Here is a 288,358-nt window from a genome sequence, read left to right on the forward strand (position 1 = left end):
AGCTGACGGGAGAGTGGAGAAGTACAAGGCAAGATTTGTTGCCCGAGGCTTTTCACAGATAGAGGGGATCGATTATGAGGAGACCTTTGCACCTGTCGCAAGGTATTCTTCCATACGGACAATTCTTGCTCTCTCAGCGCAGATGGGATGGCACATTCATCAGATGGATGTGAAGACTGCGTTCCTCAATGGAGTCATTGAGGAGGAGGTGTACATTGAGCAGCCCGAAGGCTTTGAGGTCTTCAGCAGCGAGTCGCATGTGTGCAGGCTCAAGAGAGCGCTGTATGGGTTGAAGAAAGCACCACGTGCTTGGTACACACGGATAGACAGCTATTTCACATGACTTGGATTCTCCAAGAGTGAGGTGGATCCTAACCTATACCAGATTGTGGTGGAGGGTAAGTTGCTTATCATTGTACTGTATGTTGATGATTTGATTCTAACGGGTGATGAGCTATTGATACTGTCATGCAAGAAGGATCTTGCTACAGAGTTTGAGATGAAGGACTTGGGCCTCCTTCACTATTTCCTAGGATTGGAAATATGGCAGCACAGTGGTGGACTGTTTGTTTCTCAGGGAAAGTATGCTCGGGAGATACTGGAGAAGTTCAACATGCATGGCTGCAAGCCTGTTGATACTCCTCTTCCTGGAGGTTGGAGGAAGGAGGATGCCACTTCGGGAGAAGAAGTAGATGCCACTATTTATCGACAGTTGGTGGGGTCGCTGATGTATTTGGTCAATACACGACCTAATATATGCTATGCAGTTAACCAGCTTTCACAAGCTATGGTTAAGCCTACCAAGCTCTTCTAGAAGGCGGGCAAGCATGTATTGCGCTACTTGAGAGGCACATCGGGATATGGTTTGTGGTATAGAAGGGAGGATGAGGTGAAGCTATGTGGCTTCACGGATGCAGATTGGGCAGGGAGCCCAACGGACAGAAAGAGCACATCAGGAGGGGTCTTCAGTATTGGATCGACAACAGTTTCTTGGTATAGCAGGAAGCAGAGATCCGTGGCACTCAGTTCAACGGAGGCCGAGTATATGGCAACAAGTTTGGCTGCATGCGAGGCTATATGGATGAGGAAGATCCTGGTTGGTTTGTTCGGTTCTCGTTTGGATCCTACTGTGATTTACTGTGATAACCAGAGTTGCATTAAACTCTCGGCTAATCCTGTATTTCATGATAGATCTAAGCATATTGACATCAGGTACCATCATATCAAAGATTGTGTGCAGCGGAGGATCATGTTGCTTTCATACATTCCAATGGAGGATCAGGATGTTGATATTCTGACGAAGGCTCTCACCAGGAGAAAATTCGAGTACCACCGAGGAAGGATAGGGGTTGCTGATAATCCATATCTTGTCGAGAGGGAGTGTTGAGATTGCAACAAGATGATGGAGCTTAGTGAAAAGAGTCGCCTTCACTAAGTGGGCCCGCAGGCAAATTATGGCACAAGTTCTATTTTTGATCACAGTGTGAGTGATCACAATGTGGGTGACCAAAGTGTGGGTGACCACAGTGTGGGTGATCAAACTCTATTTTTAGACTGGCTGTAAAAAATAGAAAAGTCAAATATTATTGTCTCATAATAATATTTGGACTATAAACTTGATCTTATTCTCTTGGAGCACTTCAGTTTGAGCTACAGATGTTTCCCATGCAGCTGTCAGAGGGAAGTACGCTTTTTCAGTTGAGTTGTTGCATGCATGACTTCAGTTAGAACTCAATCAGTTGAGTTTGGTGGAGTTGATGGAGTTGTGTTCAGTTTGACTTGGCTAAACTAGTTGTAGTTAGTCTAACTGCAAATAGACTAATGATGGGTTATTAAACTAATTATTAACTCATAATACAACTATAGAATACATCAGTTAACTCAGTTTCATGTCAGTGCATGTTCAGTTCAGCAGCGACAGGTGTTAGAGAATCAGATTGCTATCAGTTGTGACTATAGTTGTGCATCAGATCTCGCACAATCAAGGGATTGAGTATGCCAATGAGTTTGCTCATGTATTTGCCTAGTTTGTAGCTTCTGCTCACGTCTTACACATTGTGAGTGATTCTTTGGAGGTGAAATACGAGTTTGGTAGACCATTCTCATCATTCTTGAGCAGGTATTGAGCAGTGGAGGCAGGCAAGCAGTGGAATAGATTTGGAGATCAGATCTGAGTTGTATTGCGTGTAACAGGTGGAGCTGGTACTGGATTGCTTGTGATAAGCATTGTACTTTGTAATGTTACATGGTCTCAATCATTAATATACAGATAGTGTGGGGTTTTTAGCGAGATGCTTTCCCCGGGTTACATACTGTGTTAATGTGTGAATGCTCTTGATGTTTTATTGTTATTGATGCTGCTATATTGATGATCAACATAGAGGAGCTTATGTATTGTGTATGTATTCCGCAATAGTACATGATCAGGATAATCTATGTTGAATATGTGTTAAATTATTCAAAATTTCTACAGGGGATGGGAATATGTACATAGGGGATCTTTTTAGTGCTTTTAGTAAGGGGAGGGGGAAATAGATAGGGATTTATATAATAATTTTTAGAAGTTAATATGAGTTTGTGAGGTGAAGTGTAGGGGGCTAAGTTTGTGAACTGAAACTTAGGCATAGGAAGTGAATGGACTGTGGAGAAATGATTTTAACACAAGAAATGTGGCTTCTTTTCAGTGAAGAAAGTCAAAGCTTGACTTAGTATTTTTACAAAAAATGAAGTGGTAACAGGACTGGTTGGGCAGATCCCAAGGTCCTCAAGGGGATGTTAGTGAGTGATTTGGGGAATGAGAAGAAAGGGGAGTTAGACATGCATCGCTTGAGCTCCTCCAAATGAAAAAGTGCCTCATAATTGTGATCTGAATAGATATAACACTAAAAAACATGAAATGGATCACATAGCTTGATTCTGCAACCACAAAACTACTTACCCAGCCTACTTACCTAGCATTTTTTCTTCTTTTTGCATGGGTGCACTTGGAATTGCAGACCCTGATTATCTTTTTTTCTTTGACTGCCCTCCTATCTAAACTTACCCTTATATCTTCCAAGGGCCCAGATTAAGCAGTTGGGCTCCTTTATTTCTCTACTTAGCTACTGATCTGCCAAGATTTAAGCAGTTTGGACAGATATTCATTCTCTATATTCTAAAACAAGCAATTGAAACCTAGGGAAGCCAAGATTAAGCTGTTTGGCTTTCCTTTAACTGGAAAATTCTTCAAAATTGGAATAACTTCATCAAAATTGGAATACAACAGTGGCATTTAGACTGGCACACTTTCATGGCCTCTTCTTTGGCCTCTTTTTGGAAATATGGAACCTTGCAGCATGAAAAGATGACATATTTGGCACTTTCAACTGTCAATCATGAAATATGAACACCTATTGCAATAGGAGGATAACAGTGGCTCCACTTGGGGATGGCTTTTCCTTGTGAAAATCCAAGAACAGCAGGTCAGACTGCCTTGATCTTCTATTGTTGCTGTAGACTGAAACTTCCCTTGTGCTGGCTGTCAAATGATTGAAACTTTGAAACTTGAACACAGCATTCTCATGAACTGAATTTTTATACCATAGCAGCACCGCCTGCTTTCTTCTGCGTTCTCTATCATTACATGCACTTCTTCCTGAGAACCTGCCTTTAAAGAACTTTTCTATGATGTTCTAATATTCTGCCTGGTGTACAAAAAATAAAAGTGTTGATAATACACAAATATCAATATACAAAGGGATATATACAGAGCTACGTTATATTCAAGAAAAGGGATCATGATAATGCTTTAACATTCGGCCATTAACAGGGCCTTCTTCAATTGTGCTGCCATCTGTAGATTTGAGGAAATATGTGTTATTGCCCTGAACAGTAGAGATAACAAATGGCCCTTTCCAAAGGAAATCGAATTTTGCATGCTTTCCCTTGTCTTCCCTTCGTGAGTCCCACCTTAGAACTTTGTTGCCAACATAGAAATCTTCAGCCTTTGTTCTTTTATCAAACATCCTTTTGAGATTCTCTTGCAAAATTTGAGCTCTGTCATAGACCTGCTCTCGTGTTTGTTGCAAATGAATTGTTTGATTTATCCTCCTTTGTATATCATTTGGCTCAGCTTGAATCTCCTGTAACAGCTTGATAACAGGGATGCCCAGGGATGCGGGAAATCTGGCCTCCATACCATATACTAGCTCATAAGGGCTCATCCCAATGGATCTCTTGGTTGAGAGTCTGTCTGCCCATAGGGCTTTTACCAGCTTTTTGTGCCAGATCTTCTTGTTTTCCTCCAGCACTTTCTTAATGATGTTTATCAGGCTTTTGTTGGATGATTCAGCCAAGCCATTGCCTTGAGGGTAATAGGCTGTGGAGTGAACTAAGGTGATATGAAATTTATGGAAAAAATCGATCATCTTTTTGGATTTGAAGGCAGCAGCGTTGTCAGTGATGATCTTCTCAGGGCAGCCAAATCTAGAAAGGATATTGCACTCAAGGAATTGGATAATGATGGAGTCATTGGCTTGCCTACATGGGATGGCCTCAATCCACTTGGTGAAATAGTCTGTGGCTGTTAGAATCCATTTGTGTTGGCCTGAGGAAGAGGGATAGATTTCTCCAATGAAGTCTAAGCCCCATTGCTGGAATGGTCTGTCAGTTGAAATAGGCTTGAGTGGTAAAGGTAACAACTTTCATTTGCCTTCAAAAATTTGGCATTTGTGATAAGATATTACAAATTTTTTCACATCAGTAAAAAAGGAGGGCCAATAAAATCCAGCCCTTAGGATTTTATCAGCTGTTGATTTCCAATATAGATGTCCTCCACAGTCCCCTGCATGGAATTCTTTCATGACGTTGTTAGTTTCATTCATGGTTAAACAATTAAGCAATACGCCTTCATGATTTTTCCAAAATAATGCACCATCTACAACACAAAACTTTGAAGCCTTCATTTTTAAAAACCTTTTTTTGGTCCTGGACAATCCTGGGGGAGAAAACAGGTTTAACGATACAAAGCATACATCAGCATACCATGGGGATTGCAAAAAGGTTTCACTGATCTGTGGAGTCGCTAGCTCCTGTTCATTGTCCAGCTGGTTAATGTCTAAGGCTTGAAAGTTTGTTTCGGACATCAGTTTGGCTAAACCTTGTCCCTTTATCAGCTTGGTTGGTTTTATTTCAATGTCATATTCAAGGATGCTAGCAATCCACTTGCCTCTTTTGCCTTCTAATCCTTCTTGAGTTAATATGTCTTTTACAATAGCATTTGGCACATAAGTAATCACATGTGAATATAAAATGTAAACTCTGAAGTCTTTGATTGCTTTAACAAGGGCATAGGCCTGCTTCTCCATGATCTGGTACTTTAAAGGGGCATCTCTTAAGGCTTGGCTAAAAAATGCAATTGGCTTTTCATTTCCTTGGTCATCCTTTTGCAAAAGAACAGCAGCTATGGTATGTTCAGATGCAAATGAAAATATGATAAAATCCTTATCAAATTGAGGGCTTGTGAGGACAGGGGCTTGGGTTAAGGCAGCTTTGATACTCTCAAAGGCTTGCTTGGTTTCAAGAGACCATTTTACCTTGGCATCCTTTTTTAACATGTTGCTTAACAGTCTTATCAGCTCGGCTAGATTTGGGATAAATCTCCTTAGGAAATTGATCTTTCCAAGGAATGCTTGCAACTCTTTTATGTTTCTTGGATATGGGATTTGAAGGATGGCTTGAATTCTTTCCGGATCAATCCTAATGCCATCTTTTGAAATGATATGGCCTAGTAATTTGCCTTCTTCAAGGCCAAATAAAGACTTCTTGGGGTTCAAGGAAATGCCATATTTCCTACATGTTAGGAACACTTGTCTCAAATGTTTTAGGTGCTCTTGATCAGATTTGGAGAAAGGAGTAAGGTCATCAAGATAGACAACCAGGAAATCATGGATTTCTTTGGCGAAGGCAATGTCCATTGCCCTTTGAAAGGTAGCACCAGCGTTTTTAAGTCCGAAAGGCATCTTCACATATTTAAATGTTCCCCACGGTGTTGTAAAGGCTGTCTTGTCTTGGTCATCCGGGTGAACAAGTATTTGATTGAAACCTGAAAAGCCATCTAGCAAAGAGATTCTAGATGACCCCACTACTCTTTGTAGGATGTGGTCCATTTTTGGTAAGGGGTAATGGTCTTTAAGGGAGACTTGGTTTAAGTTTCTCAAATCTACACAAAGTCTAATCTCACCTGTTTTCTTTCTTGTGGGAACAAGATTTGATACCCATTCTGAAAGTCTAATGGGTGCTATGATACATGCTTCAAACATTCTTTTCACTTCCTTTTCAATCAAAGGGAGAAGCACAGGATTGATTGTCCTTAGTTTTTGCTTGAAGGGCTTTTGATTTGGTTTTATAGGGATGGTATGTTGAATAACTGAGGTGTCATAGGACTTCAAGTCCTCATAACTCCATGCAAATACATCTTGGAACTCTTTGAACAGGTCCACATACTTTGGTTTTTGATCAGGTGGTAGATTTTTGGAAAATTTAATCATTTTGGGCTTCTCTGTTGTCCCAATGTTGTATTCTTCTATGGCAGCGTTTAAGGGCTGCATCTTACGCTTTTTGGGGACATCATTAGCATCAAACATGTCTTCTAATGGAGTGAGGCCAGCGGGCAAAAAGTTGTCCTTTAAATCAATGATCTCGGCCTCTGCTTTGGCTATTTCCTCCAAATTCATCTGTTTCAGCTCTTCCATGTTTGCTTTGTCAAAAACAGTTGGGTTTAGCATTTGTTTGGCTATTACAGTTGTTACAGCCTGCTGATTTTCGTTTGTTCGCTGTAAGGAATCATCCATGGCATCCATGTCAATGTTTAGGCCTGAAAACTCATGTTGTAAGGTAAGAAAATTGTTGATTTGAGCATCGTCCTCAAACACTTTCCAATCTTTGATATTGTTAGGGAGAGCAGGCCTGTGCTTTATCTCAGCAGTAAAATGGTGATTAGGCTCAAAGGGCAGCTTGCAAGTGCTAGCAAAAGTAGCAAGACTATGGGCATGTATGTTATGGCTTCTAGAAATTTTGGCAAGCTTGGTTTCAGTGAAGGAATTGAGTATTTCTGTAGCAGCAGACCTATAGGCTCTCAGCCTATTGTCATTTGTGACAAATTTGCCTTTTATTTGTTGGATGATGAGGTCGGAGTCACCTAGAATGGAAACTTTTGAAGCTCCTAGAGTTTTGAGCAGTTTAAGGCCTAAAAGGAGAGCCTCATATTCTGCCATGTTGTTGGTGCATTTGAAGTTTAGTCTGTAAGCATGACCCTCTGCATAGTTGTTATGTGCATTGTGAATCCATACCCATGCCCCTGCTCCTAACTTGTTAACAGAGCCATCAAACTCTAAATACCACGTGATTTCTTGCTTGTGGTTAGTATTAAGAGTTTCAGCCTTTTTAGGTTTGGGTAGATTTGAAATTTCTGTTTGGGGAGGATCTTCTAGTATGCTGGTTGCATTGATCGTTTTGACAGTTTCATAAGTATGGGCAACCGATTCTTCATTGATGCATGTTTCTTGTTCCAAAAGCAAAGGCTTCTCATCAGTGGGTGGGCAGCTATCATCATTGATCAATATGAAGGAATCCATATCAGAATGGATTGCATAGATTGGGAAGTTTTGTGGCTTATCCTCACTACTTACCATATATTTCATGAGTGTTTCTCTATATAGTCTCTTTGGTTGTCCAAAGACAGATATAGTGGCATAAGAGAGGTCTAATTGGAGAGATCCTTGGAGTTTCGCTCCCCAAGATCTTGATAATAGCATGCCATACTTTGGTGGAATGTCAGCAACCACCACATCCATGAGGATTGTCTTGTTTGGGTATTGGACTAAGGAGACACATAAGTCCTTGATTAAGCCTAAACAATTGACCTGACTTGAGTCAAAAGAGAATATATCTTTGTAGGGTCTTGTGACATCAAGGTTTAGCTTCTCCATAACTGCTTTGGGCATAGGATTGTGCGATGCTCCTGAATCGAACATAGCATTGTGAAAGACTTTATCATGTATGTGCAGGCTTACGTAAAAGGGCAGAACAGATCCGTATGTTACCGAACAACGGCTCAGGTGTATCATCTAAAACATTCACATCATCCTTGGTCTCTGGCATTTGAAGTGATCTTTGGATTTGTTGCCTATATACATCATGCTTAGCAAGTTCAGATAGAGGGATGGATATCTTAAGTTTACCTATTTCTGCCTCTAAATCAAATGTTCTCTCTGATTGGGATTTAGTGTTGTGATAGGCAGGCTTCCCTTTTTCCATGGGAGTATCAGCAATTAGCTCTTGTTCTTCATTGATTTTTCGAACTATTTCTAATTTGGAAAGGCTTTCAGGAGTGTTGTTTATGTTTTCCCTTGAGGGAAAAGATACAAAAGGTTGATTCTCATAGGGCTGAATATCTGTGATATCCTCTATGGCCACTTATTTTGGATTTGGGACTGTTTTATCAGCAGTTTCTATGAGGGCAGCCTTTTCTTTGATCTTCTTAGGCTGCTTTGATTCCTTTTGTTTGATGGCCTCGGGCACATCAATTGTTCTAGTTCTCAGTTTATACTGTTTGTGGACCTCATACACAGCTGAATCATAACCTTGTTTAAAGTCAAAAGACTCACCAGATTGAGTCTGAAATTGATTAAAGTCATGCTCATCTTGGTCCTGTTGGTTTAGAAAAATTTGTTGCTCACCCTTCAAATCCATCAAGTTCATATGAGTGTCTTCTGTCTGCTCACTAGACATGGATGCTTCTGTATAGTTTTCTTGGAAAGGAGGCCTTATATCCTGGTCTGGGCTAGACCTACCAGCGTTTGTGTTCTGAGTTTTCCTGAAATTTGGGTTCCTTATGGTATTGGGCTGTTGTCCTTCCCATGTAGACTTCCTTTCAACGCTTTCCACTCTATCTCCCAGCCTGTGCATGCCACTGATAATAGCATCCAGCTTTTGGTCTAAGGCTGAGGGTTCTTCCTTAAAGGTGATTCTTCTCTCAGTTCTAGCTCTATTTCTTTTGGCAATTAGGTTTGCCTCCACACTAACAGCAACATTTTGCATGTCTGCGAGGCTTTGAGGAGCTCTTTCCCTCAATTGATAAGCCATATCAGTATCAAAACCATCGGGGAATTTATACAAAGCAAGATCAGGTGGAGGCCTGAGGTTCTGCGGTATTGCATTATAAACACTGTTAAATCTTGCACAATAGTCTAAGGCAGCCTCTTGAGGGCCTCTTTTGATGGTGTCATATTCAGATAATATGTGCAAGGGATCTTTCTTTTTCTCCCATATGTTAAGAAATGTTTGGTAAAGGGCCTCTGGGTTAGCTATGGAATTTGCAGCAAGGCTTCTAAACCAGGGCCTTACATCTCCTATTAAACTTTGGACAAAAATCTTCATTCTTACACTGTCTTCATTCTTACACTGTCATCATCTATCTCGTAGTTCTCAAAATAGTCTTTCATCTTCTTGGTATGTTGCAGTGCTGTGCAAGAACCAGTACCATCAAAATATGTGATTTTAGCTTGATAATCCTGAGGCATAGCCCCAGGATTTCCAGGTAGCTGCAACGGTGCATATCTATTAGCCACATTAACAGGTATAAGTTGAACAGCAGGGATAAATGGAACGACTGGAACAGCGGTAATAACAGTGGTAACGGGAGTATGCGCAATGAATGGAGGTGTGGAAAAGGTGCTGGGAGAGGTGGATGATGGACAAGGGGAAGTAGTGGTTGAAGGAAATAAAACTTTGACATGGGTTGGAACACAGCTTGGCTGGACTGTTTCAGGACTAGAATCAGCAAAATCTTCTCTTCGCTCTAGCTTCCTGAGGTTCCTTGGGATTATATTGGGATTTTCAGAAGCAGCTCGGGGATTTGGATCTAGATTTGACCTTGTATAATGTGAATTCCTTTTGGGATTCAGCTTCTAACTTGTTTTTGGGGGATTTTTCTAAGAAAAATGGGTTAGAAAGAAACTTTAGAAGGACAGATTCTTCCTCAGTGGAGCTTTCCAACTTGATTTATGAAATTATCTGAAGATTCTCCCCAGTGGAGTCACCATTATGTTAACACTCAGGTTGTCCCTAAGCTCCTTAAGGGATATGACCGAGGTAACCACAAACCAATCTTTGGGCTGCAGGTCCTAGCCTACCTGCAGTCAGAGAGGGCTCTCTCTTTATGATTTAACTTTATTTTGGGTTGATTTTAGGCTAGTTATGGTGTACAAGGGTTTTGTTTTGTTTTTGGTGGGAAGGAGATGTTTTCAAGTAGAGTTGGGATGCATACTGTGAGAAGTTCAAACCATTGGGCATGGAGTCATGGATTAGGGCTTGCTGTTGCGTTTTCTTGGTCACAAGAGGAATATAGAGCAGGATAGCTACACATGGAACAATATCAGGCTAGAATAAAGATGGAATGAAGGTCAGAAATGAAAGGCAACTAAGAATATTTCATTAGCTAACATAGAGGGAAGGTGGATGAAAGTTTGTCCAGGAGCAGTAAATAATTCCTAAAAAACAGTCATATATGAAAGAAACAGGGTAAATATGATCATTTAAGTATGTATATTCATAACCATTTCTGAGGAAAACATATAGAAATAACAAGAACTAAGCATAAGGTGCAGTCAAGCAAAACCTAAGCTATTCTTTTTTCTTGCTATTTAGATGGTAACACAATTGTGCATGAACATAATAAAACTGTAAACAGAGGTAGAAAAACTTATTGAGCCATGTAGTAGCACAGGAATTCCACAGTCACTCTTTAACCATTAATAACACAACAGTCATTTCTTCATCCAAAGCATTCCAGCAGTCTTTGATTACAGAGCTTCTCAAAAATACAGCGCAAGTCCAACATGAGGAATATCAGCCAACCCACCCTTTAAACAATGAATTAGGGTGGTTTATATAGGGAAAATATCTAAAATATCTATTACAACAGACCTAAAACGGGTATGAGGGACATAACTTCTTTAACCTAATTTTGTCCTGGAATTAATGCAAGAAAATATCTTTGAGCTACGCCGGAGGCAGCAGAATCAAAATGAGTTAATATGCTGTCCTTTTGGCTCTGTGCTGTTCATTTAGCCATAACTGTGCATTAGGCTTTGATCCCCTGCTCTCAAGTGGTTTTGATGTGCATTAATTGTGATCTGAAAGCCTTAGATGGCTTTACTGTTTTCTTTGACTTTGCTATGGGGGTCTTTAATGTTCACCTGCTTTGGTATTGTCGATCTGATAGTCTTTTTCGCTTCACTGATACTCTTTTAATTTAATCTGGGCTTCGTCTTTCCTCTGATACTCTTGAATTTGTCAAATCGCCCCTTTTCTAAACCTTCATGAAGAAATTCTGTCAAACTGCGCATTTTCGGGCCTGCTGGTAGCCTGGCCACAGGCAGCTTTCCATTTTGACCATTTTTTCTTAGCGATGCGTGATTAGCACTAAGCGCTAATCGCGCATCAAAAATTGCCTCAGTTTTTTATTTTGGGCATCCTTCGCTGCGATTTTGCCCTTCGCGCCTTTTTCGATGATGACGTCAGCATGACATAAGCATTACGTCAGCAGTGGGTCCCGGTACGACAGTGACGTGGCAGGGTGACCTGTTGCTATCGTCAGAGGAGGAGAGACAGAAGGTGGTTTGTGGTTTCGCCGGACCACCCTTTGTGCGAGGGTGGTAAATGTCAGAGGGGCTCAGATGCAATCAGGGGTGGACACGCGTCCCTCTGTACGATGGCAAAACCGCCAGGCTATCGGACGCTAACTGTCGAGTGACGGGGCGGCTCCAAAATCGCCGAGAGCTGTCGGATCTGGGAGGGCGGATCGGAGGGCTGACGGAGCGCGGAGCTGGCGGCAAGTTTGTGCGGGGGCCCGCTGGAATATTCGAATATTTATACAATGCTGCGGGGGTTTAGACTTTAGGTTTGTGGGTTTTATACATGGTTTGCATGCCGGGGGTAAAGTTTAATCAAAATATTTAAACCAAACCCGAAAATGTGATCGCGCAGGGTAAAATATTTAAGGTTTATGGGTAGAGGGGTGAGGAAAGAGGTTATTAACTTTAACCAAATGTTAAGTTAATCCCAGGGTTAGGACGCGGAAGGCTAATGTTAAGCCCCAAATGAACTTAGCATTTCCCCATACAGATATTATAGGGCTATAGTGCCAGGGGATGGGAATATGTACATAGGGGATCTATTTAGTGCTTTTAGTAAGGGGAAGGGGAAATAGATAGGGATTTATATAATAATTTTTAGAAGTTAATATGAGTTTGTGAGGTGAAGTGTAGGGGGCTAAGTTTGTGAACTGAAACTTAGGCATAGGAAGTGAATGGACTGTGGAGAAATGATTTTTACACAAGAAATGTGGCTTCTTTTCAGTGAAGAAAGTCAAAGCTTGACTTAGTATTTTTACAAAAAATGAAGTGGTAACAGGACTGGTTGGGCAGATCCCAAGGTCCTCAAGGGGATGTTAGTGAGTGATTTGGGGAATGAGAAGAAAGGGGAGTTAGACATGCATCTCTTGAGCTTCTCCAAATGAAAAAGTGCCTCATAATTGTGATCTGAATAGATATAACACTAAAAAACATGAAATGGATCACATAGCTTGATTCTGCAACCACAAAACTACTTACCCAGCCTACTTACCTAGCATTTTTTCTTCTTTTTGCATGGGTGCACTTGGAATTGCAGACCCTGATTATCTTTTTTTTCTTTGACTGCCCTCCTATCTAAACTTACCCTTATATCTTCCAAGGGCCCAGATTAAGCAGTTGGGCTCCTTTATTTCTCTACTTAGCTACTGATCTGCCAAGATTTAAGCAGTTTGGACAGATATTCATTCTCTATATTCTAAAACAAGCAATTGAAACCTAGGGAAGCCAAGATTAAGCTGTTTGGCTTTCCTTTAACTGAAAAATTCTTCAAAATTGGAATAACTTCATCAAAATTGGAATACAGCAGTGGCATTTAGACTGGCACACTTTCATGGCCTCTTCTTTGGCCTCTTTCTGGAAATATGGAACCTTGCAGCATGAAAAAATGACATATTTGGAACTTTCAACTGTCAATCATGAAATATGAACACCTATTGCATTAGGAGGATAACACTTGACACTCAGTTGTTTCTCGTGTCAAGTTTGGGATATCCTCACTCAATCACTTGTCCTTTCGGCTTTGGGTGATCCATTTTGCCTCCCATTATTCCACTTCGTCTTCATGACCCTTCGTCCTATGTTGAGTCAAACGTTTCCATACTCCAGATTTGTGTCACCGATATGTTCAAGAGAAATCCTGTCTGTAGTTTACTGCCTATACATTGTCTGACCTTTTGCCTCAGTCCTGGATCGTACTCGTTTATTCCGCTTTATTCCTTGTTTCGTGTCGATGATGAGGGAATCATTATGGCCCTCCTTTAATGGGTCATTTCCTATCGACTTCAGCTCATTATCCAGGAAGATGACTTAGAAACTCCCTTTAAGTACCTTAGAGCTTACATGCCTAAATGCCAAGTTCTTCGCATTCGACAATAGGTGTTCATCATTGGCCTTTGATTGGATGATTCCACGAGTGTTTGACTTCAGCTTCATTTTCACATTCATGGATTGTACTATTGTACCTGGAGAGCCATTGTCATTATTGGTGGTTTCTCTCGTGCCTATTAAGGGTTCACATCATTGGTCGGTAATCAGGTGGTTTTCTAACATGTTCGACTTTGACACATTCATTCACATGTTAGAATTCCTACTTCGATCGGGTTGGGATGGAGCGCAAGACCCTGAGTTTTATCTGATATAACTTAGGCTATGTGGAGTTATGTATTATTCATGAATGTATACATTTTTCTTCTATACGGATGGTTGTGACCATACCATGGGACCTTATATCTATGATGATGATGATCCTTCCATATCGGGTGGTTGCGTCTATATTGTGGATCTTATATTTCCAGACGATCCTTTTAATTCGGATGGTTGTGCCCATACCGTGGATATTTTCACATGCTCCTTTCTATTCGGATGGTTGCCTCCATACCGTGGATTTATGTTTTGACATATATGACAGAGGTATCATATATGTATATGTATATGTGTCCTTGATTTGTAGGTCTCCTAACGGTGTTTGATATAGTCCTTGCACTAGCTTGTCAATCATCTCAGTTATCACTCCCTGTTCTGCCTTCATGCTTTAGGGGGCATCTATTACACAGTATTTTGTCACACCTCATGCACTTCCCTTAGTTATACCCCAGAGTGCCAAAACCTTGACAGCTATGCAGTGTACCGATCCTGATATCCAATCCAGATCCTCCCTAAAGAAATAATGAAATGTTGCCTTGAGCCCTTCATAAGAAAAATGAGCTCAAAACCATAATTTCTGGGTCAGGGCGACTGTGACACTGCCCTCTTGAGTTGATGGCAGGTTGCACCATATGAGCCTCGCGCTGCCAGCATGGATTTTTTCTGGATACTCGCGTTGAACCCCAAAATCCAAAGTGGAGGAGAAGCTTCGTGATCGAGAGGCTTCCAGAACGACGAGTTGGATGATTCTCATTGTGGATGTGGTCAAATTCTCCCAATATTACCCTTTGATATTATCCCTATGAGCTTCATCCTTGAGATGAATACCTTCCCCTATCTTTGGTGAGATCCTAACTCCCTCTCCCTGCCTATAAATTTGTCCCCCTCCATTCCCAAATGGATGGTCTCTGATTATTTGCACCCTTATGCTGAGATAGTGCCTACATGCTATTCATTTTGGCTTGGAGAAGGACTGCTTGGAGAGCTTGATCTTGGACTTGGACATGCACTCAAGGAGGGCTACTAAAATCAAGGTCTAGTTTGTATGCTTCATATTTTGTTTATTAATATACACAACTGTTGGTTCACTTTCCATAAATGTGTGTGTCAATAATTAATTTATCTTAATGCTCCTTGATCTATTAAGTGGATTACATTTTATTATGCTTGTTGCACTTTTATGCTTTGTCATGTCTTTAGCCTCTTGTGTAAGTATTCAAACGCTATGAATAGCAAGGACTGACCCTAAGGAGCAAGTGATCAAGATCTTCAAGAAAGGAGTGCATTATAGCATCAGAGCGAGGTAGGTCTCCTTTCTCTTCTCTTGTTTCGATTGAAATCTAGGAAAGTGTCTTGTAGTTTGTCTTGTTTGTTGCTAGACCCACTCATTGGGCTAGAGGGATCATCTATGTCCGGAGAGAGGATTTACCTACTCAACACTAGGGGACGTATTAGATCTTATGCAAGATTACAGGTTGTTTCCATCTGGGTTTGGTCCCCCCTATATGGGAAGCTAACCCCCATAGGTCTACATTGGCACATGTAGGGTGTGTATAGAGATCCATGGGCCTCCACGGTAGCAGACAACACTCCATGGATCTTCATTAATTCTCAAAGACTACTAGCGATCCACTTTTGGGATGATGGTGATATGCTTGGTACATTATGCCCAGTAGGTTCCCATATGAACCCCACACTCTTGGAAGGTGTCCGAGTACCTGTACAATGTCATAGAAACATTCATTCCACCACTTCGCCCTTTTCAGAGGATCTACAGGCATCTCTGATTCATATGGAGACCCATGGGGTCATTTATGTGCCCTCAGACCCACAGGTCTACTACTTGGAGAACAAGGGGCCACCCCCTTGTCCATCATATTCTGGGTAATTTGTTCCTCAATATGGCACTTTAGGATATTGTTGAGCCTTTGTAGGGCCCTACAATATGTACATATTATTATTTGGCCCCTTGTGAGGCTTATTTTTACACTTGTGAGCTAGTTTGGTGGGCTTCTCACTAATAGCAATTTTATTTGCACATTATTTTGTCATTATGGGCTAATGTAGACCCATAGGTTAATTCAAACTCCTTAGTAGGCTACATATTTATGTTAGATACATTCATTTGTATCATCACTTGACTTGGGATCTCTCTAATCATAGAGAATTTCACACTTTTCCTTAGTGGATATTTTTTGGAGATGGATGAATTTTGATGTATGGATTAGGACTATTTATCTTGTCTTGGAGTTTTATTGTGAAAAAAAAATTCTAGTTGGATATACTCTAAAACGTTGTAAGTAAATTTTAATGCTATTATTCTTCTTGTTGCATACTACTAAAAATAGGGCTAGTTGTTGCATTATTGAAATGTGGAATTGAGCATGTTTTAGCTATTTTAATGTACGTGCCAATGTTATATGAATGAAATGTACTAGAGATTATATATCTCGAGAAGATTGAATCATTTTCTTTGAAGTATAAATGCTTGAAGGTCACCTTTCTTTTCTCTCTCGACATTGGATGAAGTTGACTTTCCAGGCCTCCTTGATCAAGAAACCAAATTCTTTCTCATCATTATGCTTGACTCCATATCCCAAAGTGAGCTAGGCACCGATCCCTCAAAAGGGTGATCATTTTAACCCTATTTTACCTTTTTCCTCTTTTTACCTAGGTTTAGCCCCATTAGGTCACCTAGGGCATCAATTTCCTAGGAATTGACCCAAGGAAAAATTATGATTTCTTGTAGGCTACTGCGTTGGTGGGTCCCCTCCCTCTCCTCCAAATTTGAGGTAATTCTTATGGTGGAATCTTTGGGAATCCCAAGCCTTAGCTCTATGATCGAATTTTTCCTAAGAACCCCCAAGACTAGACCTCAACAAGATCAATTCAACCTTTTGAAGTAAATATTCTTGTTTGGTCCTTTCCCTTCACCTTGTCTAGGATAGGAACATCATTGGTTGTTGCACTCCATCCCCGAACCTAGGCTGGGTCCACTTGGCCCCGTGTGATCCCACTTCTCAATAAAGATTATTGTCAAGGACCATTTTGGAATCTAAGTTTCCCAAGGATTATAGGGATTGAGAACCTCGTCTATAAGCCTATTCCTTCTCCCTCAACCCTCGAAACCTCACCACTTACCCCTAATGGAGCAAGTCCCTTGCTTAAAGAGCAAGCAAGTTCCATTTGTCACTCCATCCTTGGGAAAGGGTTTCTAGGGTCAATTCTCACCTATCCACTAACATATACTTTACAAGTGATCCCTACACTACTCGGACTCCTCCAATCGATGAAAGTTTATAAAGAGAAGGGAGACTTAGTTTTGGTGATAGTGGGCTACGACTCCACCGTTGCCCTTAACCTAGCAGTTTCCCTCATAGGAACCCCTTCTAGGTCCCCTGTTGGTTTGAGTGGAAACATTCCCACTCCTATCATGTCATCCCAGAGTTATCCTTCTCAAATGTTTACCTTGGCCCATCGAGTCATCTCTAAATAAACTCATAGCAAGGAAACTCCTCTCTGAGAAAACTCTATCGCAAAGGAAACTAATCTCACTGAAAACCCTTTCTTGGAGAAAACTATCTCAGACATTTCTCCGAGAGACCATGCTCCAATTCACTAGGAGCAAGGTTTTGTCATAATTAATAGAGGAGTGATCTTTAAAAAATGGAGATCACTCGCCATCTCGAAGGTTTGATAAGTTAAGGCACAAAGACGGAAACAAAGGTGTTGCAGAAGATAGGGACTTTTTTATGTCTTGAAATAGACTCTCAGAGGGAGCTTTCCATCTCGAGATAGATTCTTGGAGGGAACTTTTTGTCTCAGGACGAAATCTCAAAGGAAACCTTTTGGAGATTTCTCTTAGAGCTTATGTGTAAATGTCAAGACTCAACGTTCTGAGACCCTTTGGCCATTGTATGTATGTGTGTGTGTGTCTTCGACATCCAACAAACCACACACCATTTAATCAACGATGGGTGTTATCCACGCCACCCCCATGATTGTGGTTCCAGCTTAGTGTTTCCCACCACCAATCTGATGGTCCAAATTGTTTACAATTAATCCATGGCTAATATTCAATAGTGCCACCCTCAAAGCCACATCTTCCTAGAGATATATGTCTTGGAAGATTCTTCTTATAAAAAGAAACTTTCACCTCAGAGGAAACTTTCTTAGGGATTTGAGAGGAGCAACGCTGTGAAAACTTTCGAATTCTAAGATTTTGAGGTCTTTGTCACAAAGGAAGGTCGCGCGAGCAGGAGCTAAAATGTCAAGATTTGTTCTCCGGTTGAAAAAATGCCATCAAAAGAAAACTTAGCTAAGGGAAAAGGGAGAAGGTGTAATGCTTAAGACCACACAATAATTAACAGACATAAAGATATATTTTACCCATGCTCTCATGTGAGTGTCTTCCCCGTTCCATAATCATGATTAACGCAGATATAGGCAAGATTCAATCCCACAATTGGGTGAAGGAAGTGCCTAGGTAAAATCATATACATACATACACAAAATCATTGTATATGCTTTTATGTATGTATGTATATGCTTTTACCCAAGCACTTCCTTCACTCAATTGTGGGATTGAATCCTGCCTATACCTTCGTCAATCATGACTATATATATATATATATATATATATATATATATATATATATATATATATATATATATATATATATATATATATATATATATATATATGTATATATGTATGTATATGTATATCTGTGTGCGCGTAACCCATAAACCTATGAACACTACCCTTCTTGAGCTTAAATTAAGGGAACAATGCTTAATATCCAAATCTGTAAGCAATACAATAAATAGAACATGAATTTTCCCCTTCATATTTACTAAGGCCCATAGAACAAATTGTAACTCATAAGAACTCAGAAGTCTATAGGCCTCTGAGACTGCTAATAGTAGACAACAATCAATCTTATCTCATTTCTGAGATCCACTGGTCCTGTGGCTAATAGTAAACACACACAAAACACTCACGAAAGCGAGCAGGAATCATACAAAACCCAAAATCCTATAGGAAATCACATTCCACAGGTAGATTAGAAATCCTAGTCCTAGTTCAATTCATAGGCATGAATCACACATTCGAGCATTAAACTTAACATTACTGTAGGCCCGTAGGCACATGACACCTATATAATTTATGTGTGCAAGAACTAGAACTCCTTAATATTAGCATGACATACTCCTGATACAAATAATAGAGATAATATAGTAATCACAAGCATAAACATAAGGTTATATGTATCTTATAAAAGTTTTGGCAACTGAGAGTGTGACTCTAACTCTGCACCCAACCATAGACAATTGCAACCAAGTCTCACTTGCAAGTGTCACCCCGAGCCAAATTCCAAAGCTTGGGGTAGAGTGCCTTTGAGGGCTTTTAACTAGTAAAATAGGTGAAACAGGATGTCACCAGGCCACACTACCTTCATCCACTAGAGGCAAGCCCATGTTGTCTCTGTGTTGCTTATGCCCAACAAGATTTTAAGAGGGCTCTTAGTTGGTATTAAGTTTTCATTAAGTAACATCACTCGAGTTGCTACCTTCTCTTCCTCTTCCATAGCTTTTGTGTTCCCAAAAATCTCCTCTTCTCTACGTATGTCTTGTGTGTGTGTCTGAGTGAGAGAGAGAGAAAAAAAAAAAAGCATGTATCAATGGGTTCCCTCCTTGTATGGAGCTCCTCCTTCCTCTCCCCAACAAACTAACTGCCCATTATTTTCCATGATTACACGATAGTCAACCTTGTGGACAACACAACCCATGTTGCCTTTAATGCTTTGTCTTGTTCTTGCTTGTGGCTAGAGTTAAAGGACACCTGGACATTTCCTTATTTCATCAGTTAATTTATGGCATAGTCAACCCACTCAACCTACCAGAATTGATATTTAAAACAACAATTCCCTCAATCAATTTCCTACCTCAAACAATGGAATTTGTGTCTATCTCTAAGCTATTTAAAATAACTTCAATTATGTACAAGGGAGAAATATTAACCAAGATATGTCACACATATATTGTGCAAATATGGTTCACATCTATACAAACCCATATTGATAATTTATTGTTAAGTAATTTAACTCATAATTAAATTAACCAACAATCCAATATTAACGTTTGAGCCAACAATGTGCTCATACTTGTCCACCTCGTAGTGCCCTTGGTTGATCACCTCTTCCAAGGAATGAGAAGCATAATGTTAGCCAACCCCAACAAACAACCATATAAATTAAAAAGTATCCAAACTAGTATCTAAGTAGGAGCTATGCCACACCTAATTAAGCTAAGTTAGAAGACATGAGGGTGGGAGCTCTTCCCCTTGTATTATGTGTTAGTTGTGAGAACTAGGTTGCAAAAATAACTTGAAATTATTCTCATATGGTCCTTCTTTGGTTATATGATATCGCTATTGTTTGTTGACCATAGCCTCTAAGAAAGGCCACCACATTGGAGATAATCTATGCTTGCTATATTTACCTTGAGAACTGGGCAATAGATTCCAATGGTTTTTATGTACACCATATAAATCTAGTTTTGGAAGTATGAAAATGTTATGCAACCATATCAAAAAACAGAAGAAAATATAGATCAACAACTTGAAAAGTTGCCTCTTCGATGGGGAAACCTCCTTTACATCTCATAAATGAACAATTCTTGGATGATACAAATGACAAGACCTCCTTGGTATATATAGGAGTCTAAGGGGTCAAAATATAATCAAATCCTACATAACAATAATAATGTAAGCGCACAACAATAACAATAGTGGGCTTCTATGTGGGACAACAATAACAATATGGGGGCTACATGAGCACAACAATAACAATAGGTGGCTACCTTAACAATAACAATAAGGGTACTACACTAACAATAACAATAAGGGGGACACACTAGTATTATAGGGATCCAACGTGCCCCTCTCCTTCAAAAAAAATGTTGTCCTCAATGTTTGAGTAGTTTTGGATGCTTCTATATAAATTTCTTATCCTCCCATGTGGAATCTTCAGTGGATAAGTTCTTCTAGTTAATGGGATACTCTAAAATTGTTCAATTTTGTAGTTGTTGGGTTCTTGTTTCTATGACTGCTTCAGGCTCCAATATGATTTTTCCTTCTTCGTCATGTTTTGGCAATACTGTTTGAACTAGGAGCTTGTCACTAATAACCTTCTTTAAGCATGAAACATGGAAAATTGGGTGTACTCGGGAATATGTCGGCAACTCCAATTTGCATGCCATAGTAATAATTTTTTGCAACACCTGGTAAGGACCATAGTACTAGGTGATAATTTATTATCCTTCTTAGTTTGCTTGAGGGACATTTGTTTGTATTGTTGTAGCCATAAAAATACCCATCGCCTACATCAAAACTTCTTTCACTGCGATGTTGATTTGCATGTTGCTTCATTTGATTTTGCTCCAAAGTGAGGTTATCCTTAAAGAGTTAGAGAACTTGTTATTGACGCTTGACGTGATTTTCCACTGCTTGAACCTTAGAATTTTTTATTAAAGATGATGCAACGGACGTTGGATGATATTCATAACGTGCCATATATGGGTTCATTTTTGTTGCAGTATGAAAGGAAGTGTTATATCACCATTCAACTAGAGGTGACCACTTGACCCATTGTGTTTGTTTATTAGATACAAAGCAATGAAGAGATCCTTCTAAACATTTGTTTACTATCTCAATTTTCCCATCAGATTGAGGATGATAAGATGAGCTATGAGCTAATTGAGAACCAAGGCAAGAAAATAATTTTGTCCTAAAATTACCAGTGAAAATGGGATCTTTGTCACTTACAATAATATTTGGGTTTCCATGTAGTTTTTGAATTGTTTCCATAGATGCACTGGAAATCGTACTAGATTTAAAAGGATTAGATAATGCACAAAATTGTGCATACTTGGTAAGCCTATCAACTACCACCATGATGACACTCTTTCCTTCAAACTTGGATAAACCTATGATAAAATCCATTGAGACCCCCTCCCAATGTTGACTTGGAATGGCTAAAAGTTGTAACAGACCTGGGGTCTTAATTGTCTCAACTTTATTTTGTTGGCAAATGAAACATTCTGCCACAAACTTCTGAATATTAAATTTAAGGCCACCCCAAAAGAAAAACATTCTTGACCCTCTAGTAAGTTTTTAAAAATCCCGAGTGCCCTCCTAAGGGGGAGGTGTACAATTCCAAAAGAATATTTTGTTTGAGTTGGGAATTCTTATAAAGATATAAGCAATTTGTGTACCATAATGAATCATTTTTCCAAATAAATATATATGATGTACTAGGATCTTGTTGCAATTTTTTAATGAGTGTCCACGCCTCTTTGTCATTCTTCCATTCATCCCTTGCTTCGGTTATCCAATCAATCTGGATAATAGAAATGGCACTAATCAAAGCTTCCACATCCTCATCCTTTCTTAAGAGTGCATCTGCAACAACATTTTTCTTCCCTTTTTTGTAGATGATTTCAAAGTCATCACCCAAGATCTTTATGACCCATTTTTGGTACTCTTATGAAGATAATCTTTTTTCCAAAAAGTATTTAAGACTATCGTGATCTATTTTTACCTTGAAGTGTCTGTGAAAATTTATGAATCTACACATCATAAACCCCTGTTGCAATTATTGGTTTAACATCTCCTACTTGTTCTTTACATTAACAAGTTATTTAATTACATAAATATCGATGTAAAACAATATTGCAGCCTACACATACATACAAATCATGAAATGAAATACACTAAGACAATTAGACAAGGGACACTATTATTTTTGGACAATCGTCCTCAAAAAAAACCCAATTCAAGAAAATCAGTTAAGCATATAGAGGGTTTGTATTATTAAGCAAATTCTTGAATACAACTAGGGTGCTAGATATGGCTCATCCAACAGAGAAAAATCCTGGCAGAAATACCTCTATCTGGAGAAAGATATTCCAACAAATTCAGTGCCTAGATGATCAAACCCTATGGATGACCCGATTGTTCCCAGTACTGGGGTAGTGATGGCTGCTCCAAGCTCTGCGCTTGAATCGCGTCACCTCCTCTAGGAGCTGCATCACCCCCACATTGAGCCTTCCTTTCTCAAAAATTCATTTTTTTTAATTTCTCCCTCTCTGCCCCATAGAATCTCCCCAGCGCTGCCTCTAAGGGCCTGCATCAGCCCCTACAGCTTTTGCGTCACCTGCGTCAACCCCTACAGCCTCTGCATCACCCTCTCTGGGACTGCGTTGTCTCTCCCGGTGCTGCTATGCCTCTCTGCTATGTATCCTTCGGCCTCGAACTAAAGTTCCCTTTCTGAACTGCATCTCATTGTAACTAAGATCACTAGCTCGATTTTCTCAGCAAACCTTGCACCAGAAAAATCAAACTCTTTGATCTATTCAGTGTATCTCCAACTAACCCTTAAGCCTCCTCTTATACTTTTCATGTTGATGAATCAACGGTCGTGATTTAATCTCTAATCAACAGCTAAGATTGAAATAGACTTGATCCTCCTCTCTTAGAAGCTTCTCACCCATATCTTTATTAATACCCATTAATATTTTTATTTTCCTAAGTTTAGACTTAAGAACCCATTAAAAATATTAATTATTTTAATAACTTCTCATCCTGGTGGAATTTCTCCAAACAATTTCTGGGTTCTGGAGATGCTACGTGTTCTAGCCACTCCACCAAATTTCGAAGCTAGAGCACATACGATGCTACCCAAAATCAACACTCCCTCTTAGTGAGGAATATGCTCTAGCAATACTTCCATATATAAGCATTACATTGATCCACTGCATCGGTCCTCTGTGTTGCTAATGCTTGGACTACTGCCATTCATCCACAGCACCACTACATCCTGTACTCCCACATCTCTCTTGTTGTGTCCTTCTTAGCAATGTGTGGTGCTACATGATCTTTAACCTCGTCTAGGATCATGCACTTGTCTTTCGGTTAGGCCTCCTCATACTTCTATGCCGCATCAACATCAACTGGAACAACAACCACTTTCAAGGCATATTCCTTGATGCAATGTTTATCTAGGATTTCCAGGATCCTGGCTTTCCAAGTGAAAAAATTGGAAGCTCTGTCCAATATGTCTTGATCCCTCAACCCATTCATTGTCATCTCTGCTCAAAAATAGAATTGGTTCTCTTCTCCCTCTCCTACTAACAATCTAGAAAGACTTGCATTTGGATTCCTTGGGCACGAGAAACCCTCTAAGGAACAACTCCTCTCTAGACTCCCTCTGAGTCTTGATTTACCTCTCGGAAATCCCCTGGCCAACTGTCAAATTTCTCCTTTCCAATCCTCCTTTACTGTTGAAACCTGGATCTAGATTTCTTGCCTAGAAATTTGTCAAGGCAGTGATTCCCTCTACCTTGGTTCAGACTCCTTAGGCATTGTTCTGCACCAAAAGAAGCAATGTCCCACCAGCTCCTCAAACCGAAAATCTTCTTAGCTTCCTTAGCTCTGACAACTTGAAGAATCTAAGCCCTTCGGGCTCTGCATAATCACTGCACGGGCCAAATCAACTCCTCTTGGCCAACTGTGTCAATCCTTCCTGGCTCCAAAAGATGATGTGGCTCTACGTGAGCCTGATGTGCCCCCCTCTGCCTCTGTGTTGGCATTGACGACTAACGCAGCTACTATGTGAACTCCTGCCAGCTACTGCGTCACCTCCACCTGGCTCAAAGTGCTAACACAGGCACTGTGTGAGCATCTGCGTCACTAGCTCTGGAACAACTTTTGTCACTCGAGAGAGCTACTTTTCTGCTACAAATTTTTCAGATTTCTTGGCTGGTGTCTTCAGTTTCCTATGATCTGCAATCGCTCTGATACCATATGAAAATTTCTAAATCTACACATCAGAAACCCCTACTGCAATTACTAGTTTAACATCTGCTACTTGTTCTTCGCAATAAAAAGTTATTTAATTACATAATTATCGATGTAAAACACTATTGCAGCCGACGCATACATACAAATCATGAACTAAAATACACAGAGACAATCACACAAGGGACACCATTATTTTTGGAAAATTGTCCGCGGAAAAACCCAATTCGGGAAAACCGGTGAAACATATAGAGGGTTTGTATTATTAAGCAGATTCTTGAATACAACTAGGGTGCCAGATATGGCTCATCCAACAGAGAAAAATCCTAGCAGAAGTACCTCTATCCGGAGGAAAATATTCCGAAAAATTCAACAACTGGATGATCAAACCCCACGGATGACCCAGTTGTTCCCAGTGTTGGGCAGTGATGGCTGCTACAAGCTCTGCGTTGGAACTGCGTCACCTCCTCTAGGAGTTGTGTCACCCCCACAATGGGTCTCCCTTGCTCAGAAAGTCGTTTGTTGAATTGCTCCTTCTCTACCCCATATAATCGCCCCAGCACTGCCTCTAAGGGCCTGCGTCAGCCCCTATGGCTTATGCGTCACCTGCATCAGCCCCTACGGCCTTTACGTCATCCTCTCTAGGACTGTGTTGTCTCTCCTAGTGTTGCTCTGCCTCTCTACTATGTATTCTTCGGCCTCAGACTGAATTTCCCTTTCCAAATTTCCCCTCACTGCAACTCAAATCATTAGCTTGATTTTCTCAGCAAACCTCGCCCTAAAAAAATTTAACTCGTTGATCTATTCAGTGTATCTCCAACTAACCCTCAAACCTCCTCTTATACTTTTCTTAGTTGATGAATCAACGACCGTGATCTAATCTCTAATCAACGGTTAAGATTAAAACAAACTTGATCCTCATCTTTTAGAAACTTCTCACCCATATCTTTATTAATACCCATTCATATTTTTATTTTCCTAAGTTTAGACTTAAGAACCCATTAAAAAAATTAATTATTTTAATAACTCCTCATCTGGATGGAATTTCTCTAAATGATTTCTGGGTTCTGGAGATCTAACGTGTTCTATCCCCTCCACCAAAGCTAGAGCACATCCTATGCTACCCAAAATCAACAGTGTCTTCCCATTAGGTAAGGTCGTCATTGCTTTAGTGCATGTAGTATTGCCAACATTTCCTTCTAATAGGTTTTTGTAAATACTTTCCCTTGATTAGACGACTTTCAAAAGAAATGGGTTTTCCTTTTTGCATTAAAACAACACCAATTCCATTTCCTGAGGCATCATATTCCAAAATAAAGTTTTTTGTGAAGTCTGGTGTAACTAAGACCGATGCTAGGAACATTTCCTCTTTAAGATGTTCAAAGGCCTTAATTGCTTTTGGAGTCCAAGAAAATGCATCTTTCTTCAATAATGTTGTTAGAGGCGTTGTTATTTTCCCATAATTCTTAACAATCTTGCGATAAAACCCTATCAACCCGAGAAATCCTCGAAGATTATTTAGGGATGTTGGGATTTTTTATTCCTTAGTGGCTTTAATTTTGTTAGGGTCTACCTTAACACTCCCATGAGATACAATATGACCCAATTATTCCACATTTTGTACTCCAAATAAGCATTTGGAGGTTTTTGCGTATAATCTTTTCTCCTCCAATAGTTTGAGCACCCTATTAACATGTTGAACATCATCCTTCCAAGACTTGTTGTAGATTAATATATCATCAAAAAATACTAACACAAAATTTCCAAGGAAGGGTTTGAAAATGGAATTCATCAAATCTTGAAATGTGGAAGGTGCATTAGTAACGCGAAAAGGCATGACCAAAAATTCATAATGACCTTCATGAGTTTGAAATGTTGTTTTCAGAATGTCTTCAGTCTTCATTCTAATTTGATGATATCCTGAACGAAGATCCAACTTGGTGAAGAAAATTGATGCATGTAATTCATCCAACAATTCATCAAGGACAGGAATGGAAAATTTATCTTTAATAGTGAGCTTGTTGAGCACCCCATAATTTGAACACATACACCATGATCCATCCTTCTTGTCCACCAATACTACTGGAGTAGAGAAAGAACTTTGACTAGGTTGAATTATACCGACCTCTAACATTTTTGCAACCATACGTTCAATTTCACTCTTTTGGGCATAGGGATATTTTTAAGGCCTAATGTTTGGTGGAACACTTCCTGGAATCAAGTGAATAGCATGATCATAATCACGAATAGGTGGAAGGCCTTTGGGAGTCTCAAATATCTTGGAATGATTGTCTAAGACTTTTTGGAGATCTAGAGAAATAAATGATTTCGATGTTTGAACCTCTAGTGAGCATGATTCTACAATTACACCTCATTGTTCTTTATTCAAAATATTTGTCATGCCATTAGATCTTATTATGTTCCGTGGTTTCCCTGTGATACCCCTTAATTCAATTTCCTTTCCTTCCCAAAAAAATTCAAGAAAATTCATTTAAAATTAAAAGTTATCGTCCCCAAAAATTGTAACCATTGGACTCAAGTACAACATCAACACCACCCATTGGAATGGAAAGCATTATATTATTCAATACATATCCCCCCATGGTCCTTGATATTGTGGCACTTTCCATAGCAATTTATAGTTCCTCCACTTGCAACCATCACTTGTTAATTTTTATTAGGGTTATATTGTTCTTTGCTTTGATAATTGCATTTCTTCATTTACACATTAAGTTCACCCCATAACATTATTCAGATTTGAATAATTATTTAACAGCATATGAAACTATGTAGACAGAACAATGACATCATCATCAAAGCAGCAAAACATAAGGGAACAAAAGCATAAAAGCATTCACACATAGAGACACCAGGATTGGTCAGAGACCATGGCAAAACCCACTATGGGGAAAACCCTTTCAAATTATTCTTCTTATTAGATTTTCATTGAACGATTCAGAGAAAGAGAGTACATTGATCCATATTTTCATCCATACAACTATCCAACAAAAAATTGACTAAAAAACAACTATGAAATGAACTCAACAATGCTTATACTGAAAACCCTAATTTTGAAGCCTATAATGAATTGTCATTGTCTATGGTCAACTACCTAACACTGCGATCAATGAGAGAAAACTTCAGATAAATTAAAAACCAATACTTGGTTCTCAGTAACATGGAGGAGGAGTCATGTGTGCGACTAGAAAGGTCAAGTCTCTCTCTTGAGCATGTAAGCTAGCAACTACGGTCAAATTCAACCTTTGGAGAGATTGTGATTGTGATTGTGAAACCCTATATGTCAGTCGCATGGATGGCGAGTTGTGCATAAAACTAAGATGATTTGGTCACACAGATGAGCCAATTAGCGAGCGAATATGGTCGAAGTCTTCCTGTGTCATTCTCGTGAGTGAGGCCCAAAACCCTAAAACAGAGATGCGAGCTTCAGATCTTGCAATTTCATCTTTGAGCGAACCCCTTCCTCCGCAGATGTGCCTTAGACTTGTGCGAGCCAAAACCAAGAAAGGAGAGTGTCTCATGATGATATCCAAATGAGGTAGAGGTCACTTGTATGTATATCCTTCCAAGGTGTCCACTTTTATTTAGGTCCGACCTAATCAAATATGCACATGTGGGCTCATAATTCAAAAATACACTTTCCCTTGTCCAAATTAGATGATATTTGGGTAGATTTTGGTCCTCTCTAAAAGAGGAATTCAATGCAATCATTATCTCCATGAAATGAGGTGTCCAATGTGGAATTTGACCATAGTTTCATAATTGAACACTCCCTCTCAACTAGCGAGAATTCCACCTGTCAATATCTGACCGTCGATCAACATGTCATGTTCAATCTCAAGTATCTCAACATTATGTATCGTCATTGTTCATATTGATTTACCTATTGTTTATTCATGCTTATCTCTTGATTGTCCTTGCGCATATGTTGAACATTATTGAATCTAAAAGAAGAGAATTCGACATCGGAGGGGAGCCTGAGCTACCACCCTCTATTCATCAAGGAGCCACTGCTACCACCCAGAATCACTACCAGTAAGGAGCCCAATGCTACCACCTGGGAAACATCAATGGGGAGCCAATTCTATGACCTGTATCATCATCATGGAGCATATCATCAGAGAGCACGTCTCAACCTAGAACCACATTGGGGAGCACATCTCAACCCAGAATCTAATGGGGAGCCAAACATCTATGACCTGATATCGAGCAATAGGTGATATAGGGGAGCACATCTTAACCCATCTTATTGCATGTTGATCTTCCCATCAATGACCCTCAAGAGTCATGTGGTAGAACACATGCATCATAATCTGAGCTTGGGTGAGATACCCAATTTACCAAAAGGTAAGGATCACATGCCCCCAAGCCTCCTCAACCCGTTGGTCAGACACGGAGGGACAATCCCAACAAGCCCAACTTGTGGGTATATGCCAATTGGGTATACCCTGCAAAGACCAAGATATGGGAGCAACATCTCCAACCCTACGGGTAACAAATATAGGTGATACCCTATTGTACAAAGATACCTCAACCCTAGGAACCCTCCATCTTAATTCCGCACCCTGGGAGCTCAAATAGGAGGAAGAGTTGGCTTAGTGTCCTTGATCAACAATGCTCTTTGTAGATAAGCAACATATAATCATGCTCATATTTGGTAATCATCGTGTCTCAATAGAAGTTGTATTCTATTCATATAAGACATCAAATTAAATATCATATTAGAGCAAAATATACATATCACAAAAAGGATACCATAGTCATCCTCCCTCACAAGGAGGTGCCAACTACAAGCCTAAGCTTGTTTCGTACAAGAACGTTGTCTCAATGAAGATATATCATTCCCATCTATATACAGGATTCTCTGCCAATTGGTTCCCATTATTTGTCATCATAATGTATCCATGTCATATCCAGAACCTGCTCAAACATCTCTCCAAAAAGCTTCTTCATCCTGCCTCATGGCTAGTCATGTTAGCAACCATTTTACTCAACCTTGGTCGTGCTTAAAGCTACAGACTTCTCATTCAAAACATCAGGGCAAATCTCATACTAAGACAACACCCAAAAGTACTCATCAATAACGATCTAAACATCATTAGTACATCCATGCAATCACATATCATAGGAACAATGTCAAATATAGATCATCCCATGCAAATATCTCGAAGGGTGCTTGGCAACAACTCAATGTGTATGAAGCAACTCAATCATGAATTCACTAAGGTTATGCACAACACACACACACACACACATATATATAAATGAACAAGTGTTGGAACATCAATGCTTCAATCAACTATCAGTTGCCAAGTCAGGTTCAACAATATCTCTTCACAACTTCTTGAAATTCAATCGAGTGTCCAAGGATTTGCATTTCTATTTTCCAAAAACTCTTCAATATATTTGGAATGCAAATTCCTTTTCCAAACTCTAAGACGAGATACATCATGCCATGATTCTTCATTTCGAACTTCAAATGCCATCTCCCTCTTAATTTGATCATCAGATGCTCATTACCTATCAAGAATAGACCACCAGTATATAAAACCAAAATCAAAGCCATATCTTGGACCACTTTTTGAAGTATAAGTTTGGATCGGCACATCATCCTGGCCTCTTCAGATCAATGTGGACATATCAGGCTCGAATAGCTTTCTTTATATAATGTTTTCTGCAAACATATCACTTTACCAAACCAATATGCTTAGCCTTAAACAAATCAACATTGTGCAATCAAATCAACTAAGTCAGCTTATCAAGCCTTAGATGTTAGATCAAAATCATTAGTATTACCGTAACAAATTCTCAGGTGACGTATAGAGCTCACATCAAATATCAAGTTAGAACAACCTTTATGTATCAAGCATTATCAAGCCATCCTCATGATCATAACATGAACCATTTATGCTACTAAACATGAATGGATACATTAGGGACAAATCATATAAATTTCATGCATATACCAAGAATGAGTCATACAAGTTTCATCCATTCATAGTGAGATTGTTGCATACTGAATCACAATGGTTATACTTCAACCAATGTGCCAAAGATAATGAGACCAATGCAAAATCAACATCAATCACAAAAAGTTTAGTATGCCCACATAGCACTTTTCATCAAGGCAAATCGTCAGTTGTTAGATCAAATCATTAGTCATCATATCAAAACCCAAATTTGTTAAAACAGTGAGATCTATAGCCCAAAGCATATCTCAACATCAAGTCAAAGTTGTAAATCATTATCAAGCATCATGTCAAAAATCAAAATATTTATTATCTATATCAGTCAACCAAATCTAGTCAAACCCTTGCAACTGCTATCAAATACCATCATACACAAGATTCAATGGTTAAATCACAATGACATATTTATATGCATAGCACGGTCATTATCAAGCCATCCTCATGATCTTAACATGAACCCTTTCTGCTACTAAACATGAATGGATACATTAGGGACAAATCATATAAGTTTCATGCATATACCAAGAATGGGTCATACAAGTTTCATCCATTCATAGTGAGATTATTGCATACTGAATCACAATTGTTATACTTCAACCAATGTGCCAAAGATAATGAGACCAATGCAAAATCAACATCAATCACAAAATTTTAGTATGCCCACATAGCACTTTTCATCAAGGCAAATTATCAGTTGTTAGATCAAATCATTAGTCATCATATCAAAACCCAAATTTGTTAAAACGGTGAGATCTATAGCCCAAAGCATATCTCAACATCAAGTCAAAGTTGTAAATCATTATCAAGCATCATGTCAAAAATCCAAACATTTATTATCTATATCAATCAACCAAATCTAGTCAAACCCTTGCAACTGTTATCAAATACTATCATACACAAGATTCAATGGTTAAATCACAATGACATATTTATATGCATATCACGATCATTATTAAGCCATCCTCATGATCATAACATGAACCATTTCTGCTACTAAACATGAATGGATACATTAGGTACAAATCATATAAATTTCATGCATGTACCAAGAATGAGTCATACAAGTTTCATCCATTCATAGTGAGATTGTTGCATACTAAATCACAATTGTTATACTTCAACCAATGTGCCAAAGATAATGAGACCAATACAAAATCAACATCAATCACAAAAGTTTAGTATGCCCACATAGCACTTTTCATCAAGGAAAATCATCAGTTGTTAGATCAAACCATTAGTCATCATATCAAAACCCAAATTTGTTAAAACAGTGAGATATATAGCCCAAAGAATATCTCAACGTCAAGTCAAAGTAGTAAATCATTATCAAGCATCATGTCAAAAGTACAAACATTTATTATCTATATCAATCAACCAAATCTAGTCAAACCCTTGCAACTATTATCAAATATTATCATACACAAGATTCAATGGTTAAATCAAAATGACATATTTATATGCATATCACGGTCACCTACAAACACAAGTTTAGTCAACATATTCACATTATAGTAAATCAAACATTCAAACTTCCCTGCTCATAGGATATTCTATTGTCTACTCCATGTCTGTAGGACAGTCATCCTTAAGGTGTACTTCTGATTTTATGCACAAAGCTTCATTTTTGTGTCTTATAGGCATAGTCGCCCCCATAGGCCTTCCTCTGTGCATTTGGGAGGCTATAGTCGCATCCTTAGGCTTGCTTCCGTGCGACTGAGGCTTAGAGTAAGGGAAAACTCTCTCTTCTCAAATCAAAACTTTGTTGCAAACCAACAATATCAGATATTTGTCTATTCATGCCCATAGATCAGTAAGGAATATACATATAATGCAAATGATAATAGGAGTAAGGATCTTATGGAGAGATTCTCCCTTTGAATGGGAAGCCACTTTAGTCATTTTCATTCAAGTCATCAACCTATCTATAATACTGTCATGCATCAGCAGATATGTTAGATCATAAAGTCAGACTATATCACATATTTATCATGGTCATATGTTAGCATCAATTACTTTATCATTACATCATGACATCAATCATTCATCAAGGGTTAGTGTCTAATATCTAATAGGAGTATAGATCACAACATTACACAACTCAATCCATCAAGTCAAGGCATTCAATTTCACCATATGCCATAATTACTAAGCTCATTAAAACTTAACCATGGTCAACAAGAAAATCATAAATATCAATCTCATTGTTACACTTCTATCATCATCACACTCATTAATAATCGAATCAAGTTACCTTATATAAGAATCAAGGAACTAGACTTCTATATGAAATCCATCATGTCTGTAATGACGGATGCATGCCAAATATCAAGTATAGAAATATATCAAAAATCAATGTAGCCTACCATGACTAGAATGTAAGATACTTGTTTACTACCAAGTGCATCATTTCATCATATGTATCATGAATCCAAATCATTTTCATATGTATGTATGAGCCATTTGAGAAGGGGAAATTCTCATCAAACCTTAGGGCTTGCATTGCCATCAATATTGCACCTGAAACATAACATTGAAACAATATACCTTGCATATCTTGTATTATTCAAATACCTGTGCACCTTCTTATTTGACATAGGCAGTGGGAGCACTTTGAGCTACTATGGCTCTTCTCTTCCTACACTAGCCATGATCCTCAAGAAGAATCTAATTATCACAACTCATCAGGAGGTTAGAGGCATCCAAATACTCAAATATACATCCAGGAAGTATAAGTAATAATCAAAACAATAATCAGATCTATAAGTTTAACCAAAAGTAAACACAAAAAGGGACATCATCAATCGGAAAGTACTCATCTTAAATGAGAGTTGATCATCTCCATCTGGAGTCATCCTTTAAGAGCCATCACTGTCCATTTTCCACTTGTTTCCATCAATATATATTCATCAACAATCAGGCCTAATAGAAACTATCCCATCTAGTGCTTCATCAAATCTGACACAAGTGTTTGAGTATATTTACATTGACCATGCTAGGGTTTCTAGATTTCGTATCTCAAATATTTTGCCATAAACCAACGTTTCTCTCAAACCATAACCTGATAATATCCATCAAACCTTAATACATAAATTGTTGAAAATGGAAACAAGAAAATTTTGATTTAATTTTCCCTTGAATTAAATTAGAAGAAAATTGTAATTCCTCATCACAAGGCAACAAGAATGAGTTAATTAAGTTATTTTCACTTAGTTGGATAAGTTAATTCGAGTTGAGGGCCTAACTTGAGTCATGTAGAGTGGTTCCTAAATTTTAGGAGCCTAGGTTGATTTTAATTTGAGTTGTAATAATTTAATTCAGCTAAATTGAGTTAATGTCAATTAAACTAGTTTCAATTGTTGGAGGAACTAGTAGGAGGTCTAGCAGTGGGGTCAAGCTTCGGTGTTTAACCAATTAACTGATAAATCGGCCATAATTAACTCATGCATGCATGAAATTTGAGTTACCCAATTGAGATTGGAGTTCAAGGGAAGTTTACTATCATTTATATAATTTTCCGAGTTGTACAAGTGGTGCATGCAGTTAGAGAAGGACCTATTGGGATTGTGCAATTCAGGATGGGGATTTCCCCAATTAATAGGGGGATAATTCCTTGAGAAAGAATGCAAGGTAGTAGGAGCTTAGCGGGCACCAAAATTGGCTACGAATTGGCCAGAGTAATCTTGTGAGGCAGTGAGATATATTATACTTGTGCAAAGATTGTTCAGGCTTGAACAAGCATTGTATTTCTTCTCTATTTTTTGATCTAATGCAATACATATAGGAAGGGGCTTTGAGTAGCAAGATTTCCCCTTAGATAAATCTCTCAGCATTTGTGATTGAATCTTGTCTCATGTTTATGTTGTGATTTCTCAATCGATTAATTGTTTCCGCTGATGAGTAGATTAGATTTAAGTCTTTTGTTTTAACATATTACATAAGCAGTTTGAATCTACGAGGAATTTCTACATGGTATGAGAGCGGAATCAAAATAGAAGATAAGAGAATTTGAAGTTTGTGTAGGGGGTTTGAATTACAAGATTTATGTTGCAGGTTTTCTCAAGGACAGAGAAGATGACTTCCATCAGACTCAAGCTTGAGTATGCTCTGGAAGGAACCAAAAATTTTATGGCATGGAAGGTCCGTAAGGAGGCAGTATTACATGTTAACATGATATTAGATTACACCAAGACAGATGTAGTTAAACCCCCAGCAGTCAATGCCAAGGATCTTTCTCAATGGAAGAATGATGTGGCTAAAGAGAGGAGGATCATATTGGAGGGAGTTCGAGATCATATTGTCTTGAATCTCCATGGGAAAGAAACTCTATTTGTGATGTGGAAAAAACTAACCAACTTGTTTGAGAACAACAATGACCACAGGAAGTTGGCACTGAAGGACAAGACTCATAGCATCAAGATGCATAAAATTGAATCAATTTCGCAGTATCTAAGCAAATTCACATAGTGTTGTGATGAACTTGGCGGGGTTAATATTACTGTTCCAGAAGAAGATATGGTATCTCTAGCTCTGTTGGGTCTTCCCAAGAGCTAGAAAATTATCAAGATTTCGTGAATGGTAGAGAAAAACTACCAAGTTGGTAGCAATTATGGTTTGATCTCGTGCAGGAAGAGATCAAGCAAAGCAACATAGATGGAACTTCATCCAAGGTTGAGGATGAGGAGAATTGTGCCTTGGCTAGAAAGGCAAAGAAAGGGAAAGGGAAGAAATCCCAATCCAAAGGAGATTCTAGTCAGGTAGGCAAGAAGAAAGACTTGTCGAAGATTAAATGTTTTCATTGTCATGAGCTGGGACATTATTCCATGAAGTGTCTACAAAAGAAGGCCAGTAAGAAGCTCTCAAGAGGAGCAGCAGGCGAAGCTCTAGCTTCACAATTCGAGTTGGATTCACACTCATTGCATGCATGGTGACATCGGTGATGGGAAATGTGTGGTATCTGGATAGTTGAGCCTCATTCCATATAACGGGAAACAAAGAATTTTTCAGTGACTTGGAGGAGAAGGACCTCTAGATGCACATTGAGATGGGAGATGATGGAAGGTATAGCGCGACCAGTATCAGTATACTTACTTTTCAGAGCGAGTTTGGTTCTCCTCTCACATTAAAATATGTCATGTATGTTATGGGTCTGAAGAAGAAATTAGTTTCAGTTGCTACGTTAGAAGATCATGGCTATGATGTGATATTTAGAAAAGGAAAGGCTTTCCTTAGACATATCGCCACAGGACAATTGAAGTGGATCGGGGTTGGGTGAATAACCTCTACAAATTGGATGTAGAAGATTTTGCTGCTTTGAGCACGAAAGTAGAGAAGGTGCAAAGCTGAGACATCGATGAATTATCGCATAAGAGACTTAGCCATTTGCACCATGGAGCTTTGAAGATCATGCAACATATTTCTACAAGACTTCCTAAGGGTGCACTAGACCAGTGAGTTACATGCAAAGGGTGTACACTAGGGAAGTACACCAAAGCCACCTTTCATGATAAGGACAGTAGAGCGCAAGCAGTCCTTGAAGGAGTTTACTTAGATGTGTGTGGACCTTTCTCAACAACCTCCACGACCAAGCACATGTATTATGTTATATTTGTAGATGACTTCTCAAGCAAGTGTTGGGTTTTCTTCATGCAGAAGAAAGACCAGACATTCTCCAAATTTTGTGAATTTAAATCACTTGTTGATAAAGAAATTGGTAAGAAGTGAAGGCTCTCAGGAGTGATAACGGTGGTGAATATGTGTCGAATGAGTTCAAGAACTTCTGTGTAGAAGAAGGCATTCGACGAGAGTTAATAAAACCTCATAACTCACAACATAATGGGGTGGCTGAGAGGAACAACATACGTATTGTGGGAGTTTCACGGGCGATGTTGCATGATCAAGGCCTACCGTTGCACTTGTGGGCTGAAGCATGTAACACATCAGTGTATGTGCAGAACGAGTCCTCATCGGATTCTCAGGATGAGTACACTAGAAGAAGATTTTTCAGGCAAGAAAGCAGATGTGTCACACTTAAGGATCTTTGGTTCATCAACTTATTTTCATGTTTCCAAGGATGCAAGGAAAAATATAGAGTCGATAATTGAGTTGGGCATATTTGTGGGGTACATTGATACATGTCACAACTATCAAGTGTACCTGCCATCTCACAGGATGATAGTTGTTCGTAGAGATGTGAAGAGAAGGCCATGATATGTTCCCTTTAGAGGAAGCTTCAGTTGCATGCAAAGGAGGATATTTTGGCTTCAATGGAAGAACCTCAAGATGTTGTGGAGCAACCACAAGAAGAGGAGAAGAGAGTGGAAGCACCCACTAATGCAAAGACATCCAGAGATGGAAGGAAGCGCACTAGGGAAGCTGATAGATTATTGCATGTTGCTGCAGATAACGTGGCAGGACCCACATCATAGCGCAGGCAGAGGAGGTCACCAAATCGGTACACTGGGTACATGGCTCTAATGAGTGAGCTAGTTGAGACAAAACCATCCTCATTTGAGGAAGCAGTGCAGAAGCCAGTATGGGTTGATGCCATGGTAGAGGAATATGATTCCATAGTCAGAAACAGTGTTTGGGAAGTTGTCCCAAGACCAGAGAACAAGTCAATGGTAGGTTTGAGGTGGATCTACAAGGTGAAGCAAGAAGCAGATGGAAGCATCGAGAAACACAAGGCTAGATTTGTGGCCAAGGGGTTCTCTTAGGTGGAGGGAATTGATTACAAGGAGACCTTTGCTCCAGTAGCAAGGTTCTTTTCTATCAGATCGGTTCTAGCACTTGTAGAGAAGATGAGATGGAAGCTCCACCATATGGATGTGATGACAAATTTCCTCAATGGAGTGATTGAGGAGGAGGTGTATATTGAGCAGCCGGAAGGATTTGATACCTTCGACAAAGAGTTGCGTGTGTGCAAACTCAAGTGAGCGTTGTATGGATTGAAACAAACACCCTATGCTTGGTACACCAGGATTGACAGTTATTTCACCAGGTTGGGCTTCATCAAAAGTGAAGCAGATGCAAACCTTTACCATATTGTGGCTGAAGGTAAATTATTGATTATAGTATTATATGTCGATGATTTAATTTTAACCAGTGATCAGAAGTTGATCAAGTCTAGAAAAGAGGATATTGGAAGATAATTTGAGTTGAAAGACATGGGACCTATGCATTATTTCCATAGTTTGGAAGTCTGGTAAGGAGATGGGGAACTGTTTGTCTTTCAGGCAAGTATGCCAACGAGATATTAAAGAAGTTTCACATGGAGAGAAGCAAACCCAAGGACACTACTCTAGCATGCAGTTGGAGGAAAGAGGATGTTACTTAAGGTGAGGAGGTGGAGACCACTATTTACAGGCAGCTTGTCGGTTCACTTATGTATTTGGTGAACACACGACCAAACATGTGTTATGAATTTAACCAGCTTAGTCAAGCAATGGTTAATCCAACCAAACTGTATTAGAAGGAAGCCATACATGTGTTGGGATACCTCAGAGGCACCACTCAGTTTGGTCTTCAATACAGGCGGATAGAGGGAGTGAAGCTGCAAGGCTTCATGGATGCAGATTGGGCGGGTAGTCATCAGACAGGAAGAGCACATCAGGAGACATCTTCAACATTGGGTCAGCAATAGTTTCTTGGTAGAGTAGGAAGCAGAGATCAATTACACTCAATTCAGCAGAACTAGAGTACATGGCTGCTAGTCAAGCAGCTTGTGAAGCTATCTGGATGAGGAAGATTCTTGTTGGGTTATTTAGTTAGATGATGGATTCCACTGTGATTTATTGTAACAACCAGAGTTGTATCAAACTCTCTGAAAATTCATTTTTCAGGATCGATCGAAGCATATCAACATTCGGTATCACCATCTACGAGATTGTGTGCAGAGGTGGATCATGTTGTTGGAATACATTCCTACAGAGGAACATGATGTAGATATTTTGACAAAGGCATTGTCAAGAGGAAAATTTGAGTTCCATAGAGATAGGATTGGGGTATCTGATAATCCCTTTCTTGTTGAGAGGGAGTGTTGAAAATGGCAACAAGAAAATCTTGATTTAATTTTCCCTTGAATTAAATTAGGAGAAAATTGTAATTCCACATCACAAGACAACAAGAATGAGTTAACTAAGTTAATTTCACTTAGTTGGCTTAGTTAATTCAAGTTGAGGGCCTAATTGTAACAACCCCGAAATAAAAACATGTAATTAATTAGATTAATCATGTGATTTATAATAAACACGCAATTTATCAACTAATTAACATCAAATTTCAAAAATATGAGTAGAGACAACTTACCTGTGGCGATGATGTTTCTCACTTGTGATTTCAAGGTTGAACGCTAGTTGAATTCTACTAACTGAAATAAAGTCTTGGGGACGACTCTCCACCCAACCGTAGGCTAAATTGCACAAAATCTTGCTACAACTGGCCACCCCCAAGCCCTCAATCATCGCACTACTGCCAGGGACTCCTTTGTCTCACAACACTATTCTCCCAAGAGAATGGATGATGGAATGCCTCTCATCTTCCTCACCATCTATTAAATAGAGCAAACATTGGAAGGGGAACCACATGCACACACTCCATGTGTCAACATGCAACTTTACTACATTCTTGTTTTATTTCTTTTTTGTTTTTACTTTTTGATAGCTTTACTGATTTTTACTGCTTTCTTGTTTTATATATTTTGTTTTTACTTTTTGATAGCTTTACTGATTTTTACTATTTTTCTGTTTATTTTTATTTATATTTATTTAAAGCTTTAGTATTATTATTTATTATTTATTTACTATTACTATTTTTTATTTGTTGTTTATTATTTATTTTCTTGTATTTTAATATTATATTATATTATATTATTTATTTATTATTATTATTATTATTATTATTTATTAAGGGACATTACACTAACTTGAGTCATGTAGAGTGGTTCCTAAATTTTAGGAGCCTAGGTTGAGTTTAATTTGAGTTGTAATAATTTAATTCAGTTAAACTGAGTTAATGTTAGATAAATTAGTTCCAATTGTTGGAGGAACTAGTAGGAGGTCTAGCAGTGGGGTGAAGCTTTGTTTTTCAACTAGTTAACTAATAAATCAACCACAATTAACTCATGCATGCATGACGTTCGAGTTTCCCAGTTGAGATTGGAGTTCAAGGGCAATGTACAGTCAATTGTATAATTTTCCGAGTTGTATAGGTGGTTCATGCAGTCAAAGAAGGACCTATAGGGATTGCACAATTCAGGATGGGGATTTCCCTAATTATTAAAGGGTTATTTCCTTGAGAAATAGTGGAAGAAAATAGGAGCTTGGCAGGCAACAAAATTGGTTAAGTATTGGCCAAAGTCAACTTGTGAGGCAGTGAGATAGATTATACTTGTGCAAAGATTGTTCAAGCTTGAACAAGCATTGTATTTCTTATCTGTTTGTTGATCTAATGAAATACAAATAGGAAGGGGTATTGAGCATCAATCTTTCCCCTTAGATAAATCTATGAGCATATGTGATTGAATCTTGTCTCATGTTTATGTTGTGATTTCTCGATCGATTAATTGTTTCTGTTAATGAGTAGAGTAGATTCAAGTCTTTTGTTTTAGCATATTACATAAGCGGTTTGAATCTAAAAGGAATTTCTACATAAATTACCTAAGGTTACCTTCAAACCCTAGTATTCTTTTAGGTCTCCACCATCCTATCTTGCATCCTTTAAATGGTGTCATCATAGGGATGAACTCCATGACTTTTCTTCAACCTAGCTGCGATATCATGTTAATTTTTCTTAGGGCTATATTATTATTTTATTTGATAATTGCATTTTTTTCATTTACAGATTAAATTCACCCCATAACATCATAACATTATTCAAATTTGCATCATTATTCAACAAAATATGCAACTATGTAGAAAGAACAATAAAATCATCATTAATGCAGTTGAACATAAAGGAACAATAGAAGAAAATCATTCACACATAGAGACACCAGGATTGGTCAGAGACCAAGGCAAAACCCACTATGGGGAAAACCCTTTCAAATTCTTCTTCTTATTATATTGTCATTGAATGATTCAACAAAAGAGAGTACAATGATCCATATCTTCATCCATACAACTATCCAACAAAAAACAACTAAACAAGAACTATGAAATGAACCCAACAATGCTTATACTGAAAACCCTAATTTTGAAGCCTGTAATGAACAGTCATTGTTTGCGATCAACTATCGAACACTGCAGTCAATGAGAAAAAACTTCGAATAAATGAAAAACCAACATTTAATTCCCGACCGCATGAAGGAGGATTCATGCGTGTGACTGGAAAGGTCAAGTCACTCTCTTGGGCCTATAAGCCAGTGACTATGGTCGAATTCAACCTTTGGAGAGCCTACGACTGTGATTCTAAAACCCTAGATGCCAGTCGCGTGGAGGCTGTGCGTGTGATTAAGATGATATTGTCACATGGATGAGCTAGTTAGCGAGCGATTGTGGTCGAGTTCTTCCTATGTCATGCCTGTGATTGTGGTCGAGTTCTTCCTGTGTCATGCCTGCAATTGTGGTCGAGTTCTTTTTGTGTCATGCCTATGATTGTGGTCGAGTTCTTCATGTTTCATGGATGTGATTGAGGCCCAAAACTCTAAAATAGAGATGAGAGCTTAAGACCCTGCAATTTTATCTTCGATCTAACCCATTCCTCCGCGGATGTGACTCAGACCTGTGTGAGCCAAAACCAAGAAAGAAGAGTGTCTCATGATGGTGTCCAAATGAGGTAGATGTCACTTGTATTTATTGCCTTCCAAGGGTGTCTACTTTGCTTTAGGGCCGACCTGATCAAATATGCACATGTGGGCCCATAATTCAATGTAATCATTATCTCCATCAAATGAGTTATCCAATGTGGAATTTGACCATAGTTTAATAATTTAACATCACTTGACACTTTGATGTTGGATATAAAAAGCAATTCAATTCCTTGGTTATCTTATAATGAATAAAATTATGGGTACTACCTAAATCAATCAACACTATTACTTTTTTTGTTCTTGATATTTCTTTCTATCTTGAGAGTTTAAGGAGTGGTAATTCTTGTCAATGCATTACAAGATATGGTTGGATTCATTTCTTATTTCTCTAGGGTTGGTACCTCGTGTATATCCTCTTAATTTGACGTTTATTATCATTTTTTTCCTCCTCTTAACAATCTATGTAAAATAATTTATTCTCAACACACTTATGACCTTTAGTGTATTTTCTATCACAACTGTAACAAATCCCTTTTGCTCTTTTTTCCTCCATTTATTATGGTGTCAATCTTGTAGGTTGTGGAAGGCTAGGAGCAACAACACTTCCATCTTTATAGTTGTGAGTAGTACTATTCCTTGTTGCTATAATTTTGCTTTCAACTTTTCTTGCCACCCTGAATGCCTTCTCCAATGAATCAGGTTCCTAAAGGTGAACCTCATGCACGATGTTATCCTTTAAAGTCCCTATGAAGACATGAATCCTATGCTCCTCTAGAATATCATTTAGCTTGATATTCAATTTTTGAAAGTCCTCAATGTGCTCTGCCACTGAACCATTTTGTTTGAGATTTATCAATTGGCTAAAGAAGGTAATCCTCTTTGTATCCTCATAATGTGTTATCAATTCTTCCATAAAAATTGACCATGTTATAAGTGATTTACGACAGCAAAGCCATCGATACCATAAAAATTGATTAGGTTATAAATATAAAGATGCAATGTGTACCTTTTGTGTGTGTTCTACATCGTGTAGATCAAAGTATTGCTCTATCTGTAGTATCCATGTTACGAGATCCTTTCCATCAAACTTCCTCATATCAATCTTTGGAATGTGGTGGGTCTTAAACCCAATGTTGGAGTCTCTAAAATCATATTTCATATTCCTTTTTTCCTCGTCCTGATTTTTATGGAGTACCTTTTCACCACTAGGAAACATTTCTTGTAACAATTTTGTCAAACCTTTAAACCATTATTCAAACCATCCATTTTAGCTTCCATGACATCCTTCAAACCATCCATTTTAGCTTCCATGACATCCTTCAAACCTTCCATGTCTTATTTTAAACCATTCTTAAAACCATCCATCTTGGCTTCCATTTCATTTTTTGGTACTCTTTGCGAGAGCGAAATTTTTTACACTTGGTCTCATAATTTTGATATATCATGTTGCATTTCTTCATCTTCTTCATGTGTCATAGTAGAGCTTTCTTGTTGCTTACTAGGTGTTTCCATTTTTTTGTTTTGAGACATTTTGGAATCAAACAATGGTATTTATGCTTCACTATGCCCTTTGAATCACTTCAAACTGATTTTTCAAACAAAACTTATGCAAATTTCAAAAGAATACACACATTTTTTTCTTGCTTTTTGGAGACTGATATCAAAACTGTTGTGTCTATGTAATTTCAACCTCCCAAGGTCTGAAATTTGGTCTTGTGGTAGCACTCTAATTATTTTTTCTAATGACAAAATTCATACCAATATTGGATTCATCAATATCAAGTTACGCCAAATCTCCCATGATGGCCTGATTGTGGACTATTTCAATAGAGTGAACTTGTATGGGATGCCACGTGTCACCATTTCAACCTTCGGTCCTGAAATTGATATAAAAGAAACTATATTTTATGGGCTTTCATCCACTTTTTACATAATTCAAATCCAATGCCTGAAAAGAAAGTTATGACAATTATCCCTAGGTCACCTTTTTGCGACTGAATTTTGGAGCATGAAGAAACCCTAACTTCTTTGGACCATATCTCATAAAATATAGTGAACCAATATCTAAAATTTCTATAATAAGTTCACCAATATTTCAGCTCTGCGTGATCTAAATTTCAACTTCTAAAGCTTCGTAGAAAAAAATTTATAACGAAAATTCCAAGATGACTTGTTTAAAGCAACGATACCCTAGAATCCAAAGCTTTGATACCAAATGTTAAGCAACCAGATCACAAAACAGAGGAAAAGATAGATCAATGACTCGAAAATTAGCCTCTTCGAGGGGGAACCTCCTTTACATCAAATAAATGAATGATTCTTGGATGATACAAATGAAAACACCTCCTTAGTATAAATAGGAGTATAAGGGGTCAAAATATGTTAGAAATTGTAGCAAGAAAGGCTAAATTTGACTTGTGCCTTAGTCAAATTTAGTAATTCAATTTTGCACATCAACAAGATGACTTGGATGGAAATTAACTTGTGTGACATGGACCTTGTCTACTAGTTTACTCAATAAATTTGAGTTATAGGCTAGAAGTAGAGTTGTACATGTGACGATTGCTAAAATTTAGTAATCTAGTCTAGTTATTTTCAGTTGAAATCAGTAACTGAGCTCAAGTACCTAGTTGAGTTAGTTGAAGGTCAATTGAGTAGTAGAACTTTTGTTAACTTAATTATCTCTTAGTTAAACTAGTCAATCAACTAGAAATAGCCCAGACATGCATGGAATTCGAATAGCCTAGTTGAAGTGGAGGAAAAGTCACATTATAATTATAAATTGTATAATATTTGAGTGTACAGGCTTGGGAGTTAAGCAGGTGAATCATTCCTTGGGAATTGCACAATAAAATAGGAGAAATTCCTCATTTTTAGGACCTAATGTCCTCCAATATTGCACAAATAAATAGGAGCTAGCTAGGGCATTGAATTGGCTAAGTGTTGGCCAGAGCAGGACAGTCAGTAGGACAACAGGTTTACAGTGCAATGTGTGCTTCAAATGCAAAGCAAGACATTTTAATAGTTTTTCATTCTCATCTTATTAGTGAAAATAAACAAAGGGGTTCTTCCCAATTGGGTTCCCCTTTACATGATTGTGTTCTTGTAGCGTTTTAATGGTTGCATGTCATTGCACATGTTTCTAAATTGTGATTTCTATTCCGCATAATAGTAGAGGAAATTTGTAATGTCTTGATTTCAGTTCAATTTCATCAGTAGTATCAAATTTCCACATCGTATTAGAGCATAAACACTAGAAACCAGTGAATAAAGCTTATTCTTTAGAGATTTTGATTTGCATATTCAGTAAAGCAGTTTTCTTCCGTGGAAGAAAATGTCTTTCAACGGATTGAGATTGGAGTATGCCCTTGAGGGAACCTCATATTTCATAAGTTGGAAGGATAGGATGGACGCAGTGCTAGAGGATAATGGTGTGTTGGAGTACACCAAAACTAACATTCCAAAGCCAACAATATCGGATGCACAACAGTTAACCCAGTGGAAGAAGGACACCGCAAAAGCCGGGAAGATCATCCTGGAGGGTGTGAGAGACCACATTGTCTCAAATTTACATGGAAAAGAGACTCCCTTTGCTATGTGGAATACCCTCACTGTGATGCCAATAATTTGGCATTAAGGGACAAGCTCAAATACATCTTCATGCAGAAAGGATAAACCATTCCACATTACCTCTCCAGATTCACTTAGTGTCAAGATGAGCTTGGAGGAATTGGAAAAAATATTCCCTCTTTAGAACTAATGAGACTAACTCTCCCAGGCCTTCCAAAATCCTAGCACATCTACCAGGACTCTGTAAATGGAAGGGACAAATTGCCAAATTAGGAGAGATTGGGGTTCGATCTGGTGCAGGAAGAAATTCACGAAACATTAAAGATGGAGGAACATCCAAATCTGAGGAGGAATACAATTTTTCCTTGGTTGGGAAGGGCAAGAAAGATAAGGGAAATAAGGCCCAAAGTAAACCAGAGACTAGCTAGAACAATGGTAAGAAGGAATTAAGCAAGATAAAATGTTTTCACTACCATTAATTTGGGCATTATGCAATAAAGTGTCTGCACGATAACAAGAAGCCTTCAAGAGAAGTGAGAGCTAAAGCACTTGCCTCACAATTCGAAATAGACTTTACTCTCATTGTATGCATGGAGAGCACTGTAACAGGGAGTGTGTGGTATCTAGATTTAGGTGCCTCATTCCATATGATGAGATGTAAGCATTTATTCAGTAGCATAGAGGAGAAGGATCTCTAGATGCACATAGAACTTGGGCGTGATAGGTGGTACAATACCAAAGGAGTTGGTATCGTAACCTTTAAGATGAAGTCAGGCTCCCATATTCATCTGAAAGATGTCATGTATGTACTTGGGATGAAGAAGAACCCGATCTTTGTATTTGTATTGGAGGATCGTGGCTATGATGTTGTTTTCAATAAAGGGAAATACTTTCAAAGACATGTAACTACCAGGGAGCTTGCGCTGCACTAAGTAGAAAGGCAAGAGAAGTGCAAAGTCAAGATGTTGAGAACTCTAGCACAAGCACATGGAACACTCACACCATGGGGCCTTAAAAATCCTGTAGCAGATTACCACCGATCTCCCGAAATGCACCCTTGACCAACATGATGTATGCAAGGGATGCACATTGGGGAAATATGTCAAATTTACCTTCCATGACTAAGATAGCAGAGCTAGAGAAAACTTGGAGCGAGTACACTCTGATTTATGTGGACCATTTTCTATGGCCTCTATAGAAAAACACATGTATTATGTGATTTTGTTGATGACTTTTCAAGAAAATGTTGGATCTTCTTCATGCGAAAGAACGATGGAGTTTTCTCAAAATTTGTTGAGTTCAAAGAATTAGTTGAAAAGGAGTCTGGTCAGAAATTGAAATCCTTGAGGACTGATAATGTAGGTGAATATATTTCTAGCACGTTCAAGGACCTTTGTGCCAAAGATGGTATTAGAAAAGAATTGATAGCACCCCATAACCCACAACAAAATTGGGTGGCTCAAAGGAAAAACAGAGGCATAGTGGGAGTAGCAAAAGCCATGTTGCATGATTAGGGGATGCCATTGCATCTATGGGAAGAAGCATGCAACACCACAGTTTATTTGTAGAACCAAAGTCCTCATAGAATACTTGGCATGATCACACCTGAAGAAGCTTTCTCTGGGAGGAAGCTAGATGTATCTCATTTCAAAATTTTTGGAGCTATTGTGTATTTTCATGTCTCCAAGGATAGCAGGAAGAAACTTGAGCCTACAGTTGAGATGGGAGTCTTTGTAGGATACACAAAGACACCACATAACTATAGGGTGTATTTTCCCTCACTCGAGGTGACAATAGTGAGGTGAGATGTCAAATTTGATGAGGATAAGGCTACAAGATGCTCTTTAGAGTGAGAGTTGAGTATCCCACTGGAGGAGGAGTTGTTAGTTCCGAAGGAGGATCCTCATGCAAAGCTTGAGGATGTTATGGAGAAGCCACTTGTGGAGGAGCAAATAGAAAGTCGAGTTGAGGCACCCACTCAACGAAAATATTCTAAGGAGGGGAGGAAGAGAACCAGAGAAGCTGACAGATTGTTACATGATGCATGGGAGCATGTGGGAGCTCCTGCATCTCAACAGATAGAGGAGATCACCAAACATGTACACTAGGTATATGGCTCTCATGAAAGAACTCATTGAGACATAGCCTTCTCCATTTGAGGAAGAAGTTTCTCAATCAGTTTGGGTTGATGCCATGGTGGAGGAGTGTGACTCCATCATGAAGAACAATCTATGGGAGGTGGTGTCGAGACTAGATAACAATCCAATGGTTGGCTCCATATGGATCTACAAGGTGAAGCATGCAACTGGTGGGAGCATCGAGAAGTACAAGGCCAAATTTGTGGCTATAGGCTTCTCTTAGGTAGGGGGAGTGGAATATGAGGAGACATTTTCCCCAATGGAAAGATATTCCTCAATCAGGACCATTGTAGCATTGACTGCGCAAATGGAGTGGAAGATCCACCCGATGGATGTGAAGACCACCTTTCTCAATGGTGTAATTGAGGAACAAATTTACATAGAGAAGCCAGAGGGATTTGAGACATATGACAGAGAGACACATGTGTGTAGACTCAAGAGATCCTTGTATGGTCTCAAATAGGCACCCTGAGCATGGTACACTCAGATCAACACATATCTTAGTGGATCGGGCTTCACCAAAAGTGAAGCAAATGCCAACCTCTATCACATTGTGGTGTTGAGTCCCAAAAATTGCATCTTCCCTTTACACCTTTTTAGCCTTTTTTTCCAGTTACCTGAACCACCAAGCTGTCAAATCATTGCATATTAGTTTAAAAAGAGCATATAAAATGGTTTCCTAACTATGTCTTGTGACTGTTGTTTGATCTAGATTTTTGCTCAGTCAGTTGTGCAATCTTGTCAGTTTCCGCAGCCTTTTTGTTGAAGTCTATGTTACAGGTGTCTACTGGAGAATCCGGCCACATGGGCAAGCTGCAAATGATGTGGACATGGAACGTGTCCCCTTGGTTCAGCCGAATCACTCACAAAAGGCCATGGTCAAGGACAGTTAAAGTGGTGGTCAACCTAAGAGTTTTGCGGTGGCAGGACTCTATTTTTCACCACGTGAAGACTTGCGTGGAAAATTCCTCAATCTCAGGAGGTGTGCTAACACCTGTGGACTGTTCCGTGAACCAAATCTAACAGCCACCACTCCTTGGATTTAATTGTCACGGCTACCATATTACTAGATTTCCGGACGTGGTTATTCACATGTCTGTTTAGCAGCGCAGAATTTAGGAAGTAGTTGTATCATCCTCAGTTATAAATAATGCGTTATCACACGCATATTAGCTAGCTTTGTATATGTAATTTTGACTGTTTTACGAGCCCACTGTGCCGTGACTCTATCCTTATATCATGATTGCATTTTAATATATGAGAAGACAGTGTTTTTAAGCTCAATTTGTGACTGATTGCTAATTGGCCGAGGTTGCAGAGGGCCCCTGTACACCAAGGTTCTGTAATTACTATATAATTTCATGCTTTCTTCCTTTATGTTACTGATGCCATAATCGTTTGCTTGTATATATTACATTGTTTATGGTATTCATGTTAGCTGTTGTCCATAGTTTCTTTTATGCTTTCTAATGACTGTTAATTGATCAGTGTTTTTCTTTCAGGTTCTAGTAGACAGCCCGGGAAATTGCACATAGCTTTTTAATGACTAATGACATGAAATTATCTTGTCCTTCTGCTGATTTATTTTTTTAGTTCTAATTCTAGCACTGTTATTTCTTTCAGTTTTGTTTTGCTCATTTACTTTTATGCAATTTAGATATCAGATTACTCAATTTGTGTATGATTACCTCCTATAGCCAGAGCGAGTCAAATGGTGAGGGATTGAAGTATGAATGCGTAGTTTGATCTTAGTTTCATTTTATGCAATTTAGATATCAGATTACTCAATTTGTTTATGATTACCTCCTATAGCCAGAGCGAGTCGAATGGTGAGGGGTCAGAATATGAGTTGATGTAATATGATTTAGTTTACTTTGCTTACAGTTTTTGAATTGCTTTGAGTTCAGTTTTCTTCTTTTTATACAACAGCAAGGATACTGGCTTTCATAGTCACTAGCTCACTGTTTGGTACATTTTTATTTTCTCTTAGGAATTGGTTTCATCATTGCAAGTTTTAAAATCTTTTTGAGAACTTTGAAGTTTGGAAATCATTGTAGAGGTCACCATTGCCTTGAACACTTATATCTATACTTGACTTTTAATTTGCCATCTCACATTAGGGAATCAACAAAAGATAAACCCAAAAACAAACCAAAAATCAAAAACGACAAAGAAGTAAGAAATCAGGTTATCTTACATATATAGTGCACTTCACTTCAGTAGTTTATGACTCCCGGATTGACAATTTATATAGCAATTTAGGACACACTAAATTGACCAAACATTTTGGCGCCGTTGCCGGAGAAGTGAAACTAGGTAGCCAATTTCTTAAAAAAAAAAAAAAAAAAAACAAACAAACAAGAAAATTTCAAGGAAGGTAAAAATTGATAACTTATCAAAGTATGCTCTCCTCTTGCACCTAGTGTGATCTGGAGGATCAGAAAAGAGAGCTATTGGTTCAATAATTTCTTGAGTATGCTCTCTTCTTGCACCTAGAGTGATCTGGAAGATCATAAAAAGAATTATTAGCCCGACTTGAAGAAAAATAAAAAAATGACATGCATAGAGCAAGAGATTCTAGGGGAAGGTTTATAGCTAGGGCCAAGAGTTCGATTTTTACAACTCCATCTACTTCAAGGTATAGACAAGATACACCTCCATCATCTCCAACTCACACTCCTAGCCTTAGGATTCCTGGAATTCAAGAGGCAGTAGCTGAAGTTGTAGAAACATGTGTGATTTGTTCAGAAAGCCATGAGACCAAGGATTGTCCTTCAATTCCTGGGCTCAAAGTTGTCTTTCAAGAAGACCCAAATTCAATTGAGTCTCTCTATTTTGTTTCAAAGAGACCTTGGCAGGGGGAACAAAATCAAGGGTTTAACAACCCCACGAACTTTCAACCCCCACCAAATTGGAATCCTTGGCAACAACCTTGGTCCCAACCTCAAAATCCATTTCAATCATGGGTACAAGGTATGCAAAATCCTTATGGGAGATTTGCTCAATTTTATCAATATCCTCCATCTTTTCAAAACCAACAAGCTCCACAACTTCCAAATCAAAATCCACAACTTTCATTGCCATTTCCACAAAGACAACAACCTTCTCAACAGAATCCAAATTCCCAACTCTTGCTTCCATTCCAACAAAATACAAATCAACTACCTTCCCAGCCATTGCCAAACCCCAATAATAAAAACCCTCAAAATGTTTACATGGTAGAAGGACAACAATTTCCTACCTATATGATTGTCCCTCTCAATGATGTACAACTCAAATCTGGTAGAGTTTTAGGCAAGCCTTCTATAGATGCTCAAAAGCAAAGAATTTCTAAGGAAGATTCTCTTGAAGCCAATAAAGGTTCTGAAGCATCTCTTCAAAACCCAAGCACACAAAAAGGAAAAGGAAAAGAGTCAACCCCCACAACTCCTATAGTTGAGCAACCTGCATCTTCATCCACACCTCATTTTCCTGAAAGATTACAAATTGACAAAGGGGTGGAAAAACAAATCTTGTTGCCTGACTATGATTTCCTAGATGAATTAAAGAATGTTTGTATCAAGATTCCCTTGTTACAAGCCATTAGAGAAATTCCTATTCTAGCAAAAACAATAAAGGAGTTGAGTCTCAAAAGACCAGGAAGGAAACCAAGAGATACAAGAAGAATCCACCTGGTAGGAAAAATTGCAGATATCATGATGGGAAAAATTACCATGCAGAAGTATGTAGATCCCGGTAGTCCAGTTGTCAAAACACATATCAATGGGGTAGAAATTCCAAATACTTTGATTGATTTAGAGGTTGCTATCAACATTATGAGTAGACAGACTATGGAACAGCTAAAACTTCCTAATCTTCTTTTTACACCTACACTACTGCAACTTGCAGATCGATCAATTATCAAACCAGATGGTGTATTAGAAGACATTTCGGTCTCCTTAGATTCTTGGGAATATCCAGTAGATTTCATGATTTTAACTCCCAAGAGTAATCTAGGAGGGCACCCACTCATCTTAGAAAGACCTTTGTTAGCCACAGCTGATGCTTTTATCAGTTGTAGATCTGGGGATATGTATATTTTTTATGGTAATTCGACAAATAAATTCAATTTGTATCCTCCAGCAAAAGCAATTACAGAAGTAGGAGATAGTGAATGGGTCGATGATGAGGACACTATACAACCTGTCTTTACCATTTCTGAAATCAGTGAAGATAGTCAAATTCTGAACACATTAGAAAACTTTGAAACATCTTCAGAATATGAACACACACAATTTCAGTTAGATTCTGACATTGACTGTCTATCATCTAGACAAATGTCTCTTTACTTTATGGAAGAGTTTGGTAGTTCCGCCATTGAGATCTTTCTAGGTAAAACATTGAATATCAACAAAAACTTGGAAAAATCACAACAGGGAGAGCTAACCAAAATCTTGCAAAAACATTCTACTGCATTTGCATGGGAGTATACGGATATGAAAGGTATTGACCCTAAGACTTGCATTCATCACATCTACATCGAGGAAAATAGTAGACCAATCAGACAACCTCAGAGAAGGATGAATCCAAACCTTAGGGAGATAGTGAAAGAAGAGCTCCAAAAACTACTCAATGTAAACTTCATTTATCCAATTTCAGATAGCCGATGGGTTTCTCCTTTGGTTATAGTACCTAAAAAGAATGGTAAATGGAGGGTATGCATTGATTACAGGGAATTGAATAAAGCAACTTTGAAGGATCACTTTCCTTTACCCTTTATCGATCAGGTATTAGATACTCTAGCAGGCAAAAAGTACTTTTCATTTTTGGATGGTTTTAGTGGCTATAACCAAATTCAGGTAGCACCTGAAGATCAAGATAAGACCACATTTACCTGTCCATGGGGAACTTTTGCTTACCGAGTGCTTCCTTTTGGATTATGTAATGCACCCACAACATTTCAAAGGGCAGTACTAGGAATCTTTTCTGATCTAATCCATGATTGTGTAGAGGTTTATATGGATGATTTTACAGTTTATGGTGATTCATTTGAAGAGGCATTAGAGAACTTGGAAAAAGTCCTTATAAGATGTAAAGAAACAAACCTTTCATTGAGTCATGAAAAATGCTTTATGATGTTTACTGAAGGTATTGTTTTGGGACATCATATTTTAGGGGATGGGATTGAAGTTGATAGATCAAAAGTTGAAGTCATCTCCAAGTTGCCTATTCCAAATTGTCAAAAAGATGTTAGAAGTTTTTTGGGATTCACTGGTACTATAGAAGATTTATAGAAAACTTCACCAAAATTACATCTCCACTCTTCAAATTACTTACAAAAGACTGTGAATTCAAATGGGATCCTGATTGTCAATCAGCATTTGAAACTTTGAAAACAATAATATCTGAAGCACCCATTTTGAGAGGACCAAATTGGAAACTTCCTTTCCATATTTCTACAGATGCTTCAGATACAGCTCTAGGAGCTATGCTGAGTCAAAAGGATTTAGTTCCTTATGCCATTTACTATACCAGTAAAAATTTAACTCCCACTGAGTTGAACTATACTGTGACTGAAAAAGAGTTCTTAGCTGTTGTTCATGCAATCAATAAGTTTAGACATTATATAACAGGCTATGAAACTTTTGTCCATACTGATCATTCTGCGATTAGATATTTAATGAACAAACCTGTTACTAATGGTAGAGTTACAAGATGGCTCTTACTTTTACAGGAATTCAATATTACTGTGTTGGATAGACCAGGGAAACAAAATACAGTAGTTGATTTCTTGTCTAGGATCCAAAATACTAACGAAGATTCTTCTGTAGAGGATAAGTTTCCAGATGAATATTTATTTGCAGTAACTACTAAGACTCTCTGGTATGCAGATATTGCTAACTATTTGGTTACAGGGAAGCTACCTCCACATCTATTTCCTAGTGAAAAAAGAAGAATTATTCAGGAGAGTTCAAAATATTCATGGATTTCTAACGAATTGTTTAAAACAGGGCCAGATTGTGTGATCAAAAGATGTGTTCGGGAAAATGAAATGCCTGACATCCTTAAGGCATGTCATGATGAACCATGCGGTGGACACTTTGCTGACAAAAGGACAGCCTATAAAATCCTTTCTTTAGGATATTATTGGCCTTCCCTCTTCAAAGATACAAAAGAATATGTCAGAAGGTGTGACAGCTGCCAAAGAGTAGGGAAACCGACTCTTTCAAATGAAATGCCATTACAACCACAGATACTCATTGAACCCTTTGAAAAATGGGCTTTAAATTTCATTGGACCCATTAATCCACCATCTAAATAGAAGAAGTATATATTGGTATGCATTGATTATGTCACTAAATGGGTAGAAGCCAAAGCATTACTTTCTGCTACTGAAAATTCAGTTGTTAATTTTCTTTATGAGGATATTTTTACTCGCTTTGGTGTCCCAAGAGAAATTGTGACAGATCAGGGAAGTCAATTTACATCCAACATGATGGAGAAGCTAATGGAAGAATAAAAAAATTAAGCACAGAAAATCTACTCCTTACCATCCGCAAGCAAATGGCCAAGTGGAGTCTACGAACAAAGTTATTGAAAGCATCATCACCAAAACTGTTCATCTACACAAAAGAGATTGGGCAGAAAGGCTTCCTGAAGCCTTATGGGCCTACAGAACTACATGGAGGAATACAACATGACATTCTCCCTATGAACTTGTTTATGGGAAAGAAGTCTTGCTCCCCATTGAGTTTCAAGTCAAAACTTTCAAGATGGCAGTTCAGTTGGGGATGGATCTATCAGAAGCCCAAAAGCACAGAATGGAGCAGTTGAATGAGCTAGATGAGATCAGACAAGAAGCAATCCTAAGAACTGATCTAGTTCAACATCAAAGAGCTAAGTGGCATGACAGATACATCAAAGAGAAAAAGTTTCAAGAGGGAGATTGGGCAATACTATTTGATTCCAAGTTTAAAGACTTCAAAGGTAAATTTCATACCCATTGGCTTGGGCCATATGAGATTGACAAGGTCTTTAGCAATGGAGCGGTAAGAATCAAGACCATTGATGAATTTCAAACTCCTCTTATTGTGAATGGCCACAGATTGAAAATTTATCATAAGCCACTCTCAAAAGAGGAATTTGTCAAAATGTTTCAAGAGAATTCTGCAATAAGACTGGTGAAGAAGAATCCTTCTTCCCCACCAGCCTAGCCTTTGTTTCTTTCAGTTAAAAAAAATATATATATATATATATATATATATATATATATTGTATGAGTCTGAAAACCAATCACTGATTGGCAGTCTTATACAGAAAATGTAGAGTGAAAATCAAGGACACCTGACACTCTATATTTTCCAAAAAAAAAATCTCTCCTTCTTTCCCATTTTCACTTCACTTCATTTCCATCCCACTCCATCTCCATTTCATTTTCATTTCACTTCACTCCACTTCATTCCATCCATTTCATTCCATTTCATCAATAAATGTCTCTTTTATGACCATTTCCATTCAGTTAGTTATTATCTAACTATATTTATTCAGCCAAGTGGGTGCTTTATCAATTTCCGCAGCTGGAATCAGTTTCTGTAGCCAGAAGCAGTTTCCGCAGCCACCACTTTGTTTTTTCAAATTTACAGTCAAAATGTTAGTGCAATAATCATGAAAATACAGGTATGACTAAGCATATGATATGAAGACATGGAGCATCTACAGACATCAATAAGGAGCAGTTGATTAAAGGCTAATGGACAAAAAAAGACAAGGATTCCAAGGTATGAGCAAAAATTTCTTTCAAATAGCAATCAAAGGCACAATTTTGCATAGTTATTAAACCTTAAATCTCCACTATGTGCAATGATTATCACGATAGCTCCATTACCCATTACCATTCCATGACATTATTCCATAAACCATGCATTTATTCCCTAAACGGTCTCATGATTAATTTTCGGGTTTAACTCGTAGATGACTGCACTTTCATACTCCACTTGTAATCATGAGATGTGACCTATTTCATTACGGCTCCTCTCCACCGCATTTTTCGCAGCCATTCCATAAACGTGTAACATCTCATACGCAGTCGTTCAATTCAAAATTCTGACTTCACTTCACTACCCTGCCATTTTGTTAAAGCCACGGCTACATTACCACCTCATTCATATACGTCTCCACTCCATTTTGTGAACTCACCTCGGCTGCTCATCCTCTGTTTCCGCTTGCAGTTCCTGAACACTCCCGTTACCTGTTATCCATCTTCCAATTGCAGCCACTGTTTTTTTTGCCATAAACCCTGCAACCTAGCCATCTTACCTCTGCTAAACCCTCACATGCAGTTGAATTTCAGTTGAATTTCAAACAGAGGAAAGGATGGGATGATTATTAAGGGCAGAACCGGAAGGACCTAAGTACTTAGAAGGTTACCCTCAAGTAAAAGATTTGCTGAAGAAAGCAAAATGGCTACGCTTCATTCAAAAATTTAAAGGCCATAATAAGGAGGTAACAAAAGCCTTTGCACGGTCTTTCAACGGCCAGATGGTGGAAATTGGAGACCTGAAGTTCACGGTCACTGAAGCATCAATAGCAGCTGCCACAGACCTGCCCCAGGAAGGTGAGCGTTGGTTTAAAAACAAAAGTGTGGACGAGCAGGCATGGAGAATCATATTACGTAACCCAGGTATGGACGTTACTGTATTTACAAAAGGAATTCTTGTTCATGCATTAAAAGAAGAATGGGCCAGCTTACTGTTAATCATTCAAAAGTTCATCACTTGCGAAGGACGCTTTGGAGCAATGTACATGTATCATGCTAGGTTATTGATGAACTTCTTAGAGAATCAAACCCTTAATCTGCCTTATTTCTTACTGCTGAGCTTGAAAAAGATGAGCACCACAGTCCAAAAGAACATAGGAGACATAGAACCTCATTTATATCATCATGGACTTGTAAGGATTCTCATTGAAGACCAACTAAAGAAAAACAAAGATACCTGGGAACGATTCTTAGTAAGAAATTACTTTCAAGAGCCATCTGAGGCACCTGAAAGCAGTACACCAAAGACACCAAGAAGGAGTAGGAGAAAAGAAAAGAGTGCCATAATCCAAGACTCTCCTATTAGCAAAACTAAAGAAGTTGGTCAAAAAGAAAAGGAGGAAAGAAATAAGAATAGAAAACAGAGGAAATTGAAATGAAAAAGGAACATAGAAGATGTCAACCAATCTCCAGAGCCATCTATAGAGGAAGACTATCAAACATTGTCTGAGAGACTAGTGCATCTTCAAAAACAAGCTACTACAGCCAAGAAGAAAGAAAAAGGAAAACAGAGCATGGAAGAAGGGAGTACTAGCCCACAGTGTTTAAGAAGAAGCAGCAGGCTTAGAGGAAAGTGGAGAAAAACACAAGTAAAAGGACCCCACTTCATCGACTTGGGTGGGGAAACACCCGAGAAACCTCCAGCTGGCCATAGTCCACCTCATCCTCAGCCAAATATTGAAACCAGTCCTCTAGATGTTGATGTAAGTCCTTCTCGGCCAGAATTAGAAAGCAGTCCTCCTCCTCAACAAGACTTTGAAGTCAGTCCAAGGAAAACACCCGAAATAGATCCAAGTCAGCAGGAGGTGTATGATTACCTCGAATCCTTAGAAAAGACAGCTGCAGGCCCGAGCACATCATCCACTCTACCCCACATAACACAAGATGCACAAGTCCAATCCTTAAAACAAGAAGTGTTTGAATTAGAGGTTCTAAACAGGCACATTAAACAAGAGAATGAAGCATTAAAGGAGCAGAGCAAAGTGGACAAAATCATTCATGATAATACTATGCTACATTTGGGACTATGGCAGAAGAAGAACAAGAAACTAAAGAAAAAGTGCAGAAAGTTGAGCAGGGAATTAATCAATCTCAAATTCAGATGTTTGATAAGGAAACCCAGGATGGTGGTAGCACCAAGAAAGAAGAGAAGAGGACTGGATGTACTAGCAGAGGCTTCAGAACATATGGACTAAAGGGGAATGACTAAAATTTTGGTTGCATGAGGACATGCAACACCTTCACAGTGGGGGTATGTTGAGTCCCAAACCTGCATCTTCCCTATACACCTTTTTAGCCTTTTTTTCCAGTTACCTGAACCACCAAGCTGTCAAATCATTGCATATTAGTTTAAAAAGAGCATATAAAATGGTTTCCTAACTATGTCTTGTGACTGCTGTTTGATCTAGATTTTTGCTCAGTCAGCTGCAGAATCTTGTCAGTTTCCGCAGCCAGCTCAACTTTTCGCAGCCTTTTTGTTGAAGTCTATGTTACAGGTGTCTACTGGAGAATCCGGCCACATGGGCAAGCTGCAAATGATGTGGACATGGAACGTGTCCCCTTGGTTCAGCTGAATCACTCACAAAAGGCCATGGTCAAGGACAATCAAAGCGGTGGTCAACCTAAGAGTTTTGCGGTGGCAGGACTCTGTTTTTCACCACGTGAAGACTTGCGTGGCAAATTCCTCAATCTCAGGAGGTGTGCTAACACCTGTGGACTGTTCCGTGAACCAAATCTAACAGCCACCACTCCTTGGATTTAATTGTCACGGCTACCATATTGCTAGATTTCTGGACGTGGTTATTCACGTGTCTGTTTAGCAGCACAGAATTTAGGAAGTAGTTGTATCATCCTCAGTTATAAATAACGCGTTATCACACGCATATTAGCTAGCTTTGTATATGTAATTTTGACTGTTTTACGAGCCCATTGTGCCGTGACTCTATCTTTATATCATGACTGCATTTTAATATATGAGAAGACAGTGTTTTTAAGCTCAATTTGTGACTGATTGCTGATTGGCCGAGGTTGCAGAGGGCCCCTGTACACCAAGGTTCTGTAATTACTGTATAATTTCATGCTTTCTTCCTTTATGTTACTGATGCCATAATCGTTTGCTTGTATATATTACACTGTTTATGGTATTCATGTTAGCTGTTGTCCATAGTTTTTTTTATGCTTTCTAATGATTGTTAACCGATAGTGTTTTTCTTTCAGGTTCTAGTAGACAACCCGGGCAATTGCACATAGCTTTTTAATGACTAATGACATCAAATTATCTTGTCCTTCTGTTGATTTATTTTCTTAGTTCTAATTCCAGCACTGTTATTTCTTTCAGTTTTGTTTTGCTCATTTACTTTTATGCAATTTAGATATCAGATTACTCAATTTGTTTATGATTACCTCCTATAGCCAGAGCGAGTCGAATGGTGAGGGGTCAGAATATGAGTTGATGTAATATGATTTAGTTTACTTTTTTGCAAGTTAGTGATTAGATTACTCATGTCATTTTTAGTTACCTCCTATAGCCAAAGTGAGTCGAATGGTGAGGGATTGAAGTATGAATGCGTATTTTGATCTTAGTTTCATTTTATGCAATTTAGATATTAGATTACTCAATTTGTTTATGATTACCTCCTATAGCCAGAGTGAGTCGAATGGTGAGGGGTCAGAATATGAGTTGATGTAATATGATTTAGTTTACTTTGCTTACAGTTTTTGAATTGCTTTGAGTTCAGTTTTTTTCTTTTTATACAACAACAAGGATACTGGGTTTCATAGTCACTAGCTCACTGTTTGGTACATTTTTATTTTCTCTTAAGAATTGGTTTCATCATTGCAAGTTTTAAAACCTTTTTGAGAACTTTGAAGTTTGGAAATCATTGTAGAGGTCACCATTGCCTTGAACACTTATATCCATACTTGACTTTAATTTTGCCATCTCACATTAGGGAATCAACAAAAGATAAACCCAAAAACAAACCAAAAATCAAAAACGACAAAGAAGTAAGAAATCAGGTTATCTTGCATATATAGTGCACTTCACTTCTGCAGTTTACGACTCCTAGATTGACAATTTATATAGCAATTTAGGACACACTAAATTGACCAAATATGTGGTAGATGGCAAGTTGCTCATATTGGTATTGTATGTTGATGACTTGATACTTATGATGGATGAGCAATTGATCCGCTCTTGCAAAGAGGACCTTGTAAGAGAATTTAAGATGAAATACATGGGCTTGATGCATTACTTCCTTGGGATAGATGTATGGGAGGGTGATGGTGAACTATTTGTGAGTCAGGGGAAGTATGCCTCTAAAATGCTTCAGAGGCTTCACATGGAAAACTGAAAGCCTATGGACACACCTCTAACTACAAACTGGGGGAAGGATAATGCTTCTTCAAGCAGTAGATGCCACCATCTACAGGAAGCTTGTGGGATCCTTGATGTATTTGGTGAATATAAGGCTCGACATAATCATTTGAGTCGAGCCATGGTGAAGCCTAACAAGTTGCATTGGAAGGTAGAAAAGCATGTGTTGAGGTACCTCATAGGCACAACCGAGTATGAGTTATGGTATAGGAGGACAGAGGGAGTGAAGCTCCAAGGCTTCACCGATGAGATTGGGAAGGGAGTCCATCAGATAGGAACAATACTTCAGGAGCTATCTTCAGAGGTCTGCAACCATTTCCTAGTATAGCAGGAAATAGAGGTTTGTGGCACTCAGCTTAGCAAAGGCTAAATACATGGTTGCAAGTCAAACAACATGTGTGGCCATATGGATGAGGAAAATACTTGTGGGTCTTTTTAGTCAGGAGATGAATCTGACAGTGATTTATTGTGATAATCATAGCTATATTAAATTCTCTAAGAATCCAATATTTCATGATAGGTCACAACACATTAATATCAGGTACCATCACTTGCGGAATTGTGTGCATAGGAGAATTATGACGCTACAATACATTCAAACTGAGGAGCAAGATGCAGATATCTTGACAAAGGCATTGTTAAGAGGCAAATTCGAATTCCATAGGTGCAGGATAGGGGTGGTGCAAAATCATCGCAAAATCCCTTTCTTGGTAAGAGGGAGTGTTAGAAATTGTAGCAAGAAAGGCTAAATTTGACTTGTGCCTTAGTCAAATTTAATAATTCGATTTTCCACGTCAGTAGGATGACTTGGATGGCAGTTAACTTGTGTGACATTGCTTTGTCTACTAGTTTACTCAGTAAATTCAAGTTATAGGCTAGAAGTAGAGTTGTGCACGTGATGAATGCTAAAATTTAGTAATCTAGTCCAATTATTTTCAATTGAACTCAATTAACTAAGCTCAAATACCTAGTTGAGTAGTAGAATTGTTGTTAACTTAGTCATCTCTCAATTAAACTAGTCAATCAACTAAAAATAGCCTAAACATGCATAGAATTTAAATTGCCTAGTTGGAGTGGAGGAAAAGGCACCTTGTAATTATCAATTGTATACTAGTCGAGTGCATAGGATTGGCAGTTAAGCAGGTGAATCATTCCTTGGGAATTGCACAAGCAGATAAGATAAAATTCCTACATTTTAGGAGATAATTTCCTCCAAGATTATGCAAGGAAATAGGAGCTAGTTGGGGCCTTTAATTGGTTAAATGTTGGCCAGAGCATGATAATCAGTAGGAGAACGAGTTTACAATGCAGGGTGTGCTTCAGATTCAAAGCAAGACATTGTAATAGTTTCTTATCCTCATATGATTAATGAAAAGCAACGGAGGGGTTTTTCCCAGTTGGGTTCCCCTATAAATCATTGTGTTCTTATGGTGTTTTAATTGTTGCATGTAAATGCATGTGTTTCTAAATTATTATTTCCATTTTGTAGAATAGTAGAGGAAATTTGTAATCTCTTCATTTCAGTTTGATTTCATCAATAGTAGCAAATTTCTATTAATTTATACACAATATAATCAAAGCATATGTAACAATAATAATGCAAGGACACAATAATAACAATAAGGAGGCTACATGGGCACAATAATAACAATAGGGGGCTACACTAACAATAACAATAAGGGGGCTACACTAGTATTATAGGGACATAACAGAAAAATTCACAATGTCATAGGTTCTATCCATGCACATCATGTCAACACCCCATGATAAAGTGCTCTAAATAGTGTTTGAAGATTTCTGTGGTGAGAATCTCGAGAGTTTTGAGAATTATGAAAATGCACAGTAGCCATTTTATGAGTCTTATTATATACTCGAAACATCAACACAAAAATGCTCTAAATAGGTTAGTGCTCTAGGTTGGTCATCCCCTACATAGATCAACCTCCCATGCAAGAAGTCAAAGTCAAAGTAGTTATGTTTAGAAAGCATAATTTTATCAAGTCTTCGAGGAATCATTTGCAACCATTCCAAAAATTGCTCTAGGTAAACCAAAACTCCACATACTTATGGTGTTAGAATCTCCTAGGATCGCAAATCCCTAGTTGGGTCTTTATAATTACCTAGCCTTCTTTCTCTCTCGGAAGATTTCACGTCATCGAGGTACATTCCTTGTTCTCTATATTTATACCATCTTAAAAATTCCATGAACTAGTAATGAAGCTTTTGATGCTTTCTCCAAGACCTTGTGTGCGTCTTCTTCTTCTTCTTCTTCAAGAGCACATGTATCAATGGGTGCCCACCCCCCCCCCCCCCCCCCCCCCAATCTGAAACTCCTCCTTCCTCTCCCCAACAAATTAACTGCCCATTCTTTTCCATGGTTGCACAACAATGAACCTCATGGACAACACAACTCATGTTGCCTCCAATGCTTTGTCTTGTTCTTGCTTGTGGTTAGAGCTAAAGGAAACCTAGACCTTTCCTTTTTCCATCAGCTAATTTATGGCACAGTCAATCCACTCAACCTACTGGGATTGATGTTTAAAACAAAAATTACCTCAAGCAATCTCCTACATCAAACAATGGAATCCATGTCCCTCTCTCGACCATTTAAAATAATTTTAGTTGTCTACAAGAGAGGAATATTAACCAGGGGATGTCACACATATATTGTGCAAGTGTGATTCACAAGTATACAAAACTAGATTGATAATTTAATGCTAAGTAATTTAACTCAAAATTAAATTAACCAACAATCCATTATTAACATTTGTGCTAACAATGTGCTAATCCTTGTCCACCTGATAGTGCCCTCAGTTGATCACCTCATCCAAGGAATGAGAAGCATAATGTTAGCGAACCCCAACAAACAACCATATAAATTAAAAAGTATCCAAACTAGTATCTAAATAGGGGCTATGCCCCACCCAATCACAACAAAAGCTAAGTTAGGATACCTGAAAGTGGGAACTCTTCCACTCGTATTTTGTGTTGGTTGTGAGAACTAGGTTGCAAAATAACCTAAAATTCTTCTCATATGATCCTTCTTTGGTTATATGAAACCATTATTGTTTGTCAACCATAGCCTCTAAGGAAGGCCACAACATTTGAGATAAATTATTCTTACCAGATAATCCAACTGTATTTACCTTGAGAACAGAGCAATAGATTCCAAATGGTTTTAATGTACACCATATAGATCTAATTTTGGAAGTATTAAAAATTCACAATGACGTAGGTTCTATCCATGCACATAATGTCAACACCCCATGATAAGTAGGTTAATGCTCTAGGTTGGTCATTCCCTACATAGATTAACCTTCCATGCAAGAAGTCAAAGTCAAAGTAGTTATGTTTAGAAAGCATAATTTGTCAAGTCTTCGAGGAATCATTTGCAACTATTCCAAAAATTGTTGTAGGTAAACCAAAACTCCACATACTCATGGTGTTAGAATCTCTTGGGATCACAAATCCCTAGTTGTGTCTTTAGAATTACCTAGGCTTCTTTCTCTCTGGGAATATTTCACATCATCGACACACATTCCTTGTCCTCTTGATTTTATACCATCTTAAAATTTCCATGAACTAGTAATAAAGCTTTTGGTGATTTCTCCGAGAGACCTTATGTGTAAACGACGAGACTCAAGATTCTAAGACCCTTTAGCCATTGTAACTTTATATATATATATATATATATATATAACAACCCACACGCCATTTAATCAACAGTGGGTGCTATCCATGCAACCCCCGTGATCCTGGTTCCACCTCAGTGTTTCCCGCCACCAATCCAATGGTCCAAGTTGTTTCCATTCAATCCATGGTTAATATTCAGTAACACTACTCCCAAAGCCACATCTTCCCAGAGATATATGTCTTAGAAGTGTCTTCTTCTCGAAAGAAACCCAGACCTTAGAGGAAACTTTCTCATAGATTTGAGAGAAGCAGTGTTGTGAAAACATTAAAGTTTTGAGATTCCGAGGTCTCTGTCACAAAGGAAGGCCACACGAGTTGGAGCTTAAACATCGAGATTTTTTCTTCAGTTGAAAAACACATCAAAAGAAAACTTATCTAAGAGAAAAGGGAGAAGGCGTAATGCTTAAGCCCACACAATAATTAACAGACATAAAGGGATTCTTTTCCCGCACTCTCATGTGAGTGTCTTCGCCATTTCATAGTCATGATTAACACAGTTATAGGCGGGATTCAATCCCACAATCGGGTGAAGGAAGTGCCTACATAAAATCATATACATACATATGTATGTATGTATGTATATGATTTTATGCAGGCGTTTCCTTCACCTGATCATGGGAATACCTGTGTTAATCATGACAGTATATATAAACCATACACCCGTGAACGCTGCCCTTCCTAAGATTAAATTAAGGGAACAAGGCTTAATAGCCAAATATGTAAGCAATACAATAAACAGAACAAGACTTTTCCCCTTCATAATTACTAAGGCCCATCATACAAATTGCAACTCATAACAACTCTGAAGTCCACAAACTTCTTATGCTCCTAATAATAGACAACAATGAAGTTCATCTCATCGCTAAGATCCACTGGTCCCATGGCTATTAGTAAACACGCAACAGACTCATGAAAGCGAGCAAGTATCATACAAAGCCCAAAATCCTATAGGAAATCACTTTCCACGAATAGACTGGAAATCCTAGTCCTAGTTTGATTCACAGGAATGAATCACACATTAGAGCATTAAACTTAACATCACTATAGGCCTATAGGTCACACAACATTTATATAATTGATGTGCGCAAGAACTAACACTCCTTAACATTAGCATGACATTCTCCTCGTACAAACAATAGAGGGAATATAGTAATCACAAGTATAAACATAAGGTTATATTTTTTTATAAAAGTGTTGGAAAGTGAGAGTGTGACTCTAACTCTCCACCAAACCATAGATAGTTGCAGCCAAGTCTTACTTGCAACTGTCACCCCCGAGCCAGATTTCAAAGCTTGAGGTAGAGTGCTTCTTTGGGATTTTAACCAACAAATCAGCTGAAACGGGATGCCACAAAGCCACATTGCCTTCGTCCACCAAAGGCAAGCCCTTGCTCTCATTGTGTTTCTTATGCCCAACAATCTTTTAAGATGGTTCTTAGCTGGTGTTAACTTTCTCCATCACTCAGGAACACCGCTCGAGATGCTACCTTCTCTGCCTATTCCACAACTTCTGTGTGCCCATAAATCTCCTCCTCTCTACGTATGTCATGTGTGTGTGTCTAAGAGAGAGAGAGAGAGCATGTATCAATGGGTGCCCCCCCGTTTGAAGCTCTTCCTTTGTAACACCCCCATCCACATCTACCCAAGTAACTGGCCAACCGAGGTAAATATGCGATGAGAGGCCACTATAATGGGATTCAACGTCCTAAGTGACCCTAAGGAAGTGGAATCGATGGAACACATCAAACAAACCTTCCACATCAGCAACATAACTCCCAGGAGCCATCCCAACCACTCACATAACCAGCCCCTGATACCAACTGAAGTTATAGTGCATCAAACCCCTAGATGCTCCCTTGATATGGAAAAAGGTGCGTATGGGAGGCTCAAGACACTCCCATAAGAAGGGCAAGGGAGCACCTAAGAACTTTTTTACCCAATGTTGTGCTCACGACTCCAGGATTTGTGCCACTTCTTCAAGCACAGGGTCCAAGTCACTGCCCATAACTCAATGACACCTTCAGAGATGAATTTACACAAAAGAACATTGGTACATTTGCAAAAACATTAACAAGGAATAGAGTGGACCCTTACTAGCCATGACAGGTATTTCATCAAACATGTCAAAAACATGAAAGCTACATGTCTTAACAAAAAAACTGAGCATAGGGGTCTCATACTTATATGAGAATCGCTAAGAAGCATTGATGCCTCAACACATTAGCTACAATTTCATCTATTAGGACATAGATGCATTGTTCATTCATTTACAAGTAAAAACATGATGAGAGCCATACATAGCCACTGTCATAATAAATGTTCATAACCAGCATAATAACAACAGAAATACCAACAATATAATCCACATATAAACCAATATAATACTCATGAATTAACAAGGAGAAATAACCGCATATTAATAATACAGAGGCCAACCAATTTTGGGACTTCCATAAACCACCCAACCATAGACATGGTTGAGCCAAATATCCCTTCATTCAGTCACCAATGTGCCATATTCCAAGCATGAATGTGGGATATCATGAAACAAATCCATCAAAACTGAACAAGTGCTTCCAGAGGCCAAACCACCTCAACCCTCAACCCTCAACTAGTGATTCCACCTCACAGTCGGACATCACTAACCATCACCAGATCGGTCCCTACCCAAGCTGTCCAGGGATCTAGAGCATTTGTTCCAACCCGGCTTCCAGGACTATTAACTCAACCCATAGTTGTCGTCGGGCTTTCATATCATTTGTCCAACCAAGGCTTCCAAGACTAGTAACTCAACCCACCAAGGGCTTCCAAAGCATTTGTCCAACTAAGGCTTCCAGGACTAGTAACTCAACCCAAGTTGTTACAGGGCTTCTAGAGCGTTTTTCCAACCAAGGCTTCTAGGACTAGTAACTCAACACAAGTTGTTACGAGGCTTCCAAAGCGTTTGTCCAACTAAGGCTTCCATGAACTAATAACTCAACGCATAGCCAAAGGCATAAGAAAACCAACCAGAAAACAAAAGTAAAACCCACAACACCATGACTATCCAGGAAATGGAAAGGCTAGGAAAATCCACTATCAATCAAGGAAATCCTCTATGCCAATGACAGATCATGACCAATAAACCACATGTGTGGCAAAACTAGTGAGGAAAACATACATGCAACTCGGTACTTGCAAGAAAAACCTATTGTAGTTGTTGATCCCGATGTCCTCTTGTGCTTTCCTTCTATTCCTTTGCCTTCTTGGTCCAAGCATCCAAGTATGCCACACTCTCCAAGAGTTCTCCAATAAAACTCAAAGTATCCAAGAGTATGAGAGAGAGAGAATAGAATGAGAGCTTCAAAACTAAACTGACAAAAGGTTACACTAACCAAGCCTGCCCACTGATCCTCATAAGCCTTTTTATTAATGAGACCTCTATTTTCTTCATTTTCCATTATTTTCCTTCATTTTCCTCCTCACATGCAACCTGTGACCTTTCACCTTCCTTTTCTCTTAATTTCCATTATTTTCATAAATAAAATTCCAATTAATGCCTCTTTCCTTTCCAAAGCCTTTGCCATTGCCTTTGCCAATTTCCTTTACCCATAATAACCAAAATGAACACCTGTTAGGATGTTTTTCCCACCATTCAGCTTGGAATATGTGTGCCATAACCATGGTCATATATATATATATATATATATATATATATATATATATATATATATACATGGATTTTTAACCAGGGTTGTTATAGAACCCTCCCCCTTGGGGGAACACCGTCCTCGGTGTTCAATGACACCTATAATCAACATGACCATTAAAAACAAAACATACTACCCATGGAGCTTTATAACTTAGCTTGTTGCAATATTAACAATGACCACTGTTGAAACATGACAATCATATCGTTTACTAGAGCTTTATAACACAACTCATTACAGTATTTACAATAACAACCACATATACTTAAGCACATTTTCTTCAACCAACAAATAACCGTAATGTTTGTGGAGAGTTATAAACCATCTTGATATAGTATTTACAATAATATACACATTTACACATTTTCTCAACCAATAAATAAAAGGATACGATTCTCATATCAATCAACAAGGGAATCCAGAGGCTCATACCTCCATGCTCAAAAGTAGTACCAGGATTCACCTCCTTTCCATGAAGTCCAGAATCCATTGCCAAAGTCAAAGCAACATCCAATGTGTAGTGCTAATCATGCGCCATTATACCCTCAGTGAACAATTACCGACTCATTGTTCTAGGGAACACTCCTAATGTGCATTTGATTCCATCTAGCAATACTAATGATCAAAACAAATCCATCCTTGGCCTTCCCTTCTCTGCTACACAATCCCTTGGGTAATCTGGTCACCCCCTTCCATGCAGTCACACACCTTCCAAGTTCTGTTGGCACCCCCATCTCGGGCAGTCCATCCCTCGACAAAGTTTCCTCGCATTTGCTCATGGAAATCAATGGACACTATTGGGTACCAGTGTGTGACAATATCCTTGCGCCTGAAGTGCTTCACCAACATACTGTTGCCTATTCCAATTCCTTTTGTTGTTGTTACTAATGCTTGTCATTGGTTTCCACCACCCAACTGGGCATTTCATGTTTTCCTATACCAAGTACATAATTTCCAGTAGATTCAAAATAAATTGAATAACTTCAAATCATAACTCATTGGTGGTCCGTTAATAAGGTACACTTGCAATTCTGTTCGCTTCCTGTCAAAACAAGTCAAACTAACAACTTTGATCAAATCATTATGTATAAACATATCACATCAAGTTAGCTCAAAACACAACAATCATAGATCAAAATCATAAATCACATGTAACCATCATAAACCAGAGTCATAGATCACATGTAATCATCATAGACCATAATCATAAATCACATGCATAATAAAACTGAAATAAAATATTGATACTTATCCTTTAATCAACCCTTAGCTTCTACCTTTGTCCTTATTTTGTACGCACACCGGATCGGTTGCCACACCCGACAAGCACCTAGTGCCTTTGCTTCTCTTCAATCACGTACACATACACAATGTACATCACAACACATACATCCACACACAACATACGACATCACACAATGCATACACCTACACCTGATATACATCACGACACATACACCTACACCTGGTGTACAACACAACACAATACATACTCCTACATTCGATGTACAACACAATATACATACGTACACATAGTACAAAACAACGAATACACATGTCACGATACCACGACTACATAATGCAAATACATAGTACCGCATGCCTGCAACATAGCATGTATGACATGCACACAATACCACATGTACACCAGTATATATGTACAACATTTACACAGTACCACCTATACACAATGCCACCTACAGAACGTGTACATAGCATCACATGTACATGACATCATCTGCACAACATGTACACAACACCATATGTACAGCGCACCACCTATACAATGTGTACATAATACCACATGTACACAACACCACATGCACGACACCATATATACACAATGCCACATGCACGACATGCACACATCACCACCTACACACAACACCGCATGTACAACATGTACACAACGCCATGTGCACAATCATGCACACAACACCATATGTACAACATGCATACAACACCATATGTACATAACACTGCATATACAACATGTACATAGCATCATATGTACACATCACCGCATATCCAACATGCGGACAACACCAATGCACACAACACTGCGTATCCAACATGCGCACAATACAATATGTACATAGCACCGCATATCCAACATGTACATAGCACCATCTATACCCAACATTGCATATGTAATATACACACAACACCATATATACAATAGGCATACAACATCATATGTACACAATACTACATATACAACATTACACATCACCATAGGTACAATCATTGAATATACAACATGCACAACATATACATAATAGTAGCATTGCACATCCAAAACCACACTGCCTCTACTAAGAAACCTTGTTTCCAATGTCTCTGCGCCATCCATGCTTATCCTAACATGCCGCAAAGCACATTGTTTTCATTCTGCTGATGTATCTTTCAATGTTACCTATCATAACATAAACATAGACATAATACATGCATACAATATCAATTCATATCCACATGATACTGACGTCATATATTTGTCATGTTTACGCTTCTCACTTGATTTCTCATAAACCAGGAACCTCTTCATGCCATTCACCTACATAAGAAATCATTCCTCCATAAGAATGATCCTTGGTGACCTTGTCAGACAACAACATATATACATACATGTATACATATAAACATCAACATAAAACAATCATGATCTCTAAGGACCCAATCAGATAACAACGTACATACATGCATATACACATATAAACATTAGCATAAAGCAATCACGATCACAACATAATTACTAGATCTCAAGGTCAAGGTTAAGATAAATTTCTTTATTCATGCACAACAGTTCCCAAGATAGCCAAGGATTTTGTTACCTTAAGCCCATTTACTTTACCTTTCTCATGACTATCCTGCCACCATTTATTATCCCAATGGACCAAACCAATCCAATGGGTTGTCATATTCCTTCCTTCAACTGCCCTTTACTCATGCACTGAGTTTCATCCGAGTCTCATATTACATGATGGGTTTCATTTTGTTGGACACCTAATCCTCAATGGGTTAGTGTGGAAGCCGAATAGACAAAAGGAGTCCAAGAGACCTTGGGATGTGGAACCCAACGGTCACAACATGTACTATAAATGTATATCACTTGTTAATAAAAAAATGTATTCTCTTGTTTTATCTTTCAGATTATGTTGTTGCCCATGTGTGTTTAACATGGTATCATAGTAGGCGTGTTCTTGCCCTGCATAATTACTTTGAGCCATTTGTTTTATGGCCTTTATGTGCAGATCATTTCTGCCATCAATTCTGCATTTCATGAATATTTTCTCATGAATATTTTCTCAGCGAAATTTTAGCTACAACCTGTCATTTCTCCAACGCCATTTTTGGCCTATATCTGCCATATTCTTCTCATTCTTCTCTGTGTGATAATCTGGGTCTGCTCTTTGCATGATAATATGGGTAACGCTTGGTATTCCCATTGAATACCTGCTCCTACAGTGTTATTAGCATTCCATTGCCAGCGTCCCTACAATGCTGCCAACGTTTCGGTGTAGTGTGAGGTTTGACAACGGAAGTCTGTTTGCCATTATTACATAAATAAGCATTACTCTCCCTATGCTCAGGCTACGCTGCTCACCTCTGCCATATGTTGTCATACCTATCATATGTGTTTAATAAGTTTTTATGCCAGTTTCAGAGCATCTATCAGAACAGAGCATTGTATGCATAACGCATCAACATTCCCTTCATCATAAGTTACTCCTCTCTGCCTCAGAAATGCCCGTCGGGTACTTGATTGTGTTGTAAGGGTTGTTCATATTCTTCTCTAACTGTAATGTATTCCTGACTACAACCTCTGCACATTCCTGAATTTGAACGTTCTCTATGTTCCTGGAATTCTTCCTAGAACTAGCAAACCCGCGTGAACCAACGATTCATCCGTCCTCGCTACCAATGAGATATGGTGCCGAATGATGAAGGACCCAATGGGCTACGACAACTAGTGCTCTTAACCATCAAGGGAAGTTTCATAGTCATCCCTTGCTATCTCTCATTCTGCCAACCATCTGGATATGTGTCATGCCTCTGTTTATCTCAGCTTAAATGCTATTGTGTATAACTCAAGGCTTTTTGTTGGGTCATAGTTTCTTTCCTCTCCTCGCCCTGTGCAGCTCCGTGCCTCCGAAACCTTGAGTACTTGGCACTTGTATCAGCCCTATCATTTGGGTTATTACCAGTTCCTTCTCTGGCTGGGTACTTGTATCAGCTCTATCATTTGGGTTTACCAGTTTCTTTCTCTGAACCTGAATCGGTTTTGTGCACATGTTGTTTACTAGTAGTTGTAGTAAGCATTTTTTCCCTGTCTATCTGGTTTCTCAACCTCTGTTTAAGTGGGTCTGCCCATTTTCCTACCGGAGCTATCTTGAGAACAAGTATCGTTCTGCAGATGATTCTCGGCCTAAGAAGTGTATGTTGACGACGTCGCTTGGGTTCGTTTCGGCTTTAACTGCGGGTTCTCGAGTTTTTCAGAGAGAAGCATTTGAACAATGGTGTTGTTTAGAGGGGGATCGATTCTGTCAAAGATTTATTCTCATGTCGTATGCCAATGATCCACTAGTTATCATTCTGTTTGATGGCTTCAAGTTCAAAGTGCACCGCAGGAGGTGTTATTATAGTAGACATATTCATAAGGACTTGATTTATTTAATGTGATTTGTGAACTCTCTTATGACTGTCGTCGATCCTTGAAATGCTGACAATATGCTCTCTTAGAATTTGGTAGAAGGTAACTTGACACCAGAGCTTGGAATCATTGTTGTTGTATTGAATGGATATAACTCTTAGAGCGTGGACTTCGCGTTTGAATTAGAACTCATTTTATTAATCGCTGAGTGTTAAAAGAAAAGAAAGAACTGATTCATAGAATTACTCCCTGGTGTGCTGGTGCACTGCCCCTTGTGTATAATTTGTAGTAAAAAAAAAGGTGGTATATTTGTGTAGTTTGATCGAGTGTTGTTCGGTAAAATTTTATGACAATGTTGGTTTTCCTTTCTTGGAGACTGTGGATGTCGTTGGAATGTTGATCACTAGTGGAAGACCGAACGACTCTGCATTGAATATGCCTGTGTGAATCGACTCTGCTACAGTGAACTGCGTTGAACGTTCTATGGGTATTCTATCGTGCACTCATCTCTAGTATGTATGTTTCATTTATTAAAAAAAAAAGAGAATGAATTGTGCGTTTAAGGGTATATAATTTTCTATGAAGGTCGTGACCTGTGCGTTGAGTTATTATCTTGTACTCCATACTCCAACGTGCAGACCTTCAACATTGACTCTCCATTTTCAGCGAGGGATGGTTGCAAGTTTGCACCATTCATTAATGTAATCTATGACGACAACTTCCAAACGCCTTCGAATTTCACCGGCTGATACACATATTTTGTAACTTCTCACCATATGAGATAGAGTTTGTTTAAAAACACAATTGTTCTATTTAGTTGAAATCTTAACGCTATCCATCGCTTGCTGCAGTTTCCAATAATGAAGACAGATTCTTTATATTGAAATATGTTCTAGTGAAGGAGTATTTGAAGGATCCAAGCAAGTTTGTAGTTATTGCTGCCCCAGTGTGGCATTGTATTTAAAACTCATTTTTGTCTACATATATATGCATTGATTCCTTGATTCGACTGCTACATAAGAGTTTGGTGGGATGTATAAAGGCAATGATTGTTTTGACAAATTAAAATAATCTTTTGTGGAGAAAATTTTAGTCAGTTGTATTGTCGGAACATAATGATGGTCATGAGTAAACTCTTATTTTTTATATGGATTGTAATTGGTGCTTGTTGGTTGCACACTGATCATTTGCTGCCATTTATAAAGGATATTTTTGTGTACTGTGAGTGGGTATTAATTTTCTGCATTGAGTAGTAGTTGTGATCAATTTTTAAGGTGTAATTCTGACATTGAAGAAAAAAATGACCAGAATCAATGAAGTATTAGAGTTCCTCAAAACTCTGATATTGTCTACTAATCATGATGCATTAAAAGTCAGCAAAGTTTCTCTCATAGACATTCAGGTCTGTCTACAAAATGCACAAGAAAATTTTTATTTTTTGCAGCTCGAATCTCAGCTACAACAAGAAGAATTAAAACAGAGGAGTCATTTTGAACATGTTTCTGTTCAGAACATTGAGACTGCAACCCATCAGAAGCAAGTCAATAATGTTACAGTTGGTTCAGATTAAGTACCCAATAAAGCAGCAGTTGTACATGCAAATGCAAAAACTTAGTTTGCACTTCCCAAGCCCATCATCGGACCTTGGGAACATCATGTCCATAACAAGCACATAACTGGTCTTGGATATGACAAGGACTTGTCCTTTCATATTCCAGACTACTCAAAGCCAATTCAATTTCAAACTGTTGGATTTCTTGAGGATGATTCATCTTCACCTGTTCTTCATGACAGTTCACCTTCAGCTATTTTAGATTCTGGTTCTCTTCCACAGCAACAGCAACAACAACAGATTGTGAAATGCCAACATTGTGACCGAGTTGGCCATTTGAAAGATCATTGTTTTAATCTTCATCCATGTAAGCATTGTCATAAAACCAGTCATTCTTCACACAGATGCTTTAGAAACAAACGTCTTGCAAGAACAAAGATTCATCTTGGATGGATCGCTTCTTGGCAATGGGCATCAATAACCAAGAAGATATTCCAATCACATGTCAGAACTTGTTCTAGAGTATTGAACAATCTTGCAGTTGAGTTTTCTCCATCATCTCACCTTGTATCTAACGGGGGGGGGGATGATGGTCATCTACAAGCTTCAAAGTCACATCAAGCGAGCCTGAGCCACAACCTACCACACCAGTTTCAGAGTTGTAGCCAGAAACAAAGATGCCCCTGAGCAAGCCTTCAGTTGGTAATCTGGGACACTTCCTCTAGCAGAAGACTTCAGCTTCTTGCCAGTTTCAGAACTATTCCAGGAACAAAATTGAGAACACTTCCTCTAGCAGAAGACTTCATCTTCTCGCCAGATTTGGAAGAGTTCTAGGAATTACATTAAGCATTCCAGAGTTGTTGGTCATCCTTAAATCATCATAGGTTGAGACTTCCCTTTTCAGGTTAAAGTTCTCCCTTTTATGCGGGGTGAGACCTCCCTTTCATGGTTGAAGGTTTCCCTCTTCAAAATAGTAGGAGCACTTCCTCTAGCAGAAGACTTCAACTTCTTGCCAGTTTTGGAAGAGTTCTGGGAACTGCACTAAGCATTCCAGTGTTGGTGGTCATCCTTAAACCACCGCCCTTTATACCAACATTTCTGAGAGCACATTCAGCCTAGTGCTGCCATGCATTTTTGCACATTTTATATTACAACTCTCTTCTTGGACTCATACATAACCCTTCAGATTAAGAGGGGGAATGTTGGACACCTAAGCCTCAATGGGTTAGTGTGGAAGCCGAATAGACAAAAGGAGTCCAAGAGACCTTGGGATGTGGAACCCAACGGTCACAACATGTACTATAAATGTATATCACTTGTTAATAAAAAAATGTATTCTCATGTTTTATCTTTCAGATTATGTTGCTGCCCATGTGTGTTTAACACATTCAGCTTCTCCCAAGCTCCATTAACTTTCCTCTTTCCCAATCAATTCCCAAGACTCAAAACTTAAAAGGCAAGCACAAGAAACAAACAAGAAGAAGACCATGAAAATCAATAACAACATGACACCACAACAAAGTGGAAAGGCCTTACACCAGACATAAATGAAACCACAAATCAAACTCAACAAATGACAAAAGACCAAAAGCACAAGACTAGCAACAAACACCATGACTCCATCCCCGTGGTTCCCAGTGCCTCCAAGTGAAAGCTCAACCCAAACCTTCTTTAAGATTTCATGGCAATCTCTTTTGCCATGTAATCCCCTGTATCATACTACCATAAACACATAACTGTCAGTGCATAAGTAAACATAACGACATACTAGTTACCTTACCTTGTCATAATAATGCCAAGCATGTTACCCTGCAACTGCTCACACATGTCAACCGCATGTTCCAAATATCAAGACATTCATATCCATCAATTTGAAATCAACCTTTACCAAGACTAACAATCATGTCATAATCCATAACCAACTCATAGTCATTAGACATAATGCTATCACTGCCACCTATTACACTCAAGTACATGTCAACTATCTCAACACACGTGTGAGTAAAACCATCTTAAAATAAGATCATTTCTTGATGCAATCTTATAGACATACTCATATCATGCGATTAATCAAACATTCAACAACAGATAGACGACCTAATAGACACCAACACTCAAACACCAAATAGACGACATATTCAAACATTCAAGCACAAAGCAGACGACATAAGTAAGCTCATACCTTAATGTATCTTAGGGAAGGCTATCTCATCTGCACAATCAATTTAGCTAGCATGATATAACTCCACAACACATCAACTCAAACACAAATAAGATTATGATATCCATAACAATAACTAAATAACATGTTCACATCATAAGCACATAAACATTTGTCGTTCATGCATAGCAATCACATATGAACGATCAGTTTAGATTAGTGCAACACAATGTCACAAATAAGTCGACTCATACCTGAATGTCATAACCCTAACCATCTGCATAGGCCAATCCAATTTAGCATGATACATATAACATCAAGATATTAATGTTATGTCCCTAATCATCAAGTTAACTAACATATAACATGCTCATCAGCAACATATAATATAATCATCAAGCTAACTACAAGTTAACATATAACATATTCATTAATGACATATAACATAATCTTAAAGTTAACTAACATAAAACAACAAAAACAATGCATACAACCACAGGTTATTATCATTCATGACTATCCAGCACATGCACATATGACTACACTAATCAACCAACATTTATCATACATGTAACCATAATAATAATATAATGACAAGCATATCAGTAACCCTAATGCTTATAACAAACATTAACCAACATACCTACATGCCCACCATACAAACATGTATGATAATCTGCATCTCCTGCTCCATCTCAACAACCACATTAGCATCATAACATACCAATATCATCATGATGACCTGATTGCATATAATGACCTCACAATGCATGTCTAACCTACTATACATGCATAACCATAACCATGACAATGCATGCATTACAACATATAGATGTTGATATGCATATACAATCAACATGCATTCATGACAAACATATCCCAACAACAACATCATCGACTCCTACATGGTGACACAACGAAAACAATGACCACTATCATGCTATACATAGCAAGCACATATACAACCTACATGCATGCATGATAAACACATTCTATCCATATATTCCAAGGATTGAACCATGCTCTGATACCACTCTTTGGTATTAGATATGACCCAAAGCGAGCGCAAATCAATCTGATACCACTATGTGGTATCAGATATCAATCAGTCGTATCAGATTTCACTCCGTGGTATCATATATCACACAAAGAGACCAAAAACTAGATACCACCCAAAGATAACGAAACCACTCTCTGATGTCACCCAAAGAGAATGAAACCTACTCTGATACCACTCTGTGGTATCAGATATGACCCAAAGAGAGCGCAACCCGCTCTGATACCACTATGTAACACCCTCACCCCACATTTACCCAAATACCCGAATGACGGGGTAAATATGCGACGAGAGGCCATTATAATGGGATTCAACCTCCTAAGTCACAATAAGGAAGTGGAACACATGGAACACATCACACAGACCTTCCACATAGCAACAAAGCTCCCATAAGCCATCCCAACCACTCAGGTAACCAACCCCTGAGACCAACTGAAGTTTTAGTGCCTCAAACCCCTTGATGCTCCCTTGATATGGACAAGGGATCATCTAGGAGGCTCCAGGTGCTCCCACAACAAGGGCAAGGGAGCGTTTGGGGACTTTTTTCCCTAGTTTTGTGCCTACGACTTCAGGATTTGTGCCACTTTTTCAGGCCCAGAGCCCAAGTCACTGCCCAGAACTTAATGACACCTTCAGAGATGAATTTACACAACAGAACAATGATACATTTGCAAAAACATTAATAAGGGCTAGACTGGACCCCTACTAGCCATGACAAGCATTTCATCAAACATGTCACAAACATGAAAGCTACAGGTCTTAACAACATAACTGAGCATAGGGGTCTCATACTTATCTGAGAATCACTAAGAAGCATTGATGCCTCAACAAATTAGCTAAAATTTCATATATTAGGCCATAGATACATTGTTCATTCATTTACAACTAAAAACACGATGAGAGCCATACATAGCCACTGCCATAATACGCGTTCATAACCAACATAATAACAACAAAAATACCAAGGAGATAACATCCATGTAATCCACATATAAACCAATATAATACTCATGAATTAACAAGGAGAAATAACCTCATATTAATGATGCAAAGGCCAACCAGGTTTCGGATTTCCATGAACCACCCGACCATAGACATGGTTGAGCCAAATGTCTCTTCAGCCAGTCACCCCCGTGCCATATTCCAAGCATGAATGTGGGATATCATGAAACAAATCCATCAAAACCGCACCAGGGCTTCTAGAGGCCAAACCACCTCAACCCTCAACCAATGATTCCACCTTAGGGCCGGACATCATTAACCATCACCAGATCGGTCTCTACTGAAGTTGTCCAAGGCTCCAAAGCGTTTGTTCCAACCCGGATTCCAGGACTAGTAACTCAATCCACAACTGTTGCTGACTTCCAAAGCCTTTGTCCAACCAAGGCTTCCAAGATTAGTAACTCAGCCCACAGCTGCCGCCAGGCTTCCAGAGCGTTTGTCCAACCAAGGCTTCTAGGACTAGTAACTCAACCCACCAAGGGCTTCTAGAGCGTTTGTCCAACCAAGGCTTCTGGGACTAGTAACTCAACCCAAGTTGTTACAGGGCTTTCTGAGCGTTTTTCCAACCAAGAGTTCTAGGACTAGTAACTAAACCCAAGTTGTTATAGGGCTTCCAAAGCATTTGTCCAACCAAGGCTTCCAGGAACTAATAACTCAACCCACAACCAAAGGCACAAGAAAACCAACCAGAAAACACAAGTAAAACCCACAACACCATGGCTATCTAGGAAATGGCAAGGCTAGGCAAATCCACTATCAATCTAGGCAATCCTCCATGTTAATGACAGATCATGACCAATAAACCACACACATATGCCATGCATGCCAAAACTAGCGAGGAAAACATACATGCAACTTGGTACTTGCAAGAAAAACCCGTTGTAGCTGCTGATCCCGATGTCCTCTTGCGCTTTCTACTCTTCCTTTGCATTCTTGCTCCAAGAATCCAAGTATGTCACACTCTCTAAGAGTGCTCCAAGAAAGCTCTAAGTTTCCAAGAGTATGAGAGAGAGAGAATATAATGAGAGCTCCAAAACTAAACTGACAAAATGTTACACTGACCAAACCTTCCCACTGATCCTCAAAAGCCTTTTTATCAATAAGGCCTCTATTTTCTTCCTTTCCCATTATTTTCCTTCATTTTCCTCTTCATATGCAACCTGTGACCTTTCACCTTCCTTTTCCACATAATTTCCATTATTTTCATAAATAAAATGCCAATTAATGCCTCTTGCCTTTCCAAAGCCTTTGCCATTGCCTTTGCCAATTTCCTTTAGCCATAATAACCTAAATGAACACCCACTAGGATGTTTTTCCCACCATTCAGCTTGGAATACGTGTCCCATGACTGTGGTATTATATATTTTTACATGGATTTTTAACCAAGTCTGTGACATCCTTCCTCTCCCCAACAAACTAACTACCCGTTCTTTTCCATGATTGCACAATAGTCGACCTCATGGACAACTCAATCCATGTTGCCTTCAATGCTTTGTCATGTTCTTACTTGTGGTTAGAGTAAAGGACACTTGAACCTTTCCTTATTTCACTAGTTAATTTATGGCATAATCAACCCGCTCAACCTACCAAGATTGATATTTAAAACAACAGTTCCCTCAAACAATCTCCTACCTCAAACAATGGAATTTGTGTCCCTCACTCAACCATTTAAAATAATTTCAATTATCTACAACAAAGAAATATTAACTAGGCGATGTCACACATATATTGTGCAAGTGTGCTTCACAAGTGTACAGACCTGGATTGATAAGTTAATGCTAAGTAATTTAACTCATAATTAAATTAACCAACAATCCATTGTTAACATTTGTGCCAACAATGTGCTCATCCTTGTCCACCTCGTAGTGCCCTCAGTTGATCACCTCATCCAAGGAATGAGAAGCATAATGTTAGCCAACTCTAACAAACAACCATATAAATTAAAAAGTATCCAAACTGGTATCTAAGTAGGGGCTATGCCCCACCCAACCACAAGAAAAGCTAAGTTAGGAGACATGAGGGTGGGAACTCTTCCCCTCATATTTTGTGTTGGTTGTCAGAACCAGGTTGCAAAAATAACCTGAAATTCATGTCATATGATCCTTCTTTGATTATATGAGACCATTATTGTTTGTCGACCATAGCCTCTAAGAAAGGCCACCACATTAGACATAATTTATTCTTGCTAGATAATCCATTTGTATTTACCTTAAGAATTGGGCAATAGATTCCAAACAGTTTCCATGTACACCATATAAATATAGTTTTGATGGTATGAAAAATTCACAATGACATAGGTTTTATCCATGCACATCATGTCAACATCCCATGATAAAGTGCTCTAAATAGTTTAGTGCTCTGAGTTGGTCATCCCCTACATAGATTAACCTTCCATGCAAGAAGTCAATGTCAAAGTAGTTACATTTATAAAGCATAATTTTGTCAGGTCTTTGAGGAATCATTTGCAACTATTCCAAAAAACTTTATAGGTAAACCAAAACTCCACATACTCATGGTGTTAGAATCTCTTGGGATCACAAAGCCCTAGTTGAATCTTTAGAATTACCTAGGCTTCTTTCTCTCTGGGAAGATTTCACACCATCGAGGCATATTCCTTGTTCTCTTGATTTTATACCATCCTAAAATTTCCATGAACTAGTAAAGAAGCTTTTGGTGATTTATCGAGCATCCATCTCCAAAATATTTTTCTCTTAATTGTATTATTAGAAAACTATATGTTGGCTTACCCTAACAAACAACCATGTAAACTCTTAAATATAAAACTAGACTTTGAGTACTGAGTAGGGGCCATGCCCCACCAATTACAACACACGCTATCCTAGAATACACGAAGGTTGTAACGCCACTCTTCCCATCATCATGATGAAGTGAACAATAAGTAACACCTTACCAAATAATAGATAATGACATATTTAGTATATACCCAATATTTTAAACCACTTGCATTGTAAAATGTCCACTCCACAAATCAAAGTCCTTATTTATTAGAGTATATGGTTTTGAGGAAGATTAATTAGATCCCCAACATTCAACAAGATAATTTTCATTGGGATCTTGCAATGTCATGCATCTCTTCTACTTGATTCCCCTTAAGGCCTTTAAGAGCACAAGAGTTTGAAATGTCTATAACATACCATCGGACAGGTGAGTTGTCCAAAGTAATGGGCCTTAGCCTCTTTTACCGAGCATCAACCAAATCATCCACTTAATGATTGAGCAATGAAAGTAGTTAACGTGCCCTACAACCTCTATTTCACATGGCATACATTAAACATTGGTGCATCACTCACTTGTCAACTAAAAGACCTTAAGACCTACTAGGTCCAACTACTTCTACAATATTTGTGCCAAGACCTTTCGAGGGTTATTGTCCTTGTTGTGACACATTATGTGCATCCCTCCACCTTCCTAACATTATTGGGTTGAGACCCCGTTTATACTTGAGGTAATGTAGTGGTTGGGGCCACTAGGGAGTTAGACTATGCCATTAATATAGAATTATGGACATGGTAATCTAGGCTTAGGCACGAGAAATATTTTTGTCAAATTGATACCTAAAAAGTACTCTTACTTTATAAGTCTACTGTGAACCCTATAGTTAAAGCGATGCTCAATCTTATAATAAAGAAAGCAATTAATACAACTTAAGATTTGCTTGAGAACATATTAGAATTGATTAGGAAACCATGAAACTCAATCTAGATTAGGCATATCTAAATTAAATGTGTTTTAATTTTATTTTATTGAAAGATTTAAGATTGAATAGATTATTATACTTGTTTTCCTAAAACATATAACAATCAATTTACTTTTGACTTTACCTTAATTTGCATGTTGGATTGAATTTTTGACACAACACTCCAACTTTGTATAGTAATAAATTAAATAATTTTTTTAATCTCTCTCAACTACACTATACTATACTGCGTTGTAATAGCTAAAATTGTCCCCACCATGACTAGTAAACTTATTTGATTATGAGAGTCCCCACTAGTATATGATTAGTAAATTTACACAACTTGAGTGGGGCTAATGGTTAAGAGCATGTTGAGTGGGGCTAATGGTTAAGAGCATGTGTTTCCTGCTAATAGGTCACAGGTTCAAAACCAGAGAAATAAAATATATACACCTAAGTCGTAGACTTAGCAAATGAGATGATTGTCCCACAAAAAATTAGAAGATCTTATACACCAATTTTACTGACTTAACCATCACATTAAAATTAGATAATAATAATAATTAACTATTTTTATCATATTATAATCTCATACGAATGGTAAACACGTTTGTGGCGGACGTGGGGATCGAAACCGGTCTCGCGGGATTTTTAAGGTAAATTTGAAGGTTCTGCATCGACACAGGCTATTTGCCTTTGCCGAATTTTCGGATGTGGAGGAGGATACGGTCGCTGATTGTCCAGAGATATCTCTGCAAGGTATTTCTTTACTTCAATTACATCATAGATGGAACTGAACAATCCAAACCAGAAACGTCTAATTATGTAACTGTTTGTAGACTTATTTCCATTTGCGATTTCAGTGTTCAGCAAGTCTAGCGAATTCACGTTGAACACGACGAAGTAATGCAATTATTTAAATCGATTCTATACTTTTTGCTTTGTATTTTTCGGGAATTTAAAATTGTTCGTTAGAGAATTCATAGTTTCTACTATATATTTCATGTGCAGGACTAGGGTTGAGCAGCCTCTCGAAGGCACCGCAGTCTCGAATTTTATCATTGCCTTTCACTTTAAAACTAAGGATAGTTACAGAAAATATCGCAAGGAGTTCGAGTTGGCCTTAACACTGCGTTTTTACTATAGCTCGTTATAGCCAAACTACAGTTGATCAATTGCGTAGAAGCCAGCCGAGGGTTTATCACGAGTTAAGCAAAAAAGAAAATCGGAGTGACAGAGGTATTATAATGTCGGACAATCCTCCCAAAGGTAGAACAGCTCGCACAAGGACAGCTGTTAAAGCACCACAACCAGCAGTAGCAGCAGCAGCCACGTCAAGCGAGCCCACTGTATTGGATGCCGAAGCATTTACTCATGGCGGCGTTCCCAAGGTTCGATATCGTGACCTCTCTCACCTCTTTCCACAGTGAATGAAGAAACCTTACTTGTACCGCAGACAGTTTTCTAGGTGTTGATTTTAAATCAGGAAGCTAGGGTTTGATTTCGTTTGTTGCTGCTGCGTATTCTTCATGTAGGAAAAATATTACAATGCCCAGTGGTTTACACCGCGGAATATGGCATCCACTCATGGTTGTAGTTATTGAATAAGCAATGGTGTTTATACGGGAGAAGGTCTAGCTGTGCTGTCTAATTTGGAGAAACTTAAAACTATGATAAACACCGTGATTTCGCAAAAATATTAAAAGATAAGGCAACGATTTGAAATACAGAAAACGAACCTGGAAAACCGAGAACCTCAAAACTATGATAAACACCATGATTCCACAAAATTTTTGCAAAATATGACAACGATTTCAAATACCAAAAATGAACCTGCAAAACCCTAGATACCTAAGAGCATAAATGAAAAAGAACCTTTTATCAGAGAAGATTTAGTGATGCAGCACTCGCTTTATCTCGAACTCTGTGCAGTTCATAAATTCGTGGAAATCTGTGTATTTTTTTAAGCTGGTCTGTAAATGCTTCGTTTTCAACCTATATTGCACCAAATTCTGGAATGCAGGAACGTCCAAAGCGTGGGTATTCAGCTAAAAGCTTTGCCCAAATTTGCAGGAAGCAGCAACATTATATTTTAAAGAAAATTCAAACCAAAAAAAGAAAAGAAAAGGAAATGAGGGAAATAAAAAAAAAATTGAAATAGAAGATAATATAATAACTTATATATAATGCTAATACCAACTAACTAATTATGTTGCCATCCATTATTCAATAAACATTAACAACTGTTAGAACATCCATGATTCAGTGAGAAACTACGAACAGACAGTTTGATGCGGTTAAAATAAATACCTGCTGCATTTAAAACAACTTCCAACAAGTAAAGGGCAAAGAAGTGATAGAATGAGAAAATGTGGCATAATAAAATATAAGCAGAAATAGAGTATTTCAAAGACTTTGAAGGCATCATCTTCATCCTCTTTCTCCTTTGGGATATTGCAGTTGCTCTTCATCAGGCAAGGAGCTTTTGTGAGCTCTTGTAGTGCCACCAAAATAGTATTGGGAGCAACTACCCCTCAATGGGAATGCCCTTGTGAAGCTCCTGGTACTCGAGTGTTTGTATATGCTCCAAAATTTTCCAAGGTAAGGGAAATGATGGTTATGGATTTCCAACCCTTGGGACTGGTACTTGTGAAACAAAGCTTGAAACTATAGCTACCGTATATCAATATAGATATGATTACAAAATGATACAACAAAAATATCCACATTAAAAAAGCCAAAGGAAGTGTTAGTGGACGACACAAATCACTATGAATAAGTTGCAAAGGGGTTGGTGGTTGCCAAGAGGCACATTCATCAAAATTGACTCCATGAAGTTTGTCAAGAACAGAGTTAGAACGAACACAATCTTTGGAAGAAACGACAGGAAGACCAATCACCGTATTCTTTTCACATAGTTGTTGCAATGAGCAGTAGTTTAAATGACCAAACTGCATGTCTCTAAGTTTTCTCATGTCATTGATATGAACAATAAAAATTGAAGAGATGATGACCCAAAGTTGTTAAATCTATATGACTTGGTAATATAATCAACAATTCTAGTGGCTAATATATGCTTAGGATTCTTTAAGTCTTTGATTAAACTTGGTGAAGTTATTTTGGTTTCATGTGAATGGATGAAGGTTGTAGGAAACACTAGGGCGACATAATACATTATTAAAGTGGTTATTATCTAGGTAAATTGTTCTGGAGCCTTGTACCTGTTGTTGTAGAATCTCATAGGCCTAGGGAGGGGACTCACCGAGAAAGGACTAGACACTATGGCAACAATGAGGAAGGATTGCCTCTGTCACCTAGGTCGTAAGCAACCTTCCTCTTGTTGTTTAGTGGAATTTCACAAGGGAGACTTCCTTGTATTCACCTATAAGAATGGCCTAGGGAAAGATACTTTAAAGCTAAAATAGACTCAAATCTTCTTTATAAAGGAACACATGTTCTAAACTTGGACTAGCTAAGGACTACTACAAGTTAGGGCTTATTGATAGGCAATGATAAGGAATATCCAAACTTGCAAAAGTCAAAGAAGGGTTACCTCAATAATTTCAGTCAGCAAAGGGATATGGGAATCCTTAGATAGGCGTCAAGTTGAAGCTTGGCTAAGGACTAGGGTTTCAACGGTAGAAATGAGCTAAGAAAAGACATCAACCCCAAGTAGGGAAGTTTAATTGTTATAAATGCTATATTTTGTGATTTAAGAGTTTAAGAGGCTAAACCTTGGACTTTCATCGACAACGATCCATTGAAGCTCAACTTTGTGACAATTTGGCCCTAGGAAACCCTAGCAGCTTGCCTTAAAAAGCCTAGGAGACGTAAAGAAAAGGAAAAATTTAAGTTTTGATGGATTTTGATCAACACAACCTTGGCCAGTGCCTAATCCTACAAGGGCTAATGGAATTTAGAACAAATTTAAAAGGAAGATGAAATTTGATTGGAGTAAGGGGGAAAATTATTTTCCTTTTTGTGAAACTCCCAGGGGATGTCCCCTAGGAGTTCTTCTATAAGTTTCAAGGAAGAATAATTTTTAGCATGCAAAATTTCACCAAGATTTCCAATAAACAATATGTATTTAGACATGGAACACTTAAGAACCCCTAGTATAAATTCATCGACATGCAAAATATAGCAAAATCAAGAATAAACTTACAAATTTCACCAAGATACTCTTCTTTCAATTCCAAAAGGCTTTTCCAATGCAAAAATCAATCTCTAATATAAAAATGCTTCATAAAAATGACATTGTGCCAAGTAGCTAGTTAAACAAAGGCAAATCCCAGTTCCTCTAAGGAAGCCAAATTCACCTATGATGATAATAAAATGGAATGGAGGGATCTACTTATATGAGGTCTATCCCCTTACTTTTACAAAATAAATAAGTCTACAAGCCCTAAAACAAGTTTACTTTTGAGTGTTTGACAAGACAAGAGGTTACAAGTCAACCTCATAGCTCAAAACCATAAAATAATGCCTTAAATGCCCACATCTGTGGGTTGATTTCCTCCACAAGCATGACATCATCTCCTTTTTGAGTAATAAATGCCACAATAAACTGTGTAATGGGCTAAGGAGATGCTCCATTACCATAATCGACTCCAAATCTTGAGAAAAAGCCTCAAGAAGTGCCCCAAAGTGCCTCCATGTCCAAACACCATGCTCTAGGTGCCTTATGTCACGCTCTCAAGGGCTAGATGGGTGATGTGGTATGTACTCTCTCTAGCTTGGGGCTCTAAGGCTGAGTACAAGTCTTCCCTTGTCATCATAGGGATGGCCATCATCATTTGGACTCCGAAATAAATAAGTAACACCCATCAAACAATGTCAAGGCCAACCTGGAGGCGTCCTGTGCCTGCTGGGTTCAACATCAAGCAAATCCACACACCAAGCAAGGGGAGCTCATCATTTCAACATCTGAGGGTGCTCTAGGGTGTTAATCATCCTGTGGAGTTTACAAAGTGCCCAACGCTCTGGTCTGGAGGGGCAATCTTGCATATGTGAGGTCATCATTGTTCTTTGGAAGGTGGAAAATGGCTTGGGGGATAATAACATTTCAAACTAAGATCACCTTCAAATATCTAACTAGACCAAGTCTCGTAAAAGTGTTCACTTCTTGTGCTAGGGATAGCTAGATGGTCAACCCTATTAGGTGCTTCTAGCCCCTAAAGGGAAGTGATAGGTACTAGGTCAACTCTTCAATCCATAGGTGCTTGTGACAATAGTGGCAATAGAGGGGAAGGACTTCGAGACAAGGTGTGCCACAACCATGAAAGCAACTAATGGAGGTCAATCATCTTGAGTGTATAGATATAATGTGTGAAAAATCCATGATTGCAATAAACTGGAAACTATTGTTCTAATTGGTGCAGTTTATTTGTCTTCTGTTATTAATTAATGGCAAATAACAAATAGAGCACTACTGTAATCTTCACAATTAAAATAAACGTTGCGGAAAATAAATCAGGAACTGAGAAATAATGCACACGTAAAATGACACCAATGATTTGGACTAACATCTCCGGAAAAACCTCGAAGGGAAAACCGCTGCAGCAGAAGAGGGTTTATATTTTATTATCTTCAACAAGTTAGAGTGTACATAGTAGGCAAAGCTCTGTAAAATTTTCCTCCACTCTAACTAGCAGATTGACTTGGAAACTGTCTGTTTCCCCTGCAAAATCAAACTCGGCCTCCTCCAGTAAATGTGTACAAAAAATGTTGTCGCGGGAAATACACACTAGCTGGAAATTAAGATTTTGTTGATCTTGCATTCCTTTGGGGATTTTGTACTTGTTAAAATTGGCAACTAGGGCCAAACTCCATGCGGGTCATCTTATTTATGGAAGCTGTTAGTTTTCTTGGATCTCTCCCATCAAGAGGTGTAGGATTGATCTAAAGATCATCCGATTTCGATAAGTGTTCACGGAGTTATGAATTTATTTGTGTTAATAGACAATTCGTCAAGGTTGGCTAGCAACCAGATAAACCCCACATGTGCTCAACGTTTTAGTATAAAAGGAGATGACTTGAGAGTCATTTCACACACACTTCTCTCTTGATTTCTCTCCACTTGTCTTGGGTTTTAGTGTGAGAGAAATCTAGGAGGAAGTAGCCCTAAAACGTAGGAGGGAAGGAGACCTACACGCTGCCCTCAACAAGCCCTAACGCAATTCTAGGATGGAGAAATAACGCTATAGAGGAGGCCCTAAACGAGCTGTACCTAGCCGCAGTCAAGGAGGGATATAACATGCCCTAGCCGCAACATTAGGAGGCTGGAACAATGTGGAATAGGAGGACTGTTTTGGGGTCCGAGTTGCCCTAATGGAGGCCGAGTATGCGGTGTGCTAGGCCAAGCCCTTAAGGGCTAAACGCTGTTAGTTTAAGGCCTGTTTCTGGGTGAAGGAGGGCTGAGTTCCCTTGCTGGAAGAGCCGCAATCATAGGACTGTTTTGAGGGCACTTTGGAGGGGTGCAGATCCATGGAAAGGCAGTCGCAACCCTACACAGTCTTGCTGTAGGGTGCCGCTATAAATTACAGGCAGGCCGAAGGATAGACATGGGCTAGGGCAGCCCAGAATTGAAGTAGCCACCCTCGGCCCCTCAAAGAAGGGCAACTGCATCTCTTGGGAGTATTTTTGGGCACAAAAAAAACGCTGGTTAAGGACTGTTGTGTGCCCTAACCAGACCTAGTTTGCTGCAACCAAACTGACCTCAAAACAGTGAGCTAGTACATACATGTATGGTATGTTGGCAACTAGATAAATGGGACAGCTAGGCATGGTGTTTGGTGCAGCAAACAGTGGGACAACAAGCAATCATAGGAGAAACAATGGATGGCTAGCATGGTGCATCAAAGGCACAATTGGGACAACAACTATGACATGGTAGCAAAGACACAATTGGGATAGCAGCTATGACACGGCAACAAAGGCACCATTGGGATAGTAGTTATGACATGGCAACAAAGGCACCTGTTATATACCTAGGGGGAATAATATGGGGTACAAAGGGAGGTACCCAAGGGAATAATGTAATAATGGGATGGGCCATAGTAATAAATAAGGTGGTTAACCCGTATCATGTAAGGGACCACAAGTAGTTAGTAATAATGTAATGGGCCCATGGTATTAGTTCGATGGTATGAGGGAACCATGGTAATGACCCATGGTATTATATATGAGGCCTATATAGAGGCTAGAGACTCCGCATGGAGGGATGTCAAGGAATTATTGTATGAACGGGCATATGGCTTGTCGAGTGTTCTCCTTCCTTAATGAGTGAATGTATGGTGTTGCCCTACCTTAAGGGTTTTGATCAATAAAGTGAATAATTTCTATATTCAGATCTTGTTATTCTTGGGTTTATTTCTATTTCACGTATATTTTGGGTTAGATCTATAACAAGTGGCATTAGAGCACTTTCTTGGGAAAAAGTGGAGATTTTTTTTTTTGCTTGCAGGAACTTTCTGGGGCAGTGAGTTTGCAGATTAGATCTGTATGTTTTGGGGCAAAATTTGCAAAATCTAATTGCATGTCTGGATTCTTTGTGAAAAATACCCGATTTCAAAAAAAATTGGCCGAATCGGAGTTCGGATGAAGGAGATATCGCTGATTTAAAAATCAGTGGTGTTGCAGACAATTTTTCGGGCCAGCGAGTTTGCGGCACAAATCTGGACGTCCAAGTGCAAGATCTGCAAAATCTAATTGTAGATCTGGATTCTTTGTGAAAAAATACCCAATTTAAAAAAAATCAGTAGAATCGGAGTCCGGATGAGGGAGATATCGCTAATTTAAAATCAGCTCTTTTTTTTCATAATTTTTGGTGACGGCGGTAGAGTTGTAGTGGAGATCTGAAATTCCAGTGCCTGGATCGAGATTTCTATCACATGGGCAGATGTAGAAGGGTTGTTCCATTTTCGAAAACAGGGCATAATAGGGATTCTGAGCAATATTGACTAAACTGTGACAATTTCAAATTTTCGCCAAGTAAGTGAATTTTTTTCGAAACTTTGATGGCTTCTAGCAAGGAATTTTTTTACAGGGAATGATAAAGGTCCTAATATTGAAGAATTTATAGAATATCACAAATCTCGACGCAAACAATTTTGGGTAAGTCGCCTGCTATTTAATCTAAAAGATGAAGCTGCTACATGATGGGACTCAGTTGCTGATTCAGTGGCGAAACTTCCTCACGAAAAACTAGAAGAACTTCTTTTAGAAAAATGGTCCTAGGTTAGAAAACAAGATAAGGGGAAACATGTGGGGTTATTTCCTACTGGTATATCCTTATTGCAGGTTCATGGATTGATTTAGAAGGAGAAAATCATTGTGTCTATAAATCCGAGTTGCAAGCAAAATCTCATAAATGTCAACTTGGCAAAAAAATTACAAGTGCCAGCAAAACACATTGAAAACACACAAGATGTGCAAGTTTATAAAGATTTGAAGCTTTCAATGGATAAGTATGTGTTGCATGGTGATTTTTATACTTCAGATATGGATAACATGGATGTTGTTTTGGGATACCCTTGGATGGAATTAGTGGGTACTATCAATATTAATGTGCAGAAGCAATTCCTAAAGCTTTGGTATAAAAAGAAGAAAATTACATTACAGGATATTTCCATTAATAAACAGGTAGAGTCCAAGGAGGCTGAAGCAGAAGATGTTCCAGGGACTGACATATCAGATGATGAGCCAGTGATGATCGACAATCAAACACAAACAGAGGCTGAAGCATAAAAGGTTATCGGTGCTGATACATCAGATGAGGGCTCAGTGGTTGAAGTAATATTGGAAGATAAGATACCACAACAGGCACCACAACATGCACCAGATAACAGTTAGGCTCCAGTAAGGGGTGAATTAAAGAAAAAGACACCGTGGGTTAAAACTTCAACATATCATCACCCACATCACCCTGCAAGAAAACAACAACCAACAAGATGGCAACCAGTTAGCCACAAGGACAACAACCCCTGCAGGACAGATAGAGAAGAGCGAAGATCCACCTACTACATATCAACACAGAAGAGCTGCCACGGTCAACTTCCATCTCAAGCGAGCGAGGCACTAGCAAGATCGAGGGTTCACCTTTCTCTTGGATGGCTAGATGCACGTGCATGGTACCAGTGGACTACTTTTTTGAGTAGATCTTATTATTTGTGTTCTTCCCATGTTTCGGGGACGAAACATGCTAAGGGGGGTGGAATGTTATATACCTAGGGGGGATAATATGGGGTACAAAGGGAGGTACCCAAGGGAATAATGTAATAATGGGATGAGCCATAGTAATAAATAAAGTGGTTAACCCATATCATGTAAGGGACCACAAGTAGTTAGTAATAATGTAATGGGCCCATGGTATTAGTTCGATGGTATGAGAGAATCATGGTAATGACCCATGGTATTGTATGTATGAGGCCTATATAGAGGCTAGAGACTCCACATGGAGGGATGTCAAGGAATTATTGTATGAACGGGAATATGGCTTGTGGAGTGTTCTCCTTCCTTAAGGAGTGAGTGTATGGTGTTGCTCTACCTTAAGGGTTTTGATCAATAAAGTGAATAATTTCTATATTCAGATTTTGTTATTCTTGGGTTTATTTTTATTTCACATATATTTTGGGTTAGATCTATAATAGCACCATTGGGATAGCAGCTATGACATGGCAACAAAGGCACCATTGGGACAGGGGCAACAAGGCTACAATGGGACAACAACAAAGCATGATGCTGTAAACTCAATAGGACAACAGCAAGGTACAACATGCCACATGGGACAGTAGCAAGCATGGTGCTGTAAGCACATTGGGAAAGCATGACAAGCATGGTGCAGCAGGCACATGGGATAGTAGTGGCAAGCATGGTGCTGCAAGCACATGAGACATGTTGTATGACAACGTGGTTCAACATACCACATGGGACAACAGTGTGGCAACATGGTGCAATAGTGGCACATGGGTGTAGCATGGTGCAGCACGATGAGGTGTAGCATGACGATGAGGAGCAACACAATGATAAGTGCAGCTTAGTGATGGAGTCACTTGGGTGAATCAGTTGAAGCAATGTGTCTTCAACTGAGTTCAACTACCTCATGTATCATTTTCTTACAGATGATCTGTGCTCTTATTTAGATAAGTCAAAGTGTTGACTTTTGTTGTAAATGTACTATCTCTATCTCTCTCTCTCTGCTGAACTATTGAAGAACATATAAAAAGAATTGATCAAGGGTTTCCCCACATTGGGGTTTGTCCCTGGCTAGTGCCACATATTGTGTCTTCTTGTCTTGGCTTGTCTTTTGCGATTTATGTTTATGTTCTATTTGCAATTTACTATTATGCTAATGTGATTGCTAATCTGGAAAATATATTGAGCTAATTGTGAAAATTGAAATAAATTGCTCTAAGCATAGAACATACCTAAAATTAACATGGTATCAGAGCTGAGGTGAAGACAAAGCCCAAGCAAGAGTGAAAGAGCAATCACTGAAGATAGTTGTGAAAGGACAAAAGGCTTAATGGATTCCTCATCCCTCTTCAAATTCATCAAGTGTGAAGCCGCAGCAGAGAATATTATCAGAATGGCGCAGTGGAGGCTTCTGATGGCCTACCTAAAGATACTTCAATGAGAAGTCCGAATCTAAGGGTGGAAGGAAAGGCAGATGCCTTGCTTACAATAAGTTCAACCATTATACGAAGGAGTGTCCAAATGGTATGGACACATCACTTGATGAAGATAACAATCATTCCAGGGACATCTTCAATGATTAGAGGAATGATAGGTAATGCAGGTCATCAAGGAAACAACCGAATCTTCAAAGAAAGCAGGGAACCCTAGGTATGAAGAATCAAATGTTGTTTCTGATAAGATAAAGAAGCGTTATCTTGTATTGGCCCTCTCCTTCAAATTCTTTGGGAATCTGGCTTATTGATTGTAGTGCTTCAAGGCACTTCATCAGATAGAAGGGTGCTCTCTCTAATTTAGTAGAGATGGAAACAATCGTGGGATGATACTTGGAGCTGATGCCACCTATCCCGGAAAGGGTGTAGGGAATGTTACCCCTCAATTGAATGAGGGTAACTCGATTCATTTACAAGAATCTCTTTTGTGTACCTGATCGCAAGAAGAACCTGGTGTCCATTTCGGCAATGGAAGTCAAAGGTTTCAGGGTGGCATTCATCAATGGAAAGGTACATGTTTGAAAATGAAAATTTCAAAGATGATTTTGCTCATGGGTTCAGGGTTGGCAATTTGTATCAAGTTGCAGGATGGTCCATTGGGGATCATGTCAATTGACATATCTCATTTATCGCACCGAAGATCTACTTTATGGGGCCCTACACGATGTGAGTCAGATGGTGACAGGATGCCTGAATTCAAAAGGAGCATGAAGGTACACGTCTGAGATGTACCGAAGGAAAATTTTACAAGGGGACCATTCCCCTCATGGAGCAGGTCCACAGGTTCGGAACAACTCGAGGGGTTTGAGATTCATGATCGAAAATCTCATGTATGCAGGTCGAAGAAAGCCCTCTATGGCTTGAAGCAAAACACCCCGGGCGTAGTATGAGAGGATTGATACCTGTCTAATTAAGCTGAGATTCACTAGGAGTGAAGCCGATCCAAACCAATGCTTGAAGGTTGTGGATGATAGACCTCTTATATTGGCGCCTTATGAGGATGACCTCTTTTTGACAGGTGCAGACCCTCTCATTTGCAAAAGTAAGAGGGAGTTGGATTCTGGATTTGGAATGGTGAACTGCAAGCCCATGATTACCTCGATGGAGCTTAACTTTCAAAATTAATGTGGTAGTGATGTCGGACTAGATTTGGGAAATGCCTTTGAGTTTCATAAACTCATTCACATTGATGTTCTTGGTGAACTTCCGTCTAGATATATGTTTTGCAGTTAGCATGTTGGGCTCATATTTTTGGTTGAGCCTCACTAGATTGGTGCCAAGAATCTTCTCAGATATCTTTGGGGCACAATCTCTCATGGATTGAGATACACTGCCGGAAATATGAAGCTGCATGATTATTTGAATGCTGACTGGGTAGGCAGTGTGGAGAGCACTTCTGAGTGTTGATTCTCTTTGGGTTCTACTCGATATCCTGGATGAGCAGGAAGCAGAAGACGGTTGCTTTGAGCACCGATGAGACCGAATACATAGCTAAGAGTATGACCTCGTGTGAAGCTGCCTGGTTGCGGAAGCTCTTTAGTGAGTTGTTTGTACATATGATGGATACCACCGTGATCTTTTCTGTCAACCAGAGGGGGATTTGACTAATGAAGAATCTCGTATTCTATAATTGCCCCAACATATAGACATTAGATACTACCTTATCTGGGATATGGTACGTTGATGAGCGAGGAGGCTCCATCTTATTGAGACTGATGTACAGGTCGCAGACATTCTGTCAAAGCCCCGGGAAAGGTCAAATTTGTGACTTTCTCGAACGACTTGGAGTCGTTGAGAGACCTTCTTATGAGGGTCCTGCATGATGCATGCATTGAGCTTTGGGAGCTCCGCGGGGCTTGGGGTACTTCTTGGAGCAACAAGCGACCATAGGGCGACTCACCCTCCCCTAATGATGCGTTGTGTACAGGGTGAATGGCTCAACCTTCCCCTGTGATACCCCGTGGCGACTTAGGGACAAGATGAGTGGTTCTCCTGTCGAGGCATCCTACCCATGCAGTCTGGGACTCATGGGAAGTACCTCTCATCTGGCCAATGAGCCGGGAAATGGGGTAGCCCTAAAACGCAGGAGGGAAGGAGGTCTACATGCTGTCCTCTACGAGCCCTAATGCAGTCCTAAGGAGGATGCCCTAACATAGTTCTAGGATGGAGAAATAACGCTATAGAGGAGGCCCTAAATGAGCTGTACCTACCCGCAGTCAAGGAGGGATATAACATGCCCTAGCCGCAACATTAGGAGGCTGGAACAACATGGAATAGGAGGACTGTTTTGGGGTCCGAGTTGCCCTAATGGAGGTCAAGTATGCGGTGTGCTAGGCCAAGCCCTTAAGGGCTAAACGCTATTAGTTTAAGGCCTGTTTCTGGGTGAAGGAGGGTTGAGTTCCCTTGCTAGAAGAGCCGCAATCATAGGACTGTTTTGAGGGCACATTGGAGGGGTGCAGATCCATGGAAAGGAAGCCGCAACCCTACACAGTCTTGCTGTAGGGTGCCGCTGTAAATTACAGGCAGGCCGAAGGATAGACATGGGCTAGGGCAGCCCAAAATTGAAGCAGCCACCCTCGGCCCCTCCAAGAAGGGCAACCACATCTCTTGGGAGTATTTTTGGGCACAAAAAGAAGGCTGGTTAAGGACTATTGTGTGCCCTAACCGGACCTAGTTTGCTGCAACCAAACTGACCTCAAAATAGTTAGCTAGTACATACATGTATGGTATGTTGGCAGCTAGATAAATGGGACAACTAGGCATGACATTTGGTGCAACAAACAGTGGGACAACAAGCAATCATAGGAGCAACAATGGATGGCTAGCATGGTGCAACAAAGGCACAATTGGGACAACAGCTATGACATGGCAGCAAAGACACAATTGGGACAACTATGACATGGCAGCAAAGGCACAATTGGGACAGTAGCTATGACATGGAAGCAAAGGCACAATTGGGAGTCGGGACAGTTGTAATGACATGCGGCAGCAAGGCTACAATGGGACAGCAGCAAAGCATGATGTTGCAAACTCAATAGGACAACAACAAGGTACAACATGCCACATGGGACAACAGCAAGCATGGTGCAACAAACACATGGGATAGTAGTGGCAAGCATGGTGCTGCAAGCACATGAGACATATTATATGACAACATGGTTCAACATACCACATGGGACAGCAGTGTGGCAACATGGTGCAGCAGTGGCACATGGGTGCAACATGACAATGAGGAGCAACACAATGATAGGTGCAGCTTGGTGATAGAGTCACCTGGGAGAATTAGTTGAAGCAACATGTCTTCAACTGAGTTCAACTACCTCATGTATCATCTTCTTAGAGATGATCTATGCTCTTATTCAGATAAGTCAAAGTGTTGACTTTTGTTGTAAATGTACTATCTCTCTCTTTGTTGAACTATTGAAGAACATATAAGAAGAATTGATCAAGGGTTTCCCCACATTGGAGTTTGTCCCTGGCTAGTGCTACATCTTGTGTCCCCTTGTCTTGGCTTGTCTTTTGCGATTTATGTTTATGTTCTATCTACAATTTACTATTATGCTAATGTGATTGCTAATCTGGAAAATATATTGAGCTAATTGTGAAAATTGAAATAAATTGCTCTAAGCATAGAACATACCTAAAATTAACAGTACTGCACTAGGCAACTCGCTCTATCCTATGGAATTAATCTCCGACAACTGGAAATACGATTTGCTGCCCCAATCAATGCACTGGAAACTCGCACCCATTGGTACGACTTTCCTACAGTAGAAATCAACCTTCCCACTGACTTTGGAAATCTGTGGAAATCTCCCCTAGAAATCTCTCTCCAATTTTTGTAGAAACCTTCTCACTGACGCTTTGCTGGCTTGAGCTTTTCCCTCGATGAATACTGCGCACTTGGAAACTTGCACTACCTTGCTCCCTTGCTCATTCGATGTGTCTTCTGACTCTTCTCCAAGCCCCATCGACTTTCTCTTATAATGTCTCGCTGGAGCACCAATGGCCAAGATCTAATCGTGATCAATGGCTAAGATCATCTTAGACATGATCCAAGTCACTTTTGGAAGTCTCTAGAGCATAAGTCAATCTCTTTAATTAATACACTTTAGTTAACCCAGTATTAATTATCCAGTCAATTAATTTAATTAAGGTGTTTCAGAGCCATATCTCGTGAAACCATTTTTCGGTATTGGTATCTCATGTTCCTTAGTCTCTCTGTCACCTTAGAGACTAGAACCCCTCTCTGATGCTACCAAAAATCTGACATAAGGAGGGAGCAATCATGGAGGCATGAGTTACCCCTTTTATTGGTTTGGTTTTTTCACCCCTTTGGTGCACCTTTTACTTGTTTTGATAATGTTTTGATTGGGAGCATAGCTTAGGAGCCCAAACATGCTTTTAATGATTTATTTATTTATCCCTTAATGATGGGGGTAGAGCTCATGCTAGGAGTTTTGCCATGCACTAATTAATGTCCGGACCATATTTTGCATTTTGACTTTCTTTTTCTTTCATTGTGGGCATTTTATGCTTTTAACGTTATTTTCGCTGCATTAATGTCTAGGTTGAAGTTTTCAACCCAGACTCAAGGATGAGGATAAAAAAGTGCCAATCCCAATGAACCAATGATCAAAAACTGGAAGAATGGAGATGAAATCTAGGGAATGATGGAAAGTGGCAAGTATGGAATATCATGTACAAACTACTTCAATTCAAGTCTTCCAAGTAGTGCCCCTCCTATAACCCTAAGGCCTTAGAGGAGGTCCCATTGGACTAGGGTAAAAAACTAACCTTGGTGAAGTGAGAGAACAAGTTTTCAGTCAATATTGGTCAATCATCTAGATCACCTCTTTATTCATATTAGGATGCCTGAAATGTTAAGTAAAAGCACATGATTGCAAGATGGTTAAAGTACCCACTGAAGGATGACCCACCTTCCTTCAAGGGGAATGCCGGATGGGTGAGAGGTATCTTACCGGGGCAAATGGTGGAGGATCCTAGCACAATGTCCTGTACTAAGCAATGTAGGGCTGCTGGCTGACTGGCTGTCCGAAGAAGGAGAAATTTTCTCCTATGGGTTTACCCACATTTTGGTGAGTAATAGTACCTACAACTCCTGGAGATCTATCAGCAAATACAACTGTTTGTTTGGTGTTGCATTCATTAAGAACAAAAATTATGGCTTTATCCTTTAGCCATACGATAAATTGCTCTAGAATTAATAAGCCACTCATTAGAAGTAGATGTTACATTGAAAGAAAAACTAGAAGCTGAAAGATCATGTCCATGAAAATAAGAGTTGGAAGGAGGAGTATCAAGATTGATGATGTTCTTCTTTATTGTCGCTTCTAAGGTTTCCATTTTCTTGAAACATTTAGACTTCATATGACCATCTTGCCCACAAAAATTGCATTGTCTTTTAGTTTTCTTGCCTTCTGATTTAGTTCCTTTATCATAATTGGGACTAGGAGTTTGCTGAGAAGGTTTGGGACCCTTGTTTTGTTTATTGTTGTGAGGATATAGCTTCTTTAGATGCTTGAGGCTTTGTTTATGTTGTGCCACTGAGGATTTGTTTATTTTGTGCCACTAAGGCTTTGTTAGATGTACGTACATTGTTTATCAATCCAAGATGCAAGTGATTATCTTGCTCTCCAAGGAGAGATTCACAAAAATATTCAAAGAAGGACATTTTGTTAGTAGCTCCATTAACTAATAAGTGCTTCTTTGGTGGAATGAAAAGTACATACAGAAATAGAATAGGCATTTCCAAATTTAGCATAGCAAGAATAACATATATGAGTTTATTATCTCTCTTTTTTTTTCAAACTTTTCTGACATTTTGCAAGTAAAAGTCAAGTGTCTTAAACCTAGATAGAAAATCCTCAATGCAAGAGGAGTCACTAGGACTCAAAGCAATCAGTTGATTTTCAAGTTGGTGGGATCAAATCTTGTTGTGCTTACCAAACATGGTCTCTAGCTTTAGTGAAGATGCATATATAGCTTCAATCTCTTGAGGGTGAAAGTATAAATCACTAGAAATTGACATCCCTATCAATACATGTGCTTCATCATTTTCATTTTTCCATCTGGATTTATTTAATAATTGAAGAGAGACAATTTCTATTCACAAGGTAACTTGGTAAATTCCTTTCAGTAAATCCTCCATGAGTAGTAGTTTGAATTGGTAAGCAAGGTCTCACTTGGACTAGCTATATTACAATTGAAAGTAAGATGGCTCCAAAAGTAGATATTGACTGGTCAGATGGAAAAAATTTGGGAAAAAAGGTAGCTTCAGGAAAACAACATTGAAAATGGAGCTCGGATGATAAGTTAATTCTTATTTAAAGAAAGGCATAAAAGTTCAAAATGGTCACTAAGTTGCCATGTGGTAGGTGGAGGTTGGCCCATGTGGTGATGGGTGCAGAATGAGGTTGTGGAGTTGTAAAGAGCTAAAATATTTGCCCTCCTCGAACTTTATTTTATAAGCTTACTTTTGCAAATAGTTACTTTTATAACTTAAGTAACCTACTTTTATAAAATAAGTGAGATGCTCTTTACAATAAAGTTAAAAAGTAACTCCCAATTACGTGAGCTATTACAAAAAGTGTTAGAAAGCAAAAAAGGGGCTTTTTTCACTCTCGACCTCCTTGAAGTGTGTCCTTACCCCAAAAACCCTTGTTTTTGCTTGCAAACAACTTCTCATTGTACCATGCACAAAAGCAACTAAACATTTCCTCAAAAAATTTAAAAACTATTTTGAAACCTTGTATGCTTGGGGTTAGATTTTTTGGTTAGTCTAATAGGAAAATGCAACTGTTCCTCTTGATGATTTATTGGCCAAGATTGCATGAGGTGCACAACAAAGAGCATATGTAGATTAGGAAATACTTTTCCCTCTGTTTTTGATTTGTGAAGATTGCAGCAGGTGTACGACAAAGAGCAGACACAAATTGGAAATGAAGCGAATCAGATATAAACATAGAAAACTAAAATTATAAATTAAAACAGCGTAAAAGAAGTTTTTAGAAAAGCTTAAAAATGAAGCTATATACCTTTGAATTTGAGATAAATGCTTGTATTCTGGGCATAAGGAAACCCTTTCTGCTGAAAAGAAAAGGGTTTCCAATTGGAAACAATGCACCAAATCTATTTGAACGGTTCACATAGCCCAAAAATGCTTGGAAACAACAAAATCTAGAAGTCCTTTGTTGCATGCAATGGCATAGGTTCAGTATCTTGATCAACAAAATGAGTGGATGTCCATAGGACGTTTGATACCATGTTTTTCTAACAGTTTGGGCAACTGTAGCCTAGGTTCTAGAGGGATTGTAGGATTTGGTTTGAGGGTTTCATGAAAGACATTATTATTAATTTGGGTTATCAGCTCGGAGAGTTAACTTTAGGTGGGCCTTTTCCTGGTGCAAAGTTGTGGGAATTGAAATTCTGAGAGCTCTTGTGAATAAGGTTTTTAGGATAATATTTTTATGGAGAGGGCCTGTTAACTTTATTTGGTTGCTTAGTAGTTGTTCTACTTCAAGATTGGCACTTCAGTAATGGGAAAATTGATGTCCAGCGCTAGATTTCTTGTAATAGTGATTGCTGTTGATGAAAGAGGCACACTAGTGTGACTTTAGTTTAGTCACAACAATTATAGACGGGTAGTGGTTAAAGGCATATGCATCCATAGTTTGCTTGCTATCTTTAGGAAGGTATAGTTTTATGGTGGTGGATGTGTGATCCATCTTTAGTTGTAGAGATCTATTGGATATGGTGCATGCATGCTATCTTTAAATTAGGCACATGAATATTTCTAGGTTTAGGGAGGGTGCATACCTTGAGGGAGATAGGGTGCATGTTAGGTTTTCTATTTAGGGAAGGTGCTTATCCATAAACCCAAGGCTGATTGGGTGTACTACATGAGAAGATCCATGTCAGCATTCTATTCCAAGAAATACCTCATGCATGTTGCACTCTCCTAGGCATTAAGAGTTAGAATATTACCTAATCTAGGAGGTGTAGCACTTGGGGTGCTTAGATTCATTGTAACTCTAGCCTCTTCTTATTCTATAAACGAAAGGCAGGATGCATTAGTTAGTGTAGAGAAACAAGAGATTTTGATTTACTTTGTTTTGTAATTTATCTTTTCAATATTTTAGTTTCATAGAGAGACGTGATTGGAGCTGCAATTTACATGCCTTATTATAATTTTTAGTGCTTTGTATGCAGAGGCTTTACAATTAGATTATATTTTCCTTTCTTTGATAACTTCTTGTGAAATTTGTTGGCTTCTTATCTATTTAATTATGTTCTTCATCAAACAATTATCAAAACTTAAACATGACGATCACAAGAGAACAAAGAACACAAAATATAAGCTCCAAGCCAGGGCAAAACCCCTCCAAGGGGAAAATCCAAAAAAATTCTCTTCTTATAGAATCAAATCAAAGTGAGATATCCAAGACCTATGACCATAGAAAACTTCACCCTCTAGATGCCAAGTCAAACCTTCCTTATCATGGCAAATCCATCATTAAGAGACTAGCAACAAGAGATGTATTGAGGCAAAATTTCACAAACTTTAAGCTCAAGAAGAAACTCCTTTCATACTTCGGCCCTCCTCTTCATTTGTGTCCTTTCTGCAATATATCGGAAAAAAAAACATTCAAGTGTGTATGTCTGAATGAGCTCCATCTTCCCTCTATTTATACAATCCAGAGGGGTGCGAATAGATATGTCCATTGGGGCTGGGCCGATTAGACAGGTAGGCTGACTTGGCATCTAGAGGGGTTTTTGACCCAAATTACATATTAAAAAAATATTTTTCCTTTTACTTTACAATAGGTCCAAATAGGACTTTGACTCTGTTGTTGTTTCCAGAGATAGCCTCAGATTGCTTACAAGACCAGTGCTTGGTAACATCTAGATTTTATGTGTCTCATATGATCTTCAAGAAACCGGAGACATCATATACATTTTATACACATATGTAAATACATACAATAAACAACATGGGTTGGTTCATTCATCCAAGGACATAAGCCATGTATTTCTGGTGCTCTTTCACATATACAACTCACAAGAATATATGTATGAACTAGTGGAGGCCGAGTAGTTCAAGGACCTACAGTTTAATCAACTTTAGCAGAGAAATGAAAGAAGGAAGTGAGATAGAATAACTCATCATATAGAGCTTGAAACCTCAAGAATTCTACATTCATCACATAGAGCTTGGAGCGTCAAGAGTTCTACACTTATCTAAATTATAGGTAGACATAATGGATGAAGGAGAATTGGATGCAATGATTCATAGAGCGCAATTTAAAGATATAGTCTCAAAGTTACATACAGGCATGTGCATTAACCAGTCAACACAAATGAATTTGTAAGAACATATGAAACATTTCTGGCAGCTATAATTACATGAAAACAGAGAGGAAATATGAACATAATGGAATTTAACAGAGGGGTAACATATTGTAGTACTTGAAGGTTGGAATCATGTTAGCAATATTTAATTTGCTGTAACTGATAATAAGATTTCAAATAAGATTTTGAGTGTCATATATATATATATTTGATCAAAAATGAATGATGATTACAAGGCTGAGGCGATGCTCCTTAAATAGGAGTTGACTGGCCACACCTAATCAGAGAGACATGTCCCTTGGGACTGATGTCTCTTCATTTAACTAATTATTTGCTAATTAACTGATTATAATTAATAATTTATTTAATTAAATGATACTTTTAATATTTTAATATTTTATTTAATTTGTATTGCCTTCCCCTTAAGATGCTTTGTCCTCAAAGCATAGGTAGGCTTGGGTGTTGATGCATGAAACGTTCTGATTCCCAAGACGAATCTTCCTCTGGTAACCTCTTCCACTTGATGAGGTATTCCTTTATTGTCTTAGATCGTAAAACTTTTTCTTGGGTAGCAAGTATACCCTCAGGTTCAAGGATTATTCTTCCTTCTTCATTGGTCTCTGGTATTTCTGTTTGTGCTGTTTGATTTTGCCCTAATACTTTTTTGAGACTTGATACATGAAAGGTATTATGGATTCGACAATTATCTAGTAACTTTAACCCATAAGCTACACTACTTATCTTTTTAATTATTTGGTATGGTCCATAATATTTAGGTGACAATTTATTCTTCCCTTGTTGTTTTAGTGATAGTTGCTTATAAGGTTGGAGTCTAACAAAGACCCAATCTCCCTCCTCGAACTCTCTTTCAGAACGGTGTTGGTCGGCTTGTTGTTTCATTCTATTACGGGCCATGGTTAGATTTTCTTTTAGTAAGTTGATGATTCTTTGACTTTCTCCTAAGTGGTCTTTAACAGCTGGTACCCTAGAATCAAGGAATGCAAAGTCTTTCCACCTGGGTGGTTTGTAACCATATAGGGCTTGGAAGGGTGTCATCTTAGCTGACGTGTGGTATGCGGTATTATACCACCATTCGGCCAGGTGTAGCCACTGTGTCCATCTGTTTTGTTTATCTGTAACGAAACAACGAAGATATGTTTCCAAGCATTTATTAACGATTTCGGTTTGCCCATCAGTTTGGGGGTGATAGGCTGAACTCATATTAAGTGATATTCCTGCTTGATGACAGAAATCCTTCCAAAATTTCCCTTTAAACCTTACATCTCTATCGCTGACTATGACCTTAGGAAACCCGTGTAGTTTGTAAATGTTTTTACAAAACACATCAGCGATTTGTTTGGTTGTGTCAGTGTTTTTAATAGCCATAAAGTGGGCATATTTAGTGAGCCTGTCGACTACTACAAATATTTTATCCTTTTTGTTAGATGCAGGTAATCCTTCAATAAAATCCATCGAAATCTCCTCCCATTTCTGATTTGGAATGTATAGTGGATGTAGCAACCCTGGAGTTGAAACATTTTCACTCATACCGTTCCAATAGAATGACTGTCGGATGTTGTAGTAAGTCTTGTAGAATCTGACATGTCCAGCTGCTGGTGAATTGTGAGACTCCTTTAGTATTTTTACCTTAAATTTGGATGTAGGGGTTAGATAAATTCTACCCTTGTACCATAAGATGTCATTTTTCCACTGATATTGTTGATCATGGAGTCACAATCCTTATCCTTGGCATATTCGGCTCGTATTTCGTCCAACCATTCCAGAACGACTATCATGGCGGCACATGTTGTGTGATCATCATCCTTACGTGAGAGTGCATCAGCTACGACATTCTCCTTTCCCTTCTTGTGTAATATTTCTAAATCGAACGCTGACAACTTCTCCATCCACTTCTGTTGTTCTGTTGATAATGTCTTTTGCTGAAGTAAGTATTGAACACTGTTGTGGTCGGTTCAGATTGAGAATTTACTTCCAAGCAAATACTGGCGCCATTTCGTCAAAGCGTGTATGATGGCGAGCATCTCCTTTTGGTATGTTGATTTTAAGCCTTCTTGTTTATTAAGTTTCCTGCTCTCAAATGCTATAGGGTGGTTGTCCTGCATCAGTACAGCTCCAATTCCAAACCCAGAAGCATCACATTCGACCACGAACGTTTGGAGAAATCAGGAGTTGCTTGTACTGGTGTGGTTGACATCACTTCCTTTAATTTCTCAATACGCTTGTCGGTTTGGTCATCCCATTTAAAAGCATTTTTCTTTAACAAATTCGTCAGGGGTGCTGTCAGGTGTGCGTAGTTTTTTATACTTCTTCTGTAATACCTTGTTAAACCCAAAAATCCCCTTAGCTTAGATATTTTCTTGGGTTTCAGCCACTCTTTGATTGCCTTGATTTTGTTGGGATCCACTTGGACTCCTTCCCTTGATATAATATGACCTAGGTATTCAACTTCCTTATGCCCAAACGTACATTTTGATAGCTTGGCGTAAAATTGGTTTTTTTCCAAAACAGACAATACTTCTTCTAGGTGTTTGAGATGTTCTTCCCACGTCTTATTGTACACTAAAATATCATCGAAGAAAACTAATACGAACTTCCTAAGGTAAGGATGAAAGAGCTCATTCATGGTGGCTTGGAAGGTGGCTGGTGCATTTGTTAATTCAAATGGCATGACCTTGAATTCGTAATGCCCTTCATGAGTCCTGAATGCTGTCTTTTCGATGTCTTCTAACCTTACTCGTATTTGGTAGTAACCTGATCTTAGATCTAACTTGGAAAAATATTCTGCACTGTGTAATTCATCTAACATTTCATCAATGAACGGAATCGGAAACTTATGCTTAATAGTGATTTTATTTAAGCCTCTGTAATCTATACATAATCGGAAGGATCCGTCCTCCTTTCTGATCAATACTACGGGTGCAGCGTATGGACTAAAACTCTTTGTAATGATTCCATGCTTTAACAGGTCTTGAATTAAGCGCTCTATTTTTGTCTTGTGGTGATGGGGATAATGGTATGGCTTGACATTAACTGGAGTTGAGTCGGTTTTGACTTCGATAATGTGTTCAATTTGCCTTTCTGGGGTAACTTCATTGGTAGATCTTGGAAAACCTTCTTGTATCTCTAGATCAAGGATGAAATCTATGATGTTTGATGAGTCCCTTCTGTTGATAATAATTCCAAGTGTTGACATTGCGCAACAAATGTTGGTGCCCCCTTGCGAATAAGCTTCTTCATCTGTTGAGCAGAGATGACTTGTGTTGGTGGTGCCTGAAAACCAAACAACTGATATTTCCGTCCATCCCATTTGAATCTAATGAATTGTTTTATGTGATTTGCTGAATAAGTGCCTAGTGTTCTTAACCATTGTACACCTAAAACAACATCTACTCCTCCTAGGGGAACCGTATAAAAACTGGACTCTATTGCATAGTCGCTTAATTGCAACTTAACTTTATGGCACTTGCCAACTCCATCTATTTGTTTTCCATCTGCTACCATAACTTTTAAGTCTGCTACTGGGTAAGCAAAGATGTTCAATCTTTTTGCAACATTGACATCTACAAAGTTGTGCGTACTTCCTGAGTCCACCATCACAATAACGCTTTGCTTCTTGATGTAACCTTTAAGCTTCAGTGTTTGTGGTTGAGCTATCCTTGTGATGGTTGCTATGGAAATTCGTGGCATCTCGTCTTCTGATTCTGGACTAGGGTTTGCATTTTCTTCATTTTCCTCTTCGTCGGAGCTATCTTCTGAGGATTCCTCTTCTTGCTTAGCTTCACAGTTGTACAATTTTTGTGTTGCGCATTTGTGTCCTGGATGATACTTGTCTCCGCACTTCCAGCATTTGCCATCTTTTTTTCTTTCGACATTAAATTGTTGTTTTCCTTCACTTCGTAAGGGTGGTGGAACGTACTTACTAGTATTCTCTGACAAGGTTTTACCCACCCTTCCTTTGAATTGGCTGTTAGTCCTGTCGTTAGTGACATATGGTGGTTTGTGAAGTTTATATTTTCGCTCGATAATTATGGCTGCATGTCTGGCCTCCTCAATAGTTTTAGGTTTATGCAATTTTAATTCTTCGCGGATATAATCTTTAAAGCCACAACGGTACATTTTTAGCAGCTCCTCATCTGAAAACCCTCTCTGCCTTACTGCTAACACTTCCCAATCGTGAGTGTATTCACTCACTAATCCTTTTTGCTTCAGGTGAACAAATCTCTCATAGACATCATCCTCCTCTTCGTCATGAAACCTTTTTAACAGAGCGCTTTTAAGGTTTTGCCAATTGAATGAGCAACCCGTGCATTTAAATGACCACCACAAAAACCAATCGTATGCTTTTGCTTCTAAGTAATTGGATGTAGTGACGACTTTTTCTTGTTCACCGAGCAGAGGGTTTGCTAAAAAAATTGCATCCATCTTATTTACCCATACGACGATGCCTTTAAAGTTCTTTCCATCATACTTTGGTAATTCATTTTTGATTTTAAGATGGTTCTTTCCGGGAGAATGCGTATAATATTGGCTCCCTTCGAAGTGAATTTGGGGTATTTGTTGCTTCTCATGCCTCATGAAGTCCTGCTCTAGGGAAGTCTCCCCTTCTAGAGTCTTGGGACTTTGTGTAGCTGAAGGTGGATCGGTCTCTCTGGAGTGCCGACTCATCAAGCTTTGTAAGAAGGGGATCTCGTCGACCATATGGTCTTGCTTACTAACTGAATTTTCGATGTTATCCATGCGTTTACATATCTTACTGATGTCCTCTTGGATCTTCTTCATAATGTCATTGTTGTCCTCGTCATTTTGTTTCGATTTTTTTTGAAGACCCAATTTTTTTTTTTTGGTAAATTAATTAATTAAAAAAATTTAATTAATTAAATTAAAGTTATATATGTATATAGTTTTTATATGCTTAATCTATAAGTATGTTATATCATACCATAACGTACCCTTTTAATCGCTTCACTAAACGGTCATGTTACTCTATGAATGATCACGTACTTGGTCTGACGGTTGACCCTTAGTGCGGATATCACCGCGGAGATCACCACGACGGCAGTCGCAGGTCACCCCAGAGATCACCAAGACGACAGTCGCAGGTCACCCCAGAGATCACCACGACGCAGACTTCCGCCGACGGTTCAACGTACCAACCTCCCACAATCGTAGCGTGGTTAGTCGTGGTGTGAAGTTGTTCGTGGGGTTGTGCTACGGCTCGGCGTAGCTACGTCCTAAAAAACCTGCGACTGGCTGCTGTTTAGCCGCAAAGCCCGTGACCACACACTCCAGCGACGACACTAGGTAGAACACGCACAACCACGAACACTGGTCATAACACACACAGCCACATGCACTGGCCAGAACATGCACAGCCACGAACGCAGCTGCTGTCTATGGAAAACCCGTAGGGCTTGATGGCCAACAGAACTTGTGGGTGTCACCAGTCTAATGCTGCCTGTGATACGATTGTTAGCAATATTTAATTTGCTGTAACTGATAATAAGATTTCAGATAAGATTCTGAATGTAATATTTATATATATATATTTGATAAAAATTGAATGACGATTACAAGACTGAGGCGGAGCTCCTTAAATAGGAGTTGACTGGCCACACCTAATCAGAGAGACATGTCCCTTGGGACTGATGTCTCTTCACTTAACTAATTATTTTCTAATTAACTGATTATAATTAATAATTTATTTAATTAAATAATACTTTTAATATTTTATCTAATTTGTTATGATTTTAAGTTCATAACAAATCACCACCATTTCATTAATATTCCGAAAGATGCAAATCTGGAAATGATACAGTCTCAGAAATAACATGTGGTTATTCTTCAGAATTCAGAACCATTTCTAAGTGTTTCTTCCTCCCTTTTATAAGGAGAGGGAGAACAAGAAAATTACAAAATATCTCAGGCTGAACTTCCAGTTGCCTACATGACTAGCTATCTCGGCATGTTGGCTCTGTCGCCTCCAATTATTACAACATAAAGATACCTTTCTTGGAAATAAAACAACATAACAATATCAATAAAAAACAACAAAACATAATTTGCAAATGAACTAAAATGATGGTCCTGTAAATATCTCCACACCACTCTTCTTTGTTGGCCTCTGGTCTAAACATGTCTCTGCTAAATTACACCTCATACTCTCTCGGCAGGTTCCCTATTGCTTTCGGCCTTAACAACTTTAATTCTTCTTTTGCAGGAACCGGGAGTGACATGCGTAATGGCCATAACAGACTCTGAACACAGTTGTTGACTCATCCGTCCCTTCTTACAATCTTGATTAAGCCAACAAAACCAATCGTGCCCCGCGGAACAAATCATACAAGTGTATCGAGACTTAGGCCATTTAGGAACTTTAAACAAAATGGGATTCATAAAGCTATGATTGCTGATTTCCTTTGGCCCCTTATGCCTTAGCCCTGGGGGCTTAGGTGAAAACTGCATGGTGGAAACCTGGAGACTCAAGGCCTAAGCCTTCTTGAGCTAAAAGCCTTTAGCTGGGATGGGGGCCAATTCTTTGATATATTGCATTGTAACAGGTCCAACGTATAATACGTAGAACCATACTACATATGCGCATGGGACCCATTTTCAATATCGGAGCCCGGGGATCGAGAATCTCTAATCTGTGCCTTCGGTTTCATCCTCCCAAAACTTGCGATTGCGATATGCGACGTGGTTTGGTCCACGTGGGAAGAGGATAAGGGAGGGCCAACGTGAAGGCTTTAGCACATAAAAACCTTTAATAACTTCTCCCCCAACCATTTGATTGATACATAAAGCGCATATAATCATGTGACCTGCCTTATGCCACCTGTCCCCCTCGCTTCGGGCCCACAATATCGGGGGCTTCCCTGATATGCACCTTTATAAAACATCGATTACATGCTTGCTCCATGGTTGCGATCGCCGATCTGCGAGATGACATCATCCTTTGCCACATGTCACCTTGTGAGTGGTGACACGTGTCACCCTGTTTTGGCCCCTTATGACCCCTTAAAATGCCAAATCTGCATGCCACATGTCCTCCGTACCACCACGTCATGTTGACGTCAGCTGCCATGTGTCTTTATCGAGACCAATCCTGTGCTGCCACGTGGCCCTACTGGAGGAGAGAGAAAGAGCCCACTTGCCTTTGGTTTTTCGTTGAATTTCTTTGTTAATCACAATCGACCCTTCCCTGGTGATTTACACTATAGGCTCAAGTCTCAACACTTTTAATGTTATCGCAACCTTTGAAAACGCCGATCGCTGATCGCCGATCTGCGATACAACTCTGAGTGCGATTGTCGATATGTGGGATCACTGGAACCTCCAATATGCGATTTACACGAACCTATGAAATTTGCGATCACCGATATGTGGGATGGCTGGAACTTTCGATATACGATTCGTGATATCGACGATAGCTGATCGTTGATCTCATTGCCCTCCCCTGCTGCTGTTGGGAACTCCAATTGCGATTTGCGATGAGCCTTACCCTTGGTCTTTTTCTCTTTGTTTTTCGGGCTTTCAAAGGGTAGCTTCAATCTGCTCTAACTTCTGATCTAGAAGTCCATTTTTGGACTTCTAGGTACCGTTGGAAAGCTTATTCTGAGCACTATCTAGTGGAGAGGGTCCGATTTAGCATTGAGAGCTTTTGTGGCTTGGAAGATGGCTGCAAACTTCTCGTTTCTTTTGTCCTCTTTGTACAACTGGAACTCTGTTTTTAGAAGGTGACAACATTGGCTCCACCTGGGGACAATGCCTTGCTAGCAAGGTGCTGAGAACCTGCATACTGTGAACTTCTCTTTTTTGGGCATGGAGTCTTTTTAAACAAGTGAAAATTTTGTGAAAATGGAACTTTTAAATAGAAAATTGGAAATTTCATATGATAATTACAACACACATCGGTATTTACAATGAGTGCAAGACAATACCTTTTAATTTTGGAAATAGAGTTTGAGGAATTGACCATTTACTGGTAGCTCCAACGATTCACCTTCTAGATTTTCGAGTAGGTACATATTATTTCCTTTTTCTTTTGAAATTTTGAAAGGGCCGAACCAAAGGGAATCAAACTTTCTGTGTTTACCTTTTTCTTCCCATCGGACATCCCATCGAAGAACTAAATCTCCCGGTTGAAGAGGTCGATCCTTGGCCTTTTTGTCAAACAAGGATTTCATCTTTTGTTGGTAATTTGCCAATTTAACCCCCACCTGTTCCCTGTTTTCATGAAGCTCAACCAGTTGGTTTATCCTTCGTGTCAAAGCACTTGGCTCCTCCTCAACTTCTTGTAGTAACTTCGCCACTAGCATTGCTAATTGGATTGGGAAGACTACGGCCTTACCATACACTAGCTCGAAAGGCGATTTTCCAGTGGAACGTTTAGGAGTCACTCGGTTGGCCCAGAGGGAAAACTTCAATTGGGTGTCCCAGTTTCTTTGATTCTCGGTGATGGTCTTCTTCAACACTCTCACCACGGTTTTGTTTGAAGACTCAACTAAACCATTTCCTTGAGGATAGTAGGTAGTGGAGTGCCCGATGATGATATTGAACTTCTGACAGAAGTTGGTGAATTTTGCAGATTTGAAGACTTGAGCATTGTCAGTGATAATTTTGATAGGACAACCAAAACGAGCTAATATGTTTTCCTCCATAAACTTGATTACCACTGAATCTGTAGCGTTTCTGGTTGGGATGGCCTCTACCCACTTGGTGAAATAATCAATGGCTATTAATATCCACTTATGCTGGCCATTGGAAGGTGGGTTTATCTCTCCTATGAAGTCTAGTCCCCATTGTCTGAAGGGTTCGTCCACATGCATTGGGATCAGGGGAAGAGGAGAAAGTTTTTGTCTCTTAGCAAAGACTTGGCACTTCTGACACGACCTGACTTGTAAATGCACATTTCCAAATAGTGTAGGCCAGTAGAATCCCACTTTGAGGATTTTGTGAGTTGTGGTCTTCCAGCTGTAATGACCTCCACAAAATCCCCCATGAAATTCTTCAATTACTTTATGAGTTTCGCCTTCTACCAAGCATAATAACAAAACTCCCACCGAGTCTTTCCAGTAGAGTTGACCATTGGATATGATATACTTTTGAGCTTGCAGTCTCAACGTTCTATATTTGGATTTGTCCAGCCCTAGTGGGCACCTCAGGAATAAGAGATAATGGATGATATTCTTATACCAGGGTGATCCCTCATATTTAGCATAGATCTTTTGCTCTGCTGTTTTAATCCCACTCTGCTGAACTTCTGTTCTGTCTTCCTCTATTATCAGGTTTATTCCCAAAGCTTGGCAGTTAGATTCTGATAAAATCTTAGCCAACCCTTGGCCTTTTATGAGCTTAGTGGGCTTTATGTCTAACTCATATTCCTGTATCTTTGCTATCCACCTACCCCTTTTTCCTTCATTGTCTCCTTGCACAAGGATGTCCTTGACTGCTGTCGTTGGGACAAATGCTGTAATTTCTGACTATAACACATACACTCAAAATGCTTTCAAAGCTTTGACTAGTGCATATGCTTGTTTCTCCAAGATGTTATATTTTAGCTCAACATCCCTCAGGACTTGGTTGAAGAAGGTGATGGGCTGCTCATAACCATCTTTATTTTTCTGTAGCAAAACTGCAGCAATAGTATGTGGAGAAGCAAAAGAAAAGATATAGAAAGGCATTGAGTAGTCAGGGCTGACTAGTATCGGTGCTTCAACAAAAGCTTCTTTGATTCTAGTAAAAGAATCTCGAGAGGTAGGGCTCCATTTGACTTCATTTTCTTTTTTAAGCATATCTATAATACCCTTCACTATTTCAGCATAGTTGGGTATGAACCTTCTCAAGAAATTGATTCTCCCTAAAAAGACTTGGACCTCTTTCTTATTTTTGGGTAGAGGAATGTGACTGATAGCTTCAACTCGCTTAGGATCAATTTTCACTCCCTCTTGTGCTACTATGTGTCCTAGTAGCTTCCCCTCACTCAGGGCAAACTGAGATTTCTTGGGATTCAAAGATAGTCCATACCTCCTGCATTTCTGAAAGGTGAGCTTCAAGTGGAGGATGTGCTCTTCATCGGTCTTAGAGAAGACTGGATATTGTCCAAATATACTACTACAAACTTGTCTTGCTCCCCTACAAAAGCTATATCCATATCTCTTTGAAAAGTGGCCCCTGCATTCACAAGACCAAAAGGCATGCGAGCATACATGAAAGTTCCCCAAGGGGTGGTGAAAGCAGTCTTCTTTTGATCATCAGGGTGGATTGCCACTTGGTTGTAACCAAAGAAACCATCCATCATGGACATTCTAATTGATCCCACCACCTTCTGTAATATATAATCCATCTTGGGCAGTGGGTAATTGTCTTTCAAAGATGCCTTGTTAAGGTTACAAAAATCTACACATAACCTTATTTCCCCATTCTTTTTTTCGGACTAGGACTAGGTTGGCCACCCACTCTGAGTACCTTAAAGGCACTATGATTTTAGCTTGTAGAAGTTTCCTCACTTCTTTTTCAATAGAGGGGAGTAAGAGTGGATTAATATGCCTGAGCTTCTGCTTGCATGGTTTTATTCCACTCTTCAAAGGAATCTTATGTTGTATGATGTTAGTATCAAATGCTTTTAAATCCTCATAAGACCAAGCAAAAACATCCTTATAGATTTTGAAAAGATTTAAATACCTTTGTTTGTATCGTGAGGGGATTCCCTTTGATAACCTGACCATCTGGGGTTCATCTTCTGGGCCGATATTGCAATCTTCTACTTGTTCGTCCATCTCCGGATCCATTGTTTTGGGGCTACATCATTTTGGTTAAATAATTTTTCCAGTGGAACTAGCCCACGAGGAATAGTATTCCCTTCTAGCTGTAGAATTTTCTATCCAGCCACCATGTTCTCCCACGAAGTTGGTTCTTGATCTGCCTCTTTTTCCTCTTCCTGATCAATAGTCGAGCTAGTGAACTCCCCAACTACTTCTATAAACCGTTTGACCTGCTCATCGTCCTCGAATACCTACCAGTGCTTGACATTATCAGGTATAGAGGGTCTATGTCTGACCTCCACCTTGTACCTGAGAAGCGGATTTTGAGGAGATTTGAAGTTGCTTGCTGCTACAACAAGGGAATCAGCCATTTTGTTTTCTTCTCTAGGTAGAAATTGGATATTAAAGGCCAGGAAGAAGTTATCAATTAAATCCCATACTTCATTTCGTAAGTCCTCAATCTGGGGTGTTTAGCATGGCACTGATTTCAGATCTGCTTTACAATTAGCTCAGAGTCTCCATGCACAATTAAGCATTCAATATTCATATTCCTCGCTATTTGTAGCCCAAGGAGCAATGCTTCATACTCTGCCACGTTGTTGGTTGCCTCAAACTCCAACTTGAATGAGAGGGGTATCAAGCTACCCTTAGGACTTACCAACAATACTCCTGCCCCATTTCCCTCTTTGGAATTAACTCCATCAAAGTATAATTTCATACTTTGTTTGTATCTGTGTGCTGGTCGTCTAACTGCATCGTTAGATGTACTTGGGTTTCTTCTAAGATGGTCTCATCTTCTTCTAGGACCAGGCAGGAGAGGTCACTTTCTTTTCCATATACAGGAGAATTCCTAGAACCTTCAGTTGGGGTCACAGTTTTTACAAATCTAGACTCTTTGTACAACCTCCTTTCTTCGCCTCCAAAAGTGGGAATAGTGGCATAAGTTAGATCTAATTTGATAGAGCCCCCCACCTTGGAACCCCAGGACCTAGATAGGAGCATGCCAAATCTAGGGGGAATATCTGCCACTACTATGTCCATCACTACACTCTTCATAGGGATCTGAGCTAGGTTTACCACCAGATCTTTTATCATTCCCAAGCATTTGACTCTCTTAGAGTCAAAGGAGTATAGGTCCTTGTAGGGTCTGGTGATTTACAAGCCAAGTTGTTCCATCACGGCTAAAGGCATGAGGTTATGTGAGGCTCCAAAGTCCAACATATAGTTATGCAATAAGAGGTCATGGATTACCAGGGTCACATAGAAGGGTGCAGTGGAAGAATCAAGTTCTTCAACATGAGGCCCAAAAACAACCATTGGTCTTTCTTCTTGAAGGTTTAAACAATCATGGGTCTGTACTGAGGTGGATGGAAGCATGAACTGGGAGACTTGAGCTTTATAAGTGGGCTGTTTTAGAAGTTTAGTTAGGGGAACATGGATCTTTACCTTCTCGAGTTCTTTTTGAAGATTGAATGTAGACTGGCCCTTTTCTACGCCTCCTAGCTCTACCTCTCTTTCTTTATCACCGATAGTTTTCATCAGAATGGGTGCCTTCTCTTTTGTATGTTCCTCAGAGCTATTGCATTCCTTATTTAAGGAGGCTTTTACTTTGGATGAGTCAGGGTTCAACTTCCCTTTTCCTTTATTTAATACTGGGGGAATATTTTGGGGAGCAATTTCCTCTTGCTGTTCAGGTTCCCTCGACCTCTTTTTTGAAGATCTAAGATCATACTCTCAATGTATCTGTGCTTGCATGAAATCTGCAAATTGTTTACAATAATCCCCTATGACCTCCTCATTTATTGTTGCTTCTTTATTAAGGCACATCTCATGGTGAGCCATGTTTTCCTGTTCCTCTTCAGAGAAGGAGGAATACAAGCTTCCCTGTGTCTCATGTGTATCTGGTGTTTGTTCATTTGGATCATCTTCTAAATACAAAGGAGGAGGGATTTGATTGAGTTGATCTTTTCTTTCCCTTTGAAGTATCTGCAATGGTGGCCTTCGGTATTGTGGGTTGTAACCTCGGTTGTTACCTTGAGCATTTTGTTTAGGGAGACTCTTGTTCTCAAGCTCAAGCTTCACCACTTTGTGCGATAAAATCTTAATGAGCTTATCCATTTCTTCCCACTTCAGATCTGGTAATTCTTTACCTTGACCAGAGGAGGATGCTTCTTCTTTCCCCTTTTCTTCTCATGAGGATTATTCTTTCCTCTTCACTTCCCTGCCGAGGTGAAATTTGCTTCCACCTCAAGAGCATCCACTTGGAGTTGATCTAAAGTTACAAGACGTCTTCTCCCTCAGGGTAAAGTCAAATTCTGACTCAAGTGCTCCCACAAATACTACATGAGCAACAACTTGAAGAAGCTTTATCTCAACAGGCAGGTTATTATATTGCTTATTGAATCTTTTTATGAATTCTGATATATCCTCTTCAGGCTTCTTCCTTATAGCATTGAACTTTGTGAAGACATACTCATGATCCCTCTGTTCACCCCACTTTTGTGTGAAAGAGTTTTTGAGTTATTCCCAGGTGGTGATGGATGCATTGGGCAGGGCTTTAAACCACTTTCTGGCTTCTCCATCAAGGGATTGCACAAAGAGTCTCAAGACCACATCCAACTGTTCTACATTTAGATTCTTAGCAAAAGCACGGAAGGTTTCAATATGTCTTTGTGTAGTGTTTTTGTTTTCCCCATTGAACCTAGGCAAAAGCTTTAGGTAGTTCTGAGGCATAGCACTTAAGGGTTGGAGTAAATCAAGAGGGGCATATTTATTCAGTAAGAAACCCGAAACAACCATCTGGATTAATGGGGAGGATTAAGATTTACAAGAGGAACTTGGGCCAAAACCACAGTGGTTGGAGTAACTAGGCTGAGAGTAGTGTGACTGAGTGTATAATGGATATTGCTATTATTGAGGATAGCTTTACCTTTTTCAATCTCAGGAGGAGGAGGAAATGAAATGAAAGGAGTCATAACTGAGATTTCTTTCTCTTCGATCTTTGATTTGGGGCACGATGCTCTAGCTCATCTTCTGCAGGGTATGTAAGGACCTTAGGAGTAAAATCTGAGTAGTGGATGACAACGTGTTGGGAGATGGAGGAGGAAGCTTCAAAGAATGATGAGACAATAGCACAGGTAGTAGGAGTTTTCTCCTTCCAGACTCTCCTGAAAATTAATTTCTCTGGGTCAGATACAAAAGGGGTTTTCTGCTGAGAGGTATCTGAGTGAGTGTGAGGCTTTCTAAAAGCCAAGATGATAAATGATAATGAGATTTGTGGAGTCGCCAAGGTGATGAGGATGCAATTAGAACGTCTTTGCTCACCTACACAAAGAGTGCTTAACTTGTCGTATCCCAGGGGAAAAATCCTTCAATACGTTCCCTGGCAATGACGCCAAAAGATGTTGTCGCTTCCAGAGACAGCCTCAAATTGCTTACAAGACCAGTGCCTGGTAACATCTAGATTTTATGTGTCTCATATGATTTTCAAGAAACCGGAGACATCATATACATTTTATACACATGTAAATACATACAATAAACAACATGGATTGGTTCATTCATCCAAGGACATAAGCCATGTATTACTGGTGCTCTTTCACATATACAGCTCACAGGAATATATGTATGAACTAGTGGAGGCCAAGTAGTTCAAGGACCTACAGTTTAATTAACTTTAGCAGAGAAATGAAAGAAGGAAGTGAGATAGAATAACTCATCATATAGAGCTTGAAACCTCAAGAATTCTACATTCATCACATAGAGCTTGGAGCGTCAAGAGTTCTACACTTATCTGAATTATAGGTAGACATAATGGATGAAGGAGAATTGGATGCAATGATTCATGGAGTGCAATTTAAAGATATAATCTCAAAGCTACATACATGCATGTGCATTAACCAGTCAACACAAATGAATTTGTAAGAACATATGAAACATTTCTGGCAGCTACAATTACATGAAATCAGAGAGGAAATATGAACATAATGGAATTTAATAGAGGGGTTACATACTGTAGTACTCGAAGGTTGGAATCACCACCATTTCATTAATATTCCAAAAGATGCAAATCTGGAAATGATACAGTCTCAGAAATATGATGTGGTTATTCTTTAGAATTCAGAACCATTTCTAAGTGTTTCTTCCTCCCTTTTATAAGGAGAGGGAGAACAAGAAAATTACAAAATATCTCAGGCTAAACTTCCCGCTGCCTACATGATTAGCTGTCTCGAAGTGTTGGCTTTGTCGCCTCCAATTATTACAACAGAAAGATACCTTTCTTAGAAATAAAACAATGTAACAATATCAATCAAAAACAACAAAACATAATTCGCAAATGAACTGAAATGATGGTCCTGTAAATATCTCCACGCCACTCTTCTTTGTTGGCCTCTGGTCCAAACATGTCTCTGCTAAATTACGCCTCATACTCTCTGCATAGGTTCCTTGTCGCTTTCGGCCTTTACAAGTTTAATTCTTCTTTTGCAGGAACCAGGAATGACACGCGTAATGGCCATAACGAACTCTGAACACAGCTGCCGACTCATCCGTCCCTTCTTACAATCTTGATTAAGCCAACAGAACCAATCGTGCCCCGTAGAACAAATCATACAAGTGTATCGAGACTCAGGCCATTTAGGAACTTTAAACAGAATGGGATTCATAAAGTTGCGATTGTCGATTTCCTTTGGCCCCTTATGCCTTAGCCCCAGGGGCTTAGGTGAAAACTGCATGGTGGAAACCTGGAGACTCAAGGCCTAAGCCTTTTGGAGCTAAAAGCCTTTAGCTGGGACGGGGGCCGATTCTTTGATATATTGCATTGTAACAGGTCCAACGCATAATACGTGGGACCATACTACATATGCGCCTGGGACCCATTTTCAATATCGGAGCTCGGGGATCAGGAATCTCTAATCTTTGCCTCCGGTTGCACCCTCCCAAAACTTGCGATTGTGATATGCGACGTGGTTTGGTCCATGTGGGAAAAGGATAAGGGAGGGCCAACGCGAAGGCTTTAGCACATAATAACCTGTAATAACGTCTCCGCCCAACCATTTAATTGATACATAAAGCGCATATAATCATGCGACTCGTCTTATGCCACCTGTCCCCCTCGCTTCGGGCCCACAATATCGGGGGCTTCCCCGATATGCACTTTTATAAAACGTCGATTACATGCTGCTCATGGTTGCAATCGCTGATTTGTGAGATGACGTCATCCTTTACCACATGTCACCCTGTTTTGGCCCCTTATGACCCCTTAAAACGCTAAATCCGCATGCCACGTGTTCTCCGTACCACCATGTCATGCTGATGTCAGTTGCCATGTGTCTTTATCGGGACGAATCTTGTGTTGCCACGTGGTCCTATTGGAGGAGAGAGAAAGAGCTTGCTTGCCTTTGGTTTTTTGCTGAATTTCTTTGTTAATCGCAATCGGCCCTTCCCCGGTGATTTACACTATAGGCTCAAGTCCCAACACTTTTAATGTTATTGGCGTTCGGCGGTTTCATGGCACTATATTTGTTCGTAGCTTTTGAAAATGCCGATCGCTACTCTGCGATACAACTCTGAGCACGATTGCCAATATGCGGGATCGCTGGAACCTCCGATATGCGATTTACATCGGACCTCTGAAATTTGCGATCGCCGATATGTGAGATCGCTGGAACTTCCAATATGCGATTTGCGATATCGGCGACTGCTGAATGCTGATCTCACTGCCCTCCCCTGCTGCTACTGGGAACTCCGATTGCGATTTGTGATGAGCCTTACCCTTGGTATTTTTCTCTTTATTTTTTGGGCTTTCAAAGGGTAGCTTCAATCTGCTCTAACTTTTGATCCAGAAGTCCATTTTTGGACTTCTAGGTACCGTTGGAAAGCTTATTCCAAGCACTATCCAGTGGAGATGGTCCGATTTAGCATTGAGAGCTTCTGTGGCTTGGAAGATGGCTGCAAAATTCTCGTTTCTTTTGTCCTCTTTGTACAACTGGAACTCTGTTTTTAGAAGGTGACAACATTGGCTCCACTTGGGGACAATGCCTTGCTAGCAAGGTGCCGAGAACCTGCATACTATGAACTTCTCTTATTTGGGCATGGAGTCTTTTTAAACAAGTGAAAATTTTGTGAAAGTGGAACTTTTAAATAGAAAAGTGGAAATTTCATATGATAATTACAACACAAATCGGTATTTACAATGAGTGCAAGACAATACCTTTTAATTCTGGAAATAGAGTTTGACGAACAGACCATTTACTGGTAGCTCCAATGATTCACCTTCTAAATTAGGTACGTATTATTTCCTTTTTCCTTTTGAAATTTTTGAAAGGGCCGAACCAAAGGGAATCAAACTTTCCGTGTTTTCCTTTTTCTTCCCGTCAGACGTCCCATCGGAGAACTAAATCTCTCGGTTGAAGAGGTCAATCCTTGGCCTTTTTGTTAAACAGGGATTTCATCTTTTGTTGGTAATTTACCAATTTAACTCCCACCTGTTCCCTGTTTTCACGAAGCTCAACCAGTTGGTTTTTCGTTCGTGTCAAAGCACTTGGCTCCTCCTCAGCTGCTTGTAGTAACTTCATCGCTGGCATTGCTAATTGGATTGGGAAGACTGCGACCTTACTGTACACCAGCTCAAAAGGTGATTTTCTAGTGGAACGTTTAGGAGTCACTCGATTGGTCTAGAGGGAAAACTTCAATTGGGTGTTCCAGTTTCTTTGCTTCTTGGTGATGGTCTTCTTCAACACTCTCACCACGGTTTTGTTTGAAGACTCAGCTAAACCGTTTCCTTGAGGATAGTAAGTAGTGGAGTGCCCGATGATGATATTGAACTTCTGACAGAAGCTGATGAATTTTGCAGATTTGAAGACTTGAGCATTGTTAGTGATAATTTTGATAGGACAACCAAAACACACCTATATGTTTTCCCCCATAAACTTGATTACCATTGATGAATCTGTAGCCATTGATGGATGGGAGGCCATTGTTGAAAAGTGTAACTAGGTTCGGTCTTCATGATGACATGTAATTGTGATTTTATGTAAGAGATGTAAAGATGAAAAATAAAATTATTGTAATGCTTGCATCATGGGTTTCATGAGCAAGAGATTTTATTTTTAGTTAAGGCTCCCATTGTGAGCCCTTGGGGGATTGGTCATCGAGTCATAAAAGGCTAAAGAGTCATTGTCATGTAATGAAGGTGTGCTACACATTGTAAAGAGTAAAATTTGTTTTGTAAGTCACCCTCCAAGGCCTTATCACTGGCCCTCACTCAAGTCAGCCTACAACGAAGGGATAATTCTAGAAGATGAAGTCATCCTATTCTAGAGATCATGTCGGCCTAATATACATGGAAAAACAACTAAATATAGCAATGCTCAGCCTCATTTGGAATATATCAATTCGGTGAAGCAAGTCTCCAAGAAGAAGTGTGAAAATCATACTAAGAAGAGCCACAAGATCAGCGAAGTAGGAGGGAAGGATAGCGAAGGAAGTAACATTGTTGGAGGACTGTTTCTGGGCTATTCTACCCTCACATCTGCGAAGATCACAAATTCGAAGGAGGCCGAAGATTGTAGTCATACATAGGTGTTCTTGTTTGGGTGGAAATCTTCATTGAAGCAAGCCGAGTAAGATAGAGAAAGAGTCTCTTTCTTGAAGACACTATTCAAGGAACAAATCTGATCTAGGGTTTCTGTTGTCAAGAAGAGGGATTGCAGACCTATAAGAAATGGCTGAAACTCTGAAGGAAGTCAACAAGAGGAAGAGAAAGAGCAACATTGATCTAGGGGAGAAGAGGAGGCTTGTGACTTGGTCTTGGAAGGGCTCTAGTGTCAAGGGTCTTTGTCATGGTCTTGGTATTCATCAATTGAAGGTTCTACAAGAAGAATTTGTTTGGGTTTTCCTCTCAAAGAGTGAGAGGTTTTGGCCCTCGCTGATAGCCTATATATTGTCTCTTGTCTCTTTATTGTTCATGATTTGGTAATTGTCTTGATGAAAAGAACACAATAATAACTCAAGAAGAGAATATCATAATCAAGAAGTAAAAATACTATCACAAGCAATTATCATAAGTAGAGAAATCACCTAACTATTGATGCCCTAGATTTCTCAACATGGTATCAGAGCTAAGGTGACAAAGTCAAGAAAAAGGGCATCTAATCAAGAGACACTCAAGGATCGAGCTTCAAGAAAGGGATCAAAGCGAGTCGAAGATTATCAAAACAAAAGTTCAAGATCTACATCATACCAAAACCCTAGATCGAAGAAATCTACTTCAGCAAGAGTCTTGGAATCATCATCAAGGAGGAAGCAGAGAGAAAGTCGAAACCCTAGAAGCATTTCTAATCTGCACTCATTCACCACCGAAGAAGTCGAAGTATCTTGAAGGCTAGAAGGCTAAAGGCATTGTCATCAAAAAGGTTCCAAGGCAGTCTCCCCCTCATTGAAGCAAGGACCTCCTTATCCTTAAAGAAGGTCATCCGAAAAGCATTAAGACATCTTCATCAATCATCATCAACAAAGGGATCAAGCTGAAGATTCTATCTTCACTTGACAAGTAAGTATCTTTTCTTCTATAAACTAATAAAATGACTTCATATTGCAAGGAGATCTATAAGTTGGTTGGGTCATCGAACTTCCTTGCATGGAAAGGTCTCCAAACCATTCGAAGATCAAGCACTATTTGAATACATGGAAAGGGATCTAAGGGTTCAAAAGATTCTTATGAAATCTGTCAAAGATCCCCTCATTCCCTATATAGCAGAGATGGAGACATCAAAAGAGATATATGATAAGTTGGTAGAACTATTCTCTGAGAGTGCAATAAGAAAGATCATATCACTTAGATCTAATCTATACAAATTGAAGGTATCAAAGGATGAAGGGATATCTTAATGTCTCTCAAAAGCATCTCAAATAAGAATTCAAATGCAAAATCTAGGAGAGATGATATTTGATAAAGAAATGATCTCCATTGTTCTAAATGCATTAGTTGATGAACAAGGTAACCTCGTATCTAATGCCCATAATGAAAAGGAAGCTATCCTATTCAACAACTTGTGGCTTCTATGCAAGATAGAAGAACAAAGGTTGAAGGGAGAAAGTGATGAAGGACCAAGTGAAAGGGGTCAAACGTGTGCTAAAAGAAAAGAAACTTTGGTAAAATTGCTCCTCAAAAGAAAAAAAACATGGCTAAGGTTCAGTGCTATGAATGTTAAGAATATGGGTACTATAGAAGAGATTGTTCTAAACTTAAAAGGGACAATGACAAGAGAAATAAGGAAGAAGCCCATATTACCGAACCTGAGATGAAGAAGCCTAAGAAGGAGGAAGTGAGAGATCTCTACTATGACTGAGATAATCTCCTTCAAGTACTATTCAGTTGTGTAAATTATAACTATCGAGATAAGAAGCATTGTGAATAAGATATGATGCATCATATTAGAAAATGGCATCATGATAGAAGCATTAGAAGTAAGAGCTCGTGACATAGGTAACATGAAGGATGTCTGGAACAAAATCTATGGCAGTCAACTATGTAGGATATAGCTCTTGGAAACCTCATTGAAAGCTCAAGTGATACTTATGGAAAAAGAAAGAAGTCATCTAGGACAAGGCTCATCATACATCAATCAACAGGTGACATCTGTAGGATAGGATATGCAAGATCCTCAATATTCTCTCATGGAATCTTCATTGTATGGTTCACCAATCATGAGGGGAAGCAAGTGTTTTATCAAGAATTTCAAACTTGTGAAATTCATGGGGTGATGGTATGATGACATAAAAAAGAAGCAAATCAAGGGAATGAAGCTACTTCATTCAAAGGAAGCTGTTGTAGGAAGGCTAGATGACTGAAAGGAAAGATGAGGTATGTATGCTTGCATTCGATATTATGGAAGTCATGTCATATGGTTGCAAATATCATGAACTAATGCTCTATCTTAAGAGCATGATTGAAAGAAAGGATCTCCTCCCTCAACAGGATGTAGGAATGCATGGGTCACAAATTTTCTAGATGAAGTCAACATAATATGTCCTCATATGAAGTATGAGGTGGTTGACTACAGTTGAGGAACTCTGATTGGAAGCTCCTGGGAATGGAATTTGTGAAGAAAGGAAGGAAGAAATCATGGAATATGCAACAATGGTAAAGGCAATCAACATCTGAAAGACCAAGAATATTTGACTATGATATCTCCCAGAAAGATATGAAGGCTTTGATGGAAGTTTGGAAAAGATGGAGGCCCTTGACAATACATATCTTTAGGAGATGTGTCAACATGTATGTAGGATGTTGATGCCTATAGGAAGATTTCATGATGAAAGACCATCACTATGGTAACTATGATTTAAGTGTTCATTTCTTATTATTGAGCAAGTATCTGGATGGGCTTATGCAGAACCGCCAAAGGAAGAACTGTGGATGTCTTCCCAGAGGACTATGTAGAAGGATGTAAGATCCTTCCAAAGAAGATAGTATGAAGAAGATAGCATGACATGAAGCAAGGCCAGACATAGATTGATGGATCACTTTTTGATGAAAGGAATGATGACAGGATTGACTCATGGATGAAAGTGATGGATGGTCTGTGTCCTATGAATAAGTCCCAAAAGATGAAGACTTCGTGACAAAGAATTCATGACATTGAAGAAAGGAGTTCTTCAAGTAGCTGGTTGTCCCATCATCTCCACCTGAGGAGTTGCTGTAGGTCCCTAATTAAGAGGGAGTCTAGAAACAAGTTTCTTACTTGGAAGAAACATGGAAATTCCTAAGCCAAGAGGGAGCTTAGGTACATTCCTTCTGTGGGAATGAGTACATTCCTTTATTGGAATAGATATGTCCTCCCTAATTGAGAGGGAAAGATAGACACATCATTCTGGTCTTCACTTGGGAAGACAGAATGGAGGATTGGGTAATCATTTGGCATCCAATGCTCTTTGAGGATGAGATAGGGCATCCAAGATAAGAGTAGTTGTAAAAGGCTGATTTGAGGATTGGGAATCCAAGATAAGAATAGTCCTGATGGAACACACCCTGAGAACCCGAGTGGGGTATGTTCCGGGAGAGACAATGATGAGAGTGTCTATAAATCATTGGTCTCGCCAACATTGAGCTCAGATCTTGTGGAGAGATAGAGCTGTTAGTCAAGGCCTTGCTATGTGACAATGTTGGTTGATATGATGCTATACAGATGGGTTACCAATCCAATTCTTCTTATGAGAAATTATTCAGATTGAGAATGACCAAGTACCATTATGAATACCTCCCTAGTTAAGAGGGAGCGTTGAAAAGTGTAACTAGGTTCGGTCTTCATAATGACATGTAATTGTGATTTTATGTAAAAGATGTAAAGAAGAAAAATAAAATTATTGTAATGCTTGCATCATGGGTTTCATGAGAAAGAGATTTTATTTTTAGTTAAGGCTCCCATTGTGAGCCCTTAGGGAATTGGTCATCTAGTCATAAAAGTCTGAAGAGTCATTGACATGTAATGAAGGCATGTTACACATTGTAAAGAGTAAAATCTGTTTCGTAAGTCACCCTCCAAGACCTTGTCACTGGCCCTCACTCAAGTTGGCCTACAACGAAGGGATAATTCTAGAAGATGAAGTCGACCTATTCTAGAGATCATGTCGGCCTAATGGACATGGACAAACGACTAAATATAGCAATGCTTGACCTCATTTGGAATATATCAATTCAGTGAAGCAAGTCTCCAAGAAGAAGTGCATAAATCATACTAAGAAGAGCCACAAGATCAACGAAGTAGGAGGAAAGGATAGCGAAGGAAGTAACATTGTTGGAGGATTGTTTTTGGGCTATTCTACCCTCACATGTGCAAAGATCACAGATTCGAAGTTGGTTGAAGATTGCAGTCATACATAGGTGTTCTTGTTTGGGTGGAAATCTTCATTGAAGCAAGCTGAGTAAGATAGAGAAAGAGTCTCTCTCTTGAAGAGACTATTCAAGGAACAAATCTGATCTAGGGTTTCTGCTGTCAAGAAGAGGGACTGTAGACCTACAAGAAGTGGCTGAAACTCTGAAGGAAGCCGAGAAGAGGAAGAGGAAGAGCAACATTGATCTAGGGGAGAAGAGGAGGCTTGTGACTTTGCCTTGGAAGGGCTCTAGTGTCAAGGGGCCTTGTCATGGTCATGGTATTCATCAATTGAAGGGTTCTACAAGAAGAATTTGTTTGGGTTTTCCTCTCAAAGAGTGAGAGGTTTTGGCCTTGGCTGATAGCCTATATACTGTGTCTCTTGTCTCTTTATTTTTCATGATTTGGTAACTTTCTTGATGAAAAGAACACAATAATAACTCAAGAAGAGAAGATCGTAATCAAGAAGTAAAAAGACTATCACAAGCAATTATCATAAGAAGAGAAATCACCTAACTATTGATGCCCTAGATCACTTTGTGTTGATACTTGAAGCAAATCATTATCTGCGGTAACCTTAGCATTCTCTAAAAGAAGTTCCTAAGACATTAAAAAAATTACATTCTTGGGCTCAATTCTCTGCTCATTATAATTGACGTGGGTTAACATAAAATTCTGGGCTTGATTTGTAATTCTCGTGGCAGTGTGATTATATCTTAGTGTGCTCTATGGTTAACATTCCGAAATTTGCATTCCTATGGTCGCATCATGATAATGCTCTGAAGCATTTCAGAAATGTCGCTATATGATTTGGAGAACCTGATAATAAATGTCACTTGGAGCTTGTGGCCCAAATATTCACACTATTGGCTCGCTTTTGAATATACTCTGTGGCTTATACCGTTGCTCACGTTCCTATTCTGAGGCACACTATCATACCGTTGCTTGCATTTTGTGTTCTAGGGCTCACTGTCTATATTACAATACTCTCACACACATCCAAAGTTTGATCTCTATAATTGAATGGTTATAAATCTCTGTGTGCAATACTACAATGGGACTGTCTGAATTAAATTAACATCGTTTACAGTGGCTTCATAATTTTATAACATCGTTGTACATAATGCTATATCATGGCATCACATTCCAGTGACGTGATTATAAGCATTGGCCCGCATCAATTTGTGATTTGGCTCACTACATTACAATGATATCGTTAATATATATACAAGGGCAGTGGCATCATTTATATACAAGTAACATGGAGAATGGTGCATTAATTAGAAGCTCTATCATTGCATTCTGTGGCATCCAAGGATCATGCAAGGCTCGTTCACCCAATGGACCAATTACACAACTCAATCTCAATGGATCAAATTTACATAATAACTCACTTATATCGTTATTTTGGTTCATGGCTCGAATGGCTCACACTTGCACCTATGGCTTGTATACTCTGGGTCACATAATGGCACATATTACTCTCTGTGGGGCTTGATGGATCTATTCATGGAGCATCGTATTTTACAATGATCAGAGTCACATTTATATGGCTTGCTACACGGTGACCTTCATTTGACTTGCATTCAACACCTGGGGCCGTGTCTATTCACCTTCTGACTTGTACTCTGAAAAAGGCTCATATTACAATGACTTATCTACAACTCTGTAATTCAGTAAGTGCAGATCTTCTTATCTGTGGCTCGATATCCCACAATGACTTGCATACGTCCAGAAGATCACACTATAATTGTGGTCTCACTTATGGCAAGGTCTCGATATTGATCATACTATAGTCACTTTATACATGATCTCGAATACCTTTTACTCAGTGGATATCTCGCACTATGGCATCTTCAATGGACTCTACAATGGCAATAATACAAGTGGTTTATCGACATCTCTAGATATGACATCTTGATATGTGACTGAGTGGCTTTGTTTCTACAGTGCATTGTTATCAGAACTGGACTGGAACCGGCCGGTCTGACCGTTTTTGGCCCAAAACCCGTCCAAATTGGAATAGGTTGGTTCGGTACTGAACCGGTCTATTCCACTGAATTGGCCGATTCGGGATTGGTTTCGTGCAGTTTGTACCTTCTCGGGTCAACATAAAAATTTGCCTATTTTTTATTTTTTGATTTTTTTCGTTTGGTTGGCCCACTTCTATTTCTCTTCTAGGCCAGCCTAATATTCAAGCCTATGGTCCTATTATTGCTATGCAATTCATAGTAATGTCAAATCTTAAAGTAAAAGTGACATTCTCCCTATTTTTTCATTTCCATCATTTTACTTCAATTTTTAACATTACCATGAAATGACTTAGGATGTTTGAGAGTGGTTCCAATAGACTTAACAAGTTTTCAGGATTGAGGGGATTGCAACGTTTCCATTGGATTTTGTCATGTACGAAGGTAAGGAACTAGTATTTAATAAAGAGCACCAATCCATCTATGTACTTTGATGTTAGTGGCATTGGTTATCGAACTCCTCTATCATGACTCTACTAAAAATGTACCCATCACTCAAAGAAAATCTTGACTTGACATGCCACATTTTTTCAATCTTATTTTAATGCTTAGAGGGTTATATTAATGACGAAGATCCCAATATAGACAATGATTTTGATGATATGTATGTATTTTTTGTAGCATGTTTTTTTTGGATGCTAGAGGCCATTTAGAGCCTATTTGTTGATGCATTCTCAGTTCAGGGATGGATTGCACTCGTGCTATTTTGGTTATGTGCATCCTTACATGCTATATAAATGAGAAATTTTGCTCATTTTTGTATAATGGTTTGGATTCATATGGATACACATGTATATATATGTTTTTCTTTAAAATTTGAATATTTTATGTGTTTTTGGTCAACCAGTTTTTTGGTCCCGTTTTTTTTACCGGTTTCGACCGGTTCTTGGTCCACAAGGTTTTTTGGTTCGATCACGAGTTCGGTTCTGATATCATTGCTACAATGACAGACAGTGGTGCAATAATACACTCTCATATATACATACTGATCGTGGAAGAAATTTCGAACATGACATGATTAAGTTCTAATATGTGTGACTAAGATTTCATGTGCTATGGAATCTTGTTTTGGTGATAATTGAATTTCAACACATTTGATTGGAATGTGTAACAACTACATCACTTTAGGCACAATTTATGTCATGGTTGTAAAAAGGTTCGAGAGTGAAAGTCGCAAATATAACAATGACAAGCTTCATACAAGCTCGTATCAGCAATCGAAGTGACAAGTAATATGGAAATACTTCCACAATGCTTTGGATTATAAAATCAAGATCTGGATTATAAAATCAAGATTTGTCATTGGAAGAGCTTCATATGAGAATGACAATATTAGATGGGTAATAACAGTGGTTGATGGACAATAGGTTGGACAATCTCTAAGATGACCTAGTTCAAGAAAGGGTGATATCAATGACGTCGACCTGATGCTATCTCTTTTGAAGGAAGTTTTTCAAACCCAGGGCTCTATAATAGAGGATAGGTAAAAGAGGTATGTGGTCTTTGTCTATAAGGTATGTATATGCATGTCTAGGGTTTGTATAATCTATAGAGAGAGTAATGACATAATAGATCTTGAGATGGAATGCATTAGGGTTTTGCAACATACTATGCATAGTAAGAGTCTAAGGTTTGTAGACTTTACAATTTTGAAAGTTTTTGGTATTTAAGGTTTATCAACCCTAGATGGGACTTGGATTAGAAAACCCTAAGAAAGTGAAAACTCTAATTGTTTGTTCCCTCTGTTGAAGCCCTAGCTTTTGATTTCTAGGGTTCATGGAAAGAATCTGGGATCTGTGGTAAATCCCTAATAAGGGTTGGGTCATGGGATATCTAGGGTTTGCAACCAAAACCCTAGAAGCACACTTTTGAAAAATCATGGAAACCCTAGATTGACAAAATTGACATTATGCTCTTGTATTTGTATATTTTGCTTAGTTGTACTTGTTAAAGAATTGCAGGGAAATGGCGGAAGCAAGATGAGAAGAATGGATGGACAAAGCAATGTAAGATTCATGCTTGATGATGACTTCTTGGTAATGATCAACATAATGGAAAAAGGGAAATGTTGTTGTTAATAAAAGCACATGCTGATAATTCTCTGAGCTAGAAGAAGTTATAATATCAAAACAAAAGTTTGTGACAAGTCTTGGATTTAGAGGGAGCTTCAAAGGGAGCTTTGAATCTTAAAAGGGTTGTTGATTCAGAGGGAGCTGTTCAACTCTCAAGTCTTAAGTTATGTCTTTTCATTATAATCAAAGCTGTGATTAGCCTTCACAAGCCTCCATTCTAGATGAAGTACTTGTACTTCAGAAACAAGCTTGGGATTGATAAAATAATTTTTCTCTATAGAAAGATAGACATCTTCTCTATGTGTGTGATGTCTAACCAGATTAGAGAGTTGTGGGACAATTATTCTATCCTTGGAGAATAGTCCGGTAAGGGACAATCATTCTATCCTTATCAAGAAAGAATAGTCCTTTAGGTCTCACTACTTAAAAGAGTAGGCACCTTTCTCAAATTGACCTTCTCACTCTATAAGAGTGGGTGCCTTTATTAGGCTAAGATACTTATTATGTTACCCCTTTTTGGCCTAGAGTAAAGCCTGTAATATTAGGGTTTGTTCATTAATAATAGTATCTCTAAGGATCCTCTAGGTTTTTGACTCTATGGTTTGAGGAGTTGTATGTTCCCTAGGGTTTGGCCAACCATGGGTAGTTGGAACATGAATGTTCTTTGAGGTTCGACCTTGTAATAGAAAACTTGTACCATTCTATATAGCATGATGTTAAGGCGCCAACCATATCATGGTAACTAGTTATTGTGCCTTAGGCTAGCCCATATGATGTCATGCAAGCTGTTGAGTTGGTACCTTGGCAGATAACATGGATGGTACCTAGATCTCTGTTGAGTTGGTGCCTTAGTAGACAACCTAGATGGTACCTAGATCTCTGTTGAGTTGGTTCCTTGGCAAATAGCCTAGATGGTACTAAGATCTCTAGGGTTGGTATCTTGGTAGGTAGCCTAGATGATACCTAGATCCCTGTTAGGGTTGGTGTCTTCACAGGTAGCTTAGATGATACATAGATCCCTGTTAGGGTTGGTGTCTTGGCAGATAGCCTAGATGATACCTAGATCCCTGTTAGGGTTGGTGTCTTGGTAGATAGCCTAGATGATACCTAGATCCCTGTTAGGGTTGGTGTCTTGGTAGTAGCCTTGATGACACCTAGATTCCTGTTGGGTTGATACCTTGGCAGTAGCCTAGATGATACCTAGATCTCTGCTAGGTTGATACCTTGGCTTTTGCCTCGCTGGTATCTAGATCCCTAGCATTGTATATGTTGATTGTGATACTCTTCGTAGAACATTTCAACTTGAGGCCATCCTTGTACCATTTGTACAATTATGAATACCTCATTAGTTAAGAGGTAGTGTTGAAGATGTAACTATGCTCAGTTGTCATAATTGTCTATGTACTTATATCATTGTATAATTTATGTAAAATGCAAAAGAAGAAAAAGAAATATATATATATATTTTTTAAAGCATGGGTTTCATGCTCAAGAATTATTATTTTATTTCAAGAATGGGTTTCATGCTCAAGAATTATTATTTTATTTAGATAAGCATGTTCTTCATGCTTCTAGGTTTTCTTGAGTCAAAGAGTCAAAGTCCTATTTGGACCTATTGTAAAGAAAAAGGAAAAATAATTTTTAATTATGTATTTTGGGAAAAATTCCCTCTAGAAGTCAAGTCGGCTCTTCTTGTCATGTAGGCTCTGCCCCAAGGTCATGACTGTTCAGTCCCCTCTGAACAAGTATAAATAGAAGAAAGTTGGAGCTCATTTTGGACACACAATTTTGGAATATATGATTTGAAATTTTGCAGAGAAAGAGGAAGACCAAAATTTGAGTTGAAGGAGGGTTTGACTTGGCTTCTAGAAGGCGGAAGGGTATTGGATGTCTCATTTGACATGATTCTATAAGATGAGAAGTTTTTGGGTTTTTCCCTGGGAGAGGTTTTGCCCTGGCTTGGAGCCTATATCTTGTGTTCTTTGTTTTCTTGTGATCTTCATGCTTAAGTTTTGATAATTGTTTGATGAAGAACATAATTAAATAAATAAGAAACCAACAAATTTCACAAGCAATTATCAAAGAAAGGAAATCTGATTTGTTATAAGGCCTCTCGATTTTTAAACACATAATTCCACAAGTGGTAAAGGATACTTCTCAAATTGAAATATTTTCATAAGAAGAGTAAGACCAACATCATAACCAACATATACTATTCCAGGGATCTAGATACCATCTAGGCTGCTACCAAGGTATCAACCCAAGATCTTTCAGGGATATATGTATCATCTAGGCTACTGCTAAGGTACTATCCCAACATCTCACAACAATCTAGGTACCATCTAGGCTACTCTCAAGGTACCAACCCAACATCTCACAGGGATTGAGGTACCATTTAGGCTACTGCCAAGGTACCAACCCTATGTACCATCACACAAGCTACCCAACCTAAGGTACAACAATTAGTCACCATGATCCAGTGGGAGCCTCAACTTCATGATATACAAACTAGTACAGGTTTGCCATCACCAAGGTCAAACCTCTAGGAACATCCGTGTTCCAAGCACGCCAAGGTTGGCCAAACCCTAGAGGACTTTCAACTCCTCACACCATAGGGTCAAAACCCTAAAGGGTACTTACATTACATGGTTGCCATTATCTTGGTCAAAACCTAACATCACATGCCTCACTCCATGTTGAAGTTTCTAAGTTTACTCATTTAGAAACACTACATGCACTTTATCTGAGTTATTCCTACCTACATGTTATTTTCTTAACAAGTTATTGACAATGTAAATACTGAAAATAAACACTAGTGCATGCTCAACATATTACTGATCAACAACTAAAGAAAACAGAAACAATCACACCATATGACACCATTATTTTTGGACCAATGGCCCTGGAAAAACCAATGCAGCTATTTGAGGGTTTTCTTATTAAGCAATATCAAAGTACAATCTGGGTGCCGAAACTGGCCTACCCAACAAAGAATTTCCTTGGCAGTAATACCTCTCAGTTTCTGACAAATCTCCTCGTTGAAACCCTGGATAATCCTTTCGGCAGCTACTCAACACCAATCTGCCCCAGAAACCCCAACGTCAGCCTCTCTTTGGCTGCGTCAGCCCCCCTTTGCCCCACGTTGGCCCTGCGTCACCCCAGATGGGTCTGTGTCAGCCTTAGGAGGCCCTGCGTCAGCCCTCTGGCCCTCTGCGTTAGCAACACTGGCCTCTTTGAGGCTCTGCGCAACTCCCAACTGCCTCTGTGTGGCCCTGCGTGAGCCTTGACTGGCTCTACGTCACTCTCTCTGGCTACTGCGTTACTCTCCTGACACTATCTCTGCCTCTCTGTCTTTCTGTACTCAAAGGCCCCTCAGCTGCATCTCCCGATCACTAATTGTATCTATCTTAGCAAATCCTGCTCTAAAGAATAGAATGACTGATCACTTTAGTGTACTCTCCAAGTGACCCTCAAGCGTCCTCTTATACTTTTCCTGTTGACGTATCAATGGCCGAGTGTAACGAATAAAATATATATAAATAATGTAAAATAATGTAAACAATAATAATCGTAAATAATGATTAGTTAACTAGTAATTAGGTTCAAGAGGCATGTCTAAATGAGACATGACTTTTCATGAAGAGACACTTGCTTGATATAAAAGCAAGCCTCTCATTCTCAATCTTATTCTTGCATTTAATATATAATATTTGTATCTTCATGGATATCTTTATATACCAAGTCTTCTGGAGTGTTTAACCTGAGAACGAACTTTGTTCGCTTCATTTGGTATCAGAGCAGTTCGGTCCTCTAGGTTGCCTAACAGGTGCACATAGCTCGTTCTCCGATCCAGGTCCTTGGCTATCGAAATTCGTCAACCGTGTTGTCGTACAATTGAAGCATTTTCTCAGAATTTGGGAGTTTCTCCTTTTCTCCGTTTTTCTAAGCCTTTGGCCATAAAAAAAATTAACCAAAAAAAAAATATAAGTAAATAAATTAAAAAAAGAAGAAGAAAAAAAAGTAAAAGAAAAAACAAAACAGATACAAAATCTCATACCAAGTATATTTTAAACAACCATGGTAATAGCCCATGGTATTTTAACATCGTGACTGTGTCATATGAAAAGACGTGACCTTTATATTTATTAAGTGCGGTGACATTAAAAATTTATCAAGGAAGTAATTAAGTATATAAAAAAAGGGACCAATTTATTATAAAAAAAGAAGTGAAACTATTATTATTATAAGATAATAAAGTTATTTTGAAAAGGGGTCTTAATATAAAGAAATACATACATATATAGAGGGAAACAATATAAAGGAGTATTTTTTTAATAAAAGGGTATTCAAGTTTTAAAAATCCACATTAAAGGAGAATATTTGAAAAATATATATAGAAGAAATAAGTGATATTTTATAATAAAAATAGCTCCAGTTGACATACTGTCTACGTAAAAACATCAAGGCAAAAATGAAGACTAGTAATGAAAGGTTTCCTGAAACCTTTAGTACATGTGTTTACACACTATTTAAAATCAAAGGATCACTCGCAGGAAGAGATATCATAATCTCTATCAGTCCTGCTGATAAAAGCAATTATGTTAGTCCTAAATGTGCTAACCAATTGGTGATTCCTGAATCAAATATAGTTGAAACGAAATTTTTTGGCACATATGACAAACAATACGACATAAGCAATCTACACCTAAGTATTGGAGATTACACTTTTACTTCGCAATTCATCGTGAAAACCTTATTTCTTGACGATAATGACATTGTTTTGGGATCACCCTGGATGAAAACTCTAGGATCTGTCATCTTAAATACGAAGAAAAAGTTTTTAACATTTTCTTACAAGAAGAAGAAAATGACGCTTCAAGATTTTACACTGAAACCAAATTTAGTAACGCCAGAAGACATCTCAGATATTTCAAAAATAATTTCTCAAGAAAGTAAAAAAGTATTACAAAATATGCAAAAAGAAATTGACAAAATCACTGTTGACAAAAATGAAGAAGTTTCTCGACTTAAAAACCATAGTGAAAAATTGCTGACGCAAATTAAGAAACTTAAGAAGGATAAGAAGTCATTAGAAAATTAGGTACAACAACTTATCAAGAAGGAAGCATCAAATGTAGGAATTCAAGTTGATGACAAAATAACAAATACCGATCCAGTGAATGTCACAACTCAGGAAGAAGACAAGCAAGTTGAAGAAAAGACGCGCTTGGATGTTGCAGTTCAGATGATAAACACCCCAAGTGAAGGTGTGGTAACGAACTCAACAACATCATCCCCTGAAGTAAATCAAAAAATTTCCACACACCTAATAAGGGAAAGTAAAGTCCCATATTGGCATCCGAATCATGAGAATAGACGAATCAACCATGCTACATATCTGAACCATTCAGACCAGAAACAACAAACTGATGTTCCAGAGAAGAGTAATGTAACCTCAATCCATTCCTACGATGACAAGTCGTTACAAAATTCCAGTGATCAGAATGCTATACAGAAGATTAATCTCGGATGGTCTGATCCCTTCTCAGTGCGACAATTCTGTTTGTCACTAAGAAGATCATATCAACTTGTATCGATGAGGATGACTATCCTGAGAGAGAAGGACTTTTGAAGCTGAAAAAGAGATCAAGCCTTTTTCATCGACAAGCTTTGAGGACAAAGCTTTTTGAGGAAGGAGGCAGTGTAACGAATAAAATATATATAAATAATGTAAACAATAATAATCGTAAATAATGATTAGTTAACTAGTAATTAGGTTGAAGAGGCATGTCTAAATGAGACATGACTCTTCATGAAGAGACACTTGATTGATATATAAGCAAGCCTCTCGTTCTCATTCTCAATCTTATTCTTGCATTTATTATATAATATTTGTATCCTCATGGATATCTTTATATACCAAGTCTTTTGGAGTATTTAACCTGAGAACAAAATTTGTTTGCTTCACCGAGATTAAGTCCCTAATCAACGGCTAAGATTAGATCTGGCTTGATCCATGTCTTTTGGACCATTCTAACACAGTTTCATATTAATACACATTAATATTTTATTTTCCCCAAGTTTAGACTCACAACAACACAACGGTGTAAAGACCTCGAACAATTTACTTCCTTCTCGAATAGGATTCAGGGCCAACAGTACCAGCTTAGGGACTCCATTAAAAATATTAATTATTTTAATATCTCCTGAACTGTTTAGAATCTGCCCAAACCCTTTCTGGGTATTGAAGATCTCATGTGCCCCAACCTCTCCACCAAATTTCGTGGCTAGTGCACATCCGATGCTACCCCAAATCAACACTCTAGGCCAAAAAGCTCACTCAACAAGTAATCGAGCTTGAGTAAGGCACCCACTCTATGAAAGAAAGGCACCTACTGTATTGAGTATCTGGGCCTTAAGGACCATTCTTCCTAAACTAGGAGAGTGTTTACCCTCAACAATAGTTTGGGCTATTCTTCTTAAATTTGGAGAATGCCTGCCCCTATTGTTATCTTATTAATGTTCCCTCTTACTTAGAGAACTTATCTTAGTAAGTCCAAGTTTGTCCCTAAAGTATATGTACTTCATCTAGGACAAACACTTGTCAGAGGCATGTATCTATTTTTTTTGACTTAATTAGTAAGATGCTATTTTAACAATTTTGAAATTCCCAGACTATATTCAGAGGTGTTTACACATATTCAGACCTAGTTTTAGGTTCTATTTTATTTCGAAGTGCAGATTTACCTACCATGTATTGAAAATTTTAACATGATATTAAAGTTGTGCATCTGTAAGCTTCTTCCAAAATCCCTCTATGAATTGAGTTGTTACCTGTGAGTGGGAGAAATTGTTAGAGTATTTTGATGAGTGTGATGCCTTGGCTTTAGTGATTGAAGCTGATTTATGTATGAGATAGGTACAATTAGTTTTGAGGGTTTGTGGGTGACATGCTTGTGCGACTCTAGTGGTCGGTGTGTTATTTATGCTTGATAGAGGCAATCTGTGCCTATGATAGGTGACTTATATTTCTATTGGATCTATTTGTTTGAGGTATGTTTGAAAGCTGCAAGAAAAGGGAAACTTCTAAGGATCCATTCTTAAAGTGTAGAAGCCTTAGTGATTCTTTCTAATTTGTAAAATGTCAATTAGAAAATTTGTGATATATTTTGTAAACATATTCAAATTATTGGTGATTTTATATAGTTTTTAGAAAATTTTGGTGAAAATTAAGTAAAATAAATTTATCCTATAGAATTTGGGCAAACCAATTTTTGGAAAAATAATGGAAATTGGGGAATGATTTTTGGAGAAAAATGAAAAATTAGCCCAATCTTGAAATTCAACCCTTAAAATTTCCCCAAGGAATGATTAGTTTCAATCTTAAGGAGTGTGACCTGTTAGAAGGTGCTTTCAACTTTACACCTTGGACTTACAAATTGTTGATGCTCTTGGAGGTTGAACTTTGGAGTTTTGTCGAAGTAAAGGTTATAGTCCCTTACGATCCTATAGAGCTTGTTGAACACAACGAGAAGGCAACCAAAGCAAAGAGATATTTGATTTTATGAAGAACTACTTGAGCCTAAGCATCACATAGAAGTCATTGGATAAGGACATGTTGCTCACTTTGTATTAGATTGGATATTTTTGCAAAATGCTTCTTAAGAACAAGCTCATCGCCTCACTCGAGGGACACAAACACAATGGCTAGCTACTTGATGAAGATCACTAAGTTGAGAGGTCAATTTGCAACAATTGAGATGAAGGTTGAGGATATAGAGTTGGTGTATCAAATGTGTTCTTTTCAACTTGAGAATCCTTTTTGCATGGTGTTTATGCTTAGTAGCCTAAGCATCACATAGAAGTCATTGGATAAGGACATGTTGCTCACTTTGTATTATATTGAATATTTTTGCAAAATGCTTCTTAAGAACAGGCTCACCGCCTCACTCGAGGGACACAAACACAATGGCTAGCTACTTGATGAAGATCACTAAGTTGAGAGGTCAATTTGCAACAATTGGGATGAATGTTGAGGATATAGAGTTGGTGTATCAAATGTGTTCTTTTCAACTTGAAAATCCTTTTTGCATGGTGTTTATGCTCGTGAGAAGCTACCCACCTTTGAGAAGCTTTAAGATAATTACATCCAAGAGGAGGTAAGACTAGAGACAATTTTAGCTAGAGTGGAGGAGATCTAAAACTTAGTTCTCATTGGCAAGGTGAAGAGAGGAGGTAAGTAGTGAGGACTTGAGAGGGGTCAAAAGTGCAAGGAGGGAGAATCGAGTTCTTCATTCAAGGGAAGGAAGACTTAAGTCATGTGAAATGTTTCAAGTACCACAAGATGAGACATTATGCATCTCAGAGTCTAGAGAGGAAGAAAATCAATCACAAATATATATAGTTTGCAAGGAGTGTGGAAGCTTTAGTTGAAGTGGATTAGTTAGCATCCAAACTTCATATAACTTTCTCAATGTTATTGTGCCTTTCCGCTTATCTTTTTTGGTGTAGGGTGGTTGTCCTCTTTATATTCACATGTTAGAAAAATAGAGGATTGATTTTGAATCCTTGAGCATCAAGGGTATACTTGTTAGTTAAAATGAGGCCTCCATGATTTAGTGAACCTATATTCCAACTCATTGGATGACAATGGTAAGTTGAGATGTTAAATTTGATGAGGATGGATGGTCCTTAGTGCTTAGGAGCTTCCCATAGAGGGTGAGGAGGGAGAAAAGTTTGTTGTTTCAAACGCTGATATGAAAGAAGAGAAATCAAATTTAGTTTAGGACAATTCTAATGAAGAAATATATGCCTTTTTACCATCTAGTTTGTCTAGGAAGTTGAGATGGCTTATTCAAAGTTTGCAAGGGGCACGTGACCAAGTAGGAGCGCTAAAATCTTTTTTTTAGATGAGTCATCCCCTTAGGAAGTTTCCTTTTAATGTTGCAATGATGCCTTCTGTTGTTGCCTAATCCACACCTTCAGGTTACTTGGAAGAAATCTTGAATCGAGTTACTGACACTAAATCTCGACTCCTCCATCTAGGCTAACTTCTAGCGAAGCCAAGGGGGGCAGTCCCTAAAACAACTAAGGTTGATTAAGCTATAGTAAACAAGAAATTAATCTAAGAGTTAATTAGATTACAGAGGAGTACATTAACCATCAACATACAATATGAAAGATAGATAAACAAATAATCAAATGACAAATTAAATAACAAGATAGATCAATGCCAAAAGTAAATGCTTATTGCTTGAAAATAAATCCGGCAAATGAAATTGTAGCCCAATGTTGTATGTTGTAGAAATGTTTTGGAGAGTGCTCTTGGTAAATTTTATTAAGTTGATTTCACTTGGAATTATTAGTTAAGTGAGTGCAAAATGGAGAGGCGGGTATGTGACCCATGTGATTGCAAGAAAATAAATCTAATCTAATGTGTGTTTCCTCTTTCACCTTTATCCTTCGAATGGGGTAGAGAAGGTCGCTAGGAGATCCAACGAGAGGAATCTTAGCTTCAATGAGTACTCCATTGATTTCACAAGTCAACAATGGCATGAAGATTTACTGCTGTTTATATTCCGCTGTGCAAAGTAGCTTCATTGTGATTCTTGGTTTGGTAGCATTAGTGACTTAAGATTCTGTTGAATTTCCACGATCCTAGTGTCTAGGATAGAATCTTAAGTCACTGACGCTACCAAACCAAGAATCACACCGAAGCTACTTTGCACAACAGAATATAAACAACAGTTAATCTACTAGTGCATAAAATATACACAACTTTTTACACAAATTATATACAACCTAACTTCGTTATATTAATCAACCTGAATAATACAACAGTCTAGGGGTCCTTTACCAGGGATAATGGCCCTCAAATATCCACTAGTACAACAACACAAAACTGTGCCTTGGTGTCAATCCATCGACAACCAATCTACCCTCAACAAGATACTCTGACCATCTGGCTAATGTAGCATACTCTCTCAAATCCTCTCGGTCGTACCTTGTAACTGCCTTGATTTGTAACACCTGCCTCTATCAATGCTCCAAATCCATCTCGTCACTGAATCTTGACTATCCAATCTGCTCACAAGTTGTGCCTTAGTCAATCAAGGGCACAACACATCGAGACTCCTATCGAGTTGTTCACAACTCTGTTTGTGAACAATTTTCAATTGCCCACTGCTGCTCCTCAGCTACTCAGGGACTTCAACCCGCTATAGTCTTCCTATGTTGCGTGCTCTCTCAACTCCTCTCGGTTGTAGCCTATACTTGTTCAGTCCTTCGACTCTCGATCTGCAACACCTGCCTCTATCAATGCTCCAAATCCATCTGGTCACTGAATCTCAACTATCCAATCTACTCACAAGTTGTGCCTTAGCCCATCAATGGCACAACACATTGAGACTCCTGTTGAGTTGTTCACAACTCCGTTTGTGAACAACTCTCAACTGCTCACTGCTGCTCCTCAGCTACTCAGGGACTTCAACCCACTATAGTCTTCTTGCGTTGCTCCAATGAAGACTAACATAGGACGTGGAGGGTTTCCACCTATCATTGCAAGATGTCCATCTTTCACAATGAACACGGGCTAGGAAAACTGCTCCTTTGGCTAATCAGACCCATGAGCTCCAACACACTGCTTCTCAAGCAACCTTTATCCATCAAGGCACTGCACATAGGGCTCCACACTTGGACCCTCTCATGCTGCCCTCCACCATACCTCGAGGTGTCCAATCCTTGTTGTAGCATCTGCTCTTGGTTAGGGCGTCCAACACTTAGGAAGCCCTTCCTCTTGGTTGCCAACAAACTTCACAAAATGTCCTCTCCTAGGATACCCATCCACCTAACAAATCACATCATCAAGAGACCATCTTCAACAATACCGCTGCTGCCCTCTTGTCCTTGGGTTCTGTGCACTTGCAAGTTTGGTTAGGGCACACTTGACAACTCTCAACCCTTGCTCCAAACATGGTGTATCCTGCTCCCAGTGGTCTCCTTCCTTGTTGCTTCCTTCTAGACATTCCACCACTCAACTAGGGCTTGAGGTTGCTCCTCAACATACCCATTAGTAGCTTGCTATCAACAACACCCTACAGTAGTCCCAAAACCATGGAAGTGATCCTTGTTTTGGCTGCGACCTCCCTCTGTTGACTGCAATTGAGTTAGGAGAGTATTCCTAGGCCTCTCGGCCATCCAACTATCCCTCCAACTCACTGCTGTAAACACCATACATATACGACCTAGAAAAATACTCTATAAACCAATAAAACATGTACACAACCCTAAACATACCTGATTGGCTGTGCCCTGATTTGGCATAAGAGACACACAAATCTGCCCTTGAAAACTGGCCTTAGGTCAACTCTCGGTTGCCTTAGAGCTGCGACTTGTTCCTCAGAAGAATTCACACCTGAAACCTTAGAGGTATCCTCTCCAAACTCGCTTGTGTAGTCTCCTTTATCTTGCCTCAAATACGCATCCTAAATCACAGAGCTAATCTATGATGTGAATGCTCTTTTTTTGGATGTCATTTATGCCTCACACTTGACCTCTATTTATATGCATCAAGTGGCTCCAACGAGTTTGTCTTTGGGCACTATTTTAACCTCAAGCCGACTTGCCCAACTAGACAAATTTACCCACCATAACTTCAAAAATTCTTAACTTCATTTCTATAACTCGGATTCGAGTGATTTTCGTCACGTCCAGTTACTCTCAGAGTCCTCTATCAACTAAAATCATCACATGTAGAGATATCGTCTTGGTTTTGGCCCCAAAATTGATGGGTACAAAACCCCAAGCTTGGGTTTCATGCCCACAAGGCATACTTGTGTGCCAACTCCTCCACAACCCTCAAGCCTAGGGTTTGGAGTCCCTCCCAAGCTACAAATCTCAACATTGATTTCACTTGGAATTATTAGTTAAGTGAGTGCAAAATGGGGAGGCGGGTATGTGACCCATGCAACTGCAAGAAAATAAATCTAATTTAATATATATTTCCTCTTTCACCTTTATCCTTTGAATGGGGTAGTAAAGGTCGTTAGGAGATCCAACGAGAGGAAGCTTATCTTCAATGAGTACTCCATTGATTTCGTAAGTCAACAGTGGCATGAAGATCCAACAAGCGGATGCTCAACTCACTCTCTTGATTTCGCAAGTCAATAGTTTCTTTTCCCCCAAACTTACAATAAAGATTAAGAGGTTTTCCCTAGATAAACTAGTCCAACGAACAAGACCTCTCTAATCATGCGCAATGATCAATCTTTGCTTGCAATGGCCAAGAGCATAACAGGGCTTGGAGGGGAGAGTTTCGTTGCTTATGTAAAAATGAAATCTAATCTAAGATAAAAATGAAATCTAATCTATTGAAATGAAATCAAACTAATCTAATTTTTTTGCGGTGCAAGGCTAATTTTAAGCCAAATAAAAGCACACCATGAAAATGCGACAGGAACACACAAGAGGACCCCTCTAGGTAGGTGAGTGGGATGCCTAGGAGACTCTCCTAGCTCCTTAAAGATTACAATGATTATATGGTGATGGGTATCCCTCATGAGTAAAGGGAAATGACAGTTTTCAAAGTTACAATGGTTGAAATAATCACTTCTCTCTACGAAGGGGAATATTATAGGTTCCTTCTTGGTGCTTGAATGGTCCAATTTGACGAAAATCAGGCAGCACCTCTCCTTGTATTTTTGAAGGCCTGCTAAAAACCAGCAAGTAAAAACAGTGAAAGATGCCCCAAAGACACTAGGGAACACCCGCAATGTTAGTAGATAATGCCCAGAAATTCCAAGTGAAATGATAAAGAAATCAAGTGAAATTCCTACTCTAAAACAACTAAGAAGAGCCAATTTTAATCAGCTTTTCTTGGCTGATTTGTTGCTATTAGGACAACCACAAAATAAGCCTTTAAATTGCTAGATTTAACAGTAATATCCCATATAGAGAAAACCAAGAATTTGAGAGACTTTTATAGAATTGTATGTGAGAAGAGAAGGAGAGAGTGGAGTCTTCAAAGCAATTGGAGACACTTGGGGCTTGGTGGGAATAGAGCTTTTTTTGTGTTGAAGGATGGCGAACACTACGACCGAGGAGAATCCAAGTTTCAAATCTAAGGCACCTGCAACTTCCTAAGATCTTGCCAAGAGATTAGTTAAGATAGGTGAAGCTTTGCATATGGAAATCGAATAAACATTGCAATCAAACTACGAGCACACGCAAATTTCAAAATACAAAATTGTCAAAAAGACAAACAAAAAACCAAGATTGTTTGTCTTTCCCTGTGGGTAGCAATGCCCCTATCAAGGCCTATAATAACACAATTCAAAGCAATGCAATTAAAACAATACAATGTTACCTCCATTAGGATCCAAGCAACCACACAAAACTCAGCACACCATGTAGCCTCCATAACCTTTTTTATTCAAAGAATGATAGAATGATACAATAGCAGCAAAGCTTTCCCAAGAGTTCTAACTCTTCCACACTCCTAACACTAGCTTGCACAAGAGGCAAGAGCTTTCATTCGTAGAAAAAGAGGGAGGATATCCCAAGGAAAGAAATGGGAATCCCAAGAGAGCCATGTGTATCCGAAAAGAGGCATGTGAGTTCCAAGTATAGGTGCATATCATCAAGAGGGGCATGCAATAGGCTCAAGAGAGGATGCGTAGGTTCCAAGTGTAGAGCGAACTCGACTCCAGTGTGAGTGAGTGGGCATGGAGGAGTGAACTCGCACTCACTACCACTCATTGGTGACTCAACTTGCACCTCACTTGAGTGTTGGTTCATGAGCTAACTTGGCCTCTTAACTCGTGGGCCAACTCGTCCTTGACTAGGAGCCAAATTGACCCACCAACAAATGCTCTTCATTGGGAGTCCATCTCATCAATTAACTTGCTCATGGGTGCCTACTCGACTCCTCTTAAGTGATTGAGAGCCTCAGTTGACTAGAAACATGTTTTCAACATGTTCCCAATTATTTACTATCTTGATTTTGATGTCTTTTTCCTCACTTTTTGGAGTAAAAATGATTTTTCATGAGGAAAAATTAATATTTTCCATCCAAAAGTGGGTACCAAGGTAATGTTGGTGCTTTGTGCTATGAATAAGATATAGATATAAATAATAATAACACATCATGAATAATGATTAATTACTGATTAGTTAATGAAGAGGTATGCTCCTAAGGACATGACTGTTCATAAAGGGACACTTGCCTAGGTATATAAGCAAGTCCTCATTTGTAACAATATCATCTCACTTGTTATAAATATTCATATAAATAAGTGTCCTATCATGGATATTCTTATATTTCAGATCTTTTGAAGTAGTCTGCCAAGTATACGAACCTTATTTGTGTTGAAATATGTAACTAGGTTCAGTCTTCATAATGACATGTAATCATGATTTTATGTATTTTAATGAAAAGATTTTATTTTTTTAATTATTGTTATTCTTGAGGCATGGGTTTCATGCTCGAGGGAACTTTATTTTTAGGTCAAGTACCCATTGAGTGCTTCTAGGTTTGTCATTAAGTCAATTGAGTCATTGTCATGTATGAATGACCCATTTAGGCATGTTACATATTGTAAAGAAAATTTATTTGAGTCAAAAGACCCTCCCAGAGCTCGTCATGGTGCAAAGAGCAAGTCGGCCTACATGAAGGGTCAAGTTGGCCTAAAGATAGCAATTCGTACCCCTCACAAGCTTATAAATAAGAAGGAACTCGACCTCATTTGGACACTCACTCTAGCAAGTTCGATCTTCTCAAGATAGAAGCTGGTAGAGGATGAAAAAGAAGGATGAGAATTAGATCAAATTTTTTGGGCCTCTTCTCTCTCTCGTGTTAGGGTTTTTAACTTTTTACATTTGCTGGAAAAAAGAATTTGCTGGGCAAGTCGAAGTTGCAGAAGAATTTGTTGGGCAAGTTGAAGTTGCAGAAGAGTTTGCTGGGCAGGTTGAAGTTGCAGAAGAATTTGCTGGGCAGGTCGAAGTTCTAGAAGAATCTGCTGGGTAAATCGAAATTGCAAGAAGTTGCTGGAAGCAAGGTTTGACTTGGTCTTGGAGGGTCTTGGTCAAGGGTCATAGGTCTTGGAATTCATCAATTGAAGTTCTATAATAAGAGAAGAATTCTTGTGGGTTTTCCTCTTAGTTGGAGAGGTTTGGCCTTCGTTGATCGCCTACATTGTGTCTTATTGTCTCATTGATTTTATTGTTTGGTAGTTGTTTGATGATAAAAAACACTAATAATAATCAAGTATAAGAAGAAGCTAATCAAGTTAAGTAAAAATAATCAATCAGTTGTCAAAGTAAGAGAAGTCACCTAATCCAGCCGCCCCTAGATTTTTTGACATGGTATCAGAGCTAAGGTGACAAGACAAGGAAAGGCAGCTTAAAGAAGGACACTCAAGGGCCGAAGCACTAGAAAAGAATCTAAGAAGCATCAAGAAGTTCGATCAAGAGAGAAAAAGAAGCCTAATACCTAACGAAGAAAGGAGAAGTGAAGCATCTTAGATATGTTTTTGGGCTATATTCCTCCACACGTGCGAAGATTAGGGCATCATCTTGCAACAAAAAATTATAAAGTATAAGCTACTCCAAGAGAGCTGAATTTTTGGGGCAAAAGAAGTCTCCCTTGCAAGTTGAATTAATAAGAAGAAGATTCCATCTCAAGCGAAGGAGAAAGGAGACAAATCCATCCATCTTCTAGTCACACATATGAACTAGGGTTTCTGCAGAAGAAGCCAAAATTGCAGTCCTACAACAACAAGCTGAAAATTTGAAGAAGGGCCGAAATCTGAAGTTGTAAGTTTGACAAGTGTGACTGGAAGGAACTAAGAAGACCTCAAAACCCTAGCTCATCCATAAAAGAACTACACATTGAAGCATCTAAAAGTCTCTACATTCTAGAGAAGCAGGAAGACGCGTAATCATCATCATCAAGGAATCATGGCGATCTCCCTCTCGTTGAAAGATCGCTTTTGAAGGGAGACATCTTCATCAAGGAGACATCTTCTATCATCATCAAAATCAAGAAGGTATCAAGTTGAAGATATTAACATCAAGGAGATATTCACTTGATAAGTAAGTATCTTTATATCTATATTTGAATCTATCAAAATGATTTTATATCACAAGGAGAGCAACAAATTGGTTGGGTCGTCAAACTTTTTTGCATGGAAGAAGAGGATAGATTTGATCCTCATAGCAAATGAAGTCGTTGAGCATGTTAAGGGTTATGTCAGTGAAACTCCGAAAGAAGAAGCTCAAGCTCTAGCTGAATACATGAAAAGGGAAATAAGGGCTCAAAGAATCCTTATGTAGCAAAATTGGAAAAGTCAAAAGACATCTATGACAAACTAGTGGAATTATTCTCTGTAAGTACTACAAGAGAAATGATATCATTGAGAACCGAGCTCTACAAGATGATGATATCAAAGGAAGAAGGAATAGCCTCATACTTCATGAGGGTGTTAGAAATACGAGACCAACTGCAAGAGTTGGGGGAAATCATGAGAAATGACCACCGTGGTTCTAAATACACTACTTGATGGATGGGACAACTTCATATCAAGAATTTTTGGAAAGAAGCAAGCCACCTCATTCAGTGAACTCTAGTCATTGTAGTAAACCAAGCAAAAAGTGATGTGGGACCAGGTGAATAAGTTCAAGCATTTGTTGCCATGTCTAAAAGAAAAGGGAAGGTTTGAAAAATTTGGTCCTCAAGAAGAAGAAGGATATGTCGAAGATCCAATGCTATGGCTGTCCGAAATATGGGCATCACAAGAGAGATTGTCTGGAATTCAAGGACAACAAGAGGATAGAAAGAAATAAAGCTCATATCACCAAAGAAGTGGAATAACCCGTTGAGAAGAAATCCAAAAAGGGATAGATCTTCACTATTGGGGTTCCTCTAATGCATAACAAGGAGAAGTAGGAGGTGAAAAGAACTCTACCATGGAAGTCAAGATGATAAGCATTATGACGAGATGCATCTTAGTAGAAGATGACATCATATTAGAAGCATACCATTAAAACAAGAGCTCATTAGAAAAACTTGAAAGGATAGTTGATGTAGAAGTCTACATGATTGTAGTAGTCATCATAGAAAGGAAGTAGCTCTTGGTAACCTCATTGAAAGCATAAGTAGTACTTATGGGAAAAGAAAAGTCATCTAGCATAGAAAGAACTCATCATGTATCATCATCATTAGGAAGGAGCATTTGTAGGATGAGGATAATCAAGATCCTCCGTTGGAATCTTCATTAGAAGGTTCACCTCTCTTGAAAGAAGCAAGTGTCTCGCTGAGAATTCCATCTTGTATGGGATTCATGGGATGATGGTATGATGACAAAGGAGTGTAGCAGGTCAAGATGGTTGAAGTACTTTCAATCAAGGAAGCTGCTAAAGGAAGTCTAGATGACCAAAAAGAAGAAATGAGGTATGTATGCATGTATTTGATAAGATTGAGTCATGTCATCATATAGTTGCAGATAGCATGGATGAATGCTCTACCTCATGAGCATGATCGAAGAAAAGGGATCTCTTTCGTTGGAAAGATGCATGAAGGCATGGTTCACATATTGACAAGATGAAATCAACATAATATGTCCTCATATGGAATATGAGGTGGTTAACAAAGGTGAAGGAACTACAGATGGATGTTCTTGAGGAGCAATATGTGAAGAAAGAAAGAAGAGATCGTGAAAGTTGCAACTATGGTCACAAGGAATCAACATCCAATGAATCTAATGTGACATCTCCATGGGAAAGGTATGAAGACCTTTGATAAAATCTGAAAAGGAAGAAGATCCTTGACATTGAAAGTCTTGAAGATTTGTTTATGAATATGCAGGATGTTGATGTCTCTAGCAACAAATGTCATGGTGAAAGGCCATTACAAAAGTTATTTTTGATTTGATGTTCATTTTTGGTTTTTTGAATAACATTTGGATGGGTTAGGGCTACCGAAAAGGAGTTGTAGATGTCACCTACAACTAGCACTAATGTGGTGGGATGGAAGATACTTAAGGAAACATGATGTGGAAGAGGTAGTTGTATGAAGGAAAGCCAGTTGCATACTAGAAAATCACTTTCTGATAAAAAAAGAAGGATGACATCACTTAGGAAAGTGATGGATGGCCTGTGCCCTACAAGCCCTATGAAAAGAAGAAGGCTCCACAAAATTTTGAAGATGAATTTCATGACATCGAAAGAAGGCACTCTACAAGTAGCTGAAGGTCCCATGATCTCCACCTAGAGCAGAACGCTGTTGGAAGCGAGTCCTCTTGTTAAGAGGGGTCTTGGTCAAGTCCCTGGTTAAGAGGGAGCTTGGGTACATTCCTTTTATAGGAATGGGTACATTCCTTCATAGGAATGGGTATATCCTCTCTAGTTGAGAGGAAGAGATAGACACATCATTCTTGTCTTCACTTTGGGAAGAAAGAATGGAGGATTGGGTAAGCATTTGGCATCCGATATTCTTTGAGGATGTTGTAGGGCATCCAAGATAATAGTAGTCGTAAAGGACTGATATTCTTTGAAGATTGGGAATCCAAGATAAGAATAGTCCTGGAAGGGCATACCCTGTGAACACCCGGGTCGGGTATGTTCCTTGAGAGATAATGATGAAGGTGTCTATAAATCATTGGTCTTGCCAGCATTGTGCTCTGATATTGTGGAGAGATAGAGTTGTTAGTCAAGGCCTTGCTCTGTGACAATGCTGGTTGACATGATGTTATACAGATAGGTTACCAATCCGACTCTTCTTATGAGAATTCTTCAAACTGAGAATGTCCAAGTACCTTGTATGGATTATGAATACCTCTCTAGTTAAGAGGGAGTGTTGAAATATGTAACTAGGTTCGGTCTTCATAATGGCATATGTAATCATGATTTTATGTATTTAATGAAAAGAGAAAAATAAATTTATTATTGTTATTCTTGAGGCATGGCTTTAATGCTCAAGGGAAATTTAATTTTGGGTCAAGCGCCCATTGAGTGCTTCTAGGTATGTCATAAAGTCAATTGAGTCATTGTCATGTATGAATGACCCATTCAGACATGTTACATATTGTAAAGAAAATTTATTTGAGTCAAAAGAACCTCCAAGACCTCATCATGGTGCAAAGATCACGTTGGCCTACATGAAGGGTCAAGTTGGCCGAAAGATAGCAATTCGTACCCCTCATAAGCCTATAAATAAGAAGGAACTCGACCTCATTTGGCCACTCACTCAAGCAAGTTTGATCTTCTTAAGATAGAAGCTGGTAAAGGACGAAAAAGGAGAAGGAGAACTAGATCGAAGTTTTTGGGCATCTCTCTCTTGTGTTAGGGTTTCTACATTTGCTGGAGAAAAGAATTTGCAGGGCAGAAGAATTTGCTAGACAAAAGAATTTGTTGCGCAAGTTGAAGTTGCGAAAGAGTTTGCTGGGTAGGTCGAAATTGCAGAAGAAGTTGCTAGGTAGGTTGAAGTTCCAGAAGAATAAGTTGGGTAAGTCAAAATTGCAAGAAGTTGCTGGAAGCAAGGTTTGACTTGGTCTTGGAGGGTCTTGGTCAAGGGTCATAGGTTTTGGAATTCGTCAATTCAAGTTTTATAAGAAGAGAAGAATTCTTGTGGGTTTTCCTCTCAGTTGGAGAGGTTTTGGCCCTGGCTGATCGCCTACATCTTGTGTCCTATTTTCTCATTGATTTTATTGTTTGGTAGCTGTTTGATGATAAAGAACACTAATAATAATCAAGTGTAAGAAGAAGCTAATCAAGTTAACTAATTACATCACAAGTAGTTATCAAAGTAAGAGAAATCACCTAATCTAGTTGCCCCTAGATTTCTTTACAATTCGTTACATTGGTATCAGAGCTATTCGATCCTTTGGCTGCTCAACTGCTGCACAAAGCCAATCTGATCCAGCCTTTGGCCATCAACTTTGTTTCCGTCGCAATTCAAGCGTTTTGCTACAAAGTTTTTGAGGATTCTCCATTTCACCATGATGCCATTGCCTATTTAAAAGAAAAAGAAAAAAGGAAAGATAAGTATATATCAGTGTTGCGGGGGAGCGCCCCCGCCCATCCTGCTCCCAATCGGCGCTCCGGGCGGCAGCGGCTAGGGAGAGGGTTGGGAGCGCGCTCCATAATTTTTTTTTCATTCCCTGCCTTTTCGGGAGTGTTTTGCCTTTTTTGCAATTTTGTTTTTGTAGTAATGTTCGAAATGCTATTTTTTTTGAAAGAAACAAATAATTTTGAGTGGAGTAGCCTAATGATAAAGTCTATGGCCCTAGTATTGATATGCTATTCATGGTAATGTTAAATTCTTAAAGTAAAAGTGACATTCTTCTTAATCTTCATTTTCATCCTTTTACTTAAATTTTTAACATTACCATGAAATGAGTCAAGATGATTGAGAGTGGTTCCGGCTTCATTGGATTTCATATGGAGAAAGTAGAATTTTAGATTTCATTTAAAATCCAACAGACTTATCATTTTTTCAGGATTTCAAGATTGGGGGATTGCAATGTTTCCATTGAATTTTGTCATGTATTAGGGTATGAAACTCGTATATAATCAAGAGCACCAATCCCTCTATGTACCTTGATGTTAGTGACATTGGTTGTCAAACTCCTCTATCATGACCCTCTTAAAAATGTACGCATCACTCAAACAAAATCTTGACTTGACATGCTATGCTTTTTCTATCTTATGTTAATGTTTAGAGGTGATATTAATGACAAAGATCCCTATACAGATACAGAGGTAATGACAAAGATACCTCTGGATATTAATGCTTAGAGAGTGATATTAATGACAAAGATCTTGATTTTCCAACAAGACTAAAAAATTAGACATTTCTTGTGGTGGAAAAATGCCCAAGCATAAGAAATAGATAATAGATTTACTTCTCTTTTCTAGTTTCTAGTAGTTTTTATAACTATTGACTCTTTCATATTTATTATGATATTTTTTTAGACAATATATGACAATTTAAGTTTTAAGTTGGCAATTATAACTCATTAGTAATGAATTATGAATATGATGCTTCATGAAAGTTGAAAGTTGTTTCATTTCATTTCATTTTATGACATTTCATTTCATGTTAGATATTATTTGTTGTAATGGTTACACTTAGCTTACAAGTACAACCTTGGTGATCAGTGATGATAAATGTTATATATTGAATTTTGAAAGCTTGAAACTTTAAGATTGATGAATCTTGAGACTCAATATGTTGTATGTTACTATGTTACTAACTTGTGGACATGGTTGATGAAGATTATAACTTCTAGATGATTGTTGTTGTATGGTTCAATCTATGTTTTTTTTTTAATTATATTTAATTCATTATTCTACATGTTTTTGTTGACATATATGTATCAATATATATATATATATATATATAACGCTCCGGGATTCGCTCCCAAATCGGGAGCTTCTGAAAATGTCGTTCCCACTCCGGTTTTCGCTCCTGCTCCCAATTAACACTGGTATATATTAAAGAAAGATTGATATATATATATATATTAAAAAAAGAAGAAGGAAGAAGGAGTATATATAAGGATTAAAAAAATGATATAAAAAATATTATTAAAAAAAAGATTATTTATTAAAAAATATTCTAAAAAATAAAAATAAAAATTCGAAAACAAAAGTTACATAAAGAAAGAGATTAAGAAAAAAAATGAAATGTAATATAATTGAAACAAACCCAAAATAAAAATAAAAATAACAATAAATTAAAATTCAATTTGACCGTCCACCATCGCTGACGACAGACAACAGCCTTTGCCAGTGCAGACCGACCAGTCATCCACGGCTTGTGACTCGCTACCTTGTCACGACGTTTTCATCTTTGCTATCTGCCAACACCCCTTCTCTGCAACAACTCGGCCACACATCAGACATTACTCTTGCCACCGCAAAACCTTCATACAACATAATGCAACCCTTGTCACGCAACATTGTCAATTGTTATCCAACCCTCATTCCTCACTTGTCATTGCCCCTGTTGCGGATCCCATTCTACGCCTGTCTAGATTCCAGTCGAACTTGGCGTGCTCTCGCTTGATCCACTGTTATTCTCACTGCTGCTGCTCGATCCATTGTCATTCTCACTGCTGCTGCTTGATCCAATGTCATTAACACCGTGCCATCAACAGATTATCACCACTAGTCGCCACCCTCTGTATAGATTTTGCTATAGCCCAGATAAATTCCTTGTGTGAGTGAATGGTGTGGGGTGACAATTCATAGGGTCACGTTTTTTTCATTAGAAGGAAGTTTTATTAAAAAAGGATAAGAATATTAACATTTCATAGTTAAAAGAAGTTATATATATATATATATATATTAGAAGTTATCAAGAAAAGGAAAGAAAAAGGAAAGAAAACAACTGTGGTATTCCATTATCCCTCAATGCGGGGGACTGACCCTTGGTTGAGGGGGCCTTGGGATCCCCACCCCCAGCCACCTGTCTCCCATGTGGATGTTAAAGAGGGTAGGTGCTGGGCACTCGGCCCGACAAAGGACGCTTATGGAGAAGGAAACCTTAAGTGTTATGGTCTCGCTGCGGAATGTGAGTGTTTGGCTGTGTTGGGCGATCAGAAGAGACGGTGTGGAAGGTGGTGACGATTACGTTTGCTATTCAGGCTTGTCGTGAAAGCCGAATGGCCAGGGTAGTGAGGGATTAAACGCCAAAGTCAACCCCTGTGCGTGGTATTGTTCTCAGGACTTCGTTTGGGAACCGGGAGATTTTGTGTTTGAAGATACCGCTTTGCAGGGTGGTTGGCTCTTTTTTGGGTCACTACTCTTCCATCCACCGATTATCTTCTCTCTATGCTAGTGGCATTGTCAGGGTCTGCGAATTTGGGTAATGTGCTACCTCTCATGCTGGTGTTTGTTGGTTGTATTTAATTCTCTTTTTGTTGGTCTTGTCGTGGCTATTGCCCTTGTGAAAGGGTGGCATCTCTGTCTCAATCTAGTCATTCTCAGAGGCTACAGGGTTGGGACTTGGTTCAGTGTTCCTGTGGGGTTTTGGTGGTGTGAGTCAGCTGTCGATCTTAGCCTGGTGCCTCAGGTCCTTGTGAGATACTAATCCGAGCTTTTCTTTGTGGAATTGTGGTCAATTGTGGCCCCCCCCTTTTCATCTGAGGCCCCAGTCTGTCTTGGATTTGAGCTTGGGTGGGTAATTGGGTGCAACCGAGAGTCTGTCTATATGTATCGTGAGGCCTTGACATTCAAGGTGGTTGGCCTCCCACGGTCTGTGAGGTTCTCAACTCTGATCTGTGTTTTGTTGTGTTAAACCTTGGGGCCTGCCTCCATTTTCAGGGTTGGTTCCTTTCTATAGTGTCGGGTTGTTCAGCGGAGCCTAGTCCTGGTGTGTTAGTATTGTTGAATCGACCCCTCGCCACTGTGTTGTCCCGTGGTGGGAAATTTGGAGATTGCAGTGTGGTGGTGATTTTGAGGGTCAGTTGGCATGGGGTCTTGTCTAGTCCTGGGAACTCCTTTCGTCTGCAGGTATGACGTGTCAGCGAGGAAGAGCCTGCCGAGGGGGTGGACAACATGGCCATCTAATCCCCTGTGTGGGCGATGACTCATCCTCCAGTGAGGAACACTCAGCCAGTCTGGACAAAGAGGAGTAGCTAGCGCAAAATCCAGTCAGAAATTTTGGAACAATTGGAGAATGTTTGCAGAAGCCATCGACGAACAAATGAACGATTGCAAGAGTTTGAGGCCAGCTTAGTGAACGTTGACTACCACATGCATGAGCAACAGGGTCAACTAGTAGCTCCAACCATGCACCATCCTCGTTTGTCACCTTGATATGCCATTGACAGGTTGTTTGCTTATTTTGTTAGTTTTTTGGCTAGTATGGCTTTGTAGCCCTACGAAAATAAGCAGTCTCCGTCTATTGCTAAATCTTCTGCTTGATATTCTAGCTCTCCTCGCCAACAAATCCGGTCGGAATGAGGTAGGATGAGCTAACAAAAATTGGAATGTACATGTTTTCTTCATGGTAATATAAATATAGTGCTTTTGATCAACAAAGAAAAAACCATGCTATTGCACTATATATATAGAAAATAGATATAAGTGTTTTAAAGAAAAGGGGAAGACAAGAATGATTAAAGAAAAGGGGAAGCATTATTAAATTAAAAGGTGAAAAAGTAATTGAAATTCCTTTTAAGGGAGAAAAGATTATAAAAGATTCATTATAAAGTTTGAAGGATTAACAAAATTTAAAGGAGTTTCCTTCTAAAACCCTAAGTTCATCCGGAAAAAAGTAAAATGGAGACCAATGATGGAAGATTTCCTAAAACTTTTAGAATGTGTTAATGCATTATTTAAAATCAAGGTTCACTTGCAAGAAAGGATGTTATAATCTCTATCAATCCTACTCAAGATAATAATTATGTTAGTACTGAATGTGTTAACCAATTAGTGATTCCTCAATCAAACATAATTGAAAAGATGAATTCGATGAATAAAGAACAATATAACATAGGAAATCTACAACTAAGCATTGGAGACTAGATTTTTGTCTCACAATTCACCGTTAAATCCTTATTTTGTGACAATAGTGATATAATCTTGGGTTTGCCTTGGATGGAATTACTAGGGTCATTTATCCTAAATAAGAAAAAAGAGTTTTTGACATTTTACCACAAAAAGAAAATAAATAACACTACATGATGTTGCTTTAAAGCTAGATTTAGTGACGCCAGAAGACATACAAGATATTTCAAAAGTAATTCTTCAAGAAAGTAAAAAAGCGATACAAAATATGCAAAGGGAAGTTGACAAAATCACCATTGACAAAAACGAAGAAATTACTTGTCTTAAGGACTATAGCGAGAAATTACTCACTCAAATTAAGAAACTTAAACATTATAGGCAGTCATTGAAAAATAAATTAGAAGAAACCATGAAAGATATATCAAAGTCATCAAATGTAACCGTCCAAACTGAAGAAAAATGAATGGATATCAATCCAGTGAATATCACAACTCAAGAAGAAGACAATCTAGTTGAAAAAACAACACACTCAACTGTTGTAGTTCAAACGATGGAAATTCCACGTGAAGATTCTGTACCCAACTCAACAACTTCAGTACCTGAAGTAAATAAAAAAATTGCCACACACTCTATAAGGGAAAGTGAAACCAAAAGAATTCCTTATCGACATTTGAATCATAAGAGCAAACAAGTCAATCAATCTGCCTAGCAGTATCACTCAAAACAAAAACAACGAACTTATGTTCCAAGGATTACTAATGTGAGTGCAATTCACATGAAGTATCTAGTAACATTTTGCAGAAGATTAATTTTGGATGGTTGGACAGTTTCACAGTGTGACAATTTTGTACCACACTCAAGAATTCATATCGTCTTGTATCATTGAAGATGATAGTTCCACAAGTTGAAGAAATGAAGATCACAATTCTGAGACAAAAAGACATGCGAAACAAAAAAAGAGATCAAGCCCTTTCATTTGTAAGCTTTGAGGACAAAGGTTTTCTAAAGGTGAAGACAATGTTATGAATAAAATATTGATATAAAAACTAAGTTGCACGAAACAGGGAAGCGGGTACGAGTTTTTGAAACGGGCACGGGTACGAAACGTGACCCCCCCAAATTTTCGAAACAGTGAAACGCAATATATATATATATATATATATATATATATTAGGACATTTAAGAAATATGTGCAATCATAAAGCATACATAATACATTGTAATTTATTACATTATGATTAAATTGTCAATTGTCAATGCATAAACTATAAATCTCTAAATTTACATCACATTTACTCATGAATGATCACATAATGAAAATAGCAATATCCAAAATCAACCACGAGAAATTTCTAATTTCTTCTCTTGTGCTTGATTGGGAGTCTCCTCCTACATAGTCGAATGACCTTAATGCTCTTGATTAAATACAAATTCCATACCCTAGTACCCTAGGTGCTCTTGATTATTGGGTGTCTCCCCTGCATAGAGGGCTTGGTTCTCTTGATTAAATACAAGTTCCATACCCTAGTACATGACAAAATCCAATGGAAACATTGCAATCCTCCAAATCCTGAAATCCTGAAATACAGATAAGTCTGCTGGATTTTGAGTGAGATCTAAAATTCTACTTTCTCCATATGAAATCCAATGAGGGTGAAACCACTCTCAAACATCTTGAGTCATTTCATGGTAATGTTTTTAAGAATTTAACATTACCATGAACTGCATATTAACGCTAGGGCCATAGTCTTGAACATTACGCTGCCCCACTAAATTAGAAGTGGCAAAAAAAAAGAAAAGAAAAAAAAAGTCAAATGTTGACTGGAAACTCTGTTGTACGGCCTGGAAACTCGTTCCCGACCGTATTGGCCACGTTTCCCCAACGTGAAACGGGCCAATATAGCTGGAAACGAGTTTCCAGGCTGTACGATACGAGTTTCCTTGTTTTCGTTTCGTTTCCGGCTGGAAACGGACCCCTGGGCAACATTTCCTGCAACTTAGTATAACAATGTAAATATATATAATAATAACACTTCATAAATAATGATTAATTAGTGGTTGGTTAATGAAGAGGTATGTCCCTAAGGACATAACCTTTCATAGAGGGGCACTTGCCTAGGTATATCAGTGGGTCCTCATTTGTAACAATATCATCTCACTTGTCCTCTTATGGATATTCCTATATTTCAGATTTTCTGAAGTAGTCTGCTGAGTATATGAACCTTGTTCGTTACACTCCGAGCATGAAAAATGAATACTTAAATGCCATATGAGTCTTCCTAGTACCACTTTTTTATTTGTTACATAAATTTTAATTAAAAAGTTCCCGTTTTGCAGGAAATTTTTGATTTAAAAATAATCCTATAAAAAGTTAAAAACCTAATGCAATTTTGCTACACTCAAGATAATGCCTAGCATGGTAATATACATTGACTCTAGACTTAGAAAACACACTCAAGGCCTAGTTATTAAGTCACACTCCATCTTTGGCACACAAAAATACACACAAAATAATATTGGAGACATATCACACAGAAATACACACAAAATAATATTCATATATATTGCTCATTTGATTCAATTACATCAGATTTATATAGTTGGTCTCATATCCAACTAATTTCAAACATGTACATTGATATGCATCAAAATACGTACTTCTAGTTATATAGTCAAGCAGTCTAGATACTGAGCTTATCCAGCAGTCAATCATACAATTGACCTTTTTGACATACACACAAAGATATCCTGTAACTGTTGATCTTGAAGGACTGAAGAACGATAATAGTCATTAGCATAAAACATACTCACATAATCAAATTAGTGATATGTTCTCTTGGCATCGAAGAACGATAAGACTCATTAGCATATAACATACTCACATAATCAAATTAGTGATATGTTCACTTGGCACCGAAGAACATTGAGAACCACTAACTTGAACTATGCTATTCTGTTCAATAATTGGTCTTTCATATAATATAAATTTTAAAAATAAAATAATAATAACTTTACACCACTAAATATCAAATCCACACCACTCAATAATTCTACAACTGGTGAAATTAGAACACCAATAAAACCACAAACATCAGCAGGATCTCACACACTGTTTTCTCAACAAACTCAGCTGCTGAAACCATTAAATATCTACTACGTGGCTTTTCCTCCTTTGCAAGCACAAACTGCGTCATCTCTGCATCAAGTAACAACTTTGCACTTCTTGGGGAATGGCCAGAGTTGAAGCAAAAGTAGCCATAGGGACGATCACAGTACCCGGATTTTGACTGTTGAAGGCGCTTACTATAAACGCAGTTATCTTTCCGATGTTTTGGAGGTAATGCACGGTCCCCTTGGGGAAAACGAACACATCGCCAGCCACGAGCTTATGAGAGAAGAGTCTGTTGCTGGTATCTACGAACCCCACGTTCAATGCCCCTCTCACTACGAAGATCGTTTCACTGGCTCTCGGGTGGATATTGGGAGGTATCACAGATTTTGGAGCCACATCTATGGGACCCATTGCCAATCTGAGCAGTGTTAAGACCTGACATGTTAGCTGGGGTCGTAAGAATGACACTGAATCCCAAGGGATTGGCTGATAAGTTCCCCGGATAAGGGATTGGGCGATGTCATGAAGTGCTAAGGAGAAGCTTCATTGGGATTTAGGCATGGTAGTTTGTTCATGAAAATAGCAGACTTTGTGTCCGCCACACAGAAGTCCTGCAACACATCCGGATCTGCATGGACACTATTCATTACCATCGGGGAAACAAGGAGGATGCCCATAGAATCTCTGGAACATGAGCCCATGATCATTAAAGCATCGAAGGCCATTGCAATGACACTAACTGCGTTTACAACTTTGATCTGCAACCTCAAAAAGTGATTTTATTTCTACACCGTGCAGAGCCACTGCTTGGCCAAACACGAGTCTAGGTCCCTCATAGTCCTTAATGTAGCAACAATCAAATCAATGACTGTTCGCACAAAATCTCACACGCAGATGCTCACACAAACAATAGATCAAACACTCTATTAAACTAATCTATGTACAGAGGAGTATCATGGATAAAATTGCATGATCTCAACTCCTCTTGTGAGAAAATCAGGGCTGAACCTGCTCTGATACCAACAAAGAAATTGAAATTGGAGACGACACACAGAAATACACACAAAATAATATTAGTATATATTGCTCACTTGATTAAATTACATCACATTTATATAGTTGGGATTTTGAATATGGATTTGGAGTATACTTTTGTATTTTATCCCTAATTGATTTTTTCAACTATGGATTTTTGCTGTATCACCTTTGCACACATATATTGAAACTATTGTTCATTGATTCGACCTACCCATTAAGCAAAAATACTTTGGTATTTATCTCTCTAACCTTTATGACCAACTACAATAAAGCATAAATCAAAATATAGCTTTATCAAAGAAAACATGATATCGTTGTCACACCGAAGGGGAAGAAGAGGAGAGAGCACGAGTATCTAGAACTCTGTAAGAAGCTGAAGACGAGGAGAAGGAAGTGTCCATTGTAGAGTCAAGCATGGAGAAGGATCCAATGCATTGACTATTGATGTGATTTGGTGAGTGCTTAGGGCTAATAGGACCAAATTGGATGATCTTGGGAGACATCTAGGAAGCATGAATGGACCCTTTACTAGCAGATGTTGATTAATTTAGCTCCAGTGCAGCTTCTTGCATATGTTTTAGTGTGAACGTGCAGGAACTGCTTTGCACATTTCGTTGGGGACCACTTTAGAGAAGTGGTCACTAATTCTAATGTAACGAATAAATTATATAAATAATATAAATATAATGTAAAAGATAATAATCATAAATAATAGTTAGCTAAGCTAGTAATTAGGTTGAAGAGGCATGTCTAATAGGACATGAATCTTCATGGAGAGATGCTTGGTATATAAGCAAGCCTCTCGTTCTCATTTGTAAATCATTCATATTTTCATTCTTATTCATATATTTAATATAATATTTCTATCCTTAATGGATAATTTGATATTCCAAGTCTTTTGGAGTAATTAATTTATAGAAGGAACTTTGTTCGCTTCATTTGGTATCAGAGCAGTTTGGTCCTCTAGGTTGCTTAACTGGTGCACAGAGCTCGTTCTCCTATCCAGGTCCTTGACTATTGAAATTCGTCAACCTTGTTGCCGTACAATTGAAGCATTTTACTCAGAATTTGGGAGTTTCTCCTTTTCTCCGTTTTTCTAGGCCTTTGGCCATAAAAAAACAAAAAAAATTAACCAAAAAAAATATAAGTAAATAAAATAAAATAAAGAAGAAGAAAAGTAAAAGAAAAAACAAAACGGATACAAAATCTCATACCAAGTATAGTTAAAACTTTTTACGTGGAGAAGCCCGTGGTTTTAAAAACAACCTATGGTAATTGCCCATGGTATTTTAAAAAGTTAAAAGAAAAAAAAAGAAAAACAAAAAACAAAAGGAATACGTTTTACTTTTTACATGGAGAACATTTTAACAGAGGTTTTAAAAACAACCCATGGTATTTCAAAAGTTAAAGAAAAAACAAGGATACAAAAGCTCTTACGTGAAAGGTAAATATTACTTTTATAAGAGGTTTTAAAAGCAACCCATGGTAATAGCCCATGGTATTTCAAAAGTAAAAGATATTTTGATAACATTGGAGAAAAAAGGTGTGATCTAAATAATTTTAATCGTTCAAATCTAAAGATTGTGACCGTACCTCTCATCCAAATTTTCTGAGAAAAAAAATATTATTATAATTATAAAAAGGGATACCATATAAGCCTTATATAGTTACATATAAAAGGAAAAGTGGGTCTCAAAAAAGTATACATAAATTTTATATAATTATAATTTTATAATATATATAAATTTTTTTTGTAAGCTTAGGTGGGACCTTCTCATTTTCGAGTTTTTACATGTCCGTTATTCACCCCATTTCTAGGGAGGGTAGCACAAGAATCGAACCCAAGATCTCCGGTTCGGTGAGACTTCATTTCCACGGCCATTGCCACTTGAGCTACCCCATGCGGACATAATATATATAAATTAAAATTATATAATATATATAATTTTTTTTATTAAAAGAGTGAACAAAAAGAAGAAGAAGAAGAAGAAGAAGAGAATATTTGAAATATATATATATATATATATATATATAGATATATATTAGATTTTTATAAGAGAAGTGGAAATATATTTTATAGATTAAAAAAAAAAAAAGAGCGATATCTATAAAATAAAAAGAGAGTTAAATTTTTTTTATATATATTAAAAAAAAATTATTAAAAAAAAAAAGGAGATGTCGTCCACAAAGAACAATGGTTTCTTTGCACTATGTCCTTTTTGTTCAGAAGGATACCCTAATTGTCAAGAATCATTCAAAAATCAAAATGTGGTTTGCACAAAATGTTACAAAACTTTTACCTTAGTCGAACTTTTAAGTGATGCAGATAAACAATTAATAGCAAGAAAAATGAGAAAATTAATGGCAAGATATAAGGAAATGAAGAAAACAGAATCCACATTTCAAGTTGAAAGCCCATCATCACCCCCACAAAATGATGTAATCCAGTGTACTGAGAAAGTGTAGTTAAAAGATCAAGAGAATGGCAAAATATCCAAAAGTCAACAAAACAAGAAAGCGTTAGAACACGAACATAAAAATCTTGTGGATATGCATTACAAAGAAATAATGGAAAAGGACGAAGAAATTTCTTGTCTTAAGGATCACGTCGAAAAATTACTTGCGCAAGTGAAGAAGACTAAAGTCTCAAAGAAAGAACTCTAGCAGCATTTATCAGAACAAGAAGAGGAAAATTTACATTTAAAGAACCTTAATAAAAATTTATTAGAACAAATCAAAGATCTAAAAGATGAAAATCTTAAAATTCAAAACATTGAAAATAAGGTTGATAAATCAGAAATCAAAGAACTTTTACGACTGAAAAACCATAATCAAAGTCTACTCACTCAAATTAAGAAACTTAAGGATGATAAGAAGGCATTAAAAGATAAGTTAGAACAATTCACTCAAGAAGAAGTATCGAAATCTATAGTCGCAACAATTCAAGTTGAAAATAAGGGAACGAATACCGATCCAATCAATTTGACAACTCAAGAAGACAAGTTAGTTGAAGAAACGACACACTTAGATGTTGCAGTTCAAACAATGAACATCCCAAGTGAATGTTCCATAACCAACTCAACAACATCTTTGCCAGAAGAAAATATAAAAATTGCCACATGCCCAATAAGGGAAAGTCAAACCAAAAAAGTACCCTATCGGCATCCGAATCATGAGAGTAGACAACTCAACCATGCTACGTATCAGGACCATTCAGACCAGAAACAACAAACTAATGTTCCAGAGAAGAGTGATGTAATCTCAATCCAATCTTATGCTAACAAGTCGTTACAAAATTCCAGTGATCAGAATACTATACAAAAGATTAATCTCGGATGGTCTGATCCCTTCTCAGTGCGACAATTTTGTTTGTCACTAAGAAGATCATATCAACTTGTATCAACGAGGATGACTATTCCAAGAGAGAAAGACGTTCGAAGCCGAAAAAGAGATCAAGCCTTTTTCATCGACAAGCTTTGAGGACAAAGCTTTTTGAGGAAGAAGGCAATGTAATGAATAAAATATATAAATAATATAAATATAATGTAAAAGATAATAATCATAAATAATAGTTAGCTAAGCTAGTAATTAGGTTGAAGAGGCGTGTCTAATAGGACATGACTCTTCATGGAGAGACACTTGCTTGGTATATAAGCAAGCCTCTTGTTCTCATTTGTAAATCATTCATATTCTCATTCTTATTCATATATTTAATATAATATTTATATCCTTAATGGATAATTTGATATTCCAAGTCTTTTGGAGTAATTAATTTATAGAAGGAACTTTGTTCGCTTCATCTAACTATTAATTCACTTAGGATAAAGTGAAATCTCTTATGCTTTTCAATTTTGTCTAATAAAGTGCATTTAATGCACGAATGGTGTAGTTGAGATTTAATCTCAATTGTACATCTCAAAATCAGATTAGGGTTTTGGTAGATTAAGGTTTCAGAGAAACATAAGAAAGACAAAATAGTAGATAAGCAACCAAAGGAGAGAAAGAAACTACGGGGAGAATAGAGTCAATCAACAGTCAAACAGGTTGAAGGAGGGCCATACAATAGCAGTTGTACAACAAGTGCATATGGATCTGTATAGTGCTGCACAACAGGCCAAACAACAGATGTTCCTTGTTTTTTGTGTAGTCTGTACCCTCAGTGAAAGCCATAGAGCTCAGTTCTTGGGTATTTGACCAGCCCATGTAGCTGTTAGGTTAAGCAGTTTGTGGAGGTTTTCTTGTAAGCTTTGGTTAAGGAATGAAAGGCTGATTTATAAGGAAAACTCACTCTGTGCATGTGTGCTTCCACTATCTAATGTTTTCCAATATTTTGTGATTATTGCTGTGTTCAGAATTTATCTATCTATGTTAATTAAATTTTGCAATTTATTTGTTTAATTGAGAACATAAGGACAACGATTACCTGGGGTGGAAAAATTATAGTTGAGGACCAAAAAGGTATCTCATGATGTGACTCTGGTTCAGGGTGGGTTGTCGATTTGATTTGTGTAGACAACAAGTACACCTATTACGTGAAAGGTGGATACAGATTGTAAAATTTCTCATTTCCCACCCTGGTTTTCAGTTTCACCTTATTTCTCCAAAATAGTTAAATGCCCTTTCCCATATCCATACATTCAACCACTGGAAAATAAATTTTGCTGAAAACACAAATTCTGGAAAAATTACAGAATGCTGGAAAATGCAGAAATATAAAATTCAGCACATACAAACAGTGATTCAACACATTTAAACACAGTGATTTTTGGTTAAGGTGACCCTGGAAAAACCCCCTACAACTCTTGGGGAAAACCAGTTCGAGAGCTCCTTCTTATTTGTTAAATTCACATGGACAGCACAAACATATGAAAGATAAATCAGTGAGTGCATATTTTTTATTAACATCAGATATACATTTATAGTACAACATATGACTCTTGGGTTTCAGATCCCAAGGTCTCTTGGACTGCTTTGTCCATTCGGCTTCCACACTAACCCTTTAGGATTAGGTGTCCAACATTCCCTCCCTTAATCCGAAGGGTTATGTATGAGTCCAAGAAGAGAGCTGTAATACAAAATGTGCAAAAATGCATGGCAGCACTAGGCTGAATGTGCTCTATGAAATGTTGGTAAAAAAAAGGGCGGTGGTTTAAGGATGACCACCAACACTGGAATGCTTAGTGCAGTTCCCGGAACTCTTCCAAAACTGGCAAGAAGCTGGAGTCTTCTGCTAGAGGAAGTGTTCTTAATCTGTGATGGTTTAAGGATGACCAACAACTCTGGAATGCTTAATGCAATTCCTGGAACTCTTCCAAAACTGGCAAGAAGCTGGAGTCTTCTGCTAGAGGAAGTGTTCTTAATCTGTGATGGTTTAAGGATGACCAACAACTCTGCTATTCCTGGAACTCTTCCAAAACTGGTAAGAAGTTGGAGTCTTCTGCTAGAGGAAGTCCCAGATTGCCAACTGAAGGCATGTTCAGGCATCTTGTCTCTGGCTACAACTCTGAAACTGGTGTGGCAGGTTGTGGCTCAGGCTCGCTTGATGTGACTTTGAAGCTTGTAGATGACCATCATTTCCCCCCCTGTCAGGTACAAGGTGAGAAGATGGAGAAAACTCAACTGCAAGACTGTTCAATACTCTGGAACAAGTTCTGACATGTGTTTGGAATATCTTCTTGGCTGTTGATGCCCATTGCCAAGAAGCGATCCATCCAAGATGAATCTTTGTTCTTGCAGGACGTTTGTTTTTGAAGCACCTGTGTGAAGAATGGCTGGTTTTATGACAGTGCTCACATGGATGAAGATCAAAACAGTGATCTTTCAGATGGCCAACTCGATCACAGTGTTGGCATTTCACGATCTGTTGTTGTTGTTGTTGTTGTTGGTGTTGCTGTGGAAGAGAGGCAGAGTCTGGAACAGTTGAAGCTGAACTGTCATGAGAAGCAGGTGAAATGTCATCAATGAATCCAGCACTCTGAAACTGAATGGGCTTGGCATAGTCTAGAATATGAAAGGACAAGTCCTTGTCATAACCAAGACCAGTTCTGTGCTTGTTGTGGACAAGCTGTTCCCAAGGTCTGATGATGGGCTTGGGAAGTGCAGACTTAGTTTCTGCATCTGCATGTACAACTGCTGCTTTATTTGAATGAACAGTAACATTACTGACTTGCTGTTGATGGGTTGCAGTCTCAATGTTCTGAACAGAAACAGGTTCAGAATGATGACTCCACTGCTGTAATTCTTCCTGCTGTAGCTTTGTTTCCAGCTGCAAAAACTCAATATTTTCTTGTACATTTTTCAAACAGATTTGAATGTTTGCGACAATGGCTTTATCAATCATAATTGTATTGTCCGTGGTAGAATGTATTAGAGTGTTCAGCAATTCTAATACAACACCCATTCTATCCATTTTGACTGCAAAAAAATGATTGGTGTACCACTTTGTCTTCAAAAAAAAATCTTCAAGTATGTAGCTTTTCAATATACTTCCATATACCATACAATTTCATACCATATGACATATTTTTTCCATGAACATATTGTGCGCAAAATTACACAGAAAAAAACATCTTAGCCAACAGACTGTAATGAAGAAGTAGCTGGGAAGCAGAGAACTTGGTTACACGATGAGATGGATACAACATATCTCTTCAGAAATCCAAATAAGTATATTCACTCTCATAGCATCGACACTGAGACTGAGACTTTGAATTCGACAAAGATATTTACACTCCAATAGCCATTGCCGTTTCAGTAATTTTAATGATCGGTATTACCAGCACAGTTTTGAAAGCCTGGCGTTTATTGATTATTTTATTCAACTCTTCTGGAATGCCACTAAATAGGAAGACATATCTTGAAACCCCACATGGCTTGCCACACTGTTATCCATAATATCAGATTATCATTGCTTCTGCAATGTCGTTAGCGTGCTCTTTTCAAACCTGTAGACGTCATGCGCTTATTTCATCATCTTAAGCAACACTACCCACAAAAATTGAGAACAAAGCCGATGAATCGAACACGACACAGAGGCATTAATGTGGATTCCAACGCTGCAGTCTACGCTTCTGTGTTAGAAATTTATACAAATATCGAAGCAGTGGGGCAAGTTCATGCCCGTATGATCACAGATGGATTTGAAAAAGATACATTTTTAGGTTCCAAACTTGTTGACGTGTACTCCACGCGAAGAACTGTCGAGAATGCGCGCCAAGTGTTTGATAGAATACCCCAACCAAATATTTGCTTATTCAATGCAATGATTAAAGCATATGCCAGAAATGGCCTTTTCGAAGACACTATAGCACTTTGTTATGGCGCTTTCCTCTGGCCCTGTCCTCGGAGACAAATATAATTTTCCAAACATGTACAAACCTCTAAACTAAATATCTGCGATGGATGGGATTCCAAATCCAAATAAATAGCAGAACTCGGATAACATTCATAATAGCGGAGCCATGGAATTCGATAGAAAAAAACACATAGCTTAAAAATGTACAAACACGAAATGGAATGGGCATTGAAGCTGTAGGTGGATGAGAATTACTCCAGCTCTGTGAAAGCCAGCTTTGGGGCCGCCTTTTAATACAAGATCGAATCAGTGGGATAAATTTCCTCAGCAACGATGTCGCCAATGCTGTTCCTTTCCCTCAACAGTCCAAGCATGTGCCTCAGGTTTTGAGAAAATGCCGATGTCACCAGAAAAAGGTTTGTCAGATTCTTGGACCTCCACGATTACATTGGCAGTGTCTGGTAGCTCCGGAGGGCCAGCGTCCAAAGTAATGGTGGCTGACTCGAATATCCCCAAGTTCTGGAGACGCGCATTGGCCTTGGCAGCGGCCTGTCCAGTGTTTGCTTCAGAGTTGCTTCATGCAGTCAATACAACCACCGCACCACAGGTTTCGAATTCAACTCGCATGATGGAGCCTTCATAAAAATAAATATCGACCTTCAGCAGCTACAGCGGCCGGAGGGTCAGTGGTTAACGAGTTCTCCGATCGATCCCATCTTAGCTTCTGCACGAATAATCACACTAGCGGCCTCTCAGAGTGATTAATCTTCAACCAGCCACAACATTATAAATATCTATTACGGTTTTAATCCCTCGCATTACCGAAACAGTAGAAATGCAATAGAGAATGGCCTTAAAAGAAATGCAATAGAGAATGGCCCTGACAAGGCAGCCAGTCAAACGCCATTTCTCAATATTGTGGTGGCTTAGCCGAAACAAAAGCTTAGTCTCTCAGATGCAGAAACTCAAGAATGCGCAGATGCGTTGGAATATGGAGCAGATTACTACAGAGGAATAATGACTGAGCAGACTCAGAATGGCAGGACAGAAAATGGCAGATTCAGAGTCGCAGATTCAGAATCGCAGAGACATAATTAGATGAAACAGCTAGTGAAAGTGAAATCAGAGATTGCAGAAATTTCGAACAATCCCCAAAGTTTGATTCTGGAGGCGCGTAGAGTTTTCCTTGACCAATTTGCTCCTGTTTACCATGTTAGGCGTTATGGCAGAGCATCGATGGTGGGAGGACGGTGATGGTTCAAAACGGATGCGCAGAGAATTAACCAACGCATCTCTGATATGTCAGTCCAGCGACAGAGGTAGAAACACTCAAGTATACAACCCAGAGAATGAAACGCATGACAGAGAGGCAGCACTCAGATTGAGCAGCTCAGACACAGAATTATGGGCAGAGGTGCAGGACTGACGTGCACATAACAGGCCACAGAAACACAAGTGGCTCCGATACCATGTTAAATTCACATGGACAGCACAAACATATGAAAGATAAATCAGTGAGTGCATATTTTTTATTAACATCAGATATACATTTATAGTACAACATATGACTCTTGGGTTTCAGATCCCAAGGTCTCTTGGACTGCTTTGTCCATTCGGCTTCCACACTAACCCTTTAGGATTAGGTGTCCAACATTATTTCTGAAAAATGCTTTTTACAGTGAGAAATATTCAACAAAAAATCAGCAAGCAAACTTTTACAACTTATCTCGTTTTCCGTGCCTCACAGCCAACTGGAAAAACTCGCAAAACAAAACAACAATAAATGTTGTACGGCCTCCTCGATTTTTGTGCCTAAATTTCAGCCTTAAATGCTGTTGTACGACTTGCCTAGAAAAGCATGCAAGCTGCCATAAATACGCTGTATGGATTTTCTCGATTTGCGTGCAGAAAAAAACCAGTAGTACAGCTATACAGATTTGCCTCGATTTGCGTGCCAAGGTACAACCACTTGCTGTACGGATTTCTGCTCCTCGATTTCTGTGCACTTGCTGTACGGATTTCTAGAAAATCGTGCCCAATATCTGCCTTTCATTGTGTGCTAACTCAGCTGTACAGATTTGCTAAAATGCTGCCTTGGAATGTGTGCCAAGCTGCTGGCTCCTCCTCCTCCCTGTCCAGAAATCTCCCTTGCTCTCTTGCTCTCCTTCTCCCAATGTGCTCATGAAAGAATGAATGACTTTTTCCTCATTTTCCTCCTTTAATCTAACCCTAAGTGACTTTTGGGGAATCCCTAAATCCAATGGCTGAAATAGATTGAGATCTAGGGGTGAGATTAAATGCTCATTTAAATCTCACTTTCTATTTTTTTAATTCACCCCACTTTAATAAAGACCCACTTAGTCATTTATTTCCAAAGTCAATTTTCCTTTCTAATTTTACATTGACTTTATTAAAGTCACTTTAAAATTAGACTTTAGTAACTTTATCACTTAAAGTCATTTTAAAATTAGATTTGACTTTATAAAAAATTATAAAGTCACTTTAGGAGAAAAAATAAATTCTTTTGGACACTTTTCCCTAGGCCAAAGATCAAAGCCTTAGGGAACCACCTGTCCTCCGGTACCAAATTTCAACACTCCCTCTTACTGAGGAAGGTGTTCCTCACCACAGCCATCTTGTCTTTGAAGTAGTCATGCTTGCCCCGTGGTAAGGCTTTGGTAAGAATATCTGCAACCTGCTCATCAGTGGGAATATACTCAAGCTTCACAGCGCCCTTTTGAACACAGTCTCTGATGAAATGATATTTGATCCCGATATGCTTTGACCTGTCATGAAATACTGGATTCTCCATGAGTTTAATGCAACTTTGATTATCACAGTAAATCACTGAAGGTCTCAACGGCTGACCAAATAAGCCAAACAACATCTTGCGAAGCCAGATGGCCTCACAACTAGCTAGACTGGCTGCCATATACTCTGCTTTTGCTGAACTCAATGCTACTGACTGCTGCTTCCGGGTGAACCATGACACTACTGCTGAACCCAACCCAAAACAACACCCTGAAGTGCTCTTCCTATCAGAAGCACAACCTGCCCAATCAGAATCAGTATAATCTGCCAATCTCACTCCATCCCCCTGCCTGTAGTCCAAACCATAATCCACTGTCCCCTGCAAGTACCGTAAAATGTGTTTTGCAGCCACCCAGTGAACCTTCCTAGGCTCACACATAAACTGACTCATCGTGTTGACTGCAAAACAAATATCTGGTCTAGTGTTGACCAAATACATCAAGGAACCAATCAGCTGCCTGTACAATGTGGGATCCACCAACTTGGAATCCGAAGTATGAAGCTTCTTCCAGTTGGTGATCATCGGTGTCGACATGGGTTACAATCCTCCATGTGGAATCTGCCAAGGATGTCCACAATATACTTCCCCTGCCCAAGAAGAAATGCCCCTCCTGCCACACCTCCAAACCCAAAAAGTAATGCATCAAGCCGATGTCCTTCATCTCAAACTTCGCCGCAAGATCTCTCTTGCAGTGCTCTATGAGTCTCTCTGGACCTGTAATGACCAAGTCATCCACATATAGCACCAGAATGAGAGGCTCCTCACCTATCACAATAAAGTAAAGGTTCGGATCTGCCTCACTCTTTGTTAAACCCATCCCCTGCAAGTATGTATCTATCCTGGAGTACCAAGCTCTGGGAGCTTGCTTCAGGCCATAAAGGGCCTTCTTTAGTCTACACACATGGGACTCCTTCCCATGCACCTCAAAGCCCTGTGGTTGCTCAATGTACACCTCCTCCTATATGAAGCCATTGAGAAATGCAGTCTTCACATCCATCTGGTGGATCTTCCAACCCATCTCTGCTGCTATCGATATAATGGAGCGGATCGAAGTATATCGAGCCATGGGAGCGAAGGTCTCCTCATAATCAACTCCCTCTACCTGGGAGAACCCTCTAGCCACAAACCTCGCATTGAATTTCTCAATGCTGCCATCTGCAGCATGCTTTACCTTGTAAAGCCATCTGGAAGTAACCACGGATTTGCCCTCAGGCCTTGGCACCACCTCCCAAACATCATTCTTCATGATAGAAGAATACTCCTCCTGCATGGCCTCTCTCCAGACCTGCTGGCCAACTGCCTCCTCATAGCTAGAAGGCTCAGAGTCAAGGATGCTGGTAGCCATTGCCATATAGCTACAAAACCTCTCAGGTGGTCTACTCTCTCTGACCGGCCTCTTAGGCTCAGCAACAGATGTGGCATCTCTCAAGGTGTCCTGAAGCCACTTGGGCTTCCTCTTCCTTGAGCGCACTTCTCCCATTGGAGAATGAAACTCCTCCTCCTCATCATCATCAGGACCCTGAACTCCTGACTGTTTGTCTGTAGTCCTCCTGCCTGCACCTGAACCTGTAGAAGCTGAGGTACCGTGTGAACTGTCCACCAGTGGACTCCCTAGTGAACTGCTCTGTGAACTGCTCTGCATGCTGCCCAGAGCACCACCCCTCTGGCTCAACAAGCCACTGCTCACTGACGGACCTGACATCCTCATAGATGTACCTCCGGATCCTCCTGATCCCTGCCCACTGGATCCCTGCGACTGACTCAACTGCTGTTGAGGGTCTGGCTGATCCAGATACTCTAACTCTCGTGATCTCCTAAAGGCCCTGTCCTCCTCGAACTTCACATCCCGCCTGACAACAACTTTCCTCTGTGCAGGAATGTAAATCCGAAAGGCCTTTGAGGTCTCACTGTAGCCCACAAAGATACCCTTCTCTGCGGTGGGCTTTAGTTTGGTCCTCTTCTCCTTGGGTATGTAGGAGTATGTAATGCATCCAAAGATACGAAGATGACCAATATCAGGCTTCTTCCCAGAAAAAGCCTCCTCCGGAGTCATGTGCCCCAAGGCACGATGCGGACTCCTGTTCTGCAAATAAACAGCTGTGTTGCAGGTCTCTGCTCACAAGAACAATGGCAACCCCTGATCATGTAACATGGCTTTGGCAGCCCCTACGATGGATCTGTTCTTCCTCTCCGCAACCCCGTTCTGCTGGGGGTTGTAAGGAACAGTGAACTCCCTCCTAATGCCTGCCTCCGCACAATAGTCAACAAACTCTCCAAGGGTGTACTCTCCCCCATTGTCCAACCTCAGGGAATTGATCTTCCGACCTGTCTGTGTCTCCACAAGAGCTCTAAACTCATGAAACCGCTTGAAGACCTCACTCTTGGTCTTCAAGAAATAAATCCAGGTCCTCCTGGAGTGATCATCAATGAATAAAACATAGTACTCATATCCACTCAAGAAAACATGAGACATCCGACCGCTCACATCGGAATGAATCAAATCAAGTATCCCAGTCGCTCTGCTGTCACTGCTGGGAAAAGGGGATTTGGAAAACTTGCCCATCGCACATCCTCTGCAAGTATCAAAGTGATCAGTATTGAAATCTGGCACACCTGTAGTGATCTCCCGCAAGGTCCTCAAGGCTCCATGATACATATGCCCCATCCTGCGGTGCCAAATCTCACACAGCTCAGAACTGCTAGCTCTGCTGTCGGTACTACTGCTCAATGCCAAAAGGGGCTAGAATGCAAACTTGTACACCTTTGCATGGCGTACACCTATCACTCTAGCTGAATCAGTTGGAGTGCCCCTGGGATACATCAACACCTGTCCTCCCCTGAACAGTACCTCATATCCTCTGTCCTCTAAAGCTGAGACGGATATGAGGTTCTTCCTCATCCCTGGCACATAAAGAACATCTGACACCTTCAAGGGAGGTCTGGAATCCCTTTGAAATGTCAGTGTCCCCACACCGACTGCTCTAACAACTCTGTCATCACCGAGTACTACCTCTATATCAGTGCCACTCTCTGAAAGCTCTGAGAAGTACTCACGAACTCCTGTCATGTGACTTGAAGCCCCACTGTCCACATACCAGATACCCGAAGATGCTCCGCTAATCGAGGGAAAAGCATGCTCCCTCTGAACCTGTGTGGCAGGTGATCCTGCACTAGAGGACTTAACACGTAGTGAACACAAACTCCCGGTCAAAACGATCTGCAAAGTCCTCAACCTCTGCTAAAGCTGCCATGCTCTGGTTCTTCCCCTTCTTCTTCTTCTCCGGACACACAACTGCATAGTGTCCCATATTTTGACAATTCCAACACTTCACCTTGGAATAGTCCTTCTGTGCGTTATCCTGTTTACCTTTACCTTTGCCTTTGCCCCCACCATTGCTTGTGGAAGCTTACTTCTTCCCTTTGCCTTTCTTGCCTCCTGCCACCAGTGCTACATCCTCATCCTGGTCAACTGGTTTGGCTGCTCCAAGCTGACCTTTCCTGATCTCTGTTTGAATGCAATCATCCCAAAACCTCTCCCATGTGAGAAGGGTCTCACGTGCACAAACCCCATCAACAACGCTCATCCATGAACGAGGGAGGCCATTCACTGCAATTTGCACCAACTCAGTGGGTGGAATGTCCTCTCCAACTGCTGCCAACTCATCTCTCACATTAGTAATCTTTGTGAGATATCCAGCTGCACTGTCATTACCCATCTTAATGGTCTTCAGCTTCTCCTTCAGGACCATTTTTCGGTTCTCATTGGTACTCTGGTAGAGATTGGACAATGCTGTCCACATCTCATGGGCATTTCTCTTTCCTCTCACATGAGGAATGCAATGGTCTTTGACTCCGTCTAGAATCAGTCTCTTACCCTTGTTGTTCTTTTTATTATACTCAGCCAACTGAGTAGCATCAGTAGGCACAACAACAAGGTTCTGTGTGGTATGCACCATGATGTCCCAGACTTCTGCCTCCTCAAAGATACTCTGCATTCTCTCCTTCCAAACGCTGTAATTTGTATGTCCATCCAGCGTATCCTCCACCCTCAATCCCAATGACATCCTGCTGTCCTAAAACTGAAAAATAACACCGCTGTAGTAAAGATGAAACTGCTGTTTGTGAAAAATCAGCTTGCTGGAATTTTCTGAGTGAAAAATCAGCAGGCTGTAATTTTCCTCTTTGTTGTCCCAAACTGCACTTCAGCACTCAAGCTTTGATACCATGTAAAATTTCTCATTTCCCACCCCGGTTTTCAGTTTCACCTTATTTCTCCAAAATAGTTAAATGCCCTTTCCCATATCGATACATTCAACAATTGGAAAATAAATTTTGCTGAAAACACAAATTCTGGAAAAATTACAGAATGCTGGAAAATGTAGAAATATAAAATTCAGCACATACAAACAGTCATTCAACACATTTAAACACAGTGATTTTTGGTCAAGGTGACCCTGGAAAAACCTCCTACAACTCTTGGGGAAAACCAGTTCGAGAGCTGCTTATTTCTGAAAAATGCTTTTTACAATGAAATATTCAGCAAAAAATCAGCAAGCAAACTTTTACAATTTATCTCGTTTTCCGTGCCTCACAGCCAACTGGAAAAACTTGCAAACAGCAAAACAGAACAACGATAAATGCTGTACGACCTCCTCGATTTTTGTGCCCAAATTTCAGCGTTAAATGCTGCTGTACGGCTTGCCTAGAAAAGCATGCACGCTGCCATAAATACGCTGTACGGATTTCTTCGATTTGCGTGTAGGAAAAAACCAACCGCACAGTTGTATGGATTTGTCTCGATTTGTGTGCCAAGGTACAACCACTTGCTGTACGGATTTCTACTCCTCGATTTTTGTACACTTGCTGTACGGATTTCTAGAAAATCGTGCCCAATATCTGCCTTTCACTGTGTGCTAACTCAGCTATACGGATTTGCTAAAATGCTGCCTTGGAATGTGTGCCAAGCTGCTGCCTCCTTCTCCTCCCTGTCCAGAAATCTCCCTTGCTCTCTTACTCTCCTTCCAATGTGCTCATGAAAGAATGAATGACCTTTTCCTCCTTTAATCTAACCTAAATGACTTTTGGGGAATCCCTAAATCCAATGGCTGAAATAGATTGAGATCTAGGGGTGAGATTAAATGCTCATTTAAATCTCACTTAATATTTTTTTAATTCACCCCACTTTAATAAAGACCCACTTAGTCATTTATTTCCAAAGTCAATTTTCTTTTCTAATTTTACATTGACTTTATTAAAGTCACTTTAAAATTAGACTTTAGTAACTTTATCACTTAAAGTCACTTTAAAATTAGATTTGACTTTATAAAAAATTATAAAGTCACTTTAGGAGAAAAATTAAATTCTTTTGGACACTTTTCTCTAGGCCAAAGATCAAAGCCTTAGGGAACCACCTGTCCTTCGGTACCAAATTTCAACACAGATTTGCTTGAATTATGTGAAAGGCAGTGGTATCTTCTTCAGATTCCATGTCTTGCAAACGGAGTAGTCGATAAAGCCTTTCCTCTTGTGGGATATGGTCCTTCAACTTGATCCCAAGTGGATGAGAGGTTACCTTCAAATGCCGAAGAGGGACTCTGAGACCTTGAGACTGGTGACACCAAGTATGCTCAAAGCATACGACAGCTAATACAGTTAATGTTTTGATTTGTGTTAATTTTGAAGGATTGTAATCTTTTATAGTTTGCTTAGTGTTAAAAATTTGCCGTGTCACCTTGATTTCCTTTCATGGAGTAACTCTGCTTCTCTAGGAGCAAAAGTTTTGTTGAATACCAACAAGGCAATATTGTGTAGAGATGATTGCAAACGTTATAGGAGTGAGCCTAGCCTTTCCAAATTCCTTAGATGAATTGGCTTGACAACTGAAAGATTTTAATTAAGAAGTTAAAACTTAAATTCGAAACAAGGTTTCTTTTCTGAGAGTCATCGCTTCACTTAGGTAAAGAGCTAGGTATCGTTGATCAAGATATTGGATGAAGGTGGATACAAATTTGTTTGAATTGTTGATTTGGGGTAGCATCAGATGTGCTCTAGGCCTCAAATTTTGTAGGGAGGCTTGGGCACATGTATTCCAAAGAACCTAGAAAGTGTTTTGGGAAATTCCAGCCAGAAGTGATTTTATTAAAATAATTAATATTTTTAATGGGTTCCTAAGTCTAAACTTAGGAAATTAAAAAATTAAAGGGTATTAATCTAATCATGGGTGAAACTTCTAGGAAAAGACACGGATCAAGCCAAAACGATCTGACCCTTTGATTAAGATTTAATTTAGGCCGTTGGTTGTCTAACAAATAGATATGAGAAGGGGCTTGAGGGTCATTTGGAAGACACATTGAGAGATCAAGGAAATCAATTTTCTGAAGTGAGAAGTTCTCAGGAGGAAAAATCGATTCAAGATATTTCTTGTAGCAGAGGGGCAGTGAGAATCCAGAAGAAGGAATTTTCGGAGAATACAAGGCAGAGGCAGAACAAAAAGACGTCCAGAGGAAGGCTGAAGTTGGCCCACGTAGTGCTGACGCAGAGGCAACATAGTCCTTGAGGAGAAGTCGAGTTTCCTGCTAAGGGAAGTCGAGTTTCAGTTGCCAGAAATCGGCATGTGAGTCCGAGAGGCAAAAATTCGATTTTGTCAGCCAGCAGAGGATCCAAAAGAGACCACACAGAGGGTGACGCAGTTCTACGCAGAGGGTGAAACATAGCCTCTAGTTCAACAGGATCAGTCACTGATTCTCCCAGTGACAGGGTGAGATCATTTCACCAGTCTTTTGTTTAGTATTCTCTCTGTATTGGATTGCTAGTTGAGCATCCTAGAATTGTACTTGGATTTTTCTCCTGCATAATAATAAAACCCTAAGAGCTGCTGCATCGATTTTCCTGCATTGGGTTTTTCTGGGCATATTTGTCCAAAAATAACAGTGTCCTATGCGTTTGTATTTCCTTGCTTAGTTTCTGTGTTTCAGAATCATATTTAATTTGGTGTAGGTTGCTTCAGTAATTTACTTCAATATTTCATGAAGAAATCTGAAATAAGCTTGTAATGTAATTTACAATCTAGGTGAAGTCGATTCAGTTGGTTGCAGTAGGATTCCTGAGATTGTTAGATCTAGGAATTTTCACATTAATTATGTGAAAGGCAGTGGTATCTTCTTCAGATTCCACGTCTTTCAAACAGAGTAGTCGATAAAGCCTTTCTTCTTCTGGGATACGGTCCTTCAATTTGATCCCAAGTGGATGCGGGGTTACCTTGAAATGCCAAAGAGGGACTCCGAGACCTTGACACTAGTGACGCCAAGTATACTCAAAGCATACAACCCTATAAGAGTTAATGTTTTGATTTGTGTTAATTTTGAAGGATTATAATCTTTTATAGTTTGCATAGTGTTGAAAATTTGCTGTGTCACCCTGATTTTCTTTCATGGAGTAATACTGCTTCTCCACGAGCAAAGGTTTTGTTGAATGCCAACAAGGCAATGCTGTGTAGAGATGATTGCAAACGTTATAGCAGCGAGTCTAGCCTTTCCAAATTCCTTAGATGAATTGGCTTGACAAATGAAAGATTTTAATTAAGAAGTTAAAACTTGAATTCGAAACAAATAAGTAATCTGCTGAAATTTAACTGCAATGGCTGGACCAAAACATGGTTAGGAACTTACAGATGATGCGCACAACTTCAATTTTCTTATGAAGTGTTATAACTTATATGATATATCCTAAGAACAAAAAGTCTACAATGTAATGTATTATATGGGCAAAAACATAGGTGCAGAATTGGAAGCAAACAATAATATATTGGAAACCAAAATAAATCCTTATGAATAACCTGATACCTTGTTTCACATACACCCCTGTTGAAAAGTGCTTCATCCATTTTACAGACTAGTTCATCATTCACATGTTAGTCTATGATCTATAATAATCCTTAAATGGGTAGCAAGAAAGTCTGATCAGCTTTAAGAAATTAAATGTCAGGCAATTTTTGTAGGAGCATGCACTAATTTATCTATTTGGGTATAGCCTTTCATTTCTTTATGCGTACAACTACTCATGATCATTGGTTTCTCTTTGGTAGCTACAATTATATAAATCAGTTATGTCCTCTTGCTTTTAATTCTTTAACCATGATATTCTCCTTCATCCATAACTACTTAGCACACAAAAATCTAGGCTACCAAAGTCACACTATTGTTGAAGCTTGTGGTAGCTTTGGAAGGTCTTCGGGATAAGCTTGGTGGCTTAGTATGCAGGAGATGATTAATTGCCTATTTAGGTGCTTGCTTAATGGTGTAAGTAATTTATGACTTCTTTCCTAAGAAAAACTGAGGAAAAGTACAATAATTAAAGTCAATTAATTATTGTGGACTATTAAGTCGATTTCTAAGGATAAATAATGAAATTTATTAAGTGACTTAGAAATGTCTCAACCATCAATCTCCTAGATCTTCTAGAAAGGGGAATAGGCTTATGGATTTGGGCTTGATGAAGATTATAAAATAAGCCTATGGGAGAGGTGAATGCACACAAGTGGAGAAAGCGATTTTTGTAGAAAATCCATGAAATTTTGCAACTGCTAATATGAACAATCTGAAAACAATTTTCCTTTCATATAGACACAAAATTTCTAGGAGATGCAACAGTATAGGAATATAAATAAAAGCACAATTCACACAATAGAACAACATAAGTTTTCTAGGGAACCCAACTAGGAAAACCCTTGCTTGCTTGAGAATATTATTGAAGAAGAATGAGCAATAGATCTCTTACGAATAACCTTGCCTCAATAGAGAATACAAACTGATCTCCTAGCTTTGAACAAGGCTTGAAACAACCCTGCAAGAATACTGATCTGGTTCACTCAACTAGCCCACTCTCAAGTCTGAAATCCTTGTGCTTTCCTTAGGAAATTGGCCCCTATTTCCTCGCGCATTCGGCCTCCTAAACAGTAGGAATTTCCTCCTATTTTCGTGCACAATTCTCAAGTGAAATCTCCTCCAATAATTTGCACAAGAAAAACTTCTTGGCTTATTCCTCTCACAAGCTCACAAGCTCACAAATTTGTGCTCAAGAATGATTAGGAATTGTGCTTTCGATCTCCTTATAATCTCTTCAAATAGGCTGTGGTTAGTAAGTTCTATGTTTGGAAAGTCGAATTGGTGGTTTTCTAGTTCAAAATAGTTAACACAACTTGTTAATTAGTCCCTCATAAAAATTAGGATGCGTACTCCACAAATTCTTCCAGTTCCCAAACCAACTCTCTAGAATACAAATAACTTGGTCTTCCACAAACTCACACTAGTCAAACTACTTCTTGAACTTGTCCACATAACTGGAACTCGTACATGACTAAGGATAACTCAAAATCGATTCCTTGAATTAAGGCACAAATCAAGGAATCCATTCCTTCGCTACTTTTCAACAATTTTCTCTAGTGCGAAAGGCTCTACTAGACTGTAGCACAAAGGAGGAAGAGTGCAGGTTGATACGAGAGCATTTCCAAGAGATCAAATTGCTGGAGATTGCAGGGCCGAAATGTTGAATTGAGGAGGATGTCGAATTGTTGGAGAGGCTGATTTGTTAGGGTTGAATTTCCTGAGGCGTAGAGACTGTTTGAGGGGAATTCATAGGGTCAAGTCAATGGTGAGAGGTGGGTCGAAATTCTCCAAGCCTAATTTCTTTAGAGGCTAATTTCTAGTGGGTTGAAATTTCTAGGGCTGAATTCTTCCAGTGGGGTCGAGTTGTAGGTTCCAATCAATGTATATTTCCTTATAATTTCTTTGTGGGTCGAAACATTGATTTTCTTGAGATAAATTAATGAAGGAGAATTGTTGTGGGTGTTTATTTGTTGTAATGTGTGATTGATCTCTCTCTAATTTTATTTCTATTGCATATAAATTTCTAGAAGTTAAAATACTAGTGATTTTATTTTTTAACAATTCAAAATTTATTTGGATAGTAAAATAAATTTTTGGGAATAAATAATTGTTGCGAGAAAATAAATCTGGGTTGGTATTAGGAGATTTAACATGGTATCAGAGCTCTAGAAAACTTTGAAAGAGATATTTAGGAACGTTAGGGTTTGTAGTAGCAAATTTCTTCTTTTTATGCCAGCATAATTATTTTTAAATTTTGCGGCTAAGTTTTTGCGGCCAAGTTACCATGTTGATTTGTGAGATGGCATCATTGAGTAGCTTGAGATATGATGATAGGTTGTATGGGGATGTTAACTTTAGTCACTAGAAGGAGCAGATAACCATAATATTAGAAATGAATGGTTTGTGGAATTTTGTGAACACAAATATCTAGGTTCCTTTAGATCCAAACCAAGCAGTCAAGCACAATTAGAAGGATGTGAAAGCGATGGGTGTAATCTCAGATGGTGTGAGGGATCACATAAGACCTCACATATTAGGGAAGAATACATCATGTTAGATGTGGGAAGCCATAATTGGTCTTTATCAGAGCACAAACAAAAACAAGAAAATGGTGTTGCGGGAAAAATTAAACAACATTAGGATGAACAAATCAAAGACTATAACATCTTACCTCACAAGGATCTAATAGGCTCATGATGAGCTTTCAATTGTTGGGGAGGTTGTGAATGATTCAGAGATTGTGAAATTAGCTCTGAAAGGATGTGCCAAGTATTGGACCACCTTTGTGGACGAGATCCTGGCTAGGCAAAAACTTCTTGATTGGAACTAGTTGTGGGATGATTTCACCCAGAAGGAGATTTGGGAGAATTCATTAATTGAAGGAAAGTGAAGGAGTGGCGAGGAGAAAGAACTTTCTTTTGTCGCACGAAGATAAAAGGGGAAAGGGAAGGCCAAGTAAGACCAGAGTGGAGGTTAATCTTCATAGGGTAAAAAGTAGGATATAAGCAAATTCCAGTGCTTTGCATGTCATATGTTCAGACGTTTTCCCAGTTAGTGTCCAAACAAGAAGAAGGGCAAGGGAAAGATGACCACGACAACCATTGCACAAATGAACGGGTTGGTTGAAATGTTTGAGAAGAACTTTGCCTTGGTGTCATGCCTTTTTGGAATCGTCACGAGAAGTGTTTGGTTTGTGGATAGTGGAGCATCTTGTCACATGATGGGATCTCGAGACGTTTTCACCAACATGACCAAGGAGCCTAGAGATATACATGTAGAGCTTGGTGATAATGTCAAGTATGCAGTGTAAAGCATTGGTAGCATTGGGTTTCAAATGGACTTAGGAGATACCATGGAGGTGAATAAAGTGTTGTTTGTACTGGGTTTGTGTTGGTTTATGTAGCATCGAATCTTGTTCTAGTCTCGAAACTTTGTGGAGAGGCTAAAACACACGAGTTCTCCAAAACCCATAAATCGTTTCTGGAAGTTCCACCTAGAGATAGCTCAATTAAATTAATTGACCGTCATTTAAACTTTTCTTAAGTCTAACTTAAGAAGAATGGTTAATTAATAGTAATTAATTGAGAAAGGTGAGAATCTTCTTAGAAACTCACACGGATAGACTTGGAGATAATCTCAAGCAACGATTTATGTTTTAATCATGGCCGTGGAAGTTTTAATTGGAGATTATAAGAAGAGGTTGATGGGTAGATGGAGATAGATGGTGAGACAAGTTGTAGATACCCAGTGATTTAGACAGTTCGATTCTCCAGTGCAGGTGATTAACAAGAGAGATTGAGTAGCAAGTGTCAGAGGGGTAGAGATAGTGAATCCAAAGGAAGTTTTCTAGTTCCAGAAGAGTTAGAAGAGAAGGCCATTCGAGATCACTTGATACAACGGTAAGGCATGCGCAGATTCTTCCGAGGAAGTCACAGATTAGGGTCATGCAAATTGTGCGAGTATAGAAAGATCAGCCGCGAGGTTGGTGAAAGGTCTGTGCATAGGTTGGACAACTAGTTTTTGAGGGAGAGCCTATAATTTGGATTTTGCTAGTATTTCTCTTGTAGTGGATTGCCAGTTTAAGGCATCCAATTGTACTCAGATTTTCACTGCTGCATAATAAAATAAACCTTCAGCTACTGCACTGGTTTTCCGGTATTGGGTTTTTCCTGGGATTTTTGTCCAAAAATTATTGTGTCAAACTTTTATGTGTGCTAGCATTTCACAATTCCTATTTTTGCTTCCATAGTATTTTACTGGTGAAGAGATTGTAGTGTGATTAATTCACTGTTTGCTATAGCAAATAAACTATTAAACAATTAACCAATTAGAAGAATTAATTCTAGTTGCTGCATTTGAAGGGAATTTTCACATGGTATCAGAGCATATTTGACAGACAGGAGGCTCAAAGGCGAAGAAGGAAAAATTTGCAGCTCAGAGGGAGCTGCAGTACGATTTTTTTGGAGGGCCATGCGGGTTAGCTCAAATCTGAGCTGCAGTACAATTTTTTGGGAGGGCCATGCGGGTTAGCTCAAAACAACCACGAGAGCCTCACCAGATTTCCTTGTACAACCGCTTGGATCACACAAGTACAGATTGGATAGCTGCAAGTGCAGCGTAGATGGAGGGAGCAACAACTCAGATTTTCACAGAGTAGACTCTTGGTTTGGCATAGAGGGTTTGTAGCAGTTTGCTATAGAGCAGATTCAGTGCCAGGCGGAAGAGAAATAACACACTCATGATGTCTTCAGTAAATTCTTCATAATTCTCCATTATGGCTATGGAAAAATTTCATATTTAGGGAGCTTCAGAATTGTCTTCTAGATTGGAGGATGAATTTGCTTGCTTAAATAGCTCAACTTCACAAGGTCTATGTTACCTAGAGAATATTTGACAGACAGGAGGCTTAAAGACGAAGAAGGAAAAATTCATGGCTCAGAGAGAGTTGCAGTACAAATTTTTCGGAGGGTCGCGTGGGTTAGCTCAACACAACCACGAGAGCCTCTTGAGATTTCCTTATACAATTGATTGGATCGCGCGAGTACAGATTGGACAACTGTTGCAACACAGGTAGAGGGAGCAACAACTCAGATTTTCACAGAGCAGAGTCTTGGTTTAGGCACAAAGGGTTTGTAGTAGTTTGCTAGAGCAGATTCAGTGCTGGGCGGAAGAGAAATAACACACTCACGATGTCTTTAGTAAATTCTTCGGAATTCTCTAGTATGGCTATGGACATATTTGATATTCATGGAGCTTCAGAATTGTCTTCTAGATTGATGGATGGATGAATTTGCTTGCTAAAATAGCTTAACCTCACAAGGTGTCTGTTACATCGACACTAGAGCGTCAACCCACATGATAGAGGTTAGAGAATATTTCTCTAAGCTACAATGAAGAGCAAATGGACCTCCAGATTACGATGGGAAATAGAACCAAGTGTACTCCAGTAGGAAGAGGTACCATTGATTTTCAAAGGGAGTCAGGAGCAAGTACCAGTGCTAAAGATGCACTGCATGTGCCAGAATTGGGTATGAACATGATTTCAGTATCTGAGCTACAGGATAAGGGATATGATATCCCCTTCGTAGGGAAGAAGGTGTTTGTCAAACACCATGCTGGAAGAGGGTGAAATAAAATGGACTTCAAAGCAACAGGTTGTATAGGTTGCAGCTCGATTCTCCAATGGCATTGATAGGTGGCGATAGTAATAGGGGGGAAAGACTTGAATGAGCTATGGCATAGGAGAATGGGACATTTACACCATGGAGCACTTAGAATGCTCAGGGAGACAGTGACAGGTGTTCCAGAACTTGGCACAAAACATGATGATGTGTGCAGAGGGTGCGTGCTTGGGAAATATGCTAAGGCAACATTCCCAAGAAGTGACAACAGAGCAGATGGTGTGTTGGGACTTATACACTCAAATATTTGCGGCCCTATGTCCATTAGAGCTCTCAGTGGGATTGAGTATTTTGTCACCTTTATTGATGACCATTCCAGGAAAACCTGGATCTACTTCTTGAAGACCAAGGATGAGGTCTTTGATCGCTTCAAGGAGTTTAAGGCTTTGGTGGAGAATGCAATAGGGAAGAAGATCAAGGTGCTTCGCTTAGATAATGGTGGAGAGTACACAGATAAAGACTTCACAGATTTCTGTGTGAAGGAAGGCATCAGAAGAGAGTGGACAACTCCATACAATCCACAACAGAATGGGGTAGTGGAGCAAAATAACAAATCTATAGTTGGGGCTGCAAAAGCGATGTTATATGACCAGGATTTTCCCAGGTTTCTATGGGTAGAGGCATGTAACACAACAATGTATATTCAAAACAAGATTCCTCATAAGGCATTGGGGAAGATAACGCCAGAAGAGGTCTTCTTAGGAAAGAAGCCCGAGGTAAGTCACTTCAGGATCTTCAACAACATAGCTTACTGCCATGTGCTAGATGAGAAGTGCACCAAATTGGATCAGATTGCAGAGAAGGGGTTTCTTGTTGGGTATAGCGAAACCTCAAAGGTACACATGATCTATGTTCCTAGCAACAGGAAGGTCGTAGTGAGACGAGATGTGAAGTTTATTGAAGAAAGAGCCTTCAAGAAGTCTTGCAAGATGCCAACAGGAGGTGAAGCATCAAAACTGATAGCTTGTAGGCTTGAATGTAAAAATACACGAGGTATTTGTAATAATAATTTATTATATATAAAAATGTATAAGTGATGAATGTTAAAATGAGGACTCGCATATATATACCTAAGAAGGTGTCCTTTCATGACTAGGCATGTCTTTCAGACATGCCTTTTCACTTAACTTAATGACTATTTAACATAATCAATATTTAATTTACATCTATTTTATTTATTTACTTGTTATGAATTATATTCATAACATAGCCCCTTCCTTCAGAAGCTTTGTCCTCAAAGCTGTATTGCTAACAATTTTTACATCTTGTGTTTGTCATCCCAACGTGTGTAAATCACTGTTCTTCATCTTCTGTTTGTCATATTGACATATGTAGCTCACTGGAACACTGTCTGAATCCAGGGTTATCGATTTTTTATTTTTAATTTTTAATTTTTTAATTTTTTTTTTTTTTTTTCTGTAACTCATTTTTTGTTTTATTTTTGTTAGACCTTTCTAAACTAACTCTCTCTCTATATATATTTTAATAACTCTAATCTTTTTTTCAATAACTCTATTTTTAAAAATAAGATATATATATATATATATATATATATATATATAATTAATTAATTAATTTTACTATAGTGCTATAGTTTATAGTTTAAAGTGTTCACATAAAATCGTTTTTTTTTTTGTTTGAAAACTTGTAGCAGCCAAAGGATCCATTTTGAGCCACGTCCGTTGACCGTGACCCTTCCCATGCTTTTCCCGATGTCACACACCATGGCCTCTTCTGTGCCCCTGCTACTTCAAAACAGTGACCTTGTAGCTCCAACGACGTCAACCCACAGTGTTCGTCACGGGGTGTAGGTCTTCTATGCCACGGAGCCAGGGATACCCGCAGGTGCTGACAGTGTCTCGTAACGACTACTCCTTCGTGCGACTGAGCCAGGGAACTGCGGATGCCGCCTGTCGGCCTTGCAGCAGTGACACAACAGACAGGTCGTTGAGCCCATTGATGGGAGGCCCGTAGGGCCTGACGACCAGCAGGACTTCTTGGGTTTTCAAACACTGGCTTGCTGCTTTCCTCCTTTTTCCTTGGCTTCTTCTCGCTGGCACGTTGGAAGAATTTGTAGCCCTCCTTTTCGCTTGGATATAATGCCTTCCACTACAAGTTCTAATTAAATTCTTAGCTGAACACTTTCCTTCACTCTTTGACCCATTTTCTTTTTGCACATGGATCCTTCCTTGTAAAGACATACTTTTTTCCTGTAGATTTTTATCCCTGTCCTGCATGCTTTTAGTGCCTCTAGCCCAACAAAAATACATAAAAATTAATTTCTCCGTTTCTACAAGGCATCTCATGGTGATTGAAGTTGCCCCTAGCTCCTTTTAGGGTCCTCTTTCATCTCCATGTGCCAAGTCATCCAATTTCCTCATGGTTTTGGTCCCACACCTTTGGGTACAAAACCCCAAGCTTGGGTTCTAATCCCACAAAGCACATTTGTGGTGCTCCTTCCTCCAAAACCCGAACCCTAGTGCTTGGAGTACCTTTTGCGCTACAAATCTCAACCGACTTTAATGAGAGTGAAAGATATCCATTAAGAGAGAGAGAGAGAGCGAGAGAGAGTGAGAGTTACAATGTGCTTTGTGAGACATAGAGGTACGAAGAGATTAAGTGATGAAGGCAAGGTGACTTGAATTGCCTTTTAATAATAATAATGTCATAGTATCATAAGTATAATAATAAAGGTAATGATAATACTGATGATCAAGTTAAAATTAAACTATTAAGATTGATTAATGATAAGTTAAGTGATTTTCCCACATCTATACTTGATTAGTAATTGATGCAAGGTGATTTACTATTTTTGCAAAGTCTTGCTTGACATGCTAGATTGATTAATGATAAGTTAAGTGATTTTCCCACATCTATACTTGATTAGTAATTGATGTAAGGTGATTTACTATTTTTGCAAAGCCCTGCTTGACATGCTAGACATGACTTTCTAATTTTAGAAAGTCGCTCTAAAATTGTCAGAAATTTTATATTATTTAAGGAAATTCATACTTGAGCTACCTATTCAACAAATGGTGGTAGCGAGAGTAATGATTTATGATCAGGAATTGCTTATGTTTTTGTGGGTGGAGGTGTGCAATACAACTGTGTATCTACAAAATAGGAGTCCTCACAGAGTGTTGAAGGATATGAATCTGAGGAGATGTTCATAGGAGTGAAGCCAAAGATAAGTCATTTGCGCATCTAGTTTATGTCCACATTTCGACGGCAACAAAGACTAAGATGGAGCCATTATTAGAAAGGGGCATATTTTTGGCTATTGTAAGGTCTCAAAGGCCTACTAAGTCTACATTCTAGGATAGAGGAGAGTTATTGTTAGTTGGGATGTTAGATTTGAGGAGGGAAGGACCTTTAGGAGGTCTCATGATATAGTTGCACCAACGGTAGAGGATCAGGAGCAAGAGGATCTTAAGTGTGATCATGGACCAACAACACCATTAGTAGCGACACAACTTGTGGATTTGGAAGAGAAGCGAGATGTTCCTTTGGACTCTACCAAGAAGAGGACAAGACGGGCCGAATAGACCTTGAGGGATGCTGAGGTGCATGTGGAGGTTCCTATCAACACTTTCAGGCATAGTAGACCAAAAACGAGATTTTCTAGTTACATGGCCTTGATGAGTAGATTAGTGAGTTTGAGCCTTCTACTTTTGTGGAGGTTGTCGATGAGTAGGTCTCGAGAGATGCCATGATGGAGTAATGATGTGTGGAACAAATTGCTGAGGCCTGAAGGAAAATCAATGGTCACTTCTTGATGAATCCACAAGATCGAATGTGCAGGTAATGGCAATGTCTAGAATTACAAAGCGAGGTTTGTGGCGAGAGAATTCTCCCAATAGGAACTACAAGGAGGCCTTCACACTTATGGCCAAATATGCATCCATTAGAGTAGTCGTGTCCATTGCTTTAGAGATGAGGTTGAGAATACGTCATTGACTCATGCCATATATGGATGTGAAAACTGCTTTTCTCAATAAGGTGATTGAGGAGGTGTACATTGGGCAGTCTCAGGGTTTTGAGGTGCATGGGAGAGAGTCTCATGTGTGCAGATTGAAGAAGGCCCTTTATGGGCTAAAATCGGCTCCACGAGCATGGTATGCCTAGATTGATGGATATATTCTTGGTTTGGGCTTCACCAAGAGTGAAGCATACTCTAACTTGTACTATGTACTTGTTGAGGTTGAGTTGCTCATCTTTGTCCTTTATGTTAATGGGATCATAGAAGCTCATAAGGATGTGTAAGGATGATTTTGCTTCATAGTTCGAGATGAAGGACACTGACTTGATGTATTACATTTCGGGATTAGAGGTGTGGCAACAACCGAGAGAGATTTTCCTTGGGTAGGGCAAGTATCTAGTTGAGATCTTGAGGAGATTTAGGATGGAGGATTGTAGGCCTAGGTTTACACCGATGATCACTAACTTGAAGAAGCTGAGTGCTTATGATGGTGAGTTGGTGGATCCCACACTCTATAGGCAACATATAGGTTCCTTGATGTATCTGGTCAACACTAGGTTGGATATTTGTTTTGCTGTGAACACACTCAACTAGTTCATGGTGCTGTCGAGACAGGTTCATTGGGTGGCAGCGAAGCATGTGTTAAAATACCCATGAGGTACAATGGACTTTGGGCTCAAATATGTTGGAGCTGCTGGAGTGGAGTTGTAGGGGTACATAGATTTTGATTGGGCAAGGAGTAGTGTGGACAAAAGTTCCATGTCTGGATGTTGTTTTAGCTTGGGATCAATCATGATCTTGTGGTGCAAAAAGAAGCTACAATCAGTGGCACTTAGTTCAATAGAGGCAGAGGTTTAGCTTGGGGTCAACAATGATCTCGTGGTACAACAAGAAGCAACAATCAGTGGCACTTAGTTCAACAGAGGCAGAGTAGATGGTAGTGAGTATGACACGTTGTGAGATAGTATGGCTTCACAAGATGCTTGTAGGATTATTCGGTTTGGAGATGGGGCTAACAATGATTCACTGTGACAATCAGAGTTACATTAAGCTCTCCGAGAATCCTGTGTTTCATGATCGGTCCAAGCATATTGAGATAAGATATCACTTCATTAGAGATAGAGTCCAGAGAGGTGCTATGAGACTAGAGTACATTTCCATAGAGGAGCAGGTGGCAGATATTCTCACTAAGCCTTTAGTGAAAGGGAAGTTTGTGAAGTACAGAGACAAGCTGGGGGTAGTGGAGAATCCCTTCCTTGCTAGGAGGGAGTGTTGAAGCTTGTGGTAGCTTTGGAAGGTCTTCTGCATAGGCTTGGTGTCTTAGTGTATAAGAGATGGTTAATTGCCCCTTTAGGTGTTTGCTTGATGGAGTAAGTGATCTATGACTTCTTTCTTAAGTCTTACTTAGGAAAAGTACAATAATTAAAGTCAATTAATTATTCTGGACTATTAAGTCAATTTCTAAGGATAAATAATGAAATTATTTAAGTGACTTAGAAATGATCTCAACTGTTGATCTCCTAGATCTTATAGAAGGGAGATTAGGGTTAGGGATTTGGGCTTGATGAAGATTATAAAATAAGCTTAAGGGAGAGGTAAAGACACAATTGGAGAAAGCAATTTTCTCTAGATCAAGTGGCTCAACTAGACTATAGGGTAGAGGAAGAGTGCAGGTTGATTCGAGAGCATTTTCAGGAGGTTGAATTGCTAGAGATTGCAGGGCCGAATTGCTGAAACAAGGAGGTCAAATTTTTGGAGAGGCTGATTTTCCATGGCAGAATTCCTTAAAGTGCAGAGGCTGTTCAAGGGGAAGATGCGGGGTTGAGTTGCTAGTGGGAGGCGAGCCAAAATTTTCTTGACCAAATTTCTTTAGAGTCTAATTTCTGGTGGGCCAAAATTCCTAGTGCTGAATTCTTCCATTGGGGCTGAGTTACAGGTTCCAGTCAATGCATATTTCCTTGTAATTTATTTGTGGGTTGAAACCCTGATTTTTCTGAGATAAATTAGTGAAGGAGAATTGTTGTGGGTGTTTATCTGTTGTAATGCATGATTGATCTCTCTCTCATTTTTTTTCGCTGCATATAAATTTCTAAAAGTTAAAATACTGTTGATTTTACTTTTCAACAATTCAGAATTTATTTGGATAATAAAATAAATTCCTAGGAATAAATAATTGTTGTGAGAAATCTGGGTTGGTATTAGGAGATTTAACATCTATGAATTACGCCAGGTAAACATAGTCAAGAAACCAAAATGACATATCAAATAAAACATGATTATTGATTTAGGCAACTTTTGTAGGAGCATGCAGTAATTTATTGATCTGCCTACTTTCATTCCGTTTGGGTTCTTGTTAAAATTGGCAATTAGGGCCAAATTCCTCTTTGGACAGCTCATTTGATGAAGATAATTGTTGCATTAATTTCCTCTTTTTGAGAGGACCAAAATCGACATAAAGAACATCAAATTTGGATAACGAGAAATGTGTTTTTGAATTTTTGCCCTCTCAAATGCAAATTGTCAAGATCAACCTCCACTCCATGTAGGCTTATAAAGGTAAACTGACATGTCTCTTGACCCTTTCCATCTTATATAAATAGAGGTGTCTGCCCACCTCATTTAGATCGTCCAATGTTTGGAGATATGTCTGAGGCAGCTGAGTACTTGGAAGAGGAGGACGAAGGGTTGTTTGTCTTTGGGTTTTCTTCTGCATGAGGGCTGAGATGCTTCAGATGGACAGCTGCAGGCCTTGAGGAAATTCTGGACAGTTTAGAGTATGTATTGGGACTGTTTTGTGTGGGACCTCTTTACCTCAGGTGAGCCGCTGCACTTGGAAGGCTACTTCAGTTAGGCTGCAGGCCTTTATTCTCTTGTTTGATGGGCCGAGTTCCGTAGGCAGGAGGCCGAGGCTGTTGGAGCAAGTCTGGGCATATTTCATGGGCATTTGAGGACAGTTCTGAGCAGTGTTTGTCTTCACGTGCAGGCCACATATGTTCTATGGAGATTACAGGGTTTGGACCAATGTTTGGTGGAGATTGTAAAGCCTAAATATCAGTCTATCCTAAGCTGCAATCTCTGCAAGGAAGTGCGAGCTCTTTTGGGGTTAATCACATGATTTTGCTGCAATATGTTAGGACTGATGTATGCCCTAACCAGACCTGCAATCTTCTCAGAATTGAACTATTTTGGGTTCACGATCATCAGCAAAGAAGTCCGCATTAGTTGATCCAGGATTGAGCTTCTTTAGGAGATTGATTTGTAGCCGCTTTGTCTATCATTGACCTCTGGCTAGGGCAGAGTATGTCTACTATTGTCTGAAGGCTGAATGAAAGACTTGTCTGGGCTGCTTCTTGGTCATTTGGACTGTGGTATTGATCTTCATGTTGGCAAGTCACGTTTGACTTTGATTGTACTCTCATTCTCTGCTGAACATTTGATATTTGATAATAAGATGAATTGATCAAGGGTTTTCCCCATCTTGGGGTTTTTCCCCTGCTTGAGCCATATCCTTGTGTCCTCTTGTCTTGGCTTGTCCTCTACTCTTATCGTCTATGTTCTTTCATCCGTTACTCTCAATATGATAATGTTCTATGTGATTGCTAATGGAAATGAAATGAATTAAAATTGGGCTAATATGGATCTCAGAAGTAACTGTCCTAAGCAAAGAACATGTTAACTTAAAATTAACAGTTCTACTACTCGCAATAATTAAATTTTCTTTAGTAGATCTGATTATATAAATCAATTAACTCCTCATGCCTTTATATATATATATATATATATATATATATATAACCATGTTATTCTCCTTCACCCATAACCACTTAACACACAAGAATCCAGACTGCCAAGTCTCACTATGAATTTCATCAGGCAAACATAGGCAAGACACCAGAATGGCATATGAAATAAATCATGATTATTAACATTGCAGTTGTTCGTTTGAATTCATTCAGTAATGAGATGGACAAAAACATTGCGTTAACATCTATCCTTAATTACATCATAACTACTCTGAACAGGCCTTCAGAAGAGGAGAGCATGAGTAATGCGTCCATGGAACTATAGGGCATGTTGCTCATTCACGTCTACAGTAATCAAGATTAGAATCTGCATTCATTCTTTTCCCTGTTCATTATGTTGCCATTCAAAACCATATTCAGAAAATTTAAGAACAGAAGGAATCCACCTTAGCAAAAATAATAATATTGCTATTGAAAGAGGGCCCAAGTATTTATATCAAGGAAGCATATTTATTTTCTCAGTTCCCTAAAGCCTGTTAGTAAACTTATTTCTTTCAAGCATTTATATTGTTAAATGGGGTTTGAAAGGATCTTCTACCTCATGGGACGTGGGCTTTTAATCATTATGCATAATCAATGTTCATGTAACAAAATTATAGCAGCAAATTATTGAGGTGGTTTCAAATTTCAATAGCAAGGTGCACGACCCTGCAAGTTGTCATGATTAAGACTTTAAAAACTGTATATTTGAAAAGGCAAATTGTTCCTTCATTTGAATTAGATGAGAACATTCCCCCAAGGACATGGGTAGAATGAATTAACAAACTTCATCACTTGTAGTACAACTAATTATTGTTATTGTATCGAAGGACACTATCTACGACCATTTTAATTGCTCCCGTTCTTTACCATTTTCCTTGAATATATCATAGGAACTGTTGTGAACATGCCATGTATTCTTGAGTATGTTTGGTATGTGTGGTCACAAGGAAAAAAATTAGTATCATGGAAGCACATGATTTTGACTAGTACAAAAATATATTTTTTTTAATTGCAGGCAAAATTTGCACCAAAGGTACCAACAAGGAGACTGAAGAAACTGTCAGCAGTGAAAAAGTGAGGTTCAATTATCTTTGGTAACAATGCCTTCATTAATTTCCAGGGATAATCTTAATTTTGTATGCTAGTTTACATTTTGTTCATATGGTTGCAGAGAGAGTGAAGGCAATTCTGAAGCAGAGATGTCTGAGTTGCTGAAGCTTGCTAAGGTACATGACCATTGATCCTTTTTGGCTATTATTATTCTATTCAATGTATAGTCATTCCCTCCACTATATTTTCTTCATCTTTTATATACTTTTTGTTAATGAAAATGGGCAGCAATCAAAAGATGATCTTGCGAGGAGAGGACTTGGAGCAGATAAGAAGTGTAAGTTCTACACTTAAATATATTTTGGAAGTTGAAACATTCATTTGCACTCAATCATTTCCAAGTTCAGTGCTTTAAAATACAAGTTTAACAAAAGTAGGCATTATATGATATCTTTTTATATGTATATTTTGAATTTTCTTAACCAACCAAGCAACAAAAGCCTTTATAAGTGTTCTAAACCTAAGTTACCAGTATTCCAATCCAGATCCAGTTGCAGATGTGGATCGGCCAGATTTTTGATTGCTTAGTTGAAGTTCTACCTTTGTGCTTCCTTGAGCATATTTTTTCAAATACACTCCAATTATTTTTACACTTGAAGCGCTACAGATTTGGCTTTTGGCAAAATTTTGTAATAGTGGTGGTTTTATGTTGTAATTTCACCACCAAACGTCTACAAATAAATAAGAAGAAAAATACTTAAACTATATTTTATTCTCAAATACACTCCAATTGTGCTCACAACTTGAAGCACTACAAGTTTGGCTTATGGCGAATTTTTGTAGTAGCGGTGCTTGAACAACATTAGTGAAGCCAAATAGTTCACTGGCTATTGGAATCACGATTGCCATTACACCAAAACCTGTAGGTGTTAGTAAACGGACGCATCGCCAGATTTAACAGATCCTTGAGCAATGGTTAAGAACATGTCACGAAACACTCGGGGAGTGCTGGATTATCCAATGCCCAACAATCTCCCTCCAGCACGAGTTAGTTGTGTTTCAAACTCAAGACCTATGGCTATGATACCACTTGTTGGAATCACGATTGCCATTGCACCAAAACCCTAAGGTGTTAGTAAATGGACACATCGCTAGCGTTAACAAATCGTCGAGAGGCGGTTAAGCACATGTCACGAAACACTCTGGGAGCACTGGATGGTCCAATGCCCAACACTAGCATCCCTATACATCTTCTCATGGTGTATTATTTTGTGAGCTTCTTGATTAGGTATCATCCTTTGGAGATATGTAAGGAATCCTTACATAATCTCACCATCGAAATCAAAATTACCTAAGCATGAATTGGTAGTGTTGAGGATAGGTGTTATTCCATGAATGGGATGGTGGAGCACCCTAGTCCGTCAACTATTAATCAAATCCTAGATCTTCATGTATTTTTCATATCTAGGGGTGCTCTTGCCCGCATGAGAAGACCAAACAGCTTCTTTGACACTATCCATGACATTATAGAATTATCCCATTGTTGGCTTATCCTCATTAAACAAATGGATAACCTTTACCAAGGGTTTGTTAATTGTTCACACTCTTAGCACTCATTCATAGAGGGAAACAATGTAAACTAGTTTAGTGATGGATCTCCCATCTTGTCATGTGCTAAATGCACAATTGCGCAAATCATCACAAAACAAACATCTGCCTCAACATAAAATGACATTTGATCATAGATTGAAGAGAAATGAAGCTACTAACAAAATGTTGGTGATGTCGTCATTGATGTCAAAGGTATTCAATATTAGAGCCATTGCTAGATACCATTGTCACTATGATATGAGTAAATTGATGTCATGTACTACTGCTAGTGTGTCTTGAGAGATATGGCCGAGTTCATATTGTTGCTCTTGCTCCAATGTATTGGTTCCTTGTCTGATCATGTAAAGTTGTGAGTGAATATGATGCTTGTCACAAGTGTAAATGTTGTGATGTAGATGCTTGAAGATGTTGTGATGTAAATGCTTGACATTGTTTTGTCCTTGGCTTATCCAATCATTACAATGGATAATGTTAACCTTTTAATATTATTATTTGGAGGATCATTAATTTTGTTTTCATCTTCAAAGATTGGAAGAATTTGGAAACGAAGAGGTGGACCACAAAGAGACAACCTTTCACTTCAAATTCCTGTATTGGAATACAAATAGTCGGCAATTTATGTATATAAAAAGATGTGGTTTTGGATTATAGAGTTGTTAGATAAATGGTTATAGGGTTGATTGAGTTGTTGTGAAACCTAGTTCGTTGATTTCCTTGCTAAAAGAGAAAGAAGAATAGGAGCATATGTGAATTGAGGAAGAGAGGCAGGAGATAAGTGACTGTAAAGAGGGAAGAGACAGAGTCCAAAACAAAGACAAGAGATGAAGGTTTTCAGATTTAAAGACCAAGTAAGCTAGCATGTTAAAATTTTCATGTATCAGGGGATTGGTGTCTCCTTTCAGGTACTAGCCTGAAAAAGAACAGGTTGGAGCCTATAAGTGGGAGTGGGTGCTTCCAACAAGTTGTAGCTTGCAAATAGAAGAGAGGTTGAAGCTTCCTATAGGTGGGTGCCTACAAAAGCTGGCATAAAAATAGAGTGGGTGCATGCATCTACAACACAACAACAAAAGTTATGGTTTTTCCCTTTATGGGTTTCCACTTACATCTGGTGTCTACATGTGTTGTTTCTTATGCTATGGTCTAATGTTGTTTATATGTTAAATATGATATTCATATGATGTATTGCTGCTCATCTAATAGTTCAGATAACTATTAAAAAAAAGTAAAAATTGTAGATTAATGACCATGAACGCAATGACCATGAACGCACAATACCGATTCACCCCGCCTATCAGTATAGTCAAGTTTCCAACACAAAACATGTGATAGTAGGATCCAACAATTCCTTGTTTTTTGTGAATTTCTTCACGAGGCTAAGAACAAAAGCATGGTTGTATATAAATTTTGTGGTGCTTTGTGTTGTTCTAGGGTACTTTTGCCCTTAGGGTTTCTAATTCTGAATAGGGTTTTTTCACTATACATATATTAAAAGATTAAACAATAACAATGCACGTACATCCATTCGTTTGAACAACATAATATTTCCAAACAATAAATAAGATATCCAACAATGATATGACACTTCAACAACCACAATGAGCTAGGGTTGACTGCCCCAAGAACAATAGATATACTTCACCGAAGAATCCTCGAGTACACTTTTGATTTTAAACATCAGATTCAGTAGACAAACTTATAACTGTAACTAGCTCAACACTGTAGCCACTAAGTAAATATGTAACTCGGTTTATTGGTTCAGTGACCCTTGCTCTAGTGCTTTTACTGTGATGGAAAAAGGCTTTTTTGGCGCTGCCGGTATAAGGAATAACAGTGGATAATTCGTGCTGCTGCTTCAGAAGTTGACATGTTGCTGCCTTCGATTTTCTTCGAACCACTTCAAGGAGAATTCCAACACTCAATCTGTACCTTGAAACACTTCTGATGACACTTCAGATCCTTGATCCCTTATAGCTAGAGAGAATGCCTTGTTCCCTGTTCTGTTGTCCTCAACAGATCGTCATTTTCCCTTAAACACCGCTTTGGATACAATAGGGCTCGACTATGTGGCCCTACGACCTTGGTCTGTGGCCTTGCGACCTTGATTTGTACCCCTGCGACCCAAAATTATACAGACCACTTTGTTGCTTTAGATTACCTCTCTCTGCTTCAGAGCACTTCGCTAGTCCTTAAACAATGATGATTAATATCGATCTTGCTAGCCAAACTCAAATGGGGATCCAGGAAATACTTGCTGTAACAAATAGTATGACTTGTGTACTTTTATATGTTGTTTTTAGCGGATTTTTATGAAGAGGTACTGATAACAAATTTAGGGCTTTGGGTACTCTTATGTAGAGTCTTTGTATAGACAGATTGATATTTAGATAATCCTCCAAACTAGACGAGAGATGCTCTAGTGTTGTTGTTGTGCCAGAACAAGAAAATGAGGGTGTCTAGGTAGGGTGGTGTTGACCACACTTTGTCAACAGTCGAAGGAAACAAAATGTGAAGATATGAAGATTTTTTTTCAAAGTTCAAAATCATTAGCCAACACCATTATATAATTGTAAACCCAATTTCTGCAAGTTATATTGTAAATAATCTAAGTTGCACGAAACGGGGAAACGGAAACGAGTTTCCGAAACGGGAAGCGAAACAAAACGCGACCTCCCCAAATTTTGGAAACGGGGAAACGCGAATATATATATATATATATTAAAAATATTTAAAAATTATTATTATATATATGTGCAATCATAAAGCATTAATGATACATTTACATTATATGATTATAATTTATTACATTTAAACATTAAGATTAAATTTACATCACATTTACTCATGAGTCATGAATGATCACATAATGAAAATAAAAATATAGGAAAATCCAAAATCAGCCTTTATTTATATTAGTATATGAGGCTGCAAGTACAATAAAGACTATAAAGCTGCAAGAACTATAGAGACAAGTCACAAAAGACTAATCCTCATCATAACAATCCTCATAAAAAATAGAAGCAGCACAATGCTCAACAGTGGATGGTAGTGCTGAAGAAGATGATGCACCAATTCCACTTCCAGATTCGGCCTCAATATTCAGGGCAGCAAGAGAGAGATCCAAACACCCTGAAATCTACTTTGCCCATTGCTCAAAACACCCTAGCTGAAACAACTGCCAGTCTCCAAGAGAAACGACTTGCTGAATAGTGTGATGAGAGAATGAGACAAACTGCTCTTTTATAACTTTAGAATAGGCTTCTAGAATTTACCGGAAACCTAAAAAAAATTTAAAAACAAATCAAAAAAAAAATTAAAAAACAACACGTTAAAACTGGGAAACGTGGCAGTACGGCCGGAAACGCGTTTCCAGGCCGTACCGTACGCGTTTCCCAGTTTCGTTTCCGTTTCCTGCCTGAAACGACCCCTCCCCCCACGTTTCCTGCAACTTAGTAAATAATGCTAGTGTGACTGTTTAATTATGTAACAACACCTAGGTAAGCCTCTGATTTTGGCAACGAATTTCATCATAGGATGATTTTTAACTTCACCGAATTATGTGGGTTTCCAAACATGGATAATCGACAAAGTTTTTCTTCCAGCTTAAACCCCAAAGCTAGGGTGAAATCCATTGACAAGGTCTTAGGTGATTCCTAGTGTTGTATTGAGTCTTTGTAAAAATGTGTTTGGGAATAATTTAAGCACATTTGGCTAAATTATTTTATTACAAACATACTTGGTCTATACTAGATCATATTGTGTCGCATAATTGGGTAGATAATTAAGGGTCAGAGTCTAAATGTGTTCTTCGCTTCTAAGGGTGATTTTATAATAAAATGATGTAAAAATTATTTCAGTGCATAGTCCCTCATATTTAGACGCCATGGCTAAATTATTTGAGGGTGCAAAAAATAATTAATCCGTTCCAATGTCAATTAATTAATTTTTCTGGCAAAATTAAATAAAATTCCCAAGCCAGAAAATTAATTAATTTTGAGTCAAAAATAATTATAGAGAAATTAATTTCTCTCCAAGTGGAAAATAATAAAAAATTCGTGGGTCAAAGGAAAGTCAATTTTTGGAGGTCCCCCACTAAGGGAAAAATGGATATTTTAAGAAAATTTGAGCCCTTGGACCTTGGTGGTTAAGTCAAAGTCAAATTTTTGAGGAAATTAATCCAAAATATTAATTTTTGGATTAATTAAAAGTGGGTTTTAAGAAAAATTCGAATTTTTCGTCAAAATTAAAAATTCGACAGTGGAGATTAAAAGATGATCAAACTATTTTCGACGGTCGAGATTATTTTGATGGGGATCAAGCCAACTAGCCATTATTTTCCACTTGGAGGGGTTTCTCTATATAAAGAAGCCATTTTGCTTCTATTGAATATCTTTGGATGATGTAATTCTTGAATGTTGGTATTGAGTTGCTGCTCTGTTGGGAACATTTTGTATCATAATAGAAAGACTTTGGGGTTCAGTTCATGGAGTTTTTCTTCCGCTCATTTGTGGTATGTGTTAGTTATGTGTGATCCTATATTGCACTGAATATTGGTAAATAATTGTTATTTCATTTGTTGGTGATAAAAACATTCTATTGGTATGTGCTATCTTAGGTGATCTGATTCACCATATGGTCTAACAATTTTCTTGAGAATATTATAGAGATTTATAGGTACGCTAGCCCTTGGGCTCCGAGTTCACAAACTGTGGGGAAGAGATAACCATGTTTGGGCTCTAAGATTTCTTTATGGTATTTGATTTTGCAAGAGGGTTTCAACCAATATTTATTTTTCGAAATTTGCTCATCCATTGTTATTTATCCAAAATTATTTCTCCAAATTTTTAAAAAATATTGTATGTTTGTAAATTATTTCTAATCCATTTGTTTTGCAGAACTTGGGGTTTTAATATTTTTTTGGGTCTTACATTTTGTATATATATTTGGAGTTTGACATTCTTTGATTTATTTGTGTAGGAGAGCTTTAAGTTGATCAAGAGAATTTTTTTGGGGTTTTGAGGTAGATCTAGGCCTAGGAATGCAAGATCTTGCCAACAAGCTCAACGTCCAACTTGAGGAGGACGCTGTCCAACCCTTTTGCAGTGAAATTTTTGGAGAATTGTTTTGTTTGTAGTGGTTTGAAATTTTTTTTGAAGCCTTTGGGCCTAACTTTGAGGTCTGGTGGCCTCCTAGGACCCTCAACCCCCCTCTTTCCCTTGGTCGCAACCCTTTTAGTGCTGGCCATGACCTCTTAAGGCCTTCGACCCCCTTCCTTGGCCTAGCCGCAGGCCTCCAAGGGCCTCGACCTTCCTCTCTCCCCTTGCCGTAGGTTTGGGTAGCCTCTTTTGCCCCTCGACCCCCCTTGAAACCCTAGTCGCAGGCTTAGAGAGGCCTCAAACCCCCTCTAGGGCAACTGTCTAGCCCTCTAAGGGCCTTGACCCCCTCCCTCTTGCTTGGCTGCAACCCCAAAAGGGATTTTGAATTTTCCCTTTGCCGCTGGCCCTTCTAGGGCCTTTGCTAGCCCCGTGTCAACCTATAAGGGCTTGATGTTAACCCTTGTGGGCTCATCTCTCCTCTTTCATCCTTTTACCGACGTCATTTGTCCTCTCTTTGCCCTTCTTTGGCCTCTAGCCTTGTCTTGTGCCTCTTTTAGCCCTAGTATTAGGGTGTCCTAACCTTCTAACCCTTTACCTAGCCTTATATTCAGTCATATCTGCTTTTTGCATTGTTTGAGTGGGCTAACATTTGGTTTTGGAGCAATTATTTAGAGCTAACTTGGTAGTTGCAGGTTCTCAAGTCCATTGGAAACCTCCCTAGCCATCTACAAGGCCATAAGGTTTGTTGGTTTGCTCTCTAACACTTTAATTTCATCACGGTCCTAATTTTAATTTCTAAATTATTTTATGACAACAATATATTTAAGGGCCTAACACATTTTAAATAATCCTCAATAAGTCACCTAGTGCATTAAGAAGTAAACCTAAGTTAATTTGAGTGCATATAAGTGGTTTTCTTGTAGGCTGTTTGGTTTGCTACAACCACATAAATGTATCTACAACAGTGATTAAATTTCATAGCATAATAACTCATTGGTAATCATATTTCATCATCATATTGTCACTTGCACTCATTGGGCTTGCACTTCAATCCATATTTGACCATTTTCTAAAGGCTGTAATAATATTCCAAGGTTTGAATTTTACTGCATAGGGTCTGATATAAAAAATTACAGAGGCGATAAAAGTGGTTGAAAGTTATCTAATCCCTCTTGGCTCTTGCTTCTTACATCTTGTGGGTCTTGGATAAGTGTTTAGAATTGGCGATTTTCTTATTGCTGAAATCATATGTTTATTGACTAATCCATATTGCATTTTTGCATCATTAGTATCTATTTGCACTCGAGCATTAATATACATAAGTGCTCTAATCAAGTTGATAAGTGTTTAATTGTTTAATTGCTCTAAGTGACATTGCCATTGAAGATCTTGTTTCTCATTGCTATTTTTGGATAATTAGATACATTGTTCATTGATTGAATTGGATATCTCTTGTGGATTTCATAATCAAGTTTAATCTAATTGCATCAAATAAAGATCTAAATCTCTCTATTGTGTATCTAATTGGCATATTGATGATTCATTGATTATAATTTTGAAGATTGCGAATTGTCTTAAATAGCATTGGTTGTCTTTTGAGCAATTCTCCATTGGTATTAATGACCACATTTTTTGGCACTGTTAAGTTTGAGCACTTTCTCTTGTGGTTAAGATTGTTTATTGTTTAAGTATTTCATTGTTCATAATTGAAGATCATTGTAATTGAATACTTAAGTAATTAAATAATCTCACCTCAAGTGCACTCAGATCTTGCATTTGCATCTTAGGACTAGCCTCTTGCATTAATTAATTAACTTCAAAGCATAATCTTGGTCGATAGAGAGATAGGCCCACCTTTTCTCATCTAGCTTGTGGAGTCTAGAGCCTCTTTAGTAGTTAACACGATGACCTTGTAGTTGTCAGAGCCATAGTTTTTGTAGCGCTAGAGGCATCGGGTGGTTAGAACCCAAGGAGAAGTATCGTTAACCAAGCGATAGCTTGCTTTCCCTTGGTTTCTCTCTCACAACTTACTCTGAAGACTAGCTTCAAAACAGTTAAGAGGAAGGACACACTTAGAGTAGACATATAATCTAAAATTAACCAAGAATCTTGCACCTCACCTAGATTGCAGGAGTTGCATCTCATTTAGTATAGTGAAGCATCGTTAAGAAACAACTGTTCATCCAGTAACTTGGTAATTAATTTGTCTTAAGCAAGTAATTGACTTCATTTATGACACTAGTCTTCAATAATAATCTAATCAGATCATTTAACTTGCTAAATCAACCAAGTTGCTAGGCCATTCAGTTGTGTCTCCCATACTTGTTGGTTGCCAACGAGTCTCTCATCTTCACATTTCAAAGAGACTGCCCCCCATAGCATGACGTAGGGAGACGACTAGAACAGAGAGGGTGGGGATCATAGTGATAGCCCCTGTCTTGAGCGTTGTCGCATCTTGCCTGTACAGTTTGGGCGACAACAGGTGGGATCAACTCCACCGAAACTAGACAAAGGATTAGGTAGGGTGGGATCACCTTCATTAAAACTAATCAGGAAGAAGGGGTCTTAAAAGTCTCAAAGCCTCAGGCTCAAGAAAATCAGTGATATCCCTATCCAAATTGATTCTCCAAAATGATTTCAACTCCCCTTTATTTATAGATTTTCTCATCGGGTTCACTTTCATGTGAGGGGTTGTAAGTGCAACCTTGAATTTGGGCTTTTTGCCTTAGCCGACCCAAAATTTACCTTATGTTTGCCCCAAACATTGGAAAATTGTCCCATCCCCGTTCCCCCCCCCTAAATCAAGATTATAGCCTAAAGGGTTGATAGGCTATTCTGTCTTCTCGTGGGCAATTAGTCCAAAGGGGACATTACACTCTCATAGTCCAATTAGTGATTCGACGAAGGAGGTTTTTCCGATATCATCTAGCATCAAAACAATGTAATGGGAAACACATGGAGTCTAGAATCTTATGGGGTGCCTCTCCATTAGCAACTTGCTTGCAGCCACATAATTAACTACATTATCTGTTATTATTTGCAATTGCACCAATGTAGCTAACATCGTGATGGCGAAAAAGTTGACAAGGGTCTAGAAACACAAAAAACTATATCGAGAAAATATAGGTCAAAATCAACCAAAAAAAAAAAAGTAAATCCAAAAATATTAAGTTATTTTCAATTTTCTTAACATCTAAAGAAACAACAACATCAAATGAATGCATTTCCACATAAATATGAAAACAAATGTAATTTATAAGATCTTGGGTGCTACATCACAGATCGACATTGAATCATGTCCAAAATCTTGAGTCTTGACTCAGCTTGAAAATTTCAACAAAAAATATAATAAATATATCTCATCATCATGAGTTATCTACATTGAAATTAGATACATAAAGTAAAGGTTTTCTCTTCCCCATTTATGAGCAAAGGTAATGGCTTTTCCTCTAGAGGAAGAAGGCCATGGGGCTATTGTTGGACTTTGACATCCTTTAGAAGATATAGGAGGTAGACTTTGATGTCCTTTACTGGTTGTTGTGCTATTGCTAAATTCAATTCTCTTTGTTTATGTCACTGAAGGTGGTTGTGTCTCTTTCTCCTTCTCCTCCTCCTCTACCTCCTTCTCCGTTACTACCTCCTTCGTTGCGTCCGTTAACCAATTATGACCTGTTTCGATCAAAGGTCTCTCGGTCTCAACCCTCCATGTAGCTGTGGTGTCAATCCCATCCAATGAGACGATGTTTGTGTGAGGTTTTTTCTGGTGTTGCCTCACACATAATCAAAGATTTTAGTAGATGTAGACTATATCATTAAGGCATCGAGACTCCAACTTGCATGAGGGTCATATATTGTGAAATAATAATTGTAATACATATTCTAATTAGAGCGTGACAGGGCATAAACTAATAAATTATAATTTATATTGAGCTCAAAATCTAATTTGGAAAAACTTTTCTAGTTGCGCTTCTTGTTGTGTATTTTTTGAAATAAAATCTAGTTGCGCTCACATTCAGAGGAGCTACATGTTTGGTTGAGCACCTGAATGGAAAACTTTTGGAGATTGGGTACTTTTGTGCAATAGTTTGTTCACCAAACATCCACAACAAATAAGCGAAACATGAGAAAAAATATTGCAATTTGAAAGCAGAAGCAAAGTATGAAGAGAAAATGAAATCTGAAACAAAAGCTTACCTGACATTTTGGTCTTCCTATCTCGATAGCCATGTCAAAGTGAAATGTTCCGCTTACCTTCTGTTGACGGTGCTGGACCCGCTAACATGTCTGGGGATCTCCTCGGTAAGAATTCCCAACTAGACCTCAGACTGTTTGGTGTAGGAGTCCCAACAGTGGTTCGTACGGTATCGCCTTGACCGCAGTTGCGTGTAGAAGCAAACAAGATGTCTTTGTTGGTAGCAAGGGTGTGACCAACGTAGCAAGCCAAGGAAGGTGCATGAAAGGTTCTAACACACGAAAAGTGGAATGAGTGCGACCCTTGGAAACCTGTGGAAGCACATGGCTTGGAAGGGAACACACGAGCAAAGATACATCACAAGCTGGAAGGCAGGTGAACCAACGATCCAAAGTGATGGTTAAACCAACAACACATCTCAACAAGATTCATACATACATATATAGAAAGAGTCCATACATGCATAAGCAAACAACTACATATATCATTAGAGTAACCAATACAACTGAAATACAATAATAACATATGCATGAAACGTGTTGGCTTTGTTATATTAAGAAAGTGAAAGTTCCAATCATACATATAACCATGTCCAACTACTAGTCCTGACAATGGAACGTTACAGTCACTGTCGCCTGCTCCTCCAAAGAGATATACTAGCTCTACACTGTGGAGAAGCCAAGGCTCGTTACAATACACTCCAAGCTTTCTCTAAGATACATCTATAGGAAGCTTGGCTCCCAAAAAGTCTGTACAATGAGTTATGAGGTTTTATAAATAGTAAAGGGTGGGGTGATCCTTGACATTCCCCTTTGTGACTCTTCAAGTATTGCATGACTGTTACATTCGACCATTGACACTTGGTCGTTCACATTTATAAGATGTTACATTACAATCTGCACATGTACCCATGTGAGACAAAATAGGCTTGAGCAAGCCATGCAAGACACTACTAAGACTCGGATAGCTATGGGAATACCAACTCTTTGACACCCTCATGTTGATCGATGATGGTGAACTGATGCCAAGCTTGGTAGTACGTGATGGTGTCTGTGTGCTCAATGGTGACATCCGTTTGAAAGCGAAATCTCGCCTCCGTTGCATGTGGGTACATTGATCTGGCACCTCTGTCCAACTCGTCTGTTAACATGCGCATCATAGTCTTGAGTGCAGCCGTACCAACAACATACTGATGCATAGTGTCTGCACTGATCTCCAAGTCTGCGCTTGCGGCTACGCGCATCAACTCATCAAAGTACATGTACAGCTCCGTTCGGACTTGGTTTTTTGACTTCGCCTCAATGAGTTTGCCAATAGATGGGATCGCGTGCGTGCGCACAATGACATCCATGCTTCTGAACACCTGTGCATGTGAGGCCTGCAAAATGGTGATGAGTTGCAGGATTTCCTCATAGTTCCAGATCTAACTTCGGATGCATGCCTTCAACTCTACTGCCTTCGGCTTCATCACCTTTGGCAAGTGCAGTGGGGCTCCTTTGTACCTCATTGTCCATGTTTGCATGCGGTTGACAACAGTGTGCAGATTTGACAAGATGTGTGCTCTCCTATCACAGTGCAGCTGCCAACTGTTGAGATGGACAACTGACTTGTGCACAGTGCCGAATCTGGAATACAACATCCGCATGACTGCTTTGAGAGATGATACTTCATCCAATATTGCTCTCCTCAACTCTGCTCTGGCAAATGATGTAACCTGTTCTCCTCCCTGCTTGGCCGCTTGTAACTCCTTGGCCATGCACTCGTTCTCTGCTATCAGGAATCAAACACTCGAGCTGGTGGCCTCGACATATGCTCTGGTAGCATTGGCCAATGCTGTTGGATGCTTGCGCACATCGGATACGATCACTCATTCTTCAAACTGCGCAGGAGATATGTGGACATCTGGAGTGGGCACTCTGCGCGACTGCACAACTCTATGTTGCGACTCGTCAAAAGATATGTTGTGCATCTCCGCCTTCGAATTTTCTTCAAGGATTTTTGTGTCTCCTTGATCGCTTGGGATACGACACTTATTGCATGACGAGCTTGTCCATGGAAAACTTTGGTAAAACATGCGGAGGCTTCTCCGTGTTGTATATCCGTATGAAGGTGCCAATGGGTGAGGCATACCAATCTGCTATGTCGAACAATGCCTCCATTGTTGCTTGCGACATACAAGGTGGATCTTGCTCAAATATCATTTTGTACACGGCGTGACAAAGTGGTATGACAATTGTTTGATAACTCTGTGGAAGCTGCATTCGGAGAACAATTTGCAATAAGTGTGCACAGAGGTTTTCGAAGGTGTCCATGCCCAACTCAAGCCTGGGAACTGCTGACGGGCACATATTGCATCCAGTATGTATGCGAACATGTATATCTTTGCTTGCTGACCCTTGGGCGGATGCTGGGCTTCTGCCACCTGTTCCTTCAACCTGAGAGCCAACATGTCGGACTAGTTGCATGGCCTTCCTTTGCTGGCCAGTTGGTCCAATGCAATCACCCAGCTCTACGGGAAGGCCTCTGTGCTCTCTTGGTCGTATAAGCGGCATGCAAAGATGACCAGGTACTGATATGTCTTACGCAGTATTTTCGTCTTGTAAACCAGGCTGGGTGTTGTCTTGAACTTGGCTGGCTCTTTCACCTAGCTCTTCAAGATATCTCTGGAGTTTGCGCTGCTGCTGGGTTTGCTGAAGGGTTTCTCCATTGTAATCATCGGTTGTGACAAGTGATACATCTGCTGAAAGTCCTTCGCCCTGAAGGTAGCAAGCTCGGTCCCACTGACACTGCTCAATATCATCGTCTCAGGATCTGTGTGCGAGACAATCCAATGTATCATGTTCACGCATGGAAATGCGAGATACTTGCATGCAATCCGGTACAAGCTAGACTTGTTGATGTTGACATAGACCCTACGGTCTTCCAGATCTTTCTCAAATGTGCCTAAGAATGTGTCATTGATGTCTTGCCATTTCATCTTGATGTCTCTGTCTATGAACAACTTGGTGTCTTCGTAAATGGGCAAGCTCATAGACACTTGTTCAATTGCATCACCAATTGCACTTCCAATGGTGTCCTTTGACCCTGCTCCCTTGGAGGCCATTGTACTTGTACTGCTGAGGGACAGACGAACACCTGCTAGAGACATAGCAACACTCATCGCAAGAAATCTGTTAGTTGAAAACCAAAACAAATCTTAGAACTGACATGCAACACACCTCAGTGATTGGCAGTAAAGATTGTGCAATTTTCACCGGGAGGTTGGGAGACAGACTGCCAAAACTGCGCAAGGCACAGCCTGGGCTGTCAGGAGGCTGACTGACTGCTAGAATTGTGCAATTCACAGTCCAGTCTGGCCTATTGAGGACTGAAATTGCACACGCAGTTTCAGTCAGCAAGGGCATGCAAGCACAGGGATTGCATTGCGCAATTTTCTGGGTCAACAGGGCACTGCCTCCTAGAATTGTGCAATGCAAGCCTGCAGGTCAGTGTTGGCCAAGTTTGCGCAATTTCTAGAGGGAAGACAAAGCCTTCATTTCTAGAAATGCGCATTGCTGTTCGGGTAAGGCAAGGTCCGGGCCATGGCAGCCCAGACCTGCTGACAGGCGACTGAAAACATGAAAAAGTTTGGATGCATGGTGAGACTGAGTGTAAGCAGGAGTGAATGATCATGCATGGAAATAGTGAATGCGAGATTCAGAAAACGGGAACACATGCATGTGTGTGGAGTGAGTCGCCGTAACGACGACCATCAGTGCAAAATAGTTTCATGCATGCGACAACAGTGAGATGCAAATAAAAATTAAAATGGTGCTTCTACAAGCTAACATACATTAAAACAATAGAAGACATTCAACAAAACCAGGCAACCAACATTCATACAAAGCGAAATAGAAAAAGTGTCAGAAAAACAACAAATGACATGAAAAGAAGAGTTACCTTGAAAAAGCTGAGCTGAACGTGTTGAAGACTCCTTGATGTGATGTGTGATGTCAGAGCTCCAATATTGATGTGAGGGTTGAGCTATGCAGCGTCAAATAAATAAGTTTGAGGCTTATGACGCGCATGCCACAAATCTAGGAAAAAGCGACACTTGGAGGGAAGTTTCTAAAATGATCTTTGCATGTAACCTCCAGCTGCTAAAAATATATCCCTAAAATCTAGGGATGCTTTTTGTTATTTCGGGAAAAGCAGCCCATGCATGCAAATCAAGATTGCTCAGTCCCGGAGGGAACCGATCAACCTGAAGGCACATGCAGCAGTTTGCAAGCCTAGGAAAGGGATTTGCACAGTTTCTGGGCTGAGCAGGGTTGGTTGTCCCTCAGGCATTGCACAATTTTTGGGGTCAGTAGGTCACTGCCTCCCAGAATTGCGCAATTTTTGGGTTGAAGCCCAGTGTCGGGTTGGATTGCGCAATTTCCTGAGGGAGGGTTGCCTGGCTGGATTGCGCAATTTTGGAGGTCAATAGGATTGTGAAATTTCTGGAGGGAAGGTTGGTTCCCCTCCAAAATTGCCAATTTTCAGAGGGAGCATCTCAACCAGAGATTTGCCTAAGTCCGGAATGCTAGCCTGCAGGTGGGAGACAAACAAGTTGACATGCACAGGCTGGCAAGCCACTGAAACTTAGCTGAAGCCTATGTACTTGACAATGCAAGACATGCTGCTAAGAATGGTTGGTAGGGAGGCTCCAAAACGAAGCTAAGGCAAAATTTTGGAGGGTGGTTGTAGTCGCTACAACACTTGGCGACACACTAGTAGAACTCCAGCTCTCTGAATGGACCTTGTTTCGTGAAAAGCAAGTCTAACACCTCCAGAAGTATTGTTTAGTTCTCTAATCATCTTGACTCCCACACTAGCTTGATTGAAAGATGTAGCACCTGCCATGCTTTTGGTCGGCAGCACACATTCCAAGCCAAGTCAATGTAGTTGTTTCGATTTGTTATGAGGGGTATATTGGTACACAAGCATACATTGAACATTTGTTTCACATGGCACTTGAGTGAAGTAGAAAATCAAAGATATGATTTTTACCCATTAGCAAGGATTTCAGCAAGGAGAAAGGCGGCCAGTCTTCAGCAAACAAAGGAAACTAGTTGGTAGCAAGGAAAAGAGTAGCCTTATAGCCCAAAAGAGTAGGTTGTACTGTCATATGTACGGATTTTGTACAAATTTGAGGGAAAATTGCCTCGATTTGCATGCAAACTGAAATGTTCAAGTTTGTTGTTCATTTGATTAATTCTCACAACCATTTTTCCTTGTAAGGGAGCTCTTGTAAGTTCTGAAGAAAATTTTGAATTGTGAACTAATCTACAAGGGCATAAAAATTTGTGTGCTATGTGTGATTGCTTTTCTCGTTTTTTGCTGAATGTGAAAGTTAATATTGCTAGAAAGTAACTAGATCTTATTAGTTGGATAACTTGAGTCGAAAAATGATTCTCAAAACTAAGCTCAAGGAGTGTAGAATGAACCCCTTCGACAATGTAACCAACTACCTTATGAGGATCACACAGATCCATGACTGGCTTGAAGCTATTCGAGAAGCTGTATTGGATTCAGAGCTAGAGAGTGTTGGTTTGAATTGTTCACCAAGGCTTGGGAACCATTCATCATGGGTATCTGTGCTTGAGAACATCTTCCCATTTGGGAGAGACTTTGGGATGATTGCATCTAAGAGGAGGAGCAACAAATGAAATCTTGGCCCTGGTGAGGAAGACATAGAAGACCAAACGGAAAGTTTCCATCAAGAAGGGTGGTAGTCAGGGAGGGACAAAAATCTTGGTAGAAGAGAGATATGAGCAAAGATCAAATGCTATATCGTCCATAAGAATGACCACTTTTATTCTTAGTGTCCATAGAGGAAGAAGGGCAATGGGAAGTCGCAAATAGTTGCAACCACAACAGAGACAGTTGAGCGAGCTTGCTTCCAAGTTCAAGAGTGACTTTTCACTTGTGTCTTGCCTTTCTACCAACACCATTGCTAGAGGTGCCTGGTACTTGGGCAGTGATGCCTCCCCCCACATGAGTGGCTAGAGAGATATTCAGTGGCTTTGCAGAGGACACTTAGGGATCCATATTGAGCTTGGCGACGATGCCAAGTATGTAGTGAACGAATAGGGGACAATTCAGTTCTAGCTTGAGTCAAGAGGGTCCTTTGATGCGTAGGAGGTACTCTATGTACGTGGCCTAAAGAAGAACCTTTTGTCCATTTGAGTCATGGAGGACAAAGGTTATGAGGTTAACTTTCGAAGGGGGCAAGTGTTCATCTTTTTGAGGAAGCCAGTCTAGAGATTGCAGTGAGAAGTGGAGTTGGATAGGGGAACTTGTATAGACTTTAGAGTCAGGGTGCTCAAGCCCTAGTGCACACCAATGAAAGCATGTACGAGCTTTGGCAGAGGAGGTTGGGATATCTCCATCACAAAGCTCTACCATTACTGAGATGAATGGTCACTAGGCTTCCAGGCTTCAATCTGGACCAACAGGGGGGGGTGTGCAAAGGTGCACCTTTCCCTAGAAGTGAGACTTGATCCAAGGGCATTTTAGATTTGATCCATTCTGATTTAGTAGGGCCTATGTTAGTATCTTCAATAAAGGGCATATCTTACTATGTGACCTTCATTGATGACTTCTTCAGGAAGACATAGATCTACTACATGAAGACCAAATGTGAGGCCTTAAGTCATTTTAGAGCTTTCAAAGCTCAAGTGGAGAACATGACAGGAAGGAAGACCAAGGTGTCAAGGGTAGACAATGGGGTGAATACACCTCTAATGAGTTCACAAATTTCTGCAATGAGGTAGGGATCAAGAGGGGTCTACAACCCGCAGTGGAATGGGGTTGCAAAGAGGAAGCATTGGTTTATCATTAGTGCGGTGAAGGCCATGATACATGATTAGAGTTTGTGGATGTTTCTGTGGGCCGAAACACTATGTTTTGGAGGATAAGAAACCAGGGGAAGGATTCATAGGCAAGAAGCCTGAGATAGGACATCTCAGGATATTTGGTTTTCTAGTCTACATCCACATACTTGTGGAAAAGAGGACAAAGTTGCAACCTTCAAATGAGGGGCATTTTAGTGGGATATGAGGATTCAAAGGCTTATAGAGTCTTCCTGACACAATGTTTGCTGGAAAATGTAACTAGCTTTGGTCTTCATAATTGTCAATGTACTCAAATCATTATCTTATGTTACAAGAAAAAAGAAGAAAGAAAAATATTATTTTGAGCATGGGTTTAATGCTTCATTTTGATGGTCATCTACATCAAGCGTGTTCTTCATGCTTCTAGGATTTGTTATGTCAAAAGAATAATTTTCCTCGAGTCAAAAGTGTCTTTATCATCTATATAAGACCCTATCGGGCAAGATGTAACATGTAAAAGATATTGATTTTGAGTCTAGAAAGTCATAGAAACCTTCAAGCACAAGTCGGCCCATGAAATGACGAGTCGGCCCTAAGAGAAAGAATTCAAACCCCTCAGATGTGTATAAATATTAAATAGAAGCAACATCAACCTCATTTGAAGACCAATTCGATCTCTCTCATCAAGAAGTTCGATCTGAAGCTGGTAGCATCAAGGAAGCAAGTGCAAAGGTCTAGAAAGCAAGGAGAAGTCAAGGAGAAGAAGAAATATCTGTTTTGGGCTATTTTTTCTCTCACACGTGCAAAGAAGCTAGGGTTTTTGTAGGGCTGAAGTTGCAGGTCGAAGCTGGGGCCGAAGTTGAATCTGGATGCTGGTTAGAGCATAATTGATCCTTGTTGTTTTGACTGATCTTTGACCTTCTTGGAAGATCTTCTTGGAGGGTTGACTTGTTGCTTGGAGGGGGACTTAATCTAGGGTTTGGGTCTTGGTTTTCTCATTTGACGCAGATTCTATAAGAAGAGGAGCCTAATTTTTGTGTCAATTGTCTTTACTGTTTTGCTCTTAATAGTTGTTTGATGAAAATATCTAATAAAGAAACACGAGAAAATAAATAAAGTTCACAAGCAATTATTAAGGAATAAGGAGAAATTGAATTAATAGTTACCATATTTCATTCTCCAACATGGTATTAGAGCTAAGGTGAATGAGAGAAGGCAGCTGGAGGGACACAAAGAAGGGTTTGCTTGTCAAGGAGAATCATTTGCAGAAAGACACAAGGTAAGAAGAAGAAGACCTATTGATCTCGAAGGAGGGTTACTACGTGAAGCCTTCATTGAAGAAGACCTCATCGTCAAGGTCTCATTAAAGGAAGAAAAGATAAGTATTTGTTGAAGATTCTCTCGTGCATCATCTTGAAGAAGAGAAAGCATCAAGGAATCTTGATATCATCATTCAGTTTTTGAAGATGTTCGAAGACACTGTTGCTAAATGCATCCTAGAAGACATCTTTCTAGGGCATCATGGAAGTCTCCTTACAAGTCTTAGATAGTTGGAGACATCATCAAGGAGGAGGAGTCTTGGTTGACAATTAAGTGTTAGATTGTTTTTTTATGTCTCAATCTACAAATCATATGGCTACATTTTGCAAGGAAAGAAAAAAGCTCGTTGGATCAACAGATTTCCTAGCATGGAAGAAGAGGATTGACCTAACACTCATAGATAACGAAGTCATGGAATATGTTCTTGGTGAAGTTGCTGAACCAAGCAAAGAAAAGACTCAAGAACTAGCAAAGGACGACAAGGGAGAGGTGAGGGCACAAAGGATTATTGTTGAATCCATTAAAGATCATCTTATTCCCTTTGTTGTTGATTTGAAGACATCAAAGGCTGTGTATGATAAGTTGGTAAAATTGTACTCTATATGTACACAAGGTCAAAAGATTTCCTTGAGAATCAACTATATAGAATAAGGAAATCCAAGGATGAAGACATGACCACCTATCTGATGAAGATCTCACAAATAAGAGATCAATTACAAAGGCTTGGGGAAACTGTTTCCGACTCTGAGATGACCATTTGTGTATTAAATGCTTTGCCACCTAATTGGAGCAGTTTTGCGACTAGTATCTACTTCAAGAAGGATACTACACCTTTTGATGAATTGTGGGCTCAATAAATCTTAGAAGAATCTAGGATCAAGGCAAAGGATTATACTGAATCAAATGAAATATCTCGAGCCTTCATTGCAAGGACCAAGAAGTTGAGGAAAGGGAAGTTTGGAAAGTCCAAGAAGAAGATAGACATGTCCAAGATTCGGTGCTTTGGATGCAATGAGTATGGACACTTTAAAAGGGATTGTTCAAACATTGAAGTGAACAAAAGGAAGGAAAGAAGTGAAACTCACATAGCTAAGGAAAGGGGAGAACCTGAGAGGAAGCCGAAAGGATCTCTACTATTGAAGGAAGCTCCATCTCTGTCAGGTTCTTTATGAAGTTTGTCTTTCTTTTATTAAGTAGAAAGTAGAGTAGCTTGCATTATTACTCTAGAAGAGTCTTAGTTTTGTAAAAGCATGGAATCATAGACAGAAGCATGTGATTATAGAGAAATTAGAGTCTACATAATCAAGCTGCTTTGAAAGATTATCTAGCCATCCAAGAATGAAGAGATGGGGATGATTTTGCATATTATTGTTCATCCGAGCATTTTCTAACATCATGTTAGAGGTAGTCATTCTTGCAAAAGAAGGATCCTCAAGATCCTATAAGAATCATCCTTATGGAAGATTCTTGGGAGCAACAATATGGTTGGTATATATTTCATCTAGTATGGAAACAATATTTCTAAAGGATGAAGGAATGCTAATGGTGAAGTTACAGTATGAAAGGCATAATGAAAGTCTTTCTCTTCTTGGAAAAGGAAACCTATATTTGACAGGTATAAGGAGCAAGTTTGCTTAAATGATGGCTATATGATTATATGAAAGAAAAGGTATGCATATTTAAAGATATTCTTCCCTAGAGCATGGTTCATATCTTCAAGAATCATGAAGGAAGAGTTAGTTATGAATGTGCTTAGTAAGTCTTTCATATGGTTGCATGTGTTGAAGTTTTCAAGTTTACTTAGTTAGAAACCCTCCACGCACATTATTTGATTTATTCCTACCTACTTGTTATTTTACTTAACAAGTTATTTACAATGTAAATACTGAAAATAAACACTAGTGCATGCTCAACATATTACAAATCAACAACTACAGGAAACATAAACAATCACACCATATGACACCATTATTTTTGGACTAATGTCCCTGGAAAAATCCAATGTGGGAAAATAGGTGCAGCTATCTGAGGGTTTTCTTATTAAGCAATATCAGAGTACAATCTGGGTGCCGAAATTGGCCTACCCAACAGAGAATTTCCTTGACAACAATACCTCTCAATTTCTGACAAATCTCCTGGCTGAAAGCCCGGATAAACCTTCCGGCAGCTACTCAGCACAAATATGCCTTAGAAACCCCAGCATCAGCCTCTCTCTAGACTGCGTCAGCCCCTCTTTGCCCAGCGCTGGCCCTGTGTCAACCCATATGGGTCTGCATCAGCCTTAGGAGTCCCTATGTCCATTGTCAACCCTTTGGCCCTCTATGTCAGCAACGCTGGCCTCTCTGAGGCTTTGCGTAGCTCCCGACTGCCTCTGCGTGAGCTCTGGCTGGCTCGCGTCACTCTCCTTGGCTACTGTGCTGCTCTCCCGACACTATCTCTGCCTCTCTGTCTCTTTGTACTCAAATGCCCCTCAGCTGCATCTCCCAATCACTAATTCTATCTCTCTTAGCAAACCTCGCTCTAGAGAATAGAATGACTGATCACTCTGGTGTCCTCTCCAAGTGACCCTCAAGCCTTCTCTTATACTTTTCCTATTGACATATCAACGAATGAGATTAAGTCCCTATTCAACGGCTAAGATTAGATCTGGCTTAATCCATGTCTTTTGGACCATTCTAACATAGTTTCATATTAATCCACATTAATATTTTATTTTCCCTAAGTTTAGACTTAGGGACTCCATTAAAAATATTAATTATTTTAATATCTCTTGAACTGTTTAGAATCTGCCCAAACCCTTTCTAGGTATTGGAGATCTCATGTGCCCCAACCTGTCCATTAAATTTCGTGGCTAGAGCACATTCGATGCTACCCCAAATCAACACTCCCTCTTAGCGAGGACTATGCTCTAGCAATACTCCTTACCAAGTATTACTCTAATCATTTGGCATCGGTACCTGTGCTAATGCTAGGCCTTCCTGCCCAACATCCTCTGCACTGCTGCATTCTGTACTGTTGCCCATGGTTCTGCCACTACCACTGCTGCATCTATACAACAACTCCCCCTGCATCCGTGCTACTGCTGGTCCTTTCTCCGAGCACTGCATCTGCACTGCACCTCCTCTCATCTTGTTGCATCGTGCTACCCACTGCTGCACTGCATCTCAATTACTGAGAAGTAAGTAATTGGTCTCCCAACTCTGACCTCCCTGTTGGGCTAGAGACACCCATTGATGATGAAGCTCCCTCTGCCGCTGACAAGTGCTCCCTACCCGACTTTTGCGTTGCTGCAACAACTCCTTGCATCTCGCACCATTGCACACCTCTCTGTGCCATCCTGCACTAGTGCAACACTCTTGTGCCTCTCGCATTGCTGCAGCCTGCTAGCTTAGCACTATCTTGGGACTCCTACACTGTAGCTCTCTTTGCCACTCCATCCGCATCAGTCTCTACCCACATTAGGCAGTCTTGCCACTCCTCTTCGGGGCTCTCGTAGCGTGGTCTAATCCAAGAGGCTAGGTACCTCGAGGATCCTGCCCCTCATCACCTGTAGTTCGCTTGACTACAACTCGATGTCTCCCCACTTCTTCTCAAGTGACGCGTGTGCACTCATGGCACAATCATCGTCTGTCAAAACTTCCTTATCTGCCCGTGCTAGCACTGCCTTAGTCTCGGAAGACACTCCCTTACTCTTCTTCCTTGGACACTGGGTCACATAATGACCCAGCTCCCCACAGTGGAAGCACTTGATCTTGGAGAGATCTTTCTTCTTTCGCTTCTCCTGCTTTCCCTTAGATGCTAGGGTAGCATCTTCCTCCTCTTGCTTGACTTTGATCTTATTGCTGCTGCTACCCGTCTTCAACTGCCGTTTGATCTCTTCCTGGCGAAGAGCTGCCCACATCTCGTCCCAAGGTGGGAGAGTCCCTTTGCCCAGTATACTGTGGACAAATACCTCCCAGTCTTTTGAGATAACATTTAGGGTTGTCCTCACCATCAACTCCTCATCCGGTATTGCTTCTATAGCAGTCAACTGATCTCAGATCTCATTCAGTCGTCCCAGGAAGGTGTTAATCGATTCTCCCTTCTTCATCTGATACAACCTCAACTGATTCTCAAGTAGCATTCTTCTCTGCACAGAAGTATGCTGGTACAATTTCTTGAGAGCTTCCCACATCTCAAATGCCGTTTACTTCTCGGCTATGTGTGGTACTACATGATCCTTGAACCCGTCAAGGATGATGCTCTTGGCCCTCGCCATTGCCTCCTTGTACTTGTCGTTATCATTGGTGTCGACTGGGATAGCTATTATCTTCAAGGCCAAGTTCTTGACACGATTTCTGTCAAGTACAGATAAGATTCTGGTCTTCCAGATTGCGAAGTTCAACGCTCCATCTAGTCTATCCTGGTCTCTTACTCCGTGTAGTGCCATGATGCTCCTCTACTTCCCTCCTGGAAGTTCTCTGTTCGACTCCTTTGAGTCTCTACTTCCCGTCTGGAAGTTCTCTTCTGGACTCCCTCTGAGTCCTGATTTCCCTCCTGGAAATCCTTCTGCTGCTATCGAGATGCCCCCTACTCTGATCATCTTGTGCAACCGCACCACTGGAAAATAAGTAGGAGAAATAAATCAGTTATTGTAGTAGAATTTCGTGTTTGGAATTCTCACAATACTAAACACTCATGCGACAAAGATGTGTGAGAACTCTAATTCAGTCTGCCTTAGGAAACTTCAAAGTTTAGTTCTGCCCTAAAATTTTAGCCTGGCCTCAGAAGGGGTTGCCTCAAGTCAACGATGATGAACGTTAAATTTGTCCTCTGCTCAACGAGTTAGTCGTCACAGATTCGTCCTTGAATGATGTCTGTTTAGTACTCAAAGAATGGCATAGTTGATCTTGGGTAGGGCCTTAGAATAGGCCTTTGGATTTGCCACAAACTTTGCTCTTTCTAGCAGAAGAAAATTTTTGGTTTACCTTAAAATGATCTTGATAAGCTAGCTTGCTTCCACAAAAATGACCTCAAAAAATATTTGAAGAATTCGATTCCTTAACCTTGATCATTGTGCTTCATATCATAGATTCTATATTCTCTTAGCTTTGCATTGCTCCCAAGATATTATTGCCTTAGATCAATGAATTTTCTTGACTCAATTTCCCACGAGTTGGGTGTATTTATATGATTTTTTGGTGGAGCCCTAAAAAGGAGCTGACTTGTGCAGCAACAAGTAGTTTTATTTGAAATAACCCATTTATTAGGAGCCAACCTAAGGAAGGTGAACTGACATGCTTAGAGGAGACTTAGGATACTGTAAAAAATAAATTGTCTTTCAAATAGTCTCCTTTCAAGGCTGATTAGGACACATGAATTTAGGTCAACTTAAATTATAATTTTGACCTTCTTCTAGGCACTGCAATGAAATGATAAGGTCATACACATTTGGGGCAAAGGAACTAGTGCTAAATCGATCCTTGGGGCAGAAAAAGGCGTGCCACCTATCAAATGAAATGGCGCGACAAGGACTACTAATCTAGAGGATCGTTGTACCATTATTCACTTGATGTGTGCACACAAATCAATATACAAATGCTGGCTCATTCACCTTTTGACATCAATGATAGTTTTTCCAACAATCTCCCCCTTTGTCATTGATGTTATGAATATAATTCATATAAAAGTAATAAATATAAATATAAGTATAATAATAATGACTAATAATTAATTAACCAATGGTTAGTTAGTTAGTAATGAAGAGGCATGTCTTAGAGACATGACCATTCATGAAAGGGCGCCTGCCTAGGGTATATAAGAAGGCCATCATTCTCATTTGTAATCATCTCATATCAATTCTTTTATATAATATTCAATATACAATTACTTGTCCTACGATAGATGTTTACATCTTCCAAGTCTTTTGAAGATTACTCTGTTGTGTATACGAACTTTGTTTGTTACATTTGTATCAAAGCCACGTTCTCTGATCGTGGCCATTTGCCATTAAAGTCTTCGTCAATGTAGTTGGTGTTTCGCTATATAGTTGGAGGTTCTCCATACTGCGAGATTCGCTATCAGACCTTTTGGGCATAAAATTATTAAAAAAACAAAAAAGAGAAAAAGAGAGAAAAAAGAAGTCGAAAAATAAATAAATAAATAAAACAACATATATATATATATATATATATATATATATATATATATATATATATATATATATATATATATATATATAATTATTAAAAGAAAGGAGAGAGAAAAGAATAGGTCAAAAAAAGAGAGAGCATATATATAGATAAATCAAAGAAAATCATATAAAAAAATAAAAATAAAAAATAAAATAACATTACCTGTGGACAATAGGCTGCCGTTCACCACAACTGTTGACCGCTTGCCAATGACGCCTTGGCTGTAATCCCCTGTAGCCGCTACTGCGTTCAACTACAATCACAACGATATATATTGTCGACCGAACATTGCCGCGAAGGCCCTCCTCCATACATAATATTTTGACTACTGCCCGTTTTTCCACCAGTAGCTGACCACACCAAATATTGCTGCCACAACGACTACCATAACAAGTGAATAACAAATATAATCAGGGTTACAGTGGTTGTGTTGTTGGAGATAAAACCACCACTCAAAAAAATATCATGTTGTAAATCCACGAAGGGCCAAACACTAAGATCCTTCATAATAATTAAATCTACTCCGCGTGAGAACAAATTGACGACTTGCTGACAACCCATCTTTTCACCTACCACAGGCAACACCTTCTTATTTGTTGCGTTCGGTCTTGACCAACCACTGCAAATCATCACAACCCAACGATCTGTGGCATCGACTTCCATCCTTACATTTCTATACGATACATTCTTTTATAATTGTGATTATTGCCATATGTAGCTGCTGCTTGAATGTGCCCACATTTTCTATTTCAAACAAGAAAAATAATCATAGAAATATTGGTCGGGCCATAAAGGGTTTCATAAAATTTCAGAAATACTAATAGCCGTGGAGGTGAGATAGAATGAATTAATGACATATCAGTGAACCATTGTGACTATCAATAAATAAGACGCTACTCTCCATAATCAGAAGAGATTAAAAAGTTTTTATATTTTCTATAATATAAAATATTATGAGTTGTGGTACAAAGAAGTCAAGTTATTAAAAGAAAATTTAAAAAAAATTCAAAGTATTTAATTATAAAGGGAGTAAAAGACTTTAAAAAAATAAGTAAAGAAAGAGAAGGAAGAATGATGGAAGGAAGATTCTCTTGTAAACGTGGCATGATTCCATGTTATGGATTGTGTACATTAAAAGGGAATATCCAAGGAAAACATATCATTGTCATTGTCAACGAAAATCATCAGGAAAATTATATTAATGTTAATTTAACAAATCAATTATTTAGGATCAGATATAATCGAGAATAAATATGCCTCTTTATTCGATGCCGAATACAAAATTAAAAACTTGCAAGTAATAATTGATGAATATGAGTATGCATCTCAATTTGGTGTAGCAACTATGCTTAGTGAAGAAATTGACATAATTTTTGAATTACCTTGGTTTAAAGAATTCGGTACGTTTTTTTAAACATTGATTTTTTGTTTGTTTGTTTATGTTTTATTTTTTATTTTTTTCTTTTCTCCCTTACGCAAATAAAGAAGCTTAAAACTGACAAGTCACTAAATGACAAGTTAGAACAACTTACTCAAGAAGAATTGAAGTCTCCAGTCGTAACAGATGTCAACAATCATGCTCTCCTTGTTATCATGCTTCACTCGTTCGTCTTCATGCTGCACCTCCTTTTCTCTCCTTGTTTGACATCAATGGCAAAGGGTGACTTATGTCTTTGCGGCTGCTCCCCCTGAACATATGGCCTCAATAAGACTTCCGTCTTCTTATCTTTCCCTTCTTTACGACTGTTTTGCTTGGCTGCAATTTTCTTCCGCTCTACTTGGTCTAGAATGTATATGTTATTTGGTCTTCTTGTGACTATTGCAAACAATCTTCCTGAGTCTTCTTCTCTAACTTCGCACTTTTGAAAGTCAATCAAGAGATTATACCCTTGATCACACATCTTGCCAACACCGAGAAGGTTGTGCTTCAAATCCTTAACTAGCAAAACATTTTGTGCTTTCATATGTTCGCTTCCAAGGCTTGCTTCACATTTTCCAAGTATCTTGACAAAAGAGTTATCTCCAACTGCAACACTACTGCCTTTTTCTTTTATGATGACAAATTTGTTTTGATATCTAGTGATGTGTCAAGCATCCATTGTCTATGTACCATTCATCTTCTTTATCTTCAACGATCAATGCTAGATTGCAATTTTCTTTCTTTTTCTTTTCCCATGTCATAGTTGGCTTCTTTGTTTGCATAATTGGAGCATTCTCTTTCACAAGCTTGCAATCTTGTGCCTTGTGACCAAGATTATTGCACTTGTAGCATATAATGTTTTAGTTCATTAGTGGTTCAAATGGATTGTAGTTTCCATGGACATTTCTAGGTATAAATCCATAATCATTCCCGCTCCTTGCATCATTGTATCTTGTATTGATTTTACAATGAATTGCTTAAATGACCAAAATTTCCACAACAATAACAACGACCAAGAAAGATATTGTTATACTTGGGAGAGTAGGATCATCTTCTGAAGTTGTTTTGCCTCGGAGGAGGTTCAATCCATTTCTGTTCAACTTTGTGATGGATGTTCTTGGGAACATAAGTAGGACTTTTTGACGCAGCAACATTTCTAGATTTTCCTTTAATTTTTTCCTTGCTTGAAGATATGCCTTCATAACCAAGACCTGTTTTATTCAACACTAATGAGCTGTTCATGTTCTTGTTAAGCTTATCAACTTCAACCCTGAATGTTACAACGTCCTCTTCAAGTTTCTTACACTCTTCTTCTTTCTTATTCATCTGGGTCTTCATCACTTCCTCAATTCTCTTTGCTTCTTCAAGATGGACCTTTAAAGTGATGTTTTCTTCATCACGCTTTTTATTTCTGAGGTTGGCATTTTCATTTTCACTATGCTTCAATTTTTCTTGAAGATCTTCATCCTCTTGTTTGGGCTTTGAATATTTTCAGAGTCCCCAGAAAGAATCTATTCTCATATTTGGTTCTTCATCATCCGAATCATTGACCTCTTCGTCATCATGATCATTATCTTGATTTTCTTGGGTTATGAAGAGAACTTCTCTTGCATCCCCTTCTTCTGTGTCACTTTCATTTGAAGAACTACTATCTTCTTTAGAATAAAGATTTTTCTTATGGAAGCTTTTCTTTTCCTTAAAAGGACATCTTTTAGCATAATGACCTATTTAGCCGCAATGAAAACATTTAAGAGGCAGGCTACCTTTGTTTTTTCCGGTTTGTCTTTTGAGCTCCTTTATGAAATTTGCATCTTCTATATCTGATTCATTGCCTTGTGTGTCTTCTACCTCGAGTTCTTTGTTTCTTGTCTTTCTGTGACTTTAAAGGCTGTTTCTCTATTTGACTGCCCGTCTTCTGTATCTATTCTTATTTCGTATGCTGTAAGGGTGCTATGTAATTCTTCCATTGTCATCTTGGTCAACTCCTTGGTTTTTTCTATGGCAAATACCTTGGCATTGTATCTCAAGGGAAGTAATCTCAGGACCTTTTTTACGATCAAAGGATCTTTAAATTCTTCTCCTAATCCTCTAATGGAGTTGACAACTTCATCTACTTTGAGCAAATAGGTCACAATATCTTCTTTTTCATCCATTTTTAGGTTTTCAAACTGAGCTCTATATTTTTGAAGTTTGACTTGCTTGACCTTATCATCACCTTCATACAAAGTTTTAAGTTTATCCCAAACTCTTTGGCTGTGGTGCAAGACATCACCTTGGAATTAATGGTTCTTGACAATCCACCTGTGATGGCATGAAGAGCTTTTGAATTACAGCTGAACAACTTCTTGTTAGGATCAGTTGGAGGATTTTTAGGAACTTTGTAGCCATTTACAATGGAGAGCCAAACATCCACTCCTAAAGCCTTCAAGTAGGTTTCCATGCAACTGCTCCATAGTGGATAATCATTTCCATCAAACACTGGAATTGTCCTTGAAGAGATGCCTTCCATATGATCCATATTTGTTCACAATCTTCCCTCCAATGATTAGACTGTTAGAGGGTAACCTGCTCTGATACCAATTGTTGGAAATACTAAGAGGGGGGGGGGGGTGCCATGGGTTAAATCAGTGTTTCACTTTTGTTTACAATTTAGTATCAAAAGCATTAACCAATCACATCAAAAGAACACAATATATATATATATATATATATATATATATATATATATATATATATCACAATGGAAGGGCTACAACCCCCAAGGTTAACCAGCTTACATTGGAAGGAGGCGACATCCTCTTGAAGAAAATTTTTGGCTTATCTTCAAGTGATCTTGATCAGTCAGCTTGCTTCCACAGAAATGACCTCAGAAAATACTCTGTGCTTCATATCCCAGATTCTGTCTTCTCTTAGATTTGGACTGCTCGTAAGATACTATTGCCTCAGATCAGCGATTTTTCTTGTCTCAATTGCCCACGAGTTGGGTGTATTTATAAGAGTTTTAGATGAGCCCTAAAAAGGAGCCGACCTGTGCAACAAGTAATTTTATTTTGAAATAACCCATTTATTAGGAGCTGACCTAAAGAAGGTGAACTGACCTGCTTAGAGGAGGCTTAGGATACTCTAAAAAATCAATATAAATCAATATATCTTTCAAATAGTATCCTTTCAAGACTGATTAGGACACATGAGTTTAGGTCAACTTAAATTATAATTTTGGCCTTCTTCTAGGGGCTGCAATGAAGTGATAAGATCATAGACTTTTGGGGCAAAAGAGCTGTTGTTAAAGCCATCCTTGGGGCACACACTTCAAAAATCAATATATCTCCAACCAAGAGGACCCACAAGGTGTGCCACCTACCAAATGAAATGGCATGACAGGGACTACCAATCTAGAGAATCTTTGTACCCAAATACACTTGATTTGTGCATGCAAATCACCAAACAAATGCTAGCCCATTCACCCTTTGACATCAATGACAACTTTTTCAACATGAGATTCATCTAATTCACTAATGCAAAAACCTTTGCATTTCATTGGATTAACTCACTTTTGTTTTATAAAAAAAGTTACTTTAATCATTAACGTAATTGCTAAGGTTAAGGGTGTATCAGTAAACTTCAACATGCCTTGACACTTAGGCCTGTGTAGAGGTACTTGATCGAGCTACTAACATCAAAACGAAATCAGTCAAACTGGATGGTTGGACTGACTGTTGTATTGAACCAGATTACTGACTGGAGTGTTGAGCTGGTTTGTGTCAATTAGGTTCCAAACATGCCAATTTGGTACCTAACTGATCGGTCAAGTGTCATACGCACAGGGGGAGTCTGGGACACAATGGCGGCCTTTGAGGTGGTATTGGAGGAAACTGAGGATTGTTTCCTTCCCAAAACAACCTCCTTGGTTATAAAGCCAACCCCCCCAAACCCCTTACCCCCTACCCCCCGAAACCCCAAGCGTAAACACAGTATCTAACTCAACTCTAGGAATTCTACCAAAATTCTTGAAGTAAAAGTTGACATTCCCTTTAAAGTAAAAGTTGACAGTTCTTTTAAAGGAAAGGAAATGTCAACTTAAGGAAAGAGAAATGAAATGTCAACTTTTACTTAAATTTTTAACTTTACTATTAATTGTTTCAAGATGTTTGGGAGTGGTTACGACCTTATCAGGCTTCAAATAGAGAAAGTAGAATTTTATATCCCATGGATTGGTAAGATTGCAACATTTTCATTGAATTCTTTCATGTATGAGGGTATGGGATTGGCATTTAATCAAGAGTATGAAGCCCTTTATGTATGTTGATGTTGGTGGTTTTGATTGTTGAGCTCCTCTGATGTTGGTGGTATTGATTGATGTTGGTGGTATTGATTGTTGAACTCCTCTTCCATGGTCTTAACAAAAATGTACCCTTCACTCAAACTGAAATAATTGGTTAGGCATGTTAAGTTTTTTCTACCATATTATAAGGTTGAGGAATTTGAGTAGTCTGAAGACAAAAGTCACAACTCCAGAAAAGCAGAGTAGCTTTTGTCTTCTTCTTAGATTTTTTATACAAGCTGTTTCTGTTTAGTAGTTAGTGTGGGACAAAATCATTGTTTTGTTAAATAGTTCAATATTTTAAGGATAATCTGTACAGTGTAAATATCTCAACAATGATTCTTTTGAGTCGTAGATACAAGAATTCACTGATACTGTAATTTTTGTGCATAGCAGCGGCACCTGTGCGGGTTGCTTTTGGATTTGGAGGATCTGCTGCTGGTGCCACTTCCAGGGCAGCAGGCTTTTCAAGAGGATTTGGCAGTGGCAGTGGAGGTGGTGGTGGAGGAGGAGGGGGAGGAGGAGGAGGAGGTGGTGGTGGTGGTGGTGGAAGCGGCTTTCGAGGAGCAGACAAGAAGACATTCATTGATGGTATAATTGGTCGAGAACATTCATTGTTCATCTCTCAAAAGTAACACTAAGAAATTAGTGATTGCATTGCTAATATTTTGGCTTTATCTTTCTAGCACACATGATATATTTCTGCTTAGGAATAATGTGTGTATGTTTGTGTGGTGTGCCCGTATAAATAGCAGGTATTTCCTTTACTTATCTTCTCCCATTAATTAGATGGAATGCAGGGTGGAAGACTTGGAGATGGTATGGCAAAAAAATCAGGGAAAGAGTTTGTTGAACCTCTGGTATGCTCCTAACTTCATTGTGTTTTGTGCATAAATCCCTTCTTACTATTTATATTTAAGTCTTCATCAGGGTGACATTCTATGTTCTTCTGGTTGGTTTCATATCCATGGGGCATCTTGCAGGATTATTCTACCTACTATCCTGTGACGCTTCCACTGAGAAAGCCTTACTCTGGAAAATCTGGTATATTGTCTTTGTTCATATTATCTGGTTGTATGCAGTGTCTTGAGCTCATAAAATTCACGAAATCCTTGATGTAAATACTGTTGTTGCAGTAATAATTAATTTGTATGTATCTTCACAGAATTGTTGGATGAAGAAGAATTTGGAGAAGGATCAGTAAATGAATTTGATGAAGATACTATAGTTCCAGCACAGGAGCTTGGTTTATGGGTTTGTTCCATGAGAACACTCACGCAAATATAAATATTTCTGCGTAATTCTTTTCTCATTGGTTATATTTCTATTTGATTATGTAATAAGTTTTTAACATCAATGTTGTCGCAATTCATATGCAGAATGAAAGTGAGGACGATAAAATATTGTTTTTCCAGATTCCAGCTTCCCTACCTTTAGGCAAGTTACCTGGTGTGTGGAATACAAAGGTTCCTGAGTCATCAGATAAGGGTGCTAGCAGTTCAGGTGCTCAGAGTATGAGTACTGAAGAAACTTCTGTTCTTGGGAAGTTGCCAGCAGGATTCATGGGAAAGCTGCTTGTATATGAAAGTGGGGCAGTAAAGATGCGGCTTGGTGATATACTTTTAGATGTAAGTCACAACTGTGTTAGAGCCATGTTGTTCTTTTGCTGGACTTTGGTTTTATTACTCTTGTTACTCATTGCACTCCTTATATCCAATTAAGGTTCTTGACTAGTGCCATATATAATTTTTGACCAGGCTGTACCAGGATCTGAGTGCATTTTTGCTCAAGATGTTGCAGCTATTAATTCAGTAACTAAGCAGTGTTGCTTTCTCGGGGATATAAATAAACGAGTAATACTTGTTCCCGATGTGGATAGCCTTCTTGGTAACACACTTGAAATTGGGTGAGCTTGCTAACCTCTACAAGTAACCACCTGGCTTTTGTACATATGTCAAAATATAGGCAGAGCTCTTCTAGCAAATTGATTTGCATGAGAGGTACCGTCATCTTTCACTGATGTTTGAAGGGCTTCCTTTTATTGAGAAAGCCAAATTATCAAATAAAGTTGTATCTTGGTGAAATATGTGGTATAATACATTTTTCCTGATATAAGAACTAGTCGGGAAGACTATTTTTTCTGAAGCACAATTCTAATTATGGTTGTAGAGAAAAAAAAAAACTGGGAGTATTCCTCTGTGATAATCAGGACATTTGAAAACTTATCAACTTGCTTATCTCTACAAATATAACTCAGGAGTCAAAACGTTACCAGATGTCAAGACCTGTCAGTGGTCAATTAACCTTCTTTGGTTTACATCAACGGAAAATTAATACATCAGAGATTTGAAGAAATATGTCCAGACACAACAAATGTTCGAATTTACATTTTTTAGTTGGTGCTTAAATGATTTCTTCGGTTTCACCTTGAATCCTGCCACACAGTCTCTACAATTTTTGAGTCACCTAAATGACTATGAGCTCAGATATTGGCTGCAACCCCTACCTGTTTAGTTTAAATTTGACAATGGCTTAACTTTCTTACTGTATTATTTTAGCATTTTACTTAAGTTACCAGGATATGGTTGGATATAGATATAAATATAGAAACATCAAAATATCTGAACATATTGGATATATATCCAAGATAGGCAATAATTGATAGAAAATGCCTCTGTTTTCATTGTGATGATGCTTATAGTCCAAAAGAACACACTTGAAAATTATGAAAAAATGTAATAATAAGATAATTGAATTATTGTCCAACAAATGACCACCAAACTATGTCATTGGGACTAAAAAAGGTACATACAATGTAGTTACATAGTAGGAAGTGAAGGCAACTATATCAAAAGCAGATAAGTATAAAGAACAAAATATATAGCTAAAATAAGCTATAAGAAAAGGTAAGAAGACATGCTAATGGCTACTTATTGAAATAATGTGTGGTACGTAAGTGAGGATGTTAAGGCATACTAGAGCTAGATGTTGATGCCGATCAGATTAGGAAGCAAGCTCCTCAACAAAGTCATCAATTGCTATGAAGGGGTGGATACATTGTTGGAGGATGCTCTTTGAGGAGTCTCTAGGGATGAGGGGGCTTGGTTGCATGATCATATGGGGGGGCACAAGGGTGAGGAAGTCCAACTCTCTTAGCATCCAAGGCTATAGGGAAGAAACTCTAGACAAAACACTTGTTCCTCCACTAGACTTGGAGGCTAGTACTCTATCCAAGGGAAGCTTGACTCTAGGATCTCTTAAAGCTCCTTAATTATTTGGAGGAGGTTGATTGATTCATTGAGGTGGGGGTAGAGTGGAAACTTGAGATCTCATTTGTTAATTTTCTTTCAAACCTAGCAGCCAACAATTTATTGACCTAGCAGATACATATTTAGTGAATAAATGCACAACTAGATTGTTAATACACTTAGCAGAAGCAAATTTCATGCAGCCAATCTCAATCACAATGACAAATAGATTCCACCCAATCAAGGGTTCTTCATCAATATTCAGAACTTACTTGAGCTCCTGTCACGAGATAATGGCCCAACTAACAAAGATTTTAGATAATGTCTTGGAATTGATCCAACAAATTAGGCCCTAGATCAGTTCTCAAACCCCTTGGTTTATTTGGATCTCTAAGATGCCCTTTTGTGGTTCCTCGGACTTGGCACACTAGAATGAAAGTCCTTCTCCACTTCTCACTGAGATGCATTTCTCAATGTCTTGTGTTGTTGTATGGTGTATCTTCGCCGCTCCTTAGCCTTGCTTTTATAAGTCCCTAACCCTAATATCCAAAGTGATTGACAAACGAGATTAGATATCGTCTCACTTGAGATCAAGGGTTGAGATAAAAACATAATCGTTAAATTAATTTTGTTTACTTTTCCTAAGTTTACTTTAGCTCAATTAGCCAACACAATAATTATGTGCTTTCGTAAGTCAAAACTTTAGGCTAAGTTACGAAAGCAACTTGCTCACATTTGAGTAAGAGTCCTAAGGAGATTTGTGTGTGACTCCTTGCACGCCTCAACACTTAGGCCTGTGCAGAAGTACTTGCTTGAGATACACACATTAACGCTCCCTTTTAGTGAGGGAGGTACTTTTGTCCCATGGAATTGGATTTGATCCTATAACTGGATTTGTTGCCTTGTTTGCTCCCTCTAAACTAGAAGCCTTCCTTGCCACTTGGTTTGGAAACATCCTTGAATTTCTGCTTCCCTTGGTTTTGGTCGTAGAAGCCTTCTGCCTTGCTGGTCTAGTTCCTAGAAGCCACCCGCACCTAAACATCCTATAAGGTCATATCATGTTGAAATTTCTAAGTCTGACACGTCAGAAATCCCTACTGCATTATCTGGTTTATTTTCTTCTACTTGTTATTTTCATTAACAAGTTATTTATAATTAGAAATACCGGAAATAAACACAAATGCAACCTTAACACATATACAAATCAACAACTGAAATAACTGAGACAAACACACAAGGGACACCATTATTTTTGGACAATCGTCCCTGGAAAAACCCAATGCGGGAAAACCGGTGCAACAAATATGAGGGTTTTATTATTATGTAGTTTCTGAATACAACTAGGGTGCCAGAAATGGCTCACTCAACAGATAATTCCCTTGGCAGAAGTACCTCTCCTCAGAGACAAATATTCTGGCTGATTAGTCACTGGATGAACGATCCCACAACAACTATGGTAGCTCCTTCGCTGGACAGCGAAAGCTGCTACAAGCTTCTCTATTGCTCTGCGTCACTCAGCTAGGGACCGCGTCACCCTTCCCAGCGCTAGTCTGCCCCACAAAAAATCTCAAGCACTGCCTCTTGGCCATGTGTCAGCTCTGCTAGCCTCTGCACAGCTACTGATGCCTTTGCGTCAACCCCTTGGCTCTCTGCGTCAGCCCTCTGTCCCTTCACGTCACTCACGTTGGTCGCCTCAGCCTCCACGTAAGTCCCAGCTGCCTTTGCGTCATCCTCTCCAGACTCTGCGTTGTGTCTTTGGCACTATCTCTACCTCTCTGTGATGTATTCTCGGCATCATGCCGAACCGCCCCTTGTTGCAACAGATCACTGGTTCGATTATCTCAGCAAAGCCCGCTCCAAAAAATCGAATTGACTGATCAATATGGTGTATCTCTAACTGACCCTCAAGACTTCTCTTATACTTTTCCTGTTAAGTCTTCAACGGCCGAGATTAAGTCCCTAATCAACGGCTAAGATTAGATTTGGCTTGATCCATGTCAATTAGAATATTCTCACCCAGTTTTATATTAATACCTATTAATATTTTAATTTTCCTAAGTTTAGACTTAGGAACCCCATTAAAAATATTAATTATTTTAATATCTCTCCAACCAGGTGGAATTTCCCCAAACGATTTTTGGGTCTTGGAGATCTTAGGTGCCGTAGCCTTTCCACCAATTTTCATGGCGAGAGCACATCCGATGCTACCACAAATCAACATATCATACCAAGATACCTTCTTGATAGACTTTGAGGAATTTGTTGTCTGTGCCTCTCCACCTAAACCAGGATGTTGACTCCCTTTGAGTTTCTCAATCTTCAGAGCTAGTTGCTCCTTGATCTTTTTAACTGCTCTGCTTCTTTCCATCATGCGAATACGCTGACCCTTTAGCTTATATAGGTTTCTCTATCTAACTCTAATGACATGGACCTTGTTAGAGCTAGATCCCATGGGTTTGATCAGTGGTTGTCCATCCTGGAACACGACATAAAATACCTTCTCTACCATAGGTAGTGAGAGGAAATTTGGCACCCCTACTATGTCCTTCACCTCCAAGCCGCCTCTTGACTTAAGTTGAAATATCACTGTTCCAACCCCTTTCATTGTATATTTGGAATCATGTTAATTTTAGGTATGTTCTATGCCTAAGAGCAGTTTACTTCAATTTTTCTTATAGTAAAATGCAGCATAATAGTAAAATGCAGATAGAACATAAACTTAAAGAGTAGAAGACAAGCCAAGACAAGAGGACACAAGATGTGGCACCAGCCAAGGGCAAACCCCAATGTGGGGAAACCCTTCATCAAATCTTCTTATATTCTTCAGTAGTTCAATAGAGAGAAAGATAGTACAAATATACAAGTCAGATATTTTATGACAAAAACAGTGGGTCCATCATTCTGCTAATGATGATTGTTCTAAGATGCAACCTTGAATTCCTATGACAGTCTTCAAACATTTACTAAGAGTGCTGTAGCATATCCTTTTAGTAGATCATCAATCTAGTAGCCCTCCACATAACACTGCTGCAACATTCCTCTAATTGCTTGCTGCTCTTGTAATTTTGGTTAGGGCATAATATGCAGCTCTTGACCTTCCATGCTATCAGCCTTCTAGGGTTGCGGTCCACCTAGGAGAGTCTCCCTTTTATCCATGCTGCCTCCTGCAAGTAATGTACACCTCAATGTTGCCTTGGAACAACCTCCGTTGTTTGTAATGGCTTGCAGCCTAGCAAAGCAGCTAGTTGTAGTTGCAGTATCCACCAACAGGCCCAAACAAGTCCTTAACCCATGCCTAGACATAACCTCTATTGCTACGCTGTCACCTACAACAACTCATGCTTCTTTCACGCTATCAACAGGGTTATTCTAGTTGCGTTAGGGCTCCTCTTGCTGCAGCTTAGGGTATCTTCTTGGTTGTGTATTAGGGCTCCTCAATTGCTGTGGATCTGGCCTCTCTTGACTGTGTCTTTAGGCCTCTCTTGACTGCGTCTTAGGCCTCTCTCTAGACTGCGTATTAGGCCTCCTTGCTACAAATTATGCCTCTCTTAACTACAGTTTAGGGCCTCCTTTAGACAACGGATTAGGGTTTCTCTAGACAATAGTTAGGGCTCCCTTTTGGCTGCGTATTGGAGCTCCTCTTAGCTGTGGATCAGGCCTCCTTTGACTGTAGATTTAGGCCTCCTTTGACTGCGGCCAGACCTCTTCCTTAATTGCTGATAGAGCTCTCCTACAACTGCAACTAAGTCTTCTCTTCACCTGTGGCTAGGGCTTTCATCATCACCATGGCTAGGGCTTGCTTGTGACTGTGGCTATGGCTCCTTTTAGATCTACGGCTAGGGCTAGATCTCATCTCTAGGACAACAACTAGATCTCCCTTCTAGAACTGCGGCTAGATCTCCCACTTGCCCTCTCTTGCCACCAAACCCAAACGAGTGGAGAGAGATCATGAGAGATGTGTGTAGCAAATGACTTGAGGCCTCCTCTATTTAAATGCAACGTTGAGGTTGAGTTGGGGGTTATTTGGCTACTGGCCGACCTTGATAAATTGTCAAATCTATGTTGCGGGGGAGCGCCCCCCGATCCTGCTTCCAATCCACGCTCTGGGTGGGAGCGACTCGGGAGCGTGCTTCCGAAATCGCTCCCGAAATGGGAGCGATTTCGGGAGCACACTCCCTAAATTTTTTTTTCGCTCCTTGCCTTTTCGGGAGCGATTTCAGGAGCGTTTTGCATTTTTTGCAATTTTTTTTTGTAGTAATGTTTGAAATGCAATTTTTTTTGAAAGAAACAAATAATTTTTGAGTGGGGCAGCTTAATGATCAAGTCTAGGCCCTAGTATTGATATGCTATTCATGGTAATGTTAAATTCTTAAAGTAAAAGTGACATTCTCCTTAATATTCATTTTCATCCTTTTACTTAAATTTTTAACATTAGCATGAAATGACTCAGGATGTTTGAGAGTGGTTTTGGCCTCATTGGATTTCATATGGAGAAAGTAGAATTTTAGATTTCATTCAAAATCTATGATCTGAAAATGGAATGTACTTGTTTAAGGGTGCAAGGTATCCATTTTCATTTATGTAAATGAGTGCATAAATACTCCAAGTTTAAATCTGCAAATATGTGAACTTCTTATTTCTAATACAGAGATTGACTGTAGGGGCATTTATTCAGCGTTACAATCATTTTGAGCTTTTAATCAAATCAAGGACATGTCCATTTGGGAGACTTGGACCCGGCAGATGTAGCCCAGGAGGGGTGAACTGCGTTATCAGTTTCTTTTGCATCTGTGGTTGAGTTATTTTCCTGAATAAATCTGTTTTAGTATGTTAAACAGAGAAATGAATTAATTCTACTACACATAAAAGGGTCATAAACAGCTGAAAAACTCATTTGTTTTTAACTGCAAGACAGATCAAGATGGTATCAGAGCTATGTTGTTGTTTCTTTATATCAAAAGCAGTCAAATAAAGCTATAGACAGAGCCTGAAAAGAGCCAGGAAGCTTTTGAAATGCTCTTGTGATACAATTGCAAAGTAGATAAACGCTCTTTTCAGTCAATCTCTGGTGTAGTTGTCTTTTGATTGTTTTTGTGCAAGGATATTTTGATTGTCTTGCAAGTTTTGATCACAATAGTTTGATTGTATAGCTTGAAGAGAAGATTGGGGATAGCCATTGAATAGCTAAGTCTTGGAGAAGACAAAAAGGAATAGTAGGTATTTTCCTTACCCCAAGGAGCTCAAGACAATTTGTGAAGCACAAGAAGTTTGATGCAAAACAGGTTGTTTTAATAAGAGTTTGACTCTGCAATCATTTGATTCAGGAATTTGTTAATAGATTCTGAATTTTGTTGAATCTCTTTTGTTCATTTTTATAATGACAACTTCCATAAGTGAGTTCTCAAAATCGTCCTCCTTCACAAGATTCTTTTATGAAGGCTTGAAGCAAGAATTTTTCATCATGATGAATATGGTGAGAGAAATGTATGAGGATGAAAGAAAGAGCTCTAGACTTAAAGAGCAGTTGAATTCCATGAGGGAAGAGAAGCAGTTGTTTTCTGACCAATTGCAGGAAATGGAAGACCAACTTCATATTGCAAACATGAAGCTGGAAAGGATGCATGAGTTGGAGACACAACTCCAAAGAAGCCTTAGCCAAGTATCAGCTTGAAGAAGAGGTAAATAATTCTAGTTTGTCTTCAAATTCTTATAAGAATGTTTATGTTGGTTCTTTTGAGAAACATACCAGAGGCATAGGGTCCAAGTTGATGTCCGAAATGGGATATGAAGGAAAAGGATTGGGCAAACATGCACAGGGTATAGTTGAGCCAATAATGGTTGAGGTAAGGCCTAAGAATTTGGGTCTTGGCTATGGACAATCTTATGAAGAAAGTTCCAAAGCAGCCATGAAGGAAGAAGGTGTGCATAAGCATGCACTTGAACAAGAAAGTGGTGAAAGCTCTAAAACCATTGAAGGGACTGATAGTGTTCCAAAGGGAGCTTTTTCTTCATTTGATTCACCTCCTCATGAAGGTAATGAAGGTGAAAGAGAAAGGTATAAATCTGATTTCAATCATATTTCCTTTGATCATGTAAAGCATGGTAAATTTCCACATAAGCATTGGAAAAGAATTGCATGTTCTTTTTGTGGTTTGGTTAACAATAGTGTTTCTAGATGTTGGAAAAGAATGGCAACATACAGGAAACTTTTGAAGGAAAGGAGGCAAGAAACCAAAGTTCCATTGAACAATGCAAATCATGCTGTCAAGAAGATGAACATGTGTTGCACTTATTGCCATAAGCATGGACATACTGCTGAAAGGTGTTGGACTCTGAATCCAACAATGCTTCCACGAAAGTTGAAGAAATTGGAGAAAGAGTATGGCAAGAATGGGAAGGAAGTTTCCATCATTGATATGTGTAAGGATGATACACATGCTGAAATGTGCAGTTAAAGGAAGCGCCTTTGAAATGGATTGGTAAGAAATGGTTAGAATTCTTATCCAATTAAAGTTGCATGTCTTTTGATTGAATGCATTTCTTTGTTAAGGGAATGCAAGTTGCAGGATGGAAAAGCTGAGTATGAGACTCACTCTATCGCAACGAAAGTTATATTCATTTCAGCTTTGAAAGTACATGTACATGTGATCGAGGATATTGTACTTATGATTGTACTTAAGAGAAAGTTGAAGGATAAACTGCATGCATGAAAATGATATGCATGAGCACAGGGATCATGATGATTTCCTTGTATTTTAAACATGTATGTGTGATTAACTTGAAGGGTTGATTACTTTGTTTTTAACCATGCATGTAATGTAATATTGACTTTGGAAAAGTTAATTTGATTTCCAAGATTGTAAAGAGGAGAAATGATGAAGTGTTTCACCTTTGTAAAAGCCTTCTCATTTGGGAGGTAGCTCTTCTTCTGGAGCGGAGATGCCATGGATGGGCATCGTGACAGTTGATAAGGTAGGACATTTTGGCATCAGTATGCTCTTTTGGCTGACCGGAAGAGGATATTTTTGTTCCTCAAGTGCTGTACAGTTCAGTTCAGAGATTCAGTAAGCTTTTGGGGACCAAAAGCCTTCTCATTTGGGAGGTGTGATCAGGCGCTCAGGACCAAGTGTCATAAAATGGTCAAAAATGAAAGTGCTTAGAACTGGTTTGAACCTGAACAACTGAATAGAGCTCGTCTTCCTGATTCCGGCGCTGCATACGGTTCGAAAAACAGTCTCTGTATGAGGAAGTTATGCAAAAAAAAAAATTGGTCAATAACATTGAAATTTTGAATTTTTTTCAAAAAATTTAAAATAGAATAAAAAATTTAAAATAGAATGTTATTGGGCAATTTTTTTTTTGGCATAACTTCCTCATACGGAGACCGTTTTTCGAACCGTTCGCAGCGCCGGAATCAGGAAGACGAGCTCTATTTAGTCGTTCAGGTTCAAACCAGTTCTAAGCACTTTCATTTTTGACCATTTTACGACACTTGGTCCTGAGCTCCTGATCACACCTCCCAAATGAGAAGGCTTTTGGTTCCCAAAAGCTTATTGAATCTCTGAACTGAATTGTACAACACTTGAGGAACGGAAATATCCTCTTCCGGTCAGCCAAAAGAGCATACTGATGCCAAAATGTCTTGCCTTATCAACTGTTTCGATGCCCATCCATGACACCTCCGCTCCAGAAGAAGAGCTGCCTCTCAAATGAGAAGGCTTTTACAAAGATGAAACACTTCATCATTTCTCCTCTTTACAATCTTGGAGATCAAGTTAACTTTTTCCAAGTCAATATCACATTACATGCATGGTTAAAAACAAAGTAATCAACCCTTCAAGTTAATCGCACATACATGTTTAAAATACAAGGAAATCATCATGTTCCCTGTGCTCATGCATATCATTCTCATGCATGCAGTTTATCCTTCAACTTTCTCTTAAGTACAATCATAATACAATATCCTCGATCACATGTACATGTACTTTCAAAGCTGAAATGAATATAACTTTCGCTGTGATAGAGTGAGTCTCATACTCAGCTTTTCCATCCTGCAACTTGCATTCCCTTAACAAAGAAATGCATTCAATCAAAAGACATGCAACTTTAATTGGATAAGAATTCTAACCATTTCTTACCACTCCATTTCAAAGGCGCTTCCTTTAACTGCACATCGATATCAGCATGTGTATCATCCTTACACATATCAATGATGGAAACTTCCTTCCCATTCTTGCCATACTCTTTCTCCAATTTCTTCAACTTTCATGGAAGCATTGTTGGATTCAAAGTCCAACACTTTTCAGCAGTATGTCCATGCTTATGGCAATAAGTGCAACACATGTTCATCTTCTTGACAGCATGATTTGCATTGTTCAATGGAACTTTGGCTTCTTGCCTCCTTTCCTTCAAAAGTTTCCTGTATGTTGCCATTCTTTTCCAACATCTAGAAACACTATGGTTAACCAAACCACAAAAAGAACATGCAATTCTTTTCCAATGCTTATGTGGAAATTTACCATGCTTTACATGATCAAAGGAAATATGATTGAAATCAGATTTATACCTTTCTCTTTCACCTTCATTACCTTCATGAGGAGGTGAATCAAATGAAGAAGAAGCTCCCTTTGGAACACTATCAGTCCCTTCAATGGTTTTAGAGCTTTCACCACTTTCTTGTTCAAGTGCATGCTTATGCACACCTTCTTCCTTCATGGCTGCTTTGGAACTTTCTTCATAAGATTGTCCATAGCCAAGACCCAAATTCTTAGGCCTTACCTCAACCATTATTGGCTCAACTATACCCTGTGCATGTTTGCCCAATCCTTTTCCTTCATATCCCATTTTGGACATCAACTTGGACCCTATGCCTCTGGTATGTTTCTCAAAAGAACCAACATAAACATTCTTATAAGAATTTGAAGACAAACTAGAATTGTTTACCTCTTCTTCAAGCTGATACTTGGCTAAGGCTTCTTTGGCAACAAGGAGTTGTGTCTCCAACTCATGCATCCTTTCCAGCTTCATGTTTGCAATATGAAGTTGGCCTTCCATTTCCTGCAATTGGTCAGAAAGCAACTGCTTCTCTTCCCTCATGGAATTCAACTGCTCTTGAAGTCTAGAGCTCTTTCTTTCATCCTCATACATTTCTCTCACCATATTCATCATGATGAAAAATTCTTGCTTCAAGCCTTCATCAAAGAATCTTGTGAAGGAGGATGATTTTGAGAACTCACTTATGGAAGTTGTCATTATAAAAATGAACAAAAGAGCTTCAACAAAATTCAGAATCTATTAACAAATTCCTGAATCAAATGATTGCAGAGTCAAACTCTTATTAAAACAACCTGTTTTGCATCAAACTTCTTGTGCTTCACAGATTGTCTTGAGGTCCTTGGGGTAAGGAAAATACCTGCTATTCCTTTTTGTCTTCTCCAAGACTTAGCTATTCAATGGCTATCCCCAATCTTCTCTTCAAGCTATACAATCAAGCTATTGTGATCAAAACTTGCAAGACAGTCAAAATATCCTTGCACAAAAACAATCAAAAGACAACTATAGCAGAGATTGATCGAAAAGAGCGTTTATCTACTTTGCAATTGTATAACAAGAGCATTTCAAAGGTTTCCTGGCTCTTTTCAGGCTCTGTCTATAGCTTTATTTGACTGCTTTTGATACAAAGAAACAACATAGCTTTGATACCATCTTGATCTGTCTTGCAGCTAAAAACAAATGAGTTTTTCAGCTGTTTATGACCCTTTTATGTGTAATAGAATTAATTCATTTCTCTGTTTAACATACTAAAACAGATTTATTCAGGAAAATAACTCAACCACAGATGCAAAAGAAACTGATAACGCAGTTCACCCCTCCTGGGCTACATCTGCCGGGTCCAAGGCTCCCAAATGGGCATGTCCTTGATTTGATTAAAAGCTCAAAATGATTGTACAACTGAATAAAAGCCTCTACAGGAGAAATAGACTGTAAAAATGGATTCAGAACACTCAAATCCTTCAGGATTGACTACTGGTTCACCTCCAATGGGTACCTGCAACCCAATACAGCTCTCACAATGCTGGGTCCTGGTGGCTCCTATAACTTCCACGGAGCAAATACACCTGCAAACGACCTCTGATTGCTCTCTAACCTGTGCCAATGGCTTCAGAATCATCTGAATACCCAAAATAAAAAAAAAATCGTCCAAAAAGGACTTTCCTAGCCAAAGTTATGGCTCATTGAAGATTTCCTCCAATTTGGCCTAGAATCACTCCAGCTAACTGTAGTTAGAGTCCAGATAGGCCCGCCAAATATGGCGGCCCCGCCAATTTTGGCGCTCCGCCAATTCCGCCGCTAACTGACTGCCGGTTATCCGTTTGTCATAGTTGTGCATGTGAACGGGATTTCGGGCTCGGCGGTTCTGCATAGGATTCCGTGCCCACCTTTAAGAACTGGCGGTTAAACTTACGTGTTAGCCCCCGACTTACGGGAATGTGACCACGTTCCAAAGGGCGGTGACCGTTGTTTATGGCGCCGGCGGTTATGGTAAGGCCCACGGTTCGGGGGCTGCGGACATATGTGATGGGGGCTGGCCCCCTTTAGGCCCCGCCCAAACGCAATACAACCTTTTAATATTGTTAACTCCGCTAGCAGATCAAGTTCGATCCCATTGGTGCGTTGGTAAAGCGTTGTAATGTGGTTTGAGTGGTCGTGGGTTCGATTCACAACCCGATTAAAATTTTTAAACATATGCGCCCATTAATGCTGATGTCACCTTGGGCCATGTTTATTCCAGAGAATATTCTATTTTAAATTTTTTGAAAAAAATTCAAAATTTCAATGTTATTGGGCAATTTTTTTTTTTTGGCATAACTTCCTCATACGAAGACCGTTTTTCGAACCGTTCGCAGCGCCAGAATCAGGAAGACGAGCTCTATTCAGTCGTTCAGGTTCAAACCAGTTCTGAGCACTTTTATTTTTGACCATTTTACGACACTTGGTCTTGAGCTCCTGATCAATCTAGCAGACTTATCAGTTTTTCAGGATTTCAGGATTGGGGGATTGCAATGTTTCCATTGAATTTTGTCATGTATTAGGGTATGGAACTCGTATTTAATCAAGAGCACCAATCCCTCTATGTACCTTGATGTTAGTGATATTGGTTGTCGAACTCCTCTATCATGACCCTCCTAAAAATGTACGCATCACTCAAACAAAATCTTGGCTTGACATGCCATGCTTGTTCTATCTTATGTTAATGCTTAGAGGGTGATATTAATGACAAAGATCCCGATACAGATACAGAGGTAATGACAAAGATACCTCTGGATATTAATGCTTTGAGGGTGATATTAATGACAAAGATCCTGATTTTCCAACAAGACTAAAAAATTAGACATTTCTCATGGTGGCAAGAGGCCCAAGCATAAGAAATAGATAATAGATTTACTTCTCTTTTCTAGTTTCTAGTAGCTTTTATAACTATTGACTCTTTCATATTTATTATGATATTTTTTAAACAATATATGACAATTTAAGTTTGAAGTTGGCAATTATAACTCATTAGTAATGAATTATGAATATGATGCTTCATGAAAGTTGAAAGTTGTTTCATTTCATTTCATTTTATAACATTTCATTTCATGTTAGATATTATTTGTTGTAATGGTTACACTTAGCTTACAAGTACAACTTTGGTGATCAATGATGATAAAAGTTATATATTGAATTTTGAAAGCTTGAAACTTTAAGATTGATGAATCATGAGACTCGATATGTTGTATGTTTCTATGTTACTGACTTGTGGATGTGGTTGATGAAGATTATAACTTCTAGATGATTGTTGTTGTATGGTTCAATCTATGTTTTTTATATCTAATTCATTATTCTACATGTTTTTGTTGACATATATGTATCAAAATATAAAAAATATATATATTATATAAAAACACTCCGGGATTCGCTCCCAAACCGGGAGCTTCTGGAAATGTCGCTCCCGCTCCCAAGTAACACTGTGTCAAATACTGTAAAAAAATTCATATCTCCATAAATACCTGTCGGAATCGGATGACCTTTAGATCAATCCTATACCTCTCGAAGAGAGGAATCCAAGAAAAATATTAGCCGCCATAAATAAGATGACCCACATAGAGTTTGGCCCTAGTTGCCAATTTTAACACTCCCTCTCAACTAGGGAGAACTCCATCTGCTAGTCTGTACTATCTCTGTGATCAATGCAGTGCCCTGCACTGCTCTGTTGAACTATGAAGAAGAAGAAGTGATCGAGAATGTATCATACCATTCTCTATTGACCCAAAGTCAGTCCCATATATAAAGAGAGTGTCTCATGCCACTCTTACTGACACAAAGTCAGTTCCATTGGTCCCAGATCAATATAGGTTATCCTAGCATAGGGAGTACATTAGTGCACGATGCGTTTATCGGCAGTACTATGGTCCCTATCCTCATTTCCCTACTCATTGGCCAGATGAGAGGTACTTCCCATTAGTCCCAGACTGCATGTGTGGGATGTCTCAGCAGGAGAGGGATGAACCACTCATCTTGCCTACATGTCGCCATGGGGAATCCCAAGGGAAGGCTGAACCACTCACCCTGTACACAACAAATCACCAGGGGAAGGCTAAACCACTCACCCTATGATTGTGTCTCAGCAGGAGAAGGATGAACCAATCATCCTGCCTACATAGCAAACCACTGGGGGAAGGTTGGACCACTCACCCTATGATTGTGTCTCAGTAGGAGAAGGATGAACCACTCATCTTGCCTACATAACAAACCGCTAGGGGAAGGCTAAACCACCTACCCTATGGTTGCTCATCGCTCCAAGAAGTACCCCATGGCCCTTGGAGCTCCCAGAGTTCAATATCCAGATTCCATATCATACAAGACCCTCAGGAGAGGGCCTCTCTTCACGACTCCTAGTTGTTCTCGGAAAGTGAAGAATTTGAGCTTTACCAGGGGCTTTGTCAGAATATCGGCGACCTGCACATCAGTTCCAATGTGATGGAGCCTTATTGCTCCTTGTTGTACCATATCCCGGATAAAGTGGTACCTGATGTCTATATGCTTGGAGCGATCATGAAATACGAGATTCTCTGATAATTGGATCCCACTCTGGTTGTTGCAAAGGATCATGGTGGTATCCAACACATGTCCAAACGGCTCACTGAAGAGCTTCCTGAACTAGACAACTTCACAAGAGGCTATACTCGCGACTATGTATTCAGCCTCAGTGGTGCTCAAAGCAACCGACTTCCTCTTCTTGCTCATCCAGGATATCGAAGCAGAACCCAAAGAGAAACAACACTCAGAAGTGCTCTTGTGATCCACAACACTGCCTACCCAATTTGCATTAGAATAACCATGTAGCCTCACATTTCTAGCAGTGTATCTCAGTCCATGAGTGATTGTGCCCCAAGGATATCTCAGAAGATTCTTGGCACCAATCTAATGTGTTTGATGAGGCTTAACCATATATTGGCTCAACATGCTAACTGCAAAACATATATCGGGACAAGAGTTCACCAAGAACATCAAATGCTACTATGAGTTGATGAAACTTAGAGGCATTTCCCAATTCAGGTTCGTCAGCACTACCACATAACTTCTTGAAGTTAAGCTCCGTCGAGGTAGTCACAGGCTTGCAATGCACCATTCCAAATTCGGAATCCAACTCCCTCTTACGTTTGTAAATGAGAGGGTCTGTACCGGTCAGAAAGAGGTCGTGCATATAAAGCACTAGCATGAGAGGTCTATCATCTTCAGTCTTAAAGTAAAGGTTTGGATTGACTTCACTCCTAGAGAATCCCAGCTTCATCAGATAGCTATCGATCCTCTCATACCAAACTCGAGGTGCTTGCTTCAAATCATAGAGAGCTTTCTTCAACCTGAATATATGAGATTCTTGATCATGAACCTCATGCCCCTTGGGTTGTTCCACATATGTGGTCTTGTTATTACTTGAGGAATGGTTCCCTTGTAAGTTTTCTGTCGTTACATCCTGGACATATACCTTCATGCTCTTCTTTGAATTTAGGCATCCCTGTCGCCATCTATCTCACATCGGGAAGAGCCTTCTAATGAAGATGGGCAAACCTTCGGTGCCATAGTTCAGATTGTAGAGATGGGTCACAAGACATGGCCCCCAATAGACTTCCTGCAACTTGATACAAAGTGCCAACCCTGAACCCAAGAGTAAAAACATCTTTAAAATTTCTTTTCCAAACACGTACCTTTCCATCGATGAATGCCACCTTGTAACCTTTGTCTTCCATTGCCGAAATGGACACTAGGTTCTTCTTGAGATTAGGTACATAAAGAACTTCTTGTAAATGAATCGAGTTACCTTGATCCAATTGAAGAATAACATTCCCTACACCCTTTACGGGATAGGTGGCATCGTCTCCAAGAATAATCTTCAAGTTTTTTTCCTTCTCTATCAGATTAGAGAGCATTTCTTTGTATCTGGTGAAGTGCCTTGAAGCACCACTACCAATGAGTGATCCAAAATGGATTTTGGATAGATTCCTAAGTCAAGGTGTTCCTCATAGAGGAAAAATGAAAGTCCAAGGAAGTTCCTGGAATTAGCCCCACTGCAGAGATTGTCTCATTCTGAATCTGTTGCAACTTGAATGGGCAAAAATGGACTTAGGATGCAAAATTTATCGCTCAAAGAAGATGCCCTTTGTTCCTTAGAAAAAGAGGCAAAATCCTTAAAAATTGCCTCAAAGGCTTTATGAAGAAAATTGCATCGGAGGAGGTCAAAGGCGGGTTTGAGCGGAAAAGGGGAAGCACCCCTGATCGTTGATCCCTGACATATCGGGTCGGAGGTGCGCACCTACATATAACATAAAGCGAGACCTGGGCCGATGCAATATCACGATCACCGATATTGGTGGATCGCAATCAGCGACGGCATAAAGACTGGGCCGAGCAATATGCCAATCACCGACATCGGCGGATCGCAATCGGCGATGCCACGAGGCAAAGGCGGGACCTCGCGTCAAGCGATATCGCGATTGTCGATACTGACATCGGCGGATTGTGTCGGCATAGGCCATGCCATATGGACAAACCCTGAGGCTCATGCGATATGTGATATGCCGATCGCCGATGATCGGATCGGCGAATCGGTATCGGCGATGGTCGGACTCGACGGCAATATGAACCAGATTTAAAATATTTTGAGTTCCATCAACGACAGTTTTCTATGTATGTTCGCATATTTCATTTAATGAACAAAATACGAAGGGAAGCACCGATGCGATAAACCAGACCCGATATGAGTTATAAAGCTGATTTAAGGGATTTTCAAGTCCGATAAAAGGCGTTTATGCGGATTTTTCAGTGTTTTCGGTGTACTTCTCTGTGTAAACAGAGAAATGATATCTTTGGGATTTTGACGCACCAGTGGCCTTTTCTGTTGCAAAACAGGTGGCCACCATACCTTGGGATGTTAGCAATGATTGTTAAATGCTCCAGAAGGAAGATGAAGGGACAACGACCAGGAGCCAGAGAGCTTGAGAGCTGAAACGAATAGACAAGCACCGATAGGCTTAAAAGCCATTCCATGATAGAGACAGAGGGGTTGCTGAGTCTAAGAGCACGATTGAGAGGCATAAGCAGGCAACACAGTGAGCTGAAGGGGTGAGAAAGCCTGAGAGTGTGATTGACAGGCAATAAAGTTGCAGAAAGGTCGCTGGAAGGTTGCCGAGGATCGCTTGGAGGTCAAGCGGATCACAGAGGCATGCAGAGGCCGAGAGAGAGAGAGCTCAAGATAGCCAGAGCTCAAGAGCCAGAGACAACACGGGAGCCTAAGAGCCAAAGCCAGAGCAAGAAGGCTGAGAGCTTCAGAGCTGGGGACCGAATGGCATTCTAAACCCATTGTTTCTGTGTAAACCATGGAGTTGAGCCAGGGAGCTTGTAAAAAGATTGCTGCCATAATCCCAGAGAGCCTAGTCGAGTTGACTAGAGCTCAAGGAGATGTAGCCCAAGAGTTTTGGGTGAACTCCATATTAAATTGCTGTTCTGTGTGTTTTGTTTTATTGCTGCTTTATTTATTATTATATGTATTTATATATCAGTTTGAGCACATTAAATTACAACATATAATTAGTTTAAAACAAATACTAGCATACACCTTAATATTAAGCACTTATTAATTTTGCATTGGTTAATCAATAAGACTTGGGAATATTTAAAGCTTTGGGAGCGGGAGAGGTTCTTGTAAGTTAGACAAGAAGCCTAAGTGCCCCATCTTCAGATCAATGAGCCAATTCCCAAAGACTCTGGAGGAGAGGTAGTGGAGAGGACCGATATAAGATAATACTCCTTTTGCTTATTAGAAACAACATTTGATTCTTCATACCTGTAGTTCCTTGCTTTCTCGGAGGGTCGACCATTTCCTTGATGTCGTGCATTCATTTTTCCTTTGCCATTGAACTTGTCATTCCTTTGATCATTGTTGTTGAAGTTGCCCCTGGAATGATTGTGATCATTATCATGTGATGTGTCCCTTCTATTTGGACACTCCCTTGCATAGTGCCCAAACTTATTGCAAGCAAAGCCCCTGCCTTTCCTTCCTCCCTTAGATTCAGGCTTTCCATGGAAATGACCTTTAGACCCTGCATTTTTTCTCCTTTTGGCATGAGTGAAGAAAGCAATGGGGTTACCTCTATTAGAAGGCATTTCCTGCTCCACCATTCTTGTTTCTTCCTGAATGCATCTTGACATCAATTCTTCAAATCTGGGAATTCGATCACTATTGAGAATAGTGGTTCTAAATATATACCACTCGGGTGGAAGCCCTCCGAGAGTAGTGATAGTGAGTTCCCTGTCAGATATGATTTCTCCAATTGATAAAAGATCATTCTTGATCTCAGTGATCCTCAAGATGTAGGATTGAATATCCTCGTCCTTGCCCTTCTTAATATCCTTCAACTTATTTTTGAGGAACAAATTTGATTTGCATCACTAACCTTGAACACACTTACCAATCTGCCGTAGATCTCCTTGGAGGTGTTCAAATCAGAGATGTAGGCCACCAGATGCTTGTCAATGGAATCTCTGATAATCTTCTTCGCTTTGACTTCACCCTTGGTGTACTTATTCTTTGTAGCAGCCGATGCGTTTGATGGAGGCTCAAGGATTTTACACTTCACATAATCCATCACTTCTTGTTCTTCCAATGTTAGATCATGAGACATCTTCCATCCGTGATAGTCAGAATTTTCACGGACCTTTTCTTCAGCCGGGAAGTGGGATGAGGAACCCATTGAGCCTTTTGTCCTTTCTAATTGTCTTCGGTGATTTCTCTTTCACTCTTGCTTGGGCTTTGTCCTAACCTCACTCTGATACCATGTTAATTTTAGGTATGTTTTATGCTTAAGAGCAATTTACTTCAATTTTTCTTATAGGTCCAATATCAATTTCCAGATTAGCAATCACATCAGCATGATAGTAAAATGCAGATATAATATAAACATAAACAGTAGAAGACCAGCCAAGAGAAGAGGACACAAGATGTGGTTCCAGCGAGGGACAAACCCCAATGTGGGGAAACCCTTGATCAAATCTTCTTATATTCTTCAATAGTTCAACAGAGAGAGAAAGATAGTACAAATATACAAATCAGATATTTTATGACAGCAGCAGTAAGTCCATCATTATGCTAATGATGACTGTTCTAAGATGCAACCCTGAATTCTTATGACAGTCTTCAAACATTCACTAAGAGTGTTGTAGCATATCCTTTTAGTAGATCATCAATCTAGTAGCCCTCCACATAACACTGCTGCAACATTCCTCTGATTGCTTGCTGCTCCTGCAATTCTGGTTAGGGCACAATATGCAGCCCTTAACCTTCCACGTTGTCAGCAAACTAAGCCCTTCTAGGGCTGCAGTCCACCTAGGAGAGTCTCCCCTTTATCCACGCTGCCTCCTGCAAGCAATGTACACCTCAATGCTGCCTTGGAACAACCTTAGCTGCTTGCTATGGCTTGCAGCCTAGCAAAGCAGCTAGCTGTAGCTGTGGTCTCCTCCAACAGGCCCAAACAAGTCCTTAACCCATGCCTAGACATAGCCTCTATTACTACGCTGTCACCTACAACAACTCATGCTTCTTTCACGCTGTCAACAGGTTTATTCTAGCTGCGTTAGGGCTCCTCTTGTTGCGGCTTAGGGTCTCTTCTTGGCTGCATATTAGGGCTCCTCAATTGCTGCGGATCTGGCCTCTCTTGACTGCGTCTTTAGGCCTCTCTTGACTATGTATTAGGCCGCTCTCTAGACTGCGTATTAGGCCTTCTTGCTATGAATTAGGCCTCTTATAATTGCAGTTTAGCGCCTCCTTTAGACAACTGACTAGGGCTTCTTTAGACAACAGATTAGGGCTCCCTTTTGGCTGCGTATTAGAGCTCCTCTTAGCTGCATATCAAGCCTCCTTTGACTGCGGATTTAGGCCTCCTTTGATTGCTGCCAGACTTCTTCCTTAAATGCTGCTAGAGCTCTCCTACAACTGCGACTAAGTCTCCTTTCTGCTTGCGGCTAGGGCTTTCATCATGATAGCAGCTAGGGCTTGCTTGTGACTGTGGCTATGGCTCCCTTTAGATCTGTGGCTAGGGCTAGATCTCCTCTCTAGGACAACAGCTAGATCTCCCTTCTAGAACTGCGACTAGATCTCCTACTTGACCTCTCTTGCCACCAAACCCAAACGAGTGGAGAGAGATCATGAGAGATGTGTGTAACAAATGACTTGAGGCCTCCTCTATTTAAATGCAACGTTGAGGTTGAGCTGGGGGTTATTTGGTCGCTGTTCGACCTTGACAAATTGCCAAATAATATAAATAAATTCATATCTCCATAAATACATGTCGGAATCGGATGATCTTTAGATCTATTCTACACCTCTCGAAGAGAGGAATCTAAGAAAAATATCAATTGCCATAAATAAGATGACCCACATGGATTTTGGCCCTAGTTTCCAAATTTAACAAATCAACACCAAAGTCTACATGTAGTTACAAGTCTGACTCGGTTAGGTTTTCAAAAAACTCGTGTAGTTCTAACTCTTTCTTGATCAGGCTATCATATGCCTTGTCACTTCATTGCCTAGCAACAATGCACCCATTACTAAGGTGCCTAAGGAAAGGTAGGAAACAAGTGTGAATTTGGTTTCAAACTTCCCGACAAACTCTTCTTGAGCTTCTGCCAATGCAACTATATTTGAATGCATACCCTTTCCACCCTTCTTCCTCTTTGGACTTTGTGAAGCATAATGTCCTGCTTTATGACATGCAAAACACTTGACCTTAGTTAAGTCCTTCTTTGGTTGTGAGGTTGACTCCTCACTTCTGCTGCTCGAACCTTTGCTCCTGATTGCCTGATAGGCAAGAGAGATTCTCATCATCTCCACTCATCTATTGTCCAACAGAGAATAATTTTTCCTAGACTTCCTTCTGAGTGAAGTCATCGCATGGTTTGCCTCAATCAAGTATTTCTCTCATGCTAGAACACCTATCACAAAGGTAGCCCATGATTTTGTGAACCCACTCAAGGCTATCGTTACTAGCTCCTCATCTAACATAGCTACTCGAAAAACTCCATGCTCATCTCGATCTTGCTGAATCCTAGTGAGGTATGATGCCAGTGTATTTGATTCAATCATTTTGGTGTTTCTTAGCTTTTCCCTCAACACCATTTTTTGATTCCCATTATCACTCTGATATAGACTTAAAAGAGTGGTCCACATCTCAATGGCATTATTCTTTCTTGATATGTGAGGGATTACATGATCGTTCATGGTATCCATGGTGATGAATCTAACTTTCACATCTTTCAAATTATGGGTGCTCAGAGTTGTAACATCTGTAAGAGGTGTAACTTGTTTTTTTACAAATTCCCATAGGCCGTTCTCCATGAGAACTAGTGCTATTCTCTCCCTTCATGGATTTAAATTATAGGAGCACTCCAACCTGTCCTCATACCTCAAATTGATTGTTGCTATTTTGAAAATAAAAAATCAACTAAAAAAGTTCTGGTTGTCACACCTTGATTTGTATGGTCTCTATCCCCCTTTATGGGCCGACCTTTGCTAATCAATCTAGGCCCTGATCACACTTCTGGCCTGTTGCCCAGATCCGTCACTTGCACACCCCTAAGCTATCTTAAGTCTCGCTTGGTTGTCTCGTGGTTTGATGGGGAATGATTGAGCTGACTTTGCCTGCGGTTATGGTTGCAACCCATGCCCTGGAAATCACTTATTTGCAGTTTATCTCCTTTGATTTGTCAACCACTTTGTTGCTGTAGTGTCCTATGACTGTTGTCTTTTGCAATGTCGCGTGCTATTTGAATCACATCACTTCTTGACCTTTAACTTGCCATTGTTGTCTGCTGACAAGGCTATTGGATTGCCCCTATTGGCCCCTTTACTTGCGACTGTCTGGTTGTCTCTTCGTGTGTTTGTCCCATCTCTATCCTTCACCTTGCTGGAAAATGTAACTATGTTTGGTCTTCAATAATGTACTTGTCAAAAGAATAAATAAAAGAATTTAATTATTATTATTGTGACTTATTAAAGCATGGGTTTCATGCTTGGGTCACCTTGTTTTAGGCCAAAGTCCCCATTGAGGACTTCAAGGATTTATTTCGAGTCTATAGAATTATTGTACATTTAAAGAGATTCTTCTTGGGCTTTTAAATCATGTAAAAAGGTTTAGTATTGAATCAAATATGAATTATGTAACCTCCACACCATGTTGGCCTATGACCCTATTCGACCCCACAAGAAGCCTATAAAAGGAAGGACATCAGATTCATTTGGAGCATCACTTCTTGTCAAGTTCGAATTCTCTTTACTGGGTGGACGTATGCAAATGTCTTGTAGATGGGAAAGTTTGTTGTTGGGAAGCCGAAGTGAATGCAAGTTTGGGTGAGTCTAAGGAGACAAGGAAAATCGAAATTTTGGTGGTGGTCTGTCTTTGTTTTGTGCTTTGGATTGGGAGATCGAAGTCTTCCAAGTTGGACTGTTGTCGGAAGCTATCAGTTGCTGCATAGTCGAAGTTGCCGAGAAGAGGTCAAACTTCTGGACGCTGACTTGGGGTGGAGGGAAGGTCTTGTCTTGGTCTAGGGTGAAGAGTCTCAAATAATACTATTGAAAGGAAGAATTATCTTGACTGGGTTTTCCCCTCGAGGGGTATTTTGCCCTGGCATGTGCCTATATTTGGTGTCTATTGTTTTATGTGCTGATGATTTTAGTAATTGCTAGATGAACTAAAGAAAGAAGATATAAAGAATCGTATTAGTAATAAACATCACAAGTAATTATCAAGATCAAGAAAATCTCTTCTGCCCTTCTGATTTTCCAACATGGTATCAGAGCTTTGGTGAGGAAAGAAGAAAATGACAAATCTATTCATAGGCACTATTTCAAGGAAGGAGTTTATTATATTCAAGAAATATGTCTAACTCAATCAAGGGTGTAAACAAACTTGAAGGAGCATCCAACTTCAGATCCTAGAAGAAAAGGATTGACCTAATCCTCGAGAAGAACAAGGGGCTGGACTTGGTGAAAGGAAATGTAAAGAAAGCTACATAAGATGCCAGTGATGCCGACAAAGCGAAATTCAAGGATTTAGAATTGGTGGCTATGACTCTAATGGTAGAAGGGATAAAAGACAATCTTGTCCCATTCATAGCTAACATTGATCATACTCAGGAGATGTATGAAGCCTTGTCGAAGTTGTTCACTATTAAGAACATTGGTCAAGTAGCAAGTTTGAAGAATGAGCTGAGGAATATGAAGATGACTAAAGAAGATACTATGGCAACCTTCTTTGTGAAGATAGCTAGACTCAGGGATGATCTCTTGGCCATTGATGAGATTGTTTTAGACAATGAATTGGTGATCACTTCTCTATTAGGATTGCCACCCTCTTGGGGTGCATTTGCTGCAGGTCTCAACAGTTGGAAGGTAGCTCCCACCTTTGAAGAATTATGGACCGTATGTAGTCAAGAAGAATTAAGGATCTCAATGGTTGCCAATCCCGAAGGAGTATCAAATGCTTATGTTGCTCATCATAAAGGAAAGAGATCAAAGGGACCGAGGAAGAAATTTGACATGTCTAAGATAGAGTGCTATCAATGTCACATGAAGGGTCACTACAAAAATGACTGCCCTGAGAATCCATGGAACAAGAAGAGAGGTCGGGATCCAGCGAACTTTGCTGAAGAAGGAGACTCAAAGAAAGTCAAGCTTGAAGAGCCCAACATTAGGGGCTTACACTATTAAGTCCTTTGTATGTAGTTTTATATATTTTGTTTTATATGTTTTAGAATTTATAGGTGTTTAATATATTTTGGATAAGACATTTTTGTATTATTTCTTTAAGTTTGTAGGTATCCCTCAAGCTTTGGAGGGAGCTCCCAACAACTACCTAAGATAAGTATCCTATGTCTTTTCAGTTTTGGGTTCATGTCCTCATTTAGTTTTGATTATATTAAATACCAAACACCTTTCTCCCTTTATTGTCTTGACTAGGGAAAACATTTGAAAAAAGGAGGATCTCTCAAGACAAGGTTAGTTAAGAAACAAAGGTATGCTTTGAATACATTGATTGAAAGGATTATTCATCTGATGATCTATTACTAACTTCGTTATAACTAGTTGTATTGAATCTTAGTGATTCTTGTTTGGGTGATTCATCTCTTGATAAATCTATCCACCCCACTCATATTCTTGATTGATTGTATAAAACTCTAGACAAGTTCTAGAAAACCCTAATCGAAGGGTATGCTATCGTGAGTGTTTGAAACCCTAAACTGCTTAGGGATATTGTGAAATACTAGTTGAAGTCTTTATTGATGATGTCATGTTTGGGATTTTGGTATGATCGGGAAATTCTAACTTGTTAGGATGGAATGATAAGGTCTAAAATACTAGAACCTTTTGAGGTTTTTGTAATGTAGGGTTTGCTGTGTTCTACATTGGAACTCTCGCTCATTAGGGTTTGCTGGAATGTGTGAACAAGACCCTTACATTGTCTTAGAAATGGTTTTCTTGGTATGTGTGTGTATATTTGATCAAAACCTAGTGTAATCAAGATGATTATGTGTCTATCTCTTATTTGATTTTGATGTGAATGTAGGTTTGACTAACACATGATATGAAATATGTTTGCATGATGATGAAATCTAGGCATGTATAGATATGTTCGTTTGATTGAAACACTAGCTTGGTCTAGGTCAAATGTATTAATGTTGTTGGACATATGATATGCTTATGTATGAATGATTATGAATTCCTAGATATGTGTGTTGACCTAGTTATTGATGGTCATAAGTCTTAGGACTTAATGGAAGTCCTTGTTTTAGGATTTAATGGAAGTCCTTGTAGTGAGTCTAGGATGATAATATCTGGAAATCTAGGGTGTTATAGCTAAACCCTAGTGAAGTTAAAATTGTATAGTATGTGTGATATAACAACCTGAAATCTATTAGATGATTGTTGAAAATGAAAGTATAGGGTTTTGTAGTTAAATCCTAGTAGTGACATTGTTTAGTGTGAAATGTAACAATCTGAGATCTATGTATTTAATGATTGTTGAGATTGTGGAATTCTAGGGTTTTAGAGTTGAACCATACTTGAAGTAGAAATCTCTGATGAATATTAACTATGTGATAATTTGAGATGTGTGAAAGATTGTTGAAATTCTGAATCTTTGGTTGAGATTTATATTTGATTGGAAATCTAGGGTTTGCAACTAACCCTAGTAATGGTTGGTCATGTTAGTGACTCTTTGATGGTTGATTGAAAATCTAGGAGTTGCAACTAACCCTAGTGGAAGTTGGTCAGGTTAATGACTAAGTTGTGATTGATTTTGATTGACTCTTTTGTATGAAATCTAGGATTTGTATGAATGCCTAGTGAAAAGTCTAACATATGTATTTTTGAAAGACTGTTGGATGTTTTGTAGATCTATGTTTGTGTAGATTATTTCTAGGGTTTGCTATATATTGAAGTAAGGCATGTCATGCCTTTGGAAGAAACAATGAAACCCTAGATGGAATGAAAAATGTTATAGTCTAGGATTTATGATAAAGTCCCTAGCAAGATTAATGAAGAGTATATGTCTCTTGTTTGTAATTAAGCATGGGTATCTGATATGTATAGAATTGAAATGCTTACATGATTTTGATATGGCTAACATCATGCTTCTATAGAATTGGTTGTACTTGTTATTTAAGTTGTGTAGGTACACAATCTTCAACTTGGTGAAGATGCTCGTTGATGTGATAAGCATGATGAGGGTGATGATAACTCTGATGAAATTGCTGGCAGCGACGAAAGATTCACCGATGTCGAGAAGATGAAAGCCTATCTCCCGGAGGAAGTATGAATAGAAAAAATATCCCTAAGATTAAGAGGGAGTCCGGATGGAGAAGTGCTTCTTGATTGAGAGGGAGGGCATAACTTGGTTTTGAGTAAAAGAATGTAATTAAGAGGATATGTTGCTGCATGGGAAGTAGGAAAGAAAATTATATGATTGAGGAATCCTCTGTCAAAGATTCAGTGGATAGTCTTATGGAAAGTTGAGAAGCAACATTAAACCCTCGAGGTTTGTGTTTGATTGTGTACATGTGAAATTATATTATTGATTAGGGTTGTGTTTGTATAGGTGAATCATTTGAAGGATTTGATAACATGATGGTTACTAATCAGTTTGATTGGGAGAGATTGGACATCTTTGATTTGCTGGATCAAGGGGTGTTGAGGCTATGCGAGTGAAGCATTGCCTGGGTAGACATATGGCTGACACTTTGTGTTGATGTCTGGGTCCTGAAGTTGGAAAGGTGGTGTTGGTTTTGGATACACACCTGAATTTTTTTGGTTGATGGTTAACAAGTAAGCCTGAGGGTGCTTAAAGGGGCTGAAAGCTGGAGTCCATCTTAGTCCCACATGGATGGATTTCCTTGGTCAGGAATCTAGTCCATGGCATTGCGATGCCTAAACTGTTGAGTGACTGGAATCTAGTCCATGGCATTGCGGTGCGAAAAGTTCTTCATGTTTCATATAGTTTGAGATCTTCCATTATATATGTACATTATGAATATCTCCCTAGTTAAGAGGGAGTGTTGGAAAATGTAACTATGTTCGGTCTTGTACTTGAGTTATTATGCAATGTAATGTCAAAAGAATAAAGAAAAGAATTTAATTATTATTATTGTGACTTATTAAAGCCTGGGTTTCATGCTTGGGTCACCTTGTTTTAGGTCAAAGTCCCCATTGGGGACTTCTAGGATTTATTCTGAGTCTACAGAATTATTGTACATTTAAAGCGACCCTTCTGAGGCTTTTGAATCATGTAAAAAGGTTTAGTATTGAGTCAAATATGAATTATGTAACCTCCACACCATGTCGGCCTAAGGGAAGATCAAGTCGGACTAAGACCCTATTCGACCCTACAAGAAGCCTATATAAGGAAGGACATCGAATTCATTTGGAGCATCACTTCTCATCAAGTTTGAATTCTCTTTACTATGTAGATGTGCGAAAATCTCTTGTTGTTGGGCATAAGTGTGTAGTTCTCTTGTAGCTGGGAAAGTCTGTTGCCGGAAATCCGAAGTGAATGCGAGTTTGGGTGAGTCGAAGGAGACAAGGAAAATCAAAATTTTTGTGGTTTCTCTCTGTTTCATGCTCTGGATTGGGAGATCGAAGTCTTCCAAGTTGGACTACTGCCGGAAGTTGTCAGTTGCTGCATAGTTGAAGTTGTTGGGAAGAGGTCAAACTTCTAGAGGCTGATTTGGTGTGGAGGGAAGGTCTTGTCTTGGTCTAGGGTGAAGAGTCTTAAAGAATACTATTGAAAGGAAGAATTATCTTGATTGGGTTTTCCCCTCGAGGGGGGTTTTGCCCTGGCATTCACCTACATTTGGTGTCTATTGTTTTATGTGTTGTTGCTTTTGGTAATTGATTGATGAACTAAAGAAAGAAGATATAAAGAGTTGTATCAATAATAAACATCACAAGTAATTATCAAGATCAAGAAAATCTTTTCTTCATTTTTTTATTTTCCAACACACTTGTTGTTGGTGACACCTGATATTGGTGGCAACCAACGTTGACTTGTGGGTTCCCTTCGACTCCTTGACCCAGGGCTTTGTTTGTCACTATCACGCTCGTGCCTCGACCTTACTGCATCACTACAACTTGTCCCCGATAGCCTTGTCTGCCTATTGTTAGTGGCTACGACCCTTCTGTAATCTCCCTTGCACTAATGACACCGATAGAGGGCGACTAAGTCTCCTTTGTTGATCACCCTGCCCCTATTACGGCTCAGTTCGATTGTCAGCCTGTTCAATTGACCTTCTCTTTAATTTTGAAATTTCATTGGTAAGTGCCTATATATATATATATTTGTGTGCGTGTGTATGTCGACAACCCCTTAAATGTTCTAATTGTTGAAGAGTGGAATTAAAGGTTGTTTCCTTTATGAGACATGCAAGATCCTTGTCTCGCCTTGGAGAGGGTCATGTATTGGTATCGCAAGCTCGAGAAACGATAATAAGATAGGGCAAGAGAGACACAAAATTTCCCATTGTGAGACAGATGGATCTCTCTCAGTCTCGACCTTGAGGCAATGGTTCTATAAGCGAGGTGTAGGAATTTACAGGGTAAGTTCCTCAGACAGAACACCAAAGGACACCGCTCACAAACAGATCGCAGATCAATACACCAGTACTTTTGACGTGGTTAAAACCCTCAAAGAGGGAAACAGTCCACGGCCTGAGCCAACGCGGCCACTTCAGGCAATTTATTCATAAAAGAATGAAAATTTACATAAGCTTCTCTCATGAACGGTTAACCTACAAATGACCCTCCATGCTCTTTAAATAGAGATCATGGACCAATCGGGTGTTAAGCCACGGGTCAAGTGTCGGTAATACCGAAGAGAGAATGAACCGTCGGATCACTACATATCGTGACCGTCGGATTGTAAGTTACAAAATGTACATAGTAAAGAAACACACTTTACCTAACTCTATACCTAACTCTTTACTAGACCACGTTGTACTTAACTATTTCCTATGTGTCGGAATATCCTAACATCTCCCCTTAAGAACAACTTGGGATAGGATTGAAGGATTTACAAATATGACACAATAGGAGAAGGAAGGAGGCACTAGAGCCTATCCCCCCTTAGTGACAACTTCCTGAACTCCAACCATAAATCGAAGTTTAGTGAACTTCGCCTCTGTGAGAGCCTTTGTAAAGATGTCTGCAACTTGATCATCTGTTGAACAATATTGCACTTCAAGAACATGGTCATGAATGAGCTTTCTGATGAAGTGCATGTGCAGTTCAATGTGTTTGCTGTGCTGATGTTGGACTGGATCTTTGCATAGTTGAATGGCACTTTGATTATCACACCAAAGTGTAGTCGGATGCTGCTGCTGAAAGCCAAACTCTGACAGGATTTGACGAAGCCACAAGGCTTCCTTACTAGCTTCTACGGCACCACGATACTTTGCTTCTGCTGAAGAAAGAGAAATGGCACCTTGTTTCTTGCAAGCCCATGTAATAGGTCCTGAACCAAGAGTGAACACATAACCTGCAGTAGACTTCCGATCATCAGGATCACCAGCTCAATCGGAATCAATGAAACCAACCAATAGAGGAGATGCTTCGGCACTGTAGTGAATCCCAAACTGAACTGTACCTCGAACATAACGAAGTATTCTTTTAGCTGCTTTCCAATGACTTTCACGTGGGTTTTGCATAAACTGAGCAATAAGGCCAACAACAAAGGAAAGGTCAGGACGAGTATGGGTTAGATACAAAAGTTTTCCTACAAGTTGACGGTATAAGGTTGCATCAACTTCAGGAGAAGTACAAGTGATTGAAAGTTTGACTCCAGAGTGAAAGGGAGAAGGGGCTGGCTTACAATCTTCCATGTGAAAATGGCGTAGAATATCAAAGGCATACTTGGATTGGGAAAGGGAAATACCTTCCTTGGATTGCAAGACTTGAAGACCAAGAAAATAATGTAAGTGTCCTAAGTCTATCATTTCAAACTTCCTTTTAAGGCTAGACTTCACATGGTTTATAAGGTTGGGATCACTACCAGTCAGGATAAGATCATCAACATAAAGAACAAGAATGATAAGAGACTTGCCCACTTTCTTGGTGTAGATAGTATTGTCAGAATGACACCTAGAAAAGCCATTTTCTAAAAGAAAGTTATCCATTTTGGCATACCAAGCTCGAGGAGCTTGCTTGAGACCATAAAGGGATTTCTTAAGCTGACATACAAGGCTGGAGTCTGTTTGTATAAAGTCAATAGGTTGTTCCATATAGATTTCTTCATGCAAGTCCCCATGCAAGAAGGCGGATTTAACATCCATCTCATGGACTTCCCATTTGAAAGAGGCAGCAAGGGAAAGAATAAGGCGGATAGAGTTCATTTTGGCAACAGGGGAGAAGGTTTCAGTATAGTCAATGCCTTCAACTTGTGAAAAACCCTTAGCAACAAGACGAGCTTTATGTTTATCAAATTTCCCATCTGGTCCATACTTGGTTCTGTAAACCCATTTGCATCTAACAAGTTTTCGTCGCTTTGGTAGAGGAACAAGATCCCATGTATCATTTGCCAATAATGAATGATATTCTTCATTCATAGCTACTTCCCAATCTCGATGGCCTGAAGCTTCTGCAAAGGTGTCAGGATCATAATTCACTGAAGCTTGAGCCAGTGTAGAAGAGGCTCTCTCGAACTGAGAACGTGTACGTCGCTGATCTGTAGGATCACCGACAAGATCACCTGCTGCATCCCGAGTAGCATGGACTCATTTTGGAAGCTGAGGAGCTGAAGGAGGATCCTGAGAAGGTGGGGGAGGATTTTCATCCTCGCTTTCATCATCTGAAGAAGAAATAATTTCAAAAGTAGAAGAGATAGGGAGAGGTGGCACATCCGCCGAACTAGGCTCGCAGGCCGATATATTTTCAACAAACTTTACATCTCTTCTAATGATAACATTTTTGGACTTAAGTGGAATAAGTCTATATCCTTTGACATCTTCAGAATATCCAACAAAAATACATTTTTCACTCTTAGGTTCTAAAGCTTTATGTTTCTCATCTGGAATATGGGCCCATGATTCACTTCAAAAAACACGAAAGTGACTTACATCTGGTTTGATTGAACTCCATGCTTCTTCTGGAGTGATATTCTTTAAAACCTTAGTAGGAGTGCGATTTATTATGTAATTTGCACAGTTAATTGCTTCTGCCCAATAATTAAGACTAAGTCCTTTAGATTGAAGCATACAATTAACCATTTCCTTTGAGGTGCGATTCTTCCTTTCAGCTACACCATTTTGTTGTGGAGTATACGGAACAGTATGTTGCATTTGAATTCCATTCTTAGTGCAAAAGTTGATGAATGTGTTTTTAACATATTCTCCGCCATTATCAGATCTTAGCTTTAGAATTTGATGTCCAAATTGTTTTTCAACAAAGGCCTTAAAGGCCAAGAACATGTTAAATACTTCACTCTTGAGTTTTAAGAAGTATACCCAAGTGCATTTGCAGAAATCATCAATGAAAATTAAGAAATACTTGTAGCCAGAGAATGAAGCAACTGGAAGTGGACCACATAAATCACTATGCACGAGCTGTAAAGGGGCTGAGGCGTGCCAAGAGGCACGTTTTTCAAAACTGTCCCGATGATGTTTTCCGAGTACACATCCAGAACAAACACCATCTCTGCAAGATACCATTGGAAGACCTGTCACCATATTTTCTTTACAGAGATTCTGAAGAGAGCGATAGTTTAAGTGACCAAATCGCTCATGCCAAAGTTTGCTCACTTCATCATTATGAACAACAAATACTGAGGGAAGATTTGATGACCCAAAGTTGTGAAACTTATACAACCTTGTAGAATCATCAGCAATGCCAGTAGCTAAAATCTGTTTAGGATCTCTTAAGTCCTTAATTACAACATCGTGAGGTGAAAATTCAACGATTTTACCTTCACCTGAATGGGTTATCTGATATACAGATAGAAGGTTGCAGGATAAGGTTGGAACACATAATACATCATTAAACTGACCATTGTCTAGATGAACAGTTCCAGTCCCTACAACACTAAGAGATCTATCATCACCAACATATATATTTTTGGTGTTACAATCATTTAAAGAAGAAAACATGGCTTTGTTTTTGGCCATGTGATAAGAAGCTCCAGAATCAATGAGCCACTCATGAGAATGAGAAGAAGAAGATACATTTAGTGCATAGCCAGACTGAGATGATTGACAACCACATGCAGAAAGTGCCATTCCTGAAGATGAAGTTGAAGTTGAAGATTGCTCCAAATGGATGTTATGCTTCTTCATTGCTGCTTCCAAGGCTTCCATCTTCTTAAAGCATTTGGATTATAAGTGGCCATCTCGATTACAAAAGTTGCAATGTCTATCAGTCTTCTTCCATTTGTTTTTATTTGTCTTATCATTTTGTTGAAATGATTTTTCATTTTGAGGCGGAAATTGCTTAGGACCCTTGTTTGGTTTAGGACCATTCCTTTTAGGATACGACTTCTTAGGATTCTTTGAATTTGGCTGCTGCTGGGCGGCCAACGCTTTTTTAGAAGAGTTTCCAAGATGAAGAAGACCAAGGTGTAAGAGTTTTTCTTGTTCTCTTATTAAAGAATCACGAAAGGAATCAAAGGAAGGGGACTTGTAGGCTTGTCCTTGAGAAATGAAGGCTTCTCTTGTAGAATGGAAGGTGGAAATAAACACAGAATAGGCTAGTCCCAACTTAGTAAGAATGGAGTAGATAAGGCTACTATCTTCTTTCTTAACCTTAACACCTTCCAAGAGAAGTCTAAGGGTCTTGAACTTGGACAAAAAATCTTTAATGCAAGAAAAATTATTGGGGTCCAATGTAAGCAATTCATTTTCAAGTTGATGGGCTTTAAGTTCATTTTTAATTCCAAAGACTTTAGTAATCTGTTTCATTGCTTCATCAGGAGTATCAAGTTCTGCAATATGGAATCTAAGATTTGGAGAAATAGACATCCCTATCAACCCACGTGCTTGGTCTTGCCTATTTTCCCATTTAGCTGCCTTGTCTTCATCTTTCGGTTTGGTCTCTTGGCCTATGGCTATTCTGTAAAGACCTTTACTTTTAAGTAAATCCACAATGTAGAACCACCATTGGAAGTAGTTGGTGCTGTCAAGAATAACTTGGCATGGACTTTCCATTTAAAAAAAAACTGAAGCTATAGATGCTGAAACTAAGTGTTTCAATGGAAAGATCTCGAAAAATTAAGTTGTTAAAAAAAACAGTTCTGAAAACGGCTTCCGGATGAAGAAGTTATGGCTTTTTGAATAAAATTTGATGAAGTCGCCGACGAAGTGCGGGAATGAAAAAATCCGCCCCCACAAAATGGAGACCTGAACCCAAGACCTCTACTCTCATAAATTAGCTTTGCACCAAGTGAGCTATACAAAAAGTTTGAGAGAGAGGGGGGGGTTGATGCTTTGGGTTGCGTGCTTGCTTTGAGAAAGCTCTTTTTCCCTACAAAAAAAAACACAAAACCCAACACGGACATACAAAAAGAAACGAACCTTGCGGCTCGAAGTTAGCTTTAGCCGGAAACTAAATATTTTTAAAAACGAACCTTGCGACTCGAAGTTAGCTTTAGTCGGAAACTAAATATTTTCCTCAATGTTTCTGATTTTCCGAGATCACACTAAGGCGCAGCGGAAAAGAGCATACGCATGAGAAAAATCCTTCCTTTCTGTTTCTGATTTGCCCAGATCGCACAAAGTTGCAGGGCAAAGAGCATACACAGAAATGAAAGGTATAGATCCGGTAATAAAAAAGCTAAATAAACCGAAAACCGAAATAAACAGAGAGAAAATAACTGTAAACTGCAAATAAACACTGTATACCTCCAGATCTTAAAAATGACGCAGCTAGGGCTACCGGAAACCTTTTCGCGTGAAACGAAAGGGGTTCCTCATTGGAACAGATGCTCCCAACACAACAGAGCAGTCCTCTCGGCCCGAAAGCAGTCAGAAACAATAGATCTAGGAAACGGTAGTCGGATGCAGTTCTACCGGCTTCAGATTTGGATCACCAACGGACGCGACCCTCAAATAGCTCTGATACCATGTAGGAATTTACAGGGTAAGTTCCTCAGACAGAACACCAAAGGACACCGTTCACAAACAGATTGCAGATCAATACACCAGTACTTTTGACGTGGTTAAAACCCTCAAAGAGGGAAACAGTCCACGGCTTGAGCCAACGCGACCAGTTCAGGCAATTTATTAATAAAAGAATGAAAATTTACATAAGCTTCTCTCATGAACGGTTAACCTACAAATGACCCTCCATGCTCTTTAAATAGAGATCATGGACCAATCGGATGTTAAGCCACGGATCAAGTGTCGGTAACCGAGGAGAGAATGAACCGTCGGATCACTACATATCGTGACCGTCGGATTGTAAGTTACAAAATGTACATAGTAAAGAAACACACTTTACCTAACTCTATTCCTAACTCTATACTAGACCAAGTTGTACTTAACTATTTCCTATGTGTCGGAATATCCTAACACGAGGGTGCATAAATATAGACCAAAGCAAGATTACATGGAGGACGAGTTGGGCTTTAAAATAAAAGGCATATAATGTTTTACAATAGAAAAAATTGTTTTGCACAAGGATTGGGACCGTGGTGGGACCTAGGCTTGGGGCTTCATTGGCATAGTGATGTGGAGCAAGGGTTGATGTGGTGTGCTGGAGGCATGCCATGTGTTAGACGCAAACAACCATATTGAAGGGCCGAATAGCTCAAATACAAGTGACACGTGCTCTCCTTGGAGAATGCCATGTGGAATTTATGTTGTCAACATGATGTATCTTGGGATGACATTAGTTTGACGACTGACACCATCTCAATGCTCAGACCTCGTTGTGTCTTGGTGTGGTAGTGTTGGGGGAAGGGCTGAGATTGATGAATAAGAGATGAGAATTGTTCTTAGCGATTGACGAAATATCTTCGTGTTGGGACCTCGAGGTCTTAGACCTCAATGTAGTCATGTTGTGGTTTCAAGTGAGGATGACAGGGTTGAGGTTGAGGAGAGTATCTTTGGTAGGTGACAACATCATTCATGTCTTGGTCCTTAGGGTCTTGAGACCATGAGGATTTTACGTCGTGGCCTTATCCTTGAGAGGGAAGGGCGAGATGATGTGGTAAGTTGTGGAGGACATGGCCTACCACTTTGGATTCGAATGTTGATTGGGCAAGTCACGTGGGCCACATTGTGTGTGCCACATGTTAGCCATGATGGCATGGCGAGGTCTAAAAGGGATGAATTCAAGGGGCCATAACTCTTGATCCATAGATGAGATTGTTATAAAAATTATATTGTTGGAAAAGTCTCAACGAGATGGATGCAATTGTGGTGTTAATTTTTAGTTTGGGGGAAGTTGAAAATTGAGGAATTTTGTGACCTCATTTCCATGATTAGACTATGGAGGTCAGATTAGCTTGATGTAACACCTTCCAATGCCTAAGAATGACTCAAGGGGGCGGAAAGGTGTGTTATATGCTTGTCGAGAGCTTTCTAGTGATATAAAATTTTCCTCGATCGGCCCTCTAGATTGAAGGTTATTCCCATTGGAAGTGTGGACCCCTTAGCTCTTGCCACATCAACAAGGATCTACCACATGGTGCCCATGTGGCACTGCCACCTTACCCGAGGTCCATTGTGGTGCCCAACACATCATAGCGACATTGCACCCTATGCCATTCCTTTGGAGTTTATCCCATTCAAACCTTCGCAATGTGCCGCATTTTCACGTCAAAATGACAGGGACAATCTTCGTCCCGTCTAAACAAAAAAGGATTAGTGACCCAAAATGGGGCTCCTTAAATAGTCCAAGTCTTTTGGGATGATCACTCTCGATAGGTTTTAAGGCTCCGTTGCCCTTTCACCTCTTCCTCATTTGAAGGAAAAGAAAGGGGTTTATTCTATCATCATCCTACAATTAATCTACAACTACTATTTACGTTAATCTATCTATTCTACTATGAAACTGGATTCGTCCCCCAGGCTCATCATGTCCAAAATTGGGCGAATCAGACACGATTCGGTTGGATTCGTGTCCTTCTGATTGTGTCCAATCAGGACATGATGGTGTCCCAATCGGACACAATCATGTCCTGATTTTGGGACACGAATCTCGAATTTGGGCATTTCGCGCGGCGTTAAAATGCAGTTTTGCCCATTCTTTTTTCACATTCACTTATTTTGTTTGCTATGGGTATTTGGGAGCAAAGAGCAAAGGGTGTGGGAGCATTCTCAAGGAGATTCTAGCAACATGGAAGTGCATTTTCTCTCTATTTTTTGCATTTTTATTACAACAATTTGCATGTGCATTTCTTTTACATATTTCTTTATTTTTTTACCACATTCATGGCTCAATCAAGGGAAACAGGGAAGGGGCAAAGGAAGAGGAAGAATGTCCCCATTAGAGATGCTCCTCCTCTCCCAATTTCATCAGAGTTTGCTGCAAGTGTTCCCTCTATTGCAAGTGGGGCCGCAACAACAACTTCAAATGTTGAGGGAAGACATCCTCCTCAAGGTAACAAATATCCCTTGTGGAAATATGTCACAAGAGAGCAAGGGCCAAGCAACAAGGTGAAAGGAAGAGGCAATGTGAGTTGGAAATGCAACTATTTCAACACTACTTTCATGAGCACATATTATTGTGTGAAAGCTCATTTGTTGGCTTTACCAAGTTGTGGAAATGATCTTGTACAAAGGTGCCTTTACCAAAGACAATTGTGGCTGCAAAATCTAAAAAAACCAATAATGATGACCCCCTTCCATTTTTGAGGAAAACTAGCAACAAATTCTCGTTTGAGAGTTCTGGTGGGAGACAAGCAGGAAAAAGAAAGACAATTTCACTTGATCCAATGGACAAGATTTTTCGGAAAGAGAAATGTAAAGAGCTTGATTGCACCATTGCCTTTTTTTCTATCAAAACTTCATATCCTTTAATGTTGCACGCTCACCTCTATTTATTGAGATGTGCCGAGCTCTAGCTCAAGGGGCTCCATCAGGGTATGTGCCTCCTGGGTCAGAGAAGCTTAGAACTACATTGTTGACAAAGGCCAAAAAAGAGGTGGAAAAATTGTTTGAGCCTATTAAAGCAAGCATGGCCAACATCTAGAGTTAGCATTGTTTTTGATGGATGGACAGATCCAACACGACACACACTCATCAACTCCATGGTGTCTTCCTTGAATGGTCCAGTTTTCTTGAAATCAGTGGATGCACTTGGACAATACAAAAATGCACAATATATGGGTGAGTTGTTTAATAAAGTTATTGAAGTTGTATAGTGTCAAGAAAAGCAAACTTGAGTAGTTCGGAGTTGAAACAATGGTGTATGTGCACACCAGCCTTCGTCTTATTTATAGGCAGAGGGATGAGTGGTTGAAGGGAAAGACAAAGATGTGGGATGTCTTTTCTGATGATATGGGTTTGGACAACGGTGTTGAGTTGGCATTGACCAAGTTGAATCTCAATGATCCAATGCTAGAGCTTGTCACATTTGATGATGGTGATACTGTAGAGGGGTCATCCTCCACACCAACAAATGCAGAGATGACTTTGGATATAGGGGAGGAGGATGCAGTAGAAGATAGCAGTGGTGACCATGACGATGAGTACAGTGATACTGATTTTGATGATGACTATGAGGATTGATGACTCATGAGCTACCTACTTCCTTGAGGCTTGTATATTTGTAGTTTTGTATTTGCTATTTTGTTTTCCATTGGCATTGCACTACCTATTTAACACATTTTGATTTTGATGAGTTAATGAGAAAACTATAATATCTTTATCTTACTATCTTGTCTTTCTCCTATTGGATTATTGATGAATATAATATGTATTATGATTTATTATTTATCTCACAATTGTATTTGTATGCATAATGTTACTTTCTAAAACTTACATCTAGATGAAAATCTATGTTTGAAATTTGAATCAATGAATTCGCATAATGAATGAGAATTTGTGTAAGAAATATCTAATTTTTAATATATATATATATATATATATATATATATATAACGTATCTGAATGTGTCCTGTTTCAGGGGGTCAACGTGTTTGTATCCGACACTCGAATCCCCGTGTCTGTTATGTCCTGTGTCCCTGTGTCAGTGGACAAAACTATTCTACAAGTTAAATATATTACAAGAGAAGCTAGAAAGTGGAGCGACTCATGATAATGATGAATGATTAATGTTCTCTTCGTGTAAATGTTGAATATTTTAAGATGTAAACTAATTAATAAATATGAATTATGAGTGCAATACTAAATCTAAATTGTGATAATTCTTGATGATATAATAAAAGATGAAAACTACAAAATTGTAAGTGTTCAACATCTCTAAATGAAGACATCAAAATGGGCTCGTCTATAAATAATTAAGAATAAAAAATTATCCTCAAATGCAATGCTTAAGAAATCAACTAACTAATTATTATCTAATCTATAATATTTCAGCCGAAAATACCAGAGAAAAGGTGGTTGTAACGATTCCAAAAGAATTACAATCTAAACTCCCAGAATCAAACCACAAGAATCCAGATTAAACTAACGTCCAGATCAGAATCAACCTAGGACACAAGTCACTGGAGGCAGTTGTGCTCGACTTTAAACCATTGAAATTAAATCGACACAGATTAAGGGAATGCGAATTAATTCACTGTCATTCACTGAGTCAAATCACTAAATGACAATTATTTTTTCTTCACATCTTTAAGAAATCAAATTACAGAAAGTTGAAAAAGAGGCCTGACTAGTGAATGTCTAGGTATTTAAATGATATAAATACGCTTCTATGGACCATGGGGTATGCTTTGCCACCGTGAACTCCAGTTATGTCAATATGAATTGAAATATAATATAATATATTAAGGTCCAAGATGGCTATAGAGAGCACAAGAAGGGCTATGATTCCGAGAGTAAGAGGTCTACTTGGGAAAGGCTAGAGCCTACGATGGTTCGCCGCTGGTGATGCTTCTGCAACCGTGGAAATAAAAGAAAAGATATATGAATATACTGATCGAATTAAACCAGATCAATACAACTTACAAAAACTGATTCAAATTGAAATTCCACAGTTACTAATTGCTTGTCCAGCATTTCCTTTTCAGTTATCATTTCCCTCAACAACGCTACGACCTCCCTCGTATGCACATCACCTCTACTCACTACTACAGGTACCCTCTCCTATATTACTAATATCCCCCTTAAAACCTTTACATGGTCTCTTTTTTAAAATCACAGAAATTTCTGTTCGAGTCTAATTAACAAATCGAATCCCTTCCTCCAAATCAGATGAGGATTCCACAAAAGACAATTCTAACTTACAGATCCTTATGAGCAACTTTAAACAAAGTTTTGAATTTCGATTTGAGTTTTATCCAACTGGTTCACAAGCTGAATGTACTATAAAATTGAATCGATTCATTTTCACGTATTTAGATGTAGAATCAACGCGTTGAGAACTTCGAAATCAACATTAGATTCCCGTTTTGAGAAGAGTCGACGTATATGTTCTCTGTCAGCCCCTGTGGCATATAAGGGCTGGTGCATTGAGTGCCAAATTCAGCATTCCATCTTCCACGTAATGAATCTATAACGTAAACTATCAGATTGGATGCTTCGTGATTTAAGCCAAGATCTTTTGGAGAAATCAAGTAGAAATCTTAGGGTCTGTTAACTAATTTTTGGGGATTGTTATTGTTATTGTATAATATGTAATTAGTTTTACATTCCGTTTTTACGGTTAATAAGTTACTCAAATACAACTGTTTAGATTTCACATGTATAAATAAATAATTTTATCATTAATACCATGCTTTTTCTTTGTGGAGTTTATTTGAGCTTGTACAGAGTTTCAAACCTCTATAGAAGTTCATCAGGACGAGGTTGGAGAGCACCCATTTTTTCTTTTTGACCATTAAAAATTTACTATTACTTCTCTGATATAAATTGGCGATCTATTGCTCTCTAACCTTGTCGTGATGATGAATGTTCGATAGAGGTTCGAAACTCATCAAATTTCTTTGTGAGTTCTCTAGAAGATCTTGACTTAATTAAATAACTTAATTAAATAAAGTAAACTCTGATAACTATAAACCATTTTAAACGTTCAATTTTCCAAAAAATAATAATTTTAAAATAAATAAGTTGAACGTCAGAGTCAAGTCAAGCAGGGTTCTAAGAAATCGATTTTGTCATAGTTATTCAAAGATCTGCATGTTGGTCCATGACGTAATCGCCTCTAAGCCTGATTTAGCATTTCTGTAATTAACTTCTCTATCTATGCCGTATTTGTCATTGGAAAGATAACCTGTTTCAATTAGTTTAAAACACTTCATTGAGATTCCTCTGAGCACCATGACTACAGTGATACGACTGTGATATCAAAATTATTCTATCAGAAAATCTCGGTATAACAATAATGAAATCTCTTTTGCTAGTTTTGGCAGAAACTGCTGATTGTTACGAGTATGAATCCATAATTTACACATCTCCCTGGATTGGTTTGGTACGTTATGCAACTACGTGGCATTTATCATTAATTTTTTCATTCCCAGAGTAGATGTGAAGGATAATACGAAACCATGGAGCTCGAACTCAATTCACATCAACGCGACGAAACCATCATTTGAGTATCACAGTCTTCGACCTTTCGTGAGACGAGCGACCACCATACAATCAAACTTCATAAGTTTTTCATAACACATAACGTAAATGTGATGTATTCTGTTATGCATACCAAACATATAAGAATGTGAGTGATAATTTAATTGTTTTATTTCGTATATGTAAGGACTAACATAAATTTACAAAGAAAGAATTTAAGATTTGATGTTATTTTTTTAAAATTGTGTTATATAACATTATGTACGAAGCATTATATATATATATACACGGTAAGGATAAGAATAATATGGTAAATGTTATAATTTTATTGTGTATGCACGTATAGATCTTTTCATTTTGTAACATATTACATATTGTACAAATTTAAATATGTATTAATATATAATTGGGTTTTCATGTCTTTTTAAAGGTTATGAGAATGTCGCGTGAAGTTACTGAACCGAGGTTAAATAATTCAAAGTAGGAATCCATCGAAACAAGGTGTCAAAATGATGAAAGTAGTCAAATCTTGAAATTTGTCATTGGAATGTGCCAAAAGCCATTCATTAGAAAATTGTTAAAAGCAAATAATCAAATAAAGTGAAACAAACTTTAAGTAATCAAAAAGTTGTGGGAAGGGCGAACCCAAAGGGGTGATCAAAATTGAAATCTGAAATTTAGATAGGGCGAAGCAATCAAAGTGACAATCCCAATAACAAGAGAAGTGTCACAAAACATGATCAAACCCTAAAAAAAGCTTGAAAACCAAGATAGGAGGAACCATCAACTGCTTAAGTGCCAATAAAAAGGGGAATTTTCCCAAAATTTATAATTGAGGCCCTTTCATTTTAGTGAAAAATGAAGGGGTTGTTGGCAGGCCAACAATAGCGACTCATTGGGCGAATTATGAACAACAGTTGGAAATTTACATGTCCAAATCATTTCCACCATAGTTCAAAAATAAGATAAATTATAATCCCATAAATTCAATCAATAAACTTTATTGATAACATGTAAATAATAACTATTAGATTAACTTCAATCTCAAAGGCATGGCCACTGCTGCTAGCAGACATCTATAACGTCGACAAGAATGCCTTTTAACCCAATGAAATGTCTTTATCCCATATATAAGATATAAATTATGAGCTTTGAGAATATTTACTTGAGTTTCCTTAGAAATCAACTGAAGGTTGTTATCCTAACTTGATAACTAGTTGTTGATAGTGCCATTCACAAGAACCAACAAAAGTGAACAAACCGACTCGTGATGATACTTTTTTCTTTTAGTCTTGTGACCAAAAACCATTTACCTTGGCTTGGTGACCAGTGGCAGTAATGTTACTTTTGTTAGGACCCATGATTTGGCAGATCGACTCATAATGAGACCTCTTATTCCTCATTTAATCTTTTTATGTTACAATAAACCCTAATTATGATTAAACTTTAATGAATTACTTAATAGATGGAGAAGCAAATATGCTCCTTAAGATCAAGGGATGGCGTGAAAAGTTTTCAATGACTTATTTTTACTGGTCAGTCTTGTTACCCAAAAGGCTCATGAATTTATAAAGTAAATTTATCGTGTCAAAATCTTTTTCTTGGGTTTAAGAGAAAACTTTTGAACAATGATCGAAAGATTAAGAAAAGTATTAAGTACAAATGAATAATGAGTTTACAAAGTCATAAACTTAACTTTTCTGGAGGGGGGTTTAGTGTCAGCACAAGGAAAAAATCTTCGTAGAAAGTATTTCCTTAAAGATAATATTTCATTTATGTATAATAGAGGATAAATTGCTTACCCAATTTATAATGTCAAGGAGAGCCTGGAAATATTAAAATCTATCCCTATTCAAACCAAGGAGAGAAAGACTAGGTAAACCTACAAACAACAAAGAAAAGCAAAGCAAAAGCATAGGCCAAAAAAAATGAGCATCCACCAATGTATTAATCAAATCGCAAGCTAAGAATGATAAAAAGGGTCAAAGTGTAGGGATAATATGAAATTTGAAAACTTACATATTTTACCCCTTTAATATTTTAATGATATAAACATATACTTGGCTTTAGAAGTTTTATTTAACATTGTGTGTGCTGAAGAGTCTAGGGCAAATGAAGTTAATGAGATTCTTCTTTACATGATAACTATTTGTGAGGCATTTTAAACTTTTTCTTATTAGCACAATATTCTCTTGATATTATCAAGGTGTGTCTTATTTCATTAAATAGCTACCAAAAAAAAGAGACAAGGACACAAGATGTTGGTTTTCTGCCAGGGCCAAAACCTCTCACTCTTTGAGAGGAAAATCTGCACAAAATTCTTCTTATAGAGATTCCAATTGACGAATACCAAGACCATGACCCTTGACCTATGATGCCACTCCTAAACCATGACACAATCATCCTTCTTCCTTGATTCTTCGATTTCTTCATACTGTCACTGGATCCGAGATGCATCATGTAGCTCCCAACTACATCATATAGCACCTCCCATCACTGATCATTATGGCACTACTGAACACAACAACTTGAAATCATTGAGATCTTACAACACCGATACCTTTATTCAACCTATACTACAGTGATATGTCCATCCGTGTTATAATGAGTATGTGCCAAGACTGTGAGGAAGATATCATTGCAATATCACCCAAACTAGTCTGCATTGTGATCACTGTGGTAATCGAGATCCTTTTCTGTCTCAACCATCTGAAAGCCTTAGAGAGATCTGGATCCCGATCTCTGTCACCCATCCGAAATTTCAGACTTTCTCTGTTGTACCCATCCGAAGTGTCTCACTGTGTTGCCATCCGAAGTTGCCAAGATATATGCGAAGATCTCACTGTATAAATGCGAGGGTAAAGACTCCTTTATGTAGTTGTTTGTCCCTATATTTGAGTCGACATGTCCATCAAAAGGATGTGTCTCTATATGTGAGCTGACTTGACATTTGTATACATTTTAAGGCCGACATTAAGAAGAGGATGATTGTTCTTGTTTATTGGAGGGCTTCTAAATTTTTCTATAGACTTGTATACATTACACATAGGCTCAAGAAGAGATCCTTCATATATGACATTAACTCTTTGGCTTAATAATAAATCATAAGGTTCTCAATGGGAGCCACTAACAAATAAACCTCTTGCTCATGAAACCCATGCAGCAAGGCATACAAAAATAATTTTATTCCTTTTATTTCATTATCTACAAAGATCATGTCATTATGAAGACGGAACCTAGTTACCCTTTCTTTAACACTCCCTCTTAAATAGGGAGGTATTCATAATGGTACTTGGTCATTCTCAATCTAAAGAATTTCTCATAAAAAGAATCAGATTGATAACCCATATGTATAGTATCATAGTAACCAACATTGTTTACACAACCATGCCTTGATTGACAACTCTACGCCTCATTAGATCAGAGCACAATGTTGGCGAGACCAATGACTATAGACACCTTCATCATTGTCTTTCAAGGTACATACCCACCCGTGTGTTCACTGAGTATGATCTTCTAGGACTATTCTTATATTGGGTTCCCAGCCCTCAAAGAATATCGGTCCTCTTGCCTACTCTTATCTTGGATGTCACACACATCCTCAAAGAGCATCAATGCCAGATGATTACCCAATCCTTCCATTCTTTCTTCCCAAGTGAAGACAAGAATGTTATGTCTATCTCTTCCTCTCAACTAGGGAAGATATGCCCATTCCTGTAAAGGAATGTACTCAAGTTCCCTTTGACCAAGAACTTGCCCAAGCTTCCTCTCAATTAGGGATGTGTCAGAGATCCCTCTTAACTAGGGACTCTCCTTTTCATCAACAACTTCTTCTTCGCGGGTCCTTCAGCTGCTTGATCAATTTCTTTCCTTGATGTCATGAAATTCGGTTGAGCTTCTTCCTTGTAGGGCATCAACCATCCATCGCTTTCCTTCTTGGTTCATCATGTCATTCCTTTCATGGAAAGTGGCCTTCTTGATACATATCTGGAACCTTCGTCATATGGCTACTTCTTCATCATGCTTCTTTCAGGGATTTCCATCCACCATGTGAATGCTAGTTGTACTTATACTTACAACTTTTGTGCCAGTATCCCTGCATGAACTCATCCATATATTATTCAAGAAATCAAAACATAACATTAAATCAAGTTGTACCTTTCGAGATGGCCCTTCATCTTGATATCTTCCTGTATGTATCAACATCCTGTATACACATTGACACATCTCCCAAAGATATCCATTGTCAAGGGTCTTCATCTTTTCCATCAGAGTCTTCATATCTTTCTGGGAGATTTCCTAGTAAAGTCTTATTGGTCTTTTGGATGTTGATTGACTTTATCATGGTTTCATATCTCACGATCTCTTCCTTCCTCACACATTCCATTCCCAGGATCTTTTGATCAAAGTTTCTTAATTGTAGTCAACCACCTCATACTTCATATGAGGACATATTATGTTGATTTCGTCTAGTCTGAGTTATGCCTTCCTGCATCCTTTCAGAGGAGGAGATCCTTTTTTTCTTGATCATGCTTCTCAAGATAGAGGTAATGATCCATGTTACGTGAAACCATATGACATGACATTATAATATTAAATACAAGCATACATACCTCATTTTACCTTTAGGTCATCTAGGTTTCTTCCAACAACTTCCTTGATTGGAAATATCTTCAATCCCTTGATCTGCTTCATTTCTCATGTCATCATACCATCATCTCATGAATTTCATAAGTTGGATTTCCTAATGAAACACTTACTTCCTCTCTAGATTAGGGAACCCTCCAATGAGGATTCCTTCATAGAATCTTGAGGATCTAGCATATCTCCATCTGGCAGATGTTTCCTTTTTGACTTGATGTATGATGAGCCTTGTCTTGGATAACTTCTTCCTTTCCTTCAATGTCCGATGAGGTTCCCAAGTGCTATATCCTTCATGTTTGATTGCCATGGATTGTGTCCTTCATGATTCCAATGGTGATGTCACGAGCTCTTGCTTCTAATGCTTCCACGATGCATCTTATTATCATGGTCATATCCATAACAAAAGATTTAGGAGCTTATGATAGGACCCTTTTGTGAGGGATACCATTTGGATCATAGTAGAGATCTGTTACTCCCTCTTTCCTTGGCCCTTTTCTTCAGCTTCCTCCATCTTTCCAGTCATATGAGCTTTTTTCCATAATCTTTCCATAGCATTGAATCTTAGCTATACTATTTTGTCTTGTTTGAGGATCAAACTTCCCTTTCCTTTCTGCACATGTTTGAGTCTTTTAACCTTCAACACTTTTTCCCTCAACTTGTCTTTTTCTTTTTAACAAAGAGACCACAAGTTGTTGAATGAGGTAACTTCCTTGTCATTTATTACCTTGCTTTATCAGTTAGATCAATAATGATTATCTTCTTATCATCTCTCGCAGATCTCCCAATTGAGATCTCATGAAGATATTCCTTCATTCTTTGATACCTTCATTCAGATCCAAGCGATATGACCTTCTTCACTTCATTTCAAAGAGTTTATCTTCTAACGTTTCATATATCTCTTTTATGTCTCCTTTCTTGCTACAGGTATGAGAGGACCTTAAGAATTCCCTCCCATGAATTCAAAGGAGACCTTTTTCCTTGATATGTTCATTGACTTCTTTTATCTACGAGGGTTATGAAAATCCTCCATATTCCATGCAAGGACCTTTGATGACCCATCCAACCTATAGATCTCCTTGCAATCATGAAGTCATTTTTACCAAATTGATTAATGAAAATACTTACTTGACATGTGAAGATAAAATCTTCACCTTGATCATGTTGAAAGTGGTTGAAGCAGATGCATTGATGCTTCCTCCGGATGAGATCCTTGTTGTAACAATAGGAAGCTTGCCTTCAAGTTACTATGACTTATACATCTGATCCTTATGATTTGAGATGGCATTGTATTGCTGTCACACAAGTGAACCTTGTAGTATGCATCATCGTGTAGAATCACAGAACATTAAGGTTACTTGCTACAATCACCTTATAGTACCTAGACCTATTTCTGAGCTCTATGTTGTAGATGATCCGCTTCAATATGCCATTGAGTATCATGAATCTGAGTTGTCAAGACTGTATTCTTTATAGAAAAAGATTCAATCTGAGGTAGTGACTATCACTGGTATGATGAGATGTTATTATTGAGATCATTGTATGACATAGATCGAAACTGCGGGAGACACCAAAACTATTGCCATGTACTCGAGTTTTGAATGCTTCATCTTTTGACTAAGATTTTTTGATCCTAGAACTTTAGATAAGGATCCAAATCAGTCTTGCGGTAGGACTAAATTGTCTTGATGTTGTAGACTGATCCTTCAATCCTTTGATGTAGGTTTTGAAACACAAGCCCTACAACTTGCTTTGATGCCCTTCTTGAAAATTGATCCTTGAATGTCTCTTTGCTCCTTTCCTTTGACTTCAACACGCTAGCTCTTATACCATGTTGAAGAATCTAGGGAAAATGAAGTTAATCAAATTCTTCCTTATATGATAATTATTTGTGAGGCATTTTTAACTATTTCTTATTAGCAAAATCTTCTCTTGATATTATTCGGGCGTGTCTTCTTAGTTCATCAAATAGCTACCAAAACAAAAGAGATAAGGACACAAGATGTTGGCTTTTTGCCAAGGCCAAAACCTCTCACCCTTTGAGAGGAAAACTTGCACAAAATTCTTCTTATAGAGATTCCAATTGATGAATACCAAGACCATTACCCTTGATCTATGATGCCACTCCCAGACCAAAACATGATCATCCATCTTCCTTGATTCTTAATACTGTCACTAGATCCAAGATGCATCATGTAGCTCCCAGCTGCATCATATAGCACCTCCCATCACTGATCATAATGGCACTACTGAACACAACACCTTGAAATCATTGAGATCTTACAACACTGAGACCTTATTCAAATTGTCTCTTCAACTAGCACAACACCTTCATATTATTGAGATCTTACAACATCGAGACCTTTATTCAACCTACACTACAGTGATATGTCCATCCGTGTTATAGTGAGTATGTGCCAAGACTGTGAGGAAGATATTGCTGCAATGTCACCCAAACTAGTATGCATTGTGATCACTATGGTAACCGTGATCCTTATTGTCTCTACCATCTGAAAGCCGTAGAGAGATCAGAATCTTGATCTCTGTCACCCATCCGAAATTTCAGACTTTTCTATTGTACCCATCCAAAGTGTCTCACTGTTTTGCCATCCGAAGTTGCAGAGATATATGCGAAGATCTCATTGTGTAAATGTGAGGATGTAGGCTCCTTTATATAGTTGTTTGTCCCTATATTTGAGCCGACATGTCCATTGAAAGGATGTGTCTCCATATGTGAGCTGACTTGACATTTATATACATTCTGAGGTCAGCATCAAGAAGAGGACTGCTGTTCTTGTTTATTGGAGGGCTTCTAGACTTTTCTATAGACTTGTATACATTACACATAGGTTCAAGAATAACTCCTTCATATATGATATTGAGTCTCTGACTTAATAATAAATCCTAAGGCTCTCAATGGGAGCACTAACAAGTAAACCTCTTGTTCATGAAACCCATGTAGCAAGGCATACAAAAATAATTTATTCCTTTTATTTCGTTATTTACAAATATCATTTCATTATGAAGACCGAACCTAGTTACCCTTCTTTGACAATGTGAAATGTTGATGATTTGTCCTTTTATTACACACCAAAGAAATCAAACTCTATACAAACAAAAAGTAAATGTGCAATTATGATGTTTATTTAAAGCAAAGGATAACCATAATAATTAAATTGTCGATTGATAAAACCCTTAATTCCTCACATATCTCATTTTGATTGTAGGTTTCAAAGCATCTTAAAATTCCTCTACAAATTGAAACCAATTAAAAATAGAATGTGGTGGAAAATTTTTAAAGCAGTTCTTAATTCGTCCCTTGAATGTGAAAGCAAATAACCTGCATAAAACATTTAAAAGCAAAGGATGACCATAATAATTAAATTGTCAATTGATAAAACTCTTAATTCCTCACATATCTCATTTTGATTGTAGGTTTCAAAGCATCTAAAAATTCCTCTACAAATTGAAACCAATTAAAAATAGAATGTGGTGGAAAAATTTCAAAGCAGTGCTTAATTCGTCCCTTGAATGTGAAAGAAAATAACCTGCATAAACATTTAAATCAACAATCTTATATTTAACGCCTTTACACAAATTTATTTAGATGTTTCAATGCACGTATACTCCCTTCACTGTAAAACTGGAGTTTGGACAATAGATGAGCTGTCTCATGAGGAATATTTAGTAATGTGAAACTAAAAGCATCTTATATATATATATATATATATAAAAAATTAATATTTCATAAATAATAAATCAATTTATATTTAAATTAAAAAATATGTATTATTTTTTCAATGTTTTAAAAACAATGACCTTATTTTTAAAGGATGGGTAAATGCGTTTGTATCAATAAACGTCTTAGCAACCCCAAGACTCGAACCTCAAGTCTCAACAATGATTTTGGCTAGCAACATCAGATGCCCCTAAGCGTTGGGTTCATTTCCTTTCAGCAAAGACACCAATGCCGAATGGTGGTCATTTGAAAAATGACTAGCATTGAGTCTCCAAATACTAATAGGTTAGAAATTTTCTTTTCTGATGGCCATTTCCAGGCTTTTCCATAATGAAAGATATTTAGAATAATTTTTGGTCGTTGAGCTAAAACCTTAAGAAAATTGTGATATGATTTTTCCGTCGGGGCTAAATAAAACCCCTTCTACTCCTGCCTCCCTTAGATTGCCTCTTGAAGCTCCATAAAAAAAGAGAGAGAATTAGGATTTCTCTAATATCCACTTGAGGAATTCTAATTGACTAATCTTGATACATGGAACCATACACCTAACAGACCTGTGTATGAATTTGGAATAAGGGGAAAATTCCTTATGAATCTTAATCCAATCATGTTCTTCTTAGTTCAAATCCTTGATTTATTTGGCATTGAAAGAGCTTCAAAGAGCATGAATGATGCTTTAGAGGAAACCAACTAAGAAGACAAGATCTCATTCTTAAAAATAACGCTGTTCCTTGTGATCCAAATGGACCAACATGGGAGCTTAGGAAGGGTTGCCCAACAACGAATCAGAAAAGAGGAGGCTTTTCGACACCATGGTTCGATAGATAATTTTTCGAACATGCCCTCCCACAGACTCTGGATGGAGATAATAGAAGAGACTAGAGTGAACACCAACCACTGGGTCTCTAAAGAGAAAGGGAAAATTTGAAATAAATGAGAAATGTTTTCCTCAAAGCTAAGTCATGAAACACACTGAAGGGCCATATATATTTATTTTCCTAATACTTTTAGCAGTGATGATTATCTGATAGACGAACCCAACAAAAGGTGTTTATTTTAGAAATACCATCTTTGCTCCATATTTTTTACCACAAAATACAAGAGGGAGGGTGAGGAAGTCACTTTACCAAATGAGAATATCCCAGCGTATCTGCATATCTATGTTGAGGACTTAAAGACCAAGAGCGAAAATCCTGCAATGAGATAGATATAGGAACTAGACCTTTTAACAAACCAATCATTTTATCTCATTGAGGTCCAATATGAGGAGTTAGCTTAGGCCTAATATAGCCCTTCCAGTGACCTTGACTATCCCAAAGTGATATATACTTTGGTTTGAAAAACCATTTCTCTTGCATCCAAGAAGTCATATATCTGAATTCTTCCTGGTTTTCCAAAGGGCTATTTGGGGCATGTTATCTTTCCAAAGGTTGATATAAGCTCCATTCCTAGTGCACCGCCAGAGTTGATCAACAATAAGAGGATCATCTTGCTTGCATAACTTCGATATTTGAATGCTAGGGACAAACTAATGAACTACCTCAACTCTTAGCAGGGGATTTTTATTGAAGTATTTATGCACAAAAGTTGACTTCAACCATTCCTTTGTATCTGATATAATCCTCCAGATAATTTTTTGTCTAAGAGAGATTCATGAACATAGGGTCTTTCACAACTAAACCACCATTTTATTTTGGGAGGCAAATTGTTTTCCATTGAACCAAGTGGAATTTCTTTTCATTCTTTCTTCCTCCTTTCCATAATAATTTTCAAATCAAAATGCTCATTTGCATTATCACATATTTTTGAGCTAATAAACCATAAAAAATATATAAAGGAAGAGAGGATAAGACATTTTACCAATATCACCCGACCAATAGTGGTTAGCCATTGCTCTCCCCAAGCTTGGATTTTCTTCTTGAATTTGTTTAGGGTATCAGTCTAGCTGTCCAAGTTTGAAATGCCTAGAGATATTGGAATTCCAAGGTATTTGAAATACTATAACTCAATATCTAAAGGGAATTCAAGGACCTTGGAGATCTCCTTAAGGACATAAACAACACTATTCCATTTGAATAATTGAGTCTTCTTTTTGATGACGAGTCCCCCAAAGATATTCAAGTATACAAGATTTGTTTAAATCTAAGAATAATTTGCCTTGAAGCACATCCTACTTGGAGTGATTTACATCCTTTATTTTTATGGCTATGCTTAGGTCCCTTAACCTTCCATTAATCCTAGCGAGCTCTAGATTTTTGCTAAGGCTTTCAACCACTAATATATATAAAAGAGGGGAGAGGGGAATACCTTGCCTCAATCTGCTTGGGGCTAGAAAGAATTTGTAAGGTTGGCCATTTGATAAGGGGAAAATCTAAGGAATGCCCACACAAGCTCTTATCCATTTTATAAATTCTTCACAGAACCCCAATTTTTCCATGATAGAGAACAAACAAGAATAGCGAACTCTATCAAAAGCGTTTGCCATGTCGAATTTGATAACCATACTTGGTTCACTGCTTTGCTTGCTGGAATGGATCACCTCTTGGAATAAAATGACATTATCCAGGATCTCTCTATGGCTTCATAAATCCCCCCTATTTCTCTGAGATTATTGTTGGAAGAGTCTTCCTCAACGACAAGAGACAAGTATTGGTTCTTTTGGGATTAAGGCAAAGAAGGAGGAGCTTGTGTTCCCTCCCAATTACCTTTTTGTTTAGGAAGAATTCAACATTTGCAAAATATATTTCTTTATCAAGGCCCAAAAGAATCTAAAGAAACTGATGAAAAAATTGTGTAGGTCGGGAACTTTGTTCGAGTCAAGAGACCAAATGGCCTCTATCACCTCTTCTTCCTTAATCATCCTTATGAGTAATAGATTTTCCGAATCTAAAACAATAAAAGGTAGGGATGAAATAAAAGATTGCACCTCACCTAGGTTGTTTTCCTTTTCCTCAAAGTATACACTCTTAAAGAAGTTGAAAGCTTCTTACTTGATTTCAGGGAAGGAAGATAATTTTGGCTGACCCTCCAGGGTGATTTCTTTAACCTGATTTTTGATCTCCCTCGCTTTGGTTTGCGTGCAAAAATAGGACGTGTTCTCGTCCCCAACCTTGAGCTAGAGACTTCTTGAATTTGAGCTCCAATATTCCTCCTCTTGCCTGTTGAGAAGGAAGATGTTTTTGCTTATTTGTTTCTTTGTTTTGATATGCCCCTTTGTCACAAGTTCATTCTCCATTTGAGCTTGATGATTCAGAAGGTGTCTAATAAGATTGATATTTTCTTGACTTGGAGGCTTAAAATTGGATTTAGCCTAGGTTCGAAGACCCTACTTTACCATTTTCAATTTGGACTCCCAAATGAATGCAAGGAATCCTTTTTGAGATTCGCTGGGCATGATGCATTAATTCTATTACTCCTTCATTTTGGAGCCACCCGAGGTTGAAATGAGATGGGATTGGTCCCAAGTCCTTGGGAGGATCTATGCTTAACTTGACAGGTTGATGATCTGAGTCTCCTCTTGCCAGAATTTACAAGGAGCACTCAATACCTTTCACCAACCAATTACTATGGACAAGGAACCAATCCAATTTGGCCACAATATGCCCCACACCACTTCTCTTATTCGACCAAGTGTACTTTCTGTTAGAAAATCAAAAAAGCAGTGAAGATTTTCTTATCTTGATAATTACTTGTGATGTTTCTTATTATTAAGATTCTTTATATCTTCTTTCTTTTGTTCATCAAGCAATTACCAAAAGCAGCAACACATAAAATAATAGACACAAGATGTAGGCACATTCCAGGGAAAAACCCCCCTCGAGGGGAAAACCTAGTCAAGATAATTCTTCCTTTCAATAATATTCTTTGAGACACTTCACCCTAGACCTTGACTAGACCTTCCCTCCACACCAAGTCAACCTCCAAGAATTTCGACCTCTTTCTAACAACTTCGACTAGGGCAGCAACTCACGGCAACTTACAACTTCTGGCAGCTGTCCAACTTGGAAGACTTCGATCTCCCAATCCAGAGCACGAAACAGAGAGAAACTACCACCAAAATTTCGATTTCCTTTATCTCCTTAGACTCACCCAAAATCACATTCAGTTTGGCTTCCCGACAACAAACTTTCCACCTTTTGCCAGCTACAATATAACTTCACACTTCTGCCTAGCAACAAGAGAGTTTGAACTTGATGAGAGAATGATGCTCCAATTGAATTCAATGTGCTTCCTTTTATAGGATTCCTGAGGGGTCGAATGGGTTCTTAGGTCGACTTGATATTCTCTTAGGCCAACATGGTGTGGAGGTTACATAATTCATATTTGATTCAATAATTAAGATTTTTACATGATTCAAAAGCCCAAGAAGGGTCTATTTAAATGTACAATAATTTTATAGATTCAGAATAAATCCTAGAAGTCCTCAATGGAGACTTTGACCTAAAACATGGTGACCCAAGCATGAAACCTATGCTTTAATAAGTCACAATAATAATATTAATAATTGTTTTCTTTATTCTTTTGACAAGTACATTACATGATGACTCAAGTACATTATTGAAGACCAAACATAGTTACATTATCCAACACTCCCTCTTAACTAGGGAGGTATTCATAATGTAAATATATAATGGAAGATTTCAAACTATATGAACCATGAAGAACATTAGGCACTGCAATGCCATGGACTAGATTTCTGACCAGAGCAATCTATCCAAACAATCACTCAATAGTTTAGGCATCACAATGCCATGGACTAGATTCCTGACCAAGGCAATCTATCCAGGTGGGACTAAGATGGACTCAAGCTTTTGACCCCTTTAGGTACCCTCAAGATTACTTGCTAACCATCAACCAAAAAATCCAGGTGTGTATCCAAAACATAGCTCAATAATCAACACCACCTTTCCAACTTCGAGACTCAGACATCAACACAAAGTGTCACCCAGATGGCTTCCCAGGAAATGCTTCACTTGCAAAGCCTTAACACTTCTTGATTCAACAGATCAAGAATGTCCAATCTTCCCCAATCAAATTGATTGGTAACCAACATGCTATCAAATCCTTTTAGAGATTCACCTGTACAAACACAACCCCAATCAATAATATACTTTCACATGTACATAATCAAATACAAACCTTCGGGGTCTTTCAGACAACTTGATGTTGCTTTTCAACTTTCCATAATAGGACTATCAACCAAATATTTGACAAAAGATTCCTCAATCATACATTTTTCCCTTCCTACTTCCCATGCAACAACATAATCTTCAATCAAATCCTGCTTTCCTTCTTTCATCAACACCTCACGATTCATTCTCCAATTTCCTTCTCCTACTCATGGCCTTCACTAAAACTTACCACTGTTAGTCCTGGTTTAGTGCATGATACATGAAGTAGAGAACTATATCTGTCACTCCCTCTTAATCAGAGAGGATATAATTATTCCTATACAAGGAATATTCTCCATCATCCTCTTATCCTAGGGAGATTTCGTTCATTCAGGCTCCCTCTTAACTAGGAAGCACCTCTTCATCCAGACTCCCTCTTAATCTAAGGGAGATCTCTTCTATACAAGCTTCCTTTGGGAGATCAACTTCTTATTTTTCTCACCGAAGAATCTTTCATGGCTTCCAACCATTTCATCAGAGTTATCATCAACCTCATCATGCTTAACACATCAATGAGCATTTTCACCAAGTTGAAGATTGTGTACCTACATAACTTAAATTGCAAGGACAACCAAAACTATAGAATCATGATGTTAGCCATATCAAAATTACAGAAGCATTTCATCTATATACATATCAGATACCTGAACTCAATTACAAACAAGAGATATGTACTCTTCAACATCTTGCAAGGGACTTTGTCATACACCCTAGACTACTTTATAATAATTTTCATTCCATCTATAGGGTTTCAATGTTTCTTCCAAAGTATGATATACCTTCCTTCAACATATAGAAAACCTTAGAAACATATATCTACAAAGTATCTAACAACCTTTCAAAATACATATGTTAGACTTCTCACTAGGGATTCATATAAATCCTAGATTTCATACAAAATAATCAATCAAAGTCAATCACAACTTAGTCATTAACTTGACTAGTTTCCACTAGGGTTAGTTCTAACCCCTAGATTTTCGATCAACCATCAAACAATCACTAACATGACTAGCTACCGCTAGGGTTAGTTTGCTGATGCAGGAGCATTTAACCCAAGAGAAAATCATTGTAATTAAGTAGACATAGGGGGTCATGCATTTTTAGGAAGTTGGATTCCTAAGTGATGAATAAATATAATATTAGGCTTTTGAGTGCATATAATAGGAATAAATTAGATGTGTGAGATATCTTGTAAATACTCTCAAATAAGAGGGACATGAGTGCGCAATAATGACAAAAGAGTCTAAAGTCAATTAGGACTCTTTAAGCATTCCATGATATGAGGAATTAAGGAGAGCTTTTAGGAATTAAATAGAGATTGGAAGTGGACATAGAGGATAGATAAGATTTAGGAGTCAGTTCAATAGAATTAGGAGTCGAACCAGGATGAGTTCAATAGAACTTCTTGGCATATATGTAAGCCTATGGGCAGAGCTCAAAGGAGGCCACTGATAGCAGAAGATCAGGCTTGTGCGAGACACAAAGTCTCGAATGTATTCATTTGTTTATACCTATATATATGGAGTTTTATTCTTGACTGTGTCAGTATGTGAAAGAGTGTTTAATGAATGAATTACATGTACATTGTGAATTCGCAGATTCTGTAACAGGGTTACAGACATAGTTCTATAGAACGCGTGGAGAGAGAGAAAAATGATTCAGAGGAATCGTATAAGGATCTTCGAATCCAATTGAAAAGGCAGAGTGAAGCTCTAGATAGAAGGAGCAAAGTGAAATTTCGCTGAAGAACTTAAGCTCAAAGATAGTGCGCAGCAGAAGCGGAAGTCAAAGTTCTAGAGAAAACCCCTAAAACCACAGAGAAACACTGAAAATAGCGTAAATTCTATGGAAAAGGGACGAATGGAGAAGTGGGGTGTCAATACACATGAAATGTTGGATCTTATAGATCAACGGTCCAGATCATATCGCAAGGCAGAGGCATTAATATCGCATCAGCGAACCCTAACGAAGAAAGACAGGTTTATACACATAAGTGGATTTCGGGCGAGGTGAAGACCGTAAGTGGTATTTCTCTCATTGGCCCCGATTCCATACAAATCGTGACACGTAGCAGCGGAGGAGAGAGAGAAACAACCTTATTGGACGGGTATTCCCCGTGCTCGTCGTCTGCCCGAAATAAATAACAACTGTCAGATTTGAAGGAGGAAGATCGACGATGGAGGTTCCTTGTTCTATTTTGTTAATTGGGCGATGGATCCTGGATCGTCAAATCAAGAGTCCAGATCGACGGTCCAGAAGTGATCGCTTATCGCATATTGGAAGATATAGCAGAAAGGCTCAAAGGAGGCAGACCCAACGATAATCATATATGCGAGTGCATAGAATTTGAGATCGGCTATATATAGTTGTGTTGGAAATACTGAGAGGGGGGATGAATCAGTATTTATTTTTTAATTGTTCTAGTGATTACCAAAAGTATATATAGATATGTATATGTATACACAGAACACATAAATCAACAACTGGAATTAATGATTTTATTAAAAGTCAATACAGTGCAATGAAATAAATACAATATAAGTATATCTCTGATTGTGAATAGTTGCTAAGCTCCAACTTGGACTTCAGTGAGGCTCCAACCTCCAGAGCACCAACTCTGTTTTGCAGTGGTTCTGCACTTAGGAGCACTTAACCCCCAATGACTTTAGTCCTGTTCAGTTATGAGGCTCCAACATCTTGGGCTCCAACCCAACCTTGGTATAAACTGGTATGCTGCTACACTCTGTTCAGCTGAGGTTCTCTCACTCCTACTCTCCTACCTCTACTGCTTCTGCTGCCTCTACGGCCTCCGCTGCTTCTACTATCTCTTCTGCCTCTGCTACTTCTGCTACCTCACACTCTGGTTCTTCACCACAACAACTATTGCAACATTTCTCTGTTTTTACTGTTTTTTTTCATTCCCCATGCCTCTGTCTCTTCTTTTCTGCTTACCACTGCCTCTTTGTCTTCCTCCTCGGTCGCCGTGGCTTCCTCTGTGTTGTGCAAGTTTACCGACTCCCTTAGGACACGTAGATTCATTTGAGAGGTCCAAAACTCCACGGAGAACACATCTTATTGGTTACGACTGTAACATCGCTCCTTTGACAATGATTGTGGGCATGCACAGAGTTTTGTCTTTGGTTTAAACGGAGGCGTTATGCCCCAATCGCACTCTCCATCGCTCTGATACACCCTCCTGAATCATCGGACTAGTTACAGATCAGTTATTATAGGCCTTTCGGCCTAAGAACCCTACGCATGCCTAAAACATGATTACACAGGACAACACGGGCAAAACAGTGGAAATGACTAAAGGGCGGACTTGAGGGTGTGTTACACCCGTGTTTATTTCTGCATCAGGTCTACGATTATATCACAATCTACGATTCATGACTCCCGGGGATCAGTTATATTTTGGACCCATGACTCCGCTGATGGCCGACGACCAATCCTCCATTGCTCCGATGAACCAGATGCGATATGGTATTAAACCATGGTTTATATGCTCGTCGGGTCAACAGCCTTATCGCAATCGACGCTTTCATGCAGCAAGGCTTCATGGCTTGCGATCTGCGACGGATGCGATGAAGGTTAAGTCATATTGTAATGTAGCAGCAGGTCTGCATGTGTTCATCACAATCGGGGGTTGCCCTTGGTGGAGGTCTGATGCGATATCGCTATCGGCGATCGCACATCGCAAAGGTCTAGGTCTAGACCTTAACGTAGACCACTCCTTTATAGCGATGCGATATGAGGTACTAAACTTGATATTTCTCAACGCTCCCGTGTATAAGGTTTCAAGTCCAAAATCCGCCTCTGACAGTGTATTTTCCTGTATATGCATAGTTTTTCCCGCCGATAGTGTTAAAGCATATATACCCAAGTCTTTCTGCCTCCGTTTGCGTTAGATGCATATACATATGGTTTTTCTGATGGGTAAATACATATATATACACATCTTGCATCCATCTGCTTCCTTCATTTCTCCTCCATTGCTCCTCTGATGGCTCCCATTGGCCCTGTTAATTGCATGCATATCAGCTCTTCGATGAACCTGTTTCTTTGCTTCCTTCATTTGCTCTGTGTGCTCCTCTTCTTTGGCATATATATATTACACACACAAATATGGCTCCTTTGTAGCTCCGATAGCTCTATTTTGGCATATATTTGAGTTCTGCTCCTCTTGGCTCCATTTGCTCCTCAAATATTGCCATATTGACATCAATGACAATTTGTGTCCAACAGGTTGGAGCAGGATTTCAACGTATTTCCTTTGTATTACGAAGTATGTGTTTCCGAGTCTTTTAAGACTTAAGTATATATTAATGTCTCTGAGAGTCGCATATCAGAGGGGAAGGGGTGATGAGGCACATATGTAACGTGGCCGCGGAGGAGCCGATAGCCGATTGCGATAAAGGTAGCCTCAGAAATTGTGCAGAGGCCGTATAAGGCGGAAAAAGGCATGTTTTGTAGCATTTTCCTTTGTAAATGGGTTTTATAGGGAAAATAGCGCCGATAGAGCATTTCATGCGATATAGCATATATGAACCAAGGTTTTGAAAGGGAAGGATACATATATGCGGCATTAAAGGGGATAATGAAGGTTATGAAGGTTTAAATAGTCCCGATAGGAAGGATTTAGCGAATGACTTTAATATAGTCATAATCGAAGGCTTGAGGGTTGTTTAAAGCCCAATAGGAGGTTTTAGCAGGCTAATTGAGTTTCGATATAAAAGGATCTGTGGCAAAAAGGGCCTTTACCATGTATGGTTGAAGAATTGATTCCTTTGTGAGTTAAATACTTGGGACTAATAAGTGGATGCATTTTTATATGCATAGTGGGGGTATAAGAGGGGGTAACCTGCATCATTTGCAAACCCTAGATTTTCTGAGCAATCATCCGACTCAACCATAAATTCAAATTTCAACAAACTCTTCACAAATCTCAAATTATCATATAGGTAAAATGTTGGAAATACTGAGAGGGGGGGTGAATCAGTATTTCTTTTTCCGACTAGTGTTTTACCAGTTAAAACATTTATATTAAAAACACAAGATGAACAACAAGAATAAATGCTTTTATTAATATAATATTTGCAGTAAAATAGATACAATATATAGATGGTTGCAATTAGTTGCCAAGCACCAACTTGGACTTTGGTGAGGCTCCAACCTCTAGAGCTCCAACTCTATTTCGCCAAGGTACCAATCTTGGACTTAGGAGCACCAACTCCCAAGGACTTCAATCCTTCCATTTCCTGAGACACCAGTCCCAAGGACACCTATCCCTCCTACTTCTGAGGCATCAACCCCAAGGACTCCAATCCTTCTTACTTCTGAGGCACCAACCCCAAGGACTCCAATCCTTCTTACTTATGAGGCACCAGCCCTAAGGACTCCAATCCTTCTTGCTTTTGAGGCACCAGCCCCAAGGGTTTCGACCCAATCTTGTCAAGGCACGTTTGATAGTAATGTTCTGCTCTCAGAACTCTTCATTACTGAGTTTTGTCTGTTTACAACTTCACTGTAGTCTCCATGCTACAACATCAATGACAACCAGTCTTCTCATGAAGGAGTCTTTACAACTCTTCATACAGTCCACACAGAGTCCAAAGTCTCCAATAGTTGACCTCTGATCATATCTCCACACAACTTTAGTGAGTCCACTATAGCTGCACTAAACTCTACATAAGAACTTGCTTTCTGTTCAAGCATATGTTCTTATTGTCACAATGAATGCTTTAGCATGACTGTTTCTCTGCTGGATACTTCCTTTGAATGCCCCCTGTCTTGTTGGTCCTTCAGCCCTTTTTTTGTTCTGCTGGACCTTGCTGCTACCTCTGTTTCCTCCAGTGTATTTCCATAATCTTCTACCAACCTTGTGTTCTCTGTTTTTACTGATTTTTATTCATTCCCCATGCCTCATTCTCCCGGTTTCCTCTCTTCATTGGCCCTTTGGCTTCCTCCTCGGTCTCTGTGGTTTCCTATGTCTCTTTGTGCTCACTAGCACTCCTGAGACACGTTGATTCAACGACGAGGACCGAATCATACACAGAGAACACATTTTTTAAAAATTGTAACAACGCTACCCTTTTTTTAATGATGGCAGGCATACACAGAGTCAGCATTGTTTAATGGACATGCCACGTCCTAATCGCAATCGGCTTGATTCAGCCCATTGAACTATCATTTAGGCCTCCTAAACTATCGGGTGTGTTTTATAGTGCATTTTTGCCTTCAAACTGCGCACAAGCCAAATATTCAATTACATAAGAAATATGAGCAAAAACAGGCAAAAAGGCTAAAGGGCGGACTTCAAGAATCAATACACCCGCATCTATACTATGTCGGGTCTGCAGTATAATCACAATCGGTGCTCAAGACTTCCGGGGGTCCTTTATACATCGAAACCATGGCATTGTCGATGGTCGACGACCAATCCTCCACTGGACGTGATATTATATTAATCCATGTTACAATGTTTAAATGGGTCCACATGCTTTATCGCAATCAGAGCTTTGCAAGGTCCGATAGGGAGACGCGATATACAATACAACATTTCATAATGCGCAACGGGTCTATAATATATATATATATATATATATATATATATATATATATATATATATATATATATATATATATATATATATATATATATATATGTTGCAATTGCTTAAGGCCCGCATACATAACCATATATATGAAATACTACCCGGACTACATATGTTTATATATCCGGACATATATGTCGTCGGGTCCGCATATATGTATCGCAATTGGGGTTTGGGGTGATGGCGCATAGCCGAACTGCCGATTAGCACTATCGTCGATATATATGTATATATGTACGGTTTTTGCTGCCGATAGTGTATATGGCCTATATATATATGTTTATGCCGCCGATAGTGAAAATTGATATATATATATATATATATATATAAGTCTGTGCCTCCGATAGTGTAAATGCACATAGTGTATTTGTCGTGAGTCTGCGTTGATAGTGTATTTGCCATATAACTCAGTCTTTCTGCCCCCGATAGTGTATTTTCCATATAACTACGTTTTTGGCTGCCGATAGTGTTTATAGCCCTATATACATGAGTTTTATGAGTTTGTGGCATATATTGCTCCCTATAGTTTAAATGCATACATATATATGATATATACTCCCATAGTGTTATCTGTGGCATATATGGCTCCGATAGCTCCCGATAGCTGTTAAATGCATGAATATATATGTATGTGCTCTGATATGCTCTCCGATGGCTCTGTTTTCTTCCTCCGATGGCTATGTTTACGTCCTCTGTTTGCCCTGTTCTTCTTTGGCATATATATATGCTCTGTTCTACTTGCTCTGTTTTGGCATATCTATATATATATATATATATATATATATATATATATGGCTCCTCCTGTAGCTCCTCTTGGTTCTTCTTGGGCATGTATTACATGCAATGCTCCTTCGATATGGCTCCTCTTACTCCAATGTGGCTCCTCTGGCTTGGCAGTGTCTTTCAAAGACCTCCTTTGGTAACTCCTCTTGCTTATGGCTTGGCTATCCTGATGGCCTTGCTCCTGTCTCTTCATATATATATATAGATATAGATATGCCAAAACAGAGCAAGTAGAACAGAGCATATATATATGCCAAAGAAGAACAGGGCAAACAGAGGACGCAAACATAGCCATCGGAGGAAGAAAACTATATATATATATATATATATATATATATATATATATATATATATATGGCTCCTCCTGTAGCTCCTCTTGGTTCTTCTTGGCATGTATTACATGCAATGCTCCTTCGATATGGCTCCTCTTACTCCAATGTGGCTCCTCTGGCTTGGCAGTGTCTTTCAAAGACCTCCTTTGGTAACTCCTCTTGCTTATGGCTTGGCTATCCTGATGGCCTTGCTCCTGTCTCTTCATGGATCTACTCGGCTTCCCCTTGGCTTCATGTCATCCTCTAGTATCTAGAATATTGACATATTGCCATCAATGACAACCTAGGTTAACAATTTCCCCCTTTGTTATTGATGTCAATATTCTTCTTCTCTCCCCCTTTGACATCAATGGCAAAGGAGTGCTATGGGACTCCCCCTATCAAACTACTTATGTTCTTCATGAATGGTAGATCTTCATGGGTCTGTGACTGCCCCTGTCATAGTGATTTTCTTATTTTTACTCAAGATAGAAGGATTGATGCTTTATCATCAATTTGAACATTATTCCCTCTTCATGTCTCAGAACTGCCTTATCATGGCTTCAACAATGCTTAAAGATGATCTACTTTAATGCTTTCATTCAGACTGCAAATGGCCATACACCAAGTGTCCAAGTCCAGGCTTTTATGCTTCAATCCATATTGCTGTCTCCATAGGCAGAGTTTAGAGACCTTCATAGTCCAAATCAAGAGAAAATTCCATTGAGATTGTCTTTCTTGCTATCTTTCTTCAGATCTGAGTTCCTTTGTATCTTTGTGCTTCTCCTTAAGTCACTGCCATCTAGTATTCAACATTCCTGCATTTGGATGAAGTGGTGAGAGGTTGTGCCTTACTGTTGCTATATTTTCTCAGTGACCAGTCTTAGCATAAGTTATATTTGACTGCACAACATTCTCCTTTCTATGAGCCATATTTTCCTTGTGTTCTTGTACATATCTCAACAAGTTATTTCCCTAGCAGATTTAGATATCCAATTTGTGACTGTCTTTTAAAATCATTCTGCTGATTTGCATCTTTTTGCAATGCTTCAGTTTGTTATACGCTGCCAGCTGTTCTTACTTCAAAATCCTTTCCATATGTATCTATTTGTTTGAAGATTGCCTCCATTAGTGTCCAGAATTGATTTGTTCTCACATTAAATCCCTGAGTCATGACATAAACTTCTGTGATAACATCACCATAGTTTTTTTCCCTATTTCTTTAATAACAGTCCAAAGAATGGTTACAAGATCATGTTCTTCAGTGGAGTACTCCTGAGAAATGATCTTCATCAAAGAATGATTGTTAATATAGCTCAACAAGGATTTCATAAGGACTCTTTCACTAATAGCTTCAACAATAATGATCAAGAATCACAGGCTCCCCCTAATTGTATGCGTCATCTCTTTTGGCAAAGTCTTCCCATCTAATGCTTAGATTGTCAAAATTTAGGCCAATGACATATGCTGTTGGCTGGAGAGCTCAAGGGACTTTCAGATTGTATTTGCTTTCTTCTCCATACTTGTGTAACTTTCTTCTTTTGCATGGTTCTAGCTTGTGTAAGAGCCCAAGTTAAGTTACAGTCACATGCCATATGACCAATGTTATGACACTTGAAGCATTGTACATTGTTTATGAATAAGAATTCATGATTTCTTCCTGCAAAATTGTTTCTTGGAGATTGTTGGGGACTATAATATATATTTCTATGAGATGGTTGGGGGCCATAACATCTATCTTTATGATATGCTTTATAGTCTTTTTCCATGCGACCAAAGTTTGTACAAGAATAACAATAACCAAAAAAAGAACTTTGGTACCTGGGAGATGGAGATTTCCTTGATGTACTTTTAGAGCCTTTCTGCCTTGAGATCCTTTGATGATATCCATTACCTCTCGCATTTTTGACATCATCTACATTCCTTCTTGGAGCAATATTTCTTCTATTGTAGCCTTGATTTTTATCCTTGCCTTTGTTGGAACTGGGAGCATCACCATTTCTTTCTAGCTTCTTCACATCCCTTTTGTTTAAAGCATTTTCATTCTTGTTTGAGGATTCACCTACATACCCAAGACCTGATTTATCAAATGGACATCTGTGATAGCTGAGCATGTCATCCAAGGCTTGAGAGCTCTTCAAGATTTTGTTCATCCCTTCAACCTTCATTCTGAGGAAGACAATCTCTTCTTCCAATCTTTCACACTCATTATTATTTTTAGCAAGTTGTTTCTTAGTGTCTTCCTTGATATGAGTAGCTTCATCTGCTTCTATTTTAAGGGAGATGATATCTGACTTCATTTTGAAGATTTCTTCATTCTTTGCTTGACTGCTCTCCATTTCTTTTTTGATCCTTGTAGCTTTACATTTTCCAGCCTTGAGAAGCTTGATGTTAGATTTTAATTTGAAGATTTCTTCATCCTTTGCTTTTAGTTGACAGATCATGGTGTTTCTTTCCTTTCCTGCTTCATCAGCCTGTCCTTCTATGATTTCCAATGCTTCCTTTGTCTTCTTAGCTCCTTGTACTTGTTTCCTGGCTTCTTGTAGTTGAGATTTGAGAGAGGAGACCTCTACCTTGTACTGACCAATCTCTTCTTCAAGTTTGTTCAAGCTCTTGTGCCTTTGTTCAAGTTGACTTGACAAGATATCTTCCCGTTTCTTTGCTTTATCCAATTGATTTGTCATAGATATGACTTCTTCATGATGCTTTCTTTTGTTTTGATGAAATTCCTTTATAAGCTTGGCAAGCTCTTCGTCCCTTTCTTGTACTTGAAGCTTGACAAGGTCAACTTCCTCCCTTGTTTGATCTTGGTCACTAGCTAGTGCTATCTTCTTAAGTTCCTTATTTTCCTTTTTCAAAATTTTAATCTCTTCCATGGCAGTCATAATCAGCTTCTATGATGGGTTCTAGATTTCCTTCTTGATTTCCATCATCTTCTTGACTGATGGTCATGATCAATGCTCCTTTTGAGTGAAGGTCATGAAGTTTGTCCCATATACCCTTTGCTGATGAATATTTTCCTAGTTTGTTTTAGTGTCTCCCATTGAGCCTTGGAGCCTTCTCAAATTGATTGTCTTCTATTTTAGTAGTAGAGGGAGACACATCCTTAGGAGGATTGGAAACTTTCTTCCTTGACTTCGCCAATTTTGTTCTAGAGATCAACCCTCAAGCTGTTAGGCTTTGAATGAAGGTACTGGCTCTGATACCAATTGTTGGAAATATTGAGAGGGGGGGTGAACTAATGTTTCTTTTTTCGACTAGTGTTTTACTAGTTAAAACATTTATATTCAGAACACAAGATGAACAACAAGAATAAATGCTTTTATTAATATAATATTTGTAGTAAAATAGATACAATATATAGATGGTTGCAATCAATTGCCAAGCACCAACTTGGACTTTGGTGAGGCTCCAAGCTCCAGAGCTCTAATTCTATTTCGCCAAGGTACCAATCTTGGACTTAGGAGCACCAACTCCCAAGGGCTTCAATCCTTCCATTTCCTAAGACACTAGTCCCAAGGACACCTATCCCTCCTACTTTTGAGGAATCAACCCCAAGGACTCCAATCCTTCTTACTTCTGAGGCACCAGCCCCAAGGACTCCAATCCTTCTTACTTCTGAGGCACCATCCCCAAGGGTTCCAACCCAATCTTGTCAAGGCACGTTTGATAGTAATGTTCTGCTCTCAGAACTATTCATTACTGAGTTCTTTCTGTTTACAGCTTCCATGTAGTCTCCATGCTACAACATCAATGACAACCAGTATTCTCATGAAGGAGTCTTTACAACTCTTCATATAGCCCACATGGAGTCTGCAATAGCTGACCTCTGATCATATCTCCACACAGCGTTAGTGAGTCCACTATAGCTGCACTAAACTCTACATAAGTACCTGCGTTCTGTTCAAGCATGTGTTCTTATTGTCACAATGAATACTTCAGCATGACTGTTTCTCTACTGGCTACTTCCATCGAATGCCTCCTGTCCTATTGGTCCTTCGACCCTTTTTTTTTGTTCTACTGGACCTTGCTGCTGCCTCTGTTTCCTCCAGCTTATTTCCATAATCTTCAACCAACCTTGTGTTCTCTGTTTTTCCTGTTTTATTCATTCCCCATGCCTCTGTCTCTCGGTTTCCTCTCTTCGCTGGCCCTTTGGCTTCCTCCTCGGTCTCTGTGGTTTCCTCTATCTCTTCATGCTCACCAGCACTCCCGAGACACGTTGATTAAATGGCGAGGACCGAATCATACACAAAGAACACATTTTTTAAAAACTGTAACAACGCTCCCATTTTTTAATGATGGCAGGCATACATAGAGTCAACATTGTTTAACGGACATGCCACATCCTAATCGCAATCGCAATCGGCTTGATTCAACGCACTGAACTATCGTTCAGGCCTCCAGAACTATCGGGTGCATTTTATATTGCATTTTTGCCTTCAAACTGCGCGCAAGCCAAATATTCAATTACACAGGAAATATGAGCAAAAACAGGGAAAAAGGATAAAGGGTGAACTTCAAGAATCAATACACCCGCATTTATACTGTATCGGATCTAAAGTATAATCGCAATTGACGCTCAAGACCTCTGGGGGTCCTTTATACATCGAGACCATGGCATCGCCAATGGCCGAAGACCGATCCTCCACTGGACACGATATTATATTAAGCCATGTTACAATGTTTAAACGGGTCCACATGCTTTATCGCAATCGGCCCTTTGCAAGGTCCGATAGGCAGACTCGATATACAATACAACATTTCATAAATATGAAATACTACCCGGACTGCATATGTTTATATATCTGGACATATATGTCGTCGGGTCCACATATATGTATCACAATCGCGGCTTTGGGGTGATGGCGCATAGCCAAACCGCTGATTAGCACTGTCTCCGATATATATGTATATATGTATGGTTTTTGCAGCCGATAGTGTATATGGCCTTTATATATGTTTATGCCGCCGATAGTGCAAATGCATATATATATATATATATATATATATATATATATATATATATATATATATATATATATATATATATATATATATATATATATATATATATATATATAAGTTTGTGCCTCTGATAGTGTAAATGCACATAGTGTATTTGCCGTGAGTCCGCGCGGATAGTGTATTTTCCATATAACTATGTTTTTGGCCACTGATAGTGTTTATAGCCCTATATACATGAGTTTTATGAGTTTGTGGCATATATTGCTCCCTATAGTGTAAATGCATCCATATATATGATATATGCTCCCATAATGTTATTTGTGGCATATATGGCTCCGATAGCTCCCGATAGCTGTTAAATGCATGCATATATATGTCTGCGCTCCGATAT

The 288,358-nt window shown here is 38.9% G+C and overlaps 1 protein-coding gene and 1 pseudogene across 3 annotated transcripts; one reads left to right on the forward strand and one right to left on the reverse strand.

The window, feature by feature from the left end:
• Nucleotides 1-81,390: 81,390 nt before the first annotated feature.
• Nucleotides 81,391-222,419, forward strand: LOC149233950 (uncharacterized). 3 transcript variants are annotated; one of them, XM_089461076.1, is made up of 11 exons: nucleotides 81,391-81,547; nucleotides 81,800-82,179; nucleotides 188,714-188,772; nucleotides 188,870-188,924; nucleotides 189,037-189,085; nucleotides 220,129-220,326; nucleotides 220,525-220,595; nucleotides 220,719-220,779; nucleotides 220,901-220,989; nucleotides 221,115-221,363; nucleotides 221,493-222,419. In XM_089461076.1, exons 2-11 carry the CDS (start codon nucleotides 82,036-82,038, stop codon nucleotides 221,643-221,645), a joined length of 1,128 nt encoding a protein of 375 aa, XP_089317202.1. In that variant the 5' UTR covers nucleotides 81,391-81,547; nucleotides 81,800-82,035; the 3' UTR covers nucleotides 221,646-222,419. The 3 variants fall into 3 exon arrangements, with proteins under 3 accessions (XP_089317202.1, XP_089317204.1, XP_089317203.1); XM_089461078.1 differs by having other exon boundaries at nucleotides 81,392-81,547; nucleotides 220,132-220,326; XM_089461077.1 differs by lacking the exon at nucleotides 81,391-81,547 and adding an exon at nucleotides 81,555-81,691.
• On the reverse strand, nucleotides 155,305-155,951 carry LOC149233951 (germin-like protein subfamily 1 member 1 pseudogene; annotated as a pseudogene).
• Nucleotides 222,420-288,358: the final 65,939 nt, after the last annotated feature.

The sequence above is a fragment of the Pinus tabuliformis genome, chromosome 8 (assembly GCF_031772625.1).
Source record: "Pinus tabuliformis cultivar Carrire ecotype Pingquan chromosome 8, CPIR1, whole genome shotgun sequence".
NCBI lineage: Eukaryota > Viridiplantae > Streptophyta > Pinopsida > Pinales > Pinaceae > Pinus > Pinus tabuliformis.

Coding starts and splice junctions, on each gene's coding strand:
- LOC149233950 (XM_089461076.1), top strand. CDS start 82,036: ATGTCGGACAATCCTCCCAAAGGTAGAACAGCTCGCACAAGGACAGCT. Junction 188,773..188,869: donor AAACTGTCAGCAGTGAAAAA/GTGAGGTTCAAT, acceptor ATATGGTTGCAG/AGAGAGTGAAGGCAATTCTG. Junction 220,780..220,900: donor GCCTTACTCTGGAAAATCTG/GTATATTGTCTT, acceptor GTATCTTCACAG/AATTGTTGGATGAAGAAGAA.